Raw genomic sequence first — 279,927 nt, 5'->3', positions numbered from 1 at the left:
CTAAAAAGGTGTTGGTAACACACCAGTTGGTAACACACCAGCAGTGCTCGCACAGCATCAAGGCTGTCTCTCCAACATTTCCCCCCTCACCAGTAGGCTGGGGGTGGGCAAGATCTTGGGGGGGACATAGTCAGGACAGCTGACCCAAACTGACCAAAGGGATATTCCATACCATATGACGTCTGCTCAGCAATAAAAGCTAAGAGAAGCGGGAGGGGGAGGGCATTTGTTATTACAATATTTGTCTTCCAGAGCAACCGCTACGCATACTGAAGCCCTACTTCCCAGGAAGTGGCTGGGCATCGCCTGCTGATGGGAAGCAGAGAATAAATCTTTTGTTTTCCTTTGCTCCCGCACACGGCTTTTGCTTTTGCTTTTAAACTGCCTTTATCTTGACCCATGAGGTTTTTTTCCATCTTATTTTCTCCCCCACCTCACCCCGACCTGCTGAGGAGGGGAGGGATAGAGTGGCTTGGTGGGCATCTGGTATCCAGCCAAGGTCAACCCACCACAGGTCTTCATATAGTTTAATTCACTTTGGAGATGCGCTGAAATAAGTTAAAGATCTCGTCACCTCTGGGAGAGAGTGGGCTTTAGGATGGCTTAATTAATCTTCTTTGATATCACACCTTTCCCTAACCTATGTTCCCTTCCCCACGTACCTGAATCACAGGTTCCCAGTGACTTTGGCAATAGCAGGGCTTCAGTTTTGTCCTGAAGACCTGAAGCTCCTGGAGGTGATCAATCAGGGACACCAGGTCCTTGTGTCAGAGGGGTGCACCAGGCCTTGATTTCTGGGCTACCAGTTTTGCCCTGCCTTTGGGGCTGGGGGATGCTAGACTCATGCCAGAAGCAATAACCTTTCCACATCTTTCATATTCCTTAGCTGATCTCCTCTGAGCAGGTGACAATTGAGTCCAAAATGCCACCAGAGACATTTTCAGAGGTTCCCCCAGCCCTTTTAAAGTGCTCTTCCACCGCAATGGAATGTGATGCCAAGGCATGGGATGGAGACATCCCCCTCTGGTAGGCAGAGGGGGACAGACTTTCTAAGTGCCCACACACCTTTCATGAAGCACTCAGTGGCCAGGTCAGCATCCAGAGCTACCATCCCACATGTATTTACATGCTCAACCCCTTTCTTCCATCCCCAGACCAACAAAATCAGGGGAGGTGGGTCCCTAATCTGCTCTGAAGCATGCAGGTCTATCAGTGGTCTGAGCCAAACAGGGTCCAAGGGTCTCCTGAGCTTTCTGCAAGGGCCACACTCAACATCTGCAGCCCTCAGGGAGCAAGAGGATGCAGAACACATCTCTCTAAGGAGGCACGATGGGAGAGAAACACCGGCAAAGCCCTCACTGTCCACCCCAGGCACAAAGCCTTCTTCCATGGGTAGTCAAACCGGGATTGAGTCAAACCTGGGTGGAGCTTAGCATCACCCAGGGAATTGCATATATGTTAAAAAGCCAGTTACATACCTTCTGCCAAGCTTCAGGCTCTGACCTGCGATGTCACCTGGTCCACCAACACTAATTAAGCTACCGGGTAACGGTGCTGCCTCAAGCCCTTCATACCCCGTGGAGGTCGAGCAAAGGCAGGACACAAGCCAAGTGTGGGGAAGCCGAAGGTTGCTGAGAATCAACAGTCATGCATCTGCAACAAGCACAAGGGGAAATCATTTTCAATGGATCTCCACCACTGGGGACGGGTTGGAAATAGCTCTCATCTATCACTGCGCTTCCTCACCACAGACATTGAGCTGAAGGGTTTCATCAGCTTCAGGGACCACGCAGCCCTAGAGAAAGCTCGTCCCTCCACAATAAATGAACCCATGAGCATTTGCCAGAGGGAGAGGAGCAAGGACTGTGCACCAGATGGTGATTTCCCTCACATTTGCTGGGAAGAAGTCCCTCTAATGGAGTTTCCCACCCAGGGCTTTGCGCTGAAGTCTGCAAGTGGGTTTGCTTGCCCAAAACTATGACCAAAAGCTCCAAAGATTTAGATAACCAAACTGCCTTTCAGGTCTCAATGTTGGGGGGGGGGAGAAAACATCAGTCCAGGAGATGAAAGCTTCAAATGAAAATGAAAGAGGTGTGAATTGCTGGAGCAGAAGATCCTGATGTGTCTCAGCCAACAGCTGGGGATGATTAAAGGGAAAACACAGGACTGAGTCCAAAGCAGAGCTCTCAGCATTACCAGTCAGTGCCTCTCAGACAACAGCCAGCAACTTCAGGGGCTGGGTGAGAAGCTCAAAGATGCTCATCCAAGAATATCCAGTCATGGCTCCTTTTCTCCAAAGGAGCAATTGTGACCATTGCTGGTGTGGCCCAGGAGCGAGAACGTATCCCCATCCTAACTCAGAGCCCATCCAGGGTCACTGCTGGCTGCTGTTACCTTTCGTGGAGGGGCTCAGAGGGTTTTCCCCACCTTTGGCAGGATTTGTCCCTTCCCAGGGATACCTGCACCACACCAGCCCTTTGGTAGAGGAAGGTGGCCATGGCATTTCAAAGCAGGTTTCAGAGAAAGGAGCTCTGAGAAGCAGGCAGGGCTGAGCAGGGTCCTGGGGCCACCAGGAGCCCTCAGCCCAGCCGTGAATCTGTGGTGGCCATTGGAGGAACCCTCCACCAGAGACCTGGCTCCTTCGAGTGTCTCAGCCCAGGATCACATGGAGCAACCCCTGTTTCCAGCAGGGAGATCTCCAGCCCCATCCTCTTTATAGCAATATAGCCTAAAGCACTTTTGCTTGCAAACCAGTTCCATGGGGCATCGCAGGAGACCTGAGTGGTCCTGGGACCCACACTGGGGGTTTTCCTGCCTGGCTGTTGTCTTGGGGAGATCTGAGTTAATTCTGCTGGACCTCAGTGGCTTTGGGGAGTTTGAGGGGGTTTTTTTTCAAGACACACATTATCCTTACTCCCTCTTCAGATGCTGCACCTGGGACTGTGCTACCACATCCTGGAAGAAGTTCCCCAAAATTTCAATCTTCCAGGGGTTTCCCTGCCTGCATGGGAGGAGAAAACCTCCCCAGAGATGGGAAACCAGGCAGAGGGCAGAGCAGCGTGAGCGGGGCAAATCTGTACCTGCTGTGGATAGAGGTTATGAGCATCGTCCCGGGGCAAAACCCTACCAAAACCCTACCAAAACCCTACCAAAACCCTACCAAAACCCTACCACTCTTCAAATAGAGCCACATTAATTGGGATCACACTGTTAATCAATGCTGAAATCCCCAACAGGCATCCTTAGGAAGCATAAAAACCTTTGCATTTAAAATATCCTTGCACCAAGTGCCTGGCTACCTGGAGGACCGGGGGAAAAGCGTGGCTGTGTGATCCTGCAAAGTCCTGGCGACGGCGACAGCCCCGTTTTTGGGTGACTCTCACCAGGCTGTCAGGTTCGAATGCCTTTTTCCCCCCCTTTTTTCCTTCTGAATGGGGAGAGGCACCGCAGCCCCATGACGTAGCCAGCTCCCTCTGATTTCATTTTAATGAAATCATGCCCAAATGAAGGCTCCACGTCTGGAGTTACGACTCAAACCCCGTGATCGCTCATTTTTATATATACACGAGGGAGGGGAAAAGCGTTTCCATAGAGAGAAAAACTATCACAGCCCTCTTAATAACAATAAAAGAAAAGCAAGGGTGCAGAAGTTCAGACGAACGCGCCTGATGCCTCTCTCCTCGGAGTGAGACTGCAGCAACCCTTTCCCATCCCGAGCACCGAAGACTACCAGGTGAGTGCCTGGATTTCATTTATTAACCAGCAGCCGGCTTCATTTGCACAAACTTTAAATATTTCAGTGCTTTCCGTGGGAGATCAGGTTCCACGTTTCTCTGTAAGGGAGAAAAAAAAAAAGCAGGATAGGGAAAAGCAGTTCAAGTTATTGTGTTAGGAGCCTCCCCCCACCCTCCCTCCTAATCACAGAAATGTCTTTTTTATTCTTATAACAATTTTTGGAGGCAGATGAGGCTGGGCAGCATGGGTAGGGTTTGGAAAGCTTGAGAAATCAAAAAGTGGGGAGACAAATCACTGCTGCGGTTAAAGGGATGGGGAGGAGAGGAGGGCACAGCCCCATCCCCACCAGGCCAGCTTGAATTTTGGAGCCCTGGGAATCATCATCATCAGGAGAGATTCACTAGGCAAGCAGAGGCGGCATCAGATGGAAAAAGTTTAAAAAGCCTACAGGTCTCATCCACAGTGTTATTTTATTCCAGACTTACTTTTTGATGGGGAAAAAATTAGCTTAATCCGATGCCTCTGCTGCCGAGGAGCCCGTGATAGCCAGCAAATAGCTTTGTCCCCAGTTTGCCAGAGCTGCCTTGCCAGAGTGATTGACTTTCCTCTGTTAAAGCCGAGAGGCAGATCTTCAGCCCATACCCATGGTCCTGCCATGGCTGTCGGCACCATCTCAATATAATGCCTGTAAATTGCTCACGGGTACTCCGGCAATTTCCACCCTCGGTGAAGGGCACCGGCAGGTCACCCTCCGGCAGCGGCAGATTTAACTCCGACTTCCTCAGATCCACCACAAGTGGTTTTTCTTCTTTTCCTGCTTTTTTTTCTAGGGGGGAGGAAAACCCAATTCCAGCTTCTTTCCTGCTCCATAAAAACGTTCTGGCATGCTGGGGCACAAAACCCCCATGCAAAAAAAAAAAAAAATCAGCTTTTGCTGTCCAGCCAGCAAAGCGGACACTGCTTTTCCTTGCTGCTTTGCCTTGATTTTTGCTCTTTTTGCCAGAGTATCCACCCCACAGCTGAGGACCAGGAAACCAGACGCTGGGTGCTGATGCCTTTCAGTTCACGTTTCCCCCTTGCTCTGCTTTTCCCCTTGCTCGGCCGAGGTTCCCAAATTGTTCTGCAAAATGAAAAAGCCTGAGCCGGCTGCGGGGCCAAGCTACCCATTTCAGACAGTTGTGAAATAGCTGTCGGGGAGAGGCAAGGTGGAGATGCTGCTCCGTGGCTCTGGAGAGAGCAGCAGCAGCTCAAACCAGCTTAGTTCTCTCCCAGCAGCCGTGCCAGCTCTGCAAGGGCTTTCAGAGATGTTCCCATTCTCCATCCAGCAGCTCGGGGCCAAACAGTGTCCCCAGGAGAGCAGGGGCTGCAGGCAGGGGTGAGAAATTTAGCAATTTCTAAATTCATGCCCTGAGCCCCCCGTCCTGCTAGCAGGGGCTGCAAGGAGTTTGCTGGGGGGGGACTGCTTCATCTGGGGCTGAAATGCAGCTGCAAAGGGAGAAGCTTTGGGGTGGGAGAAAGATGTTTGTGCTATTAAGCTTTTGCAAGCAAAAACTATGTCCCAAATGTCTGATTTGGAGCTGAAGGAAGGAGAGTTTTGGGCCCCAAATCACCCTTGCATGGAGATTGTGTGCCTGGGAAGGGTTCTCCTCACCCATCCTACAGCGACGGCTTTGCCAGTGATGCCTGGGTCCTACCATGGCTGCTGCACGTCCTTCCTCATCAGGACACAGAGCAGAGTTAAGGGGATGGTTCTTGCCTTGGGCAGCTCTGGGGGGTTTTGTGCAGGGGCAAGTGAGGCAAAGAAGTTGAAATCGAGTGGCTCCCTCAAATCCTGCCTGTACGACCAGCCCCAATCTCCCCCTCCGAGGGATGGCAAAGGGCAGAGTTAAGGGGATAAAACCTGCCCCAATCTCCCCCTCCACGGGACAGCAAAGGGAAGAGTTAAGGGGACAAACCTGCCCCAATCTCCCCTTCCAAGGGACAGCAAAGGTCAGTCTTAAGGTAACAGCACTTTCAGGGACTGTGGCTCAGTGGCTGAGGTCCAGGGTGACTGTTCCTGGGGGACAAGTGATTTGTTTTGATTTGATTTGCTTTGATTTGGTTGCATCAGTCTGAGGACATCTCCCCCACCCAGCAGCCCCTCGTGCAGCAAGGCACAGCCTCCCTTCCCAGCGACAGTCCCAAGACACAGCCGTACGCAGAGACTCGCAGGAGACATCCCGCTCCACAAGAGTTTCCCAAGGGCTTCCCCCAGCCTCCTTGGCCCTCCACACTCCCATCCCCATGGGAAATAACTTAGCAGCTCACAGCCCCAAACCAGCGCTGAAACCCCAGCTCCAGGCATGGTCCCCGCACCCCTGGGGACTGTCCCCTGGCCAGGGCTTGCCGTGCAATGTGCTTGCCACAAGATGGGGCCCGAAGATTGGGAATGCCAGCACACCTCCAGGCACTCGGAGAGCCCCTCTGCCCTCGGGGCTGGCCCCAGGGACACTTGCCTGACCTCAACACGGGCAAAGACCCCCACCGGGAGATCCCTTGTGGCTTTTTAGGTGGCCTTTTTGAGCGGTCAGGTGGGTATACAGGGAGATGGGTCGCTTCCCAGAGCTACAGGACTCAGAGACGGGGAGGTTTTGCGGAGCAGGAGGGTTATCCTGAGGTTTTCAGCCCTCCCGAGACCCCAGAATGACCATATTTCTAGCAGGGAGCAATGCTGCTGTACTGTGATTTTGGAAGTGCCCACAGGTCCCCAGGCAGGGCTGTCCATGGTGGGGAATGCGCCCTGGATGTGCCATCAGATGGGGCAGCCTGTCCTGCACCTAGGGTGGAGGGGGGTCCACCCTGTCCCGTGCCATCAGATGGGGCAGCCTGTCCTGCACCCAGGGTGGATGGAGCCATGGGGTAATGGGCAACCCCAGAGCACCCCAGGCCAGGGCTGGAGAGGGGACATGGGGCCATCAGTCTGGATCCCCCCTCCAGCACTGAGACCTACCTCACTCTCCATGCCCTTTTCGGACCAAGTTGGGTGAGACGGGCAATTGCCAACTTCAGAGAGCACAGAAACATCTCTGGTGCCTTCAGGCTGACCAGAGAGAAGCTGAAAGGAAAACCCACCTTTATAGCAGTTGGTGGTACCCACAGTTACTCTGTGGAGGTGTTATGAAGGTGGAGAGGGTTGCATGGCAACTGCAATGAGACTGCCCCAGGCAGGGAGATGCCCACGGTAGAAACCAGCTCTCCTGCAGCAGGCACTTGTATTTTAGCAAAGGGATTTTACCAAATCCTCCCCTCCATGGAGTCTGCAGCCTTGCAAAGCACCTTGGACATCCCCCCTCCCACCCAGCACCCCAAAACCATGGCCTGAGGGGTTGCACCATGGAGGAGGAGGCCCCAAAGCAACTCATTCCCACCTGCCCTAACCGTTAAATGGAACCTGGGGGGAGATCTGGGAGATGAACCCAGGAGCATGGGATGTGGGACGATGGGGGGATTATTCCCCGGGCCCCATGGGAAGCTCATGCCCATCTCTGCCCTCCCCTTGCTCTCTCCACCAGGCAGGCTACCGCAATGCCCCACGCCAGGCTGCTGCTCCTCCTCACCCTCCTCTGTGCCACCGAGACCGGGCGGGCTCTCCACCTCTACAACGCCGCCTCCATCTTCAGCTGCCTCAACGCAGCCCTCGCCAAAGCCCAGAAGAGCCTCCCGGAGGAAAACGCCATCTTGGACAAGCGCAGCTTCGACTCCCCATCACCAGAGGAGGCTTCTGAGGAGGAGGGGGAGGACACAGTGGATGAAGAGATGGGGAAAAGGACGTTCCCAGGGGAAGGCCATTACAAATACATGTCCCAGGCACAGGTGAAGGGGAAGACGTACCAAAACCGAGCCAAGAGCGACCACCGCACCAAGGTCACCCTCTCCCTTGACGTCCCCACCAACATCATGAACATCCTCTTCAACATCGCCAAAGCCAAGAACTTGCGGGCGAAGGCCGCCGCCAATGCACATCTCATGGCCCAAATCGGGCGGCGGAAGTGACCCCCTGTGGGGCAGGGGGGACTTGGAGCAGGGCTGGCTGCATGGGGCCACCATCTGGCCCTGGCCTGCTGGCCAGAGGGGACTGACGGCCGTGTATGATATCAGTGTTGTATATTTTTGACCCATAGAGCTACCTGACTTTCATATCTCTTCTTCCTCCTTCTCTCCTTCCTGATCTCCTCCGTCCCTCCTCCTCGACATTTCCATGCGTGGGGAAGAGGCTTGTGTCCGCAGCAGGGCAAGGGGACATGTCGCCTCGGGAAGGTCCCTAATTAAATCTACAATCTCTTGAGTTTCCAATGATTTGTTCTCCCATCGCCTCCACCAGGTGCTCCATTGGGTCTGTCTGGGGCCATAGCCATTCCAAAACCTCCCTCCAGCTCAACCTCACGGCCCTGTTCCCACCATGGTCCACACCCTCCTCCCTCCCATGTCCCCATACACAAGCCGTCCCTACACACAGTCATCACTGCATTGGGAAGGGAAAAGCAAGACTGGTCAGGGGACCTCAAGAGTGATTTCCCAGTTTCTCCTCCTGGGGACTCTCTAGGTTTTAAAGTCGTCTTGCAACCACCCCTCTCCCCACCAGCACCTTCAGCAGTGACAGCTGGGACAGCATCACCCTCCCCATCCACATGGCTCTTCACAAGTATCCCCAGGCCATTGGTTGGCCCTGGCCAGGACCACCCCATGGCCTCAGGTCAGTTTGGACCCCAAGATTTGCAGGTGCCTTCCTGGCTGCTCCAGACCCACCCCACGGGGTCTCTCCATGTTGCCCAGTCTACCCCTGCCCACGTTTCCACTGCTCTCCCTTTCCTGGGAGACCTTTGTACAAGTCCTGTGGCTTCAGCTCCACATACACAGACTGTCCCCATTCACCCTGCTCTTTTCCACCCTCCGCTGAGCCCCAGATCCCACCGCTTCTCCTTGGGCTATTTATCCCTTCCTCTAAATCTCCCTTTCTCTTCACCTCCCAGCCCAGCTCCAAGATGAAACTCCATCTCTTGGCCTCCATCCTTGCAGGTAGCAGGCATGAAAGGTGGAGAGAACTTTGGCCCAGCTTCCTCAGGAGACTTTTGCCAAGAGCAGCAAAGCAGCTCCCACCAGCCCCATCAAGGGCATGGCCATGAGGAACACTCCAGGTGGGACATTAAGAGGGGACAGGTCTCCAGTTGAAGGGCTGGCAGATGGACCCACTGGCCATCTGCAGAGGCATAGCTGGAGGCATCTCCTCTCCGCCCCACTGGACAACCAGAGGAGGCAACACAGCTGAATTCAGCCCCAGTGAGCACGTGCTCAGGTGGCCAAGGCTCCTAGCTGACCTACAGCCCGGGCACTCAGCACCCAAATTCAAGTGAAGGCTGAAAAGCAAAAACAAAATCATACACCAGGCCCTACAGCATCTTCCCCTCATAGCACACATCTGCAGCAGACAACACACCAACATGCCCACAGCATCTCTGTGCAATGAACTCCTCCTGCCTCAGCTCCAAGCACATACAGGTGAGGTCTTTCCTTGTTGCAATCTGCTGTAGCCTTGGACTATATGGCCCTTTATGTGCACTGTATATAGCTTTGTACATTTTTATAGGCCAACACCCTACACATTCATCCCCCGTTGGAATATTGAGCTCTCGTTGAACAGAACATAGTCATTGTCCCCATTTTACACCCAGGGAAACTGAGGGACACGTGCCCGCTTACATCTGGTCAGGCAAAGGAAGGCAGAGCAAGGTCAGCCCAGGCTGGGTACCCAGCTGGACGCACTCTTGTCCCTTTGTGGGTTTGGCCAGAGGTGCCCCAAGGTTGTCCAGGCTCAGCCTTTCTGATGCACAGGGCTGTCTAGAGGAGCCTTGGCACAGCAAGGAGCAACAGAGCGATTTGCTCAGAGCCGAGGGAGAAATCACTGCTTTGAGCAGAAAGTTGAAGAGATTTTCCCCTGTTTTCCCCTGTGTTCCCCAGTGAGCTCCAGTAAAGCACTGGCCCAGGCTGGAACAGGCTTTTCCCCACCACCAGCTGCCATGGGGATCTGCACCAGCCCTGCTTGGGGTCCTTTCCCAGCACCAGGTTAGACAAGGGGAACATCTCAGCCCCATGCTAGTGCCTGGAAATCAAAACATCACATCCCTGGTGCTCAAACTGGGTCTTTCTTCTGCTCGCCTTTAACAAAGGCAATTAACATTGAAACAACACCATGGGAGCAGATGAGCCAAGGCGTTTGCTGGCACCAGGCTGTGCTTGAACATGCAAAGCTGCAAAGCTGGGACAGGGACAGCAGATACCAGTTGATAGCGAGTGACGGGGAAAACAGAGATCCGCCCTCCCCAGCTGCATCCCCGCGAGGGAGTCTCACCCACACCTGGCACTGGCTTGGACATACCCTTCCAAAATTAATCCTCCTTCTCAACCTCTGGCAAGCGAGACTGAGGGTTGCTTGGAGGGGCTGAGTCACAGACAGAGGTCGGAGGAGCCCGATTTCCCGAGGAAGCTGAATGGCAATAGGAGCACTGAAATCTCCATCAGCACCCTGCTGGGTCTGGGAGTGCGCAGAGCCAAGACCACCGTGCTTGGGAAAGACAGCATTGCTGCTTGGGGTGGTATGTGCAGTTTTGTAAAAGGCAGGTGAGGATTTGGTCTTTCCTGCCGTTTCATGCAGGGATGAAACCCAAGCTCTCAGTATTGCACTCGAAAGGAGTGGTTTGCTCAGGCATGGCTGCACAGCCACTGCAGGCTCACTCAGGCCAACATATCCTGCTGCTCCCACTGCCAGGTCCTTTCCAGCCTCTTTGTAATCCTTCCCCCAGGCAGCCAGGTCTTCCCTGGCCTCCAGGAACCCCCTTGTCCTTCTTCTCCTCCTGCATGTGCCAACACTCAAAGGCCTCCTTCACCCACATCAGAGCAAACCAGAGATGCTGCAGTGGTTTAGGCAACCCCCAAGGACATCAGGTCTTGAATCCCATCCTGGGATCAGGGAGTCCCCATGCCCATCTGGCTGAGGAAGGGATTCAGGCATTGTAACTCAACAGGCATTGAGCATCTGGCCAAAAATGCACTCCTACTGTGCAAGGAGACACCCACATTCACATCCTCAGGGCTTGGCTAGGAAAACCAAGCTGGTTTCCAGCAGTGACTACGGGCAGAGTTCGCCCATGTATCTCAGGACAGAGAGCACTGGGGACACGGTGGCCTTGCAGAGAGTTATATCAGGAGCTGAGCCCTACGCAGAGGGGTGAGATGCACTTCAGGCTGCAGATACACCTACAGGGAGCCATCCCTGGTTGCATGAAGGCTTCCTTCTGGGATGTCCTGTCCCGCTCCTGGGATGTCCCATCCCACCCTTGGGATGTTCTGTCCCACTCCTGGGGTGTCCAACCCTGCTCCTGGGATGTCCTGCCCTCTTCCCAGGATGTCCTGTCCTGCTCTGAGCTGGGCCAGGCAGGGCTGTGACCAGCTCTCCCAGGAACAGACCCACCCCCAGCCACCCAGGAGCTCTGCATGGATCCCTCTCAACACAACTCGTGACATGGACAGGAGCACGTTAACATGCAAAAGCCTACCCTGTTCTCCAGAGGAGGGCTAGAAACTGCCCCCACTCTCAGCCCCAACTCCGTTGGCTGCTGGATTGGTGCTTTGCTCTGCTCCGTGTCCCTCTCATGTGCTTTTGCTCAGACTCATGGACCTTTGTCTTCCTAGCCGTTTTCTGCAAGTTGTACCCCTGGGGGAGTCCCATTTGCTGTTCTCCCTCTTGGCAGGCCCCGACCCTCCCACCGAACTCAAGAAGGGTGGTGGGACGTAGGGTATTCCACACATGTCCAGGGCACTAGATCATGAGGTTTAGTAGCTCCTGTAGAGCCCGTCCCAATGTCTTAAGTCTAGATCAGATTTTAAAACTTCTGTTTCTGGCCTCTGGGGCATCCCATGTCAGTGAGGTTCTTGCTTTCATGTGTGCTGCACAGAAAATAAAACCATTGTCCATTTGCAATGGGATGGTCTCATTGGTGCCTCTCAGTCCTGGCCTTATGCCATATACTGTCACCTCTCTCCACAGCTGCCCCGAGTCCTCCAGGACACCCAGCTTTTGTGGCTCTGGTTGAAAAGGAGCCAGTGCTGCCCTGGAGCTGAGAGAGCCCAGTTTTCTTGTGACACCAGTGTCGGAGAAGCCATCCCAGTCCCATGACGTTACCCCACAGCAGCAGCCCCATTCTGCAACTCTTGTCCATCCCCAGGAGATTCAACAGATGTGCTGTTGGCACTTGGAAAAGGGGGATGGAAAGTAGAAAGCACATTTCCAGCCCTGAAGATTGCAAAGAAAGTCTTAAAAAATGAGCCTCATTCTTTAAACAAACAAACAAGTGAATAAATAAATAATAAAACCAGATACTCCTCCCAAAAAAAAGCATTCGAAGCTCTTTTCCTGATTTCACAGGAAGTGCTCTTAGACATCATGGGGAAAGCAATGCTGAATGAGTACTTAAAAGCCAAAAAACCTCCAAACTCCATGGGTCTGCAGGTGCAAGTCTTTCAAAGCACCTTGATTAACCCCACAGGGTTATCCATCCCGGGGCAGAAACACCTGAACCCTTTGCCAGCAGGTGCCTGCATGAGGAGGGGGCAGCAGGAGGGAGCCCTTTAGCAGAGATCCCAGCTCTACCTGCTATAAAAGGCCCAAGAAGGAAGCAGGCAGGGTGTGTTCTCAGTGGGATGGTTGTGGTTGTGATTGTGGTGAGGAGCCCAGGTGGTTCAGAGCCATGGTGAGTAGCTGTGGGGTTTGGGTTTGCTCTCTGGCAGCTAGGGCTAGTCCTTCCCAGCACTGCAGGAGGGTGAAGCTGGAGGTAGCTTTTCTTTCCGGATGGGGGAAGGTGTCTTGCCCTTGGCTGTGGGCTTCCCTGGGAGTGAAAGTGGCTGTGGGCTATGGAGAGGCATGTGAGCCCTGGAGAAGGGGCTCCTGGGGTTGTAGAGCTTGTGCTTGGGGGTGTCCAGAGCTGGGTTGGCCTTGCAAGGCTGATGTCCACTCTTTGTGGCCTGGGGAGGACTACCCTGCTGAAATGCCTTCAGACCTGCCTGTCCCCCTGCATGAAGATACTTTGAAGGTCTGGCTGGTGGCATCTGATACAAGACTCAGCTAGGTGCTCATCTGGTGCTGCTGTCAGGCTGGGCAGACCTGGAGCAGGGGATGAAGGTGTCTCCTTGTGAAGACTGGCTCAGCATCCCTGTTCTGGCCCTGGTGTGGTGGGTGGTTAAGGCTGTCCTGGGACTGTTTGTGTAGCAAGAGAAATGCAGTGGTGGTTGTGGTCTGATACATTACATATCAACCCTCAGAGCAGGACTCCCTGTTCTAGTGTAGGATGTTGCTGCCCTGTTTCTGTGCTTGGTAGGGGTCCTGCTGAGCCAGGCTTCTTGCACAAAGATAAGTTGAGAGTTGCTGTGCTGGGTCTCCAGCCCAGTGTCCTGCCCAGGCCACAGCTAAAAGCAGGTGGTGTGGGTGGACTAAGCCTTGGGAAGCCCATCTGAGACTCTTATCTTGTGGCTCAGGGCTTCCTGAAGTGGATGTGTGTTGTGGTGGGTTTTTTTCCCCTAGTAAGCCTCCGTGGAAGTCTCCAGTCTAGTCTCTCTGAACCCAAAAGCCTGGTTTTCACAGCTTCCTGTGTCAAGGAGTTCAACAGCTCAACCACACTTTCTGCACAGGGACTCCTCCCTTTGGTTCAAGCCAAGAGCAGTTGCTTCATGGGGCAACTGCTAGTCTTGTATGACAAAGAATCAGTCTCTTACCCATCCTAGCTTGGATCCTCTCTAGCTGTCTCCAGCTAGCTGAATCTGCATGGCTGTGTCTAGCCTAAATGGGGATGAGAAACTGCTCTGACAGTCAATACTTGAAGCCCAACAGCACAGGCTTCTCCCATCAGAGAGAGGCAGAGGTCCTCTGCTGCTGCCCATCTGGGTGGGGAGAGATCTGCCTCTACCTCCCTGGGAAGGGCATGGGGAAGGAGTGTTTGCACTGCTGTCTAAGGCTGGCTGGCCTGAATCATTCCCTCCTGCCCAGCTGAGAGCACCAGGTGAAGTACCTGGGAAGGCTGGCTGTGCCCTGTCTTCTGCCCCAAGGCAGGACCAGCAGAGCAAAGAGAAGAAACCATGAGCAGTTGGACTTGACAGCTACCATGTGCTGTAGGTTCAGTAGCTGAGCTTGGTGGCCTGCTCCTGGGAACAGGGCTGTTGAGCAATGTAATGAGTGCTGGGATGCAGAGGGACCTGCTGCAATCTCCCACCAAGGCAGATGCAGAGATTAGGGCATTGCAACATCTCTCTGAAGGCCTAATGCTTAGTCATTGCTTGTTCAGCAGCTCTTGGGTGCCTGCTAGGGACAGAATGCCCTGGATGCCACCAAGCTGGGCTAATGCTCCTCTTGGCCATAGGTTGTTGGCCGCATGCTCTAGAAAGACAGCTGGAAGTGCCAGCTTTAGTCTAATTGCTCAGTGCACATTCCTAACCTCCTCTTCTCTCCTGTCCCCATGCAGAGGGAGTGTATTTCTGTCCACATTGGCCAGGCTGGTGTCCAGATGGGCAATGCCTGTTGGGAACTGTATTGCCTGGAGCATGGGATCAAGCCAGATGGCATCATCTCCTCTGACACATCGTCAGCGCAAGCAGATTCTTCCTTTGGGACCTTCTTTAGTGAGACAGGATCAGGGAAGTATGTGCCCAGAGCAATATTTGTTGACCTGGAGCCCACTGTCATTGGTAAGTCATGGAAGGTCTCCAAACCTCTTGGGGGGGGGGGTACCTTCTCTGACCTGCAGTGTAGTGTTGGCCACCTAAACTGCTGGTGAGGCTGCCAGTTTCCATGTGAAACTGTATCTAAGTTAGTGCAAGTAGCTTGGTAGGCAGTGGATCTTGTGCCATTGACACTCAAGAGATCTCAACTTCCTCCAGATGAGATCAGGACTGGGACCTACCGCACACTCTTCCACCCAGAGCAGCTCATCAGTGGCAAAGAAGATGCTGCCAACAACTATGCTCGGGGCCACTACACCATCGGGAAGGAGATCATTGACTCGGTTGTTGACAGAGCTCGGAAAATGGTAACAACCCTGTGGAGGGTCTTCTGCATTAGCCCTCTGGTTGCTGTTGCCCTGGCCATCAAGATATGCAGTGGTGGGGAAGGGCAAGCAGATCTGGGTCAGCTTGCCCATGCTACTGTGACCTGGAACAACATGATGGGATGCATGTGGGTGTATGTCTTGCTGGTTGGGACTTGAGGGGAAAATAAGGGACTGAAGATGCCCCTAGCTTCAGCAGGAAAGCAAGCAGCTCCGATTTAACTGTCCAGGCAAGATGCCTTTCTCCTAATGGGTGTAGTGTCTGCTGTGTCAATCCTGATCCAATGTCTCATCCCAATCAGTGTCACAGCTCAGCTTCTGGCTAGTGTCTCCCCTTAGGCCCCTCCTCCCTTGTCTGGTTGTCTCTGGAGTATAAGGTTTCACTCATGTAGATGCTCAGAAGTGCTGTGATAACACTAAGATATTCTTGGTTTAGGTGGAACCTCTTAGTGGTCTCCAGACTCTTCCTAATCTTCTTGACTGCTAGTATTATGAGTCTCTATCTGACTCAAGATGTCACTCTCTCAGGCCAGGCCTTTCTGCCTGCTAAAAGAGGAGATAATTTAAAAGCAGATGCATTTGCTGTGTCTGACAGATCTCACCTGTTAGAAATGGAAGGTGTGTGTAAGCAGTAGTAGGAAAAAAGCCCTTAAACTTGATGGTTGAACAGAGTACCTTAGCTTAGTTTAAGTCCAAGGAGACCAGAATAACTCCAGTAACTTGGTCCTTCTGGCTCTTTCCCTGGTGCTGCAGACTGAGCAGTGCAGTGGCCTCCAAGGGTTCCTGGTCTTCCACAGCTTTGGGGGAGGCACAGGCTCTGGGTTCACCTCCCTCCTCATGGAGCGGCTCTCTGTGGAGTACAGCAAGAAGTCCAAGCTGGAGTTCTCTGTGTACCCAGCCCCGCAGGTCTCCACAGCAGTGGTGGAGCCCTACAACTCCATCCTCACCACCCACACCACCCTGGAGCACTCGGACTGCTCCTTCATGGTGGACAATGAAGCCATCTATGACATCTGCAACCGCAACCTGGACATCGAGCGTCCCACCTACACCAACCTCAACAGGCTGATTGGGCAGATAGTCTCCTCCATCACTGCTTCCTTGAGATTTGATGGTGCTTTGAATGTTGACCTGACTGAGTTTCAGACCAACCTGGTGCCCTACCCACGGATACACTTCCCGCTCACCACCTATGCGCCCATCATCTCAGCAGAGAAAGCCTACCATGAGCAGCTGTCGGTGCCAGAGATCACCAATGCTTGCTTTGAGTTCTCCAACCAGATGGTGAAATGTGACCCGCGCCGTGGCAAGTACATGGCATGCTGCCTGCTGTACCGGGGCGATGTGGTGCCCAAGGATGTGAACGCGGCCATTGCAGCCATTAAAACGCGCCGGTCGATCCAGTTTGTGGACTGGTGCCCCACGGGCTTCAAGGTGGGTATCAACTACCAGCCTCCCACGGTGGTGCCCGGGGGAGACCTGGCCAAGGTGCAGCGGGCTGTCTGCATGCTGAGCAACACCACGGCCATTGCGGAGGCATGGGCCCGCCTGGACCACAAGTTTGATCTGATGTATGCCAAGCGAGCCTTTGTGCACTGGTACGTGGGGGAGGGCATGGAGGAGGGGGAGTTTTCAGAGGCCAGGGAGGACCTGGCTGCCCTGGAGAAGGATTATGAGGAGGTTGGAAGGGACTCAGCAGATGGAGAGGAGTATGATGAGGAATAATATTTTTTACCTGTGGGAAGGCAGCTTGGATGAAGCTTGTTGTAACCTAGTCTTGCAATTCCTTCCAGAGAAGGGAGGTGTGGGCTGGGTCTGAGGAAATGTGACTTGGAAACTCTGCAGCTTGGCCAAAAGCAACTCTTTGGTCAAGACTTGTGTATGCACAGTATTGGCTGAATAAATGGTGACTAGCAAAAGATCTTCTCCTGTCTTGATGTGCCACCAGACTGGCTCATGGTGGTGTGGTGGTGGTGGCTGCAGGGTGGTTCCCATGTTGCATTGGTCACCACAGTCCTACCTTAGGGCTTTCCTGCTTGTGGATGCTGGGGTGAGTGCTGTGAACTGGAGGGGGGGAGTGACAGCCTGATGTGAGCCATCTGCCCTGGGGTGGAACTACTGTGTTAAAATGAACATTGTGATGGTGATCCCCTTCAGGCACTGGCTGTCCATGGCCTCTCTGTGCTCAGACACAGCTGGCTCTGGGTTTTCTGTGCTGCTCTCTGCCCCAAGGCATAGCAGGGTGTGGGGTCAGGTTTCTCTGGTCCCCTGCTGCCATGCGGAGCCCTGCTAAAGCAATCCATGTCCAGCTGCCAGGGCTGGGCCTGCCTGGAAGTCTAACTGGAGTTGAGATGAGAATTCAAATACTTCAGCTATCTGTCAGACCCTTGCAAAAGCACCCAAACCATGTCCTATCTCTAAGTTCTAAAGCAGGGAGCTGTCTCCCCAGTTAGACTTCTTCCCTCTTGTGCTGTGTGATGGTTGTTCTCTGGTATGGTGGGTTGACTCTGGCTGGATGCCAGGTGCCCACCAAAGCTGCTCTATCATTCCACCTCCTCAACTGGATGGGAGAGAAAATATAATGAAAGACTCATAGGTTGAGATAAGGACAGGGAGAGATCACTCACCAATTACTGTCATGGGCAAAACAGACTTGACTTGGGGGAAATGAGTTTAATTTTATTACCAATCAAATCAGAGTATGATAATGTGAAATAAAACTAAATCCTAAAAACACTTTTCCCCTACCCCTCCCTTCTTCCTGGGATTAATTTTACTCCCAATTTTGTCTAGCTTTTCCCCACTCAGCGGTGCAGAGCGATGGGGAAGGGGGGTTGCAGTGAATTTATCACACATTGCCTCTGCTGCTCCTTCTTCCTCAGGGAGAGGGCTCCTCACACTCTTCCCCTCCTCCAGCATGGGTCCCTTCCATGGGGTGCAGTCCTTCAGGAACAGACTACTCCAGCATGGGTCCCCCATGTGGTCACAAGTCCTGCCAGCAAACCTGTTCCAGCATGGGCTCTTCCCTCCTTGGGTTGGCAGGTCCAGCCAGGAGCCTGCTCCAGTTTGGGCTTCCCATGGGGTTACAGCCTCCTTTAGGCATCCATCTGCTCTGGTGTGGGGTCCTCCACAGTCTGCAGGTGGATATCTGCTCCACTGTGGACCTCTGTGAGCTGCAGGGGGACAGCCTGCCTCACCATGGTCTTCACCACAGGCTGCAGGGGAATCTCTGCTCTGGTGCCTGGAGCACCTCCTCCCCTCCTTCTTCACTGACCTTGGTGTCTGTAGGGTTGTTCCTCTCACATATTCTCACTCCTCTCTCCAGTTGCAGTTGCACAGGTTGGGTTTTTTTTACCCTTTCTTAAATATGTTATCACAGAGGCACTACCACCATTGCTTGGCCTTGGCCAGCACTGGGTCCATCTTGGAGCCAGCTGACATTGGCTCTGTTGGACTTAGGGGAAGCCTCTAGCAGCTTCTCACAAAAGCCACCCCTGTAGCCCCCCTGCTACCAAAACCTTGCCATGCAAACCCAGTACACCCAGACATGATGCAAAACCCCTTGCAAAAAACTAATGAGCTGAAAAAGGGGATTTAACTTGATTTCTGCAGATCCCCTGGACTGGAGTAGGTTATTTCTCCACTGGGGAGCCTCCTCCCAGTAAGTGATCCAAGAAAAGGAGCTGGCTGGGATATGGTGGGGAAGCTGGATCTGCAGTCAGGCTGTAATTGAAGGGCTGATAGTGTTGGCTCTGGGTTGTACTGGAGGAAAGTTTAAACAACCTGAGGCAAGGGTGATGGAAGGTGGTTATTATTAAAGCCTGTCTCCACTTGCCATTACTCAGCTGGGCTCCTGGGGGTGGCAATCTGCCAAGGTCACTAAGGTGGGAGCTCCTGGGGGCTGTCTCACCTCCAGCTGCCCTCTGCCTGGGGGAGCAAGGCTGCTTGGACTGGTGGAGCTGGCAATGTGATGACTGCAGAAGAGGGAATGAGCAATCCTCTGCCTCCTCTGAGCCTCCCAGGATCTCCAGACATAGCTTTATGTGCTGGGAAATGCCGCTCTGCAGAGGGCTGGTGCAGACCCCAAAGTGATGCCCAAATCTCCTGCCAGAAAAAAAAAGAGGGGGACAAATCAGAAAGAAAGAATCTCAGGCAGGGGCAATGCCAGCTCTGCCTTCGCCTCCTGGGTAGCTGGCCAGGAGCTGAGTGAGGGTTGCTTGATTTTTTGTGGGGGGAGCTTTTCTTCTGCTCAGCACAGATGTCCTGGGATAGGGGTCTTGTTTTGGAGTTCATGGTCTGCCTTGCTTGTGGTCCACTGTCAAGGCAGGTCATCTCCATGCTTATAGTGCAGGGCTGCAGGAGGGAGGCACAGCAGCCGGAGTGGCTGTACCAAGTCTGGTGGCCTGAGGTCACATCTAGGCTATCTGATTTTATGACACTGGGAAGGCTTCATCTCCATGGATCTATTGAACGCTCTGCATTCTTGGAGGGTCAACCTCCTGCTTGGAAAAAGTACTACTTTTTTTTTTTTTCCTTCTGATTTTAAATTCTCCGGTGTGCCCAATAGCTCTCGAATGCAGAGCTGTATCGTGTGGGCTCTTACCTGTGCTGGGAGTGGGGGAAAGGTCCAGCTGTTAGTCTGTTGGGGACATGGGCATCTCTGCAGCCACAGCATGGTCTTGCCCACTGCCCTGACAGCCTTGCAGCTCCATCAGGGCATTTTTATGAATGCTTATGAGCTTCAGGCTCATCTGCTTGCGATGGCAGCAGGATCCTTTCTGTCACATCTGTGTGCAATGGCCCTAAGCTGGGTCCAGAAGTGATGATGGAATGTGAGACAGTTTGCCCACCAGCCAGACGAAGACCATGTCCCACTGTGCTGAAGACCAACCCCCTAAGCAACCTCATTGCCACAGGAGGACCATGCACAGCTCCCCAGTTGCTCCAGACACAGCTCTCAGTTTGCATCAGGCCATGGGATGGAAGGAAGAGGCAGCAGGTGCTGCTGGATCAGGGCTGGAGAGCACCAAGGAAGAGGGAATTTGCCCAAGACCTTGTGAGAAGTCAATGGCAGAGCTCTACCTTGAGCCGCCTCCTTGCAGGACAACGATGAACAAATCTGCCCTGACCACTGTGATCTACCCTTATTGCAGTAATGAAGTAGTGACTGAATGTGGTGAAGGGGGCTGGAGCAACGTGATGGAAACATGGATACTGCAGGCTGTTCCATGTGCTACTGTTTAGTGGACCTTTTTTTTTTTTTTTTTTTTTTTTTTTTATGACCACCTTTGCTATTCCAGCACGCCGGTAGGGAAAATAAAGCTGAAGCCGTGCAATGAAATGTGTGCCAGTCTTGGGTGTGGGTCTGGAGGATCCACCACTCATGGAGAGGCCAAAGCATTGCCTATGGCCATTGAGCTGGAGATGCCAACTCCCCAAAGCCACGGGAACGCTCTCCCCCTGCCAAGGAAAATCCTTTCCTTCCCTCCCTCCCTCCCTGCATTTGTGGGAGGGCAGGAGCGGGTCTGTGCTGACAGACATGCCAGAGTAATTGATTTCAGTAATAAACCACCTCTCCAATTACATCAGCCCTGGTGCTGTGCTGATGGTTTTCCAAGCTGCAGGAGCACATGGCTACGTTCCTGCCCTTGCTCAACCACACTGGCTTGGCTTGTGGCTCCAAGTGGGAGTGATGCTCACCCTTTGTCCACCCCAGGCTGCTGTCACGCACATTTTTGGGGGATTGAACCAGTGACTTCCAGTCCCAGCTCTCTGTGGGGAATGGAGCCACCAGGGAAAGGTGGCAGCCCTCAAGACCATGCCTGGAAACTTGCCAGCACATTCACCTGTGGGCACAGAGCCAGAAGTCATCTTTGCTCTTTTGGAAAGCATCTTGGAGCCCTGAACTGTCTCATTTCTGGCAAACGGAGCAGTTACCGTTCCCCAGTGAGGGTTATTGTCAGTGCTAGGGGCATGGTGTAGGGACAACCAACAGGAAACCCAGGAGGTGGGTTGGCCCTGTCTCCAGGAGTCAGAGCTCAGAAAGTGACCACCTAGGGTGGATGAGAGGAGACCCACCCAGCCCCAAGGTCTTTGGGTTGACCTGCTTTGGGGTATGTCAATGGAGTCCCTCACCCCAGCAGAGCTGGAGATGAAGGAGCGGACCCATCAGATAAGGCAGGAGCTGCTTACCATCCCCAGAAGGACAAGCCTCAGAGAGCAGTCTGATGCTGAGCCTCCCCAAGAGCAATAGGACATGCCTAACATTTTAGCTCGGGCAATCTCACAGCAGTGAGTTGAGCACAGAGCAGGCTTCAGCCCAACAGGGATCTTCCTAGGGGTCCATCTACTGCCCATTCATGCCATCAGCACCCTGGCTTTTTAGGCTAACAGCAGTCAACAAGGAGCTCTGGGCTCCTTCCACCTCCATCTCCCAAGTATAGGGCACAGCAACACCTCCTCATCCCTCTAACCATCCCTGGCTGTACCTCCCAGTGCATCGCTTTGGGAACAGCTCCAGAATCACACCCCCTCCACCGGAGAGGGCAGCTGTAGCTACAGAGCATGGAGGAGGTCTGGTGGGGGAATAACTGGCCCCACTTTGAGCTAGAGCCCAGCATTGAAATAAAGGGTGGATGTGGGGCTATGGTATACAACAAAGTGTAATGCAACAGCCATGAGCAGGGCACCTAGAGACTCAGAGCAGCATGGAGCCAACCATTCTCCTATCCCACAGGCTTATGAACACTCCCTCTCCCTATCTTATCCGGGGCATTTCATTGCTTTTCCTCCTGAGTCACCCCATCACACAGCCCTGGCTCACCCTCTCAGGGCAGACTCCGACCCCCGGCACATGGGGCTAGTTCAACACTCACCACCAACTCCTGAGCAAGACCCCAGCTCAGAGCTACAGCACTGCCCCAACCACCAGGACTTGCTCAGGCAACAAACAAGCTTCACCAGAGATGGTGAGGAGGCAAAACCCCAGGAGACAGGTGCTCTTGCCCAGGCACCACTCCTCATTATCGCACTGGTCAAACTGGGGATTCCCTGCCTGCTCCCAGGCACACTTCCTCTGGACTGCTCTTGGAGGTGAGAAGAGCAGGATCCAGCTCCAGCCAGACAAGTCCCTGTAGGATATATGTCATTTCCCTTCACAGCAATAATTATGGTTGATGATCCTCACAGAGGGCCTACCCAGAGCACACCCTTATCAGCATTTGCTATTTTCCCCAAGACAACACATCCATGCAGTTGGGACCTTCCCACAGAAACACCCTGATTAAATCTGAAGAACTCAGAGCAAAAAAAAAAAGTCTTTATTCATATACAAAAAGACAGTTGCATAGAAGTGTATAGGTACATTTCTAATTAAAAGGTGCTTTTACAGTAAAAGCCAGAGCAAGAATTTGCCATTTCAGCCAAAGCAGGCAGCTTGCAACATTCCCCTGAACTAGGAACCAGGATCCTCTTCCCAAGCAGGATGTGTCCCCAACACTAAGCCAGGCACCTATTCAGCTTCACTCATTTCTAAACAGCAGTGTGAGAAAGCTCGGGACACCCATGCTACAGAAGTGCACTATGAGCACATAGACTATGCAAGCAGAAAAGGTATAATACGTCAAACAGTAGCGTTGAGGTTCAGGACAATCCTTTGGCACCTCCAGGCACTCAGGACCAGTTTAGCCTGATGACAGAGGGTTTGTATTTCATCTGAGGTTTGACTTCATCAAGAACAGACTGCAGTTTGTTAATACTCATCCTCATCGGCCTCATCTTCTTCTCCATCCGCTGAGTCCCTTCCAACCTCCTCATAATCCTTCTCCAGGGCAGCCAGGTCCTCCCTGGCCTCTGAAAACTCCCCCTCCTCCATGCCCTCCCCCACGTACCAGTGCACAAAGGCTCGCTTGGCGTACATCAGATCAAACTTGTGGTCCAGGCGGGCCCACGCCTCCGCAATGGCCGTGGTGTTGCTCAGCATGCAGACAGCCCGCTGCACCTTGGCCAGGTCTCCCCCGGGCACCACCGTGGGAGGCTGGTAGTTGATACCCACCTTGAAGCCCGTGGGGCACCAGTCCACAAACTGGATCGACCGGCGCGTTTTAATGGCTGCAATGGCCGCGTTCACATCCTTGGGCACCACATCGCCCCGGTACAGCAGGCAGCATGCCATGTACTTGCCACGGCGCGGGTCACATTTCACCATCTGGTTGGAGAACTCAAAGCAAGCGTTGGTGATCTCTGGCACCGACAGCTGCTCATGGTAGGCTTTCTCTGCTGAGATGATGGGCGCATAGGTGGTGAGCGGGAAGTGTATCCGTGGGTAGGGCACCAGGTTGGTCTGGAATTCAATCAGGTCAACATTCAAAGCACCATTAAATCTCAAGGAGGCAGTGACTGATGAGACTATCTGCCCAATCAGCCTGTTGAGGTTGGTGTAGGTGGGACGCTCGATGTCCAGGTTGCGGTTGCAGATGTCATAGATGGCTTCATTGTCCACCATGAAGGAGCAGTCCGAGTGCTCCAGGGTGGTGTGGGTGGTGAGGATGGAGTTGTAGGGCTCCACCACTGCTGTGGAGACCTGCGGGGCTGGGTACACAGAGAACTCCAGCTTGGACTTCTTGCTGTACTCCACAGAGAGCCGCTCCATGAGGAGGGAGGTGAACCCGGAGCCTGTGCCTCCCCCAAAGCTGTGGAAGACCAGGAACCCTTGGAGGCCACTGCACTGGTCAGCCTGCAGCAGAATAATGTATATTTACTTCTCTGTGTTAAGGACTGGAATAACTATCCCGAATAATACAGCAACAAATTCTGCTTAGAGCACTTACTGGCCAGAGTGCACCCAATCCCTAGAGTGGATTTACTCAGTATATCTCCCTGCTGAGCACCTTAAGTATACACCTTAATCGACTGCAGCATTTCCATGGCGATACCACAGGTAGCTCTGCATGGTTAGATGGAAACTCTTGGCAAATTGCTCCATTATCAGCTCAATGCATACCTCCTGAGAGAGGATGGGAGGTAGCATCAGGGTCCTAGACCCTTAGGAGACATCTCAAAAACATTTCACTGACTGGCATCCAAATATGTTGTTACAATCCTGCTTCACTCCTATCAAATGTGGAGTTTGGTCTTCCCAGCCCGGCTACCAGTTGTCCATTTAGAATTAATATCCACAATTGCACAACCAGGGTGTGGCTTCCCTGTGGTCTAAAGTCCTTCTCTTCTGTCTCTTAGGTCTAGTGTTGTGTCACTTCATACATGTATGATACGCAATAACAGTTGCTTTTAGGGCAGATATACAGGTTCAGATGGCCCCTTGCTTTACTGAGCCCCAAACCTAATCACAGCAGCAGCAGCCCTTGAGCTCACATAAAGGGGGTTTTCTTCTAAGACTTTTACCCCAAACCCAAAGTTTAGTTGTATTGTCCATGGTGTGTTATTTTAAGGGAAAGACCATCTTTTCTCTTACCATTTTACGAATTCTGCTGAGGACAGTGTCTATAATCTCCTTTCCAATGGTATAGTGGCCACGAGCATAGTTGTTGGCAGCATCTTCCTTGCCGCTGATGAGCTGCTCTGGGTGGAAGAGCGCATGGTAGGTCCCAGTCCTGATTTCATCTACACAAGGAGGAGCAGTCATGAAGAGCAGCACACAGTTACAGGTTCTGGACATTAGTGTGACAGAGTAAAACACACAGCAAATCTACCAGGAGCCCATGTGAGACAACAGTCATGGCATGGTTAGTTGAGACTGGGGATAATGGAAGGGGTAAGAATAACCCCATCCAGACTAATTTGTCAAGGTCCTACTATACCTCCTCCCTCTTCACCCAGCAGCCACCTTGAGATCCTAATGTAATTTGGCTTAAAGAATTAGGACACTGCCTATGTTTCTGATATTATTGTAGGATTATAGTTACCATATGCAGCCTGTGTTTCTGCTTGTTGCAAAGCATCTTGAGATGGCTGGAAGCACTACCTCCATCCTCTGCTCTACAGCACACTGAAGAGGAGACAGAGTGCCTCCAGTGTTGACATTTCTGCTAGATGTATCTGACCCAGCTTCAGGCACCTTACGAAGACAGGCATTAGGAGCAGTTTCTCTGGGCTCCATGCAGTCAATGAGGTTGGAGACACCTCCAGAGAGTATTTAAACCCACTCAGTCTCAATATTGGATACATTTCATATTTTACTGGCTCGCTCACTAGGTTCCCAATTTAGTGCCTTGATAAGGTGCCTAAAAATTAAGTGGAACCAAAACAAAAGTCTGCATTCCTTCCATTAGATTAAATAATGAGTCACACATCCTAGATGGTAAGATAGGAGCAAACACCCAGGAGAAGCCTAGCAGGCAGAAGCAGGTAGATGGTAGGTGGTTGGGAGTCATTTCCACCAGTTCCTTGAGCAAAAAAAGAATTTGTTTTCTAGGAAGATACTCTAAATCAAAGTGCCACAATTGAGTCAAACATCCAGAGATCACTAGAGGAGGTGGGGCTGGAAGGGGAAGTAGAAAGCTTGTAGTAGCAAGACACCCAGTTTCCACAGAACCATGAAATATGTAGCACCCATCTGCCCACAGATGCTTCACAGTTAGCCTTAAAACCAGATGTACCACATCAGGTCATAGGATGGTGTAATTCAGTTCAGAGCCACTGAGGTTAATAAACCCATTCCACTTTACACCTGCTGAGGATCCTGCTCAAGACAGCAGGTCTCTTAAAAGGAGGGATCAACTAAAGACAAGTCAGTGTAGTAAGAGTAATGGGTTTGTCACTCCCGGTCCATTTGGAAATGCAAACATTGCCTCCTTCTGATGGCTGGAGACATTTTACTAGAGCAGAGGAGTGGGAGCTGCTGGGCAATATGGGCAGCAACATAAACCCCAAGTAAGAAGGGTCAGGAGTCACTGTTAAAGATGCCACAACACCCAACTGCCCCATTATTACCAATAACAGTGGGCTCCAAGTCTATGAACACTGCCCGGGGCACGTGCTTCCCAGACGCTGTCTCACAGAAGAAGGTCTCAAAAGAAGAATCCACTTGTTCAGACTTCGGCTCCACAGGTTTCACCTGCTTGGGGCCAGGAATGGTCCCATCCGCCTGGATCCCGTGCTCAAGGCAGTACAGCTCCCAGCAGGCATTGCCCATCTGCACGCCAGCCTGCCCGATGTGGATGGAAATACATTCCCTCTGGAAGGGGAAATGGCTTGTTAAGGCAATTTTTAGACATCCTGTGACTTAGCACTAGCCCCCACAATTCTTGTTTGAGCCATTTGCTACTGCGGATGATTAGGGAAACAGGCAGCTTCCGCCCACCGCCGGGAGTTGGAACAAGGATCAAACCATGATCTGCAGGGCAGCTGGACACGGCCGAGCCACACATGTAGTGTCCCTAGGAAGGGCTCTCCCAGCCCAGGGGAGGAGAAAGGAAGGAGGTGATGGGCTTCATGCTGAGGCAGGAAGCAGCTGAACAGTGCTGGCTCCTCAATCAGTGCTCAACTGGCCCTGCCATGGAGTGGAGCAGCTGTCAATCCTCTGGGTCCCAGGGCAATGGGGCATCAGGGACAACAGCTCCAGGCTCCCTGAGCTAAAAAAAAAAACTCTGCACCAAGCAGGGAGAAGCCAAGCTTGGGAAACACACAGCCAAGCCAGGAGTCACAGCAAGAAACAAGGCTGGAGGAAACCAGCAGTCACCCAGGGCCAGAACAAGGGCAGGCTGACACCCGGGGAGAGGCTCAGAGTCCTGATTTAACCAGGTCACCCTCCAGGAGCCTCTAACTACCTCCAGGGCAGTACTGGAGGTACTGGCGTCTTCTGGAGACTCTCTGGGGACTTTTGATGGTTGCACGCTTCCCTGGGTAATTGGCATCTCTGCTGCTTCCACCACCCCAAGATCAAAGCACTGCTGCAGCGATGACAGAGGCACATGTCCCAGCTCCCAGGCAGAGACTCCCAATTACTGCCATGCATGGCATGGGGCAGTGCTGCTTCCCAAGGGATCACCATGAAAGGGAGCTGGTGATCCCACCTGGGGATGGCAAGCAGTACAGCTGATCCCATTATTTGTAGCATTGATGGGCAGCTTGGTTCAGGTCTCACCTCATTTCACACCATCACTCAGTCCTACCCAGAGCTGGGGGTCTCCACAGATAAGCCCAGCTCCCCTGCTCCAAGTAGCCCACCTTGAGCAGAGCATGACAAATACCACTGGCAGCCCAGTTGTCTCAGGGCAGAGAGGACATCTAGGGGTGTGCACACCCCTAGACATGACTATCCTACCAGAAGAACTCTGTTCCTTGAAAGTCACTGCCCTCTAAGTAATGCTAGACAGTCCTGGGCACCAACCATTTGTGGCAGTAGCCATCAGGAGAGGATGCAGTGCAACTTCTCCACTCTTAGTCTCCAAGCATAGATGTCCAAGACATTTTTCAGTCCTCAAGCAACTCCGATGGCCACCGCATGTCCAGGTCATCCACCATAAAGCTAGACACTAACTGGATGAGGTAGCAGAGGGTACCGCAGAGGGACACCAACCCCTTTACCCACAGCTGGCTAAACACCTCTTAATCCCAGTCTGGGCCAAGACCACCAGTTCTGCTGGGTGTGGAGGCTGTATTTAAGCCCTCCCTCTCCAAGTTGATATTTGTACTATGTGGGAAATGCTGACTGCCATTTGCCCATCCCTCTCAGCAAGATGGTTGCAATAGCTCCTCGCCACAGTTTGCAAGGGTCAGCGCCACAGCCGCTTCACCAGTGCGAGCTGGGACAGCTGCTCCGCTCACTATCCTATCCCAGCAACCTAGTCCCAGCACCTGCTTCAAGGGAGCACTAGTATTTTCAGTCCAGAGCTCAGGGAATGGGCACAAAAAAAAAGGTGGGGGGGGGGGGGGGAAAGAGGGGCCTGCTGGAAGAAAGAAAGTGCAGCTTTTTTCTGCAGGTTTTTTTCCCCCCCTCAAATATGCCAGAAGGTTTTTTTGAGATCCCAGAGCTCCAACATTTGCATCAAGATGAACTGCATTTTACAGACTCTGGCTATAGGCAGCCTATTGTTGTCCAGCTGATTTTCCCATTGGAAATACCATGTAAATGTTTAACTGTTTTATAGCCAAGACAGACTCTAGAAGTCAGCAGATAAAAGGAAAAGTTCAAAAGCTGACTTGCTAGGAGTTACTTTGAAGTTTTCTTCCATTTGCAACATGCAAAGGGACACCATCAGATTTTCCAACAAGTTACTCTTTTGCATTCACAATAAGGTGACAGTTGTGTTATTCTTTACAAAGAGTTTCAGCTAGATCAGCCAGCACTGTTCAGGGCTGCAGTTTTTTTAGTAAGCAGATCAATCCCCTTCAGTTTCACAGCTGCAAACTCTTTAGATTAAAGATTCAATTAAAAAGCTAGAAGGAAGGGGGACTTTATTCATTTAATATCTAATCCCAAGGGTTTGTAGCAGACAAAGGCAACATGGCAGCTCACTCCTAAGGAAAAAAAACCCTAAAGGTCTCTGCAAGTTGCTCTAGTTCCCTGTGTCAGTGCAAGAGTTGAAGTGTTAAACTTTGGGAAAAGGGCCAGCAGCGTCAAAATTTAAACTATAGTCTATCACATAGTTGTGTATCGAGATATGCTGGTTCCCCAAATAAAGTAAAACCCAGCTTACGTTAAAGAAACAGAAACTTTGCAACTCTACAAACCCCACCTTAGGAGCTGCAAACTCAGAGTCAAAAGCAGCAAGAGGCCACCTAAATAGTTCTTCTCCAACCAAGTCCCTCACTTTTCCCTTATAAGGAGCAAACATTGAATCAATAAACCATAAGGTAATCAGCAATTAAACAAAGCTGTTTGGAATTAACATCCCCAGGAGAAAGGAGAGAAAAAGAACAAGTAAACTGTTTAGCTCAGTACACTTGGAAAATATATAATCTATATTTTAAGTTGAGACTAATACAAATACAAGGCATGCTCTTACCATGATGAGACTGGAAGCTTGCTAAGTTCTAAGCAAAACAGCTGCTGCTCCTGCCTCTCCCTGCAACTTTATAGCCCAGGAAGGCTTGACTCCACCTGAATATAAAGAAGCTTTCTGCTAGCTTAAAGGAACAGAGCTCCTTTTCCTTTACATCCCTAGAAATAGCAAGGGATAATATGATCTATTAGTGTCTAGCTGGTGCGATTTCTGTGATTAAATAGCCTTGGGTACAGTGCAATGTGAGCTTTTTTCGTATTTTTTTTCAAAGAGCCTCAACTGGGAAAAAAAAAGTAGATGCCAAAGTTCGGGTTTGGCTAAAAAGAATGAAACTCTGGGGAAGTTTGAGTGCCCCCATATGATTCACTTTATCCAGCAGAAACAACCTTCCCCTTATCATTATTCAGAGCACTTCCACTGATGTGTTGTATCTTGTCTATTTTTAGACACAACCCCGCAATTTTTGGTCTTCGTTCCGTATGCTCCATGACCTTCATGGGAATCTGCTGACTTTTGCACCTCTGGGACATTCAGGTGTAGGCTCAGAACCCTTCGTTTGCCTTACCTGCTGGCCATTAAGGGTTCATTTTGCCCTCCTGCCAAGAGCAGACCTAAGGACTCTGAGCCAGTTTTGGCCCCATCCTGCAAATGGGTTGGTACATCTTTAAGACTGCTCTGGATCTGCCCTTAAGTCTCAGTAGTGCCTGTGTGGTTACTAGCAGCAGGTAGATGAGAGTGGTTAGTGGTAACTTGTTTACTAATTCTCTTATTTACCTCTTCATTCTCCCATTAAAAGGTTCCCAAACCTTCTTTGGTTCAGCCATAGCTGCAACAAGTTGACAGCTCTGGACAACCATGTCACAGACTGTATCAGCACGAGCATAGCCAGGCAGTCAAGGACAGGGAGTTTTTCCTCTGCTCAGCATTTGTGAGACCCTCTCTGCTTACTGGGTCCAGTTTGAGCTGACCAGTACAAGACATTGGTATACTGGAGCAAGTCCAGCGCAGACCACCGAGCTGGTCAGATTTAGAGTACAGGACATAGGCATAAGTGAGCTTGTTCAGCCTCGAGAAGGGATACCTTTCAACTCAACATGAAGGTGGTCAGACATTGGAGCAGGAACCTAAAGATGGGGGAATTTTCATTCTTGAATGTATTCAAAACTCACCTGCGCAAGTCCTCAAGAAACCTGTTCTAAGTTGACCCCAAGGTATTTTTAGGAGGCAAAATTAACCCTCTCGCCAAGGACCTGTATGCACCAACCTTATTGTAAGAACATCCCCAGCCATTGGGTAAATTTCTTTAGAGAAGCTTTATTTCCCTTTGTACCGTCAGCACTGCATATGGGCTCAGCTGAGCCTGGAGCGTGGGGGGTATTCACCCCCCAGCTCTGCCGAGGCACGGGGACAAGACTGCAGCCTTGATGGGCAAAGAGATGAGCTGACCTGGAAGAAGGCAGCATCTATGGAAGAGCTGTCCTACACTGGCATATTCAGCCCAGCCTCTGCCTCTGAGGGCAGATGGGAGCATTACCCTGTTCCTTCTTGGGGCTATGCCATGGATTTAGGGAATTCGAGCCAAGCAGGTTGAGCACATGGCTATGCCTGTTTTGGAAGTGGGCGAATTCAGCCGCAATTGGGTCAGGCAGGGTTCTTTTGTTAGACAAAGCATCATGCAAACACTGCTGTCAGCGTCGTGGCCTCCAAACCTCTTCTGGGAATAAAAGTGGCCTCTGAGTACAGAGAAGCTATTAATTTCTGACCTAAACCAAGAGCCTCCCAAATGTGTGCACCAAGCCTGCAGGTCAGACAAGATCTTCTCTTTCCAAGAGGCATCTGTTCATCAATGAGAAAAGAGAAAATGAGGAACTGGGCAGTTTAGAGCATGAAGCATTTATTCACTAAATGGTGTGCTTTGGGTCAACCCCAAGCCAAAAAAATTTGGGGGCTGATTTCTCTCTTTCTTGGGAAATGGAAAGCAAAAGAGAAAAGTGCTATAGCCTGGTGGTGACAGAGAAAACCTGCCTGCTATCTCAGCTCCAAGACATATTTAGAACGGCATCAACGAGAAGGACAGAGACCACCCCCCCAGAGGACCCGTTGCGGCAGCTCCCAGCCTTTTTATAGCCAGACCTCACAGCTGCTGCCTCCTTTTTCCCACTCCCGCATCCTAAATATCGCCTCCTCGCTGTCCCTGGTCTTCCTATTGCTGTCCCCACCATGTGGTCTGGCACCAGCTGCTGTTCGCCTCTATGGAGCAAATCCTTACCCATGAGGATGTGGGTGGTGTCTCAAAACATGCTGGATGAGTGTCCTGAGATGGAGAGGAGAACTGATCTGTGGCCACACTCTGGGCAAGCACTTGACTCACCAGGCTGCTGAGGAACAGAGAAGGTACTGCTTTTGCTGTGCTACTTTGGAGAATGGCACTTAAATGTCAACTTTTACGCCTGTTGCTTGCTTTTGTTCGAGAAGCCCCCATGGAATCAAAAGGTTTTGTACCTGGGAAAACAAAATATTTAATGTAATATTAATTTCTTTAATTCAATATTAATTTTTGTTGTTGCTGAAGCAGGAAAAAGTGGGGGAAAAAATCTCACTTTGCTTCAGGCTGAGCCAAATGTGGGATTTTTTGGTATTCTTGGTTTGTTGGCTGAACTGAAAAAATAGTGATTCATGTAGTTCCAAAATCCGCCATTTCAGAAATAATTTGCTCTCATGTTTAATTGTTCACCTAGTTAAATTTGTTCCCTGTTTCACATGTGAATTTCCCTAGCATCAGCTTCCAGCCACTGGCTCTCATTATGCCTTTTTCTGGGGAGTAAAAGCTGCCAACTTTCCACACCCTCATCCCCCCCGAAGGCAGTTGTTGTCTTTTCAAGTGAATTCAGCGCTGGCCGACAACAGTCTTAGAGATCTCCATCCTCCACTTTAGCCTGAACTGCCAGTTCCCCAGCAGGTCTCTGTCTGCCTCTGTTGTCCTCCAGAGGCATAAAGCCACTAACATCATTAATGGGAACTTCCCAGTGACCTGGGCAAACCTGGGCTCATCCCGCTTGCCAGTATCCACTAACAAGCCTCTGACAGGGGAGGAACTTGCTCTGTGCCAGCGGTTCCCAAAGCTCAGCCGGCAATGAGCACGTATCTCACAAGGCCGTTGCAACCCTCAGGAGCTTTGGTGGCCATCACATGGTGGCCCTGCAAATTTTGCTGTGTGGCCTTCAGCCTCATGTCTGATGAGCAAATGAGGACCCTCCCAAGGGGCACCCACTTATTGATGGGCCAACTAGTCCCTGGACACCCCTGCTTCTCCTTGTAGGGAGGCCTCAGGCCACTGTTACCCTAATTTAGGTTTGCCAGGGCTGACTTTGAAGCGCTGCTCCTGATAGCGGTTGTCCTTTATCTATCATGCAGTGAGGCCCCAACTTCAGCTCAGGCATCTGTTACTGATAACCAGAGATGATTTATCCAAGCATTAGCCTGCATATCTCTAGCATTTCACTGTGTGTGTTTCTGTCCATGCACGGTTTGTTTTTACACTGCTCCTTCTCTGGCCTTGGTGTCAGCCCTTTCTGCTTCGTGCACATGAAGGATGCAAGCAGGGACAACTCCACTTGTTTTGCTCATGTGGTTTCCTACCCCTCCCTCCAAGGTACAGATTTTGCTTCAGCCAAACTCCATCTGCAAACACATCCTTGCAGCGTGAGACAGTGGAGCAATTTGGATGCAGGGGGATCCATTCAAATATACTCACAAAAAAAGAATTAAACTTGCCACAAAAGTCAATTACTAACACAGTACTGTCAAAAGCATTCAGAATCACTAGGAACTTCTGACTTTCTCTATTGTAATGCAAAAAGTTACAGCAAAAAGTTATTAAAACTGAAAACCTTCATTTCAAGGCTATCAGGATAGGATGTTTTGACAATCCAACTTCTCCCCCACTCCCCTCATTTTTCTTTCCAAATAAAACCCTGGCAGACCCATCCCATTCTGCTAGACGGCTCGATTGGAATGGAACTGCATATTTCAGCAGAACACAGTTCCAGCAGAATTCCCCCAACCAGCTCTGCCTCAAAGCTATTCCCGTAACTGAGGGTGGAGAAAGCACCATCTCTTTATTTGTGTCTGCACAGCTGTGCTTCTCCTCTGCGTTCCCTAAAGCAGATAGGAACCAGCTGTGGGGTAGGGGTTCTTTGCGGTGGGGTTAGGCTGTAGCAATAGCGAGTGCACAAGGATATACTGTTATTTATTCTCCAGTTGCAAAGGGTTATTTCTATTCTCCTCCCTTTAATTGCCTTAGGAGTAATGAGGTAAATGCTTTAAGGAAAAGCTTTCTTCTAAAGTAACTTGAAGAAAGATGGACTTATATTCTTTAATGAGTTTCAGGGTGGCTGTAATGTGTCAGACAAAGGTCTGCCTCCCGGTGCCCTGCTCCCAACCGTGGCCACGAGCAGCTACTTGGAGAAGTGTAAAGGGCTGGGAAAATGTATATAACATATCCCCTGAAGTCTCTCCTCTGATTTTTATTCAGCTCAGGGACTTTCCGAACTGCATGTGGTTTCTACATACTCAATAACCCTCAATGCATTTCCCTGCCATCAGTTTGTCTCGTGCCCTTGAACATTGTCCAACATTAGCGTCAGCTCACGGACACTTTTAGTTTCAATTTGTTCAGCAGGACTCCAAGTAACCAACTTCCTGCTGCGTGACTTGTTTTCATCTTTCCAATACCCGTTTTTTTTTCTTCTTGATCTCTCTCCTGCGTTTCCCTGTCTACAAAGCTGAAACCATCTCATCACTCAAGAGCATGTGGGTGTGCACACGTTTCTTGAAGAAACTGAGTTGTGTCTTTCTCTCTGCCAATAAAGTGATTTTTTCTGGTTCTGCAGAGGATCCTAGCAGCTCTCTGCTCTCTTAGTAGCTGACCCCACTACCAGTCTTGCAAGTTTTTGTTTTAATCAAAGAAACTGAGCCAGAATCCCCATCATTCACTAGGGCGTTGCTGTTAGTCCTCAGCATGGAACCGCCTGGTGCGTTTCAGCATTGATTCAATTCATTATTGACCTTCTACAAAGGGCCCTTCTCAGTGAGACTTTTCCTTCCCACCTGTCTGTATTTGGGAAACATCTAGAGCAAAGGCGGGGTTAGAAAAGCTCTTGCTAAATTCATGACCAGTTTAAGAACTCAGCCTTAGTGCTTCCCTTCACGTTTAATATCAGAGCTACCAACACTGCCTTTAGTGGGGTTGAAAACTGAAGCTTTGCATCAAGTGTTTTAGAAGAATTAGATTTCAGCACAAAGGCTTAATTTGAATTATTGGGATTAATTTGAATGTGTGGTGTACAGAGATCTGTTGCGTGGCTGGAAAAGGTAGGTAGACACATTTGATTGTCCAGGCTGTTCTTGGCTGCATGGGATCTTCTCGTTCCTGCACATATGCGTGCTCCCTTATGGAAAAGGATTGTTTTGCTGAAATCAAATCCATAGCAGTGTCAAAAGGGCGTCGTAATGCTGTAGCTAGAGATCTGTTCCCCTGCGGTGCTGAGCTGAGCAAAGGAGAAGTTTTGAGCAAGAGCCCTTCCCATTGCCACAGACAAAGCTAACAGATGACTGACAAGTCTGATTACTTGCAGTTCATGTGGCTTTTCTAATGGTCCTAAATCTCTGACAGTGATAAATGCTGTCATTAAGTCTACGTAAACAACCGTTTTGAAGATGTAAAAGCAAAACACTTTTTCCTTCATCTTCTGAAAGTTGGAATGCATTGTAAAAATACATGCAGGGCTGCGCTATTATTAAAACTGGCTTTTTTACATTGTCTCTGGCTAAGACAAAACATGAGCAAGGCCCAACTATAATGTTTGTAGAAGGTGCAAGGACTGAGAATGGAAAAGTAGAGTGACTTGGATTATCCAAACTAATTTGCTTAATATTTTTTTTCTAAAAGGAATCAATTCTGCATGGTGTGCAACAGTTGGGAAATGCATCACTTCAGGCTTACAGCGGCAGTTTGGCCAACTTGGGTATCTCGTAAGCCTCATGGAAGAGCTCTGAAACTTTTCATGAGGTGATTGTGTCACTTGGCAGAGTTCCTGTCGTGGCTGTGAACCACATGTATTATCAAGCCTGATGCTTGCTGACTACCTGGAATGCAAGGATAATTTTCATGTAGTTTTATGGCACTTATTTTCTAGGGGGGGGGGGTTCTAGATGAAAATAAAGACAGGTTGCGGGGTTTTTTTAAATGGCTCTAAATACTGATGGTGACACACATCCTAATCATGTGCAATTTATGGCCTAAAGTTTTATGGCACTATAAATGTCTAAGCTGCCTTGAATCCTCCAGATGACTACTTTCGAAGTAGTGTAAGTGCTTAAATGAGCAACGTTGCCAAGTGTATAAAATTCTACAAAATAACTTGATGCTTTGAATTCTGAAAGAGATCGGTGTCAATGAAGCATGCTTTAATCTTTGCCTAATTAAGTCTGCTTGTTTGAGAACCACAAGTTCTTAATGCATGTGTTACTAATCCCCTGCCTAATCCAAAAAATCTTTCCAAAAGGGAATAGTCCTAACAAGACAGACATTTAGGTCAATGGAGTCTCTACTACTCCTTGCTGAGAACGGGGAGGAGAAAGCTTAGCAGGCAAAAGCCCTCCTTTGAGCAAAACCTTTTCTGGCCTCAAAGATGAAGCACGGAGCAAAGCTCAAACTTAAAATTTCTCCTGAAGTATTGTGACCTTCTGAAAATGCAGTGAAACTGTTTTGCAACCCCTGACAGCACTTAAGAGCAGGTAGGTGCTGTAGCATCAGTGGGATTCTCACCACCCTCTTAGCAAGCCCCTGAGAGGCTATGCTCTGTCAGTAATGCTAGTTGTACACCGCTCATGAGATCTCACGGATACCGTGTGGGCATAACCTTCAACCATAACCTGTCTTTGATGGGTACTGGGCTGCCTGAGTCCATCTTCAGTGGTGTAAACAGCCCCAGACACTACCAGGGACTCAGCCATAAAGTCAGGATGTGGCCTGAAGCAAGGCAGAGCTTCTGTCCTGACCATCACAAAAGAGGCTGGTTGTACCAACAGTGTTGAGCTAAATGCCTGCCTTTGAAATAATATCTTTATATAGCATCCTAAATCCACTTATGCTTATTAAAATTCCAAGCTCTGGTGAGCGCATAAACTGCACAAGTAGCAGTTATCAGGGCTATGCAGCTGGTAAGTCTCATGCGTAAGGGGAAGAAGACACAGGGAGAGGCTGGCGTGTCTAGCTGAAGACTCTTGCTCATGTGCTGATTAGCAGACTCACGTACCCTTCCTGCCCAGCGCTGTGCCCATAGCTTCCTGCCCATAGCTGCCTGTGATGAGAAGCTGGGGATCCCCTTGGGCACAATGTCTCCAGTCTGATAGGCACTGCCATACAGCGGAGCGAGGGAGGAATGTGTGAGAGGCAGATCTCCTTAGCGTCAGGAAGGATTTTCTTGTGCAGCCTCTGGCTCCTCTGATGAAATTGTTGCTGTTGTTACTGCCTCTCAGCAGGGAACGGAAACGGTGAAAAGGCTTCTTTCACAGATCATCTCAGTTTGCCTCTTCCCTGGTCCTACTCAGGGGTTCTGCATTTCTATCTCTGCCAGACAGGGTGGTGTGCAGATGGACAGTGCAGTAGTGCCTCGAACATGGGGTCCAACCACAAGACCCTGTTCTAATAACAAAACAAATGAACGAGCTTCTCTGGGTCTTTCATTAGTGAGAGGGAACTGGGGGAACTGCTGTCCAGAGCATCCATCCAGCTCCAGAGCCCACAGTCACTGGAGAGACACCAAAAATGGGTGGAAATCTAATAAAGAGGATTACAAGAGACATGAAAAGGATCCCTGAGCTGGACTGGCTTCTCAGCTTTCCTAAAATGTTTGCACCAGGAATCCTGTTGCCCATAATGAGAGCTTCTTCCCTCTTCTGAACTGTGGCCCATGCTTTGAGGTTCCCCTTTGTCTTCCACTGTTCAGCAGATCCTCTGACTACTGTGGATGTGAGTTCAAGGAGAGTTGTAGGTGAGTCTCTGTAATGTAAATTTATTTAATATAAAGACTTAAGACTCTTCTAGAGAAAGGTAACAGTGACTCTGATTTTCAGTCTACTTCTCCCTGCTCCATTCCTCTCTTTCCACTGCCAACCTGACCTCCCTTTTACCGCGGTCTCCAGCAAATGTGTTTCACTACAGTTGAAATTCAAATTGGTGTCCACTGTTCTACTTTCACGGTGAGACACATGTCAGTGGGAAGGGAGATGCTGCCAATAGTCTGGGACTGCTGCACCGCTGGAAAGGTAATGCTGGATTTGGGCACTGGTTGATGAGACTTCCAAAATGGCAAATAAAGCACGATGAGTGCAGAGAGGAGGCAGTCTGAGTTCTGTCACGCTTCTGCTGCTTGAAGACGGACAGAGACTTTCTTTGTCTTGAATATATAACTGAAAGGCAAAGATAGGTGGGTGTGACAGAAGTCGATAACAAGGCAGACCTGACTCTGCTGGAGTTCAGGTTTCAGGGTACGTTTCCCTCCCCACTCTGGCCACAGCTCAGTCCAATTGTGATTGACTCCAAATGAAGTATGGCCTTCAAAAATCTACATTTGGATTGAATACTCATCTGTAGCAATCTCTCAGAACCCCCCTTCTACCGCCTGCTGATCGGTGGACTGCGCAGGGGTTCCCGGTCATTCAGATCCAAGCCGTAGCTCTGCAAATAAACTTGAAGACAGGGAGACCTGCCAGCTTCCACAGGCAGCTCCGCACTGACCTCCTACCCCACCTTGGAGCACTCGGGCGCCACAGGAGACAAGAAGGCCATGTCATAGATCTATGACATCACCAACCACAACCTGGACACCCAGCATCCCACTTGTACCTGCAAATGGGGTGGTGTCCTCTCCCATCGCATCTTTGGTTTAACAGAGCCTTCAGTATTGACTTCACCAAGAGAGACACACCTGGTGACCACATCCTCAGATATGCTTTGCCCTCATGATCTACACACCTATAGTTTCAGCAGAGCAGGACTGCCACAAGCACCTCTCAGATCACCAATGTCTGTGCTGAGTTCTCCAGCTAGATGGAAAAGTCATTTGATAAGTCCATGGCTCACTGCCTGCTGTACCGGGGTGGATGCAGTGCTCAGGGATGCAGCTGTGGCCACTGCAGAATGCAAAAAACAGGAGGTCTTGAAAGACTGGAAGCTTTTCAAAACCAGGAGGGGACACCAGTTTGTGGATGGCTGCTGTAGAAACCAGGGTCCAGCTGAGCAGAGGAGGTCTCTGGGATAGGAGACAGCTGTGGAGAAGGACTGGAAAGAACTGAAAGAATTTGGCTCGTGGAGATGAAGTGTATGAATGTCTATCAGTAACTATAAGCCAATATAAATGAAATACCAAGTGAGGCAATACAACTTGCTAAACTGTTTAGGTTTGAACAAGAATAGAAACTTCACAGTTTTGTCATGTTAAGTCTGCACTGGAATAAAATAAGCAAAATTAATTCCCTTAGCTTTGGCATAACATCAGTACTGAGTCTGACTCCTCTGGCATACTCTGCTGAGAGTAAGCCTGGTGTATCGGGTATGCTTACACTTTCTCCCATCCCAATGGTACATTTCAAAATAGAAGCACAACTTCTTTCTAAAACCTTCAAATCTTTGTCTCACATATGGTTATGTTAAACCTTCTGGCAAGCTGCTGTATTCAGCTTAAAGAGGGGGCATCTACTTCTCTGAATCAAGCTGCAGGTTCCACTTCAAAAGCTAGACTTGTTTTTTAGTATCTCTGAAGAATCCATTTCTGATTCGTTACTAAAATAGAGCCAAGTCAGTGAAATGCCTTGTGCATATGTGGGGGTTTTAATGGGTTTCAAAGCATTTCATCCAACTGCTACACAGAAGTTGAGATCAACCTGCGACTGAGATGAACGTGATAAACTGTAAAAGGCCATTCCAGCGTAGCTGCCTGGGGTGCCAGCATTGTTAAAGGGAGAACTTTCTGCCAAAAGTGTCTGGTCTAAAGGCAGATTTGCACTCCAGAGGAGATACTTCCAATTTATAAGCAATGATAAACCATAACCCACCCTCTCTTACAGGAACAGTTGGGGCTGCTACCCCATGAGGGGAGAGACCCCATCCCCTCCATGACAGCCACTTTCCACAGAGGAAAAGGGCTGGAATGGATGAAAAGAAAAATCTCAGCCAAGTGGGACATATTTCCAACTGATACCCTCACCTGAGCACGTCTAAACTTTCATCCAGTGTCGCTCAAAGCACCACTTACCCCGAGGTGGGATGGGAGGAACCGCAAGGGCTCCTGATCGCTTTTCAAGGCAGACTTTCTGGGGTTTGCTAGCCAACATCTGTCTAGCCAAGGCATCTGCTTTTTGCCAGCACTATCAGAATTGAAGACCCCGCTATAAACCATTTACCCAGTGGTTTTGTGCCGGGACATGGTGCGGCTCAGCGACGACGGACCACGGCCTGAGAGATGCCACCCTCCCCTCACTGGTGAGCGGGAGATGAAAATCCCACCTTCTTCCTTTACGTGGCTTTGTGGTGCCGCACAGGGACGGTTTGGTCCAGGCACATCCCGTGTCGTCTGGGGAGATGGAAAACCCTGTAAAAGCGAGGGGGAAAGGGGCCAGTGGCTGCAGGCAGGCAGCTCTGTGAGGGAAGCTGCTGCCTCAGCCCCATGCCCACACCCAGGGGACAACCCCAACCTCACACCCCATTTAAATCGCTTGTGTGTGTTTTGAAGGGGGCGTCTGAGGTAAATTTTTGAGATTTGAGCTGATTTCTGAAGCATGGGTTTTTCTTTGGTGGGGGGAATTGTTTCTCCTCCAACGCCTTGTTGATTTCTGCCTCCCTCCGACGGGGACTAGGACGTTGCTGCCCTCCCTGGGGCCGTGGGTTGCTGGCCTGAGGAGAAAAGGCTGAAGGGAAGGATGGAGGATGGGAGGAGAGGGAGCACAGCGCTGGCCGGTACAGAGAGGGCGGGCGACGGCCGGGCATAACGGCTCCGTGCCTCAGTTTCCCTCCAGCCGGGGTCCTCCCACCCCCGCAAGACACTAGGGGGCGCTGCGCTCTGCGGGGGCTTCCCTCAGAGCTGCGCCCCTCGCTTGCCCCGCCCCCGCGTCTCCTAGCAACGCGCCCCGCCCGCCGCGCTGATTGGCCACCGCCGCTACCGCCGCCATTTTCAAACCGCCGGTTCGCCGCCGCTACCCCTGCCGCCGCCATTATCCGCTGAGCGGAAGCGGTACGGCTTGGTCCGGTCCCGTCCCCGCCTTCCTCGGCGCGACGTGTCACCATGGAGGCAGAGCCCGTGGGCCAGAAGCCCCCTCGGCGGAGACGGGGCAGGGTCAGTGCCGGGGCCCGCGCCAGCCGTTCGCCTCCGGTGGACAGCACCTCTGGTGCGGCCGCTTCGGCCGCCTCCTGCAGCCGGTAGGAGCCGCGATCGCTCCCCGTCCCCCCGTCAGGGGCTGAAGCCCTGCCAGTGGCCCGCGGTTCCCCCTGGGTCGTGCGCGCCCCGCAAAGGGGGGCCCTCCGTTCTCCTAAGGGCGGCCTCCCCTCAGCCTGCAGAGGACTCTACACCCTCCTGCCTTGTAAAGGGAGATCCCCGTCAGGCTGTGGGGGACCCCTCACCCTCCTATCTGACAAGGGAAATTCCTTCTCCCCGGCTGTACGGGACCCTCCTCCTATATCATATGGGGAATTCCTCTCCTGCAGGGTGTAGGGGACTCCTTGCTCTCCTACCTTATGAAATGGACTCTTTCCTTCCCTCCCCCAGGTTGTAGGGGATGCCTCTCTCTGTGTCCTATAATGGAGGACACCCCCATCCACCCCTGGTAGGCTTTCCTTCCTGTCTTATAAGGTGAACGTGTCTGCGAGTTCAGGGGATCCTTAAGTATCCTGTAATTAGGCAAGGGGTTCACCAACGCCCCATCTTATACGGTAAGAGTGAGGGAGGGGCGTTCCTCAGGTCATAACCGGTTTCCCTGCCTGTTCCTGTCCCATAAGGGAGGTAAGCTGCTCCTACCTCCACCCCTGCCTGCCAAACTACCCCTAGGCTTTCGTGCAAAGACTTTCCTCCTCCTTCATCTCTTGTGGGGGTGTCTGGCGGGCTGCCTACAGCCCATATCAGTTTGGGAGAAGGAGGAGAGGATCCTTGTTGCTCCTTGGGGTGGGAATAATCTGGAGTTGGGGTGTCTCTTACATCCCCTGGAGAGACTGGCTGAGACTCCAGGATCTCTGCAGGCCGTAACACCGGATCAATTCCCTCTCCTGGGCATGGGGAGACCTGCCTCAGCTCCAGTATCAGCCCTGGCTTTTATTCTGATTTTTAAATCCCAGTGTGTGCCATCTGTTAGAGTTACTTTGATATGTTGAACTTGGGAGACTTTCCCAAGACCACCCTGTGAAAGAAACTGTTACTTCTTAAGTTAACCTAAGTTAACCTGTGTTGACCCCAATAATGATACCTGGATGTGTTTATAAGCAGCTCCTGCCCTATCAGCAGCTGACCCCTGAGTGACCCATCTCCTGCTGACTGGTATCTAGACAAACCCAGACTGATCAGCAGAGGCTTGTGTTTTCTGTTGCCCTCAAGGTTAGGAAATAACTTCTCCAAGCCTGCAGGTGATGTAGAAACCACCCATTTCTGAACAAATGTGGCTCTAGTTACCTCAGCCCAGTTTCTACCTCCAGATGCTGTATTTGGGCAGAGGTTGACCCCCAGATGTGATCAGGGTCTTTTCCTCAATGTCCTGCTTCTTTGCACCAGATGGGGAATTGCAGCCCTTCACATCCCAGCCTGGCAGGAGCTTGGGTTGGAGTGGCGAGTGATGCTCCTGCTCTTCCTCTAGCCCCATTTGTGCCATGGGAATGACTGAGAGGAAGGTGACCAAGGCAGTCTCTTGTTTTGAAACCTGGTGAAATTCCCCACAGGCTGGAGTGGATGTTCTTTATTAGGTGACTTAAATCAAAGCAAGGTAAATGTCAGTGAGCTTGGTTTTTGTAATGGCTGTTTTTAGTAACCATTGTGTGTTCTGGATGGCAGAACATTTTAATGAACTTTTAAAAATAAATGTTTTCATAGAAACATGCTGCAGTATCATCTTGAAGATCAAATTGTAGCTCCCTAATTACCGCACTTGAAAAGCATAGCATAATTGAAGGCTTCAGTGATTCGGTGAGGTGATGAAACACACTGTCTCAGTTTCTGGGATGGTCGTGCATTCCTTTGTGAGGCTTGTCTGTGTGGAGAGGCCTGGGGAAATTGTGATAAAACTGGGAAAGGAGTTTATGCAGATAAGACACGCGTGTATTAAACCTTCATCTGGAGACTCACAAGCAAGATGATGCCAGCTCGGCACCTAGATGTGGTCTTGTGATGTAGGTAGAGCAATTCAAGAAGTCACTGTCTTGAGGCTTTTTCACAGAATAATGGAAAACTTTAACTGGAAGGGACTTCTGGGAGGTCTCCAGTCCAATATGTGTTCAAAGCAAGGCCAACTTCAAATTTAGGTCAGCTTGCTCAGAGCATTGGCCAGGTAAGCTTCAGAAACCTCCAAGGATAGAGATTTTCTTCCCTCTCTAGGTCCCCGTTCCAGAGTTTGACCACCCTCATTGTGCGGGAAAATATTTTTCCTTCTATCTAATGGGAATTCTCCTTGCTGCAGCTTGTGCGTGTTGCCTCTTTCCATTCTGCTGTGCATGCCCAAGAAGGGTCTGTCTCTGTCTTCTCTCTACCCCCTTTTTAGATGGTTGTAGACAGCAGTTAGATCCCCCTTTTGCCTTCTCTTCCCTAGGCTGAATGAACCCTCCTGTCATTCTCTCCTCATTCATCCTGTGCTCCAGCCCCAACACCATCTTGTTTGCCCTTGGCTGGACATGCTCCAGTTGTTGATGTTTCTTGTACTGGGAGGCCTGAAAATGGACCCAGTATCCAGATGGGGTCTCACAAATACTGACTGGCATCATTTGACCTCCTTGCTGTGTTTTTGCCACCCTAGTAATGCAGAGCCAACCATTTTGCTGCAAACCACTAATAACAGAATTTAAATTGTTTAATCCCTTCAGCTGTTGGGCAAGTGGCAAACTAGGACAGAGGGATAATTTTTTTCTTAAAAAAAAAAAAACCAAAAACAAACCTGGATGCAGGGGTGGTTTTTTTAAAAAAAAAAAAAAAAAAAAAACACTTCAGCCAAATATGCAAAATCTGTGTCTTATGTTTGAGTTGTCTGGCTGCTGGGCTCAATTCCTGAGCTTTAAGCCAGTCTAACCTTGCATGGGCTGGTATAGGTTAGTGTGATTTTTTTTTTTTTCCCCCCTTGATAATGGTGACTGCATCTATCCACCTGTTGTGGGCAGGGTCAGTACTTGAGTCTCTGGGCTAGGACAGGCAAGAGCTCCAACTGTTTGCACTGTGTGGTCTGAACAGCCAGCCTGCTGCGCAGGGCTGCTCTTAGCAGAAAACCACGAGCTGGGGGGTTGAATTCAGCTAGGCCTCCAGGAGAGCCACATGGAGCACTTAAGCAAAGGCTGCTCCTGCTCCCTAAGCAAGCCCTTTCACACTAGAATATAAATATATTTAAACATATGCATGATAAATTACCTCACTCCCCCTGTTGATTTGCCTTAACCTTGTGAGTGTGTGCACACATGCATGAAAACTTTTGTCTCCAGCCCTGTAATCTGACCTTGGAGGAGGAGTCCTCTGCCCACCAGTCTGATTTTAGTCAAATATCTGTCTGGGCAGAAACAGAGCTCCAGTTGCAGGCCTGAGGCTTCTGATTGAGAGACTCTGTGAATGCACGAAATACATGCAGCAATGTTTGAGGGCGAGGTAATATCCTTTATTAGACCTGTCCTCTTGCAGACCCTGCTTTGCTTTTGTACCCTTAGACTCTCATGGCTACAACATTCCTGAGGAGTCTCAAATCTGCTGCTTCAGTGAGGTTTTTTTTTTTAAGCATTCGTTTAACTTCTGTAGAAAGCATCAAGTTTCACTTCTGTGATGCCAGAGAATTCCTAACGCTTCCAAAAGAGGGGTATGTGGCCAGAGAGGTGTGAAGAGATGTGGCTTGGACAGAGTATTTGTAGGCTACCCCTTGTCTGTGTAATCCCAGAGTTGTGTCTAAAAAGGGAGGAGACAGTTGATAGCATGCTAGAGACAGTGACTTCACACAGCTATGAACAGTGAATATTTCCTCTGATAGCTCTGATCTGGGGAGTGCTTTAACATCTTATAATTTTCCATTCATCCCTTTCCCCCATTGGCAACGCGACTGTAGCTCTTGCACAGCAATGTGAATCAGATTTAAGGTATAAACATGAGAGGTAATTCCTCTGAACAGAGGGAGAGGAAGCTGTGGAGTGTGCCCCAAAGAGCAGCAGTCCTGAAGGGGGAGTGAGGAATGAGTTTACCAAGAATGCATTCTTTCTGTTGCCAGCTAGTTTCTGACCCAGAATCAGACAGCATTACTAGTTGCTGGATGAGTGTTTCTCTGAACCTTGTGCCCCCAGCCCTGGCAGCTAGAAGACAAGAAAAAAATTGCAGGTAGGCTTCTGGGACAGATAAAAGAAACTTTGTTTTGGGGTTTGTTTGCTCTGTAGTCTTGTTCCCAACTTCATAGTTTATCTAGTCTGAAGGTGAATCCAGGTGAAGCTGACAGCTCAGGGGCATGTTATCTCTTCTGAGGTAAGACACATAAATAAAATAGTGAGTCCTCTCTCCTGCCCCAGACATGCTATCTAACCCCCACTTGCATCTTGCATACATCTTCTGCCAAGCTGCATGAGCTGGTGTGGAGGGGGAGCTCCTTCCAGCTGGGATGGCCCAGCACCCCACTGGGAGGAGACAGGTACCCTCCAACCCCAGGCAAGCCTGGAGCTTGCAAAATTTTTTTATCTTTGTCCAGAGTCAACTGTTCTCTCTAATATCTAGAAACATTCTGTAGCTTTCATATTGCAGAAACACCCGGAGGCGATCGTGCAGGGTTGGAGTACTGCTGTGCTGAGCTTCTGAGGGTGGAGATGGGCTGTCAAGTCACACATCTTATTAAAGCCGTACCTCATGCTCCCCTTCTTAAATGTCTGCATCTTTGGTAGTACAAAGCCACAACTCTTTGCAACTGCTGATCCTATGACTTGTATGTGATGTTGTGCCTGTTCTGTGATGTGTTGGTACTTGCTCGGCACCTGGGGTCCCAGACCTTGTAAAGACAGTGCAGTTCTGAACAAGAGACAGTGATGTGTCACTTTGAGACAAGCTATCTGCAGTGGGGAGGGAAGAGAGTCACAGCTGATTGTACACATTCATGTACTTGTAAATATTTTAATTGTAACTGTCACTTCTCCATAGTTATTGAAATGGGATTAATCCCAATTAACTGGCTGACTTTGTATGGAAGGATTAAAAGAAATTAGTGTTTTTATGTAGGTCATGTTAGGGTGGAAGGTGGAAAAGATGCCCAATTGTAAAGTTGTGCAAAGAACGGTGGTGTCACAGTAAGCCCCTGAGCAAAAGGTGGTCTGAAGCAGGCTGACCAGTGTTGACTTGAGAAAGCAAGGACAAACAGCTTCTGTCTGGTGTGATCAACAGATGAGGCTGACAAAGGAGCTTGGGAGAGTAGCAGGTGTTGGAAAAGAGCTGACAGTCTGGTTTTGTGTTTTCTCACAGATGGTGCAACTGTGAAATGCTGCCAAAGGTGGGGTCTGGGTTCCCCAAACCAGCTTTGTTCCTGCTGCTTTCCTTGCAGCAGTCCCAGCCAGTCACTGTGTGGCTGCAAGGTGAACTGGGTAGTTGGTTTTCTCTTGAACCTGTACCCAAAAAAAGTGAAGTTTTACACTTAATCAGCAGCTGAACCACCTTTTCCTATGACCACGGGATTGCTGAATTAGGCTTGCAGGGAATCTGGCGGGGAGGAAGGGAGAGAGGTGGCCTTTTTTTGGTGGCAGCCTGCAGTCACACTGGAGAAGTGTAATGTGAAGCAAGACCTCTCACTGCAGCCTGTGCAGGAGGTTTGTCAAGAAGAGGTTTGTTTCTGTAGCAGAAATGGGAGCAAAGAAGTTGATTGTCCACACAGGAGAAGAATGGTTTTGAAGGAACCATCTGAAGAGAGAGAGTCCTTCCTGAATTATATGTTTACATATGAAAAAAGAAAAGCTTTTTAAAATCTTCCCTGATCACCCACTTGTTCTGCACAATCTGCAGTAAACTCCTCAATTGGCTTTTATTTATTCACTGTACCCATTTATACTGTTTAAAGTCAGTTTTTTGTTGGCCAGTGACCTAACACTCTGTTGTGAAGGCCAAGTGTTTTTGATGGTGATGGCACTCTCTTTCCTTTCTTCTCTCTAATTATGGCTTTTTTGAAATGAATGTTTGTTTGCTCTTGATCTCTGTTGTGATTAAAGCCTATATTCCATCAGACTTTCTTGGGCTAGTAAAATAGTAATGAAGAGTGCAAGCATACACTTTTCCTTCCTATTATCATGTCAAAGTTAGCAGGAATGGAAACTTTTACTCCGCTGAAGAAGGTAGCTATTAAAATGCATTACTTTAACATAATTGGAAGCTACAGCGTAGCTTTCAGAAAATGTCTAGAGGCTCTCGTATTACCACTGTTTAAATAAATTTCCAAAAGCAGGCTGTGAGTGGCTGGGTCTGAATGTGTTCAAGGGACAGTAGGTTTATATGCAACCACTTCAGTCAGTTGTCCTTCCATAGGCCTCAAACGCACAGTTCACAGGAGACAGGTAATGCTGCAGTAGCCGTAGTATCCTAAATTGTCTGTCTGTATTTTGGCCTGAAGCTCCTGTAAGAGAATGCTGCTACTTTGGCAAGCATTCATAAAAATCAAATAAGGGTTTGGGTTTTTTAAGGGTTAAAACCCCACTAGTGTACTTTGTTCCTTGTGCTTCTCCTCAGCTGTCCTTTGCACAAGCTGTCATCCACTATGTTTCAGTAACTGGGAGAGGGCTAGGAACAAAGCGTCCCTAAAACTGCCAGGATTTACACTGATAGCAGTGATCTTGTGACGCTGTATTTTCTTCCTCTATAGATTGTTTTTCAGTGAAATAGCTAGTACCATTTTAAGGTCATCTTTATCTTTCCCTACACTTTGAGTGCCAGAAGGTTTCTTAAAATCCAGTATGTTGTTCTTGTAGCAAACTGGAATGAAGTCCTGGCCTTACTGGACACCTGTTAATTTACTGGGCATCTATTAACAACTATTGGTGCAGGGGAACTGTCTTGTACCTGGTGTTTTTCTGCAAGGGACAAAGAAGGTGTGAGCATACCTGAGTAGTCAGCTGCACAGCTCTGGAAATGGCTCCTGTTTTTTTTTTTTTGTTAGGACATGTGAAATGTGTTAAAACACAGGCAGAATTAATAAAACAAGCTGAAGTACACACTTCATGTACTTTCGGTGGCTCTGAACAAGTATCTCTAGGAAATGCTTGTAGTGCCTCTGGGAATGCTCTTCTACCCTCAATGTGTTCCCAGTGCAGCCTGGTGTTTCTCAGTGCTTGGAGATGCTGGAAACGAATGGAATTTCTCATAGGGAAGATGAGATGAGGGTTGGGGGAAGACGGAAAGACCTGTAGAATAATTCAAAACTTGCTTTTTCTAAACCATGGTACTGCTGCTTTCCAACCTACATGGCAAGTGCCACCAGCCAGCTATTAAAACATTTCAGCACTCTCAACATCCCTCTATGTGAATGTTGATTGTGGGTTACATCAGTCTCTTAATTACTATATGCTGATGGTAGCCTGCTTGTTATTGTCTTGTAAAACAGAAGTCATGCTACACTTACCAAATAATTATCTTCCCTCACAAATCATTATCCTCAACATCCAGTTGCTTAAGCCTAGCTATTGCCGCTTCAATTAATATTTTCAGGCCAAGCTCATCACAGATGCCTTGCAGAATGCTCCCTTCAGATAAGTAACTTGCAGTGGATGAAGATAGGATATTACTGCCAAGCCTAGCCAACTTCAATCCTGCGAGTCAAAAGGATACCATCTCTCCTGTAAACATTAGCCCTTCAGTGCTTTTGCATCCAGTGAGGTAATCTTTGTGTGGGTTGAAGGTATATTTTCTACAATAAGGGATGTTCTTAACTCTAGCTGTCTCTTCTGACTGGTCTTGCTTCTGACCAAGGTATCAGGTAAAGGTTGGTAGGAGCCCACAGCAATGACACGGTTTAGTGTGATGAGGAGAAGACCTCACTCTTCCCCATTTTTTACTTGTGAGTAGCTGCAGTAGTTTTTAAGAAAAAAAAAAAGCACTTAATCAAATACACTTGCAGCAGAGATTGGTATTGCTCTCCTGGTATCTAAGAGGCAGATTGTTAAAATATTCTTTCCAAAATAACACATTATGTTAACACCTACATTTCCTACTTGGATAGGAATAGAGCACAGAGGTGTTGTTTCCTGCAGTTGCAAGCAATAGTGCAATAGAGCCTACAAAATTTCTGCTTTGTGCCCTCTCACTGCAGGCTACACACATTTCTGGATACCTTGAGCAAGTTTAACAGCTCCTGGTTATGATTGCTGATCTCCTAGAATCTGCTGTGGAAAGAGAAAAGACAAAAATCAATGGCACTGTGGGTCTCATAGGAAGATTAACATGTGAAGAAGAGCTTTATGAAATGGGCCTTGCTGCTTTTGCAGGGAAAGGCCAAGAAAAAGCAACTAATCCTTACAGTCCTGCTGATCTGGCCAGGGGAAAACTGACTAACTCCAAATAAGGAGAATCATTTTACTGAAATGATGCAAGTGAGAGACTATCCAGGCATCTACCTTAGTTATCTTAATTTTAGGAGGAGACTCTGCATGTCTTGACTATATCCTGTGTGATCAGAGGAAACTGAAACAACATAAAGATGGCCTTTCTCAAAGGACTGAATCTTGCAGCTGTAATGCAAGAAACAGGTGAAGGCAGGCAAGGGAGTACAAGAACAGGAGAATTTGAAAGGGATGGAAGAATGACTACGTTAAATACTGTAGAGGGTACGTAGTCTGAGACTACATTGGGAAATATCAGAGTTCAGCTAATCAAGAACAGCAGGAAGTTACCAGCCTTCCTTCTAAGTAACAGTGGTGGGCACAGGTTTCATTGATGATAGCAGTGGGTGTCTTGTGAGGAGCCTTAAAATGAAGGCAAATACATGTGGTGCTATAGAAAAAGATGGCTCCTCCAAAGGGGGCTGGAGGGTGCAGAGAGGAATAATGTCGTTAATATGGAGGACTAGAAATTATTTTTGTAGTGGTTTGCCAAAGAAGTGTGTGGTGTTGTCCTATATACTTGCTAAAGTCAGGGAAAGTGTTACATCAGTAATATATCCAAACAGGGAGCAGAGTTTAGCTGTTTGGAAAGGCTGCATCTATTCCCAACAAACACTTATTTTTGCCAGAACAAGATTTTGACTTATGCTTAAGTGTGAGGTCCAGGTCATGCTAAAGTTATCTTGCCTCTTGACTTGTATTCCACTGCTAGAGAGGCAGCCTGGACGTACCACGTATGCTGCCACCACATTAGATCTCAAGTCTAACGAGCTTAGATGAGAACAGCCTATGGGTTAAAGAAAAGTTTAAGTTGTGAAGGAGGAAAGACCCGGTTTTACTTACTTAACCCAGTCCTCAACTCCATGAACATAACAGACCTCATACTCACATCCCCACTGGATAAAAAGGCGTTGTAAGCGCTTGAGCTCTAACTGTCTGGCAATGTGGAGACGATGCTTCAGACCAGCATCCTGGCGCTGTGGTGCTTTCCATCATGCCAAGTGGATGTAAAAACAACACAGACTCAAGGTGCAACTGTTTCCCTGACTGCCCTAGCTTCACACAAAAGCCTTGAACTGTTGAACTTGAAATATTCCACCAGCTCCCATTGCTTGCCCTTAACCCTTTGAAAGGGTTTAAATTCCCAGTTTCGCTTCCAGAGTGTCTTCAAGAGCTCAGATTGAAAAGAACTGGAAAACTAGTTTATTGACAAGTTATTTTTCTTGTCTAAATCAAAGAAGAAATGAAAAATGCAAAGACTGCTTCCAAAAATCTTTTCCTGCCTAGATGGACCCATAAGGCTTCTGATTATCAAATCGCCTGTCATTCATTCTCACATGCTGGCATGCAGGTCTCCAGGTGGTAGCCAGCAAACCTCATGTTCTTCTTGGTGTGCCTGCTAGAGTCATCTCAAAGCCCTCTGTAAGGCTGGCAGTGATCAATATGTAAGGAGGGAACATTACCTCTTGGTAAACATAGCTAAGCAAATTACTGAAGGGGGGATGAGGAAAACTGACAGGCTTAAAGCCCTTCTGCTTCTCCAGGGAGATGGTATTTAACTGAGTTTAATAGAGTGCTGGGCACGTCAAGTAGGGACAAAATTGTTGTTAACCTACAGAATTGCCTGTCACGTGGATAGGCTTTAATGTGTGATATTTTGCAAAGGAGGGTTGGAAATGTGAGTAGGTTTGAGAAAGCAGACTGCTGTAGCACTGTGGTAGGTCTCTGCAGGGCTAGACCCAGGTATTTTTGTGAAAGGGAAGGCTATGGAGAAAATAAAGGGGTAAGAGGAGAAGCTTGTACAGGCTGAAGAAGAGGCATTCACTTCTCTGATAGGAGAAGAATGAGACTCTGCTGCTGTTTCACCAACAGGAATTACATTTGTCTTCAATGTCCGCTGTTGGGTTAAGCTTTTCAAATGTCAGAGCTGTGTACTTTAAATATTTGCGTCATTCCTATTCCTGCTGACCTAAATGCTCAGTTTTCACACTTGACATCATACCAGATGTCAAGGCTTTAGGTTTCTGTTGTATTATGAAGCTTTTGCTTAATTTCTTTTGGTTTTGATTTTCTGGGCAGCTCTTTGTCTTGCCAAAGTTATGCCAAGTAAAACCCAACCCATTAGGATCTGAAAATGTTTCTTCTTTGTCTGGGCTTGATTTTTGGGAACCGCTTACATGTGGAAGGATGTGAGTAAATGCCTTAGACCATTTTTCACAAGTGTCAAGGTAGATGTCCTGCACTAAAGTCCGCTTCAGCTCTTATGAAGTAATAAATCGGCCAAGCTGTCTTCCTCTTCCGCTTCACAGAAGCAATTACTTTTAATACAATAGCACAAGAGAAATGCAGAATACTACTTGGCCTTCCTCATGTATTCAGGAGGGTGACGTTTTTCTCAAATTTAGCTTATTAAAATATTAGGGTGTTTTCTTCACCAATTTCTTTTTTAAAAGTACTCAGGATAAGCTGTAGGTAAAGTTTTATTGCCTGAAAAGAAAGATTTACTCAGTCTTTGCCTGATCTAGGACATGGGAATATGATAAGCAGTTGTCTAGATTCACATATATTAAAAGTATAGAGAAATGGTTCAGAGCATTTTAGTGTGCATGTCTAGTGGCTGCAGATTAACCCGTGAATCTTTCTGTAGGAAGATAATGAACAAGCACTAACTTAAAAACTTAACAGAATTTTATAAATGAAGGATTCCTAAATAGGGGTTCATCTTTGCTGGAGGCTTGGAGAAAGACAGCTGGGGGTAAGTGATTTTAAAATACATTTATTTATCTATTGTGTGAGGTGATAACTATGGAAGTGGTATCTTTTGACAGTTGTAGTGGATGTTGCTACCTGTGGTAGTAAGCAAGCACAGTTTGGGAGCCTATGATTGAAAGTACATGAATGAGGGAGGCATGCTGGTGAAAGACAGTTTATATCTTACAATTATAAATCTTGGATGGACCTAGAACCACCCAATTTCTTACGGACATTAGCTGTACTCAGAAGTTGTCATTACTGTTTGATTTCCTGATTTGCAAATCCTTTCTTGTTGGGTTTTTCAGCAATGCTTTTCTTTTAAAACATTGCTAAGATTTAAAAGCAATACATAGATGAAAATATGACCTCACTGAAACTGATGGTGAAATTCCCAGTAAATTCACTGATTTTACCATAGCATTCCAGGATTTTACCCTAGACTTTGTACAATGGTTTCATTTCAAGTGCTAGTCAATTTGACAGCCTCGGAAACTTCCAGTCTCAGCTGACTTGCAAGGACTTCCCCTTTGGATACTGGAAAAATTTCATCCCTGCCGCTAACACTTATTTTCTAGCTCTGATATCAGTTGGCTGAAGTTACTTGTTGCCTTCTCTCTATTTCTTCCCTTTCCCCCTTCTCTTCTTTTCCTGTCAGATCTGCCAGTATATTTTATACTTTTGTTTCTGCATCAGCTTTAAATCTGCTATCATCTGTGGTGTTGCTCTGAAGAAACAGCAGGAAACATGGGGTTTCTGGTGAGTGTCAAGCCACTGGAGCAATGAAACTTGAAGGAAAGTTTTGAAATGCCTGAGAAAGGAAAGCAGTGATAAGGCACCCCTGACAATAATATGTGGAAGGAAGAATTCTTCCCAGAAAGGAACATGATAGTGAGATGAACAAATACTGGGAAGCAATGGGGTGAGAGAAACAGAATGATTATATGAAAGTTTCCCTAAAAAATAATTTATAAGTGGGGAGGAAACAGCTGGTGATGATCCTGAGGCTGCTGAGGCAAAGCAGTTAATGAGGATGGAAAAGCCTCTTCCCCCCAGTGTAAATCAGTTGAATGAAGATTAGACAGTACTTAAGCTCTATACAGACAATTCCCAGGGAAGCTAATGGAATTTGACTACTTGTGTTCCTTTTATACTGACAATGTGTGGCTGCTTTTTGAGAGTTAAAAGATGTAAACATTCAGAATACACTGAATTTTTATTTAAATTTCAAAATTCTGCTCACAGGTAATGAGTATTTATGTTGGCATCAGAGCTGTTCTTGAAAATAGTGTGGGGTTTTACTTAGTGTTGGTGTCCTGGTACCTGATGCCTTTTACTGCTGTAATTGAAGGGCCTTCTAAGAACCTGCAATGGAAGTGAATGCAGGAATTACTTCATCTGCTAATCAAGACTAGCAACTAAATATAAAATATTCCAGATTAGGAAAATGCATCCACCAGATTCTGAAAGAGACTCTAGGTAGATCATTCAATTTGAATTTGGCTTGGAAACAAGTAGTATCACCTAAGCTCTTCCTGAAAGGAGTTTTGTCTTGCAAGAGCAGGTCCTACAGCGAGTTGGCCAATGTGCCACCTTCCACAGAGCTTGTCACAGCGACTGGGATGGCTCTCGCTGAGGGATTTCTGCTTTGTATTTTATGGGGAAAAATACTTCGTGCAGTGGATTGCCATGGAGAACTGGGCCTTTGGTAAATGCAGTAGGAATGTGTCCTCAGCGGACAACCACTGCTTTACTTTGTGCACGTCTTCACAGCCACGCATGGGCAGTGTCCCATTCGAGTGTGACTTTGTCACCTCCTGACAAGCCCTGAACACAAAGGCTGCAAGCATGAGCTTAGGAATTAGATTCATCTTCAAAACTAAACCATGTCACATTATTAACATACCCAATGAGCTAGAGAAAATGGCAGGTGAAGGTTTGCCACTTGTTTCCAAACAGGATTTTAAATGGTCATTAAGTTTGTCCTCCTAGCTGCACATCTTCCTTGCTTCCTAGCTTTTATATTCTCCAGGGCAGATTTCAGCAGTCCCTGGAAAGCAGCTGCAGTTTCATGTAGTATTCACATACCTAAATGCATACCTTGTTCTTTTAACTGTTCAAAATTTGCAGCTTTATTGTTTCAGCTGGGGTACCTCTTCCCTTTGCTGTGAGAAATGTAAATAATTCTTCAGTTTCTCTGCACCCAAAATTACAGGTTGCCAGCAAATCTGTTTAACTCTGCGGTGCCATAGACTTGGTGGTCCCAGTTACCACATCCTGGTGAGAGGGGAAGTACCTTCTTAAATGTGCTGACATAATTGTAAGCAATTATCTGACCAAACCTTCAACTTTACCTGCAAATGGACAGGAAGGCAGGCTTGATCACAGGCCTTGACTTCCCGGTGCCTTGCCCTCCTCCGGCAATTTTATTTAGGGTTACTTTGAAGTCTTCCTAGAAATTAAAGCGAGGATGGAGGCCCTCCCAGTAGTTTTAATAGAAAGGAAAAAGGCACATTTTCTTTCACACCTGACTGTCAGATGTTTGGACGGGTGCCAGGTGGACAAGGCAATTTTGTTGTTCCTTGAGCAGGACCCCATGCTTATCAACAAGTTCTCCAAAAGAAGCATTTAGATCCCTGAAGAGGGATGCAAAGTGGATCTGTGCAACCACGGTCTTACAGGCTCCATGCTGCAAGCATTATCCCTGCTCCATTTGGATGGTTGACTGCTCACCTTTATTCTTGATCTTTATTTTGGTGAAGCCAAGGAAAATGTAGACTTCAACAACAACAAAAAAGGCATAAAGCCAATAATGTAGTTAGAATTGCAAATCCAGGTGGGCCCCACCTTATGTGGAGGAGTAGTAACAACCTTGGCTAAAGTTTCCTGCATGTTTTAGCAAGCAGTCTCAAGGACAGACAATAATGCAGCATGGTTTCATATGGTGCTGGCTTGTGCTTGGGTTCTCTGATGTCTTTTTCTTCCCACCTCCGTGGTTGAGGTGTAACAGTTCATTCATGATGTGCAAAGTTGAGAGAGAAAGGTTTTTTTTAAAAAAAGGCATGTGGAGATAGTCCTTGAGTCTGGGGAATGGAGGTAAGGTCTATTAGGAAAGGCATAAACAGGCCTACTTGCTGTTGGGAGCCTGGGCCCTCCTGGGCTGTGATCCCAGAGGTGGCTGAGCATCATTTGTATCCCGCTGATGCTGCTGTGCAAAATACTTTGCTCTTCCTACAGCGTGTGGGGTGACTGGGCAGCAGGAGCTGCCACAGGGGAGCTCTTGGGAAGGCAGAGACCTTCTAGTGCCATTTGGAAGAGGCTCAGGCTTCTCCCTTTTCTCCTCCATCTTTTTCTTATGTCTTTCTGGAGCGCTGTTACCACCAGGAGCTTTCTTCTCGCTGTGTCCTCCTGTGCTGGAGCGCAGGCAGGGGACCCCAGAGTATGAAATAAGGGACCCCAGAGCCACTGCTGGCTCTGGCAGAGCTTTCGAATTTCTTTTTCAGTCCCTTCAGGAGCTGCCAAGCACGCAATGAGATCCTCTTCCTCTAGGTGTCACCACTGGATTGGGAAACAGATCTTTTCCTCCGTTCACTCCGGCTTTGTGCTTACAATTTACAATAAATTGACCGGTTAGGCTACATTTAGGATTAATTTCGTTTTACTGACTCAAATGGTTAGTGCTTCCCCACCCAGGATGAATGGAAATAATTTCTTGAATACTACAGGCTGACTCTTTTCCTTTCCTGCACTGAATATTCTTCTGTGACATACTGTTTGCTGACCATGCCCTTTTCCTAAACCATTTAAACTTGGTCAGCTCCAAGGTGACCTGGGGGGAGAAAAGCGAGCAGGGAACCAAAGCATGTGAACACGTCCTGGGTGCCTTGGGCTTTTGGCACGTGGGTGGGCTGGAGGAGGAACGCAGCAGGGCTGGGAGCGTTCATCACCTGTGTCTTCACTTAAAAGCTTTTCTGCAAAGTTGTCTGGGTGGTTCCAGGTTCATTTCTGAGAATCCAGAATATGTTAGTCTTTGGCATCAGAAAGACCACAAAAGCCTATTGCATAAAGTTACAATTAAGCTGATTTTCCTCCCCCGCACACATAAAGGTCTTTAGACTTTGTTTGTAACCGCTTCCATATCTTGCTTAGTGAGAAGAGTCAGTTACAGCACTTGGCTTAGTTTAAACCTCTAGATGCAAGGTTTTCCAGCAAGACTAAGAGATTTAATTCCTGTGGGTGACTTATTTTTTAATGGCAGTTGTGTTCATGAGTCCCTTAAACTGGCTGGAAAATATCCCCCAGAGCACTGTGAAGCATTAACTAATTAGTAGCCCTGCCCTTCACAAATGATATTGTCATTTGTTTCATGGGACTTTGCACTTTGTACTGTGATCTTCTGAAGCAACGGGCCTGAGCAGCTAATTTTGTTATAACTGTTTTACAGAGGGGTCAGCTTCGAAACTCAGCAGTTGAGGACAGACCGAGGCCGATTCAGAAGTGCTGACTTTCAGCAAAATGTCTATTAACCACAACACAGCCTGGCCTCTGGCTCGCCCACCTAGAAGGCTGCCAGCTGCCGTTGGTGTCATGTCCCTTTCCCTAAGGTGGTTTATATCAGTAAAATAAGTTGGTGTTTTAACTTGTGCTGTATCAACAGTTGGGAAAGAAGGTGCTCTCTGTGATAGGTGAAGTGTTGAGATACACAATGTTGCCTGTGCAATAGTCATTATCGTTGTATCAAATCATGTTTTCTGAAGCAGGCTTACATACCTAAGGTTTTGTGTTGCTGCTTGTTATTTCAGCTGACTAATGTATTTCCCACTTGTTTTTTAACATTCATTTTGATTTGTTAGTGATTATCTCTTTGCATTGAGCCTACTACGCTTTGTAGTCGCATGTAGTGGGGCTGTTGGGCAATACTAATAGTATTAAATCAGTATTTAATAATAATATTATTTAGCAGCTGTAACAAAATAGCAATAAATTAGTATTAAATATAGTATTAAATTAGTATTTAAATAACAGTATTAAATTAGTATTGCCCCTGTAGTGGGGCAATACTAATTCATACACATAAGGGGGCAGATTTGAGATTGTTCTGGAACCTAAATTGATTTTCTTTGTGTAAAGAATTGCTTCAGGATAATCTTTAGAAGAGACAGAGTAATCTTTGTACTAACTGTCCAAGAATGTTCTCTTGAACATGAATAACCACTGGGTGAGCTGAGTTGGTTTAGTAATGGGTTTCCTGTGGACATGTCTAGCAGACTCTCTTCTCTAAAGACTGTACATGCTTTCTAGAGAGGTGCTATTTTTCTCTTGCATTGTGAGATTTATTTTGTGTGGGGGTGGTTTGTTTGTTTGTTGTAATAACTGGAAATGGCTATAATGCTTTTATTAAAACTTCATTATTACTCTCTGTTTAAAACTTGAAAACAGACTTCAGGTGTATTTATACTTCTCCCATGGAAAGAGATTAGAGACTCATGTCTGAACTCTCCTCCCTTTCTCATCATGCTAGCTCGTATGTCTTGGCCCCCTAAACAGCCACCTTTCCCTGCCAGCCTCCATAAAATTATCCCTGGAGGCAGCAGTTCCTCGTCTACTGCAGTAACTACATTTTCCCCGATTTCTTAATCCTTCATCTGTATTGTTTTGTCTGAGTTTCAAGCTCTTTTCCTCTCCTTGCAGGCCTTTCTTTACTCTGTTTCTTATCTGCTACTGCCTCTAAAACATCTCTGGTCAGATAGCCAAATAACATCCAAGACTGTCATCCTCATAAAGAGAATTTGGCTTCTACCCTGAGGTCTAACCTGATCTCTACTCCCATTCATGTGCAAACTGAGCTAAAATGGCCAGATTAGGAGAATGGACAGTATCTCAAACTGGAAATTGTCATCTAGGATGTGAACCAAGTAATTTGAGAGCTGATACTCCTCTAATGCTTTCCCACCAGCAGGAGAGAGTGGAGGGTCTCAGCAGGAAGCATCATGAGGTATGTCCTGAACACATACAGATGGGCACGGAGGCAGAGAGGACCAAGAAACATTGCTGTGGTTTAATGTTGCAGCTCTGTGACTGCAAGCTTGGGTCAGACACAGGTACCAACCATTTGGACCAACTTTAGTTGGGACCCACCACTGAAGCTCTCACGGAAAGGGCAAGGCTGAAATGCTGCATGAAAAGGGAACCCATAGAGGAATCTGAAGCCTCCAAACTTGGGGGGGAAAGGTTAAAATAGAGTGAAGAAAGGTAGTCACAGTGAAAGGGAACAGTTACCTTGCCTGAGCACAGAAGGTGCACTAGTTAAAGTGCCTTAAATGAATTTAATAAAACAGTGTTTTGTTTTATTATTGAATAAAACAGTGTTTTATTCCCTGTTTGAGAAAATGAGTTCTCCTGGGGTGGTTACTGGCCTATGTCAACTTAGCACGGGTCGATTTGTTACTGGCTTATGGAGCTGCCTGGGATATCAGCACTAAATGTGTTTACTTATTTTTACATTTAGTAAGAAAAGAATGAAAGGGACACTGCCTTCAAAAAGTAAAAGCATTAAACAATCTCTTTTGTAAGAGCAAAGTACACCTTCAAGTCCTTGTAATGTTTAAATATTTTAAATATGAAGTCACTCAGTGCTGCCTTACCACCCACCTACTAAGGCCTGTTTCTCTTCCGATCTTACCCTTAAATTGTATAGACGTTACATTATACAGCTCCACCCTGCAGCCATTTCCTGCCCAGCTTCTTAGTCCTTGGTATTTTCTGATTATTTTTTCTCTTGTCTCCTTTTGTTTTTTCTATGGCTCCATTTTTTTATCCATGGTTCCTAGACTGCTTCGGCTGGCTTACTCTGCTCTGCCCAAACCTAACCCTGCCCCTGTTTCTTTTTTACTGCGTGGGATAAGTGCTAATCTCCTTCAGCCTGCAAAGCAATGCAGGGCATCTTTTTATAGCCCTGCCAAAGATGAGAAGGAGGTGAACTTTCTTAAGAACATAAGAGCTGGTTCAGAACAGGGGTGTCTGACCCAATTGCACTGTTTCCAACAATGATTTGGGTGCTAAGTAAGAAAAGGACTGACATTTAGGCTGCTCCTTTCTCCTACACCGACTCAGTCTCCACCAGTTTTCAAGTTGTCTGCTTAGTAGCCCCCAGTAAATCTCTTCCAAGGCTTTGTCTAATCTCGATCCCATGCGGACCTTGCATCCAAGGCAGCTTTTGGCAAGGAGTCCTGCAGGTCAGTTGTTTACCCAGGGTGTTCCTGGTGGGGCCATGGCCGGGAAAGCTTCTCCTCTACTGAAATGGGCAGGAAAAGGGATGTGACCTGCCCCCACCCCAGTCGAGCTGTATTTTATGGCTTCTGCAGAACTGGCCTGAGCAGTAGGAAAAATGTTGGCTTAAATTATTTCAAGCCGAAGCCATCCTGTGGCTTGATTTGTTTTTGTTGTGAATCATAAGTAATTATGAACACATCATTCTAGTGCTGATGAGTCCCCACACTGGTGCTATAGCAAAGGGCAAGATGGCTTCCTTTAAATACACACATGGCAGTACCACTGCTGTTACAAATCCCCCACCTCCTCCAGTTTTAAGAGAGCCTTGAGCTGCAGTATAGTCCTGTATAGTAGAAAAAACGCTATGCTAATACAAGCAAGCAACCACATTTCAGCTGTTTAATAACCTTTTACATGCACACGTTCAGCCTCAGCAGAAGATGATTGTCTTTCACTGAGCGCAAGCCTAACTGAACTCTTGCTCGGACTACCTCGTGTTTGCTGCTGGTTGCAAGGATGCTTGTGGACTCTTATAGTGCTTTAGCTGGTCAGTGGTAACTTGTTACACCACATTAAGTTGCTGTTCCAGCCCTTGAGCCCTACAACTGGCATAACTGCATTCATACCAGGGGCTGCAGTGACAGTTTGCATAAAAAAAGAAAAACATACAGCTGAAATGACTTTGCATAGCTGCTTAGAGTTAAAAAAGAGAAAAGTTTGTGCCTGTCAGCACTAAAATGTATTTTTTCCTGACTGTTCTCTTGTGATAACTTCTAATATTTATTGGATCAAGCTTGGTTCCCACAAGAACTCAAAATAGTTGTCTGGATTTGAACTGACACAGTCTTCCTCAGCTGGCATGGCTGCCGGACAGCGGAGCTCACTCCCATGGCTTCTGAGCACTTGGAATTCCTCTGTCCCAAACACTCTCCCCCGAGAGCATTCAAAATAGGTATCGCGGGGAAGGGGCTCACAGGGGTGACTCTAGTGGAAACAGTTATGTTTAAAGTACAACTAGTTTCAGCTGAACTTGGAGCCTTTTGCTCCCTGCCTGGAAATGTTCAAAAAGTTTAAAGTTCACTTGCAGCCCTCGAGCCTGGTTTTGTGGGAATTAAAAAAAAAAGTCAGGTAAAGTTAATCCGAAAGGGTCAGTGGTTCATTAAAGCACCCAGAGACATTGGCCTTCACTTTGGTACATAAAAACACTGTGAAGACGTCCTTATCTTCAAGTCTAGTCTCTATGAGACAGTGCTTTCCTGTGAGCATGGCTATTGTTTACAACATTTGTTTCTTTTCTCTTTCCTCCTTGAATGCTGTCCAGATACCGAAGCGTTTATTCGTGGCATTGTGCTTTATAACCTGGTCACACTAAGTTTAACATCTCTCTATTGAGAAGTCAGCTTTTATTTTTTTAATGATGGTGGTTTCTCTGGAACGCAGCTCACTTCTGACGTTGGGACCAAAATTGCTGAAGAGGATGTGAACTATTTAGAATAAAGCCTGATTAAAGATTTCTCTAAGCCTTTAGAGGTACCTACTATCAACTGTACAGCTAGGATGACATGATCGAGTGAGTCAAAAATGTATTTATGAATATTGCATCTGAGCTCTAACTAGAAACTTTGTCAGCTGGTATCTCCTAAGCACTGCATGGAAGATTCATTTCACTAACTTTGGTCATGTAAAAGCTGATTGCTTAAATCTGAGCTGCACACAAGGTTCCTTTATAGCCGATGCAGAAAGAGAGGCGCCTCGAGGGCATAGCCAAGCCAGCTTAAAATGCCTGGCTGGAGGTGTCAGCCTCTCTCCAGGAGTGACAGGGGAGCCTGGACAACTGCCTCCCCGTCAGGGGGGCTGACAGATGAGCTGAGCCCTGGCCTGGCTACACACTCAGCAGGAAAAGGGGAGCCGAGGTTTGGCACGTAGTGTTGGTGTGGTTTTATTTCTGTTCCTGGTTTTTAATTATTAGGATTATCTTCTAGTCCATCATTCATGCGAGAAGTCGTGCACGGCCGACAGACCTGATTGACAAGGGCCTGATGCATGAAAGTCAGTGGCTCAAGAGTTGGGGGTGCATTAGCTCTGCCATAGGGAGCTGTGCTCTTCTGCCAGAGATGATCCTGCAGCAGTGAGAGCATTTCCATGGCTGCTGACAAGCAAAATATTTTGTCAGCAGCTGCACTGCTTCTCCCTGCAGTCCTCCTCCCCCCTCCGCTTCAGCATTTGCATCATATCTCTAGAAATGAGAGTACAAATAGCTCTGTGAAGTGGGCAGAATTACGACACACAGCATGTGCTTAATCATGTACCAGAAGATGTTAGTACTGTCAGCAGCTTTCATTTTTTTCTCTTAATAAAGAGGAATAAAGTTTTTCTCTTTCTAGTGATGGATTACTGCCATAATCCTCTTACATGCTTGCAGGCAAGAATACCTGCCTGCAGAACTGGAGCTCTCTTTGTATAGCTCTGCCTCTGCGTGCTATAAGGCTGTGTGGAGGAGAGTCTGTTCTTGCTCATCCTCCAAAGCAAAGCATGGATGGAGGCAAGGGCAAATGCCTAGGTGAGGGAACAACTGGGCGATGCTCTGGGGCATCACTGGCATGAAGATTTTCATTAATGCTGATGAGTCTGTAGGGACACCAGCTCCCTCCTGTGCGCTGTAAGAGGGATTGTACTTCTAGAGCACCACAGTTTTGGCTCATGCCTAGTGGTGTTTCTGTCCTCTCAGCTTGGGCATGGCCTGGACTCATGGACTGCTCGAGGCATCCAGGTTTCCTTTGTTTCCTCAGCAGTACAGGTTCCCTGGGATGTTCACAGTGTTCCCATCACCTCCTTGCCATGTTTGCAGGTGCGTTTCGGGGCAACCTTAGGCCACGGTGGCAGTTGAAGATGGTCTGTGCAGCTGCAGAGTTGTCTCAGCAGGCCAGCTCGCAAGCAAAGCAGAGCAAAGGTTTTCCTACCCAGGCTTATGTTTTCTACCTCTCATTTTGGCCAGCACAAATGTTTGCGCAATCATGTTGTAAACTAAATCACTGCAATGGTGCTTTTACAGATAATCTTCACAAAAGGCTATTGTTATCTGTTTCATTTCAGTGCTCGGTTGATGGTGTATTGCAGTGCGTCATTCGACCAGAAGCCTTTGAAAAATGCTACTGTGTGCTAAGCATAAATGTTGAAGTAACTTGAACAGTTGGACAGGGATTGGGGTGGGGAGGAGAGGAGACTTGACCATGTGCTACTGAAAAGACCTTCTCTTTCTCCTGCAGAAAGCTCTGGCTGCCAGCCTTAGCAACAGTGCTAGGGAGCCGAGCGTTTACTGAATTTGACTTGGAGCAGATCCTCAGTTGAGGAGGGAAGTGTGAAGGCAAACTGGAAGGAAGATGCTTGGGTCATAAGGGAAGTCTGTGGTGAAAAGATATCACTTCAATCCTCAGATGAAACTTGATGTTGCTGTGTTGGCTGTGGAGAGACTATTAACATTCAGCTCTGGAGAGGTCAGGCGTGTGATTATTTAAGGATATCAGTGCATGTTTAATCTCCTCGGGGCTTATCTGTTCATATTCAGTGCTGCTGTTGATTGCTTCAGACAAATAGCTATAATATTCCATCAATACCTGTGAGGAGCGAACACTTCTAAAATGGAAAATCACTCTTCCTGTTCAGTCTGCGCTGAACTTCATAAAACTATTTAAACAAAAATTTAATGTTCTTTCTATAATTTAAACCTGCCCAGAGTGTCTGAAGGCGCTTCCTTTTAGAAGCAGAGGTTGTTCCAACATGAAAGAACAAAATAATAGCTATTCCAGAGTGTCTGAAAAGTACAAGAAGTTCTCAACTCAGCAGTAGCACTGCTCGGTCCTGTCCAAGTGGTAGATGGATTGAAGTGTTTTTGATCACTGTTTAACTCCGCTGCTGGCCATGCGTTTTCATGGCTTTGCTATTTGAAAGCTGAGACTGCTAGAATTACTAATTGCACCAGTGTTGCAAACCGTGATGCTGCTGCTGCCAGAAAGTTATTGCAGCTTTCTAAACCACATTTCCAGAGAGCAACCCATCATTCTTTTGCGCTCTTTATAATTATGGCTGTAAGTATCCCGCTTCCTTTTGTGTGCTACTGGCAGCAATAGCATTAATAAGGTAGCATTAATGATGGCGTAGTAGTCTGCAAACTTGAGCTCCACGCAGAGTTCACCAGCACCATTTTCTTCTCAGCCATTGAAGTACTGAGTTTTGTCTTGCTTTTAGATATTTAAAATGTCTGTCAATAGGTTTTTAGTCAAGTAAGGCTTTTACCCTGGAGCTTTTCAAGATAAGGAACAGTGACAAGCACTGCCGGAAGTGCCCTTAGTCAGAGTTTGTTTGCACAGTGCTTGGGAGGCCTCTTATACTGGCCAAGGCCTCTGGATATTGTTGAAATGGAAATATTAACTACAGTAGGTTGGAAATCCAGAGGCTCTTTTTTTTCCCCCCTGCAGAAAAGCTTTAAATTAAAATTCAAAAGACTCTTTGTGGAGCATTTCTGTTGTCCTTCAAAACAGGATTCACCAGTGTGGCTTGCTCATTTGGGGAAAGACTTTTAATCTGTTCATGTTGCTGCAATATTCACCATCTTACTACTTAACTGGTGCAAGTGGTTTATATTTAAGAACACATTGCACTGAAAACAAAAAAAAGGGGGGTTGGAAGTCAGAAGGGAAGGAAACACAGAATTGCTGCCCAGCCTGAAGAATGTATTTTGGAACTTTAAAAAGTTAAGAGAACTGCCAGATCAAAGCATTTCTTCAGTTTCCTGGATAAGTCATCAAAAATAAGTAAAAAAAGAGTGCAGACTGTCGAATGATGCTGACTAGGCGGTGCAGATTTACAGTAAAAAGGCAGAAAAATGTTTCAAATAACATTAATGGGAAGTTGCTCTAACCTGATGAGTGAAGCTCTTCTGTGCTTTATCCTCTAGTCTGACTAATGGGAATCTATTCTAGCACGCCCTTTGTGGATGTCTTTTGGATTTTTGTTGACCCCAAAATCTCTTTTATGGCTTTTTTCCCTCCACCCCTTCCTCAAAAAAATAGCAGAAATCAACACAAAAAACCCCTGTCTCTGGAGAAGACAAGCAATATAAAGACGCTTAAGAAGCAACACGGTACTTGACAGAAACATTTGCTTTTTGATAAACTGATTTAAGATTAGGTGTGTTTTTTCACTGCTGTTTACCCCTCCCCTCTGAACTTCAAAATGTGTCCAGCTCTGAAGGGAATCATCAACCTTGAAATTAAATTGTGAGGACAAATTTGGCCAAGTGCTCACTGCCATTGCTTCATCCATACCGTCCTGTGCTGGTGAGAGGATCCTGATGTTTATTCAAGGAAGGCAGTGAACAATGACTGTTTCCTTAGTCTGGCTTCAATGTGAAACAATTGAGTCTGCCCACTTGCCTTTATCAATGTGTTATCTACTAAATTGCCCAAACTTCCTCTATTAAGATTATTGGGGCCCCATCTCCTCCCCTGCTATGTTGCCGAACAGGTTTTGTTCAGGACTTCCCCTGCTTCTCTCAATGTTGGTAGCTGGTCTTCTAAACCTGTTTGCAGGCCAACTTGAAAATACAAATGACACACGGTCTTTTAAGATTAAAAAATATTTCATAGCTAATCTCTCTATGGACCATCAGCATGGCAATCTCTATTTTAACAGGCTCTGGAAAGATTTACTCTTGGCAAGACTGGCAGTATCATCATTTGCTGGTAAGCAGCCTGGAACATTCATTTCTTGAAGCAAACAGAGGGTACCAAAGAAGCGTTTGTTCTTTCTGTCCAGTCTCAACAAGATTGCCCTTCCCCTGCTCTTAGTTTGAAGAGATTTGCTTTGCCAGTGTGTTGCCGCAACATTTTACATCTCAATTATTTTTGTGTGTTCACGTAATTGTCTTCATAACCCTAAAGTTCTTAATCACTTCGAAATAGGTTTCAAAGTTACATGAATCAGCCAGCTATGATCAACACTTTCTGCTTGTCTTGAGCCTGGTAAGATAAGGGAAGAGTCTGTATCTGCTCATCCTGTCTTAAACAAGGAAATTATGCTGGAGACAGTCTATCAAGAAGAATCTTTTTCAAGGCAGTGACTGAACACAACTTTAGTCTTTTCCTTTGGGTGACACAGCAGGGATATCTATGGATGTCCCTACAATAGGGCTGGGCTCTTGGAGCAGCTTTGCAGTAAACACAGCAATTAACTATATCCAACTGCTGGCACCAGCACAATATTTTATTCTGCTATCTTCAGGTACTAAAACATTACATCCAGGCCACTCTGCACATGCTTCAATTAATCATACAGTGTTTTGAGCAATGACCAACAGCACAGTGCTCCATCACGCAGCTCTGCTTTTTCTCATGTTGTGTTGTGAGACGCGTTAGGTAAAACTTCCAGGATTGCTCTTACGGTCATCACTGACCTTTAATTCACCAGCGCTGTCTTCAGATTCTTGACAGACCTTGCAAGGGATGCCCATCTGAGCACTGCAATCGTGAGTCATCCATTTGCATGTAATACGCATGGTAGTCATGCGGATGACTAAATTTGGCTCTGTAGTTTTGAAGAGCTTTGCAGGCTCAAGCAGAGCTACAGGCAGAGCAAAAAATCAAGCAATTCTGCAGGCAATCATCCCAATGATCTCTGCTTAAATGGTACCTCATCAAGGCTCATTTAGCAGGCAGTGACTGGAGAGGGGACGCTGGGAGATATGATGAAGCTTTGAGATGACAGAGGCCACTTTCCTAAAGGTCTCTTTTCCACTTAGCACAAGGGTCTGCTTCCCTCTATGTCTGCCCATTTGCCACTCCTGACTGTTCCTGGCAGATCTCAGCTCCCCACACTTGGCCAAAGACTTGAAAAAAGAAGGAGGATCAGTAAGATCTCTTTATACCACAAAAAGCTCATTCCTGTTAACAAAAGATGGTCAGGAAATGCCTATGATACCAAGATCTAGAACAAATACGAGAATTCCTACTCCCAGAACACTGTTGGTGTTGGTGGCATGTGAGAAGGAGCAGTTCCTGATTTCTGCTTTGCCCTCCTCTCTTGATTGAGTCCTGTTACTAGACCATTGAAGAGGAGGAAAGAGCAGCCAGTCTATAATGGGCTCTGTTATTACAGAAAATCTGTGCTGGATGTTTGGAGGACTGAAGGGAATTTTTTAACTGGGGCAGATATTGCTATATTACATGCCTTTTGTGGGAGGTATTAGCTACATTTTTCCCCGTAGCTGAGTGACCAAGGGAGAAAGTGTAGATGAGGGAGTCTGAGATGGAGAAATTTCTCTCCAACTCTTGTGGACAACTGGAAACAAAGCTGCCTGTAGATTTTTTGAACGTTAATCCTATTGTACTCCCCACCCCTACAACTCATTTTAAAATGCTGAGGTTTCCAAGTTAATGCCTCTCATATGTGATCATTTCTCCTTTTCATGAAAGAATAGAGGCTATGTAGTCTTGATATTGAGCAGTAGCAGTAGAGAGGTTAATACCTGTGTGATCATCTCTGCAGGTTGTCTTTTGAAAGACACCATCAGGCAGGTTCCCAGAAACAAGGTCTCAGGACACCAAGAAAAGCCTTTTTCAAGGATGGTGGGGAGGCCGGAGTGGGAGGCATCTCGTGCATTTAGCTGTATGAGTCCCACCCCAGCTTGAGCAGAGGGGTATCTGAAATACTGCATAGGCAGTCCCACGAGGTACATTGCCTTATAGTGTGCATGCCAAAATAAAACACTGCTTTGGATTAAAACCTTGTTATAATGCCTGTATAATAGGAATGAAACACGTTGGGCAGTAAATGGAAATCTACAGTGGTTGCTTTAAACCTATGAGGACATGATGATAGTTGTACAACACCTTTAAATTTGAGCTTTTTGAAAGCTGCTGTAGCCAAACTTACTTGATTATACCACATAAAGTCTCCATTTGGTTGGAAGCTGAGTGCACTAGTACAAATGGGCCAAATTCATGCTTGTTCTCAATGGCAGCTTCATACCTGTGGTCCCATTTGCTCCCCGTGGGCAGGGTGGCACAACTCGGGGTGCACCCAGGACCCCAGACAATGCAGCTGGGGCAGCTACGAGCAGCCCACATCCATACTGGGATGACTGGGAGTTACTGTGAACAGTTTGCAAGCCCCATGTGGCTTCCAGGCCACAATTTGGCTGCCTCTGGTGTTGGAGATCAAAATTCATGGAATAAAATTATACTCCTGCTTCCCAGCATGAAAACTCATGCCTGCTTTAGAGACTGAGGCTTAGTCCATTCTGGTAGCTCTTTATAGCTGTGCAGGGCACAGTTTGCAGACCATTAATTATCTCCCTGCTTTTCTATCTATAGTCAAGGAAGGTTTAATCAAACTCGTAAATTTTGGTCTGGGCAGCCTAGCAGGTTAGATGTTGGGATTCAACAGCGGGGATTTTTCTTTCTCATGAGAAAAAATGGCTCTATTTTGAATTTCAAAGAAATCCGATGCTCATTCCCAGATTTTCTTCCTGAGCGGTATGTACTCTTATAAATCCCAAAGAATGTTCCCTTCCAGAAGTTTCTTCTCCATCTAGCAATCAGTGTACTGGTATGCAGCTCTTGGAAATGCCACTTTCCTTTCTGGAGCAGTGTCACAGACATAGTGATTGTATTAAAAGGTTTTGGCTGATCCTAAGGTGCCTGAAGGTCGTGTGGTCTGAAGAAGTTTCTTCTGGTTTTACATAAATCATAATTTGTGTGTATGGTACTTTGAACAAGCTTATTTTTTATATTTATATATTTTATAGATTTTAGGTATTTATTTTAGGTATCTATATTTAGATATCTAAATATATGTGTATCTATAACATCAATGGCATATTTACTATTCTAACCACTTTGAAGCCCATGACAATGTTCCTTCTTCCTGATTTTCTGCTGCAGATGCTGCTTGCTTAGCATTTTCACTGCTCACACGCAGCTGCCTTGCTCAAACCCTTGGAGCAGGTGAAATGTTCCCTAAACAGGTCCCGAGGGGATTCCACCCACCCCAGAAGCTGCAGGGAAGTGTTGCTCCTATTCTGCGTAACCTACTGAGGTGGCCAAACAGCTCTTGCTCCCTGTCTGAATCAAAGCATATCATTTTCTGCTAAAGGCTGCTTCAGCTTTTTATGTGCGGCAGACACATTCCTTCACCACGAGTGAAGGGGGAATGAAGAGAACATGCCCTTCTTGCGTGTAGTGGTCTTGTCTTTTTGGTACCAGGTGCCAGATAATAGTTTTGGGTCATCTCCTTTGGTCATGCCAAGAAACAAAATCCACTGCCCAGACACTGGTCCTTCCTAGAGTGAGGAGCACAAAACCAGCTCAGGCATTCAGCAGTTGGTTATTTCTTCTCAGATTTGAGTTTGAAGTAAAATGCAGTGTCACGTGTATTAAACAGACATATGCTAAGCAAAGGGTCAGCATAGAAATGTATTTCTGGAGGAAAAGTGCTAATAAGCTCACCTGTGCAGTCTACATCTGCTGCATAAAATGTTTGCCTCATCACCAAAAGCATCTTGTATTCCTTCACATCTTGCTTCCAATAAGGTACGCTTCATATAACATTTATCTTGTTGCTCTGCATTGGCTGGTAGAAGCGTAAAAGTATTTTCTGGGTGGTTGACTTATATTTTCCAAATACCAATCCAGAACACCACACCCTGCACAAACCTTTTACAGACAAATGCTTTTTCTCTTCCGATACGGAGGGCTGCTGACATTAAATACTACTAATACTCTGTGAGATGAATTTTCAGTAATGCCTGAGCAATGCTGGAGTGCAAGTCCCCTGAAAGGCAGAAGGATTTGCATTCCTATATTATTTCCAGGTTTTTGATAATCCTGTGGGATCTTAGTACGAAGAAGAAAGGTGCAGCTGGCGAGGAGATGCCTTTTCTGTCTGAGTTTGTGACAGCAAGGGGGAAATCTTCTCCCCATTAGGTGATACAGCTGGCTGCCTTTGAAAAAAAAGTGTGTGGCTCATTTGGGACTAAAATTCTACATGCAGAAACCCAATGACAGACAAAAATGTTTCTCCATACTATGGCCAGAATAAGCTTTAAAAAATTGTTGCTGGAAACATACCTTAAGTCCACCAGACAGTGAAAGTTGGAACGTAACTTGTTTGCTTAACTCGGTGCTAGTACAATAAATGACTTGCATAAGGCAATTCGTTTACCATTGTTCAAAGAGCAAGGATTATACAAACAGTCTATTGTGTGTAGTGCTTTCTGGTGGTTTAACTTTCTTGGATCGAGAATGACTTAATGAAAGACCACAACTCAATTCCTGGTTGTAATTTTATGGGAAACTACAAGGCTGCATTGTCAAAGGTGCAGTTTGTTGCCTCCTTTCATTTCAGCTTCATTAACCTTGGAAAATGAGGCCACAATATTATTATTTATTATTATTATTATTGTTTTATCCTTCCTCTTGGTCAGATTGGCAGGTTTGTGATCAAAGAGAGATTTTCCTCCAGACCAGCCTGCAGGGCCCAGTGGGAGGTTTTCGCCTGCCTCTGTTGCACAGAGCCATTTATTGTAGTAAATTGGGATTTTTAATGTAACACCTGCAATCGTGGTTCAGAATACTGGCAATCCTTTTGGTCTCTATTTCCAAAGACTGTGCTACATCATCTTTGCAACTTTTGTGCTAGGAGCTGCAGATGTATGATACCATCAAAGCTGTGGAAAAAAGATGTAGTTTATCAATAGCTACAGCAACCTATAAATTATTTACCTTATTCCTTTTTTCTACTCACAGGTACCCTCTGAGACGAGGCAGCTCTTTCACGTTTCTGACTCCGGGACCACACTGGGACTTCACCCTGGTGAGTAAAACAGCTGGTGGGTACCTATTGCAAAAGCATGCAAACAAAGGCAGGAATACAGAGGTGAAGGTCCCTCTGCCTGGAGGAGAAAGAAAATCAACACATTCCTCTCTACCTGGCTAGACACTTTCTGAGCCACTGAGGCTTCGGAGCTTTAGCTGGAGGGTACTTTTTGCACCCAGGGATTAAAAGAAGGCAGGATAACCTGGACACTGTAGTTTCTTTATAAATTTCTTACTTTCTGCTGTGTTTCAGCAGTCCTGCTAGCTAAGCTGGTAAAGCAATAGGCAACATATAAAACATGGTGTAGAAATAAACCTTTTTTATTTTTTTCTTAAATACAAAAATCTGTATTTTATTTGGTATAGAGAAACTACCTAGAGCAAGTGCATGGCCTTATTGCCTTGTACTCTCTCCTCTCCATCCTATAACACGCATCCCTTACTATGGAAGCGGTTCATATCCAGCCTCTAGAGCTGGTAAAGAAAGTCAGACCACTCTGGAGAGTGGTTCAGAGGACCCCCACTGGGTTTCTGATCTGAATTGCTGCTTCGTGAAGTCTGTCCCACTCATGTGCTGAGGACTGCAAGGCAATTAGTCAGCTGAAGTAGGTGCATAGTGCCTAGCATTGTATATATAGATCTTGCCCCATCTTAAAGCTTATTTTCATGAGCTGCCTAAGCTGATTTGCACCCTGCTGCCCCTGGAAGCAGTGATCCCATCCTCAGCCAGCAAACTGATCTGGCTGAAAAACTTGCCTTACCAAAAAGAAAACAAAGAGTTTTGGATGAGCTGATCCAGCTGACTGCACAAGCTTGTACGAATGCCTGTGTCGGCACAAGGAAGGGCGTGGGAACACGTCTGGAGGTGGGGAAAAGGACAGGACTACCTTTTATGAAGGAAATTCCATCTAAAATCAGATGGAGCTTCTTGTGAAAGCATGCGTTTAGACGGGCACTTTGCTGGCTGTGCCTTGCGCGGCAGCCATGTGCGATTTTGAGGCTGCACAAACACCAGTCCAGTGTGGGAGTGGATTAAACAAAACCATAAGCTCTTGTAGATTTTTCTTTTGCTTCATTTTAGAAACTTTCATCTGGTTACTACAGCTACATTAAACATACACATTTGAATATTACAAAGCCCTAGAAATTACATTCTTTCAAATTTGAAAATATTGTGCTCTAACATAACAAATTAAAAGCATTTTGCTTGAGTTTCAAGTTATTCCTGTTCTTTGCGTGTTTTTTTATCTGCTTTTATTTGGCTATACGCTTATTCAGTTCAACTCTCAATTACAGTTAGAGCGTATTATATGTCATGACACAGGCTGCAAAAAACAAAGAAAATGTTTTTGAAGGACTGAATTGCTTATCTGCATTCCTCCATCATGTCCCTCATCAACCTGCACTACTGCGACTTCTCCCTTCAAGCCCAAGTAGCTTAATTTCCAGCTACAGATGGTGGGTAGCCCTGAATTCCAGCCCTTTTCTGGAGATCCAAGCTTTCCTGTGACTAGCTAGAGGTTAGTCTTGGATTAATACACCTAACACTGGAAGAGAAGTAAATACAGGAGGGAAAGAATAACAAAGGAGAGCGCATAGCTGTGCAGTTCAGTTACCCAGCAGACATACCCTTACTGCATGGCCGCGGACCAGGTCTCTGCTTAGAGTCTTTGCCGATGTAATTACACTGGCATACATTGACCAGAGCACTGTATTTTGGCAGCAGCTTGTAGGCAAGCAAGAACTCCACTTTTTTTGGTGTCATGTCTCTCATGTGCTGGAGCGTGTCACAGACAGGGTTTTGTTTCCCCATGACCACCAAGTACTCATATGCTGGTCACAAATAGCATCTCTTCATGCCATAGTTTGTGCAGCTGTTTGGCCAAAAGTCTGCAAAACGTGCCTGGCCTGAGTCTCAGGGGAAGTGGGTAACTCAGCCAAGTGTCCTTTTCATGCCTGCAGAGGTGGAGTGGGTTTAAAGAGAAAGACTAGTGAGCGTTCTGCACAATCCTAAGAAAAAACTAATGCAGTTTGGGTTAAAACATCCTCTGGATGGCTTCTGACTGGAAGCAAGGTTACTCATGGTCTGTTTTCCCTTCTTCCTTTTCATTAAGGAGGATTCATTTCTGAGAAACAGGCACTTGATCTTTGTTGACTTAACGGTCCTGATGCACATTCCTCACCTGAAGCCTTATTGGTGTTTTATGACTTCAGGTGGGCAATAAGCAGCAAAAACCAGACTGATCCCTAAAGAACAAAATATCCTGGTTTAAGGCAAAAGCCCTTAGTAGGAGAGAGGAAAACTAGATGACTAGAATTGTTTTTAAATTGAAAACCAGTACTTTCTTAAAAAGCATTCCTGGAGCTTTAATCAGAATCCTTGAAATTTAATTAACATTTGTGCTCATGGCATTGTTTAGGTCTTTCTAAAATAAAGTCACAAAATATTTACATTTCCCTTTCTGATTAGTATTTTTTATGCTTCTCCTTTACAGTACCTCTTTGAGAGCCTACATCGGGTCTCACGGTTTTTACAGTTTAATAACTTTTGTAGAAGTAACTTTTTCCACGACTTGAGTTTTGTGAGAAGGTTAACGTATCAGATCTCTGATCATGACAGTCTCAAAAATGTGAGAAAAAAGTACCGTAGCAGTTGCTTTTCTATCATGTGGCTTTAAACGCCCAGATTTGAGCAGTCTGAAGAGGCCGTTTTCTTGGAATCTGTTTCTGTTCTGGCACCACACAGGAATGATACAGCTGGCTCTGCAGTGAAATGTCTAAGTTTTTGTATGAAACTATATTGGGCAAAGGAAATGGGGTCCAGCCAATGCAATACTTATTGCATAAGTCTAGCCAGTTTAAAAACAAAACTTTGGCCTTCCTTTCGTGTCTGGGCTTTGGTCTGGAGCTGTATGTTAAAGATGTTAATATACTTGACTACATAAGGAACGAATAATATTCAGACCAAAAAGGCGTGGTGTCTTTGTCTTTATTGCAAGTTTTCTGCTGTTAAATAGATGCTAATATCCTTGACTTACATATGGGAAAAATAATCTGCAGACCAAAAAGGTGTGGTTATAGCAGTCTTATTGCAGGGCTTGATAAATAACCAACCCTGGGTATTTTACTAAACCTAAAAAAACAAATGTCTGCATTTGCATGTGTTCTCAAGCCTGCCAAAGGTCTGTTCAAAAAGTATGGAGTGTGCTGGGACATTAATTCAGTGTCAATGCTACAAATATGGTAAGACACAATGTCTAACGTGAGAATTTTTTCCTCTGTAGTTAGTAAGTCTGTCAGTGAAGGGACTCACGTGACAGAGTCAGTATCTTGTCTTTGCAAATACAGAAAAAAAGACAGAAAAACTGAAATCATTGAGGAACTTTGTACTTGAATCCACTTCTGGAGCTAGTTTGAATAGCTGAGAAAAAAACCACAGCACCAAAACCTAAAATATAAGAAACTCATTAGTGCACTTCTGTAATATCTCACCATTCCATGTGAATATTTAATGGTTACATGGTAGAGTTGGCATAGTGTGGAGAAGCCAGAAGACACATTGGAGCCTAAAAATACATCATACGAAAGGACTAGCAAACAAGAGAACAGGTTTCTGAGAACCCTTCAGGGAGGCTGGACATCCCCTCAACACTATCAGATTTTCAAAGGGACTGTGGAAACTAGGCTGGTCAGCATTTAAAAATAATTGGAATGAATACTTGTATTCAAATATTTTAAATACACTTACAATGATGACAAACCTCTATTAAAGCTGAAACTTTTAAGTTACTTGAATATATTATTAAATTTTAAGAAAACAGGAATTACATATGTGCTCCTGACAGAAGGTCAAGCTGCTGGACTGGTAGAGCACAAAACTGAAATTTGCTGAAGTTCAGAGTGGACTTGTGGTAGGAGTTCCCTCTGCAGCTGCAGAAACGGTGTTTTCCCCATTTCACCTAGTCAATGTCTAGTCTGTTAAACTGATAAACAACGTGTAGACCCATATAAAAATACGAAATAGTTTCTTTTTTTTCCTTTGTGCTTAATGAAGTGGAAGAGGATGAACTGGACTCATTCTGAAATGTTGAAGGACAAGGGTCAAACACAGGATGAAAATCAACTACTTGTTTTATGGGTGACCAAACAATTTATGCTCGTGACCCATGTTTTTTTCCAGACCAGGTGATTTGCAGGCTGGTACAGTCCAACAGGATGAGTCCACAATTAGTTTTCCATTATCTGAGTAATGAAAAAATAATGTAGAAGCCCAGATAGTACAGAAATAGTGGGAGGTATCAGGAAGCTCAGTGCAGATGTCTCTTCTCATTGTTCCACTGGCTTGTGCTCTTCTTCAGAAAGGAAAATAGCTGAGAGGTCCCTGGCCAAAAGCCTCATCTTTCTTCCACACAAACACTTATTCTTTTAGCCCGTTGCATTCCTAGCATGGATGCTTCAGCCACAGCTGTCTACTGGCCATGTCCAAAGTAATGAATTAAATAAGTGATTGAAATGCCCTCACATACACACATTCAGCTATTTAGGGAACCACACTAAAATCCCTGATACACAGTAAGAATCCCCTGAATAAAATATATTTGGGTATTAGAGGGTAGCTGAGGAGCAGGAACAACCAATCTAGTACAAAACTGCTTTATGCTGGCACTGTCCCCGGGGTGAAATCTGTAGATCCCCTCACTCCCAGACCCCTGCCCAAGCCCACCTCTTCTGGTGAGCAAACACGATGAGAGTTAGGCATGGTATCTTCTGGTGTCCCCTAGAGTCCTCAGATCCTAATGGTCACCAAGTCTGACCCTCTTGGTACCGAACTCTTTCAAAAAGCCCAACTTTATTGCTGGATTGCTGACCTCAGAAACCACAAAAAAAGTTTCATTTAACTAAATTAATCTCAAATTATTTCACAGTGGTAACCGCTGCGTTCTGTCCTGCTACTGAGATTTCCTACTTACGACTTTACTCACAACCACAATTATGGGAGTACAGAGAAACAAGCTTATAGGCATATAATTTATAGATATCGATCAGGTGACAAACCTCATGAAACAGCATAAACATGCTTTGCGTTTGTTTTCAACCTTTAGGTTTTTGAGTTATTACAGTTAGTTGGGGGTGTAAAGAAATAAATTGTCTCTGGTCTGCTTTATAAAAAACAGAGCCTTCTTTCTGAACGCAAATTGAGTGTACAGCTATAACTCTGTTTCATTTCTTACAGAAGAGGAAGCGCCGAGAGAAAGATGATGATGTAGTCAGTCTTTGCAGCCTTGACTTTAAGGTAATCAAAACACGTTCCTCTACAATATTGTGCAATCATCTGCTTTGTTGGCTATAGTGGCTTCTGCTGGGGAATGCCATACTTTCTGTGTTTGCATTTCACCATCAACAGTTTAGAGACGTGTACAGCTGTGTTTGCTCTTGCATACACCTCCGGGGTGGGCTGAGTCCTACTAGGGATATCCATAACACTGTTTGTGATCTCCTGTTTTAATCATCTGAATCCTAAATCTGCCACAGTTTTAATGTTGTGTGAAATAAATGCGTGTAACCCACACTTAGCAAGAACACAAGCATTTTCAAGTGCCGGGAAGCAAAGCTGTGCAAAGCCCCTTCAAATGTTGCTTTTGTTTGACGTTAGTTAGTGCACTTCATTGTATTGCAAACAAGCTGGACTGGCTGGGTGGTAAATTGTTCTTAAAGCTGTGGCTTAAATTGACTTACAAAGATGAGGGTGGGGAGGTGCGGAGTTGCATCATTTTCCAAGGACTATCCAAGCCTGGTTTTCTGAAAGAGAAACTACTTCCCGCTGTCCATCTGCCCTGAAGATCTCGCTGTCAGGCACTTCTCTGAAGAGGGGAAGGAAGAGAAATCGGGTTTTTCCTAGGAAGGTAGCTATTGAGTTGAGAGTTAACTAAATGGGTTTTACAGTTTATTAGACTGGGATTAAAAGTCATTTGTTAGTGGGGAATTTCCTGCTTGACCTAATGACCAGTGCATCCTCTGTTGTTGTCACTTACTTTGCATTTGTGCATTATTTATTAGCCTCACTTAATCTGGCTACTGCTGGATGCTTTCCATGACCGATTGTCCTGTCCAACAGGCTAACTCTGGGTTTTGACCTCTCTAGACTAGATCTCCTGTTCCAGATAAGACCATCCCTGTAATTTTCTAGTAGGGGAGGGAAAAGAGCAAAAAAGATTATCTGCAGAGGGCTGTGATACAGCAGTGCTGATGCCTCTGAACTGACTGTGTTTTGGGCTTGTTTTGTTTCTGAGGTCTTTCTGGTTTTCTGATGCAGATGGGAGTGTTATGGCTAGGAAATCTGCCCTCAGGGAAGAGGATTTTCTTTTTCTTTTCTCTCTTTTTCTTTTTTAATTGGACTACCTTTTTATGTGTTGGACAAAATTGCATGAATTAGGGTTTCTCCCACAAAGCAATCACTTCAAGGTGAAACTAAAATATCAACAGTAATTTGTGTACTCACCTTTTAAGAATTTTAACAGAAATCTTCCAAGGAAAAAGGGTAATCCCTAGGCTAATACAGTCAAAGTTCAGACTGCAGCTTTTGTTTAGGTCGATTTTTTTAACTTGTTCTTTTGAAAGGGTCAGGCTCTCCCGGACATTTGAGAGCTTGAGGCACACCCACCAAATACACTCCAGTATTCTTGTTAAAATACATTAACAGTACTGGTTGGATTGTAATTTTCAGGCTTTTTGATACCAACTCTCAAGGTTATTAAAAGTTTCAAAAGCACCACAGTCAACTATTTATAGTCAGATTTTCAAAACACATCATGAGGACTTCTGAGTCTCATTGAACACTTATGCTGTAGTACAGATTATACTTCGCTCTGTCTAGATTTGATGAGGGTCAACCAATAGCCTAAAATTTGGCTCCATCAAGATACAGATGTATCTATTTAACTGATGAAATAAGGTCACAGAGGAGATCAAGATCATTTAATGCTATGTGTAGGTCAGACCATATATTGTTTATCCCCATCTTACAGATGGGAACTGATTTTTCAGAGTTTGTCTCTCTAAAGTGTCTAACTCCACAGCATAACTGTTATTTCAACTCCACTATCTCCCCCAGCTCAGCTGATGAGCTGCTGTTTTGTCACCATACTTGTAATAACGGAGTTTTGCCAGCATACTGCATTCACACTCCTACTAGACATAATTGTGCTGACAAAACTGCCATGTAGATGGTGATCCCACGAAGGGCTGCTTTGGAGCGGGGAGTTGCATCCTAGTATCCCAGACTTGGCACCCTACCCAATGTATGTTTTTAAAATAAAGGTAGGGGAAGGGACTATTTAATTTGGATGTGTAGCTGTCTCTCTGAAAAGGTTGAGCAGTCCTCTAATGATGTTTAAACCTCACATATTCTAGATCATTGTTCCACATACCAGGAAGATGGTATGCAAAATGGCAGGGGAGATCACGCCAGCCCAGATCGACTGCAATGCCCCAGATATTCTTGTTTATTTTGGCTTGTTAACCTCCTCCTTGCCGCCGAGAGTCCTACTCAAAAGTGAACCAGATCTGTTAGGTCTGTTAACCTTCTGATTTGACATACAGCCTAAAACCCTCCAAGCATTACCAAAATATGAGTGGAAAGTTACAACCTGAGACCATAGTTACAGCATCCACTTCCTTCAGCACTGAGCCACCGCTTCTCTTGTGCCAAAACACTCTCCTTTTGGGAGAAAGAAAGTATTTTCTCCCCAGATCATGTCTGGAGCCATGCTACAACGTGGGCTGTTGATAATTGTCTGGATAAGACAGAAGGGAGAGTGAATTGCAGCGCAGGGACAGAAACAAGAGATTGAGGATGGGAATTTCTTTATAAAGCAGATCTTTGTGCTTTAAAACTAAGAGTTATTTTTGCATTTCAGGTAGGTTTATGACCAACTTTTTGTTAAGTGATCACATATGAAACAGTTCCATATTACCCCTGCAGTTATGTAAGGTGTTGAATGATTCATGGGAGGAAGCAGTACTGTGTTTTTTGAAGGTGTGTATATCTTGATGTTTGTTAGCAACTAGATAAATACTTTTCAGTATATGACAGGGAACAGACGGATGTGATGGTGTATTTTACCAGAGGCAAAATGAAGCCAGGCTGAGTAATGTGTAAGAATCACGTCTCGTCTGGATGGCGTTTTCTGTTGGTTATGGGATGTCCTTGTAAGGCTTTAGGAAGAGGGATTTCAGAGAGGAAGTGAAGTCTTAGCGAGGACCCTTTTTATGAACCACCATGCTGTGTCCTTCTCGAAGCCTTACTCACCTTTTTGGGACCAATTCTGTGAATATTACTCAGTCTGGATAGGAGTTCATCCCAAATAAGCCCTAGAGTTGTACTACTGTTGGCAGCAGAGAGACTGTGACGATAAAGCTGACAGTGACAGTCTCTCCAGGGAAGGCAGATAAACACTGATTTTTTTTTTTTTTTCTTATAATGTAAAAAATTACTTGGAAAAAAGAGGAGCTGGGGGGAGAGAATCCTTGTGCATCTGCATTCTTGCTGGTCCAGATAACTTGAAACCATCAGTGAGTGTCTGTCCACGGTCACAGTTCCCGCCAGCAGCTTGGCTTCAGGCAGGGATAACACAGCCTCAAGAGCATCACTAAATAATGCAAGAAACTGCAGCGGTAACTCCTTCCTTTAGAATACATACACACAAGCTTTAAAGAAACAACGAAAACAGTCCTTCCCTCCTCCCTTCCCCCTCCCAAAGATACAACTGCTCTAGAGGACTTTTATGCAAATTTTATTGGCATGTCTGATTCATGCAAGAACATGCCCATGCATAAAGTTACAAATTTGTATTTGGAAATAGACTTTGATCACAATGAACATCTCTGGCATTGGCTACACCGCGCAATTCTGAAAAACAACATTTGGCACGTGAGCAGGTTGGGAGCTGAAGTCAACTGTAGCTTCTCGCTCCATTACTCAGTTGTTAGCATAGATGTTGTGTTTAATAGTATCACAGGATTGGACGGTCCATGTTTTCTGGTGTTGCATTCATATTCATAAGATGGAAATTGCTTTTCTGGCCTGAGCGCACAAACGTTCACTTCAGGGATGGTTGAGGTAACTCATTTTCTAGAGTTCTCCAGAATGTCATAGGTTGTATTTCAGTAAAAATGCATCTGCACTGTGGCTTGGGTTTTGTTTTGGGTTTGGTTTTGGTTTGGTTTTTTGTATTTGTAACTGTATAATGGAGTTGAATGGCAGCTAATTATAGTGACCTCCCACCATCCAAAATAAATGCTGGATTCCAGACCGGCTCATAAACTTTTCAGATGACCCAATACTCTCTTGATGGGTCATAGCCTACTTTTGCTCATTTTCCAGAATACTGCTCTGAATTTGGCTCTGAATATAAATATCTGGGAGTGGAATGTTAAACACAGCTCACAGACAGTAAACAACTTTGTGTATGGCAGAGGGGGTCTGACTGCCCTGGGTGGGTGAACATGTATGGGAGAAGATGATTGCCTGTGGAGATCTTATTTATTCCAGTCCCTGAGTGTTCTGCATGCTATGCTATATATAGCACATTAAGAATAGCTGTAAAGTGAGTTTTTAGGTGGATTTCAGATCCTAGTAAATAGGATTTCAAAACATACACACATAACAATGAAAATGAATATGCTACGAATGTAATGGATGCTTTCGTTTTCCCCCGAGACTTCAAGCCGCCAAAGGGATTAAAATGTCGCAGGTTCTTTCTTTGAAGAAACTGACTCCAGATGTCAGGCACATTAGAGGTATCCAGGACCTGTGAAAACTGGGAAAACTGCCCACTGAGGAATACCCCCCTGCCTCTGGGCTCTGTTAATGCACCAGCTCAAGTCTTCTCCTCTCCAGCCAGTGACAGAACAGAGATCTTTTTTCGTTGGCTCTTGTCAGCAGCAGCAAACATCCTTCTTGCAGGGTTAGGTATAAAATAAAGCAACCCTGAAGTGTCCTGGCTGATGGTCGGGGCTGTGTAACCTGGACAGACCTGAACTATGAGGATATTGAGGGTGCTGTGATGACTCTCTTCCACTGAAGGTAGGCTGAAAATCATAATCCAGGCCTGCTAGGGTTTTAAATTAACTGTGTCTGCCTGCTTCTCACATATGATTTGCTTGAGTACTGCCAAGAGAAGAGACAGGATCAGGTTGTGAGTGCCGGCCACCCTGGACACAGGTGCTGGAGGACTTATTCAGCTGTTGGGGCAGCATTCCTGCATGCCACACTTGGCAACCCCTGGCACTAGCCAGATGCCATGTGTCGCTTAAACAACTGAGTATTTTTAACTGTGAAAACTTACATCAGTCTGGAATTGTATGCTGGAATTTGGATGCATGTTTTCTTAGGAATTCATCATTTGTTAATCTAAAATTTATTTGATGATGCTTTGGGGCTGAAATAACAAAATGGCATGTCAGTACCCCAAAGAGCATTTTTATTTAGTAGCAGCCCTACCCAGAATAACTTGCAGGAGCAAGGAATGTTGCAGGTATGAGGCCGCCCAGGACTTCAGGCAAACAGCTCTGTGTAACAGCAGTCCTCCCTTCTCCGTGGAAATGAAAACCCAAGCTAAAAATAAGAGTAAAACAATGAGGGCTGGTTGATTCCTCTGTCACTTGAACTCTTCCCGGCTCCTTAATTTGATAGTAGGATAGGAGTCACCAAGGTATTTTGCTCCTAGAAGTGAAAATCCCCATTGGAGTATAGGGGAGGAATGCTATAAATACCCACTGGCAGGAGAGCAGGAAGAACTGGTCTGTTATCCATCGCTCGGCACAGCGACTGGCCAGGCTGCATTTCTCGTGGCTTCAGAGCCGCTGTGGCATGGGCTGATCCCTGCCCAGTGGGCTGGAGGGGCAGGGGAAGGCACAAAGGAGGTTGAGGCCAGCACAGAGGGGTAAGGGAGCACTGGGAAGACAGAGGGAGATGGTGTTGGGTAGAAGAATATGTCCTGAGTTAGAGGGAAGTTGGGATTATGGTGCGGGGTGTAGAGGGTACAAATCCAAGTCTGGCTTTGTTGCTTCTGCAGCACAAGGAACAACTCTCCTTTCTTTTTCCATTTGTTTTGGCTTTCATCAGAGGGTTCCCAAGTACCACAGCCTTGTTTGGGATGGTTTGCCCACTGGAGTGGCATATGCACTATAATGAACTTTACTAACTTAAAGGTCATATTCACGCTGCCTCTTGCATGTGTTGTAAGTAGAGCAGAGGCAGGTAAGTAATGTGCAGGTATAGCACGCTCTGAGCTGCTCTAAGGCTGTGCTGATTATATTGCTGTAGAGGGGATGCCGTGGGCCTGGGGAGTGGTTATTTTACATCTGCAAGATCACCTTCCACCCTCACTGCCTTCAGGCTTCTCCAGATTTATTACCTTCCCTGCGTTGCATGTCGGTCAGTGGGTACCCATTGCACAGCGCGTGTCTCCACTGCTCAGGGTGGATTTTGCCTCAAAATGGCACTTGATGATCTATACAGATAGAGCGGACATATAGAAATCATCGCGTCTGCTACAGGGGCAGCTGGGAACCGCTTGTCTTAGGTGGGTTTGTTGCTATAAGGCTTTACCCACCCCTTGCTTTGAACGAAGGGCAGTTGTCCAGGGCACGTAACCCTTTGCACGTGCCATGCCAGGAGGCATACAGTGAGCCCTGTTGCATCAGGCCAGAGCTTTAGGTTTCCACAACATGACATCAGCAGGCTGCATCAGCTGGGGCTTGCATCACCACGAATTAGTTAGCCTCACAAGGTGTCACGTAGAAAGTCAGGGATCTCCCTGCCGGTGAATCACGTGCTTCCCTGGTGCGAGGCAGCAGGTCCCTTCCCCGAGGGCTCAGGAAGGAGAGGGACTATTTAACACTTACGTCACAGAAAACACTTCATATGACATTAAGTGCTTCAAGATGCAGGACATCACGTTCTGGTCCTAACAAGAAGCATTTTAAGTGCCACCTTTGTATGCAATGATTTTGTTTCACGCCTTCCCTCTTGGCTCCTGGTTGTTCATCCCCTATTTTTAGTTGACTCTGGCCTGTCTACATCTCACTGAAAAGAGATGTGCTTTCGGGGTCAAGAAGCGTTCCTGAATCTTTAAACCAAGTTTAACAAACCTTTGACCTTTGATTGTAGGAGAAATGGGCATGTTTGATACTCCCAAAAAGAAATGACCAAACTCATCGGAGGGCTTGCCTGCTTCTCCTGAGTCATTGTCCCTTTGGTCTTTTGTTGTCTTAAAAATGGTTGACTTCAGTAATGCAAAAAAGGATTACCCATATCTGAAAGAGTCACAGTCTGGCCTTTCCACAAGGGTACAGAAAGTCACTGTACCCTGAGTTTCTGAGAATCCTGTGGTGGACGATCATAAATGTCTTGGTCTTGCATCGCAGAGGTTAAATGGGCACAGATTTGCCAAGAGCAGCTCTCCACAGGAGAGAAGCAAACAAAGCTAAAAAAAAAAAAGGCGGGGAGAGGACAGCAGGACTTTCCTCCTGCTCATTAATCTGAAAAATGCCATTGCAAACCCTCTGCCTTTCCCCGCCACGGCCACGTGGGAGCCAGGGACCAGCTCTGCGGGGACCCTGCAGTACTCCCGGCTACCCCGAATTTATCTCCTCCGAGAAGAAGGTTGGTTAGCATAGGTAGGCAGCAAAGCAGCTGCCCTCCTGTTGCCAAATAAACTCAGTTTATTTTTACCAGCACAAGAGACCTTTTATTTTGGAGATTTGTAGCCGTGCCAGGAATAATATGACTTGAACAAACAAACAAAAAATACAAATCCTTTGCATCTACGGCCAGGCCTGCTGGGACAGGCTCCCCTGTTAGAAGAGGGGGAGAGGCTCAGCCCAGCCCCTGGCTAACAGAGCTGTGCCAGCACAACCTTTAAAGCTGAGAGCAGACTTAAAAGCACAGGTCTAGACAAGAAATTTTTTTTTTTTTTTTTTTTTGAGCAAGGAGGGCTGAAGCCAGTAAAAAAAACAACTCACAGCGGCAAATGATTTATGCTCCAGTGGTGGCAATGAGAGCCACCGTCAGGTGGAGCGCGTCCCACCGCCACACTTGCGGTGGGCCTCAGTGCTGCAAGTGCCAGCAAAGAAAAAGATGGGAAAAAAAACCCAAAACACGTTTGGCTTTGTATCTTTTCAGTGCAAATAGCAAAAGCCCCGTGCTTTTCAAACCGCTTTCCATTGTCGGGTGTGATGGAACAGTCCTCTCGACCCTCAGTGGGTGCCTGCATCACACTGCCTTAAAGTAGAGCCTCTCAGTGGTCCCATTTTGGGGGAGTTTAGGAGGAAATAAGGGCTGGGAAAAGGGGTCCTGAATGTCCTCGCCCCCGGGCACCCTGCCTCTGGGGCAAGGGGCGGGGCTAGTGCCCAATGGGCGTGGCTTTGCTTGGAGGGGCGTGGCCGTCTGGGTAGCCCCGCCCCCGCCGGTGAGGTTGAGGCGCGGCGCGGCGGCGGGCGCAGAGCCGGGATGAGCGCGGGCTGAGGCGGTGGAGGGAGCGGACGCCGCGGTCGGCGGCCATGGTGGCTCACGACGAGCTCGGAGGGCTGCTGCCCATCAAAAGGACTATCCGGGTGATCGACGCGCAGAACCAGTCCTTCAGGGAGCAGGAGGTGAGGAGGCGAGGGGGAAAAAAGAGGAGAGTTTTTTGAGGGGAAAGTGGTGGGTTTGGGAGCCCCTCCACCTTCCCGCTCTCTGCGCCTGAGGGGAGGCGACGAGCCGGGTGCGCTGCCCGCTGAGAGCCGGCCCCAGAGTGAGGTGCAGGCAGCGACTTAAAAAAAAAAAAAAAAAAGCCTTTAAAAAGAAATATCAATTTCATAGTCCCTGGAGGGAGGTTGTGCTGGAGGAGTGGGACCAGGGAGCCGAAGCCGAGCTCGGCGCCTCACCTGACCCTGCTCCTCCCAGCGGGATTTTCATTAAAAAACCGCCTGTTAGTCTCTGCGCTCTTTCCATTGACAGGATTTTTCCGAATTAAAGTGTTGCTGCATAAACCAAAAAAAAAAAAGGGGGGGGGGGGGAGAGGGTTGGTTGGGGTTTTGAGGTTTGGTTGGGTGTGGTTTGTTTTTTGGGTTTTTTTTGAAGTATTGTTATTTTTATAATCTGTTGTTATGTAGATGAGAATAATTGCATTCCTGGTGCATGCTCGCATGCCTCCTGCTGCGACAGAAGGCAAAAGTTCAGCAGCCAGGTACGGACCGGCTGCCCTGGGCAGGGTTTTTATTGCTGAGATTAATGGTGAGATGAGGTGGAAAAGAAAAAAAGGCGGCTCCAGACAGCTCCGGGGCTTGAAGTGCTCCGGTCTGAGTCGCCAGCCTCTTGAAATCCTGGCTTTAAAACAGCCTAACTTGGGCAATCTCATTGTGCAAAAGGGAAACCAGATGCTGGGAGAGAAGTAACATAAACCAGATCTTTTAAAGGAGAGTAAATCGCATCTAATTCTTAAAACGTGTGTTTTCTGTAGGGTATAACCAGCTCGCTGGGTATGTGAAGTTACACTTTGGGTCTGGGCTTGAGTAACAACTCCTAAGCCAACGCTCCTATAGTGCCAGGTACTGAGTTGCTATCAAGAGCCACTGAAGTTATCAGGGGAGCGTGAGGCCAGATTTATCCCTTGGTTGTGAACAGCCTGTTGAATTTGAGAAAGGCGAGGGTTGTAATCTCCGTACCAACGTGTCAAGCCGGAGGCTGGTTGTTTGGTTTGAGTGCAGACAGCCGTTTTCAGAACAGAGCTTGAGATTCAGCGAGCTCCTTGCACGTGAATCTTAAAATAAGATAGTCAGGTGGCGATGATTTTTGGCAGGAATTATTCGAGCTCGTGACTAAAATCCCTTTTTGCTTTTATTTGGCTTAATAGGAAAAGTTTTGCTGTGCGTGGTTTTTAGATTTGTCACCGTATTTGTACGCATTAGTCTGGAACTGGCGCGTAGAACATTGCACTCTAGTAAGTGATCCTTGTAAAAACCACTAATTATTACCTAGCACGGGGGAAAGGTTGTAGGCGTGCATGCTGCTAGGGGAAAATGTTGCTCAAAAGTAGAGCCTGGTTTTCTTTTGAGCAGCAAGGTGTAATCTTTTCACAATGTGAAGAGTTAACCTGCACTTAGAAGCACTTGAAGAAATTCCACTAGTGTGAAGTCTTGTCTGCCAGCTGACGCACTGAGGTACAAATTTAGCTTTTGCGTGTACGTTTATAATATATTTATATTCACTTTTAATAAAGAGTCCCCTGGAAAAAAAAATTCTGAATGGAAGCAGAAGTGCTGTTGAACTCGCTGGGGTTCTAATTATCTGTTGGTGCTGTAATGCTTAACACCACTAGCTTGTTACAGAAACTTTACAGACTTCATTCTAATCTGGGTTTCTGTAAGTAATACAGCGTGGAGACAGGCTAATCATTGTTTGCAAGTACAGAACTAAAAAAAAAAAAATACTGAGCCAAAGTTATCCATAGTATGAACTGCGCCGAGTCTCAGCTTACACTGCGACTGAGTTTGACTGTAAGTGGAGTACACGACCCCAAGCTGAAACGCAGATCTCGGAGAAGGTGAAGTTTCTAAGGAGAGGGATTGTTTTTTTTCCCCCTCCCTGCCTTGGATCAAATGATATCGCTGGAAGGAGGAGAAGAAGAAGAAGAAACAGATGCGGTTTTTTGGCAGTTGAGCCATTCATGTCTGAGAGCACTCGCAGGACAGAAAGTGGGATTTGTTTCTCTTTAAGAGAGGGGAAGTAGCCTTTGGCTAAGCTGAATTTATAGTGTACAGAAGTTTTTCTGTTGGCCGAACACCCCAGGGGAGCACATCGCATGCACAGAAAACACTGGTCATGCCGATCTGTGTGAAATTCCTCCCCCTGCAGAGCAGAGGAGGGCTCCTCGGGAGCCCTGCTCCCTCTTGTTCAAGAGAGCAGTGCTTTTCACTTCAAGCCTGTCTTTGCATGTCTCGGTACATATCGACTGTTCAGAAAAGTGGCGATTTATAATCCCAGGGAGCCCCTTTGTACTGCCTGTCCCAAACGGAGAGGCAGGAATGCCTTCTGCCAGACCTTGTGCATATGCATGTGTCGCTTCAGCCTAGCACAGATGTGCTGGGAAGGCATTCACACATGTCCCTTGGTGCAGATAGTGTATCGTTGTATCTTATATCTGGAAAGGCTGCAGAACTGACCCTTTAACAGTGAGCTGCGAAAGACTGTACAAGCGTCCTAAAGCACTGAGGTTTCTTGCTATTAATTTTCAGTGTCACGTTTTTCTTTTCCATGCTATTTATATCACTGGCCTTGACAGAGCTGTGTGTGGCTTATGTCTGTATATTTTCTGCTTACATTCCTGCAGTTTCTTAAGCTTCTCTTGGCTTGCGTCCCTTTATTCTAGTACACCGATACATGGTTTTCTAGAAGTAAATTACTTATCCTTTTCCTCCACTCAGAAACGTCTGTAATTAATTAAAGTTTCCTTGTCTTATTTTGAGCCTGGCCTAACTTTCCAGCCTTCTGCATAATCCTTTTCCTGACTGACTCTGTCTTGAGTGCAGTAGCTCATGGTTGGCAAAGGAAAGAAGTGACTGCAGTGTTCCCGGTGCTGTATCTAAACCCAGATGAGGGTCAGGGTCCCGGGGTTGAAGGCACTCTCTTATAGCTTTTCCCCATTTCTGTAGTACCCTCAGAGTTCTGAGATTACCAAACATTTCAAGCACAGCTTTGAACACACTTTGTGCTGTGCCAAGAGGTCTTTCTGTTCTGCATCGCTCATAAATTGTTTCTTTTCATGTTTCCCCCCTGCCACATTGAAGGCTTAATTCAGTGTGAGCTAACCTTCTCTGTTGCTTAACTCTGCGTGTAGGCAGACAGGCGGGCCACTCCCCGGGTCATGTTGCTGAAATCAGATCTTACACACGTAGCTTTTATGCTTCCTCAGTCTCATGACTGGAATCCAGTTCTGTGTGTTCCTATTCTCCTTTTTTGTTTTCAGCATTTGTCACTTCTGTTGCTACGCAGAAGCAAAGCGTTTGGGCACTTTATCTTGCAATCTCAGACTGGAAATAAAGACAGCAGAGAGCTTGTCCTAAGCAGTCTTCTCAGTCTTTGCCTTTTGAAACATAAGAGGGAGAGACTCAACTGTAATTAACCAAAAATGCCTAATAAAGCTTTGGTAGAATTTCTACTGAGATGAACTCAAAAAAGAGGCTGCTTCCATCAGCTCATCTGAACTTCAGGCTAAGAAACTTCCTTGTGATGATGAGTCACGTCCAACCATCTGCCAGATGTTTAAGAGCACCAGGGCACCTCATCTAGCCTTTCTCCTAGCCTTAAGCTCCGAGTCCATCTCTTCCTGGCTTCCCGTTGTGCACACCTTTCCTGTACAGTCCTTACAACACAATATTTTTGATGTAACATATGTAGGGTTGCCAGCATGGTTTTAAAAACTGATCTGAGCTTAAGCAGCAGGAGGTTTCCATGGGGCGTTTCCTCTTTCTTGGCAGCATTTCGGTCAGGACAGAATTGAAAATGCTCTGGGCTCCCGGCAGGGATTAGTGGTGTAGAAAAGCAGAAGCTCTATCTTTCAAATTTAAGCAATGTATAAGAAAAATTATGATGACTTGTGGGGGGTGGGGGGGGGAGAGGAAGGGGGAGGAAGCTTTGTAAACTGAAGGTTTTAAACTTTATCCACTTCGCGTGTGCGTGTGCCTCGCAGGAATGTTCAGCATGTGGTCATTTGCTGTTTGTTAGAAGAGCTACTGAGGCTGTCCTGGGCTCCAACTGCTAATTTTCTCTCCAAAATAAAATTAAAATGGAAAAACACATTCTTTCTACAAAGGAAAACATTATAAAATGGAGAAGCAGATCACAGCTCCATCTTTAGATGACAGTCACTTGCCTTGCAGAGGAGAATGCTTCAGTCTATTTATGTTCAAACCATAACAGTCCCTGTTCGAGCCCTAGTTTGAATTCTGACTGACGTGTATGTTATCTTGCCTCTTTTACACTGGGCAAAGTCTCTGCAGTTTAATTGCAGCCTTAAAGTTCAGACAAATATTTACAGCCTCTGCTTTCAAGATGAATGGCTACTTCAAAACACTCTTTGCTGTGTTTCCCACTCCTTAAGTGGGTTCATGCTTTTTAAACCTGCCTGGGCAGCTTGAGAAATGAAGCGGGAGTCACAGCCAGTACAATTTGTTCTCTGCTTTATTTACAGGAGCCAAGCAATAAGCGGGTTCGGCCTTTAGCACGGGTCACATCCCTGGCGAACTTGATCTCTCCTGTAAGAAATGGTGCAGTTCGGCGCTTTGGGCAGACAATACAGGTAAAAAGCAGAGCCTTCTAGTCCTAGAAGTGTAGAGACATGGAGAAGGTACTGGCTGCATGGGGGTAAAACAGGCACTGGGATTTAAAGGCATCTCTTGTATGATTCATGCAAGGACAGAAAGCTTGCTTGGGACTTGGGGATGAAGAAGAGTGCAGGAGTTCAGAGGTAGCTTGCTAGGTAACCAACCATGTTATTGAGGGTTTAAGCAGTAAAAAAAGATAAACTGATTCAGATAAGGGAGAATTAGTTGATAAAGTGTTCCAGTACTTGAGATAGGTGTATTGGAGCATATGCTTAAATGTGAACTGACCCCGCTGTTCAGCAATGTTTCAGTAATGTTAGAGAGTGTTGTCTAAGGAACCCTATACCCCACGCATGCAGATAAGAGCGTTTCTGTGTCTGGGTTTTAGTAACATCGCAAATCATGAGAGCAAAGTTCAAGTGGCTCTCGATTAGCCCCATTATAGGTAGAATTATGATCCTAGTTTGTTTACTTCCTCATACTCTGGAAAGAGACCCAAGCTTTACCTGCCCATCCTCCTTCCAAGCGCTGCTGCTGGATCAGTGCAGGGAGAGGCACATGGAAAAGCTTGCCAATCTCTGGGCTCTCAGGGCTTTCTCAGCAGCTTGATTAAAGTGTTCCTTTATCTGAGGAAAAGTGTCTGGGTGTGTTTTCCTGCCTTGTACAACAGAGGAGGATGAAGGATTGGCAGGGGTATGGATAATACTATAATACTTCTGTACTTCTGAAATGGTGGCTCTACATTTTTTTTACTTTTTTTTTTTTTTTTAATCCCTATAGTCATTTGCCCTTCGCAGTGACAGCAAGTCTCCTGGCTGTGCCCAGAAGTCATGTAGCAGATCTGCTGCTCCTACTCCTCCTAAAAGAAGAAACAGCGTACTTTGGTCTGAGATGTTAGATGTCAACATGAAAGAGTCCCTGAGCACCAAAGAAATTAAGCGCCAGGAGGTAGGCTGTCCGTTAAACAGCAGGACTGGGAGAGGCAGCCGAGGCCTTGGCTTGGGCTGTTTCCTTGGCGGGGGAAGGAGTAATGAGCATCTGTGGGTGACTGTATCTTCCTGTGCACCTTCATTTCTAAGCCACTAGATTTATTTCTGCATTAGGCATGGGAAAAGGTAGGCTTCTCTCTCTTGAGTCACTAGGGAGTTTGTCTCCGCAGTTTGACCCTTCAGAGATGCCAAACTCTTTCCGTGGGGGTGCTCAGCATTTCTGAAATTCGAGACCCAGCCACACTGGTTGCTTTGCAGCAGACCCAAAGTCGGGTTCCTTGTAAAGCCAGCTGTCTTTCTCTTAAAGCTCTTGACAATTGGTTGAAAGCCAAATAGCGAGACCTTGGCTTGCCTTTTTCCTGTAGTTCTTAGACAAATCTTCAGTGACAACACAGAAGCTGACTAAAGACGCCTGGGATTTGACCTCTGTGGTTTTCTGGGTTTTGTTTTTTTCGTACTTGCCTGTGTAAAAGCAGTGATTTAAAAGGCGCTAATATTTAATTTGGCTTGTGCACAAGCGTCAGAGCTTTCACACAGTTGTAAGTAATGTTGCTTTCTCAGAGCTGGGAAAGCCGGCAGATTTACTTGAGGTTGTCATGCCCAGGTGGCATACAGTGATTCAGATGGCAAAACTGCCTATTCAAGCTGCAGAGACAGGATGTATATTATGTGAGCTAAAAGGCTCTTGGAGTGGAAGACTGGGATTAAAAATTACACTCGACGCTTTATCCCCTTCCTCACAGGCAATATACGAAATGTCCAGGGGAGAGCAGGACCTAATCGAAGACCTGAAGCTTGCCAGAAAGGTGAGTGGTATTTTTTCCTGCAGTCAGTAATCATATTATAGATAATAATGAAGTTTCTTTGCACCTGCAAACATTACATATCAGCTTTATCAGGCCCGGAATCCACAGTTTGAAAGCTGGCCTGGAAAGTTGACGTGAGCAGTCTTACAGTACTGGTTTGATTGCAACAAACCCAGCCAAAAAAGGATTGCGCTTTGCAGTCTTGCAGAGCTAGTTGGGGAAACCCTCTCCCAGAGGAGAACAGTTCAGACAGGAAAGTCCTTTTCATTTGATACCTTCATACAGAGATGAATCTTTTAGCGATCAAAGTCGGTGTTACTGTTTCTGTTGGCTTCACTTCATCTCTGTCCTGCACATGATACATCCCCTCATATTTAAACTGTCAGCTTTTGGGTTTGGGAGACTTTAATGTATTTTAACACTGATGTTCTTTGACAGGCCTATCACGATCCCATGCTGAAACTCTCTATCATGTCTGAGGAGGAGCTCACCCACATATTTGGCGACTTGGATTCTTATATTCCTCTGCATGAAGGTAAAAGCAACTGGATCATTTTCACATAATGTGCTGACTAAAGAGTTAAACTCTATGCTTTCTCACATCAGAACAGCTTACTGGGGCATTGATGCAATTTCTGTTCTTGTGTTTCAATTCCAGACTTGTTGGCAAGTTTAGGAGAAGCAACAAAACCAGATGGAACAGTGGAGCAGATTGGGCCCATTCTTGTGAAGTGGGTGAGTGCATAACATAGAGACAGCAGGCTAAAAATACGCTTAGAGAACGTTTAAAGCTAGAAGCCGAAAAGCTGCGGGCTTTTGTGGCCTTGAGTGAAAGATTGAAACGGAAATCCTGGCTACACTGAAAACAATGGGAGTCTGTCAGCCGTAATGGGCCACGATTTCACCCTGGAGACTTACGCTAGTGTGACTGCAATTACTTACTGATTTATGTTTGAAATGTCTATATCTTCTGGACTGTTTGTCACTGATGTGATTTCAATAGTGTTATCGCTGTTAATCTCAAACATCTGAACTTCAAAGGCATTGCCTGCAGGATGCCCTTGTTCTCCTCACAAAAGACTGCCTGCATATACAAGACAGTCTGTTAGCTTTTTTTATTGGGCAAAATATCGCAGTAAGGGAAGTAGAACTCCCCCAGTTTGACACATTAATGTGATTTGCTTTTCCTACATGGAATTTCACTCCTGAACATTGTTCTGTTCTCCTGCAGTTACCACGACTCCATGCCTACAAAGGTTACTGTAGCAATCAGCTGGCAGCCAAAGCACTTCTGGATCAGAAGAAGCAGGACCGGAGAGTGCAGGACTTCCTTCAGCGCTGCCTTGAGTCTCCTTTCAGCCGCAAGCTCGACCTTTGGAGCTTCTTGGACATTCCTCGAAGTCGGCTGGTCAAATATCCGCTGCTCCTGAAAGAGATCCTGAGGCACACTCCCAAAGACCATCCCGATGTCCAGATTCTGGAAGAAGCCGTAAGTAATAGTGATTTCATGATCAGGGTTCTGACATAAGCTTGTCATTCTAGAGCTTCAGAAAGCTTTCTTAAACCCTCAGGAATTTCGTGGGGTGGTTTTCTCAATGGACACAAATCTGTGACTGTAACCCCTCATGAAAGCACATGAGAGATCAGGCCACATGGTCCATCATCTGGAGTTCTTAAATAGCACTTAAAGGGAAGATACACAAGCACAGGTCACTATTTAATCATTTGTAAATGTTTTGGTTTATAGATATCTATAATCCAAGGAGTCCTCTCTGATATCAACCTGAAGAAGGGGGAGTCAGAGTGCCAGTATTACATTGACAAGCTGGAGTACCTGGATGAGAAGCAGAAGGACCCGAGGATTGAAGGCAGCAAAGCTTTACTGTGCCATGGGGAGCTGAAGAATAAAAATGGACATGTAAGTCCCTCGTGGTCATGGTAATTAATTCTCAAGTTTGAAAACCTTCCCTCAGAGGTAGTTAAAACTGTTTGTCTGTTATAGCAGGACCAGGAGCCCTTCCATCCTTAGGGTTAGTTTAGACAATTAGCTAAATTTAAAAAGCAAAAGAGAAAGCACCTGATGGCAGTCTGCATTTCAGGGTGTAAGGGAAAGTTTCCTGCTGACAGCTTTACAATTGGCCTTCAGAAGCTGGAAAATAATTAGCACAAAATTACCATAGAAAGTGTGCTCTGTGCCCAAGCACTCCATCAAAAGGGATTTCCTGCCGGCTGTTTACTTTCAGGTGCTCTGACATTCCCCATTATAAGTGCTGGCGCACAGCTCTTCCAAACAAAAGTGTTCCTGCAAAAGCCTGTTTGGCTTTGAGATGAACTGCCAGAAGGTTATCTCCCACTGCAGCAGCGCTGAAAGACCCTGCTGTACTCAAGAGTTTGCTGCCTTTTGTTCTGGCTTGCAGGAGTAACCTCGTTTTAAACATCAAATCTTGTTCCGTTTTCTTTATTTTTTTGTTGTTTGGGGCTTTTTTTGTTTAATTTGGCCATTACACTTCTGTACACATGAAGCATTTTGTGTTGTCAGAAAAGATATTGCTTCTAATCATCCTATTCTTGGCATCTGTAAATCATAATTCACTTTTTAAGGGTCATTAAAATAATAAACGTGTTGATGTAAGTCTGGTCTGTGCCACCACTGCCAGGGCCCTACGTTGCTGTAATGGGAAACCGTGAGAAAGTTAATGTAGTCGAAACTTCAGATAACGTGGCCTTGAATCCCAGAGGATGTGTAACCACTTTGAATACAGAGTACAACGCTTCGCTCATACTCACCTGTGTTTTCCCTTTCAGAAACTCTACGTCTTCCTCTTCCAAGACATCCTGGTTTTGACCCGGCCAGTCACTCGCAATGAGCGTCAGGCCTACCAAGTGTACAGGCAGCCAATCCCTGTCCAGGAGCTGCTCCTCGAAGACCTGCAGGATGGCGATGTGAAAATGGGAGGATCCTTCCGAGGAGCTTTTGGCAATTCCGATAAAGGTATGGACCAAACCGCTTCATCTGCATGGGAATCTGTTGGTGAGGAGAGATTACACCAGGACATAGATCCCCATGGACTGAGGTTCCTGTAGGATGGCAGACATGTGACATGTGTTAACGTCCACCTTTAGACTGTCGCTGCTGGGCTTTGCAGTTTTATATTTGGTGGCCATAAACTTATATATGGCGCTTTGCAGCTGGTGCTCAAATTAGAAAACATCTATTTTGACATGTCTCTGCTGGGCTGTGGGGTTTGGGGGGGTTTTGAACGCTTTCCCTGAAGCAGAGCAGGGCAGTCCAGGTCGCTTGTGTAGCAATGGAATCTCTAAATATTGAGCTAGGAACTGATCTGCTTTTTCCTATGTTTATCTTCAGCTAAAAATATCTTCCGAGTTCGTTTCCAAGATCCTTCCCCGGGCCAGTCCCACACGCTGCAGGCCAATGATGTCTTCCACAAGCAGCAATGGGTTAATTGCATCCGAACCGCCATCGCTCCCTTCCAGCCGACTGCTGCCGCAGCAGAGCTGAAGGAGCTGCCAGAGCTGAGCGAAGAGTCAGAGGAGAACAACCCCTCCGTGCCCAACATCAAAGCTCAGAAGAGGCAGTCTGCCATGTCTGGCATAACCGAGATGGAGCTAGACGAAAGCACATCCGAGTGTGGCTCCATCCTGGACTCGGAGGAAGCCAAGGGCGTGAAAACACACAGAACATCGTCTGGGCACAGAAAAACGAGGGAGAAGCAGCTAAGTGGCAAGCGGAAAGAAACGCTAGTGTAAAGAGGAGCCCAGCGACATCCTGGTGGAAGACTGTTTATTTATAAATAATGTGTACATTTTTCTTGTAATGTGAGCATGATTGGATTCACTCTACTGAACAGAATATTTTCTTGTTTTTTATGTTGTAATGGCAGCTACTGGTATACAGTTAACACTGTTGAACTGGAGTCTGTTTTTACATACATGGCCACTTTGAACGTGGTTTTAATGCTGTGAGTGATTCGGAAGCCCTCGTGCTTTCGACCGCTCATGGGAGATTTGAAGAGCACACGGTGGTTTCTGAAAGATATCCACGCGCGGTGGCTGAGGTTGGAAAACAGTAAAGCTAAAGCAAGAGTTTGGGCCGTCACCGCGAGCCTGGCAGCACCTCCCTTTGCAGGGGGTTATGGAGCAACACCACAAGGGTCCTTTTAAAGTGGACTCGAAACCTGAATTCACGTTTTCTTCTTGCACAGCGCACATTTTGCAGTGTATGGTTATCGTAAGCCATGCAGCTTCTCCTGTTAAAAAAGTAGGGAAAAAAAAAAAAACAGACCCCAGGTTCAACAGGTTCTCAATTTACCTACTGGAATCTTTCATCTTAGTGTGTCCTTTGTACATTCCTCATTTTCACTCTTGTAACCTGCCAGATATTTAATTTTTTTATTAGTTGTTTTGTTTCAAGTTTGTTTGGGGGTTTTTTTTGTTTTCTTTTGGTTTTCTTTTTTTTTTTTTTACTTTTGTATTTTTTTGTTGTTGTTCAGACTTGGCATTTCCTTTCAAGTACTTGATCCTTCTTGCTCTGAGGTGTGCGTGTACGTACCGTTTCTCACGTCACTCCACAGTTCCGCGGAGCGCAGGCAAGCCATAGCATTACGGAACCGGTGCCTGGGAGGAGACACTCAACGTACCCCGTTAACGATGAGCGACATAAATGGCTTGCCTGCGCTCTGGACTACTGAAAGAGAACTGCATTGCTAACAGGGTTTAGGAAGGTTTTAGGCAATGTTGTAAAGGGTTTGGGGAGGGAAGAGGAGCAGCAGCTAGAGGGGAATAGCAGGGAGTGAAGGTAGATTTTTCTTGTTACTGTTGCCTTTTGGAAATGAAACGCCTTCCGCAGGGAGGCAGGACTGGAGGCAACCAAGGGGTTATTGCATGTGGTAGAAAGGTAGAGAAAAGAAAGCGTTTGAAGCTGATGAGGTGTAAGGACAGAAGAGAGAGCAGTTGTATATACTCGTAACGGCGACACTGCCGTGTTCTAGCGGTCCAAAGATTTGTGTGAGAGATGCCAGCTTGGTAACTGCGCTGCAAAGCGTTGTAGGAAACAAAGTGGTGACAGCTTTGAGCCAAAGCCAACAGGTTGTTCCTGTCATCCGACTGGTGATGATGGGGCGAGGACAGCGATCCCACGATACCCGTCCTTGAGCGTTACCCGAAATCTGTGCTCGAGGAGCCGTAGCTCGTGTGTAAGGGGTTATTGCCTGTCACGTTTGGCCAGTAATGCTGGAAAGGGGAAGAGGGTGTACATAGACACAAACGTGTGGTTCTCTGTAAATGTATTGTACAGTTTCGAACGCCAAGTACAATTAAATTTCTGACAGCCTCTTGCTTGCCTCGTCTGAGTCGCTGCCTGGGAGGGACGTGCTCGTGCCGTGAGTGCTGCCAAACGGCAGCAGATAAGCACCTACCTGCACTTCTCCAAGCGCACGCAGCTGGCCTACCACCCCACGCTCCGGGTGTAGGGCTGGAGCTCACAGGAGGAAGCTGTGGCTTTATTCAAAACCCTTTTTCTGTCACTGTTCCTCTTTGTGCTGCTGCGGCCGGGTAGGACACGAGCCGGAGGTTTATGGCTCCATTGGCAGCATGCGGCCCGGCAGCCTCTGCCCTTTGTCTGCGATGGGCGGTGGCTGTAAAACAGGGCACAGCTGCCTGCATCACTCCAGTGGTTGCATCACTCTCCTCCGTTTCTGCAGGAAAAGGGAGCAGTGGCAATAATCCCTGCCCGCCTGGGGCACTGAAACCTCCTTCCTACAGAAAAGAAACCACTCCGCAGAACTGAAAGGCTCCTCGTTTAGCAAATATTTAAAAATCCTCTTCAGAAGCAGCCCTGAGACCCGCTGGGCAGACTCCCCTCCACCGGGGCAGCTTCCCCAGGGCGGTGGGGAGCACCCGGTTAGCAGCAGCATGATGAAACCATCGGGTCCTCGCAGCCCTCTCAAAAGCTGCAGCCTGACCATGTAGGGGGGTGTCTGGGCACGGCTGGAGCTCCCAGGGAGAGCAGCCCCGGATCCATGCCAGCTCCCTCGGGCTGGCCACGCTCCCTTGGGTCCCCTGCTGTGCCCCCGGAGCCCTGCTCAGGAGGAAAGGCACAGCTCCGTTTGCAGGGACAGGGTTTACAGCTGAGCTTTGGACCTGTGAAGCTGAATTTTCATCTGGAGGGGACTCGGCCCTTCCCAAGCAGGGAGAAGCTGGAAAAAAGGCTCATTTTGCCAAAAAAATAAAAGGGGGGATTAGTGAGCTGCTGGGACATGCGGCTCATCCTCAACAGAGAGGAAATCCTGCAGAGAGCCTGCTTACCCTCCCGCGCGTCAGGCTGGGCCTGAACCTTCGTCTCGTCGTCCTGTAGCCAACAGACAGCAAATTAGCCAAAAACTTAATTTCCCTTTCAAAGTAAATTCCCCCTGACGCCCGGTGGTTCCTATCCCCGCTCCGTCCCTCCGGGAGGAATGTGCAGACCACAGCAGTCCGCCTCCTCAGCCCTGGCTTTGCTAGACTAAACAAGCTGGGCTTTCCTGGTTTCCTCCTGCACTGAACTCCGTTGGGTCTTGGCCAGCCCTCGCCTGTGCTGCTAAACCACTGAGCCAAGATCCCCCATCCCATGTACGGGGGGACCCCAGGGCACAGCGGGGTGAAACCAGAGGAGGGGACCTGGGCCAGCTCCACGTCCTCGAGCTCCGCTGAGCCCCTGGCCATAGCAACGTCCCCATCGCGGCCAGGGAAAGGGACGGCGTCCGTGCCCAGCGGACACATGGGCACCTCCGCCTTCAGCAAGCAGCTCGCCAGTCCCATATTTACCTTTGGGGATCCACCCGGCTTGGGTGCTACATGTGGAGAGGAGCCAACGCCACCCCAATTTACAGGTGAGACCTTCCAGGATTCGGGGTCAGAGCGAGGCACGTCCCTGTCCCGAGCATCTCCCCAGCACCCCGATCCCAGTCTCCCTCCTCTGCCACGGTGACGTCTGGCAGACCCAAAAGTGGGACCACGGTCCCTTCGCTTGGGCTAGAAAAGCCCAACTTCAGGAGCGCTGCCCTGCAGACCCTGCAGTTCACCCTCGGCTTTGGAAACCTCCCTTGAAACGATGTCTAAAATAAAACTCAAGCCACCAAAGCCCGAATTTTACACCCAGCAGCTGCTGTCCCCTGGAGACCCCCGCAGCCGTTGCGGGATCATGCTCAAGCTCAGCCTTTCCAAAATCCCATTTTGCACATTAAACCCTGATGCAATTTATGCTGGGCTTTGCGGAGGTTCCTCCCCATCCCCATGGACACTCGTGGGACCGGCCGGCCTCGGCACGTCTGGGCTCACGCGGGGGCACGGGGCCCCGCGGAGGTTTCCCTGTCGGAGCAGTTTCCCTCTCCGCCTCCAACTTTCTCTTTTTCCACAGATTCATCAGCCTCCCCCTGCCGCTTTGTCTGCAAATGCAAACCCAGACGTCGCCGCGCACACATCTGCGCACATCTGGGCTTGCGTTACGAGTTGCGCAGGCTCGGGATAATCCAACTGGGTGTTTTTAACCATCTGGTCTGGGGGTTTTTTTAGCTGTTAACCTGGATCAGACCACTCAAAGCCAGACGCTGAGGTTGAGCAGCGCAATGCCGCTTGGAAAACGCCGTGTGAGGCTTTAACATTGGCCGCTTGCACTCTCCTTCGTCAAAGCATCGACCTCTCCAGCTCCGGTTGGAGACATCCTGGGAAAATCGGCTGCCAAAATACCCGCCAGCCGGTGGCTGCGTGCTCCTGCCTCCCACCGTGGTGGCCTCACCACTTTCCCATCCTACCCCACGGCCCATCTCGGATGCCATCAATGGGACCCGGCCATAAACCGCAGGATTTTATGGGCCAGCAGGCAGTTTTATTAGATTAATTATCCTGCCGTGCTAATGAGGGTGCAGTTAAGCAAAGTCAAAATCAAGGGCTGGCTTAACCTTCTCCCAAAGACTGATGCAAACGTGGGAGGCAATGCATGCTGGTCATGGGGAGGTGATGGGTGCTGGCAATGGGTGCTGGTCATGGGGAGGTAATGGGGAGGTGGCAGGCACTGGCAATGGGGAGGTGATGGGGTTCCAGCTTCCAGCTCAGCTCAGCTTCCAGCTTTGCTCAGCACCAAGGGACACCCAGGATGGAGCAACCCCTTCGTCCTTAGCGAAGTGACCCAGGGCCCCACCACCCAGCCCACCCTCATTTTGGAGTTCAAACAAGTCCCCCTGTAGCTTGAACAAACACCTTAATCCTCCCAGGCTTTGAAAACACCCGGTTATCTGATGGTGTTTGCTTCTCCCAGCTGGGTTCGAGCCAGCTCCCCCTCCTCTCGGCTCCTTGCTTGGCTGCCCGGGGCTTTTTCACAGCAACTTTGATTCCATCTTATTAAATCTGGAGCAGAACAGCAAGCGCAGGCAATTAGACAGACAATTAAGGAGCAGCTCGTTGCACAAGAGGAGCTGCCAGGACCTCCCCTCCCCGAAATGCACTCGCGGGGCGAGTAGTGCCGTGCCTCTTGCCAGACAGGTTCCCGGCACGGCTTGGCCGATTCCTCCCTGCAACTGCAGCATTTAACATGCTCAGAGTTTTTTCTAGATAAGGTTTTCCTTGAGATGGTGATCCCCTCCCAGACTTTGTCCCACCTGGAGACCCCATTTCCCGTGTGTTCCTCAGTTGTCCCATGGGTTGGTTTCTGTTTTGTGGCCTTCCCTCCAAATTCCACAGCTCTGATTCCTCACTGGGTTAAACTGGGGTAAACTGGTGCCATTTTCTTGTAGCCAAGGAAGTCAAACTATCTTCTGCTTGCGCCTGATTGTCTAGTCAATCAGCTCCTTGGCCCAGCTGGTGAAGGTCGCTTGGCTGTTATGAGCACATAGGAAGAGGGATGGACGGTTGGAGGGAGAGGTAGATGGATGGTGATGTGAATGCATGGGTGGATGGACAGATTCATGGACGGATGGTTGGAGAGCTGACTGGATGGATGGTGGGCAACCGGATGGATGGGTGGATGTACAGATGGATGGATGGGTGATAATGTGATTGGGTGGATGGATGCACACATGGTTGGATGGCTGGGTGGATGGTTGGTTGGTGGGGTGGATGGATGGATGGATGGATGGATGGATGGATGGATGGATGATAATGTGGTTGGGTAGATAGATGGACGCACGGATGGATGGTTGGGTGGCTGGCTGGATGGACAGTTGGGTAGACGCATGGATGGATGGATGGATGAACAGATGAATGGATGGATCGATGGAATGTAGTGAGAATGAATGGATGGATGGATCGATGGATGGATGGATGGATGGATGGATGGATGGATGGATGGATGGTAGGATGGATGGACAGATGGACAGAGAAATAGCCCTCATTGTCATTTGGCTCTGAACCCTGCTGTACTCTCTGCTGTAAGAGATGAGTAAAAATGAAAGTAGGCCATTACAACATGGTTAACCCTCACTCAGCCCTGGGGTTAACCCCTGACTAACCGGGGCAGGACTCATGACACGGCTCACCTGATGCACCACCACGTCAGCTGCCCCGGGGGCTGCAGGCCCATTCTCAGGGAGCCCAGAAGAGGTGTCACGGCTGATTCAGGTCTCCGTCAGCATGGAGCACATCAGCTCCTGGCAGCCAGGCTCTGCCTGGACCTGCACAAGGGAACCCTCCCTCAGCAGGTTTGACACGCTGCCAGCATCGCCGTGGTGGACCTGGGGCTGGGGAGACTGGGGGGACCCATCTCAGCCCCCCCATGCAGGGCTGGAGGCCTTTGCACAACTCCAAACCCCACCAAAATTGCCTTAAAATAGCCAAAAATAGTGCGTATCACTCCCCTTCCGCCAGCGCCCTGCCTCTCCCCGAAACCACCGCTTTGCTGCAAGCCACAGCGCAAAGCCCTTAATTAGGGGGTTCGTTAGCAGCCAGCCCTGCGAAATGCCACTGGCGGAGCAAGCGGGACTGCAGCCAGGGTGGCCCAAGGGGGCTGGTGATCACCCTTCTTCTCCGGCACCCCGAAACTCCCCTGCCCACTCCGTCAGGGTTTGGATGAACTGCCTGCTGACCCCGTGGCTTGGCCTCTCCCGTGTGCCCCAGTTCCCGCCTCCTCCTCCTCCTCCTCCTCCTCCTCCTCCTCCTCCTCCTCCTCATCCAGGGAGAGGCAGGGAAGGAGGGAGGAGGCCCCATCCACACCTCCCCGCCGGCGCCACGGCGTGCCGGGGCAGAGCCACGTACGAGTGGGGAGCACCATGGCCGAGCGACTGTCGGAGGAGCAGATTGCCGAATTCAAGGAGGCTTTTTCCCTTTTCGACCGGGATGGAGATGGCTGCATCACCACGAAGGAGCTGGGCACCGTCATGCGCTCATTGGGGCAAAACCCCACCGAAGCGGAGCTGCAGGACATGGTGGGGGAGGTGGATGCCGATGGCAGCGGCACCATCGACTTCCCTGAGTTCCTCTCGCTGATGGCGAGGAAAATGAGGGACACGGACAGCGAGGAGGAGATCCGTGAGGCTTTCCGCGTCTTCGATAAGGATGGCAACGGCTACATCAGCGCAGCGGAGCTGCGGCACGTCATGACCAACCTGGGCGAGAAGCTGACGGATGAGGAGGTGGATGAGATGATCAAGGAGGCCGACTGCAACAACGATGGCCAGGTCAACTACGAGGAGTTCGTGAGGATGATGACGGAGAAGTGAGCCCCCCACCACCGACCTCCAACCCCATCCCGCAGGTAACTCACTGGGATGCGTCTTCGCGCCCAACCCCACGTCCCTGGAAAGCCCCAGGCCAAGGGGTCCACCCCACCCATTGCAACGACCACCCTAAATCTTGCCTATCACCCATCCCAACCACCTCCTGCCCTGCAGCTCTTGCTGGTGGTTGGAAAAATCGATGTTCATGGTGCTGTTTTTAATTTTTCCTTAATTTCTTTGTAGGGAACAGAGATTGTGGTGGTTGCCCAGCCCCTCCATCCCCTACCACCTTCTCTCCACCATCCTGGGCTGGAAGATCCTCATTTATCCCAGCCGGAGCTTCACCAGCCAGTGTCTGCATCGGATGCAGGCATCCCATCTGGCAGGACGGGGCTCAGGGTGCAGATGGACACGGGGGCTCTCTTCCCACTGCCCACCAAGAGATGCACCCCTTGTGTCCATAGAGGTGCCGGTGGCCACCACGCGTCCTGTGGCACCGTGCCAAGTCCAATAAAGCAATGTCCCCCCATGTCCTGGTGGCTGCCAGTGTTTCCTTTGGCTTCTCTTTGGGGTCCCTGCTAAAAAAAAAACAAACCCCAAATCACCGACATTGGTGCATCCCAGCCAGGGTCAAGCCCCGCAACACCTCCATCTTCTTTCCCCCCCCCATCCTTCTTCACCGCAAGCTGGAAAGATGCCCTTCATGGGTGCTGGGCACCCTCCAGCTGCAGCCCCCTGGGTTGTGGCCATCCCCACCCCCAAATCCCCTTCACTTTTGGGGTCTGCTCTCTGCACTCCCAGGGTGTTGGGGACCCTTTTCTCCCCACTGAAGCTAAGAGGAGAGCTGGCAGCTGGATTTAGCCCTAATCCCCATCCCAAACATAAGGAGAGCAGGATTTACCTTTCCTGGCCATAATCCACCCTGTCATGCTCCCCATGACTCAGTTTCCCCACAAAGAAGGTGACACCGAATTGCAGCAGCCCTTCCGCCCCGGGCTGAGGTGATTCACCACATGGAGGGGTTTGAAGGAGAATTAATTATAATGGGTCTTATTAATGCTCAGGCACTAATGAGCAAATGGGGAGGAGGTGTGAGCGGGGCATAGCTGTTTCACGGGGGACATTGCGGCTCCAGGGATGTTCAAGCTGCCACGAGGAACTCGCCCCCCACCTCCAGCTTATCCCTGGGGCCGGGATCTTTGGCAATCCAGGTTGTTTTCCCAACAGTGGGAAAAACAGGCAGGTGCCTGCATGCCAGCCGGCAGGGCTGAGCACACCCGCGCTCACTCCAGCCCAGGCACGGCCCCCCCCAGCCCAGCACCCAGCGCCTTCACCACGTGCTGCCCTCTTGCTCGCGCACCCAACGTGCCTGCAGCTCTGCAGGGGACAAGAACGCGGCAAAGCCTGGCAAAAAAAGCCCCAACTCCAGCAAAATCAAGACAAGTGAAGGAGTCACACCAGGCTATTGTACCCGAGCCGCTAAAATTAGACCTCCCAGAAAACATTATTATTTATTAATGGTATGTTTCAGAGGCAAAACCATACCCTGTATTTTTAGACTTGACCTTTTCTCCTTCTATTCTGAGGTTGTTTAATTACCAGAGTATTTTTTCACGCCACTTATCCTGAGCTGGTTTTTCTTAACGATGGTCTTTAACAGGAGGCTGGACCCTGGCCAGAAACACTGGCCCTGCAGCCCCATCGTCAGCGGCACCGGCCCGGAGAAGAAAGTTTATTTGTGCTTTTGCGCTGGAGACATTTGCCCATTTCTCCCCCCAGTTTGATGCTCAGGAGCTTGGCAGGAAGGTTTCCACCAGCGTCGCTTGGGATAGACAGACGGACAGATGGAAGGGTCCTGTTTGCTTCAGCATTGCCAGGGGAGGGGATTTTGCTTTCCAAAGCCAGCTTTCCAGGCCCAGATTGTTCTGCTGGAGGGGAAGGAGCTGCCAGGGTGTGCAGGATCTGTCCCGGAGCTTGCACACTGCCTCCCGCCACGCGGGGCTGATCCATGACTCACAGGGCGGTTTGGATCAAGTGTTGGTTAATGATTAAATTAATTGAGTGGGTACAGGTGATGCACTCAGTGCCTGGGAGGTGGGGGGAAAAGGGGGGGACGTAGGGTGCCAAGGGAGACACTGGTCATTTCCACCCCAAAACCTGGTCAGGATCGGTCCCCTGCACCTGGGGATGGAGATTGCAGGATGGGACCTGGGGTAGGGGTGACCTGGGATGGGTCCTGGGGGATCATCTAGGCTAGGACCTGGGGGATCCCGTGGAATAACACGTGGAGGATCAGCTAAGAGGGGACTTGGAGAAGGGTCACCTGGGATGTGACATGGGGGACCATCTAGGATGGGGCTTGGGGGATTATCTCAGCTGAGTCCTGGGAGATCCCTTGGAATAAGACCTGGGGGATCATCTAAGATGGAACCTGGGAGGGGGGGGTCACCTGGGATGGCACACTGGGGATCACTTAGCATGGGGCTTGGAGGATCCTCCAAGTGATTGGACCTGGGGGATCCCCCTGGATGGGACCTAGGGGATCATCTAGGATGGGATCTGGGAGATCATCTAAGATGGGACCTGAGGGGGGACCACATGGGGTGGCAGATGAGGGATCACTTAGAATGGACCGTGGGGGGTTCATCTAGGATGGGACATGGGGATCACCTAGAACGGGACACGGAGGACCCTGCTGGATGGGGCATGGGGAATCCCTCGGGATGGGACTTGGGGGAAATCTCTGGGATCCAGACTGCAGTAGCTGATCCCATTTCCACCACTGGCAAACAATCTTCCACCACCTTTCCCTATATTTTCCTCCAGCCTTTCAAACAAAAAAGCCACCGAGGGCTCCAGCACCACCCAAAAACAGGGGCCCAACCGTACCCCCCCATCACTCCCCTTTCCCTTCTCAGGGTTCTGCTTCACCTGGACACAGTTTTTCTCTAAAATGATACTTTTTAGGAGAAAAGCAGCTCATGAACCCCCCAGCATCACCCACCATGGGGAACCAGAGATGCATCTGCTCCAGTGCTCCTGAATCAGTCACAAATTCTCCCCATTCCATTTTTATTTTAGTAAAACGAGACATTTTAATAACATTTCAACAACTGGGCTTTAAAAACACATTAATTAAATGTTGGGGAAACAATACTGAGACCTCCCCAAGAGGGACCCAGGAGCTTTTATGAGCCCTCCCAAAGGATGTTGAAAAGAAGGGCAGGATTTTTTCCCCATTTCCCCCCATTTTCCCCCCCCTCCCACAGCCCCCTGGGGCTGTGGCTCCCTGCCTCCTCCCCGGCAATAACTCTGCTCTTAAGCAAACATGACGTATTGCCTGGGAAATGTCACTGCCCGCAGGAAGGGGAGGCTCCTCAACACCCAGCTGCCATAAAAAAGTGGGGAAAAAAAAGATTTTTGAAGTGGGGTTGATCCAAGCTAGTGGGGCGAGGGGTTAGGGGATACCGCGGAAGAAAGCTCAGTTGGGTTGCGGCAAGCCAGGTTCTGCACAGGGGAATAAATAACTAAACAAAACCCCCAAAAAATCCTTTGCAAATACGTCTTTCCAATATTTAGTTTGGCGGAAAACAGTTTCATTTCTCAGGGGTGTTTTTTAACCTGTTTTAAAGTGCTTTTTCTCACTGATTTTCCACTTTCAGGTTATTTGCAAAAGGAGAAATTACTGTCTGCAGGAGAAATTTAAAAAAAAAAAACAAAAATCAAAAAAACCAAACCACAAATCACCCTGCAGCCAGGCACAGGGCATGGGGTAATATGGGCAACGGTGCGCAGGGATGGCCATGATGATGCTGAATGGAGCAATTTGGTGCCAGAGCCAGTGCTGAGCCTGAGGTTGCACCAGGGGGGCATTGCTTCGGGGCAAAGTGCCCGATTTTGGGACTGGAGCGGTTGGTTTTACCCCCTTTTTTTTTTTTTTTTTTTTGCATTAACCCCTCTGTCCCACATGGAACTGTGGGTACCACCAGGATGCAGATGCCCAACAGCATCCAAGGCACTGAGCTGCTTTGCATGACACGAGTTTCCTTGGTCTCAGCTCACAGCCAGGCCAAAATCACGTTACCTTCTTGGCTGCGCTTGCCAGGGCATCCAGTGATGGGGCTTGGGGGGCTGCGTTGGGCTCTGGCCCCAAAAGTCTGCGCTGAATCCCACCGGTCTGCACCAAAACTGCCTCTGCTGCCCCCGAGAGCAGGGCCAGGGGAGGGGACAAGCAGGACAGGGAGAGGGGACAAGCAGGACAGGGAGAGGGGACAAGCAGGACAGGGAGGTGGGGATGAGCAGGAGAAGGAAAGGGGACAAATGGTACCAGGAGAGCAGGACCAGGAGAGCAGGACCAGGAGAGGGAAACAAATGAGACCAGGAGTTGGGGACAAGCATGACCAAGAGAAGGCACCAGTGGGAACAGGAGCTGGGGACAAGAAGAACCAGGAGAGGGGGAAAATGCGACCCAAAGATGGAACAAGTGGGATCGGGAGACAGGGACAAGTGGAACCAGGAGATGGAGACAAATTGGACCAGAAGAGACCAGTGGGACCAGGGGACAAGGACAAGTGGGACCAGGAGACAAGGACAAGTCTTTGTGCTGGGGATAAGTGGGAGCAGGAGACAAGTGGGACACAAACAGGGGACTAGAACCAGGAAACGGGGACAAGCGTGAGCAGGAGAGGGGACCAGGACAGGGGTCCCCATGCTCTTCCCATGCCGGGTAGTTTTTTGGGGCTCAAGATGAGCTGAAAGCAGCCCCAGGGCTGCTCGAATGCCCTGCAACCTACTGCAAGGAGGGGGACACCTCCCCAGCACCCCCATCTCATTTCCCCAGTGTTCCCGAGGCTCAGCGTAAAGCCCCAAGGGATTTTACAAAGACGCTTGGGGCTCCTCGCGGGGACGCTGGGAGCCCCCAGCTGCCACTGCATTTCACAAGGCTCCTCTCCCCCCTTCCACGGCCAAGGGGTTTCCCAAGTTCAAGTTACCAAAATAAGCCCCCGGTCTCAGCTCCGGGGCCTTTGGAGCATGAAATGCAACCAGCCAGCAGCCCCCTGGGCGCTCAGCAATGGCCATGTTTCCAGCATCACAGGGTGGGCAGATGTGGCTCCAGCCCAGCCGGCTGGTGGGGGATTAAATTGGAGGAGGTCTTTGCAGGCGCCAGGAGGGTTTCCCGGACGTCTCAAGGGACCCTGAGCCCCCCAGGAGCTGGATGAAGACCTGCAGCAGCCATAGGGTGGCCAAGGTGGTGACCATCAACCTTCAAGGGATGTAGTCTTATCATTGGCACCGTCGGATTTGGCTCTCTCAACCCCAAAAGTCAGAAATCCCCACAGGGGTTAAATGCAGCAGCCGCAATTGGAGCTGCCTCATTTTCCATCCCTGCAGCGCCGGAGCCGTCAGGGCTTTTAACGGGAAATTAATAGCGCCATGACCTCAGCCGCCACGCACGCGGCCCCGCTCGCCGGCATGCCGGCAGCCCCACGTAACCACAGCTCCCCGTGTCCCAGCTGAAGGAGTTTTTGGGGCCTTTTCCCTCTTTTCTCCCCTGGCATAGGCAGGAGGATGGTGCTGTAGCTCTATAAATCACCCCCAGAGATAAACAAACAATAAAACCCTCCATCTCCGCAGCTTTAGAGCGCAGCGCCTTCCCTTCTTTATAGCTTAAAAAAAAAAACAACTTAATTTCCCGCTTTGGTCCACACTAACCCCAAATTAGCCCTTGCAAGAAGAGATGCTCCCAAAAAAAAGTGAGCCCAGGCAAAGTCAAAACAAAGAAATTACTGCTTTGTAGTCCCTCCATCCCCATTTTTTGCCCTATTTTCATCCCATCCAGGGAGGGACAACCTGCCCCACACTCCCCATTTCCCCCCAGCCAGGCTGAGTTTGCACAACTTTCCCTCAATTCCTGTTTTTCTCCTTAAAAACGCACCCCCCCTGCCCCGAGCCGAGATCAGCGGGAATTCTATTACTGACAGATCTGGGGAATGCAAAAAAGCTTTTTGCGAAGCGGAGAACTGAAGCCCAGAGGTAGGAATTGAATCAACCAGAGGTGATTTGTTGTTGCTATTCATTTCTACCCAGGATAAGGGAAAAAGAAAAACCCAAATACAGGTGAAATGGGGCCCATGTTTGCAGACTTAAGAGCTTTGCTGGAATAAAAGAGCATCTTGGCTCGGGGGACCCGCGATTCCTTTGCCGCCCGCCCACGGAAAGCCGCCCAGGCTTGTTTCGGGGAGCAGATTTTCAAAGCTTTTCCAGGATTTGTCTTTCTCCTGCAAAAATGTGGCTGGTGCAGACCCAGCCGGTCAAATATTTCCCACTCCCCGAGGAGGTTTTGCTGCTCTTGCTGGGGGGAGCAGCACTGCCAAGCAGCACCGTGGAGGGGGAAGAGGCTCCCCGCAACCCCAGCTACAACAAAACCTGCAGATTTTCAAGCTTTTCACACTCCCATCACAAATCGGTGCCAATTCCCCAAAAACCACCTCCCCAAAAACCCACAGGCACCTTTTCCTCACCCAACTGGCTCCTCCAGTCCATGAGAAGGACCCGGTGAGCAGGTTGGCCGGAGAGCAGCTCTCAGGGAAGAGAGGGACTGTCCCTTTGTCCCCAAAGAGTATCACCTTCCTCCCTGGTTTTTGGGATGTTGTTTCCAGCCTCCATTTTTCTTCCAGGATTCAGGGTCCCCCCCAACCGCTTTGCAAGCTGCCCGGGGGGAAGAGGTTTCCCCAGTCCCAGCCCTTCTCCTCAGGATTCAGCGAGACATGGGAAGCATCCCTGGGAAAGAAGGACTAAAATTTTGGGGGGCACAGCGGGGCTTGTTTTTCATCATTTCAGTGTCCTCTCAAAATCTCAGCCAGCATGCCCCTGGCTGAGATCCCCTGTGACTGCTATAAAAACAAGCCTATTTTTATAGAATCATGGAATCACAGAATGGTTTGAGTTGGAAGGGATCTTTAAAGATCATCCAGTCCAGCCCTCCTGCCATGGGCAGGGACATCTTGCACTAGACCAGGTTGCTCAGAGCCTCGTCCAACCTGACCTCGATCACTTCCAGTGACGGGGCATCCACAACTTCTCTGGGCAACCTGTCCCAGTGTCTCACCACCCTCATCGTAAAACATTTCTTCCTTATGTCCAACCCAAACCTTCCCTCTCCCAGTTTAAAGCCATTACCCCTTGTCCTATCACAACAGGCCCTACTAAAAAGTCCCTCGCCATCTTTCTTATAGGCCCCCCTTTAGGTATTGAAAGGCCACAGTAAGGTCTCCCTGGAGCCTTCTCTTCTCCAGGCTGAACAACCCCAGCTCTCTCAGCCTGTCCTCATAGCAGAGGTGTTCCAGCCCTCTGACCATTTCCATGGCCTCCTCTGGACCCGCTCCAACAGGTCCACGTCTTTCCTGTGCTGAGGACCCCAGAGCTGGATGCAGTGCTCCAGGTGGGGTCTCACCAGAGCAGAGTAGAGGGGCAGAATCACCTCCCTCGACCTGCTGGCCACGCTTCTTGTTATGCAGCCCAGGATATGGTTGGCTTTCTGGGCTGCGAGTGCACATTGCCGGCTCATGTCCAGCTTTTCATCCACCAGTACCCCCAAGTCCTTCTCCACAGGGCTGCTCTCAATCACCTCTATTGATACTGGGGATTGGCCCAGGTGCAGGAACTTGTGCTTGGCCTTCTTGAACTTCATGGAGTTTGCATGGGCCCACTCCTTCAGCCTGTCAAGGTCCCTTTTGATGGCCTCTCTTCCCTCTAGCAAATCAACTGCACCACTCAGCCTGGGGTCATCTGCAAAGTCAATCCCACTATGCCATTAATGAAGATATTGAAGAGTATTGGTCCCCGTACCGACCCTTGAGAGACACACCTTGTTACTAGTTTCCACTTGGACATTGAGCCATTGTCTATAACTCTTTGGACGTGGCCAGCCAGCCAGCACAGACCTGGGCTGGTTCATCCTCAGGAGGGTAATTTCGGCTGGTTGCACAGGTCTGTAAAGCCATGGGCTGACGCGCTGCCTGCCCGCAGCCTTGTTGCCATTAGGGATGAGGCTGACAAAGCAAGAGGAGCTGGCAGGGCTCCTGCACAGACCCCACACCCCGACCACAACCGGCTACGGAAGAAACACAGTCAGGCACAGATGAAACCTTTCAGAGCGAGTTTTAATCATGAATAACACTCCAGCACGTTCGCACCTGCCCAAATCTTACTGCCACGGCGTGCTAGGAACCATTAAAAATCAGAGAATCGGGTATAAATACAAATAGCATCTTCGCTGGGTGCTGTACTCTTTCCAAACAGGGGTCAACGCTTTCTGAGCCCGGTGCCTCGGTGCCTAAACCCAGAGAAGCATCAGGGTATCACAGTTATACGGCACCTACCGAAGCACAAGCTGCATCTACGCTGGTGGGTGAAAAAGTGAGTTGGTTTGGGGTTTTTGGGTTTTTTTTTTTGCAGCACATGAGGTTTTTGTCACCGGTGGCATGCAGGGAGGAGAGCCTGAGGTTAACAAACAGCATAGGCAAACCTAAAGGTGCCACATAGAAGTAGTCAAGGTTTCTACAGGTCCTAAGAAATCAGTAGGGGTTTGGTTTTTTTTCCTCCCTTATGCTTTGCTACCTTGCTGCTGATTTAGGTGCTGGCTTTAAGTTTGAAAATAACAACCTTAAAAACCCCAACCGGTGCTCTGGCCAGGGAACGGGACATTCACCAGCCTCCGAGCTGCCCAAGGCTGGACCTCAAGCAAGTGCAAGTCAGCAGAGACCCCCCCAACTCGGTTTACACCGGCTCCCACTCAAGCGTGTGGAACAGGCGCCATCTTCTTGCAAGTGCCTGCAAGATCGCTCGTTCCCCTGAAGAAAGGAGGGAAGTGATGAACAGGGTGTGCGAAAGCTCAGGTAAATACTCAAGCTCTTCAGCGTTTGGGCTTTTTTTTTTTTAAATCAAGAGGTAGAACAGACACTTCATGCTCATGCTTGCCCTAAACATGATGCAACCACTGCATTACTCATCTTCAGATGCCACTTTCCAGAGGACACTGAGGTCTTTGTTTTCTGATGCTAAAGTTAGGGGAGCTCTTGGGGCTTGCTCTCTTGTACAAAGTCCCCTGAAGATATTAAAAAATAAGAACACCAACCCTGTTTGTATTTGATGTCTTCCCTTCACCGTCGTTTCTTTACACCGAGACTTGGGGAGCTACAACCAACAACACAAATCCTTCCTTCGTGCACAGAGGGGAAGGGTGGCTCCTCTCCGCCTCGTCCAGGGAAAGCAACGGCTGCTGGCGTTACAAGGAGTTAATTCTTCAGCGCCATGAGGCTTTCTTCCAAGGCATCGGCTTCAGTCACACCTTGTTTTTTCTGGACAAACTTCACATAGTTGGAGAAAAGCTGCTACAATCAAGCTCCCTGCTCGCGAGCCGACCTTAAGAAGCCCAGCCAGCAGCAACCGGCAGCGCCCAGGAGCAAGGCTCACTGTCCAAAAGATGATTTTCACGGATGAAAGCAAAGCCCTGTTCTCACCTGGGCTTCCCCGAAGCAGCGGGGTTATTTCAGACCACTCCCCATGCTGCTGGGCCCGTAGCAAAGCTGGCGGAGAAACCCACAGGAGAGGGGAGGTGGCCCAAAATGCTCAACTGGGTTTGCAGTTTGGGGAGCCTGGGAAGGAGATGGATGAAAGCAGGACTGGCCTGGTGGGTTTGGGTTTGTTTGCATTGGATTCATGCCCTGATTTGACATGTGGATTAAAGGGTGAAGGAAGTCAAATAATAGCCATAATCTGACATAAAATTAAAGCAAAGGGTGTAACCCAAGCAGAGGCAGCTGAGGAATTTCACTTAATACCGGGGATTTAGACAGTCTCTTTCATTCTCAGCAATCCCCAAACTCTTTGCAAACCCATGGGTCCTTCGGCTGCCACTGAAACAGCAAAGGCACCCAGTCCCTATAAACTAAGCATGAATTGGGTGTTTGGGATCTCCAAGTTTTTTAACCCATAACTGAGAGAAGTCAACCCTACGTGGCCAGAGGGTACATCACCCAGGCGAGATGCATAAAACTTCCAGAAGATAAGGTCCTCTTGAGACCTTCTTTCTTATACACGCAAGAAAAAAACCACAAGCAGTGCAAAAATAACCAGAGGAGGAATCTCTTGGGGGCAGCCACAACTGCCTTTCCCAACCAATACCTGCAATGCGATGGTGCAACGAGAGACGCGTACGGGTTAATGGGATACAGGACAAGCGTGCCCACGGCCTCTGGGATGTCTTGTGGGTGAAACTCAGCCGTCCACTTCTGTGGCTCGTGTCAAGCAGGGCATCACGGTGCGATGGCTTTGCAGAAGCGCAGTGCTGGGGATGGCTCTCCGATGACCTGCCACGGCCTCTTGTATTAGTAAGTGGAGGTACCCTCAGGGATTCACCAGGAGAGGAGAGACTGTAATTCAAATTTGACCGCCAGCATAGCCCCCAACCCATGTTAGGGCAATGTTATCTCCAAAGCTTCTTATTTGCATCTCAATTTGGGATGGCTGCAGTGATTCCCAGCTATCCAGACTATACCTGCGGCAAGGATGATGCCACTACTCATGCAGTAACTGCTAACTGCCACAAAAATTGCAGTCTGAGATATTAAAGGAAGCCAAAACATCTCATCAGTTTAATTTGGCAGCTACTTTGCCTTTACTCTGAGCTGTAAAATAGCTCAGAAGATGCTTTACAACTGGCTGAGAAGTCCCTACAGGATTAAAAGAACTGAGAGCTACACAGGTTGGATAAAAGATTAAAAAGAATCTCAATCTCAATTTTCACTTGCAGTTTAGAAACCCAGAAATGCACAAGTAAACACCCATCAGGTCATAAAGAGCCATGGCATGATCCAGCAACCTGCCTCAGTACCACGGCACACTGGGGAACGACTTGGGTGTTGTTTTCTAGCTCATCGGCTCTCAAAGCACTTTCCTGGAACACCTCTCCCTCCAGACATGGCCATAAGAAGCAGATGTCTTAAGAAAACTGCTACTGAACGAGTCTGGCTATTGCCACCAAATAAGAGGTGCTTAGTTCTCTCGGTTAAGTCCTTCCTGGATGCATGCATTGATCAGCAGGACCTCTTAAAAGAGATTAAAAAAAAAAATAACCAAACTTTAGAACCTACCAGAGAGGTGACTTAAAAGAGAGGAAAAAAATAAAGATGACATAAATAGGAACTTGTAATTTTATTCTTGGTTGTTCGAGGAGTCTTTTGTTTTTACATTGGAAACTTGGACTTTACCATTTCATTATTTCACCAGTTTAGGCAATGTTAAAAAAGCAGCCTAACAAGGGATTTGAATTTGAACCAAAAGGGAAGGTTTTCACCCCAGATTACCAAAAGGTGCACTTTCCTAATACATATTTATCTGTAAGGACATGCATGTTGGGCAGAGGAAGCTTCTCTTGAAAGCTACAATACAAAACCTTTATCCTATCAATCACGGGGATGACTCCCACAATAAACATCTCTAGGGCTTCCCTGAGCTTCTTGGCAAATTCACATTTCTGATACTTTAAACACAAAAATCACACAAGAATTATAAACAGACAATTCCCCAAAGAGCAGGATCTCGAATTTTTTTCTGTCCCGTTCTGTATGATACTGCACAGCAAAAAAAAACCAACAAAGGGGTGCAGGGGGAATGAACCTAACCAAAAATTAAAAAACAAAGTGATTTGCTGGTCACCATTAAAGTGCATTCAATTCCACGTCAGCTCTTTAACCCTGTGCTTATGCTATTTTCCCCCTGCCTCCCGAGGCTAAGCCCCATCGTGCTGGCTGGGGGAGCACTTGCAGGCAGCAGGCAAGCAACCATTTGCTCTCAAGTGTTACTTCACAGCATGAAGGATGTTGAGAGCCCTGAGTTAGCTCAATGCAATGCCACGTTACGCAGCGGATTTCGTAACATTTGCTGTCATTCAGAGGAGGAATTTGTTCTCATCACAGTGCTAAGACTTGCCACGGGGGCATCAGGGAACTCCACTCCCTTAGTACCACGTATCTTGTAGGTTACTGCCTTCCGACAACACGTAATGTCTCATCTGGAAGGTAGACGACAATTTTGGCTCTGCTTATACAAATGTCACCCTGAAAGTTTAAATCACCAAAGGACAAAGCTGCAGTCACGCCTGCTGGAGCCAAAGGATTCGAACACACGGCTCGGGGCTGGCTCCCGCTGCCAACCTCTGGAGAGGCTCCAGCATTGAGAGAGAAACTCAGAGGGGGAAAAATAAAAATAAAAATCTCAAAACCCAAGGCAGAGCCCAGCCCTCCTATTGCCTTTCACGTGTGGGTATACACCACAGGGATCTGCTGCACCACTACACAAGGGACATGCCCTTGCTGTACTTCAGGCACCACCGGACAGCAGCTCTGCCACTTATTGCACATAAAACCAACAGAGTGACCACAGTGGCTCAGAGCAAGTGGAGAAATATTCTTTGGGACCAGCCATCTGGAGGGAAGCATCCTTGGATGTGCAGAGAGACCTGCTTCCTGCTTGGGCTTGAAAATTAGACAAGCTGATACCCTAGAGGAACACTACAGTAAGAGCTGGCTCACCTTCAGCGAGGAAGGAGCATGGGCAAAGTCAACCCTGATCTGGGGATGTCAGCAGTTTGTCCTCACTGCTGACAGCTGAGCCAAAGCCCACTGAAGTTCATTGAAAGTCAGTAACCAGTTGCAGTGCTTCTAATTAGTCCTGAGCTTGCTGGGGACTTAATTTGCCTCCAGCTAGAGCACGCGGGCCTCTCAAGCCTTGTCCCTTGGCATTAGGCAGTTGCCACTTGAATTATTAACACAGAGGTGGGATGCAGCACTCCCACTGCAGAAACACAGACGTCCATATCGGAGGGTATCACCTCTAAATCCCTTTGCAGTCAGTGGAGACAGGCGCTCCTGAGGCATACTGTATCATCCCAGCACGGGCATCTAAAACAGGACAGATGAATCATGCTCCAGAAGTATCTATTCCTCTTCACTGACTGCAAAAGGAGCCTGGCTAGATCAACAGAGATGCCTTCAGGCTAGAGACAGGTAAAATTAGGCAAGATTAATCCCGCTCAAAGAGCGAGCGCTACAGCCTCGAACACAGTGACAGTCTAACAGATCACCCTAGGAGAGGTTACAGCTTCAAGCCAGTGCTACACATTGCCTGAGCCTGTCTTTGCCCACAGAGAAGAGGAAGTGCTGCCTCATAAATACTATTTACACCAGTTTGCTTAAATTAAAATTAGTTTCTTGGGGGGAGGTAGAAGAGAAAGAGACAGATACTTCATACTGCGGGAGCTAAAGATACCGTCCTTCCCGGCCACCTTCGCCCCTGTCAGTTGTAGGACAGGTACTGGATTAATCGCGGAGGAATATTTAGCTTGGCAATCTTCTCCAGTGCTCGCTGCCCGGCGGCTTTCCTCACCGTAACTCTGCAAAGCTGCGACAAACTCAGAGGCGTTTCTAAAATGAGAAAAGAGGATCTAAAGTTAGGGCTGCAGCTCAGCAGACGGCTGATCTTCCCGCAGAGCACAGACCTCCCAGGAGGGTGACGCCTGGCATCACCCCTACCATGATCACAAGCCTGGCTCTGCTTACAAGCGCTCGACCTCCCACAGCACCCAGGCCCAAGGAAGGCACTGCAGTGCTCTCTCAAGGCTCATCCCGATGCAAATCCCGCCAGAAACAGTGAGCACAGCTGCAGCGCGCTTCTCCCAGCTCCCTTCCTCGCCTGCATCCCCCAAAGGCCAACAGTGCCCACTGGATCACCTGCTCTGATCCACTGGGGCTATCCAAGACTTTCAGATTTCCCCTAGTGATGCTGTATTAAACCTCAGCAACACTGTACAAGTAGGAACAAAACCTACTTCCAACACTTCTCTACCACTCCGTTTCTCTATCTAAGGATTGCGTTAACCCTTTTCGTTCGACATTCGGCTGAGAGCTCCAATAAAATTCCCCAAGCCCCTTCCAGACAGCCCAAAATCTGCAGCCCGCAGCCTCGACGCCAGGTGTTGATGCTCATGCACGGATGCAAAGTTACAATCGGGCACATTGCTCTGCAAGTAGTCAGTCCTAAAAAGCTGCTCTCCCTAGCCCCACAGCCTCTGCAATCACCAGCCTCCAAGATCTGCATCTGTCCGGGATCTAGTCCCGAATTTAATGATACGAATCAAAAGGAAAAAAAATGCTATTAAAGCTAGCACAGTACTGTTACAACAGTCTGCGTTGAAAAGCAACTACACGTGCAGTTCTGACAGCTGGGTTTAGAGGGCAGTAAACTCTGGCAAGATATAAGGAGTATTTATGGGCATGTAAGATTCAATCTCTTCAGCCAGCTCAGCTGCAGCCAGACCAGCACACTTCACTGCTCTCTAAGAAAAGAGAGCAATGAATAACTTGGAGGAGAGACTGCTAGAGGGAGAAGAGAAGTCAGAGGGAGAAGGAGCTATAAGGTGCACACCACACAAAGGATCGCAAAGCCAGAAAATACTTTATTCTTCTATACAGAATAAATTTTTCTTTCTATACGGAAGAATTTTTTTATGATGAGGGTGGTGAGACACTGGAACAGGTTGCCCAGAAAAGATGTGGATGCCCCATCACTGGAAGTGTTCAAGGTCGGGTTGGATGGGCTTTGAGCAACCTGATCTAGTGCAAGATGTCCCTGCCCATGGCAGGAGGGTTGGACTAGATGGTCTTTAAAAGTCCCTTCCAACCTACACCATTCTATGATTCTATGATGTTTAGGATCATCTAGTGCAGCAACAGTCTGCAAATGCTTGGAAAGGTCTGTGAATTACTCCTCTAAGGGTAAGCAAGACAAAGATTGACTTAAAGCCATCCTCAGACCTCAGTCAAATGTCTCCTCCAAAATCAGACAGCCAGTGCAGCTAAAGTTTAACACGTTCCCTGACCCAAATAAAATGAGTTTTCAACTGGGCAATTTCCTTGACCTGACTTAATGCACCAAAGCACAAACGTTGATGCTGACACACAAGAGGGACATGAATTCAGTGAGGGCATGATTTGAACCACCTTACCACTGTCATTCAACCACAATTAAGCAGAGCTAGCCTATGGCCAGCTGCTGTACGTTTGCCACCAAGAACTCTATACCTTCACAGGAAGATGATCAGGGATCTACAAATCAAAGTGGACTGAGAATCATGATCTGGTGTAATGGAGTTGGCAGTCACTGAATTCATGGGGCAGGGGATCATATCTCACTTACTTTCATAGTACTCAAAGCACTTTGCTGTGGGACTGCTGCTCCAGGTGTAATCCGACGGCTTCTTTCCTCGGTTGTCCCTTGCATAAATGTTTCCTCCAAATTCAATCAGCATCTCCACCAGGTCTACGTTTTTAACTTTTGCTGCGTGGTGGAGGGCTGTCTCATGAAGTTTAGCAGCGTTCACATTCGCCCCTGAGGCCAGAAAGAAAAACAAACCTGTTCATGAAAGCCTCACTTGACCCAAACATAAGGAGTGGTTTGACTGGAGAAAAAAATGCTGTTAAAACACGCACAAGCAGCTAGGACAAGATCCAAACAAAACAGCACAAACAGGAAACCAAACTTCTGAACAAGTTCTCGATGCTGGCAATGCATGAGTTTTCTTCTCTGGCTTTATGTTTTCCTTGCAGAGAAAGGATTTTAGTCTATGTTACTGGGTAAATAAGCTGCTGAGTGTGAAGCTCAGAATTACTTCCTGAATCTGTGCTGTCCAAAGCCAGCAAAGAGCCATTCCCAGTCATCTTAATGGATTGCTCCCACTCAAGGCAAACAGTGACATCTTTGTTAACAGAAATACCCCAGACCCACGAGATGTGGCAGCTCACCATCAGACACTACTGCAGGATCAAGTTTTAGAGATGTTTTTGCTAAGAAAGTTCGGCTTTTATAAGCTGACAGCAAAAGGTCCTTCCAACCCCCCCACAACTGCTTGCTTTTCATCAACGGACTTGTTCAGCAGAGGTGAGATGAACCTCAATGAATTCAAACAACTGACTTTTAGATATGTGTAGCCACACTGAACTGCCCTTATAATTAACAAGGAGAAACAGGCATTTCTGGGCAATCAATTAATGGGTGCCCAAGACAGGGAACTGGAGCAGCTGGAAACAAACTAGCTTAGATGTGTAATTTTTAGACAACTAATGTTCACTGAACAAATCCCCACCCCTGAGCCAAATCTCCTCCTGGTAAGCACAAAGACAAGAAGTACAACTCCAAATTCCCCCAAAGTTAGCAGCAAGAAAACTGGGATGTGAAACCTGGAGCACAGAACGTTGGCGTGGACATCTAGCAAACTCATCCAGGCATAACACTAATGAGATCTCCCTGAGGTATGAAGTGACTTCATCCCTGGTTTTCAGTACAACATCAAACCCTAACATCTCTCCCTAACACCTATCCAAAACCATTTGACTGTGCTTCCAAAGCTGAACGTATGCCCACCAGTTGATACCACTTTTGGGAAGAAGTTGAAACTTTGCTCTACAGGGCTGAAGAGTTCTGAATTTTATTAAAGTAAGAGAAGGGGAATGTCACTGGGAACATCACAAACTGGATATTGACAGGCATACGCTGAAAAAATGCTTAAGCATTAAGCTTTGCTCAGGTAAAGGCAAAACCTTTCACCTTTGTCATCTATATTATGCTGTGAATGAATACGCTCTTCGACAAGAATGCCACTGCGGAACACGGAGGGAAACTCTGCGCACAGACACCACCGTCTCCTGCCCATCTAGAAGCAAAGCCTGTGGCTGCCATACCTGCCTTGAGCAGCAACTTTGCACAGTCCAAATGCTCCCTGGCACAGGCCACGTGTAGGGGCGTCCCGAAATGGCAGTCGTGAGCCTCCAAGTTTGCACCGACGTCGATGAGGAGTTGCACGCACTCTGAGCTACCTTTAGAAAGGGAAAATCCAAGTCAAAAGAAAGAACCCAGCTCAAATGGGACCATATGGCATGCTGAGAACAGCTTGATTCACAAACAGCCTGTTTAATATTTGGGGTGACGGCTGCAAAATAGAAATGCTTGTGAGCCAACACAATACACTGTAGGACCGAGACTGAGACCAGGGCACAAAAAATAGAGTCACATCTGCAGGGCACTGAGCTAGAGCTAACAGGTCTCGCAGGGAGTCAGGTCAAACAAACCTGAATACAAGGGTTTGCACTAAATTGCCCGTTGCTCGTGGAGGTGGTTGTATTGCTGACCCTGCTCTGGGTGGATTAGATCACCTTCAAGACCACTTCCCCTTTACTTTTTCCAATGCTAATAACACGACTTAACAGAAAGCAGGCAGTCATTATCAACAAGCCTTAGGAAAAAGGCTTAATGAGGAAAAGCTAAGCACGAGCTCACAGCTATGTATTTAAGTAACTACCTGTTTGTCAAAAATGCTGTCTCCCACAGCCTTCAGAGTCGAAGGGAAACTCTGTCCAGGACAGCATATAGCAAAAACAGTGAAGGGGAGGAGAGAGGAGGTATTACATCTTACAAAGAGGAAACTGAGGCACAAAATGATAAAGAGATTTGGTCACGATCATCTAACGGGGACATTGCCGCTCTCACATCCTGGCTTTCCTGCTGTTGCATTCACGCAAGTGTAAGTTCAGGGTTGGAATTATACTCTAATATCCCTCTGCCGCTCACCCCGCCTCTGCTGCTGTCACAGCCACCCCTGATGCTTGCTCTTGCTCCGTAATCCAGATCCAAACATCCAGGAGGGGCTTGAGTAGAGGATGGGGGGAGCAGAGAGCGGCTGGCACGTGCCAGCTGGAACATTATTTTGGCCCCTGTAATTTTCTCTTATCCCCTGGACCAGCCCTCCAGCTGGAAAAGGCTGAGAGAGGGACAAGGAGCAGTACAGGCAGCAATGCTGCCCAACCGTCCCTGGCACTTTCTTCCCACCTGACAGCTTCATCCATCAGCTCTGAACAACCAGAAGGGGTCTGGGACAGGACCACCTGATTAAGACGGTCTTGTGTCTCAATCAGAACAATTTATCCCATCTCAACTTGGACCAGAGGGAAAGGATGCAAACTCCCCTCTGCTCACAAGAGCAAAGCTACTGGTTTGGCTCAAGGTTTTCTAACAGAACACCAAGAAGCTGGTGCTTTACCTGCTTAACATCTTATCCCATGTCTGTCACGTGGGATAAAAGCACCCAACACAAGGGATGGCTTTATTCATCTGATACCACAGTGCTTTGCATTCTGCGTTCAAAGGGGGCTGTGCCCACGTAAGGCTGATATATTTGCACACTGTAATGGTCTGATGAGCAACAACAGCTTACGGTCAATTTAAGATACTTGGCAGCTGCTTTTGTTGGTTTTTTTTCTAAGCTGCAAATAAGCATGCAAAGATAAGACCACGTGGGCTTACCATTCATGCAGGCTTCGTGGAGAGGAGATGCTGTGTAAAGGGGAGGGTTCACCTTGGCACCGTGGGACAGCAGCACTTTCACACACTCTATGCTACCAGAGGCACAGGCGTCGCAGAGCGGAGTGCTGCCATCGATATTCCTGGCATCCACCTTCAAGGTAGAAAAAAATGTCAGGTACCCGCAGGCTGCTGTGTGGCTGTACCCTCTTGCCTATGTTTTCACTTCTTTTAACTCTAGAAATAGTCTGGACTCAGGAAAAAGTTGATTGCTACTGCCAGCAACCTGGCATGAATGTTCCCATCACTCTCAGGGCACAGATGTACATTAATGTCACAAGTTTAGGCTGTTATTTCTATCGTTATATTTTTCTACCTCTTTCCTGTTGAAGGTTACAAGCGTTGCGGCTGAGTAACACAATGCAATTCCTCGTCTGCTTTAGTGCAAAGCCCAGCTTCATCAGCAGACTCAGCCAAGCTGGCTGACTTTGCACTGAGAAGGACCACAGAGCGCACACGTGCTCCACTTCACCAGCTTTGCTCTGAGGACAGCTGTCTTCAGCGTGTAAGGAGTCACAAGCCCTTGAAGACAGTCATCACCAGCTATATGCAAAGACTCTGTTTAGCCGATTTTTGTTTCCATAATAAAATTAAAGAAATAGAAGAAGAAACAAAAGAATACATATAAATCCCCTCTGGAAGCTACATGTCCCCTGCTCCCCTTCTGGCCCCTTGATTCAACCCAGCTAGCTTTAGATACTGGAGTCATCTAAATTAGATTTCTAGTCACCCTGGGCTCTGTTCATAGTCAGTGAGGAGAGAGGGGGAGAGACAGAAAGACTTCCAGGCAGTTTTTTAAGTCCTCATCAAGCTCAAACACCCTCTGAAGAGGCCTGCCATCCTCTGCTGACTGTCGAGAAAGCCCAGGGTGATGAAGAAGAGCCTAGAGCAAGATGGGGAGAATTTAGATCCAAGAAATAACTTCAGACATCAAGATTCTCTTCCCAGCTGGATCAGACCCGAATACACACCTGGGCCCCAGCAGCCAACAAGAGCTTGACACACTGCGTTTGCCCTCGCAGGCTCGCCTCGTGCAACGGGGTGATAGAGTCATAGGTGACCGCGTTGACACAGGCTCCGCTCTCTATCAGCTGCTGCAGCTGCAGGATTTCTCCCCGCCTGGCTGCTTCATGAACTGGTGTTCGATCGGCCCAAAAGCCTAGAGAGGAAAGAATGAATAAATAGGTAAATAAATAAAACCATACATGCAGAGCGAATGGATCTCTGTGCTGAAGAAAAGCAGACAGGGAACATGGGCTGACGGCTAGAAGAGAGAGCTGGGAATGAGGAGCTTATTCCACACCGTGCCCTCACTCAGCATGTGATTTTAAATTGGGTGCTTCATGTTTGTGGGTTCCCCGTTGACCGCTGTCCTTCTCAGGGACTGTTTGTAATGCTGTTTGTGATGTTCTGCCCTTACAGTTTCTGAAATGCTTTGCTGTACTTGCTTGAAACTTTATCCAAGTACAAACTGGAGCAGCATTCATTAGGTCCAGATTCATTCCAGCGAGCTCTTAACTATTTAGCATTAGGAGCACTGTCCCTCCTGGCTCCATCTGAAATCACTGGAAATGGGACACCTCCAGAGAGCAACTCAGCCCACCTAAAAACTATCTTCCCAAAAAGTCAATGAAGCTTCAACAACTAAGTTTCTAGCTTCGATGCCTTCGCTGAGCATCTACACCTACACGGGGCAAGTCTGGGCTTCACTTGCCAGCGCTAGCTGACAATATCATCTCCTTTCAGGTCTGTTTTGTTTTCAAGGTAGTAACAAGTAAAGAACAGCCCCATGCATTTTCATGCAACCTTCAGCAAGATAAATGCATCCTCTCCATAAAAATAAGTGCCTTGGTACCCTGCAAAAGCAGGGCTTATAGGAGCAGTATGGTGCTGTTCGCATAAACATCGATACTAAAAACCACTGGCAAACCAAACCTTGCAGCTACAGTTCCTCCCCTTTGAATACATCTCCATAAGACCCCAGTTTCAAGGCAAGCACTGATGGAGCAGGAGAAAAAGGGCAATTTGCCTTATTTTAAAAAAAATAAACACCTTGTCGTGCATTTCAGTTGGACTGACCATCCCTCTCTCCATCCCTACACGCATTTTATTTACCAGCATAAAGCAGTAAACGCTAACACAAACCAGTGGTTATGAAAGATGGAGCAGACCCGAAGAATAAAACAATGCTGAGGTGTACGGTGGACCGAAACCACCCCCTGAAAGGGAATCGCGAGTACCAGCATTTTCACAGCACACAGTATGTGCAGGCTTTTTTATTTGCTTGTTAGATCCTCACTCCCTTTGCCAATATCCCTGGACAGGATGTTTTTCCTTCACTGGAGCTTCTCATGGTATATGTCAGAAGAGGATGAAGCCCTCGAATTGCCAGCCATCAAGCAGCATCACTTTGTCACCAACAGGACTGGGAAGAAGAACAAGCCCCAGCAGCATTTCATTAAAGGCCTATGATACAGTCCAAAAAAGCCAAACCTGCAAACTGCAGGCTCCTCAAATTTCTTCTCTCCTACTGCACAATTCCTTACATAGCAGGCTCACGTGACAGATACCATCAGTCCCCACGCATGGGGCTCCCACACCCACATCCAGCCGGCTACACCCGGTGTTATGGATCAGGAGGGAGACTGCAGCCGGGGCCAGACTTCCTAAATCTGCACATTCAAGACTTACGCCTCTGCTTCACCAACTGCAGCACAACGCAGGGGAGCACGGCCGGTTCCTGACGCAAGTAGAGAGCATCCCTACCAGGGGAACCAGCCATGCGGCACAGCCTTGCACCCGCTAAGGTCTTTGCTGGGGGCCATCCGTAGGGGAGGCTGCCAGGCTTGGCCTGATGGTCCAGCCTGGTGTGCCCCATCCCAGGGGCACGATTTCTCAGCAGCCACGCAAGCAGCTTTGTCACTTCTAGCCCTGAGGAGGTAACCCAGCAGGCAGGTGCTGCGGGGAGGCAGGGTTTAGGCCCTGCAGGGTGTTGCGTGGCTCCCACCCACCATCTCCCTCCAAAGAGGGAGCCATCCCCTCTCCTCCAGCTCCCCAACACCGCCTCTTCGGATCACACACGCACGTTAGTTCATGGAGGAACAATGATAATTCCCCATGCCCGGAAGCAGGGGGTCTCCCGAGAGCATCCTCACCTTCCACTTATCCCTTTCCTTTGGAGAAGCCACTCGCCCCCCAAACCATCCTGCCCACCCCCAAAACCACCCTACCCACCCCCAAACCACGACGCTAACACCAGCCCTCGTCTCTTCCCGCAGCAGATGAACGCTACCCCTCCATGCACATAAACCCCGCCACTCCACGACCGCGGACCACGCCGCCCCCCACGCACTGATCTCGCCCCGCAGGGAGCCGCTGCTCGTGGGGCTCTCCATGGCCCGGGCCCGCCGGCTCCGGCAGCTTTGGGGCGGCCGCCGGCTCCGGCCTCCTCCGCTCCGCTCCGCCTCCGGGCTCCCGGCCCCGGCCCCCGGCCCCGGCCGCGGCGGCCGCCGGGACTTGTAGTGCCCGGGCGGGGCGGGTGAGGCAGGGGTACTGGGAGCACTGGGGCGGCGGGGAGGGGGTACTGGTGTGGGGAGAGGGGGTACTTGGGGCACCGGTGGGGGAAGAGTACTGGGGGCACTGGTGTATGTGGGGAGGGGGTACTGGGGGCACCGGGGTGGGGGGGAGGGGGCACTGGTGTATGTGGGGAGGGGTACTGGGGGCACCGGGGTGGGGGAGAGGGGTACTGGTGTGGGGAGAGGGGTACTTGGGGCACCGGTGGGGGGAAGAGTACTGGGGGCACTGGTGTATGTGGGGAGGGGTACTGGGGGTACCGGGGTGGGGGGAGGGGCACTGGTGTATGTGGGGAGGGGGTACTGGGGGCACCGGGGTGGGGGGAGGGGGCACTGGTGTATGTGGGGAGGGGGTACTGGGGGCACCGGGGTGGGGGAGAGGGGTACTGGTGTGGGGAGAGGGGGTACTTGGGGCACCGGTGGGGGGAAGAGTACTGGGGGCACTGGTGTATGTGGGGAGGGGTACTGAGGGCACCGGTGTGGGGGGAGGCGGTACTGGTGTATGTGGGGAGGGGTACTGGGGGCACCGGGGTGGGGGGAGGGGTACTAGGGGCACCGATGTATGGGGGAACGGGTACTGGGGGCACTGGTGTGGGGAGAGAGGTACTGGGGGTACTGGTGGGGGGTAGTGGAGGTACTGGTGTGTGTAAGGAGGGGTGCTGGGGGCATTGGTGTATGTGGGGAGGGGCTACTGGGTGCACTGGTGTATATGGGGAGGGGTACTTGGGGTACTGGTGTGGGGAGAGGGGTACTGGGGGCACTGGTGCAGCGGGGAGGGGTAGTGGTGTGGGGAGAGGGGTACTTGGGGTACCGGTAGGGGGAGGGGTACTGGGGGCACTGGTGTATGTGGGGAGGGGTACTGGGGGTACTGGGGTGTGGGTGGAGGGGGTACTGGGGGAACCGTTGTATGGGGGAATGGGTACTGGGGGCACTGGTGTCGGGAGAGGGGCAACTGGGGGTACTGGTGTATGTGGGGAGGGCTTCCTGGGCGCACTGGTCGGGGGGTAGTGGAGGTACTGGTGTGTGTAGGCAGGGGGTGCTGGGGGCATTGGTGTATGTGGGGAGGGGTACTGGGGATAACGGTGTGTGGGGTGTACTGGGTGCACTGGTGTGTATGGGGAGGGGTACTGGTGTGGGGGAGGGGTACTGGGCGCACTAGTGCGGCGGGGAGGGGGTACTGGTGTGGGGAGAGGGGTACTTGGGGCAGTGGGGGGGAAAGGGTACTGGGGGCACTGGTGTATGTAGGGAGGGGTACTGGGGTTACCAGGGTGTGGGTGGAGGAGGTACTGGGGGTAATGGTGTATGTGGGGAGGGGTTACTGGGGGGCACTGGAGGGGGAGTAGTGGAGGTACTGGTGTGTGTAGGCAGGGGGTACTGGGGGCATTGGTGTATGTGGGGAAGAGGGTACTGGGGGCACTAGTGTATATGGGGAGGGGTACTGGTGTGGGGGAAGGGGTACTGGGGGCACTGGTGCAGCAGGGAGGGGTACTGGTGTGGGGAGAGGGGGTACTTGGGGCACCGGGGTGTGTGGGCAGGGGGTATTTGGGGCACTGGGGTGTGGGGAAGGGGATATTGGGAGCACTGGTATGTGCAGAAGGGGAGCACAGGGAGAGGTAGGATACTGGGGGCATTGGTTAGGGGGTACTGAGGCACTGGGGTGTGTGGGCAGGTGGTATTTGGGGCACTGGGGTGTGGGGAAGGGGATATTGGGAGCACTGGTTTGCGCAGAGGTGGTACTGGGGGCACTGGTGTGTGTGGGCAGGGGGTAACTGGGGTGTGGGAGGCGGGTACTGGGGTACATGCATGTGAGAAGGAAGATGAAGAGGGACTGAGAGCTGGCGTTTGTGGGAGGGGGTGCCTGGGGGCACTGGTGTGCATGTAGGGAGGGGGTAGTGGTGGCACTGGTGAGAAGAGACTGGGGTGCTGACAGGGGGTAGGGGAGGCTGGAGGAGCCCATGAAGCTGGTGTGGGACACAGGGAGATGCTGGGAGGGTGATCTGGGGACATGGGGTGTTTTGGGCGGGAGGTAGGGCTGGGGAGCTGGTGCTTGTGGAGAGCTGGGGAAGGAAGGGGGTCAGCATGGAGGGAAGGACCAAGGCTGGGACGGCCACCCGTGCAGCCGTGGGATGGGGTGCAGGAGCCGAGTGAGAATGTGTTTGGGGGAGTTGCTGTGGCAAAGGGAGGTTTGGGGTGCGCTGGAGCGGACTGGAGAAAGCACTAGGGCGAGAGAACTAGGGCAATGTGTGTACCAAAAATGCGGTGGAACTATTTTCCCTGGGTCCCAGACAGCAGCGGAGTCCTCCCAGGTTCCAGGGCTGAGTGAGCTGCTCTTCTGGAGTCATCAGAACCAGAGCGAGTTCCTTGGTAATTATGTCATTGATGATATTACCTCCTGGAAACAGCATGTCACACGTGCAACGCGGAGCAGGGACCCGGGCTTCCTGGCCTCTCCGTAAGGACTGGCATTTCTTATTTATTTGTATTATGATTGAGCTCTCCAGTTTTGCTGGGTTGTCCTGTCGACAGCTGCTCTGCAAAATTTACAAGTAGGTAAGACAGCAGAAACAGAAGCACAGAAGGATGAAGTGATTTGCCAAAGATCAGTGCAAGGCTGACATTACAGCCTGAATCGCTTGATTCCCACTTGATTCACCCAGGAGAGTGCAACCCTTCTCTACCACTTTGCTGTCTACCCCAGATCTCTCCTCTCTCAGGGTAGGAGCTAGGGTAAGATGCATCCCTTAAATCTTTTATTTTAAACCTTCCAAAATAACCATGCCCACATGGAGGCAGCAGCAGAACCTGCAGGAAACAGCCACATACCAGGCTTGATCATGTTGATGAAACCACCAACAGCATTGCTGGTGTCTCAGGTATCTGGTCGCCATCACATCAGCTCGCCTGCCTCAGGGACACGGCTCCAAACACATCCCTTTCCTCAGCTCAGGAGCCCTACGCAGCAACTGCATCTCATCAACAAATTGCTGATCAGTTACCCAGGGTCACAGAGTAGGAGAGAAGCCACAGCAATCAAACTGCAGGAAACAGGAGCCAAACATGAGTGTATTACACTCAGAATATGAACATAAATGTCAGTGACTGCCCTAAAATCTTCCACATTCTCCTCTGTTTCTCCCATCTTATCACCTAGGACAGAAATCGAAGAGCCAGGTAATATACAGACTTCATCTTCCACCTTCCCCTCCTCCTCCATCTCTAAATTACTGTTCTTTGCATTAGAAATGTAGGAGAAAGAACCCAGGCTGTGCAGTTATCTGCTGTTCATCCCTGGATTTTCTTCCCCTGCTTGCCAGGTTCCCCCTCCTGCCCCACACTCATATAGTCACATCCAGAAATACAAAGCATTTGCCATCCTAATTCCCAACAGATTATTTAGGTAGCTGATATTTATGAGGACTTCGTAAGAGGCCTTGGTGCTTGTATGTTTGTTTTGCCTTGGCAAAGCAATTCACGCAAAGAGAAACCAGACCTGTGGGTTAGCATCTGTGTGGGCAAGGAGTTAAATTTGTGTGCTGGTTTGAGAAACGCAACTTGACTCCGCACTTCCTGAACTCTCAAAAAGGTACCACACACTCAAAACACTCCGCTTGGCTAGCGGAGCCAAGCTTTGTCAACAGCTGCTGGCAGCTTGGGCAACTGCCGTGCGATAGCGTTATTAACCTTTTCTCATTTACATACAGGTCTTGAAAGAGGAGGTGTGTATCAGCTTTCTTGTGTGTCCTACTTTTATTACACTCCCAGTCTTGCAGTCTTCCCCTGACGTCCTTCTCAAATTGCTGGAGTAAGTAAGCAAGGAGACATAAGAAATGGATTAAAAACAGCAATCAAAAAAATCCCCTTCACCCCAAACAACCTCTGCAGGAGTAGGTCTGCAAGGAGAGCTGCTCCTCTGAGGAGAGATTCTGCAGGATTCCTTCACTTCACGGTCCTGCCATACATTTGCAATTCTGTTCATGTTTTTCATTTTGCCCTCCTGCTTTGTATTTGTATGTGCATTTCTCAGGTGGTTGGGAGCTATGCTCTAGGGTACGCAGCCAGGTGAAGAACACCTGCTTCCCCCTTCCATTCACAGCAGGATAAAGGATGAAACCATATTTAAAAAAAAAATTAAAATTACATTTTTAGAAAAAAAAAAGTAAAATTTTATTGCTTCTTACTATTCTGCAGTGACTACACTTCTAAAATAGAAATCCACCCTGTGCTTGTTCCCCGCTTTGAGGGAAAAATCAATGTTTTCCAGCCGTGGACATTTTTCTCCTGAAAATACTAATTTTGAAGAAAACCGATTTTCCATTGCAGGAGGATGAAATTAAATAACTCCAGTGGGAAACTTCTGGTTAGCAGAGTGGTGGACCTGCTGCCACTTTCATGTCGTAAGAAAATCAAGCGTGTCTGCACTAACTGCATAAAAACTAAAATTGCTACTCAACAGCAACAGTATGAGGATTAGCTCAGGATGGGACCTCTCAAAACATGAGATGTTATCTTTTACGTCCGTATGTTGCAGCCATTCATGCCAGCCTCAAAGGCAGGACGAGATAGCTGCGTAATTGTTTTTACATTTTTCAGAGTTTCCATTCCCTATTTAAAGATGCAAAGAGCTGGCATGCCAGCACGGTAACAGAAACACAGACAACAGGGCTGGAAGTGATCGCGGAAAACCACGTAAATTCTCTCACCTCTTGCCCCAAGGTGGGTCCAGGGATGAATTTAAGAAGTGGATAAACTCATCGTCTTAGTGCAGGAGAATAGCAGGTAGTGCCAGGTAGAGATGGAAATACTCTGTGGACCTGCGTATAATGTCAGCTGCAGTTCAGACGGTGCTGGGGGTTAATCAGCTGTAGATAACGAAATTATGATACAGGCAATAATATGGAGAGATAAAAGCGGTGTCTGCCTCAGTTTGATAAGGTCAGGAGTAAGTGCTCCTATTTCAAAACATATCCCTATATACACAACATCTGAAAGCAGAAGGCTAAGAACGATGGCATTTTAACCTTCCCAAATTCCTTATCTGGCCTCCAGCAAAGCACTCACTGCCTCAGTTTTCTCCTCTGTAAAATATGGATATTACTGATTTATAACATCTGCCTGATGGAGGAGTTTAAGCATCACTGAATGGGCTGATGTGGCTCATGGCAGGAGAAACTTTATTCTCTGAGACCAACCAGCACCTCTTCAGCCTCACCTGGCTCTTCTGTAGGGAGAATGCCGGATTACATGGAAGGAGATAGATTAGAGGTTGGAAATAGCACAGTTAAACTGGGAAAGAAGCAGTTGTGGAGGCAGACCATAGATACAATCTAAATTTCCACCTAAGAGAAAACAATCCACTCTAAATATCACTTAGCTGAACAGGATCACTTGCCTGCATCTGTAGATAGTCTGAAATAAGAGTGGTATGACCAACTCCAGCCTCACACAAGCCGATATCAGCTCTGAAGATAATAACAATGATTGCAAATGCTCCTTCTGTTTAATTACTACAGGACTGATTACTGCAAGAGAAGAAAAAGATACTGTTTAGATCTGGACAGTCTCGAACTCACAATCTTGTGTTTTGCCGTGATCAAACAGTAACATTTCGATTACAGAAAGAGCTTGTATCACCTGGCTCCAGTCTTGTGCCTGGTAAGGAATAATAATTAATGTTTAGAAAGTACTACATAAAACATTATCTTCAGAGATTGTCAGGTTTACATTGCAAAAATATAGGGTAAGCAGCACAGCTATTAATTTTTAATAACTACCTCAATAATGATTTTAAAAAATGGGGGGAAAAATGGCAAAGGGACTTGAAAAAAAAAATCACTTGCTCACCACTGAAAATGCTCATCTGCACTTTGTCACATTCTTGTCATCTTTGACTCATTTCCTGAGTGGACCTTGTAGCTGCCTGTGCAGTGTGTGGTTTTACACCGTTGTGAAAACACTGTAAAACAAACTGGATTTTGTTAGAGGCTTTTGTTGGGGGGTTGGTTGGTTGTTTTAACAACTTTGGTTCCGATTTCCCAAGGCCGCTAGAACTATTTAAATGTTTGTCATCACAACTCGAACAAAAAGTTGGTTTCTTAGGAAGTTGCAAGATGCCAAAATAGCCAAAAAAACCCCAAACACAATAATAAATTAAACCAGAAACCAAAAATCTTACCTGTGCTTTACCGCGGGAGGTGTACACTGCATTAATATACAGTGAGCAAATACCAGAGTTCAACAGCAATGAAAATACAACACATTTTCCAACAAACACAAGAAGAAGCATGTCACTAATGGGCACATTGTGAAGTGGAGAGTTATTTGGGATTTCCTCGAAGAGATGGAAGACTCCTGACAGATCGGTAGGCTCGGAAAATGTGCTGGCCTCTCTAGATAAGCATATGCTTGGAAGGTAAGAAGGAAGATTTTGAGGGAGAAGACTCAACCAGCTATTTCTCCTGGAGGAATAATCCTCTGTATTTAATCTCGATCTGTCTGTCACCCGCAGACTTGGAAAGCATGTGGTAAATGTTACAGTCATTCTCAGAGAAACCACATACATGTACCATCGTGCTGGAGGATTCTTGCATCTGTATAGAGCTGGAGATGGTATTTGCTGTGGTATTTTTGAAGACTTTCCCCTATTATTGAAAGATATGACAAAATTATAGGTCTTGGGCAAAATTTGGTTCTCTTGCTGCAAGATCCCAAAGTGATTATGGGAGTTTTGCTTGAGTCGAGTGAAGGATGGGGCAAGACAGCTTTATGGAAGATGACATACACCTTGACAGTGTTGTAGAATAAAGTAGACTTTTGGGTCAAGAAGTTCCTGACTTTGCATTTCATGCTTTTCCTTGCAGTTTGGTTTGACACTCCTTTACAGAAAATAGAGCAGAAATGAGAGGGAGCAAACCTTTTTCTGTCCGCCTGGATGAAACCAGAAGGACTCAACTTTTGTGGTGGTGAGCAGCACCCATTTCTGAGCTGGCTGCCGGCTCCCACCCCTTTTTAGGTGCCCAGAAGTCTTTGCATAAACTCTTCATGCTCTGAGCTCTTAAAAAGAGTTCTGCAGTTTTTCTGGGAGTACCAGCAAGAATGACCAAACATAACGGGCTACCAAAGAGGTCAAACAAGCCACAAGTTCTCTTTCCCTGCTTTCTCTTTCAGTTAAGGCCCTGAGCCAACACTTCCCAAGCCAAATGGCTCTGAACTTGATATTTTACCACAGCACATCAGAAGTTCCTCACACAACACATACTGGGGCCTATCTGACCCTCCAGATTGGCCTGGTGATGCTGCATCTAGGGAGGCTTCTGGTTCAGGCTCATTTCTGTTCAAAACCAGGCAATTTCTTGGCAGAGACTTGAACAAAAAGATCAGTCAGGGACAGTCCTGCTCTGCTTCATTCCTGAAAGCACTGCCTGGGAAGGGAAACTTCATCTTGAAATAAAACCATGCTAGGATCCCACTGCGACAGAAGCCCATCTCGCCTCTTCTCCCTGCTGTAGCCACTTACCTGCAGTTCCTCTCAGTTTCTGCAGTTGCCCCTCTTCCCTCTGGACACGCCTATCCAAAGTCTCCGCAGCAGAGGAACACCGGGGTTTTCAGCACCCTCCCAAAAGGCACCCATGATATTTCCATGTGCTTGCATTTTACCTTTTAGACCTGCTTTAATCTGTCCTGACGGCCATGCTAATGAAAGAACAATCACGCTGGGCATCAGCCAGCTATGGGGTTCACAATTTGGCTTTGAGGTCTCTGCAAAAGGAAACATTTATTCAGAATTACCTTAAGCCACTGGTGACCTCCTCCCATCTGGACTCCCGCCGCAGCAGCTAAGGGGATGGTTCACCCTTTGGATGTTCTCATGAACAGGAGAGGAAGAGGGGTCCTCCAGCAGACCACTGATTTTCTAGAAAATTGAAGAAAGCAGTCTGTGAAACCACTACCTTGCTGTCAAATTGGGCTGAAACTGGCTAATGCCTTCAAAAGTTAATGGAAGAGACAGACAGACAGAAATAGTATGATCACAAGCCTTGTTGCCTTAGGAAACCAAGCAAAAACCAAACCAATCTCTCATGCCACATATCATAAGGAAATAGGAGAAAACCAAAGAGAAGCTCAGTGTGTCCACGTATTTCCATGTCATCTGGTGTCCCATGATTCACATGTGGCAGGAAAAGGGGAGGGAGCCCACAGGTCCTAGGCCATCTGGCATTTGCAAGCTGTGTTTGTACACTTCATATAGCAGCTGGCACTCCTGACGCTGCCCCACACAGCCAGTAATGATTTCAAACCTAATTATTTGCTTTTTCGTTGCATGTTGTCTTTCAGCAAGCAAGAGGACACTGTCATTTTCAGGAACTGCTGCTTCCACCTCCCAGTTGACTCATTTCATTGCAACTATTTTCTTTCACAGAGTGACTGACAGCCTCTGCAGGCATCATTCATTTTTTTCTGAGTAAAAGAAGAAATAGATGTACCAATGACTACTTCTTTATTTTAGACTTGCACGTATGCCAGAACTTTATGAGTCATTCTTTCACAGAAGCCAAAATAGAGTATTGGCAGGAACTAGGTCCCCACCACAGTAAGATCATGGGCTCTTCTCTTGCACAGACCGTACGTGCCACCGCCCAAAAAGGCATGAGGCACCAAACAGCAACATAGAAACTCCAGTTAGAAATGGTCTGACCTCCAGAGGCTCCTGTTACTCTCCCCGGCAAAACGATGACAAAATTCCCTCAAATTCCTTGTTTTTCTAATAGATGAAATGAGAATAGATCATTGAGAAAGGAGCTCTCACCAGAAATCCTACGTTTGCTCATCAGAAATAATTCCTGATACTAAAATACTCATGTTTCATCGTGGCGGTGGCAGCTGAACAGTCACAGTCGAGGTGGAAATCCAGGTGCTCTGACTGTGGATCTGCTCTTCCTTATAGCTGCTGCAGAAGCTCAGAGCCCTTCTCCTGTCTCCTAGAACAAGGCACACGGTTACACAGGGCTGCTCATCTTACACCCTCACATGGCAACTGGGGACACTGACCCCACAAAGATATTTGCATCTCACCTCACCCGAGTACTATGGCATGGGAACACAGAAAGCCTTTTTTCTTACTCCTAGTCTATCTTTTTAGGACCAGCAATACCAGCAAGAATTCCAGTCTTTGATATGTCAGCAGGAGCTAGAAAAATCAGTGGATCTGGCAAATTGGAGATACCCTGCTACGCGGTCAGAGCACGAGACTGCTATCAACACTGCCCTAACTGAGTGTAGGACACCAGAAAAATCACTTACTCTTCCCCATGCATTCGTTTTTTCACTGGGTAGTAGCACTTTGCACTCTCTGCTGCTGCGGTAGCAAATTCTTAGGATGGGTGAAATATCTGTAAAGGCACGTTACTGACCTGCAGCATTAGTTTGAGTAATAAGTGACTTATAAGTGAGCTGTCACATTGTCGTCTTGTTGTTCTTTCTCCTTTTTTCCTTCGTTTGTCCATCTTTCCTGCCAAGGCTATGACTACCCCAGCACACGAAAATACACGCGACCGGGTCGGCAGAGCTAAACCAGAGCCTGGGCACTGGGGAGCTGAGTACAGAGACGCCCAAATGGGCTGTGCAAACACCAGCAAGGGTCGGGAATCAGCCTCTCCATAAATTTATTAGCTCAGCTGGGTGACAGCACAGCGCGTCCACGATGCACATTGCCATGCGGACACAGCACCACAGATCTCTGGTCAAACTGTCAGCCACAGCTCATTGCCAAAGTACCTGAAATCCCAGGTGGGCTCCCTTCCAAGCACCCACCAGAGTCATTGCCCAGCATGGCCAAAAGGCCGTTCATGCAACACAACCGTTGACCCACAATTTGGCACACCGTGTTCCCGCAACCCCTTGCGTAAGAGGTTGGGCAAGCCCAGATCGCCTTGTTCCCTGCTCCAACGTCTATTAACATTGACTATTTGCTGCATTCGCTACATCCCTGAGAGGCTGCTGAGCCTGGTGAACCCTAAAAATTATCATCCACTCCTACTATTCCACGTAGGGTCCAACAATGCTGCGATGAGGCCACTCAGAACCATCAAAAGAGACTATATGTCCCTTGGAGCAATATTAAAAGGATCTGGAGGACAGGAGGTGTTCTCCTTTATCCTCCCAGTCAGAGAAAGTGGTTTAGGAAGGAGGAGACAAATTATAGGATTCACCTGACCAAGTGGGGCAAGAGAGTTTTCACCAACAAGCTGGCCAGACTTGTATGGAGAGCTTTAAACTAGACTTAGTGGGCAAGGGGGATGGAGTTTTGAGCAACAGAGAAGAGCCAGGGGCTGCTGATGCCTTAGGAACCAACACCAGTGAAATGCCTCAGAGGAATTAGGGCATATTCCTCTAAAAAGGTGTCATGGTCAATAGCCCACCTGAAGTGCCTCTATACCAATGCACCCACCATGGGTAACAAGGAGGAGCTGGAAGCCATTGTGCAGCTAGAAAGCTACAATCTAATCTATATATATATATGTATTCAATATATAAAGGGGACTTATAAGAAAGACGGAAAAAGACTTTTTACCAGAGCCTGTAGGGACAGGACAAGGGGCAACGGTTTTAAACTGAAAGAAGGTAGGTTTAGACTGGACATAAGGAAGACACGTTTTGCGCCGAGTATGGTGAGCCATGGAAGGTGTGGATGCCCCATCACTGGAAGCGTTCAAGGTCAGGTTGGACAGGGCTTTGAGCAACCTGATCTAGTGGTTTACACACAGCTACTCAAGTGACAAACCGTCTCCCTGCCAGGGTGATCTAGACAGATCCCAGGTGGTGGAAGGAAACTGGATTATTTATCTACTTTTTCTGCTTAAATGTTCATTTATCTCCCTCACTACTGAAGCAAGTCCACCCCCAGGCCATGCACGTCCATGTTTCCAACAGAGGAACAAACCGCAGAGTATCTGGGTGGAACAACACATTATTTTAACACCCCAGGATTTTTAAACATCCTATTTAAAAGGGGTGACCGAGCAACCCCACTGCACAGGGGCTGCTGCCATCAAGTGGGGCCTAGAGCCACCCCACGAGTGGCCCTGAGGGTACCTCACCCCAGGAGGGGCAAGGGGGGCAGCGGGAACAGGGATGGGGCTGAGGGATGAAGGGAGGTGCTGAGGTAAGGGCCACAGGAAGGGGCTGAGGAGATGAGGGAAGGGGCAAGAAAGGCTAAAGAAAGATGGGGGAAGGCCTTGAGGGGAGGGGCTGAGGGGGTCAGGAAAGGGGTTGAGGGGGGACTGAGGGAAGGCACTGAGGGGAAAGGACCGAGGTGAGGGAAGGGGCCCAGGGCATGATGTGAAGGGATGAGGAAAGGCGTTGAAGGACTGAAGGAAGGTCTAAAACAAGGCGCCGGGGGAAGGCACTGAGGGGCCGGGGAAAAGACCGAGGTGAGGGACGGGGCCCAGGGCAGGAGGTGAAGACTGAGGGGACAAGGGAAGGGGCAGAGGGAAGAGCTGAAGACAGGGGCTGAGGTGAGCACGGAAGTGGTCGAGGGGCTGAGGGAAGATCCAAACCAAGGGGCCGGGGGAAAGACTGAGGCGAGGGAAGGTGCCCGAGACAGGAGGTGAACGATGAGGGGAGAGGGCGCTGAGGGGACGGCGGGAAGGGCCGCTGAAGGCCGGTGCCGGCGCGGCGGTGACCCCCGGGAAGAGGAAAGCCGTGGCCGCGCTCTCTTTCCGGTTCAGTTTTCACTTTCTGTTTTTTTCCCCGCTACCGCCGCCCGCCCCCGGCCCCGGCCCTGCCTCCCCGCCCGCCCGCGCCATCCCTCCGCGGCGCCCTTTCATTTCCTGAGGCCGGCGAATGGCGGCGGCCCACAGCGCGCCCGCCCCACATGCCGCCCCGCGTCGCCTGAGCCCGCCGGCCCGCCCGGCCCGGTAGCGCCGCGCCCTCCCGGGGCCCCGCCGGGAGCGGAGCCGCGCCGAGGGCCGGGCGGGGCGGCATGCGGGCGGCGTGAGGGCCGGCGCGGCGGGGAACGGTGAGGAGGGAGCCTCGGCCATGGGCGAGCGGCGGGACGAGGAGACCGGCGGGCCGGGCACGGGTGAGCGGGCCCGGGGGGACGAGCGGGGACCGCGCCGCGGGGAGGGCGGCTGGCTCCATCCCACCCTTCGTCCAGGGAGGAGAGGCCAAGCCGGCTTTGCCCCTCTGTTTCTCCAAAGCCGGGGCTGCCCGGCCCTGTGGGGACGAGCTTGAGGGGGGTGCCTCCTCCTCGGCGGGTGAGGGGGAGCAGCCCCCTGGCCGGGGCTGGAGGCGCCTGCCCCGAGCCCCTGGGCACCTGGAGGCCTTTGACACCTACAAAGCAGCTTTTTTATTGAATTTTGACTGGCTCACTGGGGACATGTTGGCTTTTCCAAGCTCCCACTTGCGCCGGTAGCTGACCCCAAGGCCCGTGCAACTGGGAGAGCCGTAGTCCTTTTTGGTTTTGTGGCTGCACACACCTTCAGTCAGTCCTTGAAGAGCCATGCTGGTCAATGCAGGTGCCCTTCAGGAGCGGGATATTGAAATACAAACAGATCAGCTGCGTGCTGCACCCTTCCTGGGACTGGCATGGGGAGCTGAAGGCTGGAAGGCCTCTTTGCTCCCCCCTTGGAGCAACTGGAAATTGGCCATGCAAGGGGGGGGGGGGGGGGAAATATGCTTCTGCTCTGGTCCTGCACAATTCTGCTCCCAGATTGTCCTCAGACAAATTGTCCCGGAGAGGCTTGGATAGGAGCAGGGCTTGCCAAGCTGTAGGTCTGCACTCCTTAAGGGGGGATAATCTGGGATAGACGAAGCAAGCAGGAGGGTGGATGGCACAAAAATAGTTGTAAGACGTGTTCCTCACTCCATGGGAACAAAGTTGGGTTGTTTTTTTTTAAATGTGCAAGAAAGCCTGCCTGGCCCAGAATAATCAGTAGCCCTGTGGTTTGGTGCTCATTGCGGATGCAGGAGATGCTGGGTGAAGCTCTGCTCTGTGGGGGATTCAAGTCAGAACATTTACCTCATGGTTTTACCCCAAGCATTTGGTTGAAGTGGATGGTTCTTAGTTCTGTTCGATAGATCTTGTTACAGTGCTTATAAGAGACTGGAAATGAATAGGGAGACAAACATGGGGTTCTACTGGCACTAGCTGTCCTATGGTTGAGTCTGGAAATTACTGGTCTGCACTTGAACGAAATTGTTAGATATAGCGTGTTGTCAAGAAAGTGTCTGGTTTCACAGAAATTACTGTTTTCCAATCGAAAAATCATTTTGTCGGAGAGCTCCCTATCTACTCTGATAAGAAGTGTAAGTAATTGCCGAGGACCAGAGACTGTATTACCTGGCTCTGAAACTGGTTTTACATAGTTTGGTCTATTTTTATTGTTCCTCTTAAACCTGGTGGCTTTGGCAGTAGCGGAGGTAGTTTGTGTTCCCCATTCCCATATACTCACCGCCGATACCCCCTAACATCTGCATCCTGCCTGACTTCGAGCTGTGTTGATACAACTCTTTGTGGAGTCGTGCAGCAATCCAGATTGCTGAACCAATGTGGATTAAAAATAGCCTCTTTTACTTTATTTTCTGCTGCAGTTTGCTGATTTTCTTCATTACATAACCCCAGCTGTGCCAGGAGGGGAAGAGAAGGAGCATCGGGGCAAGGGCTTGCGTAGGTCACTGTAGCCACCCACTGAAATGTTTGTGGGGTTACAGCTTTGGTGGAACGGGCTGGTTTTATTGCATGAAATATATACGTTGGTCACTCTGTCACCTGCCAAAGTGACCAACTGATTATTCTTGGTTAGAATCGCTTTGAGACAAGGAAGTGAAATGTTTATTATTTTTGGTAAATGCTATTTTCACACAGTTTGGCTTTTTTGGGTTTGGTTTTTTTTTGACGGTGAGATAAATACCCATAGTTCTGATGGGGTGTTTGGAGTCAGTGTGCATGTGCGTCGGGATTTTAGTACTTGGCTTTGATTCTGTTTTTATTTGAAACTGTAAGTGTGTCTTGGTAATTTCCACAGCCAAAGGGTCCATAGAGAGCGTGTGGTTAGAGCTCTATTGCCATATCAAGCAGAACAAGAGTCCGGGGGAAAGAAAGTCAATGCTGAAAAGAGAGCATCTGTAGTGAGAACAAAAGTAATGCAACAAACCACACCTAAGGTAGGATATATCCCTGTTTGGGAGGTTTTCAGGCTTGCTCAAAGGCAAAAGGAGTAAGTAACCAGCAGTCTGGAGGAATGCAGCTGCAGGATTTCAGGCAGGGGAACTGAATGCCTGCTTTCTCCAGCCACAAACAAGTTGGTTGGTTTTTTTTTTTTTCTTTTCCCAGATGGAGGAGCTCTGCCTTGGGGAGGTTGTTTTTAACGCATGAACCATTGCTGTTGCTCTCACAAGGCTGCCTGTGTGTCGGGAGGCCCTGGACATCACTGCAGCATGTGCAGTTGCCTTGACGGCACATGGGCTTTAGATCCAGGATGTCCTCAGTGTCAATTTTTCTGGGTCCCGGGGGGCAGCAGATGAACTCCAGCTCATGTGGCAGCAGGCTGATGTTTCTTGGGAGGGCTGGATGTTGCTCTGTGGGTGCTGTGTGGTTGGCTGGGTTTCAACATGTGGGTTTCAACGTAGCATCTGTGGGCTGCGTGCAAGGGATCCTCGAAATGTAACCTAGCAAAGGCAAGCCTGTCATCAGCGGGTTTTTAGTTTGCTGTGCACTGCTCTATAGCTTTCCCTCAAGGTCAAAGCACATCAAGTCTGGCTGTCTTAGGCCATCAGGCTACTGCACTAGCATGGAGAGTCACTTGGGTGGCTGGTTTTGCAAAGAAAGGGTTGTCTTTAGTTGTCAAAGTGCTAAAATACCTGTGCTGGTGCTAGATTTGGGAAGAGTCAATGCAGACGCCTATGGCTGGGTGAATCCACAACAGGTGGCAACCCTGTATAAGATGACAGAAGAGGGGAGCTGCGGCAGGATGGGGCTTTGAGGAGCATCTGCTGAGATGAAAGGCAGCAACAACTGCCTGTGCAATGAATTAACGAGGGAAAACCTGTAATAACCACATCTTCAATTACATGAGCAGCTGAAAGTAACAGGAGGCAGGTTATAAAATCAAAGAAATGTTACCTGGAAGGTTTCTCTGATGTAGAACTCTGAGTAGATTTTTCACCAACATCAGAGTGGGGCAGCTGTGGCTTTGCCCAGCCAAGGATGGGGCCCCCCCACCTCTCTGTGACCTGTCCTAAGGCTGCATCACCCTCTGGGGAAAAATTTCATCCTCTCATCCCGTCTGAACCTCCCAAGGTGCAACTTGAGGTGTGTCCCCTTATTTCTTCCATCTGCCGGTGCTAGAAGAGAGGCTTCATCATCTCTGTGACTCCCCATCAGGGAGTTGTGGGCTGCAGTTGGATCTCCCCAGCTTTTCTCCCCTAGACTAAACAAGCCCATCTCCCTTGCTCTCTGTGTAATTATGTATATGGTCTTGTCGGGGCTGCCTTCTCTGGGTAGGAATTTGGGGCACAGTTTGAAGCAACCAGGTTTGCTGAAATTTCTTATGACACAGGGTTTTTTTTACGTAGTGTAGGAACATAACCTTCCCTACCCATGAGGAGACTAATAATGTTTTCTCCCCAACCAGCTAGATGCATTCAGATATTGCTGTGAGATGAAATCTGTGTTGGCAGAGCTCAGGTGGAGCTGTCTGTGTAAAGGTTGCCTGTCCTCTGGGCAGAGCAGTAGCTCTCCTGAGAGGGTGCCAGGGATTCCCTGCATTGCCTGACTCCTGAAAGCGATCTAAATAAATACTGTCAGTTTCTGATATTGGGATGAAAAGCATTACAAAAGCTCCTGTAGCCCAGATGTCTGCATTCCCGGGCTACCTGATCCCAGAGGTAATTTAAAATACAATCCAGCACCTAGGTTTTCCAGTTTAGCTGCAATCACCATGTCTCACTATGGAAGAGTGTTTTAAATATATCAAACGAGGAGATTGCAAAAGATACCATCTCATCCCAAACAGGGATGTAACTCCTGGGTTTAAGGCCAAGGATTTTAATTTAGGAGACTGGAGCTGCATCAGCCCGCTTACTTTTTTCAGCTAATTGCAAAGGTTAGAGAGCTGTGCCATCCAAATATTCCCCTCTGCCCAGCAATCTGAATGCTCGGTTCTTCTGGGGGAAAATAGCTCCACAGTTATGAGAGCTCTTCAACGTCCATGCGAGCCAAGCACTCTCTGAGAGTATGAGGAAACATCTGCTGTAGAGAGGTGGTTTGTAATGATCTGTTACGATGATTTACTTGCAGGAGGCCTGTAGCAGTTGCAGTATAATTGACTCAATAAGTTCCTCGTCTTGCCTGCATAAAGTAAGAGATGCTTCCTACCATGGTCATGCTAATGTGGCACTGCATATCCATCATATGGTGTCAGCCTGGCTCCATGAATGTTGGAGGAGGGGTAAAACCTTGTACTGATTTAATGGGCTGTCCCCACTGAGACCAAATACCCATCTTGGCTGGTATCCTGACTCCAGGAGTGGCCGCTTAGGGAAAAGCACATGAACAGGACAAAGGTACAGCGCTCTTTCTCTGAAAACTCATGCCAACTGCGCAGGTTTGTGGCTCAGGGACTTCCTGAGGAAGAGCTGGAATCTTTGTATTTAATAGAGTATTTTCCCCACAAATCTGTCCAGTTGATCTTTGAATCCATCTGCAGCAACCCATAGTGACACCTTCAGAAAATGGTGCCTGTTATTAGAGCCCTTCCTGGCTCTGCCGGACAGCCCGTGATACAACCTGTGCCACCTTTTCCATCCCCGGTGGGAGGCCTTTTCCACTTTCATTTGCCAACAGACTCGCTCCTCATCTCTACAAATGGGTACCTCCATCAGCCCAGTTTAAGCCAGAGGTCTTGTTTTGGCTGGACCATGAGCACAAGCCTGCCCTGGTAACCCATCCCATGCCCAACATCTGCCTCTGGTATATATAATATCCCGGCTGTGTTGGCTCCGTTGATGCGTGGTTTAGATCAGATCCTTTAGCGCACGGTAGGTTCAGCCAGCTCTGCTTATTAGCAGCCTGACAAATAGAAGGTTAGAACAGTTGTCTGTGTTTTGGAGTGGAAAAAATGAGAAGGAAAAAGGCAAGAAAGTGAAAGAAAAAGATGCTGGGAAGCAGCAAAGCTGTGAAAGTTGCTGATAATGGCAGGATCAGCAGGAACAAGGCACTTGTCCAGTGTAAGAGAGTGTATTTTGAGATCGAAAGGCTTTGAAGAACCCACACTAAAACACAGTACAACCCCCAAGAGGCTTGAATATGCCAAGGCAAATAATTTTCTGCTTTGGTGCCATGCTAACCATGCCCTGGATCGGTCCCCGTGGGCATAGGACACCTGCGCCATGGTGGGGATAGCTCTGCCGCACTGCGCAGAGCGGTCTCCTGGGTCTGCCTCGGGTGATCGGTTTGCAAATACATCTAATATCAGCTAGCCATGTGAGCGGTCTGTGCTACATCTCCTTGCCTGATTACTCCTGGAGACTAAATGTAAGCTTAGTTTACATCACGTCATTAACTGAAAATACTTTACAACAGTCAGAAGCATCTGCAGTAGTCAACGTCTTGTTATTTTGCAGGCATGACACCTTCCTGCTCCTAGACATTTGTGGGAGATGGTGATTTTTGGCTTAGTTTGGCTTAATTTGGCTCAGTTTTTGGCTTAAACTGAAAGAAGAAAGTGACTTCTGTGCTTTTATAATGAGCCAAGGCTCATTATAAAAGTTGGGCTGCACAGGTATAGCGGTCGTGGTCGTGACCTGTGAGGGTGACCTGACCTGTAGGTGAGTAAAGATCGTGACCGTGGGGTTCTCAGGATTCTGCAATACACAAGGACATGGAGGGCTGGGTTTCTGAGAATTGCTTTTTTACAAATTACTACAAAACTATTATTAGTAAAAACAAATATATACATATATAAATATATACTACAAGTCACTACACTAGGAAAGCAAGTATATATATGTATACATGAGTAAAGTAAATATATGTATGTTACAAGTTATTACAGAATTCCAGCTAGTGAAGCAAGTATATACTTAATGAACCTTTACCTATGTGTGCAGCTATAAATATATTACGTGAGGTGTCACCGGTGTGACACTCACCAAACCGCTCCCAGGAGTGGGGCCAATCGATGATGGAAAAGTCTCACTTCAAAGATGATCGACGTCACTGAGTCCAGAGTCAGACAGGAGTCCCTGGCAAGGGTCTGGTCTGTCTGGGAGATCTCATACAGGGAAGTTCTTGCAGAGAAGCTCATTTTGGGTAGGTAGCGAGTTACTTTTTATACCTTTTTGGTGTAGAGACATAAGTTGGCTTAAGACATCAGTTCCCAGAATAGTTGTTGCTGACTTCTGTTTTCCTGGAAGGTCAGTTCGTTATCTGAATTTCTTTGTCCTGCCAACTGCCCCCCATCAAGGAGGTTTTGGCTGAGCTTTTCAAGGAAGCCTCAGGACTCCTGGAAAAAGAGACATCCTTCTTTGTCAGTATTGTTGCCGTGAAAAGCCAAAATCAGGACTCAATAGTCGGGATGACTATTAAGCAGATATTCTTTATTGCAGTGCTGGGCAGCACTGGGGATCGCTCCGCCACAAGTGCTCTGCCAGGTTAGCACAACACACCAGTTCGTATACAGAAAAATCATACATATTCATCAGATTTCCTGAAAAGGGCAGTTTTATGGTGATGAGTTCCCAGAATTCATTTACATAGTCCAAGCATGCGCAGTAAAATTAGGGTTAGGGTCTTTTCACCCTCCCGGTGGTCTTCCATAGCCTTCCTCACGTTGTCCGTTAGTTGAACTTTGGGCTTCCTTTGTCCATATATAGTCATTGAATTAGCTCATCAGTCCTTCGGCCTCGGAATGTTACAAGGGGGTTGATTTAAGCTAGTTCTTTGGTGCTTATCTTTGGCACAAACGTCCTGAGTTCCTGTTATCAGTGATTTAATTAGGAAGCCTAAGGAGCTCGCTCAAGGCCTGTTTAGTCCTATAAGGTAAGAAGCCACAGGAAATGTCCTATCATCAACTCTGCTCAGCAGGTAACCAAAACTGTCTTTGCAGGGGAAGAGAACAAAAGAGAACAAGGATGCAAGTGAAACTCACAGTAAGGTCTTAGTCAGGGATTGTCAGGGATTTAACCCCTTCAATATGTTTGCCAGGTTGCCTTTGTGGCTGCTCTGTCAGCAGGCTGTAGCTAAAAGAAGTTTGCAGGTAAATAGCTGGTCAAGCATGTATTACCGTGGGTTTTATAATGCAGAGTTAAAAGGGACAGTTCATATAATTGTCATAATAATTACTGTGTGCTAGAAACTATTAGAAAGTGAAACTAAAGAGAGCAGCAAAATCAGGATCGGAGATCATAAAAAGAAGAGAGAAAGTGGACTTCTGCAGAGCTGAAGAAGTTGGGAGGATGATCTTAAGGAGTCTCAGCTGGTGGTACATGATCTGTTGACAGTACAGAGTGGCATGTGGTGGTACCAGAACTGACACTGCCAGCGGTGCCTGCTGTTACAGCTCGTACTAACGATGGGACCAAGCCAGGAAAGTAGAGGAAATCCTGGTTGAAGAGAGGCAAGATGGAGAAGGGCTGTGGGAAGGGACCGTGGGGGAGCAGCTGTGCTTGAGGACAGGTCGAAAGCCCCATAGGTGAGCAGCGTGGCTGTGTTTAGTGTGCGTTGACCGTGCTGGGTTGCAGACTTTTGGAGATTTGACAGCATTCAAGTGTCTGCAGGAAGTGCTACTAACATTTGAAGGTAAAAAAAAAAAAGACCAGGAAGAAAAGCAAACTGTTTTCTCTGTACAAGTAAGTGGTTTGAAAGCCATGGGTTTTCCTCCTGGGCTGACTTTGGAAGTGGTGAGGCTGTCCAGAGGCTACATGAAAATGGATGAGCCAAAAGAGGATCCTGTTTTTGGGAAGTATGTGTCTCTTTGCCTTGGCTGACCCTCCTGATGGGCATCCATCACCTGCAGGAGCCCTGAATTGGAAAGGGAGCAAAGGCGTGCGGCTCCCAGGAGGCGTATGGGCCATGCATGTTTGCTGGTGGGGCATGTCCACTCAGGCTGGCTTTAGCCAAAGCTTTGCAGAGGACAGAACAGGCCATGTCAAGACATTTGCACACGCGATCAGGGAGGAAAGGTCAAAGGAGCTGGCTTTAAGTCTAGAAAGTAGGTTAGCAGCCTTCCAAGGAATGCAGGGCTCTTGGAGGATGACTTCTGCGCAGCCACAGCACGAAGCAAAGATCAGTCTTGCTTGCAGCGTTGGCAACTGATGTTAATAGCCGCAAAGGTGATTCTTTTTTCTCCCTTGCTATCAGGGTAGGAAATCACCAGGACAGGCTGTGAATCCCCTCCCCAAGGATTTTAGGGCACAGATAACACTTACTGTGAGTTCAGCTGGGCCGTGCTGGTGCAGAGCTGTGCTGGGTTTCTCCAGCTCTCTTCCAGCCATCAGTCCTGCGATGCATCTCTGCTGTCTGACCGACCTCGTGGTCGTAGTGGCATGTCCAAGCTGCTCGGAGCAGATCGGACACTTTCACTTTTACTTCTGGTTCACTTCACTTTCACTTTCACCTCCTCACAGCATGCGCAGAGACTTTCAAGGGCCTTCTGCTTCCACAAATTAAACCTGGATGTGTCAGGGTTTTGCATGTATTCCTGTGAGCCCAGACTCTTCCTTAGGGTGGGAACAGACGTGAAGGAGCCCCTTAAATCTGAAAGGGGAGACAAGGGTCACAGCAAGCTGCCAGGCTCAGTGCCACGCTCTATGATTATTTCATCTCATGTATTTATGTATTACTATGGCAACTTTTTTTTTTTTCCCCTTTTGGACTTTCATTTTTACACTGCAGCTGAACTTGCAGGGAGGAACAAATGTTTGAGTTATGACCTGCAAAATTGCTGTTTATGTTGCATTTCCAAGAGCTTCCCAGCCTTTTTTTTTTGTTTTAAAGCCTTTAGCTTTTACCCCTGAACGATACTGAATAGCCAATGCTTTTGCCGATTTAACACCCTGCACCCTCCATATGTGTTCTGCACCCAGAGGAGTTTTTAACCCTGTAATCTCTCTTTGTCGGCTCAGTGTCTCACATACTCAGCATGGAAACACATGACTGGCTCCCAGCTCACACGTTTAGATGTGGCCTTTACCATGCTCCAAGACCCCAAACTTGTCGATAATGCAGAGTTGCAGACACTGTCAGTAGGAGGAGCAGAATATCGCACCCTGAAAAGTGAGATGGTTTGGAGCAGTAGCTGTGAATTTAAATAGCATCTGCTGCAGTCCTGTGCTTTTGCGACATGAGGAGCGGTCGAGGGAGCTGGGCTTGTTTAGACTGGCAGAGAAGATGCTGAGGACAGGGCTTTCTCTCCTCGGAGGATGACTCTGGACACAAGCATTGTGGTTCTCCAGCAAGAAGCAAAAAGGGATGTTATGTTCAGTCCAAGCCTTTGAGCAGAGCTGTGAGCTGGGATGTAATTCCCTGATCTGATTTCCATGGAGGAATGTGAACTCCCTGACTGCTTCTTTGAGATCCACAGGATGCAAGACACAAAGCAAAACGAAGGACAAGTGAGAAAAAAGTGAGCAAAATTAACATTGCTTCCTATACTCATTATGTTCAAAGAGAGAAAACAGTAATACTGAGAGAGAGCTGGAAGACCTCTTTATTTTTCATTTTTCTGCACTTGAGAGCCAACTTGTGTTCACCTGCTTTTTTACTGCTTCTAATGATTACAGAGGCATCACCTGAAAGTGGGAGGTTTAGACAGTGAATGCAAGAGGGCACAAAAGACCCCAGAGCAATGTTAAGAGAGGCAAAAGTACTTTTGAAGACTTTCCTTTCTGTGCTCCCAATTTCCATTCCCACCTGCCCTCTATGTGCTTTTGTTAGAACCATTTTCAGAGCTGTTTTTATACTGTTTCCCCTCACTTTTTGCCTTGTCTGGATTTTCTTTTGCTTGGCACAATGCAGATGCTGTCTCCCTTCCCCTGTTAAGCCCCGTAGTGCGGACTGGCTGGAGTGGCTTAGAGCAGTGTAGTTAAATGAGTTTAATACATGCAATTAGAATTGTTATTTTTCCTTTTTCCTGATATTAGATTCTTTCCTGGCCTTGAGTGATTTGAGAGGAATAACAAGATTTGTGACATAAGGAATGATCCTGTCTTTTCTTCTTTTTAATTGAGGGGAGGAAAAGAAAAAAAGGTTAAAACTTAGCCTTTAAAAATCAGTCAAAACACCAAGTAGGTTGCAGGGTGACAACAGATGCTATCTTGCTCATCACCAAAGGAATGTGGGCCTTTCTGCTTTAGAGGTTAAAATGAGAACTTATCTATTTGTCTTCAAAAATTTCAGCGAGGTTTTTCTTAAAGAGCAACCAGCCTGCAAAACCTGCTCTTCAGGTGGGGTTCGGCAGTTCTACATTTCTTTGCTTATAGAGGACTGCTTTATTTTCTAAAGTTTATGGGTCAGAAAAAATAAACCTTTTCAATGTGTCTATGTTGCAAACTCAGCTTGGGATTTGAAATCTCATAGCTCATGAATCACTACCAGTAATAAAGGTTTTTAAATGAGCAACAGAGACTGAGCCCAGGATTTCCTGTATTTCTAAATGGCTGCTTTATTTAATATTTGGATTTTAACAGCTGCAAGAGCACAAATACTGCAGGGCTTTCCTTTGTTTTTATGTTGGTATTTAATTTGTCAACTGCTTTGGGACCTCTTCTTGGTGGGATGCTGTTGGGAAGTGTTTTACTGGGATGTTTTCCTTCGGAGATGTTGAGAGAATTTGGGCTTTGAGAAGACTCTTCCGGTTGAGGCTTTGAAGGAAGGTTTGCTCTCGTGATATTGAAAACCACATTCACTCATGACTTGAAGATCTTTATAGTAAAACAGGGAACCCTGAGAAACTGAGCATGCACCGAGATTTTCCCTGTGGGCAGACATCAACTCTCACACCCTAAAAGAGCACGCAATGAATCTAAGTAACTTTTTAGCACAAGAGAAAACGCTGACCTGCTCAGAGAGCGTAAAGTTAATTTACCACCAGGCTTTGCTTCTAGCAGTTGCTAATGATTTCTTTTTTTTTCCTGTTGCAAAGGAAAAACTTTTAAGGGCTCACTGGCAAACAGGGAGCTCATATTCCTCCTGTGGAAGGGCAATTTAACTTGCAGACAAAGACTTGGGGGTTGCATGGCTGGACGGGAGCTACTTCTCCCAGTGGGAGCCATGGAGCTGATCTGCTCCGTGGAGATCTGGGCTTGATAAATGAGGCCCATGTGTGGTGAGTCACACTCAGCTGCCACCCGCCTCTGCTGAGGCCCCATACTCATCTGGGGATGCCCAGAGTTAATATTTGCACCTGCTTTTTGCTTTTTTCCTCCAGGTTTTCATCCAGAATCGGAAGAGTCGAGTTCCCTTTTGCAGACAGCGGTTTCAGTGCTGCAGAGCTCCTACTTGGACTCCACATCTCAAGACGGTTTTCAGTACAGCCAAGCAATTCTGGTGGAAAATGATGTTTTCCTAAGTGAGGTAAGGCTGGTGGGGGAGCAAGGTGTTACTGGCAGCTCAGGAAACAGTGGCGTTTCTTTGGGAGCTGCAGACATCTGTAAATGCTGGTTTATTGGCAGGTCTTTCGTTTGCAGCACGTGACTGATCTGCCTGCCTTGTAGCAAGCAGCCTTTGCAGTTCCTGACTGAAGGGAGCCTTTCCTTTGCTTTCTTGCACTTCTTCCTTCCCAATCTGATCAGGAACAAAAAGTCCATTCAGCCAACGTTGCCAAACATTCAGCAGGAGTTCCTGGAGCAGGCATCTGGGGCAGGTTGAAATGCTGGTTTGATACCTAGCATTTGTCTGCCCTCACACCTGTGCAGGCACCAGTTTTAACCTCATTTCCTTTTCTCCAGCTGACTGGGGTGTGTACAGAACCACTTTTAAAATGCCTTCATCTCTACAGTCCCACTGTCATTGGCATGGAAGACAGGCTGCCTCCTCTGGGGACTGGAGATGACCAGTCTGCTTGTTGTCATTAAATAGAGCTTAGACATTTTGGCTGCCTAAAGCTGGGATAGTCACTGTGGAGCTGGATAAAAAACTCGGAAAGCAGGTATCAATTTATTGATTTGCCTGTGAGTTCTAAAGTCAAAATAAGCAAAAGCAGTGATGAGACTGTTGTTTTATCTTCTAACCCTGTTTAAAAAATCCCATCCTTTTACAACTTCTTTTATTAAAGCCCCAAAATATCATGGATTCAGACCCAGCTCTGTTTGCTCCCACGATGTTCTCCCTGTCTGCACTGAGAACATGCTCTGCTTTAATTATCAGACAAAAGAAATTGCAGTAATGTGTTACTTGGCTGTAGCCAAACCCTCTGACCTGTAGTCACATGATAGCACCTGCCCTCTAGTCAAATAGTCTAGGCTTCCCTGGCCAGCAGTGAGAGAAAAAGAGAGGTGCCCCCAAGCATCTTCCCTTCTGTAGGCATCTTCTCCACAGCTGAGATGATTTGTCTTCTGATGGCCATAGCTGGCTACTAAATGTGATGCTCTGCCAGCCCACATGCTGCTCAGTGAAACAAGCTCCCCAGTAGCCGACAATGTGTGGCAAGAGGGGCAAGGTGGAATAAGGCTGGACTTCCCTGGGATGAGCACAGTGTGACACTGCGGGGCTGGATGTACCTGCTGTCCTTTGGAGGACACTGAACATGTTCTGCTGGGGACAAAGGCAGAGACAGACGGACAGACAGATGCACGGATTGGGGGCCTTGTGGTGGGAGACTGGGTGTACACGTGCCTGGGGGAGGGAATGATGTGGGGACCCATGAGCTGGTCCAGCATCACCTGGCTGCTGCCAGCTGCCCCATACTGACCACGACTGGAGTACTTGGGATATGCTGTCCGCGCACCATGAACACACATCACTTGGCTTTGGCATGAACGGACTAGAACAAAGTGTTGTTGTGTCTTCTGCAGCTCAAAGCTTTTGCGCAAGCAAAGGAAGCTGCCGGGTACAGCCAGAAGGAGCTGGAGGAGACCTTTGCATTTCTGCTGTTTGATAATGAAGAAGAGGTAACCTGAAATTTTATTCAGCTTAAGAAGTTTGATGCCAAGTGCCTGCACATGTGCTCTGTCCCACCAAAGCTAGCACATCTGTTGACTGAAGTGTCCTGGCTCTCTGTACCCCAGTTACCAGTGCAATTACTACTGTATAAATAGTCCGGAGCAAGTTCTGAAAGCAGCTCCTGGGAGGTTTTAGTGATGGATCTTATTTTGCATCTCTCCAGTTGATTACTGTTTGAGATTTGGCTGCCTCCTTTGCCCTCTTCAGGGAGATAGAAGGAGTCTCCCTTTGTCCCAGTGGATTTATGGTCAGGTACAGGCAGGTGAAACCTTTCATATACGCTTAGAAGAGAAAAGCGCCTTTGTGACAGAAGACAGGAGTTTGGTGGTTTGGGGCAAGTGCCCTTGGTTTTGCCATCGAGGTGGAGAGAGAGCCTGACACAGCTATTGGGAGATAGTTACTCCTGCTCATTTTTCACAAGGATCCTTTTGATTTTGTGAGAAGAGTTTGTCTACGCAAGGATGCACAGGAAATCTAGTGGAAATTCACTTTTAACGTGATTGAATGATGCCATGCTAAATCACTGTAGGGATGGTTTTGTTCAGGGTGAGAGTGGCCTGAACGCAGTTTAGTTCTGTTCAGTTTGGACTGAGCTGCAGCAAAGTAAACCACTTTCAGTCTAAGTTTGGGAGTGGGAATTGTCCTGCTTCATTTTAGCTGTTTGAAATTTAGTATAGTCTGTGCCAAGTGACTGAGATTCTTGTACAGACCCTAGGAAAGGTAAAGCTCTCCAGAGGACAGTTGGACCTCCTTTAATGCAGGCATCTAAAATCCTTGGGATAAATCGCTCTCTGGAGGTGCCTCTCTCTCCGTTGTTCAGAGGAGAGATCTAGCTGGCTAGTCTAAGCTAGACACTTGCATTTTAGGAGGCAGAAGTTAGGTGAGATGAGTGCCCTGTGTTGCTTATAAAGGGACTGAGTACAGTTTGTCTGGTTTGCTTTTATTTCTCACCCCTAATGAGTTCAAACTGCTAGTATTGTCACTCTGGTCAATATACATTTGCTCTTTGCACACTTTGATGAATCAGCTTTGGACATGGATTAAATCAAAGCCGGGAAGATGCTCCCAAGGCAGTAATTGTGCCTATGGAGGAGTGAGCACAGAGTAGCAAATGGGCTTTGTTTCTTGCCAGCCCCGTTGCATTTATTTTTCCATAAATTGCCCACGCAGATAAAGAAAGTGCAAAGTCCAGCCTTGTGCTTGCAGTGGTTTCTGGAGATGCTGGATTTTTTCCAGATTTTTCTAAGCTTTTGCTTCCACAGAGGTTTTTGTAACAACACTTGATAAATACAAGTATTTAGTACCTGAAACAACAAATTTTCTTCCTGTTGGTTCTTCCTGAGGACACTGTATTTAGTTTTCTTTATGCTGCGGGTGTTTGGAGGCTGTAACGATCTGTAATTGACTTGCAGCACATGTTTGCCTGTTGCAAGTATTTTGCCAACTGTCATGCTACAGATTTCAGTAGCTGTGTCCCTTATCTTTGAAAGTAGATGGTAAAAGAGGCTGTCTCTTCTTTTGAAGGCAAAAGAGGTGTGTCAGACAGGGCTCCGTGTAAACAGCAGTTCTATTTCCATGCTTGGTGACCCAGCAAAAGGTAAGATTTCCATTCAGAGGACCAAGAGACCTGTTTGCTGTTCTGGGGGTATCAACTCCTTTAAAAACAAAGCCCAAACAAACTCCTGGTACTGCCTTGTTATTTACTGCAAAGATCCACGGAAACTCCTGTGTTTCTTGCATGGGAAACGGCATTTGTTTGGATCAAGCAAGCAGCAGTGTTTTCCTTCTGCCCCCTCAACCAGATTAAGATGGGATCTTCCCCAGGGAATGTTATTGTCTCTTCACCTCTCCATTTCAGAGTTGGTTTTTTTTTTCCCCTTGTTAATAACCACCTTTGTCACCAAAGTGGCTTTTTGGCAGCTCTCCCCACCAGTTTGCTGTTCAGAGTCCATTGCTGAGCTTTTGCCAGCAGTCTTACTAATAACCAGAGCAGATCGTGACATGTCAAAGCCCTTTTCAGTCTGTGCTTGTTCCTTGCCCAAAGGTCTGGGGCCTCAAGACGTGCAGTGCAGGACGCGTTACTCGGAGAAATCCTTCTGCCAGAAGCAGAATGTCTCCCAGCCTCATCCCGCAAGTCTTTGCAGGCCAAGATGCCTAATTATTGAATAGCCAATGGCAGTGAATGCAAAACCAGGCAAGAACTGGTTATTTATCTGGTTGTATATCTTAGTCCTGGTGGACTGAGATGAATATTATGGTGTGTCTCTTTGTAGCCCTTCCCCTGCCCAGTCCCTGGTTCCCCCCATGTACTTCTCTACCCACCTTGTCTACAAATATAAAGCAGGAGTGAAGAGCCACGACTACCACCACCACCCCCCAATAAATCCACATATGATAAGCCCTGAGCATGGAGAAGGGATGGGAATAAGCCATGTCAGAATAGGCCCTGTCACAGGTTAAAAGGTTCACGTTGGCATCTGGGATGCTGAAGGGCCATAAAGAGCCAAGGAAGGGGCCTGGGAGGGTCTATGCCATGCCATGGGCCTGCTCTTGTGCCCTTGCAGTGTGTGTCCCCCATGTATAAACATCCACATTGCCTTTGCCTGACTCCAGATTGAGCAAAGTACCTGCCCCACTTGCAGTCTGACTGGGAAGCTCTTCACCAGATGCTCCTGTAAGAGACATGCCCTCGCTCTGTATGTTTTCATGTAGTATGGGCAAAACTGATGTTCACTGGGGTCCTTCCCCCAGGAGAAACCCAAGGTAACTCCTTTTCTAGAGCTGACCCTGAAACATATAATGCTGTTCCATACCAGCAGTCAAAAAAAGGAAAAGAGTCAGAAAGAGTTTCACCCTTTTTATGGCAGCAAGCGCTACTCTGGTTTGCAGCACTGGGTCTGCAGAGACTCCCATTCCCACAAGGAGGGTCCTCTTTACAGGGTTCTTTTGGCAATCAGCTTTACTCGACAGATGATTCACGTTATCTTGCATTGCTTTGTTTTCACAGGGGTTTATATTTCCAAGTATGCAGACTGTCTTCATCCGAGACCCTGGTATCATGGAAAATCAGGCTATATTGTCATTTGTAAGCTAATAAAGGTAAAATGCAAGTCTGTCTTTTTATGTGGAATGGTTTTCAGAAGCCGCTATACAGTGCAAGCAGCTTTTAAGGAGACATTGGTGCCCATAACTGTGGTGGGGTGGGGTGTAAAATCAGCTCTGAGAGCTCGTCAGGATTTTTGACTATGGGATATGTCAGACTAGAAAGCAAGAGATCAGACTGGGCTTTGCTGGTGGCCTGCGGGGGGGCAGAGGATGCAGCAGACCTTCCAAATTCCACCGCTGAGATCAGAAATTGTCATAGGGTCACCTTTTTCCCTGGACTCTCGTGCATTTGGGGGGTTTGAGAGGGTAACCAAGATCACGGCCCCATTCCCTTCCTCCATGGGGCTGGTGTGTGGTACTCTTTCCCCTCCCCACGGGCTCCTGCTCTCTGTAGCTGGCATGGAAAACACAGTGCTCCTGTTGGTTCTCCTGAGCAGTGCAGATTTGGCTGCCATGCTGAGCTCAGCCGAGTCAGGCCCTCCTGTTTGGAAGGATGCAAATGCACACAGCCCCCTCACAGTGGGGAACGTGAGGCTGCCAGCAACACTGTCTTTGGGGAAAAGGAGGATTCAGGGGTCTTTTAAAATAAGTTTTTGCAAACAATTATGTGTATTCTTTTCTTCTTTTTTTCTTTTGGTGAATTTTCTGGCACAGGGGAAGGTCAAGGTGGTATCTGAGAATTACACAACCAGCTATACCTGCCCATCTCCTGGCTATGACTGTCACATTGCCATGAGCAGAAACAACATACCATCAAAGACCAGCCACTGCCAGGCCTTCGAGCAGAGCCAGGTATAGGTTTGCAACAGGACTGTGCAGACAGCTCACTTGCGGGCTGCAGGGGAACACAGCGCTGGCCCAGGTTCCTCTCTTGTTCCTCAATGTGTTTTTTTCATCAATGTTTCCCTTCTCACCCCAGTATTACGTGTATGAAGTGTCCGATGGCAGCACTGCTGAGCGGCCCAGACAGATCTGCCCATACATAGTCATCGCTTGCCAGTACAGGGAGCCGAAGGAAATGCCTGTCTTGGCTATAGAGAACCTGTAAGCAACTTCTTGTCATTCCAAAATACCTGGTCACTTTTGTGGGCTGTTTTCCTTTTCCCATTGCTAAATGTTCCTTTTTTTTCTCCCTTTTCTCTAGACCTGAGCTTAACCACAAAGGTAGGAGCATCTGGTGGTTGTTTTTGTTTTATAAATGTACCTTTCCCTGTTTGCCCTCCTCTCCTCTCCTGCTTTCTCTGAGCCTTTCTCCCTTTTGCCTGTAGCATTGTACTGTCCATGGAGGGGGCAGCTTTCCATTGGGGGCCAGCTTTTGTGCAACATCGCCCTGAGGACCCCATACTGCTCCACGATTCCAGCCCAGCTGTAAGTTGCCCCTTTCTCTTCTTTCTGTGCAGTTTGTGGAGTGTGAAGCATTATACCTTTGGGTGTCTGTGTACCAGCAGAAGCCAGTTTTGTCTCTCTTCCCCCATCCCTTCATTGATCAGCATCTTCTTGCAGCTGCACTAACTTACCACCTGCACCGTCGGGGCAACTGTTGGTGTCAGGAAAGTGGTGTTGGGCAGCCAGCAGTGCAAGTATCACAGCAACAGCTGGATGAGGACATGAGATCAGGCCCCAAACTGCAGCTGGAAACAGCTGTATTTTCTTATCTCTTTTTGTTAACTGCTTTGGGACGTTTATTCCAAATCAATTATTCCTGCTTGGGATTTTTCTCCTTGTGAGAAGTGGGCTTCCTGATGGTGCATGTACGATCAGCCAGTTCTGTTTACAGATCAGCATGATGGCAAATAAAGTATTGAGGTAACTAGCATTCAAAAAAATGAGATATTTTAAAATCTTCAGTAGTCAGAAGCCAACCAGCAGGAGCAATTTGAAACAGCCAGTGACAGTCAGTAACAGAGCCACCAATATCAGTGTTTGGATGTGTTTCCAAACAGGATCCTCAAATCGGCTAGGTGCTAGGCAAGCTGTGCCTTCTCCAGCCTTCTCCAGAACTGCTTTCTCTAGTTTCACAGTGACCAGGGCAACCGGGGCTCTTTGCTATGCTTAATTCTGGGAGCCTTTTATGCTTGTGATCTCACCCTCTGCTGCTTTATCCCCACAGGCCTCACAATCTGGACATTAACCATGTCATGGGTTTGTCGGACTTGAAGAAAAAGCTACCAGCAGCTGCATTTGGGAAAAGAAATTACATTGGGAATGAAGGTGAGTGGAAAACCTGCTGGCACGATGAGTAACATCTGCTTGTGCTGTGCCATAGGAATTGCCACAGGGCGTCAGAACTCAGGTCCACGTAGCACTGGGTCCTGTCTTGAAGGGTAGCTGATTGCAGATAAACAAGTTAAAATGCCAGTGCAGCACAGGGATGTTTTCCTGACCACACTTCATATGGTCTCCTAGTGTGATATAATCCTCTTCCCAAAGCAGCCCTTTAATCAGCCCGTTCCTGGGACAGGACAAGGTGGGAGACCTTGTTTTGAGACCTGGGCTTCCATTCTGCAAGGTGCCAAACATGGTGCAACTGAGAGCAAATGCAGGGAGACAAACTTTTCCCTTCTTACACGATCTCCCTATGAGGTGAGGGACGCTCCACCTCCTAAGGTCTGATCCAGTGTCTCCTGCATATGGGCACATGGCGGGTAGCTGCCAGCCAAATCCAAAAGATGTGGCTGCCTGCAGTAGCTCTGCAAGTAGTCACGGGTAACCTACTCATAACTTCAAGGGGACTGACAGTGAATGACAGTGTGAGAGGAGTCCAGAGATCTTGGGGAGAGGCAGGGAATGCTCAGCAATAAGAAAAATAGAAGCACAGATTTGGGGAAGGCAGAGAAAGGTTCTGCTGTCCCTTAGTGGTGCTGAGAGACCCCACTTGCCTATAGTCAACCACTCTCTGTCCTGATCAGTGCAGAGTGAGGAGAAGAGGACCTGTGTCTAATTACACTTTGGGGTTCGTACTGCTTATTGCTTTTTGGGTTGGAGTTTTGACGAGCCTGGCAGCTCTCAGCCCCAAGATGTTGAGCTCCCAATGGCTGTGAGTGGCTGCCCATTGCAGCGGACGTGCAGTTACTGACATGGATACTGCAGGTTGCACGTGGAGAGCTCTGGATGTGATTTGCAGGTGCATTTCCATGTCATCTTGCACCAAAATAAGTGTGGGCTGCTGCAGTGTTGCCTCCCATCTGTGTATCAGCTCTGCTGAGCCAGGTCAGGGCACTGATTGGGCCGGCTGACAGCCAGCCTGTTTTGGGGGTTCGCATTCAGCTTACAGTGCAGATGGACACAGGATAGTGCCAGGGCAGGGGAGGAAGCAGGAGCACTTGATAAAGGTGCCATGGAGCAACAGTCTTAAGATCGGCTGGTGAAAGAGAGGAAATACTTGAACAGAAGAATTATGCTGTGAAATTCAGAGGGGTAAGGTGGGTCCGAGATCTTGCCTTTGTTAAATTCCTTTGGGGATCAGAGTGTGGAATAAGGATGCCCCATAGCAGGGGAGAATATGGCATGTTAGAATGAGGTATTTCCCTCTGAAAGACTCCCTGTCTCTGTTGAAGCACGCAGCATTGGTTAAATTGCTTTTGTTAGCTGCAGAGATAAGATAGGAAACATCTCCTGTGAACCATGGGTTGAAGAGGAAACTCACTGCAATATGAATACATATACACGCTTAGGAAATCTTGATAAGTTGTTTTTTTTTTTTTTTAAAACCCAGTGCTTCCAGCAATTGCACACCCATCTTCCTGGTACAGGAGCACTTGTTTGTTCAGAGTTCATGCAAAAGGCCCTATTTCAACATCAAATTCTCTCTCTTTTGTCTGCAGTCTGCTTTCAGGGTGTTTACTTCAGTCTGTATGAAGTAGAAATATCAAATAAGGATCAATATAAAATGGATCAGTTAGTAGAAAATCTAAAAGAAAAGGACTTGGTAAGTATTTTAAAACATTGTCATTCCGGGAGGAAAGTCGCCTTTTAAATGATCTCTTGAAACTTTTGGTAACATTATTCACAGATTCTGAACTAATGCAAAATGGAATTAATTTCCCTGCTTTAATTATTATTTTCATGCTTGGTTATTCTCAAACATAGTTTAGTCTTTCTGTATATAAACTGTTAACTGAAGATTACCCACTATGAGCTGGGAACTGATTTCTAGGGCGAGCATGCCCTGCTGAGCAGAAGGCATTAGATGAGGCAAACCTCTTTTGGCTATGTTTATGCTAGATGAGATTACTTTATTGTCTTTATTAATGATTTTCCCCCTGCATTGCAAACAGCATGGTAGACAAAGACTGCAAGGGGATCTTATATATTAAGAACGCAGAAGTAAAGTCCCCCAGTGCCGGAATGATAATTACTAAGCAAAAGACATAAGCTGTCACGTGCCTGCCTTTCTCCCTCGTAGCTGAAAAATAGCCCCCACTCAGCTAGATACTTACAGTTATGCTGCAGAAACCTCATGGGCTTCCGGGAGCTCTGAAGATGTTGAGATTTATCCTTTTTTTAATGGGGAATTTCCCTTGCGATATATTATCTGATAAGGCTTTTTTTCCAGCACACTGGGGTCTTTTTGTTCCCAATGTGATCGTCACATCTACTTGTGACTCCAAGGGATGAACTTCACCCCTGTGGAGCACAGCACCTGCGTCTCTGTTGGGATTTGTGGTTGGTTTGGCTTTGCTGGTGGTGGTTGCTCTCTCACATCTGATGCTTCCTGTAGATTCAGGGTTTTAAATTCATGGACACAAACTCACGGCTGGCTGGGCACATCCTCCCCTTGCTATAACTTGGCAGCAGCCCATGAACTGCCTGGAAGTGCTGTTGCTCTGCAGCACTGCTGAAGAGCTGCCCACCAATGTGCGGCTTCCCACCTGTAATGTACCAGAGCAAGTGTGTGTTGTGGATCCCTGTAAGAAAAACACTGACTCCCTAAAGTATTGATTAAAGTATCTTTTATTGGGAACAGCATGAGAAGAAAAAAAAGAGGATAGCAAAGACAATCTTAATGTCCCTTCACGTGCAGGTAATCCTGAAGTGTGCAGCATCAGTTGGACCTCTGGTTGGGGCACAGATCTGTCCGTTGTGCAGCTCATCTTGAGGTTCCCAGCATCTGAAGGCACATAAATTTATCTATGCTATCCCTTTTTTCTTCTCCTGTTCTCACCAATAAAAGATATTTTAATCAATACTTTACAGAGTTCAAGTGCCTTTCTTACTGGGATCCGTGACAACCCCTTGTTCCGGTGCATTACACCATGTCTGCAGCCACTGAGAATTATAACATACATCCTGCCAAGCGCAGCAGAGCTGGGCTCTCTAGAGGACTCGGGGAAGATGAGATAGTCGAGTTGTGGCTATTGTGGTACTGAAAGCCATCAGGAGCATCGTTTCCCTAGAGCTTCCCCACCTTCATTTATCTGTCGAACTGGATTAAATTATCTCCCTTATTTCAATGAGGAAACAATCACAGCCCATTTTGGGTGTGCTTCTTCCCTCCCCTTAGCATGCTGTTGAATGGCCCATGGGTGAATCCGCTCTGGCAGCAGCTCCCAAAAGTGGGAATGAAAAATGTCCTCCCTCTCCTTTCCCTTTCAGTGGTGCATGAGCCAGGCACCCACCTTGTTCAGGGCCCAAGTGAAAATGAAAGGGTGGCTGGGGCTAGGTGGGGTTGCCTGAGGCCAGCTGCACCCCTCTGGGTGCTAAGTGACATCTCCCAGCTCTGTGTCAGGTGGCTGCTGCCTTATGGCTTGACTTTCCTCCCTCACCTGCCTGAAAATCATCCTGTTGGTGAGAAACCACAGCTATTTCATTGAGCTGGATTTATGTAGCAGAGATGCTGGCTCTTATCCCTTCTGCTCTGCTGGCTTGAGACTGTAGCTCCTGAGCAAGGAGCTACTGTTCTAAATAGTGAATATTACACTGAAATTGTTCAGCATTTCCAAAGTTGTTCTGTTGTCCTGGAGAGATGAGGCTGTGGGCATTAGTCCAATCCTCTGTTATGTCTGAACGTATTGAATGGGATCAGCAAAGTTTCACAGAGCATTAGAAGCCCCAGGGTTATTCAGTTCCTGTAAGTTTCCTGAAAAGATGTGTCTGCATGGAAGAAAGAGATCCAAAGGGGTGTCTCCACGGAGGGAAAGGCAGTCCAAGCCAAGCTCTGCGATGAGGCATCAAGCAACACCCAAACACAAGAAAAGCCTTGATAAGTGCACGTGTCTTTTTAGACATGCCGTCATCCAGCTCTGAGACAGAGTCACAGGAGTCTCTTAGACTCAGCAATTTTTTTTTTTTCACATATTCATTGATACTGATGCTGCTAATAAGCAAGCTGCGTGGCCTGAACTTCAGTCAGGCTTGTGGGTGGAACAGTTGGTTGTGTTTTGTCAGATGCTGGTGTCCAGCTTTGCTTTTGCTGCTGGGAAAACCTTCCCCTGGGGCTGCGGAAAGCAATTCCTGGCTGAGATGCCCAGGAGCTTTTGAACTGAAGGGACTAAAATTAACCTTGTTCATTAATTACAGCTAGTTTGGCTAAGTATATTTATTTTTTAAGGAACAGATGGCAGGAATTTGAGAGCTGAATAACATAAATGGAAAGCTTTTAGCGACAGGTCCTAGTTGACCCAAGTGGCGTGGACCGAACAGCGTCCTCCTCAGCAGGGAATGAGCTGGTGATGTTGGCGCATGTTCACCGGCAATCAGGGCTTGTTGACAGTCATGCTGAGTGGTATGAAGTGTGCTAAGGAGGAGAGGGAGTGGTTGCTCTAACTTTATATGTGTTTGTTATAGGCAATCATCAAATATTTACAAGATCAAGGAGTCCTTATCCTCCTCACGTCCTCTGCCTTGGCACGAGATGATGGTAAGACATGGCTACATAGAAACCCATATCTGTGCTTAAACATCCTGCTCTGTTTTAGAGACAGAGGGTGGGCACCCTCAGTCTAAACAAAACCTGTTGCTTGCTTTCATAGGGTTCAACCCTAAGGAGCCCGTCAGCCTCCTGGCCCTGTTTCTGTTCACCTCGTCCCGGTCGGTGTGCCTGAGAGGTAGGAAGGTTCCCTTGCTGGCTTCAGACACCATGTTTTGGGTGTGGGTGCTTTAGCACAAAGGGTGTTAAAAGAGGAGAGAGAAGTCCCAGCTCTCTAGCTATGCTGCATTTTAAGCTGATCTAAACCAAGTTCCCTGCCTCACCCGTTCACGGCACTTCCTTGCCCCTTTGCAGAAAGTTGATGGGAGTGACAAATAATTACTTTTCTCCCTCTCAGTCAGTTTTCAGCAGCATCCACTCCCTGAACAGTCTTATGTGTGCACATGGGACTCTGACTCCTGCAGACCCTGGCTTATATCCCTAAAGGTGCGCTAGAGCCGTGCTCAGGGGGGCGAAACGACACATGGCACTTGCTGGACCCTGCACGGAGCTGATGTGATTTGCTAAACCAGCAGGAAAACAGCTTGCCCTAAAAAATAAGTTAATTGTTTTCTGCTGAGATAACAACTGGAATGGGCTCTGTGAAAGGTCACTGCTGGCATGGGCAGAGGGAGGAGAGGTGGGGAAGGGGCATTGCTCCCTAAAGAGCAGCGAGGGTTTGGAGGCTCAGCCGTAGTGTGTGACTTCTCTGCTGTGGGATCCGTACATGCTGGTAGCAGAGCCGTGACGACTGGTCAGGGTGTGTGGTGGGTGAGGGAGGGAGGCAGGGAGATGGTGTTGGGCAGAGCCGGGGTGCTTTGCTGCCATCAAGGTGAGTCACAGCTCTGGGACCTGGGAGGCGAATCCAAGCTGTTTGCAGCTCCAAAACGTGCTGCTTTTCATGCAGAACAAACACAGAGGCACTAAATAAGAGAAAATAAAGATAGCACAGTTTGAACCTGCAGATCTTGAAATAAGAATGAGCTTCAGCCTCTGTTGCATTTGCCTCAAATTTTCTCTCTATCTGTTGGCTTTTTGCTGCACTGTCTATGTGGAAATATTCACGCTACAATTTCCTCTTGTGGACATAAAGTTACTGCTCTGCCTCCCGTGGACAACTTCATCCGCACACCTCTCACTGCATCCACTCCACCAGTAATACTTCTAGCCTTGCAGATCGCCAAGCAACATATAAACAGGGGCCTTTTGCTCTGCGTAATTCTGGCTTGCTTTTTGTTGAGTCATCCTAGGGACAAGCCAAGAGACTGTTTATGCCAGCACACACTGGTGTTTCAGTCCGCCTCTGTGTGAGTGATGGCTGGCATTGCTGACAGAGCTGCACTGGACATCCCTATCTCCCCTCCCCAAAAGATAAAATTGGCAAAGAGGCGACAGGACCTACCAGCACATCCGAGCATGGATTGCTTTGTCTGTTTTGGTGTATAACCTCCAGCTATAAACTTTCTCCTTTGGGATCCACATACGAAGTGGGCTTGTAAGTTGGGTGAAGATGTGATAGTAACTTGGCAGTGCGGGGTGCAAATGTCTTTGATGCCTGAATTCAGTCAGCCTAACTTTAAGGACGTGCTGCTGGTGGCTGCTTGGCAACTTTTCTAGTTTCTTTTCTAGGCTAAGGAAAGAGACAGGCTCCTCCTGAGGCAGAGTGAAGATCCAAAGTGCCAGGTCAAACCGGGGATCAGGTTGTTGCTGTGGTGCCTGAAGCAAGGGCCTGAAGTTGAGTGAGGTGAAGGGGAAGAATGGCTGGAGAGCAGACTGGAGGTGGGAACTGACCACCCAGATATTGAGATCTTGCTGACCAGCCCTGCGACAGGCAGAAAATACCCTCCAGAGCAGAGGGACCTGTTCCTGAAAGGTTGACTGCGAGCACTGTATGCTGGGGGAGAGGAGAACAGGGCAAGGAGGTATTTATCTTGAAGAAGGTTATTGTGGAAGAAAGTGGTGGAGACAGGAGAGGGCACCAGGCATAAGGAGCATCCCAGAGCGAAGATGGTGCACGCAGCCGGTTGGTAGGAAGGTCTGGGGCTGTAGCAGACGTTGCCTGTGGCTGGTGTTGATGCTAAAGAGGAGGCAAAGCCTGCGCAACCGGAGAGTAGCAGGCAGCAAAGCGAAGAGGCAGGGGGAGAGGATAACATTGAGCAAACACTCCATGTTGTTACGTGATGTGATCTGAACGTTGATGGCTTCCAGATGTTTTCCCTCTGGTGCCAGCAGGACTCCTGCACGTGCTGTCCCGTTCTGCCTATGCAAGCAGGGTTACCCCAGCCAGCTCTGACTGTCCCCTGGCTCTGAGACCTCTTCTCACTGGGATTATAAACCCTTTTTCCTTTAGGGCTTCTCCTTTCTTTGAAGATAAGTAGAGCTGTGCAGGGGTTTGGGATTGAAAAGGGACGATCACTGAAGACGACAGGGGTGCAGGGGAGATGCAAAGAGAAAAGGAGGGTGAAGGACGGATGCATTTGAAGTCGCTCAGCTCAGACTCGAAGCATGAATAATGTTTCCCGTTTCGAAACAAGCAGCCTCTGAAGCTGTTCCCTTCCTGTCCAGACAGCCGTTGGGAGGAATGTAGGGCAGGCGTAACAAGCCCACTGTGCAGACGTGCCGCAGCGTTCCTGAGCCAGCAGCGGAGGCAGGCAGCTGGGATCTGGCTCGTGGGGCTGCCTGGGCTTGCCGGTAACAAGGACCGGCATTGCCAGTGCAAGGCAGCAGCAGGGCCAATAGGCGAAGAAAATCACTTCTGGGAGGGGAAGAGAAACACCTTTGCCTTGGTGAGAAGAGATGTGACGGGGAAGGGCACTGGGGTTGTCAGCCTGGCCCTGCAGCCAAAAGAAGCCTCGGCGTTAGATCATAACACACAGATGGGCCAAGCCTGCGGCTGCAAAGTGCCAGCATCAGACTGCTGGGTTGCAGCGGATGAAGCTGGGTAAGTCTGGCTTGTGCAGAAAGGGAGCTCCACCGACAGGCTCTGCATATCACACTGGCTCTCCTAGCATTTCCAGACACTGAGGGGACGCTGTTGTGCCAAGCAGAGCCTACTTCCGTGATGACATCTGCGAGAGCAGGCACCCTCAAGCTCTGGGACTCGTTCATGTTTATCCTTATTGGGAGCTAAACTTCTATGATACTATGTGCTGTACATGGTAGGGTGTTAGTTCTGCTGAAATGAGAAACACCAACTGTTTTCAGTAGGATCAGTCCTTCAGCTTTAGAAAATCACCCAGGGTTTCATGTTCTTTATTTATATGGTCCTCAGGTCTGCTTGGGGAAGTCTGTGTTCCCCATCCCACTCCAGAGCACTAGTGTGGTGTCTTCATGTGAACTGCATCCACCTACGCTGACAGCAGGTAGAGATGGAGCTGCTGGAAGTTGCATCTGAACAGGGACATAAACAACACAAGTGACCTGAAAATGGTGCTAGTCCTGCACAGGCAATCCTAAATTTAAATAAGTTTTAAAAAAAACAACAAAACCCATGTGTTTTCAGAGCTCTGACTGTCCTAAATGTTGGATTGAAGGGGAATTGCTGGAATTCATTGCTGAAATGAAGGGACAGACCACTGTGTGTGCGATCTCACCCTGTATTTTCCTGAAGAATGTATTTTCCCGTAGCTGATACAACAGTAGTCTTTCATCTTAGTTTAATCCACTTTTGACTCCCACGTGCAATTCTTTTTTACCTTCAGCAGTTGCAAGCATCTGTCAAACCAGGACATCGTCCCTGGGGCTAGTTTTTTGTAGGTTGGTTTCGGGGGCTTTTTCATAGCTTTCACATTCTCTTAGCATGCAATGGTGAGGTGATATGGGGAATTTAATCCTTTTTTAATATGATTAAAATTCCATTTTTTTCCTTTCACAGTTGAAAAGCACGATCCAAAAGATGAAAGGGAAGATAGCAATTATAGTGACATCTCATTAAAAATAGCCTCAGTTTTGCCTGGACTTCGCTATGCCTTACAGAAAGCCGCCAGTTCTTCATGGGGGGACACAGTCAGCGCCAGCGTATGTATCAAACAGCACTTCCAGGAATACTCAAAGCTTGATCAAAATCCACAGCCCACCTCTGGCCAAACCAGCGAAGTTCCCCTTTCTTCTCTCCTCTCACCAAGCGAGGATGAATATACTAATCCCTTCAAAAAATGCCCAGAGCAGTCCTTCTCCCAGCTGCAGCGTTATCTCTCCGATCCCAGCAGCTATACTGTGGAAATGTCGGCTGCCTTAGGATGTTTGACTGGTGCCGTTCAGTCTCTCTGTTGCGATTCAGAGGCTGATTGTAAAGCAGACTTCTCTTCAGCTGTGCCACTGAACCCTATTCCTCCCAACACAGCAGCAGAAATAAAAGTCAAAAGTGAAAACTCAAAGCCCGCATTGAGGCCTGACCAGAGTGGTGAAGGGCCCACAAAAGATGTCAGCTCAGCCAGCAAGCTGTGGATGCAGCAGAGCAGGAGGAAATCCAGCCGAGCCATTGTGACCAGCACTAGAAAGAAATGGTCACCCCTCAAGATGCAAATGCATCCTATGGGGGACAGCAGCAGGAACAGGAAAGCAACCAAGAAGAAGAAAATCAGCATCGCTTTCTCTTTTCCTAAAAAGCCAGGGCTCACGGCCAGTTCCAACGAACCTATGCTTAAATTAGCCAATTTGCAGTTTCCGCACAGAAGGAAAAGAGGTAAGTGCTATATAAATGGGACTGACTTCTTCCTGCTTCTCCAGGCTAGCCAGCCGGGATACTGAGGGTTCACTAGGAGCCACGTCCCCTCGCCATCTTGCCGGGTGCCCAGAGCAAGCAGACACCTCCTAAGAGCATCCAAATAGGTCTGGGGTGATGTCTCCACAGTCTCTCATTCAACCTGGGAAGGAGCCCAGGGCTATGACAGGGGATTTCAGTGAAGGTGCCTGAAACCTGGTGCAGTGGTCTGTGCTGTTGCCTTCCTTTGCCTACGAGTGACTGTGCACAGGGACATCAGCCAGGTCGTGGTTATTGCATCCCTTGTCCACAGGCTGTCGATGGGTCAGGCAAGGAGCAGTTGCTAAAGCCATGGTCATTACAGGCTGCCTAGATAACCAGCTACCCTACATGGTCACGTTGTGACTCCCTGAGAGTCAACTTTCTTGCTGTGGCCTTGAGGAAACAAGAAGTGAGAGATCAATCACACCCAACTTCATCTTCTGAAAGCTGGTATCTGGCCTGAGCTGCTCATGTGAGGTGTCTCAATGGCATAAATTGTCCTCTAAAGGCTCCTGTCTCACTGCCGAGGATAGGCTAAGCCTGTGCTTTTGAGCCAGCCTGAGCCTCCACCTGCTTTACAGAGATGCTCAAAGTGGGTTGAGATGAATCTCAACCTTGGTGATGGCTGAAAACATCCAAAGGAGCCTCTCCTGGCATTTACATACATCACGGGTAGTGGTAGTGACTGTGGAAATGGGTTGTCATGCAGCACAGGGGGTGGCACGGTGTCTGCCCGCTGTGGGCTGAAGTCAGCTCCAATTCACAGTCCATCAAGCTCTGTCCTGGCGCATGTTGCCTCAGGCCTGAGTGACATTGCTGAAGGATCTGGGAGAGGTTCTTGCATGCCTCTTGGAGAGGTAAATAAGTACCCTCAGGGTGCAAGTGTGCCAGGCAGGCATTAGAGTGACTTATCCCCAGAGAACACCTATTCTAGGTCAGGAAAGCAGGCTTTTAATGAGCTTAAGAAGTCATGCTTAATTTTTAATAATTGCTTAGTGATCACTCGCATCAGTAACAACCCATTTTCAAATGCATAAATCAAGTCATTGAAGACTACGCTGCTGCTGCCAATCACTTCTAGAGCAGTCCTTCCACTTAAGGATCCTTAAGTGGATATTTTGCAATTACTCCTTTTTAATCTGAATATGTCTCAAACCAAAACAAATGCCCTCCCTTTTCCTTGTCCCAGGTGCGGAGGTCCTGTCTGCAGAATTTGTGCACAAAACACAGTCTGAACCTGTCCAGAAGGAAACCTCAGCTCACGATGATCCTGGCTTGGAAACAAAGAGACCAAAGACACTGAAGAACCCAGATATGAAAAAGGTTCCTGTTGCTGAGACCATCACAAAGCCAGTGAAAAGTAAGTTGCTAAAAAGTGTGGCTAACAGCCCATCAAGCCAAAAAGCAAGCAGAAAGTGGTAAGAGCACTGTTCCCTGTGGAAATCTTTCCTTGAAAAGCTGAGCTGTCAAACGTCACAGCCGGCTCATGACCAGATGGTAGTAACCGCGTGTTTGGCAGCAGCCAAAGGGCCTGACGACATTTAGTGCTGAGGGGCTTGCTTTGGGTCTGAGTACTGTTGCCCCACAGCCTGCAGGCTCCCAGTTATGCACTTGTAGTGTAAAATATGAAGGCGTCTGTGAAAATCACCGTTACAGGATGTCCAAACCACACGGGGTCTCTTCTGAGCGCTTTCCTAAGCCCTCAGCTTGCATCCTTGGCAAACTGCTGGGATAGTTTAAAAAGCCTGATTTTTAACTGCTGAGCTCTGAAACTGTATTGAGGCAGCTCATGGACAGAGCATTATAACTTCTGCTCGTAGCCAGTGACTGCCTAGATTTTTAGTCCATTAACGTTGTAAATTCAGTCATTTTAAAAAGAGTCGAATTGTCTCAGCCTTCAGAGACAGACTGCAGCGGATTTAAGAGGCAGCATGGACAGCCCCTGAGTGTAGCGTCTGCAGGTGCTGCTGGGAGTCTGCTGTTAAACTGAGAACCAGTATTACGGTGCCAAAACAAATGATGGAACAGGAAAGTAATTTTCTGTTAATTTGTCGTGTTTTCTTACACTCGCACTTTGATATCCTTTTTCAGATCTGTCTCTGGTCTTTCTTTTTCCCCTTCCTGGGGGAGGTGGAGGCTTTGGAGTCTGGTTTAGCCACCTCAGCTCAGTTTATCCATTCTTCTTGGTCTTTTATTGCCACGTGTTCCTGAAACATCAGTGTGCATGTATCAAATGCCCCTTGTTGCCCCCGTCACGTGGGGGTTCCTGGAACGGATCCGGCCAGTGCTCTCACACAGGCAGGGTGTCAGATGGGTCCTGCTGAATGCCAGGATCTGCCAAAAATGCAAAATAAGAGTGTTTAGGAGTAAGAAATACTCAATTTATATGTCTTATTATGCCGTTCCCGAGGAAATTAAATGTAACACATAGGACTTTAGCACAGATGTAATTTAATAAGGTTTTACTTGAAGAGGGATTTTTGTGCTGGTTTTTAGTAGAAGGCATTAACCTTGTTTAATGACTTCATATTGTTTTTATGAACACAGGCCTTGAGCCATGGTGAGGGGCATTTTTAACGCTGAAAACTAAATGAACACCTAATTTGCTGTGCTCTGACTGCCTTTGGGAGCCCTCAGGTTTCTGCGCGTGCTCTGAAGTACAGCTCGGGCAGGTTATGCTCTTGAGAGTGTGTGCAGTGGGAAGCATGAGAGCAGGGTGGATTTTCTCTGTGTTTTAGAGGGTGGATTATTGAAAGCATAGCGCAGGGTTTGTCTGAGAAAATTACAAATACTCAAACTAGAAGAATATTTAAATAAAAAAATTGATTAAGGAAACACTTAAAATATCTCAGGTTGTATTTAAGTGGCCATACTACCCTGTGCACAGAGGCCAAGGGAAATTTTGTTCACTCTGGATCCCGTGCCTTTTATTTCTGAGAATAAAGCGCTTTCCTGAGGTTGCTTAGATCCCAACTCTGGATCCTTTTGTAGCAGTCATAGAGGTGGTTTTGTAGCATGATCATGGAGGTGGTTTTTTTAAAGTGTGCAAATTCCATGTTGGAGAGACACTTTTTTCCTGCCAAACTGAAAGCCTGCTTTGAACCCCTTCTCGAAGCAGAGCTCTGTGGCCTTCGTTTGTTCTCTGACTTTGTTTTTCTCACGCAGAGTGGAAGGAGCCATTCTCTGTCCTCCCGAGCGAAGTTTCTTCCCAATGCCATGGAGCAGATAGCCAAACGAGGGAGATTTACCCAGGCATGGTTGCTGATCTCGGTTTCGATCTGAAGGGGAACGACTACGAGTCCCACGCCTTGAACTTGCTGGCTGATCTGGCTCTGGCTTCTTGTATTCCTTCATTTATCCCCAGGGACAGCACGATGATCGCTGTGTCCTGCAGCCCCTCCAGTGACTCTGCAAAGGAGCAGCAGAGTCATCGCAAGCACAAATCCTTGCGTGTTGCTTCCGACCATGAATACCACAGGGTAGACAAGCTTGCAAAGGGAGCCACCTCTCCTAGCAAAGCATTGCCAAACCAGAAGCTTCCTCCTGCTGAAAAAATAGACTTAAGTGACTTGGCCTCTATTCCCAGGGAGAAAAGCCCTGGGATTTTCAGCAAGAAGAACAGTGCGAGCCCCAGCCCTGCAAAACCCCATGCATTGCCTCCAAGAGAGACTCAAGAAGCTGCCGAGGTGAACAAGCACTGCTTCATCTCTGCCGAGCACTCGTATGCCTCGCAGATGCCTGAACACTCAAAGAAACACATGTATCCCAGAGGTGCCCCCTACCCTGGCCCAGCACCCTCCAGAAACATGACCAGGAATGCCCGAGTAGGACCCCTGGTTGGGAAAGTCCTGCCTTTCCGCCACCAGCAGAACAGCACCCACCACCAGCGGCCCTTCGAGGCTGTGACGATGAGGCGCAGGAGCAGGCTGAAGGAGGACTTCGCCAAGTCTCACACAGTGAACATCTGCGGCGAGTCCGTGAAGGTGACTTGCCATTGGGAGGCAGAGTATCTCTTCAATTTGGACAGCAGATACACCAACAATGCCCTGGAGAAAACCGTCATCCGCGCCCTGCACGGGTAAGTGAGTCTGGAAGGCCATCTGCAGGGGATGTCTCTTGGTGGATGTCTGGAGCGCTTTTGGAAGGAGCTTTCTTTGCTCTTTTTTGCTTTGCTTTGCATGATAATTGCCTTTTTCCCCATGCTCAGATGCCCAGTTTTCCTGTGTTAAGGCTAGTGTGTCTTCTCTGCGGAGAAGGACTTGGGGATACTGGTGGGTGAAAAATTGAACATGAGCCAGCAATGTGCTCTCGCAGCCCAGAAAGCCAGCCGTATCCTGGGTTGCATCAAAAGAAGCATGACCAGCAGGTTGAGGGAGGGAATGCTCCCCTTCTCCTCCACTCTGGTGAGACCCCACCTGGAGTACTGCCTCCAGCTCTGGAGCCCTCAGCACAAGAAAGACATGGACCTGTTGGAGAGGGTCCAGAGGAGGCCACAAAAATGGTCAGAGGGCTGGAACACGTCTGCTATGAGAACAGGCTGAGAGAGTTGGGGTTGTTCAGCCTGGAGAAGAGAAGGCTCCGGGGAGATCTTATTGCGGCCTTTCGATATATAAAGGGGGCTTATAGGAAAGACAGAGAATGACTTTTTACCAAGGCATGTAGTGACAGGACAAGGGGCAATGGTTTTAAACTGAGAGAGGGTAGGTTTGGTTTGGACATAAGGAAGAAATGTTTTACAGTGAGGGCAGTGAGACACTGGGACAGGTTGCTCAGAGAAGTTGTGGATGCCCCGTCACTGGAAGTGATCAAGGTGAGGTTAGAGGGGGCTTTGAGCAACCTGATGTAGTGGAAGATGTCCCTAGCATCTTCCCCCATGGCAAGGGGGGATTGGACTAGATGATCTTTAAAGGTTCCTCCTAACCCAAGCCGTTCTATGATTCCTGTGGCTCTGCAGCTAGAATTGGTACCTAGAGCCATGAACAGAAGTCCTCCTTTGCAGCTGTGAGTTTCTCTTTTTTTGAACAAGCTGGAACCCGCATCAAGTGATCTGTGTCTGTTTGCAGCCCCCCTGCATTGGGGCTTAGCACCATGGGGAACCAGGAGATGAGTTACCTTGTGCTAGTCAACTGGAAGGAGGGTGAAGACATTTCAGGCTGTGTTTGCTTTCCTTTCCAGGCCCTGGGACCCTGATCTGCCCGACGACGTGGAAGAGATGAAGCTGATACTTCATATGTGGGTGGCTCTCTTCTACAGCAAACCCAGCAAACTCCTGAGCAGCACGAGGAAGGTGGTGGAGCACAGCAACCCTGAGAAATACGTCTCAATAAATAGCACTGGGGACTTTCTTGAGTTGAGTGATGATGGTGAGGATTGTTTTGGGTTGGAGACATGCCCTGCAGACTCTCGGTCAGACCCTGACCAGACTCCCAGCAGCTCTCTGGATCGCAGCACACGTTGCCATGGACCTTTCCACCCAGAGGAGAGCCCTGCAGACTCTCAGACTGATGCTGATGGGACTCCTGGTGTTGTCGATAGTATGGTATCATCTTCTTCAGGGGAGCTGCCCTGTGGGGAGGAGGAGCCTTCCTCCACAAGCTGTCCCGAGAGCCTTTCCCTCGCTGAACATGCTGATGAGAACCTGGCTGTGAAAGACAGGCAGCCGGCGGTCATTCCTGAGGAGCACATGCATGACGTCGCAACCATCACTGCGGTAAGAGCTTGGGGTTTGGGTGATACGAGTCTACAAGGGCATGCAATGCATTTTGCACTTATAGGAGTAGGATCTTCTGAGAGGAGTGGAGCAGACGTCTTTGGGGGCTCCCTTAGAGCCAGGTAGTGGGGGTCTCCAAAGCAGGACAGAGAAACGTCCCCCCAGCATTTAGCTGTCCCAAGCGATTGCCACACAGACATGCTCAGTCACCATAAAAAAGAAGCTTTCAGGCCTCAATCCGAGTTTGGATGTCCTCTTGGACTGAGCTGGCAGCCCTGGGCTCTGGCATGAGCCGTATCTATCCCTGTCCAAGGGAGCAGGGCCTTGACATGGATGCTCTCCAAGGCGGGAGGAATCCCAAAAAATCAGAGCAATGAAAGTGTCGAGCTCAGCATCTGTCCCCAGTTTCGGCTGTGAGCTGTGCAAGCCTGGCCGAGGTCTCAGACCTGCACTTAACTGAGGGAGGAGAGGAACCACGAACACCCCAGACCGACACTCAGAAGCCTGCCTGTCTCCTGTGGGCAGCTGCATTTGCCTGCCCATGGTCACGGCAGCCCAGACGTGTCAGGGGACACGGCACAGCCTTTCTTCCACTGGTTTGGGTGAGCTGACGTTTGCTGGCTTGGAGAGGTTTCCCCCACACAGATGGCAGTGCAGTGCTTCACAACACTTCCCTTGCCCCTCTGGTGAAGTTAGGTAATGTTCCATTCTGAGTAGGGTTTTTTAAATTAATTTTTACAGTTTCTACGGTCTGCAGATGGTCAGGAGTGGAGGTACTTGGGTAAATATAAAACATGGGTGTCTGCTGACATTTTTCAAGCCTGAATTCTTGAACAAAACTAATTCCTTTAAAACTTCTGCTCTGAACAAACAGGCAGCTGCCATAGGGCTGCAACTGTTTTGCACGAAGGGAAAAATATCCCAGTGTTTGTTACCACCTGGGTTTAGTGCTGTGAAGCAGGCAGAAGTGTTTTGGGAGGAAATGTGGGATCAGTGTCCATAGTGTCCAATATAGCTTGCTTGGACAGATAAACTCAGTAGAGATAAGAGAATGCTGCTACATACACTACCTCTGGGCACTGGCTGATGGTCCCTGCATAGTTTGGCCTAATTTTAAGCCATTTCACAGTGTAAAGAAGGTAGAAAAGTTTCAAAACCTTTCCCTGGCTGTCTGTGGGACTCTGCTTGCCAGCTGCAGTGGGGATGGTAGCGGCTCACGTGATGTAAGGATTCAACCTGGACTTATTTTAGAGACGAACTCATGTCCTCAGCGTGAACTCATGTCCTCAGTGTCTGAGAACTAGTGTCCTCAGATGCTGTTGGAATGGTTGTACTCACAAAATTTGAGCATTTAAAATATCCATGCCCTCCTGCACGGGTGTCTCAGCTCCTGCATTTGCCTCCCTTGAAGATTAACCTCTGAATTGTGTTGTTTCAGGAGGAACCACCCAAGGAGGGACTGCCGGATGCTATGATCACCCCTAGCCCTTCTGATGAGCTCAGCGATGCCGGCAAGTCCCCAGCTGTGCTGAGCAGGGAAAACCCACACAGCCCAGCGACAGGTTCCAGTATAGCTCCCTGGAGTGATGCACCAAGTGCGCTGCGTGGACATGGAGAGCAGCAAGAGAGCGGGTGGGCAGCAGGGTCAGGGAGTGGCCCCGGCCCTCCTGAAGAAAGGGAGAACTTGGGAGATGCTGGGCACTGTACAGAGGTTGAGGACAGCAGCTGGGCCACCAGCAACGGACCACAACATGCCTGTGATTCAATGCCCTTAGAAGCACATCCCAAAAGTGCAAAGCCCGATGGAGCCAGTGGGGAAGGGAGGGAATCACAAGACCCCTTCGGACATCCAGAAAAAGAGGAGGAAAAGGTGGAAGAGGGGAAAAAAGAGAAAGAGGACTCTGAATATGAAAGCACAGTCCTGGGGCCTGTTGATTTAGCATTTTCTGAAAGCGGTGATACCAATGTGGAGCATGAGCACGGCGAGCAGAAGCCAGTGAATTCGGCGTGTCTGAAGGACTTTGGCATTCCTGGAGAGAGCCCTGTGCCCAGCCCTGCTGCCTTAGCATCCCCCTGCCCAGGCAGATCAATGCCAGTGCTGTCAGATGGGACTGGGACTGAGACTGGCCCTCAGGGGCTTCCTGGTGAGATGGCACCAAGCCTGGACACGCTGCAAGAGCCCTGGGAGGCTCTGGCCATCTCAGGTGCGGAGACAAATGGTGTTGGTTCGGCACACACAGCCAGTCCAGCCGATGTGGGGTCACCCCATGACAGCGGGTTGATGCTGCCGTTACCGTCTGACCCGAGCCTTGTCTGTGGGGCACAGCCAGACAGCATTACAGGCAACGTGGGACCTGCCGGAGAGATGCTCAGGGACGGCTTGGAGCAGAAAGACGAGGATCGTGCGCCCTCTGCAGAAATGTGGGCGCCTGCTGGGAGCAAAGCTGCCGGCACAGCTGGCCTCGAGTCACCGTACAGCCAGGGAGTGTCACTAACCTTGTGCTCTGACTCCAGCTGTGTCTGCGTCACATCTCTTGATGAAGCAACAGATCCGGGGGCTGCTCAAGAGGACCAGAAGGCCATGGCAAGCGTCCAGTCTCCATCACAGGGCAGACTGGGAGGGAGCAGCTGCCTTTCCCAAAGGTGCGGAGGAGACGTTTATGCTGACCTCACTTTGCTGAGGACTGGTGAATCAAACCAAGAAGGGAACAAGTTTTTGGTGGAAGAACAGCATAGCAGCCCTTCTGCCAACCAGACAGATGTGCTGGATGAACCCTCGGGTGCAGGTGATGGCCAGGGCTTCACCTTCAACTCTACAGCCTTAGCAGGTGACTCTGAAGCTGGGGAGAGCAATGATGTGTGCCTCAGTGCAGAGAAGTCCCCTGGGAGCGACAAAACAAACACAAGGATGGTGACTAACCCACTGCAGGAGCCAGAAACCTCTCTTCAGGACCTGCTGGAATCAGAGCCCTCCTCCTCGGTGACAGAGGGGATGTCTGCCATGAAGGAGCACCCCAGGCAGCAGCAGAGCTCCCCAGGCAGCCTGTCCCCACCTGCCCATGCAGGCTCAGTTCCTGCTTCTCCCCCCCAGCAGGACCCTCTTCCCCGTGGGGGAGATGCAGACCACCCCTACCACTTGTTAGAGCAAAGCGAGTGGGGGTCAGTCCTGTGCCAACACGGGAAGTCCTGCGGGCAAGTAGGTTCTGCAGAGGTGAGTGTGGCTGCCAAGAGCCCGGACAGCTCCTTAAAGCCCAGATGTGAAGAAGAGGTGAAAAAAGACACGGGCCCATGCTATGCAAAGCTAACGGAGAGCTCCCCTATGGATGTGCTTGTGCCAGGTGACCCGGGATCAATGCCTCCTTCTCCTCCGCTTGGTCACAAGGCAGATCTGCATGGGGCTGAGCCGGACTCAGTTCTCGTTGTGCACCCCAAGATGCCTTCTCCTGGCACGAGTCTGGCTCCAGACGGTGCCCCGGGGTCCTGCTGCATGGGCACCTGCCCCAGGTGTGCCAGCCCTGGGGACCAAGCAGTGGATGTGGTAGGGAGCCACAAGAAGGAACCCATCCTGCCTGAGGATTCAGAAGGAGGAAGCAGTGCCCCTCTTGCCAGTCCTGCATCTTTTTTGGCAGGGGAGTTGCTCATGCCACTGTGTGAGCCCCAGTCTCTGTGCAACCAGGGCAAGCACGAGGCTGAGGGTTCCGATGCATTTGCTGACCTGCACCATGCTAGCACGGAGGTGGGAGAGGGAGAAATCCCCCCTCTCCCCTTCCCGATGTTGCCATTACGTGCACGCAGAGGAATCTCTGGAGAGAGTCCGGAGCTTAGTGACACTGAGGATATTTTGGACATGCTCCCGAGGACAGAGCAGCTCCCCAGCAAGGACAGGCACATGGGCTTGACCTTTGAAGATCTGTTTGAGACTTTCTCTGGCGACTCAGACCCGGAGTATTTTGGGGGACCTTCACAGTCCCTGCTTACAGCCAGGGGTTTCCACAGCACGAGATCCATGGATGCTGCAGGCACAAGGACTAACTGTGACTCCTCCTCCGCGAGCTCAGTGCACACGGAGGGGCACGGCGAGGACTGGGGCTCGCTGGGCACGGAGGAGGGCTGTTCACAGGCTGAGTGCAGCTGGGCGATCGGTCCAGGGGAAACCAGCAGCAGGCACGTTCCACCGTATGTCAATATTAGGGACAGCCAAGGGATCACCAAGGACTACTGGAACTTCGTGGTCACCAAAAAGTGCCAGGAGAGGATGGGAAATTTGCAGCCTTCGAAGAGGAGCAGTCACTGTGCGGGGCAGTCTCATTTGCTAAGGTCACTGATGAGCACTTGGAGAGGTTTTGAGGAAATCACCCAGCACACTTTGGACATGGAGTGTCTCCGTTTCCATTATAAGCTAAAACAAATCCTAAGGAGTGGGAAACCACCCTTTTCTACCTCCAAAAGCATCTTTCCAAAAGACTTTTCTCCCCAGGTGATGTCTGAGACATTGCCTGTGCAAGAAGCTCCCATCCCGCTCTCCCCGCGGAGCAGGAGCCCTTTGCAGGTGACGATCCTGCCCTCTGACATGTGGCTGAGCAGGCTTGGCTGGTACCGACGAAGCAGCTGGCATGGGGACCCATGTACCCCATGGGAGGACACCCTCTGTGACGAGAGGAGCAGGGCCAGATCCCAGAGCCAGGGCAGCATGGCTCCCTTCCACCTCAGCAAGCTCAAATACGATAATAAGCTAAAGGACTCGTGGGGGGACATCGCTGTCATCCTCGACGAGTACGCAGAGTTCAACAGGGTGATGCTGAGCAGGGCTGAAATGGGGAGCGAGGGCGGAGGGCTGGTCCCGGCACACAGGGAGGCTGTGAGCGAGTGGACGTGCACGTCCCTGCCCAGGAGGATGGCCGCCTTCGAGGACATGATTGCAGACCTGTGCAGCACGCTGCGTTTCCGCCTGTACAGCGTGGCCAAGGAGGCCTGTGGTCACGCTGGCATGTTCTACGTGGTGGAGACGGGCAAGGACCCTTTCTTTGCACGAGTTAAGGTAATGGCTGGTTCTGCCAGTGTGGACGGGGGGACGGGTGGTCCTGGGGTGAGAGCCGAGGGCAGCAGGAGCAGGCGCAGAGCAAGCTTGCTCAACCTGGGACAGATGGCATTTCGTTCCCTTGAGCCAGGAGCCACCTCTGCCATTTCATCTCAGCTCCCACTGCCAGAAATTAGAATCATAGAATCATTTAGGTTGGAAAAGACCCCTAAGATCATCGAGTCCAACCGTAAACCTAATGCTGCCAAGTCCACCACTACACCATGTCCCTAAGCGCCACATCTACACGGCTTTTAAATACCTCCAGGGATGGCGACTCCACCACTTCCCTGGACAGCCTGTTCCAATGCTTACAACCCTTTCAGTGAAGAATTTTTTCCTAAGATCCAATCTAAACCTCCCCTGGTGCAACTTGAGGCTGTTTCCTCTCATCCTATTGCTTGAACATCCCCCTGGCCAAAACAGATCAGAGTTCATGCAGGAGTAGCCCAAACTCAACCCCCCCAAGGTGGCTTTTGCTTGAGCTCTCATTAAAGGGTTGGAAACTTGGGGAGGGTGATTGCATGGGAAAATTTGCTGCTCCAAAAAAGCGAGGAGGCCCAATGCGTGGTATGGTGAGATGCTCGAGGTGGTTTTCTAAAAGGTTTTTGCCCACAAAGGTAAATGGCTGCTTCTTCCTCCTCTGGCTGGAGCCCTCCCTGGCCTGGAGTGCACAGTGCCTTTGACAGATGGACACCATAGGGTGCCCTTGACACCAGGGCACCTGGTTGGAGTCACTGTCTCGTTCCTCTCTCCTTGTCCCCAGACCTGCATGTGCCAGGAGCGTGGCATAGCTGTCGTGATTCTCCATACAAACCTTCTGACACGATTTCTGTTTCAGACCTTGCTGAAGAAAGATGGCCGCGTGGAGATGGAGCCTCTGAGCTTCTGCGAAGCGAAACACCCAGACGCTGATAGACTGCTTGTCGTCATCAGGAACGAGGACATTCTCTCGCACATCCACAACGTAAGGCCTGAGTCTGTCCTTTTTTTCTACCAGCACCATTTTTGAATATCAGGATCCATTTTAAAGGTTTTTAAGTTTTACACTATAGATAGCTGTAGATTTAATTGTCAGTCTCTGTGGATACACTGTTCTCTCCACTGAAAGAACAGTGCTTCATGAAGAGCTGTTAAATATTTCAAAAACATGAAATCTGTCAGTTCTGCTTTTCTTCTGTCTCCGTTTTTGATCGCTGAATAACATCACTTGGAGTAGCCCAGCTCAAAGGAGTCAGGCTGGGCTTATCTTGTGCAATGGAGCAGTTCAGCCAGGCTTTGGCTCAAGGGCTCCAGTGAATATTGCAGCAGACTGACCCACCTGTAACTCCCTGTATTGCTGTCCCCAGCTTTGGGTTGGGCTGTGGAGACACAAGTGTCAGGGTGATGCAGACAGGACGGGGTGGGCTCCCCGGGTCTCCCGGGAGTGGGTGTGAGTTGCAGAGAAGTGCAAACACTGTTGAAACGCAGCTGCGTGCACAAAAGCATGTCTGCCTTGAGCAGGTCCCGTGCTTGCTGAAGCTAAAGCACTGTCCGAACGTGGTGTTTGCTGGAGTGGACAGCCCCGAAGATATAACACGTCACACGTACCAGGAGCTGTTTCATACTGGTGGCTTCATGGTGTCGGACAACGAGGTGTTGGAAACGGTAACGCTGGGTGAGTCTCGCTGCGGCCTCTCGTTTGGATGCAAACACACAGCGTTGGCTCCCAGCCTTGTCCGCTGGTTTGCTGACACCTTCCAAAAACTTGCCATGGGCATCCTCTGCTCCCGCTTTAGCGGGGGTGATTCTTTTCTTCTATGACATTTATAGAACCTGTCTGGATAGTGGGTCCGGGTCAGGGGCTCCCGAAAACATCTAAGTACAGCGAGGGCCACCGAGATGGTCAGAGGCTGGAGCAGGGGTTGTACAAGGACATTCAGCCTGGAGAAGGGAGGGCAAAGGGGAGACCTTGTTGCTGTCTTCAGCTCCCTAATAGGAAGGGGCAGAGAAAACGGAGCCACGCTCCTCCTGGAGACGTGCAGTGGTGGGACAAGAGGTGACAGGGACAAGTTGCTCTTAGCCCTTTAGATATTAGGGGGAAAAAATTCACAGCAAGTGTGTTCAAACACCAGGACAGGATCCCAGTTTCACGACCTGGGTTGTGAATCTCCATCCTTGGAGATACTCAAACCTCACCTAGACAAAACCCTGAGCAACCTCAGGTGGCCCAACTTTGAGCAGGGGTTAGGCCAGAGACCCCCAGGCACCCTTTCAACCCTTGGTTACCCTCTGGCTCTTGCTGTCTCCCCAGGCCAACTGAAAGAGGTGGTGAAGGTGCTGGAGAAGCTGAACAGAAGCGGGAGGTGGAAGTGGCTCCTTCACTACAAGGAGAGCAAGAAGCTCAGAGAAGACGTCAGGTAACGGCTCTGCGGTGGCAGCTCCCTCATCCCTGCCGTCCTCGTCACCACAGCAAGGACGTACCCACCGTGTTGGAGTGTGGTGTCCCATTCAGTGCACTCAGTGCAGGGACACAGGGCAAGTTAGGTGCCTCTGGTCAGGTTCTGGCCTCTTACAAGATGAATTTGAAGATTTTTGTTTAAATAAGAACTTTTCTTATCAGTGAGAGACCGTGTGCCTCAAGTCTGGAATTGCCAGAGGTCAGCATTTGCGTGCTAGCAAGTAAAGTGCGATAGATTTTTTTTTTATATACCTATAGGAGACGGAGCAGCAGGACATGGGACCTGGAAAGGATCAGATGGCCTGAAACTTTGTGTCTTGCACGTGATCCCGGATGAGGCAGAGCTCTGGCAGCTGCTTCTTGCACCCCGCTGTATCTCCATAAGGCAGTTCCCTCCTCTCTTTGGCAGAGATGCCCTCTGTGAGCGTTGCAGCCTGCAAGGGGCTTGAGGAAAGGCACAGATTTCGTTTGAGGAGCTGCGTGCTCCGAAAGCTGCCTCTGCAAACTGAGCTCCCTTCCCACCAGCTCACCCCAGCTCCTGCACACACACACACCGGGAGCTCGGGCTACCTTCCTGGGCCTCTCTCTGCTGCGCCATCTCATTGCTGTTTCTTTTTCTGTCCCATCACTTGCGTGATTTGGATGAGCAATGAGGAGCTCTGATTTTGTAATGTGGAGAGGAACTGGGGTGTCTTGGGGAGTGCATAAAATCAAAAGGGAAAAGCAGAACTTTTCCTGCTCATATTTGCTACTTATTTTAGATTATTTGCAATGACGTATATTTCAATGATGCAATCTGAAAAAGATAAGTAAGACGGCAAATATTTTTGTCATGGTTTAACCCCAGCTGGCAACTAAGCCCCACCCAGCTGCTCGCTCACTCCCCCTAGGTGGGATGGGGGAGAGAATCGGAAGAGTAAAAGTGAGAAAACTCATGGGTTGAGATAAAGACAGTTTAATAGGGAAAGCAAAACAAGGAATTCCTTCACTCCTTCCCATGGGCAGGCAGGTGTTCAGCCATCTCCAGGACAGCAGGGCTCCATCACGCCTAACGGTGACTTGGGAAGACAAACACCATCGCTCCGAATGTCCCCCCCTTCCTTCTTCTTCCCCAGCTTTACGTGCTGAGCATGACGCCGTATGGTGTGGAATGTCCCTTTGGGCAGTTGGGGTCAGCTGTCCCGGCCGTGTCCCCTCCCAGCTCCTTGTGCCCCCCCAGCCCACTCGCTGGTGGGGTGGGGTGAGGAGCAGAACAGGCCTTGACTGTGTGTCAGCACTGCTCAGCAGGAATCAACAACATCCCTGGGTGATCAGCGCTGTTTCCAGCAGAAATCCAAAACAGAGCCCCATCCTAGCTCCTGTGAAGAAAATTAACTCTACCCCAACCAAAACCAGCACAATTTTCCATTGCAATGTCCTGCTTTTATCATGTTTGAAGTCAGAGGGGGATGTTTTTATCGGGCAGGCTGCCTTTGTTAGTGCCAGACCACAGGTCAGAAAGGACGGCTTTCTAGTAACGACCTGTGAACAAAGGGGAAACTGGTCTGTTCTGTCTGAGCAGAAAATGTTACAACAAATGGGGAGAAATCTCAGATCCTCTCCACACTCAGCCTTTATGGTGATAGCACAAAGTAATCGTTCTGAAGACCTGGTTTTCAGTCGTTGAGTGGTGAGATGTCGCAGAAGCTCGAGGTCGGGTATTTCATCGCGGTCTGTGAGATGAGGACTCAACCTGTGCAGAGCAGATGCTGCTGTGGAGCAAGTGTTTTCTTTGTGCTCCGTCAACGGCATTCACATAGCATCTCTCAACCCCATTGTGGTGGGATAATGAGCCGTGGTCTGTTGGAGCTGCCTCGGAGCAAGGGGTCATTTTGTTTTCCTGCTGCATGCATGATCCGTACAGTGACGCTTGCTCCTGCCACCTCCATTTAGTGCTGGGTAGCAGGCGTAAAAACACCCATGAGGCTGGAAGAAACACACACAGGGGAAAGGCAGGTCCCATCATACCTGCTCATTCCTGGGAGAGGAGGGAGGGATGAAGCCCCTCGCCATTTCACCTTGCCCCTCTCTCGGCAGGGTGGACGCCAACGCCCGCAAGAAGCACTCGATCCTCAAATCATGCCAAGGAGCCGATCTCATCGAGGTGCTGCACTACCACGCCTGCGACTCCCGGTCGTCCCCTAAATCTGAGTACATCAAGTGCTTGTTGAACCTGCAGGTTCAGCACGTCAGCGCCAGGTTCGCTGTGTATCTCACAGGTAAGGAGGGGCTCTGGGTGCTGCCCTGTGCTGGTGCCCTCAACCCCCATGAGCACCATCTTAAATTGGCCTGGGAGGCAGTGGAGGAGGGACAAGAAACACCTCATTTGCTCCCATTTCTGCTAGAATCACGGGTAAGGTGTGAGTTGATTCATTGCAAATCAGAGCAGTAAAAGGCAAAATGAACAGGTTTTTGGAGCTCTGGTAAATTCTGGCAATTTTTCGAGCCTGTGGATGGCTTTACGTCACGTTCTAATTCTGGCCTTGCTGGGCTGAGGCTGTTTGCAAAGCAGCGCTGTTAATCTGCTCACATTTGCAAAACAGAATAACTGCAGTGGGATTTGGGGATATTTTCTGTCAGTTTCAAAACAACCTCGTTTGCTTGTTTGAATTACGGTGCCACTTCTTACTTTGCAGAAAAGCCCAGTGTCAGCAGGGAGGTTCTTGAAAGCAAAGGAATCCTCGTGACCGACATCAACACCTTCCTTGGGACAGTGCAGAAAGCGGCTGCCCCGTTTAGAAGAAGCTACTGGTAAGGGAGGAGGTCAGGATTGTCCCCTTCTCCTCCAAAAGTCCGGGAGGAGCTCCCAGTTGTCCCCTTCTCCTCCAAAAGTCCAGGAGCAGCTCCAGGTTTGTCTGTGGGGTGACAGGCAGGGAGCTGGGGTCCAGCCGCTCCCGCAGCAGAGCAGGGACCTTTCCCAGGGGCTGGTTGCAGGATCTGCTCCGGCTCTGCCAACACTTAGGGCCGACTCCAGAAGCTGTAGCCGGGAGGGCCGGCTCTTGGCAGAGCTGTGCTCGGCACTGCCGGCAACGGGAAGCATGCTGGCGCTTCCCTTGGGGAAGCTCTGCAAGAAGTCGGCGCTGCCTGGAGCGAGGAGGGGAGCAGAGCAATAACCAGTGCCACGTCTCTGTGTTGCAGGTGACAAAGCGAAGCCGCGGCACGGCTCCTCCCCAGGCCCTGCGGCGCCGGTTTGGGCATCCTGGTCCTCTGCGGGATGGCCCCCGACATCCTGGTGGGTTTGGGGTGCTGCCCACAGGAGCTGTGCGCAGAGAGGTTGCCCGGGAAGGTTGGCTCTAGTTCTGTATATAGAAATTATTTAAAGATGGCTAACGCAAATCCTTGCGGGGATTTACTCCCTGCCATCGGGTTGCATATAGGACAGAGGCTATTTTAACATTACACAGTTTTAAATTATTGGAGTGTTTTCAAGTGATTAGTGCAGCTGACATTGGAAGAAATAGGAAAATAAAAATTAAAAAAAAAAAAAAAAAGGCCATATACTTGAAGGTTAGGAGCAATACGAGTCCACAATAATGAATGCAGATTCCACATGGCTGTTGCTGTACATACCGTACACCAGACGCATGCGTTAGCTGCTGGGGTAGGTGTACAATTTAAATGGGTGTTAGCGACCATTGCCCGAGCATCGGTGAGCCTGCGGCAGTCCGCTCTACACTACATTTCAAGTCGCTCATGTTGCCTCTTGGTACCATTTACACTGCTGGGACTCAAGCGTGTTCTAGCATGTGGAAGTCTTGTGGAAGTCACGTGGAAGACGGATGACAGGATGCGGGAACAAAAAGCTCTTATTTGCAGTAGCTCAAACAAACGTGCGCGAGGAAGAAAATGCCGCATTAAAAACCTTTGTAAGATACCCTACCTATGGATGTGGCGGACAGGGTTGTCCTCTTTTTTTTATTTTAATAAAAGGATGCATGACTTTATATGGAGTTTGATTAATAAAACCCCCCTAAAAACTAAGTTTCACACCCCGCTGCTCTCTGGAGAGGGATTTCCTGCTCGGCACCCAGCCTCTCACATCCGCAGAGGTGGAAGACAGCAGCTTTCCCAGCTCACACATAGATCAGAAATCAGCTTTGTTCTGCATTACCCCCAACTTCGAAGCCCACACAGGAAGGAAAGAGTGAGCGAGACTGCGTGAGACTGCTTGGCTCTGACCGTGGTGGGCTCACAGAGCCGCAGGGTCGATACCCTCCTCCTTCCTGGCAGGAGAGGTGTACCGAGAGCCAGAGGAACAAGCAGCTTACGCAGAGAGGGGTAACAGAAGCATTTAGGGGAAGGAGCTCCTCATGCATTAGCTGTCTTGCCTTTGAAAAGGCTCAGCTTGGTGACATTGAGCACTGAAGCTGCTGAAGAGAGGAAGCACAAGGCAAGGGAGAACTTCCCCAGCCACTGCTCTGTGCCTCGCTCCGGCAATACAGGCACCAGGCTCCCGGCAGGCCCCGGTGGCTTAAAACAGAAAGGTGGTTCCTGGAATTTAGCGCCCGAGGAGAGGAAGTGCCAAAAGCCCCCAACCCCAGGGAGGGAGGGAGGAAGGAAAAGGGCAGCCGCAGCCAGGTTTAGCGCAGCACCGCTTTGTGAACGAGATGTGGTCAAAGCCCCAGTTCCTCTTCAGCAGCAGCATGAAAGCAGCACAGCTACGGCTGAAGGGAAGGATGAACCCGTTACCAGCCGCTCTGCCTGGCCAAGCACGGCAGCTGAGAGCAGGAGAAAGCTGTTCCAAGGCATTCGCTCATTTTTCCTGGCACTTGGCCTCGCTGTGTATAAACACGAGCCCTGCTCCTCGCTGTACACCTGCCGCCCAACAGCAGGATTGCTTCAGGCTGCAAGATCCCAGCCAGCGGAATCAATAAGGCTCGCTCCAAGGAGGAGCATCTCTTATTCAGAGAGAGATGAACGCCCGGTAGAGGAGCCGTAAGAGCAAGGATTATTTACTACTGCTTCAAGCAAGTGCTGTTTCTGGATGTAGGCACTAGGGGGGGAGCTGCAGGGAGCGAGCAGCCTTGCACCTACCCACAGCTTTGGCCACAGTGACAGGCCTTGGGCTGCGGCATCAAAAGCAGCCCTGAGAGCAGCTGGAGCAGCAGGGGCTGGGAAGCCCAACTAAGGAAGCCTGAGCCTGTTTTCTAGTAGGAAATGCTCCGCACCCACTCACATTTCAACCCTGGCAGGTAGAGATCCAAGGGATCTCGGAAAGGAGATGCTGCTCGTACACCTGAAGTGAATCAGACCAGAGCACAGGACTGGTTTCCAGAATTTGGCTTTACTTCGCAGTACAGAAATCATTTGGAGCCTTCAGGAGACACAAGAAGCACAGGCTCTGTCATATCGATACCGCAGTGCCGTTTGGTCCATCCGAGAAGCCACCAGGGTACAGAAAATACTTCCACATCTTGCCTGCTCTGTAATTTGTTCTCTCAATTTTATTAAGATTAAAACACAAAGGAGCCTTAGGCACAGCTGTGTCCCAACCGATGTAAACAGTTTTTAGAAGCTTAAGTGGAGGTTAAGTTCTGTGCCCAGAACTAAGCCAACATTTGCTGCTACAATAGATGTGGGCTTTTGTCCATAATACAACTTGCCACAGAGTTAGATTGATGGGAAGAGACTTTAGGGATGCTGTCCACAATAATGGAGTGCTCAGTTTCTATTTTCCTTGATATCAGGTTTGAGTGACAACCGTCACATCTACTAGCTCACCAGAAGCACATAATTGTGAAGGATGTTTACAAATGATTAAAAATACAAGGTAAGACACAGCTGTCAATGAGTTATTTCAAATCTGCACCAATGTCTACGTCTGCAAAAAAAAAAAAAAAGAAAGGTTCAGTCTGCCTTTCACTTACGAGGTTAGTCATTAAATCAGTCAGTAATTTGCCAGATTCTGGACAGCAGCCCTACTAGAATGAAATAATTAACACATGATATCCAAAAGGGGAACATTACCAGTGCAGTACTCTTCAATCTCTCAGAGATGAGATTACAAAAGCAGGCCTTACAATATTGAATTTCATACAGTGTTCATTAAGTTCCTTATATATTCATATTAGCCGATTTAAATTTCTCCTAATTAGAGATTCTCATTACTGCTGCTCCTCCTCCCCATAGATATCATTTTTCTTGCGTTTCATCTCTTCGAAGTCAAACTCTGATCCCATCATCCTCTTATAAATATCTTTGATGTCATCGCACGTCGTCTCAAAGTGAGTGGTGGCGTCATAGGTGCGAGAAATGAAGATCTGGAAAGAGAAGCAGCAGTTGAGCATCGAGCCTCTCTCCTCATCCCCTCAAACACGAGCTTGGCGCTTACTAACCTGGCTTTCGGTTCCCAAGTCGGTCGGTGCAAACAGGTCACTGATGCTAACAAACCTGGAAGGAGGAAAAAAAAAAAAAGCTTCAGAATGGTTTCAAAGCATCGCTGAGCATCAGCATGGGCGTAAGAACAGCTGAATTAAAGGCTGTAAGCAGTGAAGGTGCAGAGGAAATACAGTTTCAACACCTCTGTGCAGCCAAACGGCCTTCAGATCCCCTCTGCCTTCACACCTCAGGCCCAAGCACTTGCAGCAGAGAGGTGGGGAGGGGGAGAGTGGGCTTGTCGAGGGCTTACTTCTGCTCAATGGGCTCCAAGAGGTCCAAGGCCGGCTTGATTTCCTTCTCTGGGTCCGCAGTTTCCACAGTAGTGCTGGCAATGGCGATGTACTTCCCCTGCGCTGCCACGTTGTGTGCAGAGGAGATCATGCAGACGTAGATATCTGAGGAAGCACATCACAGCGGCAGGTCAGTATGCGCCAGGCAAGCCAACAGCCCGGGTCAGGCCTGCATCATCCCAAAAGCCTTCTAATTTGCACACTCATGCACCTCTTCCTGCTCCCCTGACGCTTTGTACCTCCTCATCTTGTTTAAGACCACGCTTGAATGAGTTCCGTCCTTGCCCTGCAGTCCTACGTGCTCTCAGTCTCTTGACTGAGGGGCTTCAACACACACAGCCCTTCAAGATCTCCAAAATTCTGTTTCCTGTGGCTATGACGGCTCCTGCACACCAGCGGGGTCCCCAGCAGCCAACCCACCCCTCTGTTCAAGGGCGAGGAAGCATTTCCCCTCCTGCACTCAGCCCTCGTCCCCCCTCCCACAGCACCCCCGTGCTCCTCACCCACTTCTCCCAGGTTGGGGCACTTCCTTCGGCGAGTTCCTCACACGGCTGTCTGACCACAGGCACCCCGGCTTCTCCCACCTCCCCCACTGCTGCTCTGAACTAAAGCACAGCCTTGCCGGGGCCTAAAGGGTTTTTGGACAAGGACACAAAGTCTGCCACAAGAGCGGCAGTAAGCGCATTTTCCCGTTTGATTCGCATCTCACTGGACCATTGGAGCGTGTGTTTGGTGCGAGGCCGCTGAACGACCGCTCTGCCTCAACCCGAGTGCGAGGAGACCTGCGCACACCCCGGCAGTCCCCGCTCTCCACGCACCTGATTTTCGGTTGACCTGATTCTGTGGAATGATGATCTGGCACGAGTTGGCATCGTTTGTATTCTTGATCGGGTGGCTCAAGATGCAGATTACCCGAATCACTTGACCGACCTTCGTTACGCGATCCGAGACGTAGCTGGGGTCGCAGATGAGCTGTTTGCAGCGAGCAACCTGCAGAGACAGACGGCCCTTGAGCAACCACCACACGGAGGTGTGTACACAGCCAGCCAGAGGTGAGGAACCGGCTGATTTTGAGGAAAACCAAGAGCGGTTTGAGGCAGCTGTTCCTGTATCTTGTTCTTTTTTTTTCCACTGCCAGCAGCACGCTTCAGCTTGGACAATCCAAATCTCACTGCATTCCTCTTAAAAGACTACACAGAGCTGCGTAATCTATCATATTCAGCACACAGTTAAGCTCTAACCAGTGCAGAGTCCAGTCCTTCCAGTCTACGACCGTAACTTGCTGTGGTCAAGGCTGAACCAAACAGGTAAGAATTCCCCATTTCGCATTAGAAGTCATTTTTACAGTAATACTTTAATATTTGACCAATTTGAAGCCTCCAGGCAGCCTGCACTTGGGCACATCAGTCTACAGCATGGATTATCACCTCCGCTCCTAGCCAGGACACATCATCCCCTACCCAGAAGGGACACGTCACCCTCCCAGCAAGTGCTAAACTGTCCCGCGAAGCTCCTGCTCCAGTTGGGAGCACATTTATAGCTTCCAAGCAGCTCGCAGCACTCTTGCTAGTTTTATATTGCCAGGTTGAGGAGAAGCTGCAGAAAGGCTGCGTGCCAGCTGTCTTGAGCAGCTAATATTTAATGTCAAGGGCAGAGCTGGTTCCATACCCAGGTTAGACACGAGCAAGCAGCTCCTTCCCAGTTTAGCCAGCCTGATTTATTCAGAAGACAAACCTTGCCACCCCATGAAGACTTCATTCCAACTCCTGGAGTAGGACTACTGTACTGTACTCCTCACCAGGCAAACAGCAACACATCTTAAGTGAGTTGGGATGGGGAAAAACAGCATCGGCCAAGCAGTTTTGGTCCTAGGGCTCCGATGAGGGTTTTTCCTACTGCGTTTGTTCAGATCGATGACCGACAGCCTCAAATTTTGAGAGGCAAGATGTGGGGTGGGGAGTAAGGAAAGAATCGGAAGGTACCGTACCTCCCCTTCAGACTTCACACCAACCACTTTGCCATTTTCTATCACAATCTCTTCAATGGGCTTGTTCAGCATGTAGGTGCCTCCGTATATAGCACTTAGCCTGCAAGAGTAAAGCCACTTCAGCATGTTCCACAGGTGCGCGTTGGGTTTTTAACAGCCCTTCCAGCCCCTTGTTTCTGTTCCACTTGGACAAACCACACATTAGACTTAAACCTCTTCAAAATACACTACTTAAACATCTAGGCAGCAGATGGTGTCTGCTGTTCTTTCTGTAAGGCATCAGCTGGTATTTGGAGCAAATTATAGGTGCAATTACATCCAGCTAGAAAGAATCTGCTTGGTGCAACCCAGACAGTCCTACAGTGTAAGAGCTGCAGGCTCCACCACGTAGGCAAATCCAACTTCTTGGACAGACTACATGCTGCAAACGGTATCTCTGAGTAAACCCACAACTACCACCCCTAACAGGAATTGCGGTAAACAAGCCCAGAAAGAAGCAATCTCACATGAAGGAGTCGCTTCTTGATTAAGCCAGCGAGAGAACCATTAACGACCGCAGTATTTTTAGGCGGCGTCATGTTCTGGAAGCCTGAGCAGCGACTCCACACATCTGATCCCCCACCAGGTACCACAGCAGGGTTGAGAAAACACTGGAGTCCAAAACCAAGTTCTCACCTTGCAAATCCCTGGGGCAGCTCTCCAAGGCCATAGAGGGGATAAAGGTACGGGCTTTTACCGTACCTAGCCAGCGACTCACTGTAGAGCTTAATCCTGTTGATTGTTTCTTGGCATGGTTGATCTAGATAGCTGGAGAGGGCAGTTACATGATTTGCAATGTTTCACAAACCAAGACTTACAGCAGAACACACTCAGAGAGCAAAATATTTACTTCTCGTGAAAGTTTCCTTCCCCACTCTCCGGCTGCTCCTGGCAATTATTTCCCTTTTAGAAGCACTTAGTGTCACAAGGGGTTTTATTCAGGAAGGAGATGCTTCACTAACCCCAGGAACCCACAAAGTTTAAATCTCCCATCAGCAGAGGACCCCATATTTTAAGATCCACGCAGCACCCAGGGACAGACACACTTTGCAAGGCATCCTACCCTCAACTCACAAAGCCCGTGCTGTAAGCACCCAGCACCCCAGCTGATTTGGGGGAGCAACTGAACCCGCACTTACTCGTCAGTCCTGTAGAGCGCGAGGGCATGGCCCGTGAAGTCTATAACATCTTGCCCCAGGTCAAACTTCTTATACACGTCGCGCATGGTGGTCTTCTTGGGATCAACGCCTTCGAAAGTTCGGGGGTCGTTCTCATCAAAGTTGGCAACGTACACTAGGAATTTCCTGAACCGGCGTTTCTCAAACAAGCCCATTAAGCCTAAAAACAAGGTATTTTGTCAGAACTCACATGGCTACTAAACGGCTTTTCCGTTGCCACAGAGTAACAGAAGCGGGTAAGAACTGTCAAGTGTTTCAAACATCACTCAGTAACGTGGAGTTTGGCCTTGTGGCCTAACCAAGGCTCTCTGTTCAAGCAGGAGAGACATGAACATCTGCCAAGCTGGTCTGCACTGACAGCTGTGCTGGCGTACCGGACATCAAGTGGTACAGCCAACCTTTCTCAAGGCATGGCTGGAGGCCGAGCTTCTACACGCTGCTCCCAGCTGGGGGAAAGCTTGGAGAGCAGTTTCTGCTCGGCCTAGTGTAAAGCCCGACCTGAGCTTCCCTAAGCAGAGACCTGTGTTTGGCATCTACCAGATTTAGCATCAGAGCAAGCAGTGCTAGGCTCTCCTGCAGCCTCGCCAAGGAACTAGCAAGTGCTGCAAGGGTCAACGTTTCAAACGTGAGATTGCACAAGGCACCGTTTATGCATTTTAATTTTCTACAAATTGGAGAAGCAAGACTGGACTTGCTGAAATGTGAAGGCAGAAACAGCACCAAAGGCACCTCCTACTTCTGCCAGTGTGAGTCTCTTAAGAGACCATTTACGAGACGGCAACGTGGCCAAAGTGAAGGAACGACTGATTACTTCACAACAGACACGAATATCTGCCATGAGGAAGGCTCCAACATACAGACAAGCCACATACCGGGAGCCTTATGTGCAGGAGTCGCTTCATCACGAGACTTTTCAGAGATGCTACTAAACACAGCCCACATCTGAAGCTAATGGACTGCCCTCTGCTAGCTCCTAATGTATTTCACTATGCTATTATGAACGATCAGTAGTTTTATCTGAAGAGTGAAATTTAAGTAGACAACAATTAAGATTTGAGCTAAGTGCCGCATGTCAGAATTAATCATTCCAATTTGCCTGCTGACGAATGCAACATTTTTCACACACACAGCTCCATCCAACAAAGAGTCAACATTAAATATTGATGGCAGAGCTGGGAGCATAAGGCCCAAATGTAACCTCTTGAGGAAGTAAAATACTGCCAAATTCTCACCAGATGAGCCACAGAACAGGCAGCTTGACCGGCTCCATCTGAAAGCTTCAAGAAAACAGTAACTCAAGGCTCAGGAACCCCAAGACTCCTTGAGGTGTTTTAAGTCAGATGAGATGCAGAAGAATCCTATGCTAAGCACAGCTTGTTACCAAGATGGAGTCTACACACAGCACCATGTGAGGAGCATTGAGATTTCTTTTCTACACGAGCCCAGAATATCCTGAGATGCCTTTTTTTTTTTTTAGAGACAGTAGCCTCAGGAGGAAACAAAGCAAGGTGCAACTACTCACTGGATGCCAAGGCTTCTGCCTCAGTGGAAGGAACTTTGTAGATCTTTCCTCCCTTGTAGACGAAGCTTCCCTCGATCACCTTGAAGTCTAAGTAGCGAGTGACTTCTGTGTAGAGCAGCATCTTTACCAACTGACCTGGAAAGGAGGTTTGGCACAAGTCAACCAGCTGGTCTGGAGCCAGAAGCCAAAAGGAAGACAGTGCTTCTCACAAGGCAGACAGCTCTTCCAACACAGCAAACCCTTCAACGGCAGCACCATGTTCAACCCACACAACTCTTACACCTCTGTGTAACAGACAGGGTGTGGCAGATACTCACTAGTGCAATTACAGGCAGTTGTGAGGCTTTCTTACAGGCAATTAAGAGCTTCCTTGCCACTCCTGCCGTTTCCCTCAGTCCTCTGAGTAAAGGCCATCCTGCAGCATGTTTCCCCCTTACCTGTCCCCACCCACTGTCACATCCCCAGAGGGATGCTGTCCCTTACAAATGCACCACAACGCCTATGCAACCAAACCTTGACTGGAATCTATCACATCTTCCACTGCACTAACCTTGAGCGAGACTGGCACTACACAATACATCTATCCCCTCATCCTTCAGGGACAAGAGATTCCAGTAGCAAGTGGTTGGTATTTGACAAAAACGAGTTGCCCCTGAACTTGTTTGCATTGATAACCACTTCACTGATAGTGGATTTGGTCCAGAAGACCTGTCCCAGTACTGGAACACATAAAGAATGAGGATTTGTAGCATCAACAGTCTGCAAGCCATAAAATAGGAACAAAGGGGATTAAGAGTCACCATGGAATCAACTGTTTCTTCCTAAGCCATGGAAGAATAACAATGCACAAATTCATGGCATTAACTGGCTAGAAATGCAAACACTTTCAGAGAGGATGTTGGAAAATGGACGTTCAAACCTTCCAGACATGCCATTGCTGCACGCTCCAAGCTGGAGCCATCTTCTGAGTTTGAGAGGTCCACAGTCAAAACGAGTCACAGAGCTGAAGTTGTGGTGCTTCTGGCATAAAGGCATGCAGATCAGCTCGAGTGAGCTTTCCACAGCTCTTCGATTAACGCTTCAACAAGTTCACGAAAACAGCGCTGAAGGGCTGTTTATTTGATTACAGCACTGAACACTAACACTAAGCTTATGAGGCAGATTTGGGAGCTCAGTATCGCTTACCATTAGCCATAAGGAATTTTGGAATTAGGTCCACGTTCCAGTCTCTTCCTCGTCCCATAGATTCTGGTGGAGTTCCTGGTAGATTAAACCTTTTGTAGAGCTTCGGAGAGAATACAAAACTTACTATAACAGAGGAAATATCTATGGGTATAATTTCTCCCACACATGTACACACTTTCCACCCCCGCATCTCCCCAGCTGAACATAAGCTCTTAACAGAAGCTTTTGGCCAGCGTTTTAGCTCCAGTTTGATTTTTGATGCAATACACAATGCACATCCAGTAAATTCTTACAGTAAGAATCAGGCAGCATTATTCTGCTCATCCAGTCTTTCTTCCTCCAAGGCTTAAAGCTTGGGAATTTATGACCTGCTGAACCGAAATACTGTTTAACATAGCTAAAGGTAATCTGATCAAAATGCCTACTTGAGGAGAGGGCAGGCTCCTCCATAAACTTAAATCAGATTCCCCAATATAAATATTTAACCCAGTTAAGCAGCAAGGAGAGCAGCAATTTCCTGACACCTGATTAACCAACCACACTAACAGCTTTAGGGGTACACAATCACAGGGCACAAGCTGTAACCAAATGAGATGGCGCCTATCTAGCTGGAAGCACTCGCAGACGAAGGACCAAGTGTCACGTCAAGGCACAGAGAGCACACAGCATGTTAGGCCAACGTTGTCCGGCAGTAACCATTTAGCCGAAGAGTTTTAACATCTAGCTGTCGGCTGTTATACCTCTGAACGATCACTCAAGCACTGCGTGCTTGAATCTCGGCTGGGAACTTCAGAAAACAAGAGCTATCTGCCAAGTATAAACATACACGCTGGTTTCTCCCCCACTATTATCTGGTGTGGAAGTGCCATAAAACATTCTTACTCAAAGGAAACCCTTAAGAGTAATTACTTCGAATCCACCCCTAAGATAGCTTGAAATAAAGCCCCCTTTATGTGCCTGGGGAGGACACAATAGGTGGGTGTCAGCCTCCCTACTTACATCCTCCAGGGGTGTAATGGATGCGCTTTCCCCTCCGTAGTAAGAGTTACGATCCATGTGAAGGACTTTCTTTCCATTCACGGACATGATCCCGGAGAGGATGCATTCCTACAGAGAGAGGAAACAAAGGATGCAAGGGACGTGTTAGTTGCATTTGAGCCTCCTTCCATTTTTACTAGCGATGCTTTCTCAAAGAGCACGTTCAGACAGCCTGCTGCATGCCTGGATTTGAAGGTACCTGCACAGTCCTTTGAAAACAAACACAACAGTTGCCTCACTCCAGAATTAAGACATGCATGCTGAAAGATTTCTATTTGAGACAGATTAACCCCTTACTAGGTTTGCTGTCTGCTCTGGGCAAGCCGACCAAGATGTTTTAACTACACAACCACCACCTACCAGGGCTCCCCTGAGGATATTTCTGGGAAGTTCATGCATTTGGGCTAGGTTAGGAAAATAGAATCATAGAATCATTAAGGTTGGAAAAGACCTCTAGGATCATCTAGTCCAACCGTCAACCCAACACCTCCATGCCTACTAAACCATGTCCTGAAGTGCCACATCTACATGGTTTTTTAACTCCTCCAGGGATGGTGACTCCACCACTTCCCTGGGCAGGCTGTTCCAATGCTTGACCACCCTTTCAGTAAAGAAATTTTGCCTAAGATCCAATCTCTCCTGACGCAACTTGAGGCCATTTCCTCTCGTGCTGTCACTAGTTACCTGGGAGAAGAGACTGACACTCACCTCGCTACAGCCTCCTTTCAGGCAGTTGTAGAGAGCAATAAGGTCTCCCCTCAGCCTCCTTTTCTCCAGGCTGAACAACCCCAGTTCCCTCAGCCGCTCCCCACCAGCCTTGTGCTCCAGACCCTTCACCAACTTCGTTGCCCTTCTCTGGACACGTTCCAGCACCTCAATGTCCATCTTGTACTGAGGGACCCAAAGCTGAACACCGTATTCCAGGTGCGGCCTCACCAGTGCTGAGTACAGGGGCACAATCACTTCCCTACTCCTGCTGGCCACATGATTCCTGATACAAGCCAAATCTATACTCCTAAACCACCGGCTATCAAATTACGGATGTTCACAGAGAGGCAGCACCCTCATTTATGAGTGACACCAGGAGCATAAAACCTTGCCTAAAAGGATTCCAGGTAAGTCTCCTCAAAACCTCAGTCTTTGATATCTGCCACACTGGGACACACATGAGAGTCAAGAGCTACTCTTAGAGGATAGAGGCAGCATAAAGAATAAATTAAGCCAATTGGGAGCTTTATAATCTCAGTAGACATTTTGCTATCCTTGCTATGTACCCACTGAGATTAAAAACACTGAGATTACTTTGAGCAGCAGATCAGCTGCTATGTCTGAACGCAACACCAAGAGGCTGAGACTAATCACAGAGGGACACAAGTTGTAGCTTGCAGAGCAAGCTAAGGACTTGCACGGCTAAATCCCCATTAGAACACAACTTTGCAACTAACCCGGTCACCGGCTCTGGCATTCACAAGCCAAAGAGCTTAACTTGAACACTGGCATGCTTAGGACTGCTTCTCATGAAGGTTTTACTGATCTTTCCTGCTCTGCTTCAACTCTCGCCAAAGGCAGAATTACATCTGCAATTGAGTTCTCATTCACCATCAACGTTATCTAATTTGTAGGTCCTGGCCACTTCTCATGTTATCTTTCATTCAGCCTGTAAAACTCCACATCAGCTGCTGAGAAATGCCACCGCTGCACATCTGCTTGCTCAGGAGCGGAGGAGCCATTTATTCAAGAGAACCGTCAGCTTGGCCCTTCTAGCAGAGCGCCGCATCTCCCTGAGATCCTTCATATTTACTCCACATGCATCTCGCCCCACAGAGCACTCAGGACTCTCTTCGTGTGTCACTTCCCCCCTGCTGCGGCGTGTAGGAGGCTTATTTCAAACTATGTTACGGCAATGCTGGCCAATATGGGTATTGGTTAGCACACTCAGCCAAACCACAGTTACAACACAAAAAGTCTCCCACTGTATATTGTTTACATGACTTGCAAATCCTAACTCCAGTAAATCCTCGGTGTAAAGGATGCTTTTAAAACCATCTTCAACTTCACCAAAGACCAACCCACGGTAAAGGCAACTTGTGGGAGGGGGTATTTTGTTCTGAAGTGTCTCAACATCTGTAGGTGCACGGATGGCTGGCAGGGATCGCTGGCGTGAGGACTTGCTGTTCTTGCACTTCCAGGTGGCAACGGGCAAATCATCTTTGCTGGGAGAGCAAGGCACTGCTAACCAGCCCGTTACCCACCAGGATGCCACTGTAATTCAGCCAAGGCCCCGAAGAGCAAAGCTAGAGCTGCCTGCCTGGTGCATGGCCAGAATGGGCCGCTCCGAGTTTAATCCCTGAAGTCATGGGTGACTTCAAATACGGTGCCCACCCACAAGGCTTCGTGGTCACCACCTGGAGCCTCAACAGAGTTAGCTGCAGTACTTCCCAAAAAACCTCTCCGTGATCCATCAGCTGCTCCTTCCAGCGCCATACCATCCTCCATGGACTCCAGATCCCTCATGTCCTACAAGGTCCCTCTGCTTTTTCCAGCCAGGCTGAAGCAAGCAGAGACCCCTTACAGCAGACATGGCTGCACCAAACCCTGTGTTAATACACTACTTGAGAGCACCATGAACCCTACAAGGCTGAGGAACTGCACAAGTGAAAGTACAGGTGGCTTTTATGGGGTCAATTCAAACGTTAATGATTTACCACAGGCAACATGGGACTATCACACCAAGTGCATCGCCGCTAGCCAGCATGATCTCCTCAGTTAAACCAAATTTCACAGAGCTCTACACGAGGGCTCTGGTTTGACTCTTTGCTCTAACCTGTGGTTTTATTCCCCGCTGGAACATCTTCCAAAACCCTGGCTCACCAGCTCTGCCAGATGGTGGTACAGGACTGCCAACGTCCACGCTGGAGCTGAGCCACGAGAAAGCCAACCGGGACTTCAAAACCAAGTTAAGTACCAACTGGAGGGATGAAGTTACAGTAAAAGCTGCAGAAGCTACATTCTTCAGTCCAGATGTCAGCTGATTTCCTTCCTCCATTTAAGGAAGCTTCAAAGCATTTCTTGCTCTATCTTCTCAGAATAGCTCACCCATCACTTCCCAGTGAGCGTGTATCCTTTCAACAGGTTGCCTGCCCAAATTGCCAGCATCCCCCTAGAGTGAATTTGGGTACCAGCAGGAGATACAAGAGGTCTTAAGTACCGTTTCAATCTTATTTCATACCCATTAAACACTGATATGGGGATTGAGGTGGAGGTATTACCATACTATTTTATCCAAGGCTCATTTAACAGGTTCGTTATATCACCCAGGCTCCTGCAGAGCCCTGAAGCGTTGAAATCCCACGCAGGCCTTTCACCATCGCTTCCCTCCGCAGCCGATGAGGCAACGGCAGGGTCATAAAACACACGAGACACACAATAGATTTATCCTCCCAGCTCAGCAATTCCTTTCGACGGCCGCGCTGGCTGACCGCTGGCTATACCCATCCACGGCTTCGCTAGTCTGCGTCTAGGAACCGCTTGATATGTCATCATGTCGTTTGGGTCAGGGAGCGAGGAAAACAAACAGCCTGTACCAATAAGGGAAGGGCTAGAAACAATTTAGACTGCAAATAAAAAAGGGGAAGCATCAGAGTTCAAATCTGTGGCTTTCCGACCGTATTATAATCGTCAACCCCATGCAAACAGGTAAAACTGAGCTGCTGCTGACAGCAGAAATGGCACCAAGACACAGCAGGGAAATCTCCAGGTATCCAGCCAGGATCGAACACAATCTTCGTGCAAATTACAGTCATGCTGTGCTACTATAATCCACTGCTTCAGCCAGTGCAGGTTACGATGGGCTCCCGGCTCCCAAGAACTCACATTGTGTTGCTGAATGAATGACAGAGCAAGTCTTACAGCGATCGATGTCGTCTGCAGCACCGCTCGGCCGCTTCAAATGGCCGGAGAGCACAGAACCAGAGAGCAACGTGCATCAGAAACATAGAGACAGCGCATTCGATACAAATCCATGGAAAAAAAAACCAGGAGTAAGGGGTAACTCAGAGGTATTGGTGTTTCCATGCTTGCTTAAGACCATCAGCTCTTCCCTCGCTTGCATGAACTGGTCACAAACAGACCTTCTGCATGCAGAAGCCTTCAGGAATCGAGGGAAGCAAGTAGGTTTACATGGATTTTCTCCAAGTAGGGCGGCAGTTCAGAAAGGCTCAGACCGACCGATGGAAACTTGAGCCAGTGTCAGTCCATCTCACAACGCTGAGGGAAGGATTCTGCGCAAAACATTTAGCAAAATCCCTTCGCCTTCGAGAACGGGTTCTGGCACAGCAAGAGCTCTTTCTTAGAAAGACCAGGCTGTGCCGTGGTGAGCAAGAAGTTACGCACAGCTCGTTACCATCGCCCAGGCTATTCCACCTCTAGCATACGCTGGCTATGTCTACCGTGCCGGACTCCAGCAAGCAAGACTCAAAGCTCTGCTTAGCCATACAAACTGCAAAAGCAATTACTCACTGCACTTGAGCAATCCCCTCTGCTACCAGGGGATGATGCAAGGGACAGCGACACTCCACTTGGTCCTCGCAGTCACTTTGATGTTCTTTATTTAGGCATTTTAAGCAATAAGGCCTGTGCCTATACAATTAACTATATCTTGAACCAAAGAGTTTGGCTACTCTGCTCCTACAGAAAGTGAATCTGTATCTTTGCAATGGATTTATATAGCTTTAACGCGGTGAGGCAGCTGGCAGGTAAGAAGCTTAGTTCAACACACTGGTGCCTGCAACGAGTGAAAACCCAGCAGGAACACGACGTTCATCTACTGGGGCTAGACAAGACGGTTTAATTATGCCCAACATTCACGTCAAATAACCCACGTTGTCTGGAGCAGAGAGCCGATAACGAACGCCTGTCAGAGCGCACAACATCCCACTCCCGAACATCCCAGTGAGCGAGTACCGAGTCCTTTCCAGACCACAGAGACGTAAATGAAGGTGAACTGAAAAGACAAGTCTGAAAATAAAAACACTAGGTGCTCTCCAGCCTGCCGATTACCACAGGAGATTAAAAACGGGTTTGTGCAGTAGGTCTGGAGAAAGATGCTGCCTAATCTGCAATGCACAATGCACCTAGCAAGCCTAAGCCGAGAATCTTAAAGCTATTAAGACTTGAGCAACTTGGAGAAGCCATTCCCACAAGCACCTCCAGGATGTGGTAGCTGGAAGACCTACCAGCTCTCGTGCTAGGGAAGCCAGACCCACCAGTGCTTTGAAAATACCTGCCCTGTAGTTAGCACACACGGCCCGACACTTCACCACCACTCAATGCACGGAGGGATCGGGAGGAACATAGCGCTCTTGTCCAAGCACCATGAAGGTAATAATACCTCGTGTAAGTTTGAAGCTGTCGTATCAGCAGTAATTCAGGATTAAAGATGCTCTGGGATTCTTTTTCCCCATACTGCTAAGACATATCTTTGCAAGCTTGGCACTGCAATGGGGCCTCTCATTTGCATACATAAGAGAAAAAGTTAAAATATTTTAGTGCCAGTAATCCCAGTTCTAAAGCTGCCTGAGCTCTTCATTGCTGGTTGAAGAAGAGATTAACACCTGAAATATTCATGTTACGCTTTCAGATCCATCAAAAGTGGAACTTATGCATGCACTCTTGCGCACTTAAGTAGCGGTGGCCCTGCAGACCCAACCAGAACGACCACCACAACAAACGTATTTGTGGCTCTTTTTGTAAAAGACTCCGACAATTTATTTTTTCTCTTTAAACTGACAACTGAACTTTCACTTTGGAAAGAGAAAGAAAAAACCCTCCAGATCAGCAGCTGCTCGCTGCCTCTCCCAGATGGTCTGGATTACAGCTATTTTATGGGCTTTGTACAAGTCTTAGTGATGGACACTGGGACAAGTCAACCAGTAACTCTCACGGGACAAGACATTAAGATGGGCACAGCCCAACACGTGGCCTGGCAGAGGGGCGCAGCGCTCGTCTAGCAAACAGGACCCCCAGTTAATCTCCTTTTGTTCAGGCAGCATCAAGACTGGTACTTGAGGTCTAAGTCAGGCTTTTCAGCAGAGGAGACACAAACTCACTCAGCTGCAACAGTAGCCTGATGGGACTGCAACACTCCAACAGGCCATTTCTGCAAGGGCCAGCTTTAAGGAAAGGGTGGTTGAAAACATCATCTGAAGTTTCATGACAGTTCAAGGCTCTTGGAAAAGGAAAGAAACAACTGAACGTGTTTACGCAGCGCGTTTTCCAGTTCCTTTTCTTCAGGAAGCCTGATTCTGCCAGCACTGGTACCAGACCAAAGTTGGAGGAGCAACCTTCCAGTTTGATGCTTCATCTGACTGCAGGAAGTCCTCTAGCCCAGCCTGAACCAGGCTCTGCTCCAACACTACCTGCCAGCCAAAATGGTTGAGCCAACGCTGTGCATTTTAGAATCGGGAACATCCTGGCTGCACCAGGACCTCTGGTTTCCATTCACCCGCTTTTCCGCACAAGCTGCTCAAGTCGAGATGAAGTCCATCCTGTCCTAATTGGTATTTCAGAGGTAAAGCCTGCACATCAGAAGCAAAATAAGGGCTCCTGCACACTCTCAGGCTCTGGAGTTTGGTCAGCACACCTTAAAATACGGCCGTAATTTATTCCTTTTAACTCAACTGCTGATCATTAGCATTAGCTTGTCTTAAAAGTGATTTCACAAGGGGCCTTTTGTCAAATTTACATTGGCATTTGTCAGTTTGAGATTAAGCACAGTGCTTACCAACTTGATACCACAGCTCACTCTAAAGCATAAATTAACATTTTAATGGAGCTCAAATCTATTGGAGGCCCCTTCACTAGAAGCTCATTATATTGCACCCCCCCAAAAGTCCATTTCTCTGCTTTGGTGAGCCAGAGACAGGTTTTGGGACAGACTGCAGCTTTCCCTATCAAAAGGAAGAAGCTTTTGCCTCGTAAGTCATTCCTGCTACCTCAAAGGAAAAGCCTTTAGAGAAAGGCATGAAAGCAACCAGGAAAGTTGGGTTTACCCTACGGCAGCAGCTGGGAGGACGCTCCCACACTTTGCACATTTTCTTTGTGCCACATCCTGGTTTTGTTACCATTATTCCCCTACTCAAAACAGGGAGATGATAAACCAGATCTGCCTTAAGCGGCTGTGCCCTGGTCCTGTGTCAGCAGACACGATGCCTTCACCACTGTGGCAGCCCCTGTCAATCACAGCGCCAACGCCACAGTAGGAAGCGCATGTATTTCTATTTACAATTACCATCAACAGGGGAAGTGGGGGAAATCCCTCCCGGCCAACCCCAAAGATATCTCTTTGTCTAGCCACCTCTCCCCATTAACAGGAGGAAACAAAAGCAGGAAAGGCTATTTACCAGCGAGGAAAACCTTCTCTCCACCATATTGGATTTTCTTCCCCTCTTCTTCAAACAATGCCTCTTATTTGTAACCTGCAATCTACCCTTCAGCCCCTACTAAACCCGCAGCGGATAAGCTAGCGGTGGCCCCCAGCATCTCCCCGCTTCGAAGGAAGGCAGGAACCAGAAGAAATCCACACCAGCAAACCTAACGGGCAGCAGCACTGCAATTTTTTTTTTTTCCCCTCAGCAGCCTGCAGCACAGGCTGCATCCTCCACAATAGGACAAAGCCCCACCATGGCTCATCCCCCTCCCTCCGCCGCACCCCCAAGTGCCATCAGCTGTCAGCTTTCCTCAGGGATGACCGTGAGGAAGCGACAACGCAGAAGAGAATGATTTTTTTTTTTTTTCGGGGGGGGGGGGGGGAGTGGAGGGGGGTGAAAAAATCAGACAAATTTGACAGGCGTGCAGGGCTCGCCCGCCTCCCCATCCCCCTCCTGCTGCAGTCAGGGCTGGATGGAGAGCCGAAGGCTGCAAAGGCGGAGCGGGGAAGGGGGGGGGGATATAACCAGGTCTGCCTCCACCCTAAGCCGGGCTCGGCTCCGGGGAGGGCACGGCTCGACGGAGCTGCAACCACCTCGGGTTGGGGGATGAAGGGAAAAAATAAATATTAAAAAAAAAAATAAAAAATCAGGCAATAAATCCCCGTTAGCGTTTTATTGTCCGTCGTCCCCCGCCCTCCCTCCGCTAAACAACTGCATTTCCTGGGGCCTCCCACGGGCAGCGCCGCGGACCGGGGGCCCGCCGGGAGCCTGGGCCCGGCCCCACGGGACGGTGGGGGGAACCCAGGCGGCGAGGAGTATGGGGGGGACATCCAAACATGGGGGTCTATTATAATCATATAAAAACCAGAACCCAGCCGGGGGGCTGGTTAGGGATGGGGGAAAGGACCCAGGTGTCCCGGGGGGCGGCGGGGAGCAGAACCCAGGCACCCCAGGGGATACTGGGGGGGAAGCAGGAACCCAGGCACCTCAGCCGGTGTTTGGGGGGGGCTACGATGATGAGGTGATAGATGAGGAAAAGGATCACAAGGTCCGAGCGGGGGGGATGATAATCAGGTGAGATGTTGGGCAACACACCCCGGCATCCGGGGCAGGGGGGCGGGAATCAGGACCCGGGTACCCGAGGCGGGGGGGGGGGGGCCGCAGATCCCAGGCGTCCTAGCCCGGGGCTGGGGGGGTAATCAGGTGATAGATGGGCGAAAGGACAGCGGCGCCCGGGGGGAGCGGGGATCAGCACCCATACGAGCGATGGGGAGCAGGGCCACAGGCAGGCAGGACCCAGGCGCCGGTGTTGAGGAGGGGGCGGCGGGGCCCGGCAGGGCGGCGGCCGCCCGCGGCAGGCCCGAGGCCCAGGCGGGCGGGCGGCTCCTCCTCACCGTGAGGCCGGTGCCCAACACGATCACGTCGTACTCCTCATTCATGGCGGCGCGGGGGAGGGAAGCACGGGGTGCAGGGGGGCGTCTCTCGGGTCTCTCTCCACCGGCCGGGGCTGAAGCGAGCCGGGCGCTGCGGGGCCGCGGGAGCGGGAGAAAATGGAGCCGCCGCCGCCGCCGTGAAGAGACCGCGCCGGGAGGGGGCGGAGCCGCCCCGCCCCCGCCCCGGCCGCGCGCCTGCCAATCACCGCCCCTCACCGCCCGCCATTGGCTCGCTGCGCCGTCGCTAGGGGGCGGGAGCTGCGCCGTGCCGACGGCGCTGCCACCGTGGTGGGGGCGCGGCGCGCATGCGCGGCGCGGCGCCGCTCTCTCCTCCCGCCCGCCCGGGTTTGTGCAGCGCCGAGCAGCGGGGGAGGGCGGGGACCCACGTGTGCACGTGCTGCGTGTGCAAAGGGCATGGGGGTACCCGATGGGTGCGTGCACGCGTGTGTGCAAGGGTCCTGCAATGCGCACGTGCAAGCATGGGTGCGTGGCTGCACGTGTTCGTGTGCACGGGTGGGATGTGATCATGCATGCACCTGCAACCAGGACACGCACGCAGGCACCCGTTGCACACCCACGCAACCAGGACACGCACGCAGGCACCCGTTGCACACCCGTGGGTGTGCAACAGGTGCCTGCGTGCGTGTCCTGGTTGCACACCCATACGACGGCCACCTGTGCGTGCCAACAGGTGCCTGCGTATGCAACGGGCACACGCGTGTGTCGGTGCAACAGGCACATACATGGCCACGCGTGTGCAACATGGGTCCACACCCATGCAACGTGCGCCTGCACACGTGCAAAAGGAGTGTGGGTGTGCAGTGCGTACTTGCGTGCCCGTGTAATGGGCACATCCGTGTGCTAAGGGAGCGTGCGCGCGTGTGCAAGGGGCACACACATGCTGGCACATGGCTGGGGTGGCTTCGACACCGTCGGCACCCCCAGGGCACCGCGGGTGTCACTGGGTGCAGGGCAGAGCACCCATGGGTGCCCACTTGGTACCCACGCCAGCTCCAGGCATCCCCTGAGAGAGCCGGTGCTTTTCCACCGCATCCCAGGGACCACAGGGAAGCGCTTTTACCAGCAGCCACTTTGCTAATTATCGCAACGAACGATGATAATTACGGTGTATTTCTACTTCCCAAACGCAGGTTTCACTTCCCGCATGCGTCACCTCTCACATTTCCCCCTTTTCGCCCCAAAACACACCAAGAAGAGTTTTTGCTCTCATTCAGGATCACCCTTTGTGCAGCAAATCGCCCCCGTCCACAGCAAAACCCCAGCACAGCACCCACGCAAAGGAGACTTGGGGTTTGTTGGGTTTGGGGTTTTTTTTGCATTTAAGAGGTTTTCTTTTTTTTTTAATCCTTGCTGCTACCCAATCTCCACTGCCCACCACCTCCTTGAAGCGAGGCAGGAATTTCCCGGCTGCGCGTTGGTTTTAACGCCCCGTGGATCTGCATCCCGCGGAAGAGGAGCGAGCCGGGGAGGGAGCACGTACGCAGCAGCCGCAGCAAAGCTGCTTATGCGCCTCGGGCCCGGCTGGGGTGCAGCCCACAGCCGCCGCCACAGCTCAGACACCTGCAAGGCTTAAGAAATCTTAATTTGATCATACGGCTGCGTCCCCCGAATCTACCAGGACGCACAAGGCGGAGGGCAGCGTGCTGGGGCTGATGGAGAACCCGGTGAAGCTCCATCACACAGCCAAAACCCAGCCGTGGTGGCTCGGATGGGGAGCAGAATATCTCCTTTTAAATGTCTTTAATATTTGGAGGAGCAAAGCCTGGAGGGACGAACGCAGCTGCACAGCCCTGGCAGGATCGGACCTGCCAGCCCCGAGGTGCCACGGGTGAACACTGCTCATCGACAGACCGCGTATTCCCTCCTCCGTAGGGACACGGCTGGGCTCTGCATCTTGCACCAAGATCGTTCACACTCAGGTAAGAAAAAAAAAAAATAAGAAAAAAAAAAAAATCTGTTTACAGGGTGTTGGTGAAGGCTCAGTGGTGCGGAGCGCTCAATGGGAGAGTGCACAAGGAGTGAGCAATGCCGGCAGCGAGGTGGTGACATTATCTGTCCAGGAACTGGGGCAAACCTCCTTCTGCACCAGGCGGACTGCACAGAAACACCCGTGAGCATGTGGCAGCATTGGGCCCTTCAGGGATGCCTGTTTCTGTGTCCAAGTGGGAGGCGCAGGTTTTCTACCTCCTCTCTAACATCTGTGAGCATCGGACAACCATCGATCTGCATTAGCCACCACCACAAATCCCCATCGGACAAGTCAGCGACACACAAGCAGCTTGGGATGGGACAGATGACCTTGTTGGCAGCTGCAGGTTGGCTTGGAGGACTTGAGCGATGTCTATATGGAGGTACCTGCAGTAGAAGTGTTGAGACTGGCCTAGATGGACGATGAGCAGGAAGGTCGGGCTGTGGAAGCAGCAGAAGGCAGGAGAAGAGACGGCAAAGCAGTTGGTAGCGATGCACCATGGTCAGCATGTCCTCAAGCTCTTGGTTTATGTCTACCAGCAGCTAGCTGGGACACCAGGGTTGAGAGACAACAGCCAGAGTGTGAATCCTCGTAACTCACAGAGAAAGGGGACAGGATGGGGTGAAAAATCGCTGACAGCTCCTAAGAGGGACAAAAGGGCACATCCAAAACCAATACATGGTCAGCAACCTAAGAAAAGCCCATGAGATGTGATAAGGATGCAATAGCTGCAGTCCCTTGTCCTCAGTGTCATCGCAAGGAAACCAGGCATGAGTCTTGGTGTTTGCAAGTTTCGGGGGGGTGTGATGGTGCGACCGCTAGAGCAAAATCAATTTTATTTAAAAACAAAATGCCTTCCTTTCCTGTAAGGTCTCCCAGTGAGCTCTGACAGCGTTGTAACATTATTTCCTACCTATCCAGACGCTTCTACTTACCCTAACCGTATCGCAGCCGTATCCTCCAAGACAAAGGCGCTAGGTCTTCTCCTCCACGGCTGCAAGACCAGGAGTGTTCGCAGGGTCCCCAGCAAGCACCGGTGCTGAGGGTGGAAGAGGTGGTGTAACAGGACGGTGCCGAAACCATGCACCGGCTGCCGGGCTCTGCTCCAAGCTGCCTTCAGCGCTGTGTGGCACAGAGCCCGGCTCCCAGGCTTCCTCCCCGGGGACCAGGCGCCTGCACCGTCTCTCCACGTGAGACGTCTGCTGGGAACGCGACAGGGGGTTCGCACACATTCAGTCTAGCGCTGCCGAGCTCTTCTCAGCATTTTGCAGCACACTCCCGTGGACACAAAGGTGTCCTGACCCCTTGGCTCCTACCTTGCAGGAAGTAAGCGACAGCAAAAACAGCAAGAAAGACAAGAGGGGCTCTTCCCCGGGCTAATTTTGCAGACATAAAGCTGAATCCACGTTCCTTTTCTAACGTCCTTTTGTACCTGATCATCTGTGATGACAAGAGCCAGTTTGTTACTGTACATCTTTTTATTGCCTGAGGGGCAGATTTAAAAAGAAGAGTAAATAAAAGACCGTGCTGGAGATGTGCCATTACGTCTCGCTTTCAGACGGGAGCGCCGTGCCTGAGCTCCCCGTCCCAGGCGGACAAGCCCTGCGCTACTGTCCAGAAGCCCTCAGAAATCACAAAGCACCTTCGAAATAACGCAAAGTCCCTTTTGTGTTTTCAAGGTGTTTGCCACAGCCAGGAAAAATAGACAGACATTTGAAAACATTCTCACTTGTTTTCTCATAAAAGCTTAGACTCACAAGCAATCTGAGCTCGTTAGTAGCGATATTAGGAGGAAACAGCTATTTCATGGTTTGCTAAAATCATGAAAAGTGGGAATGAAGTGGGCCCTTGCATTTATCAGGCTGCAGTATTGCAGTATGGAGGCCGGGGCCAGATTTAAAGAAGCATTCAGGATCTTCAGAGGAATAAAGCCACTTCCTCGCCTGCCCAGGGGCTGATACAGCTCCCATCACCCTGCACCGTTAGCACCTTCCCACATTAATTTGTTTTTCCTCCCTGGTGGAGAAGAATCTAGTTCACAGATGGAGAAACAAGACAGGGGAAGACTGGCAAAAAGCAGGTCTTTGCAGGCATGTTTGGAAGAGTCTTAAGATGCTATCGAGCCCTGCTTCTCCTCTTCCTGCAAGATATCAGTCCCCTCTCCTAGCCCTTCAAATGATTTTTTGTGAGCGCACCGCCTCTCCTCCTGCAACATGAGCCGGTTTAGACACTTAACTCAAGAAGAGAGCGGCACTGTTGTCACTCTGGCTTAGGACTGTCATGGCAAATTCTGCTCCAGGGACCACGGGGTGGGAATTTCTCACTCAAACAGAGCTCAGCATCATCTTAAACCCACCCGGGAGCACGTGGGTCACGCATCAAACCGTGACGTGAGCACCACAGCTTGGGCAGAGCAAAACCTGGCTCGCTCGCTCAGTTATAGGCCTGTCTGATTTTTAGCATCTGCTATTGCCAAAACCACAGAATCCTGTTGTTTTTTACATCTTGACATTACGTACAGACAGGGGCGTGCCATGTTTCTAATGCAAAACCAAATTTATAATTCCAGATGCATACAAATAGACCTACAGCTACAGTAGCTCTTACCTTTATGTGTATTCCAGGCTGTTGGAGACTTAGTGGCTACATTAAATATTAAGCCATTTCCCTATACACTTCAAAGAGCAGGTTTTTTGTTTTTTTTTTTTTAAGTTTATCAGTGGTGAGAAGTGCCAAGCAAGACTCTCTGGAATAATAAATACCTCTTTTTTAGTCTGATCCAAAGACCCTTGATGTCATTGCAAGGTGGAGGTCTTACTATTGATTTCAGCAGGCTTCGGGATCAGGCTTGGGCCACAAAAAGGATGCAAGAGGTTGATGCAGCTTGAAGACTCTCTGCACTTGTCCTCTGCAGTGCAAACCTGATGAAGGAAGAGTCGCCAAGGGTTCACTTACGCTGCACCGCACTCGGCCTCTCTCAGGGGCTATTGAAAGAGGTGGCCACTTAAAGCAACTGAAGAGATTAGTGGAGAGCAGGTCCATTAAGGGTTATAAAAATCAACGATCCAGGTGTATCTTCTCCTTCAGGATGTCCACTGTATGGAAACATCCCAGCAAGAGCTAGGCAGGCTCCAGGGGGTTCAAGCCATGCAGGTCCCCAGCGGTCATCTAGCAGTGGCCCATGAGGCACCTTTCTCAGTTATACTTCAGGGAGCTGCGGCCTCAGCTGTTTGGACGTGCTGGGTGCTGCACAAGAAGAGGTGAAGTTCAGCCCTGAAATTTGGAAGTTAAAGAAGAGCAGCCATGAATTTACACGGATGGGATCAGTACAGGAATGTGACAGCCCAGACCCATTACGTCCATTATCTTTTTGAGATAATCCTATTTAAAATATGTTTTCTCCTAAACATATTTCCCAGGTGTCAAGCTTGGTTTCTCTGCTCAATCCTTGGGCAAAAATTCTGTCATTTTAAACAGGTGTTTGCCTAAATCTGAATAGTCGTTAAGTGATAACTAACATACCACGCTGAAATGAAACAGGCTTCTCTTTTTCCCATTTTGTCTCACGTGCTGACATTCGTTTCCTGGAAAACCTGGATGACATCTGGCTTCCTCGCGAGCTGCCGTGCCAGTGTGCCCGTGCCATCCGGGGTGTCCTGCAGCCCAGCGCGGAGCAGGATCCGTGCGGCAGCCGCCTGCTGCCCCGCGCACGCTGCATGTAGGGCTGTGGGGGAGACAAGATGTCGAGACAGGAGCTGAGATCGCCCGGTGATTTCGGCCTCAGCCCGCTTCAGATGCAAACATCAGATTCCCAGGGAAGGAAACCGAGTCAGCAGAGGGAACACATCAAAGGTGAAAGATGACTTTTCCCAGTTGCAACACCCAGCCAAGCAGCTGCGTGATGGTGCAGCAGGGCTCAACTGCCACGGCCGTGCATATCTACAGCAGCAATGGGATGACTAAACCTGCCCAAGCCGGGGACATGTCCTCTTCCACACCCAGCCATGCTGGTAGAAGAATGATCAACCCAGCTTACCCTAGCTATTACCCCTGTCTTTCCCTCACAGGTCACTAGTTCCTCCAATCCATCGAGCAGTACTAACCTAGTTTGTACCAAAGCTAACCAGGTTTGCAAACATATTGGGAGTATTGAAGCCAACTTGGTTCATTTTGACTGAGTCATGGGCAGAGGGTGCCCACAGCAGGAGGGGGAGGCTGTGGGACAGAGCAGGCAGAGCAGAAGGCCTCCGGGCTTCTTATTGCTCTGTATTTGGGGTGGATTTAATAGTGACGTGCAAGAGAGGGGCCTGAAACTACTCTGGATGTGACCAGAGTCCTTTATGGGCTGGGGCTCCCTGCCAGCTCACTCCAGGGTCAGGGAGTAAATCAGAAAGGTTTCCATGCACTGCGTGCAGCAAAGAGCATCCCACGGGAGGAGGCTGAAATACCCCAGCCCAAGCCCCAGCTCATCCCGCAGACCCCTCCAACAGCCGGCATGCTGATCCAGCGTGGCTCCAGCACAGTTAGGCAGTCCTGTTACACTTGGCTTGGGCAGCAGGGTGAGCCAGCCTTCTTCTCCTGGCCAAATCCTGCACAGGGATGAGTATCTTTTACGCTGAGGGTCGTTAGCTCCTGCTGCAGGCTGATGTTGACCATGAGTCATCCTGATCCCCATGGATAATCCATGCAGGACACTTTGCAGGAGCAGAGTCTGGGTGAGAAGCTGCCCAGGACGTGGTGACACTAACACAGCAAAGGCGGCAGGGAACAGGGCAGCTGACGGGCGCGAGGAGCCACCACAAACGTCCCAGGGTTGGACGAGTTCAGCAGAACTCGTATTTACTCACTGAGGGGGTGGAGGGAGAGATCAAGAGATACAAGACTGTTCATGCTCCCTGCTGAAGCGTGTTATTAAGCAAACCTGAAGACTGGGTAAGTTGCCAATTTTGGCAATGGCTGAAACCATTTATATATACTTCTTTTGAGAGAGAAATACGGATGCAAGAGATGCCTCATACTCTCACGCTGGGAATGCCAACTCACTGGCATTACTATAGCAACTATATTTACGTTCAAGATCTCCGTTATTTGCTCATAAGCCATTCCTAGGCAGTTTGCTAAGGAATTGAGGTTTAAGAGCTTGTGTAATCGTTGTATTTGTCTGCCCACCCATCATTTGTTTTGAATTGGCTAATTTCAACCAAATTTGATGGCGAGGCAGTGGTATCAAAGATACTAAGCTCCCAAAAGTTTCATGCAAAATAAGCAGCTGCGTAAAAAGAAACACCAATTAGCATCTCTGTTCTTCCCCCAGGGGAAAGGCCCCAGTGCAGGCTCAGCCACGCCATTAGACATCAGAAAGTCCGGCAAGAAGAGAGCCAGTGAATGAAAGCTACCAAAAAACCCCCACACGTCGCGCTGCTCCAAGAGCCATTTGCATACGTGCATCTGGCATCTCCTTGCACGCTCTGCTGAGCAGATGCAGCACGGGCTGCTTTGGAGGCTGGGCTCCTGTTACTAAAGCACGCTCTCATTGTCATACAGAGGGTGAACAAATAGCTCAGCAGCCTTACCGGAACGGCTCTTCCCATCCTTTGCATGGACATCAGCGCCAAGGGACAGCAGTGTCTGGATGGTGTGCGCGTGTCCTTCCTGTAGTGGTGAGCACAAGCATGTGGATTATTTATTGAGAACCAGCTCTGCACAATTTCTCACCTTTGCATTTAGCAGAAGTAACACAGGCCTGAAAAGAAAGGAGGCTGCAAGTGATCTGTCCCTAACCGCAGACGGCACCTAGAAGGGCACAGACACAGATCCACTCTGTCAAGGTCAAATCTGGGGCTACCAGGATTTGCTCCAGGCTCCAGAAGACCTTACAGCGGCTGGAAATCAGGGTCGGCTGCCTGTGGCAGTGCAGATCGGATCCATTAGCCAGGGATTGCCCAGGCACAGCAGACACGCTGCCATTACCCTACAGGAACTGGTCACAGAGATGCCACTGGGCACCTTCTCCAGCCCTCCCGCTGGCAGCCTGTGAAAGGAGTCAGAGCTTGGCCCTCAGTCAGCGTGTCTGCATGCCTCACATGCCCCTGGCAGCAATTTCAACCCAGAGGCTGAGAAAGCAGCAAGAGGCATCCCAGGAACATAATTCTCTCTGAGAACATTTAACACAATATTTTAAAATCAAAAGTGTTCAATTAAGACCAATAGTGCTTAAAATCACGCTGCAGCGGTGTGGTGGTACAGCCAAAGACTGTGAGCGGTGCCTCGGCAAGGCAGGTGTGATAGACATACAACTCAGTCCAGATCCAGGCAGGTGGATCTGCTTTTAGACAACTGGAGATCCCATATAATCTTCCTAATCATGGTCCACCTTGCACAGGCAGGACCTTGAGGCGTGAGGAATTTGGACGATTGTCTCCCAGTGCGGCTTTGCCTTCACCAGTGGCTGCAGAGTTAATGCACAACCAACCTCCGACCTACAGCTGGGTGACACAACCTAAAGATGTTTCTTGATAGCAAATTAGCGCACTAATTTGTCAAGCAATCTTGCCTTTACCTCTCCAGTCCTCACCTCCAATCAAGTAACTCAATTAAATTGCTTTTAACTTCAGCTGGCCACAGAGCTGTAGGATCCCTGACTTACCTTTCATAGCTGGCAGCTGGCTGTTTGTTAAAAGGACTACATGTCAGCAAAAAGCCACGTGCTTTCCCACACTGTAAATCCACTTCAAGTACCACGGGGATCTAGAGCTGCTCTTACTGAGGTGTATTTCAGCTCAGAGAGCAGAACCTGTTGCTGATGTGGACTGTTGTATATCTGCCTGCAGTACCCTCAGGCACCGGCATTTCCTAAAGGATTACTCCCGTATTTGTAATGCTCTGTGAGAAGACGCAGAACACCACGCTTACACACTGTCACAACCCACAGTGTCCTCTATCTTTCCTCTGCCGGTAGCCAATTTTAAACGCTGCAGGGGAAAATGCAATACAGCCCCCACACCCCTCCTCTCTGCACAAGCTTCTCCATAAAGAAATCCTCTCTCCCGAAATAACACGCCTGATTTTGTAATTACTTCTTCAGTGCAATGAATTAGTCTTTGTCGTGCAGCATGAGAATGGAAGGCCCTTATTTTTATCCCCACCACCCACTCTTTTCCCCCCTTATCGTACAACTCGGTAGCATCTTCCCCCCTGCTCAAGGCTCCCATTTCCCTGCTGCGTGCACACCCCCTCTCAGTGGCAAAGACAGCAAGCCAGGAACTGCTTTAGCTGCCACAGCCTTGGCAGCAAAGGGAGTTGAAAGCATAATTTGATTTTCATGTATTTATAAATGCAAAGTAATAAGAAAAGAAATAAAAAAACCCCACCAGCCAAACAAATGATGCTGTAAATATAAAGTGACACTGAGCCTCGGGAAGGAAGAGAAACCCATCAAATCTCTCCCCAGTCAGCCGCTCGCCAAGACAGAGCTGGGATCTTCTCCAAGGCACATTATATTCCCCAATAGCCTTGCTGTTAAACGTACCCTTGGCAACCAAAAGGGCTTTCAACATGGTTTCTCAGAGCATGAGGAAGGGAAGCTGGGAAAAAGGCCTCCTTTGTGGGAGCCAGCAAATGCCACGGCTGGGTCCTGCTGGAGGAGAATACTGTTGCCAGCACTCCCAGTAAGTGTCATTGATGCTTTTGTAGGAGTGGGGCGCTGGGACGCTGCTTCGTTCCCACTACAAGTCTAGACCGGGCTCCGAGTGCTGCATGTTAAAGCTCATGAGGTTTAACATGCAGGGATCCGAGCAGGGACCTTCCCTTGCTGCCAGCTGCCAGCATGCTGCACGCTGTGATGTGACAGCACCAAGCAGAAGGGAGGCAGCAGGGTCCCAGGAGGGATCCTGGTCAGTGGTGAGGCTTTTGGGATCTGCTCTGCGCTCCCAGGGAGCGTTGCAGGACCCACAGCCCACCAGGCCCCGCTTCCTGCACAGGCGTGAGATGTGAGGAGGAGAAAGCTCAAACAACTCTCACTGCCTGGAATTCAAAACAGCTCCTGTGCGAAGGACACGGATAAGTACCCGGGAGCTCCCTCCACCTTTCCACCTCTCCTTTCTCACGTCTGGCCATGGGCAGGCCAGAACCCGGCTTACTGGGACAAACAGTTGCTGTTTCACAGCACATCACAGCACATCTTCTGTCCAGGAAGCTGCTGACATGGAGACTGGCCACTGACCTGTCGTGACCCAAAATTCCAGGGCTGAAGAAAGACAGCGAAAGAAATCTGAGCAACATTTCATCCACGTCTCCTCTGCCAAGCAAGTGAGAAGACGCTGGTCAAGAACTGTCACAGCTCATGAACTGTTGGTACCTACAGCTCCCAATAACTAGCAGGGTGGAATCCCTTCAGGTATTGCACTTTGGTCCAAAGGCAGCGAACTGGAAGAGTAACGCTCATCAGAGGTGTGGGTCAAGCCCTATCCACAGCATAGCCAACTGGATGTGCAGCAAAGGAGCTGTGCCCTATCACCACCCGCCTCTGCTCCCGCATGATCCCACTCAGCCACATGCCAGGCAGGAGGGTTTACTAAGCCACAGCGCAGTCAGCAGCGTGGGCAGGAGAGTGGTGAACAGAGCAACTCAGATACCCACCGCCACTCTGCAGACAGCTGGACACACTTAATGAGGGTCTAAAAACCATTAAACAGGGTATGGGACTGGTGAGGAGCAGATAGACAGTGAGAGAGGATGAGCTAGGAACTTAAATCCTCCATCAGTGGCAAACATCTAAAACAGCCTGTTTTAGACGCCTGCCTGTAGCACACCAACTGGCAAAGACTTTGTAGGGGAAGCCTGGGAACAGGAACAAACCTTAGCTGCATAGTGCAGTGCTGTGAGTTGGAGGGTTGTCACTCTCTCGTTGACATCAACACCCAGCTCAGAGACGAGAAACTGGATGGCTTCATCCTGGGCAGTGACGGCTGCCCGGTGCAGAGGCTGAGCGCCTAGCGCGTCCACGGCTGTAGGACAGGCCTAGAACGAGGGAGGAGGGAAAGGAAAAGCAATGAACAGCCTGGCCAAACCTTCAAGGACAATCATCAGCCCAAGCAGAATCATGTCTGCCTGCCACGGCCATAGTGATGGCAATGAACACATGGGATGTCACCAGCAGGACCGGTGCAGTTGGTAGCACCATGATGTGCAGACCAGAGCCAGCTCTCTGCTGAGCTTGTTAAGTGATAAGCAAAACTAGTGCCAAAAAAGAAGAACCAAGCCCCCTCTCTCTTCAGTTGGAACATATATGATGGGTTTCAACTCCTTAAAGCAGCAAGAAACAACCCATGTCCAACCTTTGTGCTGGTGGAGAAGAACTTGGACACAGGTAGAGGGAGGGAGACGGGTGGATGACCTCATAAAATCTCTTCCGTGAGTCTCTGAACATGAACAGCAAAGACGTAAAATTAAGAAGGGTAACAGAAGTAATACACGGTGCACTCATCTTAAAGGATATAATCCAGCCTCTTGGAGTCTAGTGGGCCTGACTTTTGGTTTTATAAAACCTAGAAGGTAGCAACACTGCCATTAGCGTTTCCAGTGCTGCTTCATGGCAGTAAGCCAGGGCACTACAGCAAGAAAATTAAATCAACTATTCCATCTTCATTGCCTGAAACATGAGACTAAAAATGTAAGCAAACTTCACAAATGTTTTATTCTGTAAGGGCCAGATGAGTGAAGACAAGCACATGAACATCTCCTGAAGTCAACAAGTATCTACGCACTTGAACACAACCTGGGCATCAAACCATCTCTGCTGGGTGAGGCTACATGTTAGGCCTGAGTAAGTCCAAAGCCTGTGATCTTGAAAAGTGTGGTACCACCTTCCCTGGCCCACTCTGTGCCATGCTGGGGGCTCAGCTGGCCAACTCAACCTGCCAGCATGGCACACACAGGTTCATTGGTTTTGCCATGCTAGCTTTCTGCCAGGCCAGTGTGGTGCACCAGTTCGGCATGGTGTCCGATGAACAGCAGAGCTGGTGCAGTGGAGAGGCAAAGTGAAGGCAAAGTAGGTGAGAAAGGAGGCACAACACCACCTCTGTAAGAAGCAGCCATTAGGGGGGCTCCAACCATCTCACATCAGTTCAGCAGTCAATAAATAATGCAGCGGTTTGGTTCCTGCTATGCACAACTGGCTCTGACGACATCCCTGTTACGCCTTGTATGTTGGAGGAAATCAGAGATTACTGGGACACAACATGGGAGCAGCAGCTGCCACGAGAGAAGGTGGCCAGAGATGAGCTGCTGCCAGCACAGCCAGATGCCTCCATGTTACCCACCCTCAGTGCTGCCACGAGAGCCTCCATGCTGAGCCCTGGCACTTCCGAGTGCTAGTCTTGGCTTTGACACAGCCACCCCTGCAGTGCTGGGCAAGTCCTGTCCCCTCCTGTCACTGCCTTATCTCTCCATCCCCCTTCACCAGCTACAGGGACATATCCCTGCCCCAGGGTGAGATCAGCCGTCTGAATATGAGCCAGCAGTGTGCCCAGGTGGCCAAGAAAGCCAATGGCATCCTGGCTTGTATCAGAAACAGTGTGGCCAGCAGGAGCAGGGAAGTGATCATGCCCCTGTACTCGGCACTGGTGAGGCCGCACCTTGAATCCTGTGTTCAGTTTTGGGCCCCCCACTACAAGAGAGACATTGAGGGGCTGGAGCGTGTCCAGAGAAGGGCAACGGAGCTGGTGAAGGGTCTGGAGCACAAGGCTGATGGGGAGCGGCTGAGGGACCTGGGGTTGTTCAGCCTGGAGAAAAGGAGGCTCAGGGGAGACCTTATCACTCTCTACAACTGCCTGAAAGGAGGGTGTAGAGAGGTGGGGGTCGGTCTCTCCTCCCAGGTAACAAGTGATAGGACAAGAGGAAATGTCCTCAAGTTGCGCCAGGGGAGGTTTAGACTGGATATTAGGAAATTTTACTTCACTGAAAGGGTTGTCAAGCATTGGAACAGGCTGCCCAGGGAAGTGGTGGAGTCCCCATCCCTGGAGGTATTTAAAAGACGTTTGGATGAGGTGCTTAGGGACATGGTGTAGTGGTGTTAGGTTTACGGTTGGACTCGATGATCTTAAAGGTCTTTTCCAACCTATGCAATTCTGTGATTCTGATTCTGTGATCTTCACCATGAGCTGAGTCCTGGTGGCCATACTCGGCAAAAATCTTGCTCATCTCCAGGGGGAATTTGCCTTCTTTCGCAATTCACTTCTTTACAATTTGGGAATTTGCTTCTTTACAATATGGTTATGGTGAACATGTGGATTGCCTGTCCTGGCAGTTCTAGGTCAGGTCCTGGAGGAGGGAGGTGAGGTTTTTGGCACCTACCTGGTGTTTTTCTAGGAGCAGGCGGGCAATGTTGACATGCCCGTTCTGGATAGCATCCATAAAGGGAGTGACTCCACATTTGTCTCTGCTGTCAGGTTTGTAGTGGCACCTGGGAGAGAAGACAAAAGCCAGGACAGAGCTGTTAGGCAGCTCTAAAATCCTTCCCGCACCAGTTGCTTTGCATTGGTGGGGCAGGAGACCATCAGCGGATAGGATCGGAAATGGCAGATATAAAGCCTGTGCATAGACCATGCATAAACCTGTCTCGGTGCTTTATGGCCTGGGGTACGGTCTGCTGGGGTTTTTTGGGTCAGAGATCTGGTACTCAGCCAGTGCAGCTTGCTCGGGCTGCAGGAAAGCCAGGGCTCTACAGATCATTTATATTTCCCTTGCCTCCCGAACAGAGGATCTCTAGAAGGGGTAAGGTGTGCACTGGCAGAGGGGAAAACCATATCCTCATGTAACACCACTACATACAAAATCAGAGCCCACAGGTCTCACTCAGGTTAAAGCTCCATTGAAATGGGAAAAGACTGAATTAAAATTGAAAGCCTGGCTGGAATCACAGGGCTATGTTTATGCTGGGCCAAGCACGGACAGGAATTAACAAGGCTGGGACGAGTCGGCTAACGGGAGCCGTGGCCGACGGCTAATAGCAGCGGCTGCAATGCCTGGGGAAAGCTGCTCCAGCTCTGGCAGCGGGCAGTGCTGGTTAGGAAGGTAACAGGGTCAGGATGACTGGTCACGGGCTGATTTAAAGCCACTTCACAGCAGTCTCCTGGGAGCCGGAGCCTGAAAATAAAGCCTGGAGGCTGAGTCCAGCCTGGAGGAGCTGCACCCAGAACCGAGATGCCAGAAAACTGTTTTTGTTGTTATCGTATGGCCTCAGAGGCAACGGGAATGAATCAGCACAGAAAAAGAGCCGAGTTATATAATCAGGGTTTATGTCATAGTGAAGTCAGAGCCCATCGGAGCCCATCCAGCGAGCGTCCTTGTCTCAAAGGCCCCTAACTGGCTGTGAAAAACCCGGAGGAAACGGAGACGGCCTCGGGATCGCATGCAGGGCAGCTGTGCAATCGGGCTTCCCGAACGGCATAAACGCCCTTTGTGTCCAGGCGGCTGGATCGAGCCTGGCGGTGGATGGAGGTGGGGGAGAGCGGGGAGGCAGAGGCAGTGCCGGGAGGAAGCCTGCTTACCGCTCCAGGAGCAGCTCCACAACGTCAAAACAGCCATGCATTGCTGCGAGAGAGACAGAGAGAGAGAGAAGCGCAGGGTTAATTTATGTTTTCATGCCACTGTCCGCCTACGGTGAAACATAATCAGGTTTCTGACCCTTTTGGCTTACTCATGATGTGGGAAGGGGTTCCCAGAGGCTTCAAATTCAAAGATTTTGATTTTTTTTTTTGGTAATTAAAACATTGTCTCCAGATCTCAAGCCTTCCCTTCCCCTGATCCTGTAGGAAATCACCAGATAAAACAGGGAAAAGGCATGCATATAGGCATCATTTGCCTCTACCTGCAGACTGCATGCATGAGACCGTACGTGTGATTAAGCTGACACAAAGATCTTTTCTTGCAAGTATTTGTTAGTCCCCAAAGTGAAATCTGTGAGAAGCAAAATGAACACAAAGCAGGGAGCTGGTGAATAGCTGGATGGCATTTCCATCCCTCCTCAGCCACTCAGACTACCCATCTCATCATCCTAATGAAGCATCCTCACCCAGACAGCATCTCAGAGGAAAAACAACAACAGTGGGGGAGGATTTGAACATCATGCACTGAAATATTCTCTTTTTTTTTTTTTTTCCAAACACATCATATTACAGCAATGTAAGGACAGCCTTGATCTGGCTTTTTTTCTGCAGGCCATTTTGCAAAACAAATGAAATACATTAAAGAAAAAAAAAATCAAACCAAGCCCGGAGCTGCTACATCAGGCTATTTACTCTGTGTGATGGAAGAAGGGCCCCTAGCAAATGTGTGTTACCAGCAATAACCTTCAGACACAGCTGCACAATAGATGCTCTTTGAAAGCCCAAGGAGGGGTTCCCATCCTCCCAGATCTTGGCCGTTTGCTCCTGCTCCCTGCCTGTTTATCACCCCTTCACCTGAGCTGATGTAAATACAGGCAGAGCCACACTGTGAAAATGGATTTTCAAAATGGAGGCTTTAAAAAACCCAAGCCATGTGAAGAAAAAACACCCTAAGCAACACGATTACATCCTTTAACAGCAACAGAGACACAAGAAAGCTGCAGCGCTCAGATCCACTGTTGCACTCCACTTCCTCTAATTACATCTCCCCAGCTCTCATGCCTCGGGCTACGGATATACGAAGCAGCAAAGCTTAAGGAATCAACCCGAAAAAAAATTGCACAGGGGAGAAAATTACCCATCATCTATCCAAGGATAACTATGCCAGGAAGCCAGCTGGACTGGTCACGGGTTAATGTGCTCATATCCACACCCTCGGGATGCAAACTCATTGAGACTGCAGTTCGTCTTGATATGATTTCCCCCGGCAGCTCCAGCATCGTCTCCAGCCCCTCGCCCATGCCCCCGCCTCACGAGCTTTGTCTGTGTAACTGGGCTATGCGGTGGTGTGCATGGGGATGCTGGCACCAGCACCCACCAAGCAGCAGCCCCCAGCATCGTCCTGGGTTAAAATTATGCTGGGGACAAAGGTAGTTTAAGCAGCTCCAGCCCTTCCCACTGCCCAGTTGCTCCCGCACTGGCTGCTGCTCCACCAATGTGTGGTCCAGGGTCTAACCCAGATCAGTAAAATGACCAGAAATCAACCCAAATCATGGGTTGATGGCTTTGCCACAGTGAAAGTCAAACATAGGAGGCAACACAGAGGTGGAGACACCTCTATGAGGCAGTGAGAACTGGGCCCTGGATCCCACCATTGCTGTCTGTACCCCCATAGCCCAAGCACTACGAGGCAGGGAGGAGACTTTAAGCTCAAGGCTAAAAGCACCCCTTTTCCTCAGGACAGTCCCTGCTCCTGACCCTGTCCCCAGATCCTCAACCCCCAGATTCCAACCCAACATCCACCTCTCTGCGGGGAGGGGGCTGAGAGGGGGCTGCGAGCCCAGCCTGCCAGCCCAGACACAGGAACACAAGACCTGGGACTGAGTAGGGACAGGAGAACATGCAAATAAACGAGGATTAGCCATTTCTCATTCAAGCAACCTGCTCCTCGCTGCCCAGCCTGAAACATCAAACAACTCATCAGCTATTTTTCATTCCCAGGTCAAGCACAAGGACTAAGGCAAAGCTAATGCCCCTGGGCTGGGACTGTCACTGCTGATGAGCACAGTGCAGTGGACGGGCGACTTACTGAGGGCCGGAGAAGTAATGGGAACGACAGCCAAGGAGCAAGATACCCAACTGATTAATTACAGCACAGCAGGGGTCTCCTCACGATACCTCAGGTCTTTCCAGAGAGACAATCCCTATTAAATTCTCTGGAAAATGAGTTTAGGTAGCCACAGCTTTGAGCAGTGGCTCCCCACGCTCATCTCTCCTGCGGAGATGCTGCCGAGCCCTGGGATGCACAGCCTAACTCCCGCTCAGGGATGGGACATGTTTCAGATTCAGGTCAGCCACCACCCTCCAGCCCCATGCCTGCCGCACAACGTCACCCCAGCTCAGTGTCACACACCTCTCCCTTCACTCACTCGCTCCCTTCATCATCCACTCCCACTGCATCTCTGGAGGGCAGAGTTAAGGGGATTTAAGCTCTGGGGAGACACATGCTTTATCTGTACTGCCTAGCTTGCATGGGTCTGTGGGTAACCAGACCTGATACCCTGTAAGGGGCAATGAGACACAGCGGCACAAACTTAATTCTGCATTAACAGATTTTTGGGCCTTTCAACTTATTAAGACTCGGAGAACTTAACTGAGGCATACCTTGTGCATCATTCTTAAATTAAGATGAATCGCTCCATCTCAAGGATGAGAGAGTCAGAAAACCAGAAACCAAATGCAGACTGCTTCTGGGTCACTGTTCAGCTAACTGTGCCCTTCTGCTCCCCACCATGCCTGATGACATCTGTGGTTCTTCAAACCAGTTCACTCCCTTTATATGTCCTTTTAAACCAATGAAAGGGACAGAGAAGGGGAATCGGACACGGTGGGCTCCAAACCTAACAACAGCCCCTGCGTATTCCCAGCAGAGACTATCCTTTTCCTTTGCAGAAAGGCACTCTGGATTTCTCACCACTCAATGCTACCTTCTGAAGAGCAGCATGAGAATAACAAAACCTCTAATGTTTCTTCTGGAGATTATGCCTAGAGACCCTACAGCTCTTCAGATTTGCCATAATGATTTAACCTGCTAAGCATTCAGACAAAAATGGATCATTTCGAGAGATAAGTCACTTACAAAAACTGACGACGAGACTATAAACCAAACTGGTAAAAGTGTTCATCAACAGGCAGATCCCAAAGGTGCCTCTCAGCAGCTCTGCTGCTTTTAGGACTTTTTAAATGCCAGGATATGCTTGGAGCCTTGCAGATTTTCCAAGTGCAATTCGCAGCTTTATAGGCCAGCAAGAAAAAGCGTATTGCAATGTGTTCTGAGCCGTGGGAACTTGGACATATGCATCACAGGGAGGCAGAGATGGAGACGAACAACCCTGGTCCAAGGAGGCCAAAGGCAGTGGGTGATCGTGAGTGCTCCTGGGATGGATCCACCACTCCCAAGAGAACATAACTGTTATGCACCACAAAAACATGCTTTGAGCACAGGCAAAATTCAAGTGCAATAGGAAATGAGGACCCTGCAACCTCACAAGCTCAGTCTTTGGCACATCATTAAGAAATATTAAGCCTAATTCTTGCTGTTTATTTATCTGAAAGCAACTAAAATGAATGTCTGTCCTGAGGTGAAACCGTGCAAAGATGTAGCAGAGCACTGTTAGCAGACTGAAGTTCAGAGAGGTGAGCGCCCACCACTAGCCTCTTTTCATTTAATTTCAATAACTTAATATTTAACTGTTTCCCTGTGATTTTGTGTCAACATAGGTCACACTTTGCTTCTCCAAACTAAAAGGGGCTGTTGTTTCAGTTCAGGTTCTGTTCTCCGCTGCCACCACAGCCCACTCTTCTCTTCCAACCCATTTAGTGGCAACGGGACCCTTTTTTACCTGCTGTGTGCAGAGGCGTTCTCTTTATCGTGCTCTCTGTGTCCCAGCTGCCAGGGGATACGTCCAGCAGGTACCGGAGGACCTGGGGATGGCCCTCCCGGCTCGCAATGTGGAAGCAATTCCAGCCATCCTTGTTCTTCAGCAGCGGGTTGGCTCCATGCTCCACAAGAGCTTTGATCACCTCCAGGTTTTGCCTGGTGCAAGCCATCATTAGGGGAGTCCTAAAAGAAAGATGAGGCAAACATCATAACTAGAAAGACAGTGCTGTACGAGCCTGACGGCTTTTGTTCTAACGTCTGAGCTTGAAGCATGATTTAAAGTTGTCTGTAGTATCAACCAGCCTGTCTAATAAAACACAGTAGCTCAGTGCCAGCTGTGGTAAGCTAGCCAGAGGGAAAATTGATGGGCTAAAGCCACTCTGAGGTAGTAGGAAACTTTGCTGGCTAAAGGCAAAGACCTTCTCCAAGCCCGAGGCTAAATGTATTGTCTCACCTACATGGGATGCTTTGACTGAGGCTCACTACACGCTGCATATGGACCCGTGAGATTTTACAGCATTGCTTTTTCATGCAGGTAATACGAGGTCTGGACTTTTGGGGACTCTTGAAACAGAGCTGTTAACATCAGTGTTTCTTACCCCAGCCAGTCACCCAGACAGGCAGCTGCGGCTGCAGGCAGCAAACCACAGACAGCTCCGCATCTCCTGGCAGCAGGGCATGAGTGTACCAGCAAATGCCACTCTGGAACATTTCTGAGGCAGAGCAGCTGGCCTGAGAGTGAAGCTTTTCACAGTTTTGTCCTGTTTCACATGTCTGGGAACAACCTTTGATATTTAAAAACATTTTTTACAAGCTCCCCAGGGGAACAGCATCTTTTCCATCCCACAACTTCCAAGCTGTGCCTTGCACGGATTGTGTGTGTGCTCCTGAAAAGCCAGTGGGTACATCTGACGAATAAACACGGCAAACAGCCCATCTCACCCTGCTTTCAACCCCATATCCAGAAACGACCACATTTCCACACCCATAACCCACGCGCTGCGGATGAACAACCACCCCAGCTCCCGCTTCGCAGCAGGGCAGGTTCACCACAACAGGTTCTCCTCCCTGGTGACCTGTTATCTCCTTCCCATCCTTCCCCAGTGAGGACCGGTATGGTTGCTGGATTTGCAGCCTCCTTTGGAGGAGCAAGCTGAGAGCCATCAGGAGGTGAGCGTTAGCTGAGGGTTTACTCGCAAGGCAAAGCATGGGTAACTCGAGGTGGTGAACCCACAGACATCTCCCGTGTTTGGCTTTACTTAAGTGACTAATTTCACTGACCTCACCAGCACCAACCCCTGTTTTCCTTAATTACCACATTATATAACAATAACAGTTTAACTGCTGCAAGTGGGAGCTGCATTCTCCATTTTATCTGTTTATAAACTTCACCCAATCATCGAATGCTGAGCGCACACACAGATCAGACAGAAACCTCTGAGCTTTCCCAGAAAAGATGAACACTTCTCCAGCACGGTGAGGGCTTATTTCCTTTTCACCAACCCACATACGTCAGCTGGGAGATAAAAAAACCCAAAACATTCCTTATTCAGGAAAAGCTGTGGCACAAAAACTTCCCACTGCGTAAGGAACAAGGACTCGTGGGCCTAAACCGCAGGGAGAGAGATTTGGCTTAGACTTCAGGAGAAATGCTCCAGGTGTAAGGACAGATAAGGACAGGAAGAGATTGCTGAGAAGGGAGATAAAATCTCCAGTGATGGAGATTTTTAAGAAGATATTAGACACGCGTCTGCTGGGGACAACGGGGTAGAGCTGAGCCTGGAGCTCCATGTTTCCTGCAGTTCCGTTTCTATACAGTGCCTCAGATCAGCGTATATTTTCAATGCAAATGAGACTTTGTCCGAAGGGTGGGACATGCGCTAGAAGGCACACAGCTCCCCATTTTTAATCTGAGGATGGAAGGGTACTGCAGACCTCTCAAAGAAAACCAGGCTCGCACGCGTGTTCTCACGCAGCTCATGAGATCTCCGGCTCCCTCTGCTCCCCCTGATGTCAGCACCACACTGGCACAGCCTCGAATTATGAGGACTGGGACGCTGCCTTTGTATTTGTGTTAGTTCAGCTTCAAACCAACCTCCCCGGGCTTTAATTTGTGGGCTGGGGAGAATCTTTCCTTTCTTTTGCAAGGTGGTACACAGAAATCTCCCTCCTCAAGAGGGGAATTTGACATTAAATCAGAGCTGCTGCTTGTCTGTGGATTAGGCTTTATTTTTTATTCTCAATTCTCATTCCCTCATCATCTGCTTACGTGTTACCCACATGGCAGGCAAACAAAAGCCCTGAAGAAGCCAGTTGTTTCTTGGGTTGCTGAGGCTGTTGCTATTATATCAGTAGCAAATCTGACCTGAGAGGCTCTGTTTGCTGGGGGGGAAAACAGGAGAAAAACTTACTTTTTATCTTCCTATTTCACTTTCTGAGGACCGGGAGACAAAAATGTGTATCGGTATCACCGATTCTCACCAAACAGGGGAATGGGGAAGAACGAATAGCCGCGGATGAAAGCTTTTAAATTGGATCTGCTAATGAAGCAGTAATTTACAACTTCTACAATAAACAGGGGGAAATCAGTGATAGGGCCGGAATTTAGCCCAGAAAGCCAACCATATCCTGGGCTGCATAACAAGAAGCGTGGCCAGCAGGTTGAGGGAGGTGATTCTGCCCCTCTACTCCGCTCTGGTGAGACCCCACCTGCACTGCTGCATCCAGCTCTGGGGTCCTCAGCACAGGAAAGACGTGGACCTGTTGGAGCGGGTCCAGAGGAGGCTACAAAAATGCTCAGAGGGCTGGAACACCTCTGCTATGAGAACAGGCTGAGAGAGCTGGGGTTGTTCAGCCTGGAGAAGAGAAGGCTCCGGGGAGATCTTATTGCGGCCTTTCAGTACTTAAAGGGGGCTTGTAAGAAAGATGGGGAGGGACTTTTTTAGTAGGGCCTGTAGTAATAGGACATGGGGTAATGGTTTTAAACTAAAAGAGGGGAGATTCAGACAAGATATAAGGAAGAATTTTTTTATGATGAGGGTGGTGAAACCCTGGCCCAGGTTGCCCAGAGAGGTGGTAGATGCCCCATCCCTGGAAACACTCAAGGTCAGGTTGGCCGGGGCTCTGAGCAACCTGATCCAGGTGAAGATGTCCCTGCTCATGGCAGGGGGGTTGGACGAGATGACCTGTAAAGGTCCCTTCCAGCCCAAACCATTCTGCGATTTCATGATTCTAAATGACAGCTCCTGCGGTCGCATTCCCACCCTCTGCATCCAAACCTCTTTCAGATATTGCTCTGACCCGCGGCAAAGCAAGCCAGTGACCTACCAGTCTGCCTTTTTCAAGCAGTCTACACTCGCGCCTCTCTCCAGGAGGAAGCAGACACACTCCCTGTGGCCCATGGAGGCCGCTTCGTGGAGGGGTCTTTTGTAGTCGCTATTGAACACCTCAACGTCCATCCCCAGCGCCTCTACCAGGTAGGCAAGGACGTCCTGGTGCCCGTACCGGGCAGCGTGGTGCAGAAGCGTGTCCCCTGAGCGCCCGTAGCGCTGGCTCCGCACTGCCGAGCTCAGTGCGTCGTCCGGCCGCAGCTCGTCCCGGAGTAGGTCCAGCCGTCCCTCCTGCACCAGCCGGAGGAGTGGCCTCGGCCTCTCCCCTTCCGCCATGGCTAGAGATCTGGAAGAAAGAGGCAAAAATCAGGATTATGTTTTCAAACTGTGTGAATACAGTGGCTGCTCCCTGGGTCAGGATAAACAGAAATTACCTTTTCCCTCAGGAAAAACAGAACCCGGCCTCTCCCTCCGGAAAAACAGAAATTCCCTTTTTCCTCAGCAAATCCACAAACCTGCCTCTCCCTCAGGAGAAATTTCCTTCTCCCTCAGGATAACTAGAAATTTCCTTTTCACTCCAGAAAACCAGAAACTGGCCTCCCCTTCAGGAAAACCAGAAACTTCCTCTCCCCTTAGGAAATCCAGGAACTGGCCTCTCTCTCAGGAGAAACAAATTTTCTTTTCCCTCAGGAAAAACAGGAACCAGCCTCTCCCTCAGTAAAACTAGACATTTCCTTTCCCCTTGGGAAAACTGGGAACTGGTCTCTCCCTCCAGAAAACAAGAAATTTCCTTTCCCTTAGGAAAACCAGGATCCGACTTCTCCCTCAGGAAAAACAGAAATTCCCTTTCCACTCAGGAAAACAAGAAATTACCTTTTTCCCTTTGGAAAGCCAGGAACCAGACACTCCCTCTGGAAAATCAGAAATTTTCTTTTCCCTCGGGAATACCAGAAACCCAACTGCCCTTCAAGAAAACCAGAAATTCCCTTTTCCTCAGGAAAAACAGAAACCAGACTCTCCCTCAGCAAATCCAGTACAATTCCCTTTCCCTCAGGAAAACCAGAAACCTACCTCCTCCTCCTCAGGAAAAACAGAAATTCTCTTTTCCCTCAGGAAAAATAGACAATTCCTTTTCACTCAGGAAAACCAGAAACCTGCCTCTTCCTCTAGAAAACCAGTTATTTCCTTTTCCCTTTGGGAATTGTCAGAAACCAGCCCCTCTTTCAGGAAAATCAGAAATTTTCCCCTTAGGAAAACCAGAACCTGTCCGCTCCCTCAGGAAAAACAGAATTTTCCTTTTCCATGTGGAAAAACAGAACCCGGCTGCTCCCTCAGGAAAATCAGAATTTTCCTTTTCCATCTGGAAAACCAGAAACCAGTCACTCCCTCAGGAAAAACAGAAATTCCCTTTTCCCTTCAGAAAACCAGAAATTTCCTTTTCCTCTTAGGAAAACCAGAAACCAGGCACTCTCTCAGGAAATTGACACTACCCTTTCCTTCAGGAAAACCTGAAATTTCCTTTTCCCTCAGGAAAACCAGAAACCAGCCTCTCCTTCAGGAATAACATAGAGCTCCTCTTCCCTTAGGAAATTTAGAAAATGACCTGTCCTTCAGTAAAACCAGAAATTTCCATTTCCCTCTGGAACATCAGAAACCAGCCTCTCCCTCAAGAAACCAGTAATTTCCTTTTCCCTCCAGAAAATGGGAAATTTCCTTCTCCCTCAGGAAAACCTGAAAATCCCTTTTCCCTCAGGAATACCAGGAACCGGCCTCTCCCTCAGGCTGGGGACCCGCCACATTTCCCTCCCCTCAGCCCACGTCGTGGCGGGTCCCTGCGCAGGGCATCCACCGGCGGTGAGAACCCACCCGCGCTCTGCTGGGGTTGCGTGACGTCACGCGTGGCACTACGCAGCAGCGTGATGTCACCCCCGGAGCAGAGGGGGTGCCGGTAAGCAAACTCCGGGAACATTTCTCTCGGCCCCAACAGCCTTGGCCCCGCTCCCCGGGCTCATCCGAACCCGGAAGAGCTGCGCCATTGGGCAGCGCTGGGTCTCCGCGCGTTCTCTGATTGGTCGGCGGGGCGGGGCGGGGCGGGGCCGGGCCGGAGGAATAGCGCGCGGAGTGTGGAGGCGGGTCCGAGTGCGTCGGGAGCGGAGTGAGCACCGGAGGGGGGGTGGGGGGCCGAGCTGGGGGCCCTTGGGTGAGAAGGGGTAGAGAAGGGACCCCTTTGCATGGGGGGGTGTTTGGCAGATGGGAGGAGACCCTTGGCATTGGGGGGGCTTGGCAATGGGGGACACCCTTGGCTCCTTGGGATTGGGGGGCTTGGCATGGGGGGGACACTTGCTAATGGGGGAGGACCCTTGGCAATGGGTGGGCTTTCTGAGATTGGGGAGGGGGGGGCTTGGCATGGCGGGGGGGCCCTTGGCAATGCGGGGGCTTTGGCAATGGGGGGCACAGAGGAGGAGAGCTCTTGGATATGGAGGCAGCAGGCGGGGAGCAGGGGCTGGCACTGGGGGGGCTCTTCTGGGCCAGTGTGGGGCAGCACCAGAGGGACCCTGGGCTGCCAGGGGTCTCCCCGGGTGCGCACCATGCTGGGGGACACAAGGCCAGGGGAAAGGGTTTGGAAACAAAGTGCCGGCGCGGGAGTAGTTTCGATCTTCTCCTCCCAAATATTTCTGGTCCCCAGGGATCTTCCCCCATTCTCTGTGGCTGCTGCTCATGGCTGATCCTTTTGCTTCACAGCTGGAGTGTCTTCTCGTAGCGGACGAGCTCCGTTCCCCCTCACGTTCCTTACATGGTTGACGCCATAAACCCTGACGTGCGACGCAACCTTTGCTCAGCACTTTTGTGTCTACTGCTGTCGCATGTAGGAAATCGGGAGGAAAGGGAGAAAAGATGAATGCAGGTGAAGCCTGAGCGGGTCATCTTCTTGTGTTGGGTTTCTGGACTTGAACCCTGTGCCGTGGTCCTGGCACTTCGGGGGTTTTGCTGTTCTGGGGTGGGGGAGCAGAGGTTTTGCCCCCAATCCTACATCCAGTCTTGCACGAGACCTTTCTGTGTCCAACAGCTCCAAGAATGGGCACAGAGCTGGTACCTCGGCTCTGATGTTTGCCAGGGCCATGTGCTTAAGAGAATTGCGGCACTTCAATGATTCCTGCTGTTTAATCTGAAAAACTTTTCAATTTCAAGTGAGAAATACCACTTTAAAGTAGAATCATCAAATAGAATCATTTAGGTTGGAAAAGACCTTTAAGATCATCGAGTCCAGCCGTAAACCTAACGCTGCCAAGTCCACCACTAAAGCGTGTCCCTGAGTACCACAGGACTGTCTTGTATTGCTTTTTTTTCTTCTGGTTGCCTCGTTTGCTGTGTTTTGAGGAACGTGGGTTGTTAGAAAATAGCCTCCCCAGGGAGCTCAGCGGGTGCTTTTAATGCCACTCTGTTGAGCTGATGTGGATGAAAAGGAGGAAGCAGCGTAAAGAAACAGACCCCTGGATCCTGCTGCACGAGATCAGTCGATTACTTTTGTGGCTGCCATAAACATGTTAGAGGAGTTTATCCTCCGCAGCACAGTGTAGTAATAAAGTGAAAGCAATACCGCTTTTGCAGTGTTTTGCTGATAATTCTCCGATTGAACGGAAGCCCATCCTGTGTCGTAGTTTTGGGTTTTTTTGTGAGCATTTTCTGTAGAAGCAAGTTGCATTGTTTGTACTTTTTCTGCTGGCCGTCCCGCGTACGGAAGAGAGGAGCTCATGCAGATTTCAAGTAAGGTTTTCTTAAAAGAACTCTTCAGATAGTTTTGTGCTGCTTCTTAACTGTCCTTCTCGTGAGGAAGAGCTGTGCTGCGAGTGGGTTGTGTTTCCTCCTTAACAGAGGATCCCAGCTTGGATCTGTTTGCGAGAGGCTCAAGTTTGTGTGTTTGAATGTTGGCTCTGACCTTCCCCGGGCAAATCGCTGTCGTCTCTCACAGGGGGTCGAGCAGTTCAGCCGCGGCATCCTCCTAATGATACTTTGCATTTACATGAATGCCTGTATCTGCTTCCTCCATGTTACGGTATTGTAGAGAAAGCCACAAAACTTGCATGGATTCTGATTTTACGTCATTCTCTTTTGTTCCAAAGACTCGTACAATGCAGGGGTGGGGACCTGGGGTGAAGTTGCTGTTGCAGTGATTGCAGATGTGTCACCTTGACACGATGCATTGCCCTCGTTAGCATCTCGCCAGAGTGTTGTACAAGCTTCTGCTGTGATTTATTCAGAGAAACTCCTGGCTGAAACACTGGGACTGTCCTATAAAATTTCTGAAAAGAAACTGTGTACTTATTCCTCTGTTAAAGGCATGGACTGTATATTATTGTTTGCTAACAGCTTGTTTTTGGGGTCTTTTGTTTGCATGTTGGCAAAGCAGTGAAGCGATTCAAAAAAACGCACCTCACGGCCGATGACTGCGAAGCTCTTGCACGGAGCGCAGAAGGTTCCTCCTCCCTGACGCAGCCATTGAGTCAAAGACGAAGTAGAGGAGATGTAAACAGGGGCCTCCATCCCACCCACCGGAAGAGGAGACATCAAGGAGGTACACCGATTGCGAATACTTTGAAGGCTAAGTGATTTGGGGGAGAGAAATGCTAATATGGGGTGGAACAAAAAGGCGTTGTGTAATCCATCGTCAGACTTGTGCTGATGGGAGGGTAATGCCAGGCGAGGTGAGTGCAGATGGAAGAAATTGGTCAGTTTTGAGTGGTGCGTGGCAAAACTGGGCTTAATCTCTGCCTCTGCAAAGTCAAGTGGCAAGAAAAAGAGATACCTTTGAATACTTCCCTCTATGGGGGAGAGAGTTTGCCTTCACATGTGTGTTTAGTCTCCCTCACACCAGAAATGCCTCCGTGTCTCTCTCGTTGAGCTGTCGGAAACTACCTGGGGAGAACAGGAGCTCTCCCTGAGGAACACTACAGCCTCTGCAGTTGGGCATTATTAATGATGTGGCTCCTGCTTCTAGATGCTCTTTAGGATACTTATTAAATAATAATGAGCTGTCTAGTTATATAGGACTGCAAAAGTGTTGTTGAGCACTTAACAGACATTAATGATCTTTGACTTTCCTGGGAGCAGGAAACATTGTGATACACAACTCGTAGACATGGGTCTCAAAAGTGCCAAAGCCTTAGACGGCTTTTGAGAATTGATAAGACTCTGAGCTAATCTGCACATGACAGGGCTCAAACTGAAGGTGAAAGAGTTGTTTTCAAATAGCTCATGGTGCAGGGTTAAAGGCCCAGCCTCAAAACTTGTGGAACAACAAGAGACGCTACACACACGTGTGGGCAAGGAGACAGGTAGAAAGCAAAGAAAAAACATCCTGAGTTATTCCTGAGCTCCTGAGTGGAAGATTAGACTTAGGAGCATTTTGGTGTTTCCCTGGGAGGCTTGGGAATCTCTCTGTACCTTGGTGTGAGCTGACTCACTTCACAGAGAACATCTGCTGGTGAGCCAGGACAAGACACCAGAGTCCTAGACTCTGTGCTCGTAGACATACTTTTCTTTTCCATTTTCATATCAGCGGTATCTTTGGCTAGCTCACTTTTAAAAATCTAGTAATCTTAGATGCTCCAGCTTTTAGAGTATTGGACTCAGATGGTAGCAGGGGAGCTGTTCTCTTTAAGCAGCAAGTGTCTTGCAAATCAGACCTCTTTAAGCTATGCTTTCATGAGCATATAGAAATAAAATGCATTAAAATCAGCAGTAGCTGCTTGTAATTTTGTTTTTCTCGAGTTGCCTCTTAGCTAAGCATCAGGATATGTTGCAGACTAGGAGCTGGACAGAGTGAATACCATTAGTGCTGCTAAGTTTAGTCTGTGTGCTACATGGACTGTGTGGCTGTCAGAGAAACGAGAGGCTGCTGAGAGCAGTCTCTTGCCAAGTTTCGCTTTCTTTTATGGTCTCCAGTGCTTTATGACATTGCAGACAGGAAATATCTGGCAAGAAATGGCTGTTTATCATCTTAAAGGCATTGGTCTCATACTGTGGTAGGAGCAGCCTGCTAGAGGCTTGGTGCTGTGACCTTCTCATGGTGCAGAGCAGTAGTTAAACCCTGAAGCTTTTCTAAGATCTTAGTGTGCTTCTCATTCACCAGGTTAAGAACAATAAATAACCGCTGGGAGCCCAACCTCAGTCTGAGGCACACCACAACAACTCGAGTCTTACATTTTGTTTCCTTCTTGTTTTTCTTTGGCTAGTGGAAGTATCTCCCATGAACTTCATTCTGCAGCTGTGTTTCTGTTTAACACACGTCTGTTGCGTTATGTAGCTAAGGATTGTTGATCTGAGAGATTGTTATGCAGACCATATCTTTTTCTCGAAGCTAGTGGAGGTGTCAGATGTACCTTGACAGCGCCCAGATTATGTGGACAGTCCAACGAGATGAATGTTGTTCTGTTGAATTCCGTAGGTTGCCAGAGAATCAATATGAAGCAGGACAGTTCACCTGTAATAAGCTCATACGTCTGTGAGAAACCCTGTGGAAAAAACTACCACCTTACACAACCTCTGGTCTCTTTGTTAGCTCAGTTAGGAGCAGTGCACTTTGCTCTTGTTTCTGTTAACTTCACTCATGCTCTTCCTCTTTCTGCAGGCCAAGGTCAGCAGAAGAACATCACCGATTACTTCAAGATCTCTCAGACACAACAAGTAGGTGCCAGTGGGACGAAGAACAGTAGAATCAAAGAAGAGCTAGAGGATCCCATCTTCACTGAACATGATGATTCCTTCAACAGTGTCTCCACTGTGATGGAGATCAGTGGTGATTCCTGCTCCTTTCTGGAGGATGAGGACCTTGTACCAGCTCCAAGGGAAAGCTCCAGAAAATGGCCTCTGTCCGCTACAGCTGCAGGTGTTCACAAGCCAGAGCACGATTTATGGGGTGAGCCTGAGAAGAAGCCAGTGGTGGTTCATCCAGAACGCAGCCAGATCAAGCAGGAACGCAGCCAAATCAAGCAGGAGCTTGATGATATGGAAATCGAACCCGTCCCTGATGCACACTATGGACTCCTGGGGACTCGGAACTGGGAATTGCCTCAGGGAAGCATTGAAGAGCTGCCTGTTGAAGTCCTTAGGAACATCTTTGCTTTCCTACCAGTGACTGATCTGTATCAGAACCTGAGCCTGGTGTGTCACTGCTGGAGGGAGATAGTCAGTGATCCACTGGTAAGGACGGCTGTGATATTGATTTGAGCCTGTCCCTTCTCCTACTGCTCCGTTCTTAGTCTTGTGGCTGCATGTGTTGCTGTAGGAGCATCCATGCTGTGTCTGTCTCTCTTTCTTCCTTTAAACCCCTTTATTGTTCCCTAATGCCCACATCCTTATGAGGTCTTTTGTAATTTTTTGGTCTTCAGTACTACAGTGGCATCTTCAGATGCCAACCTGTATCAGAAGATCGATATTGAGGTAACTTCCCTTGATGCATTCTTCCCATACATGGAAAGTGAGCATCCTGTAAGACTCCACAAAATCCCCCTTCGCTGTTTTCCTTGCAGCCTTTTTTTCTGACAGGGACCATACAGGAAATTCTGGCTACCAGACTGGGCAGTGTCCTCTCGTGGCCAGCGTACGTCACTGTCGCCCAGCCTGTGTATGTGTCGTGTCTCTGGTAGTCAAACAGGTTTAGAGGAAAGGCCTTTAACTCTGTTTTTATGGAGCCTGGTTCATCTGCAGTCAAGGTCCTCACAGTACAAACAGTCGTGAACCCCCTGGAAGTTGTTTTGGCTGCAGAGAGGATCTCTGCATTTCAATTAAAGGTGGCTCAGAGACAGCTGGCACCGCTAGACTTGCTCACCACTCACACTGGAAATCCTCAGCTTCTACAAAGAGGCTGTCTCAGAGTGGTGGGGGACTGATCACAGCCCAAATTTTTGTAGACGTCCAAGTTCTTGTTCATGCCCTTCCGATAAATTTGAATGGGTAAGGCTGGACACCATGCAGGAGGTGTCCTGCACTCAGTGCTTTATCAGCACAGTGTGCATGCTTTGAGCCTGAAGAGCTAGGGAGATGCATGGAAAATGCATGCATTGAATGCTCAGTGTGCTCAAGTCCTCTCCCAAGTCTGCTCTTCACTCCATAACACAGCCTAAAAGGCAGCGCCGTGTCTATTTTGACCAAAGAAGTCCAAACAGCAGGCGGTAGGAGGGTAGGGCTTCATGGACACAGGGATTTTAAGCACTCAGACTCCAGTCAGAGCAGATCTGTGCAATAATGCTGAAAATATCCCCATTCCTTTAATGCTTTTACATTTGAAACCGAACCAGCATCACCCTGTTCCCATCACTCTAGAAAAAACAGCCTTTTATAGACATGTTTGCAGGCTATGAGGAAAAAGTCTTTCTCTCTTTCCTCTGTTTCCTCTTTCTTTCCCCATCTCATGCTAGGTACCTGTTTCCATCAAGCTACAGGGACTTTTTGAACCCCAGGTCTTCTTTGGAAGTCACAGTGATTAGCTTATTGCCAGAAGAAACCTATTTTCCAATGCTGTGAGATGAAAGATAGTGGTATGTGCTTCACATTCTAGTTCATTCCTTGGAAAAAGCTGTACCATCGGTACCTAATGAAGGAGGACACGGCCCTGCACAGAGTCGAGCAGATCTTGCAGGATTTTGCCATAACAAAGGAGCAGGAAGGATGTGTGTTGGGGTTGATCAGGTGAGTCCACTTCAGCACTTGACTTTGTACCTGTGGATCCTCAGACCTTCGGGTCTTCTTCCATTTTATCCTGTGAATTGCCAGGAGAGAAATGGGATTGTCTTCTAAACAGGTGTGAAATGTACAGGAAGATGAGGAAGGAACAGTAGAAATCACTAATAGGGGTCTAGAAATAGGTAAAAAACCCTTCCCTTTCCTCTTTGTTGTGTCGGGAGCACACAATGTACAAGTAGAGGAGAAGAGAAGGTGGAGAGGGGATCTAATTGCCGTCTTCCCCTGCCTAATGAGGGACTGTAGAGAGCATGACACCAAACTCTTTTTGCAGGTGCACAGTGAGAGGACAAGAGGCAATGGCCACAAGTTACAGCATAGGAAATCCAGTTGGATATTAGGAGAGTGCTCAAACACTGGCCCAGAGAGGTGGGGAATCTCCATCCTTGGAGATGCTCAGACCTCAGCTGGACAAACGACCAAACTTCGAAGTCGTCCATGCTTTGAGCACATGGCTTCCAAAGTCCCTTCTGCAGTTTCCCTGATTTTGATAGCAAGTGAGAAGTGATGGATAAGTGAGGGAGAGGCTGCAAAGTCTGGGGCAGGTATAGCCTCGTACTACTGTCTGAGGAGACGGAGAAACTGAACATGGACTGGGAAGAGGGGGCATAAGAACAGTCTTGGCGGTGGCCTTTTGACTTGGACGGTGTTGCCTCTTGGAGGGCAGAGAGATGGTTGTTGCCCTGAAGGAGGAAAGAGGTGAGGAGAGCCTGAGCAAGAGGGTGTCAGCAAGCAGCTGCAAGCTTTCCAGAGGCTGGATTTGGAGGCTCAGAGGAAGGTTTTGGAGATGGACCTGTTTGTCAGAGCACAGCCAGGTTGGGTACAGCAATAGAGAGAAGCTGCCAGCAGCTCCAAGACAAGCGTTAGATGAAAAAATCAAAAAAGGCTGGGCTGTCCTGCCGCTTGCTGCCTTCTGGCACCCAACAACAAGCCTGGGAGAAGATGTTATATGGTTGCTTCCTGCAGGGTGACTATGCTGGAGAGAGTGAGACTTGTCTAAGCGTCCCTTATAGCATCCCTTTACGTTTCAGGATCTGTCATGTCAGCACTGCTTTTCCATCTCCAGATCAGCCAGGGTCTCAGAGTGGCTCAGCATCTCCTGGGTTTAGCTAAAACACAAATACCTTGTAGAGGGTGTAAGCCCTTCTTCCCGGTTCGTCCTGTCTCCAATGTATTTTCTTCTTTTCTTTTCCTGAAAGGCTGCTTTCCTGGACCTGCACTGACGTATCAGTCACAGCTCAGCAGCAAGCCCAAGCCCAAGATGGGTGCCTGATAAAAGCAAGCGCTCTGTTTAGATCTCTGTAGTCTAGAGGGCAATTTTGTATGGCGGTGAAATGGTGCGAATAGGAGAGTCAGACTGGGTTAGGAGCAAGGTAGTAGGAAGAAGACTTCGAGACAGCCAGGATGAACTTGCAGACTAATGGCTTGATGCAGCAAAGTATTTAAGCACGTGTCGGTGTAACAGAACTAGGAATTACTTGTCTAAATGGCTCTAGGCACAAGAGCTAGGGTTGGAAATCCAAGTTCAGCACCTTGCAGCCTCACCACTGAATGCATCCAGTCACATCTGTGGGGCACGCAGCAAGGTATAGTTACGCTTAACTGCAGCCTGACTGATGATACTTTGGAGGAAGCGTTATTTACTTGGAGAATAAACTCACTTGATAAGGCTTCTTTACAAATGCTGCTGTTCCCGTTCTGTGCAGGTGCGTGTCTGCCATACCCACCAGCCGGAAGGTAGATCCCAGTGCGGTTCTCCAGTGTTTGAAGAGTCATCACCTCTTCTCAAAGGCTGAAGTCTGCGTTGCCAACAAACTGCCGCATTTACAGAGCAGGACGGGGGTAGGTTTAACAGCTATTACCTGGTTTATTTAAAAGGTTTAACAACTGCTGGTGCTTTAAGGTCATATCTGCCCTCCTGCGTCTCAAGTTTTCCCTTTGGGGTGTTATTTGGTACTATTCAGGCTGACTGAAGAGGATTTAACTATTCATCATGGCCTAAGTGTTTTTTCAGGGTTGAAGCAGGGTTTCTCTGCTCCTAAAGGCTCAAAGCTTTTTGCTCACTCTTTCTTGTTGTTGCCCATACCAGCCTGAGAACATGTGGGCCATAATTGCAGTCATGGTGCTTTTCTCCGACGGTGTCAGCGACATCCAAAAGCTGATGGCATTTCTACAGAGACCTTGCTCTACACTCTCTGTTGTGGACGTGACCGAGACGCTTTACTGCATAGCCACGCTGCTGTATGCGATGAGAGACAGGAATATTGCGATCACTAACAGGTAAGGAGTGGGGAGATGCTTCCTGCCTGCCTGCCTCTTTCTAGGCATGGTGATATGTAACATATATTTTATGCCCCTCACAAGAAAGACATTGAGGTACTGGAGCGTGTCCAGAGAAGGGCAACGAAGCTGGGGAAGGGTCTGGAGCACAAGGCTGATGGGGAGCGGCTGAGGGACCGGGGGTTGTTCAGCCTGGAGAAAAGGAGGCTGAGGGGAGACCTCATCGCTCTCTACAGCTGCCTGAAAGGAGGGTGTAGAGAGGTGGGGGTCGGTCTCTTCTCCCAAGTAACAAGTGATAGGACGAGAGGAAATGGCCTCAAGTTGTGCCAGGGGAGGTTTAGACTGGATATTAGGAAAAATTTCTTCACCGAAAGAGTTGTGAAGCATTGGAACAGGCTGCCCAGGGAAGTGGTTGAGTCGCCATCCCTGGAGGTATTTAAAAGCCGTGTAGATGTGGTGCTTAGGGACATGGTGTAGTGGTGGACTTGGCAGTGCTGGGTTAACGATTGGACTTGATGATCTTAAGGATCTTTTCCAACCTAAATGATTCTATGATTCTATATTGTCGTGGTTTAGCCTCAGTCAGCAACCAAGCACCACACAGCCGCTTGCTCACCCTCCCCCCTGGTGGGATGGGGGAGAGAATCTGAAGAGCAAAAGTAAGAAAACTTGCTGGTTGAGATAAGAACAGTTTAATATTTGAAATAATATTATAATAATAATAATAATAAGGAAAACGAGAGAGAGAGAGAGAGAGAGGAACAAAACCCAAGAAAAACCAAGTGATGCAACCGCTCACCACCCGCCAACTGACACCCAGCCAGTCCCTGAGCAGCGATCACTGCCCCCCCGGCCAACTCCCCCCAGTTTCTATACTGAGCATGATGCCATATGGTATGGAATAGCCCTTTGGGCAGTTTGGCTGTGCCCCCTCCTGGCTTCTTGTGCGCCTGGCAGAGGATGGGAAGCTGAAAAGTCCTTGACCAGTGTAAGCATTACTTGGCAACAACTAAAACATCAGTGTGTTATCAACATTATTCTCACACTAAAATCCAAACCACAGCACTATACCAGCTACTAGGAAGAAAATTAACTCAATTCCAGGTGAAACCAGGATATGTATCCAGTGAGTATATGCTCATGAGCCATTATATTCCTCTTGGTTAGGGTTCTTCAGTTCCTCAGTGCATGCAGTTTGTCAGGAACAGTGTGCACATCCCTAGCTTTTTGCAGGAACGTTCAGGAGCGTTGCCTTTAGATTTGCTTTAATTCCTAGACTGTTTCATAGTCTGCTTGTTTTTTGGGAAGTAGTGTTCAAGAAAAATAATTTTTTTCAGAAACAAAAGCAGGTTTTAAAGCAACTGTAGAAACTTTCTGATTAGAAATAATAGAAATAGATACACATCAGCTGCAACAATTTAATGCAGTTATTACCTTCCTGTGACCAGTTATTCACTTCACTCCTCTTAAATCACGCTACCATTGGGCACCCATTGCACGTGCGTAGCCATCCATCCTGTGCCTTGTGTTCACAGAGGTGCCCAGCAGTGCAGGTAGGAGCCCACACATTGCTTCAGAATTGCAGTGAGAATGAGATGAGGATTAAGGACACATGTAAATTCTTCTTATGAGAAGACTGGAAAGGAACTGAACTGGAAAAGGAACCTATAGCCAGAAAGAAGACAGTTCTGTAGGCTGCCCTCTGCAAGTTATAGTTCAGCCTGTGTTAGACGCAAGAGAAGGGTTCATTCTCTGCTTCCCCAGTGGCCGTGAACTATGGTCCCAGTCATGGGCCATGTGCTCAGGCTACCAGCCAGAGAAATCAGGATGCTTGTTTGGCCTGTTAGTGATTGATAATTGCTGGCTAAGGTCATAAACTTGAGTAAATGCCTGCTGAAGATGTGGCAGACAGAGAGTGTTGCTCACAAGCAATGAGAGCTCATGGTCAAAGTCACCCACGTCCCATCTCCATCTCCTTGAACAATCTAGACTAGAAGAAATAGGAATGATCATGTCTCTTCTGCCATTATCTCTTCAAACCACACGAGGTTTGTGATTTAGGGCATAAGGAGGAAACATGTCCTCAAGGAACTGTCTGGTACCTATTTGCAGCTCTTAGAGCAACTAGTGAGCCTGAGCGCGCAGGTCACCTAACGTGAGACACAAAGTCTGTCCTGGAGTGTGGCCCGGGGTGGCAGCTGTTCGGTCACAGGAACAAAGCTTCACTAAAAGAGGTAAAACCACAGTGGTGTCAACCCTGACATACAATGGAGGTTAATTTTAAACCAGCTTGGTTGCCGGCTTTAAGTCGCTGTGCTTAAGTCGCTGTGCTCCTCTCTTTGCAGTAGCAAAGCACCATGAAGTATTGCCAGGGCTAAAACACTTGTATAAAATCATCATAAGACAGTGGATGAAACTGGTTCACTTTAGAGGCCTAAACTAGCCCAAACTCTCGGGCTTCCCCAGACTCTGATAGTGGTTCAGGAGAGCAAAAGGATCGTGTGGATTCTGATGCCAGGTCATGTTTGCATGGCAGACCCTGAAACCTAGCAGGAGTGAGGGAGAGGCCACAAACAGAGCTGTCCCCGTGGTGCCTTTGCAGTCTCTTTTCAAGATATAAATAATTGCACTTTGAAGTATTAATATTGTCTCCTGCAACTCCCTGAGCGCTTGGGGCTTTGTCCATTTTTCTGTTGGAAGTATTCAAGATGTTGGCAGTCTATTAGGTGGCTGTAGACGTTTAATTTGTTATTGGTGATTTCTCAATGATAGATTCTCTTTTGTTGTTTCTTCCAGGATCCATTACAATATTTTCTACTGCTTGTATCTGGTGGAAAATTCTTCTGTAACTATCCAGACAGTAGAAGAAGAAACACTGGTTTCACGCTGCAGACAAGACTTATGGTCCAGGTAATGCTATTTTAGGTGATCCAAGCAACGCATCTAAGTACGCAGGGCCCTGGTGGAGAGCTGAACCTTGGAGGGGGAGCAAACATTTCATGGCAGGGACTGGTTGACAAGACTCTGAGATTCATAAGGATTAGTACAAAACCTTATTCTGCTCCTTGCCATCTTCTCCCTGAATTCTCAGAGGAAAACCAGAATCAGGCCTTAAATCTGTAGAAATTAAATTACCAAGCACTGACTGAATTTACAAATCTTTATTCACTGATGGGTCTGTGTATCAGTGGAACGCAGTTCTGAAGTTGCACTCCACTGAGATTTCGCAGAGCCCAAATCACCATTCTCCCTATGGATGAGAAGCTCTTGAAGGAGGGGAGAGTGCCTCCTTTAATTTTAACAGCGTTTTTCCTGTAGAACACTGCAAGCTGCACTCAGCCAAAATGGGGACTGGCTTGCTGGTGATGTTACTGTAGCGCAAATAATGTGGCTGTTCATTTATAAACACTGCTTTCTGTGCACAGGAGGAAACAAGATGCCAGCCACAGGATATTGATTTGGCTCCTGTTTTCTAGATCCTGTTGGATAACTGTTATATACTAACCGTTATATATATATATATATATCTGTTATAAATGAGCATTGGTTGGTAGCTTGCTGCCTACAAAGGAAGGACAGTAAGGAGTGAAACGCTTTCCTGGCCTGTGGAGAGCCAGACTTGGTTCCCCTTTTGCTGTAGTTATCCTGGGTTGAGTCATTTAGCTTCCTTGTTCTTACCTACAGAAGGGGAATAGGAGTGCTTTCGTCCATCACAGAGGTCTAGCAAAGATAAATCCAATAAAATCACCGATGATCCGAGGTACAACAGTGAGAGAGGTAGTAACAAAACAAAAAAAAAAGGTAAACAGACGTTGGGTTTCAGTGCTTCTTGGTTTCCCAGCCTTTTTGTTCTACCCCCTCCATTCAAAATCTTTTTCTAAGCAGATTTTGCTTCTTCAGTAGAAGATGCATCCTGGGGGCAGTCATCTAACTGCCAGCTGTGAAATGTCAAGGATACTTAAACAAGGCTTTCCGCCCTTACGCTTGGTATCGGGGAGGACCCTGTGCGAAGAGATGGTTCACACTGTTGGCTAATTACAGGTTTCAGACCTTTATGAATAAAACAATTGCACTCCAGCCAGAAGCGCTGAATGCCTTTCTTAATGTTAATCAAAGCTCTCAGCTCCTCTGAGAGGCAGGGATAATTGATCTGTCCTACATGCTGAGAAATTGGAGAGCAATTTAAGGTACATGCTCTCAAAAGCAGCAAAACACCCCAAACCCAAGTCACTGTTTGTTTTCAATAAGCCTAAGGAGCCAGGGTGCCAAATTCATTTTTAAAGCATGGCTTAGGGCCCTTGAGAAGATCTCTTCCTATGTAACCTTCCCCAAGGTTTAATTTTTTTTTTTTTTGCTATCTTCAATCTTTTCTTATTCCATGCTTTTCTCATTTGCACAATAACCAAGTTGCTCCAGTGCCACCTTCCTGATTGTGGGATGGGATAAATCATTCATTGGTTTCCTTCTGCTGTTAGTCAATTTGTTTGTTTTATGTGGGAGGATTTATTTTCTTAATTCCTTTTGCTCTGTTTTTTTCTGGTTTTAGTAGCTGGCCTGAAGTAAAACTGACCCATGAACAGCAAAGGATTTTAAATCACAAAATTGAGCATGGTCAAATAGTGAAAATTATGGCATTTGCAGGTAAGAGCCAAAAATTATGTTGTAAGAATAGATGCATAACCTCTAATTCTGCTCCTGCATTCCCTCTCTGCTTCTTCTGTCCAAGGAACTGTGTGGATGCCAGGGGGATCAACCTTACTTTTAATCAATACAAAAAATCAGAGCAAGCTTTTGCAGAGAAATAGGAATGGGAAGCGTGGTGGTGGTTACTCCCATGCAGGCTGGGTAAATGTCATATTCGGACATGATACCGAAACCGAGTGTTTGGGCGCTGTCGATGACTGCCCAGAGCAGCTTGTCAGGGAACCCAGGAGAGGAGAAGCAACACTCTGCGTGTTGCTTAGTCGCATGCTGCACCCGTTTTCGCAGTGTTATTGTCCACAGTCCACTAGACGGAGCCGCTCGTACTTGTTTAGATTTAGCATCTCTGTAAGAGCAACGCGAGCCAAGGAATCTTCTGCACTTGTGCACTGTTTTGAAAAGGGGAATTGCATAAAATTGAGGAAACCTATTTAAAAATAAAAGGAAAAGTAAATCATCTCCCTTCATCTGCAGAGAGTTCCTTTTAAAGACACCGCACTGGGGGCTCAGAGCTAATGCATGCTGTCTGCCCAAAAGGCTTGCAAAAGGACACAAATAGCTAAGCACCACGGTACAGAAACCACTAATGGTGGCTTCTTATGTCTGCAGAAAGTCACTGTGTCCAAATGACAAAGATGGGAATGTTCATGAACTCTTGACGGGTTACATGTAACTGCAACAAGGCAGGGCAGAAAAAGAGCTTGAGGAACCTCTGGCAAAAAGCATAAAAGACTCGTAATCCTTCTTCAAACGTGTGGATGAGGATGCTTGCCAAAGCATCTGTTAGCTAACTGCAGCGTAAAGGATGCCTTAGAGTGAACGATGCGGTGGCAGAAAAGCTAAATGTGTTTCTGCATCCGAGTTCCTTGTAGAAGGTCTTGGAAAGGACCAGTCTCAGGATTGTTCTCTACAGGGGGTCCACCAGAAGGTCTGTCTCGTATTCACATGGGAAAGGTTGCAGGTGAAATATGCATTGGTACTGTTCGTTTCATGATCTGGACTGCATCACGCAGAAGATGTAAAGGAACTCAAGGGTGAAGTGGCTGAACCAGTAGCTGAGTGTGAAAGCTGCCGTGGCAGTGGAGTTATACAGGGAGATGTGGGAGCAATCTACCAGCAAGACCAATATCTGTACCAGGCAAAATGGTAAAAGATGGTCCTCATGGGTAAATAGCTGGTTAAAAGCTAGGAAGCAAAAGTAGGAGCAGATGGTCAGTTTTTTGCACGGGCAGTGGTAACCACTGGGGTCTTGCAGAGATCTGTGCTGGGACCTGCTTTGTCCAACGTTCACGAGTCCTCTGGGAGGAGTGTGAACAGCAAGGTGACAAAGCTTGCTGACACTGTGTCGTCGCTGAGGATATGAAAAGGGGCAAAGAAGGAAATGTGCAGAACCCTTCTTGTCTGAAGTTTCTGTTGTGGTTGGTACCCCACGAGTGAAGCAACTTTGCCATGAGGTGCGGACAGTGCTGTCCTGCAGCAAACTGGAGTAAAGGAGAGCAGCATTAGTGGGAGATCTTACAAGGAAATGAGCTCATGAATCATTCAAAAGAGCAATTTTAACATTTCATTTACCAAGCTGTCTTTCAAGAGAACCAATACCTTCATGTATGCTCAGACTTCTAGAATATTGGGTGATAAAATTATTTTTTTAAAAAAAAGCTTTTAGGCTGCAAGCTGTAATTTTTCAAAGCTGCTTTGCTCCACAGCTTCTGCTGACTTCAGTTGAGTCAGTGGATACATTCCCGTTAGTTGCAAATAGTCCTGCTGTGCAATTAGGACAGCAGGACAGGGAAAGTAAAGGTGATGAGAGGTGTGCGGATTCATTCATACCTGGATGCTTTCATCGATGTGTGCGGATTCATTTGACTCTGGATGCTTTTTGTTTACTTTCTTCTGTTCTTCAGGTACAGGAAAGACCTCAACCTTGGTCAAGTATGCAGAGAAGTTTGCTGATCTCAATTTCCTTTACGTGACATTTAACAAAGCTGTTGCAGAGAGGGGAAAATGTGTCTTCCCCAGAAACGTTACGTGCAAGACTTTCCATTCGTTAGCATTTGGAAGTGTCGGCAAACAGTGAGTGGGGATTTTAGATTCCTTCATTGAAGGCCAGTGGAGCAGAACAAAGACATGTCAGGAAAGGAAGGTCTGGTTTTGAAGTAAGCCTCCAGGACTTGAGGAAGCAAAAATAATGGGAGAAATTATTTCTTTCACTTGCTTCAAGCCAGACTGTGATTTATGGTTTCCAAATTCTTCCAGATTGGATGGGCCAGTGATTTTAGCATCCATGTGAGCCTGGGGAAGCAGACTCATTGCCCTGTGCTGGCATAGACTGTGCTGACATAAGCCCCGTTGCTGTTTTGGGGGCTGTTCATCTTGCCTGTGTTTGTAGCCAAGGAGCACTTCACAAGGAGACAGAAAGCCACTGAGAATGGCTTTTTCCCATTTACACATCAGTGGTACAACCACTCGTAAATGCTGCTTTTCTTTAGCAGAGGAGGGGTTTTCTTAACCTGAGTTGTTCTAATGATACAGCTTCTGGCACCGCCACCAGAGTGCTGTTGACTCTCTTGAGGGACAAGAGGCCTTGCAGAGGGATCTAGATAGATTGAAGCATCGGGCAATGATTAATAGGATGAAATTTAACAAGTCCAAATGCTGAATCCTGCACCTAGGATGGAGTGACGGCCAGGCACGAGTATAAATTGGGAGATGAGTGGCTGGAGAGCAGCCCAGCAGAAAGGGATCTGGGGGTGCTGATCAACAGCAGGCTCAATATGAGTTAGCAGTGTGCCCTGGCAGCCGAGAGGGCAAACCGCATCCCGGGGTGCATCAAACACAGCATGACCAGCCGGTTAAAAGAGGGGGTTATTCCGCTGTATTCAGTGTTGGTGCGGCCTCAGCTGGAGTACTGTGTGCAGTTCTGGGCCCCACAATTTAAAAGGATGTTAAGGTCCTTGAATGCGTCCAGAGGAGGGCAACAAAGCTGGTGAAAGGGCTGGAAGGAATGTCCTACGAGGAGCGGCTAAGGACTTTGGGTTTGTCTAGTTTGGAGGAAAGGAGGCTGAGGGGTGACCTCATTGCTCTCTACAGCTTCCCGACGAGGGGATGTGGAGAGGGAGGTGCTGATCTCTTCCCCCTGGGATCCGGTGATGGGATGCGTGGGAATGATTCAAAGCTGCATCAGGGGAGGTTTAGACTGGATATCAGGAAGCATTTCTTTACCAAGAGGGTGGTCACACACTGGAAGAGGCTTCCTAGAGAGGTGGTCGGTGCCCCAAGCCCGTCAGCGTTTAAGAGGCATTTGGACAATGCCCTTAATAATATGATTCAATGTTTGGTCAGCCCTGAAGTGATCAGGCAGTTGGACTAGATGATCACTGTAGGTCCCTTCCAGCTGAAATAGTCTATTGTATTCTAGTCTATTCACCAATTATGTTGGCACATCTAAACTGCAGACAGAAGGGAAAATGAGCCACAGCATGGAAGAAGAGGGGAATCGTCTTACCTGTAATTGCAGGGGTGAATGATGGGAATATCTCTCTGACTCGACTTTTCATCTATAAAATCTATAAAATGAACAAGTTTGTGCTTCCACCAGGAATATAGTGAGGATAAATATGTGCAGATTTTAAAGATATTCCATTACTAGGTCAAAGTGGGTGTATGAAACAGAGCTTCTGCAGGTATTAGTGTGCAAGAGAAGCAGAAGTGAGCTTGGTTTTCCAGTAGGCTTTTCATGTGTGTTTCAACTTGTCTCTCTTATTTTTTGTCATCTGTGGCACAGCTATAAAGAAAAAGGCAAGCTGAACTTCTCCAAGATGTCGGTTTACTCCGTGTGTTCCCTTATGCAGAACCACAAGGGACAATCTCTGTTCATAAGAGGGAAAACAGTCTCGCAGACCCTTGAAAACTTTTTTGCCTCTTCAGATGAAGAGATCTGTGAAGAGCACACTCCTATTTGGTTCAAAAATACTCATGGCGAGAGAAAACTTGTCAGTCAAGCAGAAAAGAAAGTGAGTATCTGAGATGAAGCAAGACTTGGGCTGCAAGGTTTAGAAGGTGCTGTAGTTATCCCACATTTCTCATAGTTCACGGGTATTTGTGCTTCAGCTGTAAGACCTGACTGTCAAAATATTTTTTTTCCTTTGGGGACAAATCCAAAGGAACTGGGGCCTGTTTGTTCTCCCTGTTTGCACAGCTGATTTCTAGAGAGGAGATATCACTGTCTCTGCTCAGTGCAGATTTTTCTTCCCTGCAAGGAAAAGAGAGAAGAGATTGTATGTATTTATATCAGTGCCTGAACAGCGTTGTGGTATTGCCTGTAAAGACAATAAACATTTTTGTAGTAATTTTGATACGCAGAGCCAAACCCCCAAATTCTCATTTAGAGTACAGACATCTTGGCAACACTTAAAGGACAGCACTGACATTGCAAACAACGTGGGCTGGAGTTGTGGAGAAAAATTAGCCTTTCTGCTCTGCGTTGATCACATCCAATCAGATACAGTCCAGCTAGCAGAAATCCAATTTGCAGTTGTTATTTCTGGCAGGGAATGAATTGACAGCCTCAAAATATTAAATATCTTTAAGCACCTTGCAAGCTGGCCAGGGAAACCAAAATAAACACAAAGGGTTAATGTGCAGAAGTTAGGGGGTCTTGTATTGTACTGTCTTAATAGCTGGGCCAAAGAAATGTTCTTTTCAGGGGGCTGTATTTGGAAAAGACTATGTTGAGGAGAAGTTAACTGGTGGTGACACAGAAGAGAAGCAGGAGGAAGCCTTTCAAGATCTGCTGTGCCTGGACTGTTTTTCTGCTCAAAGTGATCTATCCATACCCTTCTGTTTTCTCTTTCTAGATCAATGTGGAAGAGGCAAAAGAGATATGGCACAACATGAAGAAGCTGGATGGAGATGTAGAGAGGAAATACAAGATAACTTGTGATGGTAAGAGAGGACAGATGTCAAATAGCCTTCAGATAAAGAGCTGTAGTAGAAAACTGAACGGATTCATACTTCTTACTTCTGGCTGTGCACCAGGAACGAGCATCAAAACGTATAAAATTCCTGTTCTGCTACTAGCTCACCAGGAGCTCAAAACAGGCCTGAAAGCTGGAAGTTTGTTCATTTTGCCTGTTTGGCCTCAGAAGATGGTGGAACTATTCAGCTGTGTGTGATTGGCAGCAAAATCATAGAAATAATGGGTGAGATGGTGGGCGGAGAGTGCGAACAGTGAGCGTTTGTTCCTTGCTGCTGCCGGCATGTCTTTTCCTCTTGCTTCGTAGCATGTGTGCAGATAGTGCCAGAGGTGGTTCGTACTGGGGAAAACCTTCTTCCTTGTCATTTTCTTTGCGCATTAAGAGCTTTGGAGTCATCAGCATAGCTGCCTTCCTCCAGTGCAGCCAGGTTGTTTTGGGCTGGGTTTTTTTCATCCTTCATACAGCCAATGGAGACAGAGCAACATCTGGGAGCAATAGAGATTTCTTACATCCCCTCCAAATGCCATTAAAATTCCAAGGAAGAAGTAGGACCAGAAACATTTTTTTAAATGGACTTGTTTTAAGGATCATGGTGTTTTATGATGAGAAAATTCCCCTCTCACTGACATGCCTTGTTCTTTCTCTCAGGGTATTTGAAACTTTGGCAGCTCAGCAAGCCTCAGCTCTCAGGATATGATGCCATTTTCGTTGATGAAGCTCAGGACTGCACTCCAGGTGAGTGGTGACAAGAGACAGAGCTGCAGCCTTCCTAAGCACTTTACAGAGAGGATGTTTGTGTGCTCAGGGGTGTGTGAGAAGTATCACAATTAAAAAAAATTCTGTCCCTCAGCTGTAACATTATAACTGACCCATTGCTTGGTCCCAGATCCTTGCAAATTCAATAAGGCAGCTTGTAAAGATGCTGCAAGAGTACATGTGTATCAGCTTGAGGGGTTGCTTTCCGTTGCTTTGGGCATCCAGACATGCCATCCAGACCCTTTTGCTATTGCTTTGCTGCTAACAGGGAAAAACAGAATACCAGCATAGCCGAGGACGTGGTTTATTACAAGAGTGGCAAGACATTAAATGGTTCAGCTATCGGAACAGCAGAGCTGCTCCATCCCACCCTGGCACTGGGTGCAAGTCTTGCCCATTCCTTGCACCGTCCCAGGGATTCCTGAGTCATGTAGCAGAAAGCTGCTGGCTTTCTTTGCTGGGGATATGGGGGGTAGCTCTCTGCTGCAAAGCAAGTCAAATTGGTTCTGTAAAGAGATCTAAGTGGACCGAGCTGTGCGCTGAGGAGCAGAAGAAGGCCTGGTCTTTTCAGTGGATATTAAATCAGCTCAAAGGCTTCATCAGCCCATCTCCCACCTGTACTCACTGGAAACCTGGTCTTGCAGGGGTTTGGCTGTGCTTTTGCAGCTGCGTGCGATGCAAGCGCTTGTTCTGCCAGTATGACTGGAGCCTTGGACAGGCTGGCTCCAAGTGGACCAAAAGGCTTTCTGCAGTGTGCACTGAGTCAGTGTGCACACGTGCAGCGTGTCCGGGTCACTGGGGATGGGTGGTGGATTTGTGCTGGGCTCACATGTGTTGGATTAAGACACTGTGCAGCTGCAGTCCAGGAAAAAATACCATCAGACTGAAATAGTGGGAGGATGTTTGTAGAGCTCCCAGTCAGCTGTGCGCTTCCCTTTGCTTCTCCCCAGCTTGTCTCCTGCAGCTGTGTTGACCCCTTAAATGCTGTGAGTCATCAGGCAAGAGATCTTGCCTCTGTACAGGCAAGAGAATATTGTACAGTTCACTCTTGGTTTATGAGCAGGCTCCCCCTTAATGCTCCGATGTTTTCCTGCAGCCATCGTGGATATTGTGCTGTCACAGACATGCGGCATCATCCTCGTAGGAGACCCTCACCAGCAGATCTATACCTTCCGAGGCGCTGTCAATACCCTCTACGCAGTGCCTCACACCCACGTCTACTACCTCACCCAGGTAAGATGAGGGTCTGCTGCTGTCCTTCCCTGGACAGATCCCTAATGCAGTGGCAAACGTTTCATGTCCTTCTTCAGAAGGCATCTAACAGCCAGACTTCTTGAGTTTGTCACTGTGGAGTGTTTGCATTGCCTGGATTAGGGGCATGCTTTGCTGTTCACGCTCTGCACTGCAGAGCTCCTTTGTGCCTCTTAGTGGAGTGAACCCATCACTAGGAAAGGCATGTGGCTTGAAAAATAGGTCCTGGGGTAGAAACCTTAGTATATGGCTTATTTCAAGGAGATCCCCTCTTTTCTGGGTTAGTTCTCAGCTCCAGCTGAGTGGGCAGGGGCAGATATCCTCATTGCTCATATTGCCAGTCAGTTACGACACTGGGTCCCATGCAGAGAGATGAAGGAGTTAGACGCTAGGAGGTGAATTTTGTTCTGGCAGTGACCTCCTTGAAATAAAACCACATTGATTAAGGAGGACATATTTGCTGACTGTACACACGATCTTTTTTTCTGCCTCTGTACAAACTCCAGCATTGTCACCTCTGTCCCACCAGTGCTCCTTTGTCCATGATATCTCCTGCCCTGTTTGTGTGCCGAGGGCGTAATTTTCATGAGCAGCTTCAGTTGATCTGAGTTTGCCCTGGAAGAGAGCTCCCGCCTTCTTTCAGCAGAAGTGATGCTTGTGTCTCCAGGCTGGATTACCTAACCTGCTGTTATGCCAACTGAAAGCTCACCCTGATTAGTTTTTTGGCCTGATTAGCCACATGGCTACGCAATTCTCACAGCTAATATAAGGGAGGAACTATCCCTTCGGGAATCCTTGCAGAATGAATCGGCTTAAACCAGCAATACAAGCTGTCATGGAACCAGCTCCTAAGCCAGAACGGCCACCAAAACGCCCATCTGAGTTGCCTTTTCCCCTTGCCCCCTGGCAGCCTTGCCAAGGGGCAGGAGCCAGGGACAGGCACATAGGGGACTGCATTTATTTGCACTGGCACATCTTCTGACGGCCTTGGGACCAGCCTTGCATCACCTCTCTTGTGGAGTTTTTGGGTAACAAGATTTTCCACTTCTCTTTGCCGGCGGAGGTGTTGCACTCAGCCAGGCACTGGTGTTTTTTAATCATGGGGTTAGTGAAACTTGCTTAGGGTTTTGACCTCGTGACGCTTTGACTGTTGGCCCTAGATCTACAGGTTAGGAAGCCATAAGGATCCCCAGCCCTGCTCTGCTGCTCCGGTCCGTCACCTCTCCAGCAGCCCAGCCAAGTGAGGGACCTGGCTGCTTTCCCACCACCTCTAGCCCCTGCCCTGCTGCAGGACAGATGTGCCACGTCCCATTAACTTACTGGGGAAGAGTCTTGGCAGTGGCAGCAGTTGGGGTGGAGAGGCTGGAAACCACGTTTTGCCCTGTATGATAGTCCCATCTCACAGCACAGTTCCTATCGCCTTGGGTGTAAGAGTGACCAGAGTTTCTAGGAATAGTTTGGGGGGATTTGGGTGCTTTTTCGAAGAGAAAGGTTGTCCAGAAGGTTGGTGGGAATTGTATAGTTCCATATATAGTAGTACTTGTGTAGGTTCTAACAAGTTCCTCTTCTTTTCCTGCTGTTTCCTTAATTTTTCCACATAGAGTTTCAGATTTGGTCCTGAAATAGCTTACATTGGAGCAACCATTCTGGATGTCTGCAAGAGGATCAGGAATAAGACGTTAGTGGGTGGAAACCAAAAGGGTAGGTCGTGTTGGTGCACCACTCAGCTCCGTCAGCTCTGTTCAGTGACTGGGAGTCATAGAGCTACCGCATAATAAAATGTCTCAGGATTAATCCTGATTTATGAAGATCTTTGGTTTTTAGATACCTGCTTTCTAACCACCCTGGCTAACTGGGAATTTCTTTGTGTAGGTGGTGTGAGAGGCAACATGGAAGGGAAGATAACAGTCTTATCACGAAGCAATTTTAACGTGTTCGAGGACGCTGTAAAACTTACTGGAAGAGAGAGACCAATTAAAATACACGTGATTGGGGTAAGAGGAAATTACCGGTGCATCTTTCACATCCCAAACTCAAGTCCCCAAGCCTGTTAGCACTTGTAGCAGCGACACCTACGTGTGTCTTGAAATAGGTGTGGCTGATCTGCTGTCCTCTGTAGCACCCGGGTTTAAAACCGATATTCAAGGCAAAAGCAGCAATCTGTCGTGTCTGGGGAAGGGTTATTTGGAGCAGTCGTTCCTCAGATCTGTGCAGGCGAGGCTCCCTTTTTAGGCTTATCTGTCCCTTTTTTCATCAGGCTCAGATGAGACGGCAGCAGCTCCAGTCTGCTGGATGGGGCTGGGGCAGGGGCAGAGTGATATATGGCTGTAACAAGTCGCTGCAAGTATTTGCGTTAGATGGAGTGCTGCCGACTGCCTCTGGCTGCTGGCAGTGGCAAGTGTTCCTGCATTAGGGAGATACAAATCAGCTGTAACTCCAGGCTGAGTGTAAAAAGCAATGAAAGGCAGTTGGCTGTGCCCTGAGAGAATAAACATTTTTCAGGCTCTCTTGAGAGACGAAGACAATGGTTGAAGTTGAAGGTGATCTTTGGGCTTGTAAATGCCACAGAGGGCCGTGCTGTGCTCATTCCTAATTTCCAGTCCTGTGATGGTCTGTTCCCCATCTCGATACACCCAGGAAAGCCAGGGAAAGTTGATTCACCAGCATTGTTGGTGAGAGAAATTGGGATTTTCAGCAATGCTGAATGTTAACTCCTTGAGGGAGCAACAGTTCTGAGGTTTGCACTGAATTTTCATCTGCAAAAAGCACCCGTGTGTCTGAAGAAGGAGAGTGTGCGTGTATGCACATCTGCAGAAATTCACATGCTTGAATTGCAGGGAGGTTTTAATAAGGCTTCATATTTCAAAAGCCTCAGCAGAATCATTAGTCTTCAAACTCTGAATCATCAATACCTATGATTTAATTTGAGATCTTGTTCTGCACCCAGCAACGTAGAAGCACATGAACAGTTTTCCTAGTGCTGAATGTGTTTGAGGAAGAGCCTGGTCTTTTGAATTTTAGGCTGATGTTTTAATTTCTTTTTTGCACTGGGAAACTGCATATTACAATGGAATGAATGTTTGAATTATCTACCTAGTACCAAAATCCTCCTCCGCCTTTGCTGTTTGGAATGTCTAAATTCAGACTGATGCTTCTTTTGATGGAACAAAACAAACTGAATCTGGAAGCAAGGAGGAAAAATACTTTCTAAAAGTAAAAAATTGTCAAAGCAAAGCCTTTTATTTCAGTTCACATTGAAACTGAAACATTTACAGTAAATTTAGCAAGTTTATCTTCATTGCAGTGGCCCATCGCTTCAGGAAAGAGGATGCAGTCGTGCCTGGAGCTGGCTTTCCCGTGAAACAGCGTGAAGTCAATAGGCCAGCGTCATTTATGGCACAACAAACTTTTAAAGTTCGTTTTAACAAAGCAATACGCAGCTATTGGAAGCTAAAATGACCAAAACTTTTCTTGTTAGTGAATGGGAAAACATTATAGAATTTTTTTTTTTCTTTGAAATGACTTTGAATATAAAATTCTGCAGTGTCTCTGTTATAATGCCAATCAGACAGTGTCCTGTTCTCTTCTCGCTGTCTGTCTGTCCGCAGAGCAGGCTGGATTATTGTTTTTTCGGGTGCCTTTGATTATGCTACAGCCCCAGGGATTTCAGGAAAGCAACTTCCTTCTGCATCTTCAGCACATTTCCCTTTTTCCCTTCTCTCTTAACACCAATAACCACTGGGCCCTGCTACCTTATCTAGAAACTCTAGACAGCACCTTTGCTCCTGTATATTAAGATAAATTGTTGTCTGTTTTAGGGGCTTGCCCGTTTTGGCCTGAGCAGAATTTATGATATTTGGAAGCTCAGTCAACCCGCAGATGAACGGAAAAAATGTGAGTATGTCCTTACCCTTCTTTCTGTGTGTGATCCTCCCTATAGCGGCACGAATTTTTTAGGTTTTGCTGCAGGGATGGAAAGTAGCAGGCTTCTTGGTGATTTATTTTATGTTTCCTCATGAAGTTATCTGTTGAAAACTGACTTCTCAATGCTAGTGTCACGGGCTGTGCTATTTTGGCTGCTTGAGTGGCTGGTGTTAATACCAGAAATGCCAAAATTGTGAGGCCTGTGTCATGCAGCCCTCCCCAGCTTCCCACTGCGATGCCTTGTCTTGAGTGCAAGAGCCCAGTAAGCTCATAGATTGGGATTTTTTCCCTATGTTTTCTGATTTGATTGACTTTTTCATTTTTCTTAGGCCTTTCCTGTTTTGTTTTGTTTTTAAACCTGGTGTGTTGAATCCTCTATCGCATGCTTTCTTTTCACTGGTGGGTATCATTTAGGAAATAAATCATTCATTTATAATCTCCTGGCGGCAGCAGGCAAGTATTGTTATATATGGGGCACAGAGACAAACACAGGACTTACTGAACTGCCACGAGTTATTGATTATATGGGTATCATTAGTGGTTCTTTGGAAGGTGAGCTACCAGGAAAACTCCTTGCTATCTGGGTAAAAAGAGAGAATAATGCAGGTTGGAAGGGCCCTGGGAGTGTCTCTGCCCTAAGCCCCTTCTCCAGCCACTCTGAAGTCACATTAGAGTCTTTTCAGAGACTGCTCAGAGTCTTTTCCCTTCAATTTCCAAATATCTCTGGGAATGAAGGTTGTGCAGGCTTTCTAGGACACATGGTGTAGAAATGAGTGAGCCCAGTGAATGTTTGCCAGATGCTCTCTCCTGAGCTCCATAAACTTCCGTACCCTTCATAGTACGCCAGCTCTGAATCTCAAAGTGATGCTGCTTTGTGAAACTACCCACTCTGATGAGAGCATCGAGCTTTGACGGTGTTTTGCGTCAGTAAAGAGAAAATCCTGAGTGAAAACCACCCATCACAGAGCGAGGAGTACGTCCCTTGCATCCCACAGCAGTGGTCCATCCGCTGCCCCACACTTGCCTTCCCTAGTACTTACTGTGAAATCTGATTAGAATTAAAAAATGCCATTCTATGTGTCTATCAAATAAACTCGTGTCATCTGCTACTTTATTTTCAGTAAACCTTGTTATAAATGATTCCTTTATCAAAAAATGGGAAGAAACTGAGGGCTTCTTCGGTTTAAGGGAATATGCAGAGCGCATTGATGACAAAGAGTTGGAAGTGAAGATCGCGATAGTGGAGAAATACAAAGAGCGGATCCCTGAGCTGGTGCAGAAGATTGAGAGCAGCCACGTGTCACAAGAAGCCATGGCAGGTAGAACCAAGCTGTGCCTTTGATAGAGGATCAAATTCATGTCTTTTTTTCAATCCAGCTTCTGTGCTGAATCCACCTCGTTCTGAAAAAAAGCTGCATTTGGATCAAGTCAGTCTTTTAGGGAGAAAGGAAGTTGAACAGCAGCTTTTGGGGTACATCTGGGACTCCAGGTGGAGTTCAAGGCAATGAATCTGCCACCAAAGGATTGCTTAATGTGACTTTGCTAGAGGCAAATAAACTTTTGGACATAGTATTTTCTGCAGCTGGAAAGCCCTAGGACTTTATCTTGCTTTTTGGGATTCCTGTGGTAGTTGCCCTGCCACTTGCTGACTAAAATTTGGGGAAGGGACAAAGCAATCAAGTAAAAACTTAACCAAATAAAGAGCATTCCTGTTTGGGAGTTGGGGCTGGGGCTGAGGCTGCTGACTACCAGGCATTTTCCTTGGCAGGAAAGTTGTCTTCAGCAGTCTGGATTCCCGATAGAGGTGCTTTGCTTCTGCTTTATATTTGAGGAGAAGTGAAACAAATGCAGAATGAAATAATTTCATTTGACTCAGTGCCTTGTGAAATTAAAAATACCATTATTACTGCCACAACTGATCTTTTTTTCCTTCTTGTTCCCCATGTGCACTGGTTACAGATTACTTAATAGGTACTGTCCACCAAGCCAAAGGCCTGGAGTTTGATACGGTGCTGATTGCAGATGACTTTGTGAAAGTACCGTGTCTCAGTGGCGATTACCAGAGAAGAACTAACTTCAGGATCGGTAAGGGAACAGCTGTGTGTGGTACCCATCCTGATCTGAAAGTGGGAAAGCAAAGCGTGCTGCTGGCGCTTGTCCTGCAAGCCCGTGCTTCTCAGTGGCTTCTCAGTGGCGTGAAGACAGCCGCTGGCTGTCCTAGTGATCATTGATCTTGTCATAGTTTCCTTCCCAGCGAGATAGGGGCAGGGGAATATTCCTGGCAGTCGAGCTCGTAGTCATCTAGCAACAGAGAAAGACCAACTCCACACTTGGGAAAGACACTGCTGTCCTTAGGTGCCACAGTTCATGCTTTGGAAGAGCTGGTCTCTTCCCAGTGAGCAGAGAGGAGCCTGCAGAGTAAATCTAGAGACCGAGAAACTCCTCCAGTGCCAAGTCTGTGCCCGACAGGTGGGAAAACACGTAGCAGAGAGCTGCTTCTCTGGGCATGTAGAGTCCTGCCTTTGCCTGGAAAGGAGAACATGGAACGAGGCAGGAGCTATCGGTGGTGTCAGGAACTGCACAGCAAATGCAGGAGAGTGCTGCACAGCTGTGCTGCTCTGCAAGTTCCTCCTCTCCCAGAGAAGCACCAAGTGTCCTTCCAGAAGTACTAGCTGAAGCATTAGAAGAATGACAGAGGTGTTCATTCTTGTTCTCTAAAGTTACTGATCTTTCCTCCAACCTAGGCATGTTTCCAGAGGATGAATGGAATCTGCTCTATGTAGCAGTGACACGTGCAAAGAAGTATTTGCTAATGTCAAAGTCTCTGGAACACCTTTTAGCATTGGCTGGGGTAAGTGAAATCTTTCCAAGGTAAGCAAATCCTCAAGCGGGGCAATTTAGGGCCCTGATACCTGCACTTCATAGCACGCTGCACCAAAGCAAGCCATCGATCCCGTGTGATCTGGCTGAGCAGCCCTGCCTGTGAGCTGCAGCAGTTCCTCAGCTGACGTGTGAGCACTCCAGAGGCAGAGCAGACGGCCGGGGAGGGCAAACTCCCAGGCACGCCGCTGTCTCGTTAGGATTTGGAGTCTCAAGGCAGCTCTGCAAGCAGTGACATCTCGGGCAGGATGGGCTGCTGCCAATTCAGAAAGGTGCTGAGAGAGGCAGCGCCCACTTACCTATAAAATCTGCACATTTCTGATTATGTTTGGAGGGGGTTTGTGTGGTGGAGAAGCAGAAAAGAAGATTGTCGTAAGATTCACCCTGATCCTAAGATTCATGCTGAGCATGGGCTATGCCCTGCCTTGTGCTGGCGTAGACCAGAATAGCTGAGGTCACATTTTTTCCTCAGTTCACACTGCTTTGCACTGTGATTTCAGTAGCAAGACACAAGGTTGCAGACATTTTTTTTTTTCCCATAGTCCTTGCATTTGGGTGTTGTCTTCCGCAGATCCTGACTTCTTATCTCAGTGCGAGTGTGTAGGTTCCCTTTTCTCTGTCTGCAATGGTTGCCAGCTCTTCCTTCACTTCCTTCCTCGCGAGCTGCTGCTGGCTTCTGCTTGATTTTTGTTGTCACCAGGGGTCTGGAGGGTTTTTTTGTTGTTTTTTTTTAAAAAAAAACATCGTGTTGCAAGTCACTTCCCAGGGGGTTAAAAAAAATATGAAACAACCTGTTCCAGTATCTCAGCTCCCTCTGAGTAGTGTTGTTCCTTTTTTTTTTCTTGTTTCTTAGGAGCATTTCCTTCGGGTGGACCTGATGAGTGAGGCTGCGAAGGACGGGGCCGCCATCGCTTGTTCTGTGACAGGGTGTACAGCAACACTGCAATCCAGCTCCAGGCTGGTTGTGAAGAAGCTCCCTTTGACTCATGTACGTCCCCTCCCCGGGCCTTTGAGATCATGTTTCTGAATCGGGAGCCTTCACGAGCCGCTCTGGTCGCTTGGGGAGCAGCTGTGCTCTGCGACTGTTCTGAGTTATCGCACCGGGGAGGGACAACCTCAGTGCTAAGCTTTAATGGAAGTGAGCAGGGAACATCCTATAGCTGGATCTTGTGCCCACAGCTCCCCAGCCCTTTGCTTCTGCTCACATCCCCGGCTCATAACTGGGGGTGACTTCCCAACCGCATGATTCAGGGTGGTATTGCAGTTCCCACAGATCCACTCAAGCCTTGACCTCTCTTCTGAGACTAATTGTGGTCTCAGGTGGGGCTGGTTTGGGGGTTTTGTTGTGTCAGATCCCATTTTTGACTCTTCGAGCCTCTGCTGCGGCCATCGAACATCCATCTGGGGTTGGCAGAGCACCCCTCACCCCTGCCAGCTGGCTGAAAGTGACAATCTGACTTTTGGGTTCAGTTTTGGCTTCGGTCCCACCTTCTGGCTTGGGCGTTGATCCTTGCCCAGAAGGTGTGGTGAAGGCCAAGTTTCCCTAGCGCAGGGATCTGCAAGCACGCAGTAAATCTGGTGGAGCTCCATGTCCACAACAAGAGGTGGCAGATGGCTCCGAGCCGTCAGCAAGGGGACATGAGCATGGGGACATGAAATGGACTGAGATGGGCAAAGCCTCATCCTTCACCAGCAAAGACCTGCACAGGGACATTTTGATTGTTGCAGCTATTAAACAAGCTGTCCTGTAAGGGGTTTCCTTGCAAGGGAGGTGGCAGGAGATGCTTTGGGCACATCGTTGCTCTCTTCCCTGGATGTGAGGGGGTTGTATCTGAGGTTGGGAGCCTTCCTCCAGTCTTTCTCTCCTCTCACATCTCCTCTCTTTCTCCCGCAGAGCAATGGCAGCAGGGATGCAGGTGGCTACCTTTGCCATGCTTGCACACAGCAGCGCTTTGGCTCTCTGACACCGCTCACCTTCTTCCCAGCGCTTCAGGAACAGCCTGTCCAGCTCTAACGAAGCCTTCCAGCTCCTCAGAGCCCTGGCTGCACCCTGGAGCCGTCCTGGGTGCAGGACAAAGCCCGTTTTCACATCCCAGCTCCAAAATCAGGTGGATATTGGAGCAGGATTTCAGACCAGCTCTGAGAGGAACCCTCCAGGCTCTCTGCAAGGAGCTGTGAGACCTTTTCTCAAGCTCTGCCTTGCCCTCCAGGAGCTGGTCAGCATGGCCTGCATCATTGCACAGAAGAATATGCACTAATTAAACTGTATCAGACAGGACAGCTTTTTTTTTTTGAGCATTACCTCTCCATTACCTTGGTCACCAGGAAAACACCTCCAGTGACCAAACTGCCAGGAGATCCCTGCCTATTCCGTCACATCATGCTTCGGTGAAATCCCTCCGATCCACCAAAAGAAGAGGAAATGTGACACTGAAAAGTACCCAAGGAAAGACTTTATTCCTAGAAAATGGGCTTTTTCCTGGAGCCTGTTTTAATGGGGAAAATTTCACTATCAGCTCTGGGAGAAGTCGTTAATCTCTGCCAGCTGAATTAATTTTCCTTACTTGCAGCCAAAGGATTTCCCCAGACTCTGTTTCCCTTCTCCCTGCAGCAAACCATAAGGGAAGAGGAGAGGTGGTGTCTGAAGAACTGCTTTGGTTTGGTTTCAGTCTAACTCAGAGACAAACTGGAGAGCATTTTTAATGCTGAAATTAAATTTGTAACAAACAAAAAGCCTTAATGCTTTCTTTTTTCTCTTCCCTTCTGTTAAGAAGTTGTCCTGGGTCGTATTTATTTACCAGCCGTCACAGTAGCAACTGTGCAAGCAGCGTGGCGGTTTTGTAAATCAGATGGTGTCTTCTCTCGCTGTACCAGAGCCCGTGTCATGCGGAGATCAAAACCAAAACTGAATTGGGAAGAGATCTGCTCTTGGACGTGGGCCTAGAGCCATGAGCCATGCCTGCTGGAGGAAGCTCGTGCATCCTGTTGATTTTCATGGTTATTCATTGGACGGTAGCCGCTTCACCTGCTCTCCTTTTGCTTTCGAAACACTGACTCCAGAAAGGCTTTCCCTGTTCTGCTCACGTAAGCATGGGCAGAAGCTCACCCAAGATTTGGACGTTGGATGTAACCGCAAAGCTCGGCACAGACGTTGGACCAGGCACCTCCAGCGATCTCTTCCCGCCTCACCTTTTTCCAGCCATCCTGTGGTACGCTGGGGAGAGGCAGTGCTGCTGCAGGAGGGTTTGGTCTGTCACACATCCAAAGTGCTGCTTCCTCCAGGTCCGATGGTCCAGAGCAGTGGCACAACCAGGAGGACAAAAGGCAGCACCAAGAAAAGGATGCAGAAGTTGTTAGATACCTCCTGGTTTCCAGCTGACTGCTAAAACCCCTTTCGCCATCCAGCTGAGCGATGGCACTGCCACCTTACCGTCACCTTTTGCCTCTAGAGGATGGCAATACCGGTGGCCGGTGAGCCCTTGTTGCTGCGGAGGTGGATTTCTCCCCAGCCCAGCTCCTGTCTGTCCCTGCTGTCCTCCCCACCATCAGGGCTTCCGAGATGCCCGATCAGACAAAAAAAAAAAATCAACTGCTGTGTGTGCATTATTTTATATGCAATATATACACATTTATACATAAAACAGCACCAATAGAAAGGTGCCTGTTCTGTAGCGAGGGGGAAACGAGTGGATAATAAGTGATGAGGGAGGACGAAGGGAAAACACGCAAAGGAAAATATTTCCTACGTCATGTTATTGCCTTCAGTCTTCAGCAGTGTCTATAGTGAAATCGTTCCTGCTTGTGGTCCCCTGTGAGCGGCCGGAGCCAGCGGGCACCTGGGGTTGGCACCAAAAGTGCCTCCGAAGGATCCCTGAGCTGTGTGAAAGGGCCGACCCCTGCGACCGCGGCGGGACGGCGCCAGCACCCTTCGCTGCGGTTGCGGGTTCACCAGTGAACGGCTGAAAGAGAGCAGGAAGGGGGTGAGGATGCGGCGGAGGGATGCTCGGCTGGGTCCCTCTCTCTCCGTCTGCTGCGAGCAGCGCTGCTTTCTGGGTTTTGGGGTAATTTTGCGGCAAAGCGGCTCTAGCGAAGGGGCTGGTGTCCAGCTGGCCCGACTCTGGCCTTGCTCCTGACCAGGGGATGGGTGCCACTTGGGGCAGGGCAGCCCAGCTGCACCCCCAGCACCCAAGCCCCATCCCCTGCGCCCCAAACACCCTCCGCCTGGGCAGGCAGCCCCCAGCCCGCTCCCTGCCACCCGCCAGCACCCGCAAGACCACCTCCTCCGAATTTTGGCTCCTGATGCAGAACACCCACTGCCTCCACACCACCCCGGGGTGCTCACGGGGCTCACCCACCGCCTGTTCAGCCGCATGATGGGACACCCGCACACCTGTGGGTGCTGGAGCGGTCTCATCCATGAAGAGTCACTTGTTCAGGCTGGGAAGAGCGGCCGCGTGTCCCTGGGGCGAGGATGCTCCACGCGGAGGGCGGCTGGGGATCGGGACGTGCTCTGCCATGTGCCGAAGCCACTCGGGGAAGCATTCGGCTTTCCATCCGAGCCCCGAGCATCCTCCGGGCTGGCGGGTGCACCGAGTTTCCCGGCAGTGGGTGCTCAGCCCGTGGGGAAGATGCCGGGCAACATCACCTCCTCATTCTCAGCAGCAGGAGCCACCATGGGGATGGCCGTCGCCGTCACCGCCACCGTGTAGTCCTGCCTCCTGCGCCTGCGGAGGGCAGAGGAGTGTCACCAGCACTCCAAGGCTTTTCCCCAACTTTCAGGAAAGCGCAGAGGCCAAGGACAACTCATCACTGGGGTGGAAAGACCTCGTGGGGCTCGGCACACTTACATTTTCATCCTCCAGCAGCAGCAGCAGGCCACGACACTCAGGACCAGCACCGGGAGCCCTGCGGGAGAGACACGGCGGCTGATGGGCATCTTCCAACGCAAGGCCGAGGGCACAGCTCCGCAAAGAGCCAAAAACACTTTGTGCATGTTCGCAAGATGCCCTGCCCACCCCAGGAAGAAATTTAGGGGCTGCATCCTTCCCCCCATGGACCTATTGCCCTCGACCACGGCATAAACCTCCCGCAGCCTCGAGGAGGGCTTTTAGGTTAAAAAATAAAGAGAATAAGCCCCTGCTTGCCAAAATAAGCTTTTTGCCCAGCTTACCAAGGAAAGAAGCCACGGTCTTGATGGAAACTGGAAAAGAAGAGAGAAATGGAGATTTTTAGTTGCAAAGCCAGGAAAGGGGGGGATGCTGGGGAGACCCTCACTAAAAAGGGGGTTGGAGAGAAGGGAAACATGCATTGAAAAAGTAAAAGAGCCTTCGCTAGTTGAAACGCAGCCCTGTTGTTAGCTCCCCCAGAGAGGCGGCCTGACCTGCGGCATGGTCCGTGGGGGCAGTGGGCAGAGGGGTCGTCCCCAGAGATGTCCCCGGGGCCGTCCCCTTTCCCAGTGTGGATGTCTCCAGGGGTGGGGGCATTTCTGGCAGTGTGGATGTCTCCGGTGCTGGCCCATCAGGTGCTGGTGGGACGGGTGACTGGCTGGCAGCTCCAGGCAGCCCCGGCGTTACTGCTGGAGAGGGGGTGGAGGTCGGGCTGGCGTCGGTGGTTTCTGCTGGGGAAAATGGTGTCAAACCTTTTAATTTAAAAAATTAAAAGGCACACTCCAGGTAGTAACGTTATTTCAGTGCCCAGCCTCGCGCCCGCCTCGGGCAGGTCACAGCAGGGACCATACAGCCCATCCGGCAGCTACGAACTGGCATAATTTCAGGCAATGGAATTAATTCAATCACACAGTTGAAATATTTTGCTTTCCACACCATGATGGTTGTGGTTTTGCCATGACGATGATCACGGTGGCCCCAAACCAACCCCCGTGGGATGCGTTTGCCCCTTCCTCACCCCTCTGGGTCGTCCTCTCGGTGTGCGGCACGGTTGGGACCTCAGGGCTGGGGGTTAGTGGAGGAAGAGCCGGGTCCCCTTCGGGAAGACACAACGCAGAGACACCATCAAAGGCAGCACCCACGCCACCCCGCATCCTCCTCCGCCACGCTGGTGATGGAGGTCTCCCCCCTCCCCACCGCCCATCGCGTCCTGTCTGCCGAGCGAGGGCTTACGGATGCATTGCAGCGTGGTGGAGGTCCAGTTGGGCTCGCTGGAGCCGTCATGGAGGACACACTGGATGAGGCTGGAGGTACCGGCTTTGCGCTTGTAGCCTGGGTTGCAGGTGTAGCGCAGGCGGGCGTTGAGCAGCGTGTTGTTGCCCACATCGATGTGCGCGTTGGCCACGTCCTTGGGGCGGCTGCATCGCATTGGCGCTGGGGGGGGAGGCAAAAAAAAAAAAAGATGAAGATCACAACAGGGAGATTAGGCACCCTCTGGCCCCTGCTCACTGTGCTGAACGGCACTCAAGGGGGTCAAATCCTGCCAGGGGGTGGGAAGGGAGTGTTGGTGCTGCCCCGGGGCTGGGAGAACCTCATCCAGCCTGCAAAAAGATGGCGGTGAGATGGCTGTGCCTGTGCACGGGGAATGGAGAAGGAGAAAGCTCCATTTCTGGCATGTTTGCAGTCACTTGTAGCAGCTCCTCTGGTTGCCAAAGACTTTTCGCAGAATTTCATCCCCCTGCCGTGACCGTCCCGGGCCGACAGCCCCGGCTACATCCTGCCACCAGCTGCTGCATTTCGGCTGTGCTCGCCGCCCCCTTTTTTTCTCCGCTCATTTTGCGGCTGGATGTGAAAAATTCCAGGCCCTGCGTGAGTCCTCCAGCCACTTCCCAGGGTTTTTTTTCCCTGCTGGAGGCTGCAGCCCATGGCCGGGCAATGGGGCAGAGATGAGCTATGAGTTACGGCTTTTCTTATCCCCAGAAGGGCCCCTTTGGCCCTGATTTGAGGTCGGTTTCGCAAGAGGGTGTTACAATTTCACTTCTTTTTCTGATGCAATGGAGAAAGTGTCTTGGTTGCCCTGAGACCATGCCAGTGCCTGGACCCCTGCCACAGCATGGGAACGGCTCACCCGTGACCCCCGCTGCCAGCTCCTGTCCCCCTGTACGAGCCGCTGCAGAGAGGTGATGCCCCAGCACTGGGACGGAGAGATGCACAGCGGGGATAAAGCAATATACAGCCAGGCTGGAGTGGTCCACAGCTGGGATGGAGCGATGCATGGCCGGGATGTGATGTACAGACACGATGGGGTGATGCATGGTGGAGCGATGCACGGCTGAGGTGGAGCAATGCACAGCCGGGAGGTGATGCACAGCCAGGATGGAGCAATGCATGGCTAGGATGGAGCAATCCATGGCCGGGATGTGATGCATGGCTGGGATGGAGCGATGCGTGGCCAGGATGGAGTGATGCTTGGCCAGGATGGAGCGATGCATGGCTGGGATGGAGCAATGCACGGCTGGGATGTGATGCGTGGCCAGGATGGAGCAATGCATGGCTAGGATGGAGCAATCCATGGCCGGGATGTGATGCATGGCTGGGATGGAGCAATGCGTGGCCAGGATGGAGCGATGCATGGCCAGGATGGAGCAATGCACGGCCGGGATGTGATACTTGGCCAGGATGGAGCGATGCACGGCCAGGACGGAGCGATGCACGGCTGGGATGTGATGCATGGCCAGGATGGAGCGATGCATGGCCGGGACGGAGCGATGCATGGCCAAGATGTGATGTGTGGCCAGGATGGAGCGATGCATGGCCGGGATGGAGCAATGCACGGCCGGGATGTGATGCGTGGCCAGGATGGAGCGATGCATGGCTCGGACGGAGCGATGCACGGCTCGGACGGAGCGATGCACGGCTGGGATGTGATGCACAGTGTGGATGAATCGATGCCCGGCACGGATGGAGCAATGCCCAGCTGGGATGAAGCGACGCCCCGCTGGGATGGAGCGGTGCCCAGCCAGGGTGATGCACATTTGGTATGGAGGGACGCACGGTTGGGCTGGGAGCGGGATGGTGATGGGAGCACAGCGGGGACAGGAGCGCAATGGCAGCGGGGGCAGAGCACAAGAGGGATGGGAACGCACCGGTGATGGGGACAGGAGCCCCCCGGGGACAGGAGTGTGATGGCAGTGGGGACAGGAGCACGATGGGGACAGGAGTACCACGGGGATAGGAGTGCAGTGGCAGTGAGGACAGGAACACAACATGGTCCCCCAGGCACCCAAAACACCCGGAGATAAAAATCTCCTTAATCTTAAAAATCTCCTGCCCCAATTTGCTACGTATTCCCGGAACATCCTGGGGCGGGGGGGAGTGTCTGCTCCGTTTCGGTGCTCAGGTGGGTCCGTGCTGTGTCCCCTGGCATCGGGACACCCCAAAGAGCTGCAGCCGCCATGCTCGGAGAGCCTGAGTGATGCGGCGGCCACACATGTGCTGAGCGTGTCGGTTCTCAGCCTCCGCTCAAGGCAGCGGTGAAATTTCTGGGAGTGTTTTAAGGAAACACCACGGGCCATTTCACAACATGCTCACACATTGCCAGACCTGAAGCCGTGCCATAAAATTAATGAAAAGCCCTTCCAGTGCCAAGAGAAGCCGCAGCCACGTCTGCGAAGGGAGCGCAGCGGGAAATCCATCTGGAAGCATCAAAAATATCAGGGAAAAACAAGGACCCGTGAGTCCCGCTTATGCCTTTCAGCTTTTAAACCTGATCTTGTCATCCTAATCCCACCAAAGCACTTTTTTTTCCAGTTGATATGACTATAAAATAATCTCCTCTTCCAAAAACTGTCCAAGTCTTTTGATGGCAAAACTCCAGCATCTCTGCTCTCCAGGATTGCAACCCCGGCATCTTGTGCCATCGCTGCATGGACTTCAGTTCATTTGCTGAGACGAAACATGTGCCAAGGTGGAAAAGTGGAGGAAATCTTTGGGGATTCAGGTTTCCAGCGCTGCTACAGCCCTGGCGATGCGTGGCCAAGATTAAGGCTTTCTTTTATACCTCGGCAGTGACTTGGAAATGGTGTAAAACGTGGATGGATGGGGAGAGCCGTGACCGTGATAAAGCTCTTGCTTCCAAGCAAGGAGATCTGCAGTAACTACAAGCCTCTCCCTCTCCTATTTGCCTTTTTATTGAAGCAGCTGGTTAAAATTCCCTGGATCTAGACACCAACAGGGACTTGCACACAGAAAAAAACCAACATCTGTCTTCTATTTTCCTGCTTGATTCAAGGAAAAGCTCACAAGACTCTCCCAGGATGACCAAAAGCATCTCTCTGCTTGTTTCCACTCCCTCTGAGCTTTGCCGGTTGAGTTTTCCCATTGATGTGTCAGCCCAAGTGCTCAAAGACTCGTCGCATCGTTAGCCAACCTCCAAAACGAGCCGCAGCACCAGGTACCAGCCTTCCTGAGAAAATACCTCTGGCTGCCTTATTTCCATCCGAATTCCCCGCATCCTGCTGATATTAAATTTGCGGGTTGAAACGCGTGCACGCTATTCAGGGGGTTTTTTTGTATTCGCATGATTAATTCATGTTTTAACTTTGCTTTTTCTGCCAGGGATCTCCAATAATGCCAGTGAGGGTGAGCTCATCCTGGCACATCAGGACGCAAACCGTGCAGGTGCCGGGCACGTGGCCAGGATGAGCGCCAGGGATGGAGACGCTGCCGTGTGCTCTCATCCCACGTCATGGAGATGTCCCCCTCTGGCTTCGCAAAGCTGCAAGGGGATGCACAACCACAACTAGACACCAGAGAATCCACACCGGGAAAACGTGACTATTTTTCTTAGCAAATTATCAGCCAAAGGGCCAGAGCGGCGCTCATTTTCTGCTAACGGTTTAAAAACCGTAAGCCAAAAAAAGTGGAGAAAAGAGAAATTTCAGAAGTCTGCGCCCAAGACCGGGCGAGAATTCACAAGAAATGCCAAAATCGCAGAAATAAAGAAAACTTTTTCATGTTTTTAACTCAAAAACATTTACAATCCATCAGCTGTGCCAGGGAGGGAAAGCAGGAGAGGAGGCGATGCCCAGCACGAGCACCACGGGATCCATCAGCACGGCCGGTGCCAGAGGGGCTGTGGCACCTCCCAAATTATCCAGCAGCTGAATTAAAAGCAATAAATATTATTCCTGTTCTCTAACACCCCAGATAACCACCTTTTCTGCCCCAAACGACGGTCCTGATTCCATCACCGCTACCAGGAACATTGTCTGCAGGTCCAGGACGGGGCCAGGAAAAGCTATTCTTAGCCTTCTAGAACAGCTTCTAAGCCTTCTACAAAATAGCTATTCTTAGCTATTGCCTTCAGGGAAAGCTATTCTTAGCCTGTCTCTGAGATGCGCCCGGCAGCGGACGCAGCTCTTCTGCCTTATTTTTTGCCACTGGAGTAATTTTACAGCCCTCGCTGCACCTGCCAGCCGTTTAGAAATCGGAATAAATTCATTTTCTCGGGCATTGCAGCTTCCTCAGCGGATGAGAGGAAGGGAGAGCGCTGAAGCTGTCCTGAACCTTCGCATTCTCTTCCAGCCTTATTTCCTGCGCTTCCACGCCAATCCTTCACAATTCCCACATTTTCAGTTAATTAAATATCTCCTAATGGTCTTGCCACCGCTGCCAGCGGCTCCCCAGAGCTGTCGTCATCGCTGGCTCCTTCGCCGTCCGTGCTGAGCCGCGACAGTGATTTTTCCTGAAGTTGCTTTGGGAGAGGTGAGACGCGATGTGACGTTCCCGGTCTGGCGGTGATGCTCGGCCATGGACAAGTCACAGTCCCGTGGAAAACTCTCAGACCCCACCCGGGGTGAAATCCTGCGGTGATGCAGCTCCTGTGCGTGCATCTCACGGACCCTAAAAATCACCCCCAGCCTCCCTGGACACTGGGGCGTGGGCACCCAGGGAGGGAGGTGGGCACCCAGAGGGGTGTGAGGGGAACGTGGGGGTGCAGCCTGGGCACCCTGGGGAGCAGCATGGGTGCCCCGAGGGGAGCCTGGGCACCTGGGGGTGCAGCTTGGGCACCCCGGGTGGGAGCCTGGGCACCCCAGGGGGGAGTGTGGGTACCCCGGGGGGGTGCATGGGGCACCTAGAGAGAGGTGTGGGCATGCAGGGAGCAGCGTGGGTACCCCAGGGGGGAGCGTGGGCAGCCCGGGGAGCAGCGTGGGTACCCCGGGGGGGTGCATGGGGCACCTAGAGAGGGGTGTGGGCATGCAGGGAGCAGCGTGGGTACCCCGGGGGGGAGCGTGGGCAGCCCAGGGAGCAGCGTGGGTACCCCGGGGGGGTGCATGGGGCACCTAGAGAGAGGTGTGGGCATGCAGGGAGCGCCGTGGGCACCGCGGGGGGGAGCCCGGGCACCCCGGGGAGTAGCGCGGGCACCCCGGGAAGCCGAGCGAGCACCCCGGGGACGGCGTGGGCACCCCGGGGAGGGCGCGGGCATGCCGGCGGCGGGTCGGGGAGCCCGGGGGAGCCCCGCTTACCGGTGTCGGCGGCGGCCCAGGGCAGCAGGAGGGCGAGCGTACCGCAGAGCAGCGGCAGCGGCGGCCGCGCCATGGGACGGCGGCGGCACCGGGGCCGGACCGGGCCGGGGGGCTCAGGGCTCCCGCGGGGGCTCCGCGGCGCTGCCCCGCAGCCCGCTGCCGCCGCCGCCGCCGCCGCCGCCGGACATGCCCGGCGTGGCCCGAGCCGCCTTCCCCTTTCGCTTTCGCTTTCGCTCCGGGGCGACTGGGAGGGACGGAGCGTCCTGCCGGGATGGGGAGCCCGGGGGGAGGGAGGGGATGCGGTGCCCGAGGGGGCATTCGGTACCCGAGGGGGATGCAATACCGGGGCGGGGGATGCGATACCGGGGGATGCAATAGCGGGGAAGGGGGTGAGATACCTGGGGGATGCAATACCGGGGAGATGCAATACCAGGGGATGGGGAAATTCATTGCCCGGGGGGATGAGATACCTGGGGGGCCGTGCATTAGCTGGGGTCGTCCAACCCCGTGGGATGCAATAGCTCAGGGAGGAGGGGGTGCAGTACGCAGGGAGGGGGTGCAATACCCAGGGGGATACAATGCCTGGGGCAGGGGGGAATTTGGTACCCGAGGGAGGATGCAATACCCGATGTGGGGGGAGATGCAATACCCAGGGGGTATGAGATACCCGGGGGATGCAATACCGGGGGTGAAATATCTGAAGGGGGTGCATTACCCAGGGGATGCAAACCAGGGGTGAGGGGATGCGATACCCCGAGAGAAAGCAGCACCTGGGGTGGTACGGGTTGCTGCAGTACTCGGATGGGGGGGGGGTGCAATACCCAGGAGGATGTGGTACCAGCGGGACGCAGCATCTTGGGGAGGGATGCAGTTCCTGGCAGGAGCTGATGCAGGGCTGGGCCTGGGGATGCATTGCCCAGGGGGGCTGTGGTACCCAGGGGGAAATGCAGTGCCCTGGGGGGGGGATGCAATTCCTCCCCTCCAGTGCCTGGGGGGGATCTGGCTGGGTGCGATGCCCTGGTGGGGGGGACCCTGGGGATGCAGATAGCACAATGCTGGAGCTGGAGCGTGCTGGTGCCCAGGCAAACCTCAAAACTGGAACTCAAGGTATGATTCAAGGCCCTGGGAGATTGGCAGAGCTCCTGCAGCTGGACTCCAGCCTGCAGCATGCCTGGGACTGCACTGCTCCCACAGGTCCTGCTTACAACAAATCCTCCAAAACCCGCCCGACGGCTCCTTGCTCGTGGCCTCCTGGCTTTTCCTGCCTGCGTTTCCTCTTCTTTTGACTCAAATTCATTTTGCCTTGGCAGGGAGTATTGAAAATAGCTTCACAATAACTATGAAAAGGAAGGAAAAGGGCTGTTTGGAGGATATAATTTCATGGGCAATTAGCAGTTCTTCATGAGAAGTGGGTAAATTCTCCCTCTGCCCATCAAGGAGAGACCATTAACATCCGTTCACCTCCCCTGAAGCAGAAGTCACTGATGGTGGCCCAACCAACTGACAAACCACTTGACCCTGCCAAGTGTATTTTAGAAAGAGCAACATATGAGACTGCAAACCTTGAGAACAAGGCCGATACGCCTGAGGATCGCTACTAGAAACATTCAGGGCCATGCAGATGAAAATGCTGCACCAGTTATACACCAGTTAAGTGATAACACAGATTCCCAGGGCTCGGTGTTTAAATTACTGTTGATTAAGCACACTCTTTAATCTATGTACTCTGGACAGGTTGGGATTTCACATGATGAGCGTTATGAAAAGCAATCAGCAGGCTAGAGTTCACAATCAGCCTATGGAAGAAATAGCTGAGGGTAATAATACTGGGATTTGGTAAAGAAAATACAGTCTGTGAAGGCTTTACCCTTCTTCTCCAAGCATTCCTTCAAAAGCCATATAAAACCCAGTTGTGTCATAACTGTTTTCCGGGTGAGGATTTTTGCGATCCTTGTGAAAACAAGCTCGGTAGCTACTGATCTTCAATAAGATAAGCAAAATCACATGCGAGAGTTTATATTGGCCAAACTGGAGAATTGCGATGCCGGAGAACGGCACAGTTTCAATAGGAAGCCTTCCTACAAAAAGTCAGAGTTGTCGAATGTGGCTGCTGATTTCAAGCATTGCCCCGTTGAGCCCTGCCTGATCCCTGTCTCGGGGAGCCCTTTGTGCCCTGTCCCCCAACACACAGTGTTGCCGTGAAAAGCCAAAATCAGGACTCAATAGTCGGGATGACTATTAAGCAGGTATTCTTTATTGCAGCGCTGGGCAGCACTGGGGATCGCTCCGCCACAAGTGCTCTGCCAGGTTAGCACAACACACCAGTTCGTATACAGAAAAATCATACATATTCATCAGATTTCCTGAAAAGGGCAGTTTTATGGTGATGAGTTCCCAGAATTCATTTACATAGTCCAAGCATGCGCAGTAAAATTAGGGTTAGGGTCTTTCCACCCTCCCGGTGGTCTTCCATAGCCTTCCTCACGTTGTCCGTTAGTTGAACTTTGGGCTTCCTTTGTCCATATATAGTCATTGAATTAGCTCATCAGTCCTTCGGCCTCGGAATGTTACAAGGGGGTTGATTTAAGCTAGTTCTTTGGTGCTTATCTTTGGCACAAACGTCCTGAGTTCCTGTTATCAGTGATTTAATTAGGAAGCCTAAGGAGCTCGCTCAAGGCCTGTTTAGTCCTATAAGGTAAGAAGCCACAGGAAATGTCCTATCATCAACTCTGCTCAGCAGGTAACCAAAACGATCTTTGCAGGGGAAGAGAACAAAAGAGAACAAGGATGCAAGTGAAACTCACAGTAAGGTCTTAGTCAGGGATTGTCAGGGATTTAACCCTTTCAACAGCATCAAAAGATCTTTCCCACCTTGTCCCTGTCCCATGCACCAAGACAAGGATGCGACCCTCAAGCATCCCTCGTGGTAGGACATGGAAATAACCAAGGGCTGAGCGCATCTTCTGTATTTTCAAAGGGCTTCACCATCCCACATCCAAGCTAAGAATTTAAGCGTTGTCTGTTTTCAATTGCTTCGAACATCTGAGAAGCAATTTTGGGGCTGAGGTATCCTCCACCGTCTCACCTTGTATTGCTTTTGGGAAGGTTGGGCAGAAGTGGTTGAGGAGTTGTGCCGGGGTTTTGCTTGTTTCTCCTTGGATGTAGTGTGTGGAAGGGTTGTGTTGTTGACTATGACTCTTTAACTGGAGATTTTTGGGTAAGAAAAGCTGGATTCTAAGCCAGGACTAGAGATCAGTCCAGTGTCTTCAAAGAGAGACAAACTGCTTGTTTCAAGATGCTGGCACCAGGGATGAGGAGCTCTCTCCTGCCTAGGCAAAAATGTTCCTTTGGACTCACTTTCCAGCTAAGAGCAACCGAAACAGTGCCTTGTACAGCAAAATAGTACAAGACCAACTAATTCATCTGCTTTTGTTTTTCCGTGGGCATTTAGCCAGGTATTATTTCATTTCTTATCAGCTCTGATGTATGTGTTCCTGCACCGAGCGCATAAAACCCACTCAGGATGTGAGTTCATCATAATATGTTCTTCTCTCCCAGGAATATTTGGTGGTATGGTTCATCCCTGCTAATTGTATATGCTAAGTACAAAAGTTTGCTACAAACTATTTGTAAAGCTCAGGTTTGCAAACTGGAATGATTTCCCATCAAGTTAGCATCCCTGCTCTAATTTTATCTTACCTACTATTAATGAGTTCAGGCAAGAAGCAGTCGCTGCCTCAGACTCTATCCCAAAGCAGTGCTGCCCACTGTGCTTAGAGACACCTGGAAAAATCAAAATACAGCCCTGGAAAAAAAAAAAAAAAGATGGAGGTTTTTCCTTATCCTGGAAGAAATTACAGTGCTAACATTTTGTATTGGGGGAGCTCCAAAAGTATTGAGCCTCTCTAATGAAAGAAGCAGCTGGTTTTCTGGTGCTGTGATAATAATTATCCCTGCTGGGAACACACTGCAAATGCCCAACGCAGGCATAGGGTTTCAAGAGGCAAAAGTAAGTGTGACCTGCACCTGCAGGGATTAAATGAGTTTGACCTGACACTGCTTCCCACCCAGGAGACTATAAATGCAAAAGACCTTATCCTATGAGTGTTACAGATTAGTTTTAAAAGCTAAACATGTTGAATAGTAATAATGATAATAATAGCAGCAATATGAAGACGAAGAGGACAAAGAGGACAAAGAAGACCAAAAGGAGATGAAAAGGAGACGAAAAGGAGATGAAAAGAAGACGAAGAAGACGAAAAGGAGACAAAGGAGACAATGATGAAGAAGAAGACGAAGACAAAGAAGATTAAGATGAAGATGAAGAAGACTAAGATGACGAAGATGATGAAGAAGATTAAGAATATCCAGTGCTTAGCATTGTAGGCAAGGCCATTTTCTGGTAAAAGCTAAAATACACCGCACTTATGCCTGCTATAGCTTTTACACGTTAATGCACATTGAAAACTTTGTATTTTGGACAGAAGTTGGCAGAATTGGTGGAAACGGGGTGGTTTTGCTGCCCAGAGGAACCCCCTGATGATGGGTATGAGCCCCTGTTGCATTTGCGGCATTTAGCTGGAGAGGATCCTGCCTTTCCAAAAGCTGCTCCTGAGCTTCGCAAGAGAAATTGCTCCATGTTGGAGTTTCTGGAAGCATGACTTTACTGCTGAGGAATCTAGCAGGAGCTGGGCAAGAGGCAGGGTGGGGTGTGCGCAGCTTGGGGGCTCACAGGGGATCTCCGCCAGGATTTTTTGGAAATTCAGCTCCTTTTCCATTTGGAATGATGGGGGTGGAGGGGGAAGCACTGATGAAACCACAAAAGGGGTTTTCTGCCTTGGGTTTGGATTGGGTCTTAACTTCTGTGTTTCCTAACTTCGGGGAATTTCAGTTCTCAGTTTGCAAGGTCATTGGTGAGAAGCGTTGCAGCCTTTTCTCAAAGAAAACTGGTTACATTTTTGTCACAAGCCTTTATTTTATGCTATTAAATCAGATCCTAGGAGGCAAGAGTTACTTATACTGGAACAAATAACCACAATCGCAGCTGCTGATGAAAACCAAGGCTGTACAATTTCCAGCTGGCGGCTTGGACACAACCCCTTTTGCCTGCCAATTGCACTCCCAGAGGATTTTAAAGCAAAGTTAATTCTGCTCATGTTTTTTTTATTCTCTGATAATGCAAAGGAGGATGGAAGATTTGTACCGCTCTTTCTACCGTCACTTTCTAGGAGCACATAAATGTCTATCACATGGCGCTTTTTTCCTTTTTCCTTTCCCCCAGGTAAAAAAAACCCGTGCGTAATAATGTCATTTGTCTGCTGCTAGACAGCGTAACAAGTTAAAGCAGGTTGTGTCACATTGTAGGGAAAATCCTTTCTGTACATTCATCTTTAAAGCTGATATTTGTAAAATTAAGCTTCCCTCTGTTTGCTATTGAAAGCTGTAAATTAAGGTAAGTTGGAAATCTTGACTTTAAAAGCCTTGTGCAGAGCACGTGGTGCTGCATCACTGGAAGGGCTTCCAAGAAACTACATTTCCCCCCTTGTAATGAACGTAGGGAAACTCCCATTGACTTTTACAAACAGTCGAAGGAAATAGCTTGTTATAGCAGCCTAAAAGCTGGGGGGAAAAAACATGTTTGTGAGCAGGTTGGCTTTCATTTTGCAAATCTTCTCCTGTCTGCAGGTGGCCAACACTGTGAAAGCTTTGGCTTGGCTTTATGGCAAGACTGGGGGGAAAGCCCAGCGTGGGGAGCACGGCAGCAACACCCCCTTGTTGCTGGGGCCTGGAGGAAGGTGGCCGCTGCTCCTGGGGAAGCACCCACAGCTTGGCATTGCTGGGAGGACGGTTGCTTTTCCTCTCTTCATCGTGAGAAAATAAATACTTGGAACGAACGTCCTATGCTAATGGACCGGGTGCGTTGCCTACCCGAAGCGGTGCCTTTCCCAAAGGCCTCCTGGGGTTGCAAAGCTGTTGAGAAGAAACCAATAAGGGCTCCAAGCTTGGTATTTATAGATGGTTTTCTCTAAACCATGTTTTTGGAGATGTTAGTGGTATGCAACCACGTTACATGTATGTACATCTTACATACATGTTAGTGGTATGCAAGTAAGGAGGATAGAGTAGACAACAAGCTGACTCATTACCTCAGACAGTTATTAAAAGTTCTCGTACAGTATATTCTTATCCTTCCTCCATGCCATGGTTCAGAAGAGGATTAAGCAGATGCTGCTGCTGCCCAAGGTCATCAGAGGTGTAACCACGACCTCATCAGACTTGCGTTCAGCACCTAACAACTTCAATAACATATACCTATGGCAACAAGGATATAAAGTATTGGTGAAGAGGGTTTCCAGGATGCTAAACCTGAGCAGCTGGGCAGAGTCATGGGCTTCTGCATAGATCCAGAGAAGCAAACACAAGATAAAAAGTTGCCACCAGAGTCAACAGCAAAAGAAAGCATAAAGCTGGAGGGGATAAAGCAAGGAATTTCTTCCAAAAGAGCAAACTTGTTCCTGGTTAGGCACGTTTCATCCCTGAGATGTGAGATTATGCAGAGAGCTGGTTAAGAAAGGGTTTGATAAGAAGCCAGACAGACTGTGGTGACCAGGTGCAGGGTTGGGTGAGACAAGCGTAGTGACCAGCCCTGTTTTAGACCCAACTGTCCCCTCGTATACTCTTTTCTGGCTATTCCTCCTTTTTTCCTCCCTGACCCCTTCCCCTGCACACTCCTTCACCAGTCTGCAGTTTCACTAACCCCCCCAACATCCAGGACCGGAGGGTTCGCATCCACATCAGTCACAAAGTCCCAGGTCACCTGCAGTATCTTGACAGCCCATCAATTAATGTGAGCGATGAGGTTTGTTTCTCGTCTTTGGCCTCATTATGTTTGCCCACTGGGTTTGTGTCTCTCTATACCTTGTTTACAGCTTCCCCCTTTTCTTATCAACCCTTTTAGTATTGTCAAGGTACAAAAAACCAAAACCAAACCAAACACCACTTTATTTGCATAAAGCACAGGAAAACGTGCAACTGAAGTGTGTCCTTCCTGCAGGAGAAGTCTCCCTGTGGCCACCGCTGTGATTTTGGGATGGGGCAAAGGATCCAAGAGCAGGGGAGCTCGAGAGAGGTGGGGAGACGGTGAACACAGCGAGGGAAGGGCTTGCACAGCATCTCAAGCACATCTGTGGAGCTTTAGCAGCTGCATGACAGCTGAGGAATGGTTAACCAAAGAGGATGAAATTAAGACCCTCCTCACACCCAGTAACGAAGTATTCAGAGTTAGGACCTTGGCTCGAAGTAGCAAAGTCACATTAATGAATTAAATTCAGAAGTGAAGCGATGCTCTGGTGCAGAGCACTAGGTTTCGGACAAGGAATCACATGGATTTCTGAAAACAGTAGCAGAAGAGTAGTTTGGGGAAAGCCCCAGACTGGACTTCTTTTTCATGAATCCATCCTTTCTGGAAAGAGATGACTTGTTTGAAGCCAAGGGCCATTTACAATGCATGGATAAAAATGAAAATGCTAACATTCATTATAAATTAATACAATTTTTAAAAGAGCAGGCATTTCTTCTGGGATTAATTCCACGGTGATTATAGTGTAAGTAGGCAAGATAGATTAAAATCTGAGCCATGGAGTAATCACTCTAGAAAAAGTATATTGGAACAGTTTATATGGTAGGAACAAGTTATTTGTCATGGTGAAGAACTCAGTCTTGCAAACTATCCATATTCTTAATTTTTTTTAGCTTTCAATAAGATGCAAAGACATGGGATTGTTTTCAAGAGATGAATGCTCATGCACATCTATCATGGATATGATATATATCACATTTTACTAGACACAAAGAATAAACTAGAATATTACATTTTGGAGCACTTTGTCTTTGTTTGTTGATATCTATAATTTTTCAAGTTCTTTTCCTACATTACCAGAATCGAGGGTTAAAACCACATCCCTCCAGCTCAGAGAGTTACTCTACACCAGTCATACACACAGATCTCCTCTCTTACCTGCAGGCTCTCATGTGGGGAATTGGTTGCTGAAGAAGTCTGAGTAGGTGCCAATATTCGCCGAACACCGTGCTGTGCCTCTTAATAGTTCAAGAAGTCAATGACTTTGAAAGTCTACTAGCAGAGGAGGACACATCTCACCCAGCTTTACACAGCGGCAATACAGATAATCCCACTCAACCCAGTTGCCTTCAACTCCCTTGGAGTCTGCAGGAAAAATTTGCACTTTGTGGATATGATTTAGCTGGTTTCCATTAGAGATCCTGGCCAGGACTAGAAAATATCTGCAAAGATTTCACATAATTTCATATGTCTAAACTAGTAGAGTCTTAGCATGAGCAGAAAGACAAGATGTAGTTTTGCAAAAAATGCCAACTACCTCTCGCTTCTTGTGAATAACAGGATGTTTTGTAAGGAGACAAAAAGGAAGGGGTATTTAACTATTTGCAGCCACCATTTCAGAGAGACTTGCTTTGAAATATGGAAAGAAGCCCTCTGCTCTGTCCTGCCAGCTGCCTGGTATTCAGCTGATGTTACAGATCTACAAAGCTTGGGCTGGCCTGCAACTGCCCGTTCGAACACTGTTTTCTTAAGATTTTGGATGTAATCGTTAGGGAAGAGAGTCCTCAATTTCTCCTTCGTTCATGGGGAGAACTGCAGAAGCTAATGGTAACTAGACAGCCTCCCACCTTGTGAAAGATATGGGCAACCTTCCTTCTGCAAAATGGAGTAGCTTATGTTTTAAGAGATACATTTAAGCGTTCAATGAATTAACATCATTGGCAAAATCTAATAAAAAGGGATTTTGCTGCTGGTGCTACAGTAGCCTCCAGGAAAGAACCAATATCACCACACTTTGCAGGAGTGGGATTTTAGGACAAGAATCAAGACACGCTGTGACCCGATATACTCGATGTTTCCCATGTAAACGGGAGAGCATACACATTACGTCATGTGGTCTCAGTTCATGGAAGATCCCGAATCTGTTTTCTCTCAAATATTAAGACTATAGAAACACCCAGGTAGTCTGCAAGCACTTTCTTCTTTCCCTCCCTCCCATAATATACTATTTATGGGGTAACACCACCTCTTAGCTTCAGCCAGCAGCACATCCCACGATGACAGTAGGGAAATAAAGACGTCCTCTACCAACCCTTGTTTCAGAGGCCAAGGACCCCTGCTTGTTGTTCATGTTTATGCTGCTCAGAAGAGCAAAACAAACAACTCTTATTGCAACACTCTGGTCCAAGCAGACACCACTCGAATTTTTGCCTACAGAAGACCATACACAATTACATGAAAACAAGCATGATATCAGGGATTTGGACAAATTAATCATACTTGAATAATAATCCAAACTTTCAACTGAAAGAACGCAGCTTGTTCTGAATTTGTCTTTGCTGGATTGTATGGAAAAGCAGAACCAGAAATATTAAGTGTAATCCCTCTGCATTAATTATGCAATTGAAAAACAAGCCTGTTCCCTGTGAACTAGCGGACAGTACCGGTCATTCCACTTTGCAGATGATGTGAACTCAAGGAAATGTAGAGAACAGCAATTTTGAATGCTCAGAGATACGGAAAAATTCTCTGAAGATGTTGGAGAGGACTGTGAGAAAGCGTGTATTTCTCAGGAACGGTACGGAGGTCTCATGGCACACCAAACTGAAAGGAGAAAGTAGTAAACCCAGAAGCTCAGAAAGGGAAAGCCACATAACACAACACACTGTTAGACAGCAGAAGTCCTTACAGACAAAAGCTACCCACAAAACCAGCTGGACACTTCACTGTATTGCCTGTGGATAGAATTAAAGAGAAACATTTCATCCAAACCAGTAGATCTACTCTAAAGGTTTAAACCAGTCTCTAATTTTCCAGAGATCAAAATGAGGGCTGCTCTTGGAACAGATTAGCCACAATGTCCTTTTACAGGGCTCATCTTCTTCCTTATGGCCACTACCAGGGACCTGACAGCAGACGGGACACTTCGAGGCTGATCCATCTGACATTTCCTGGGATACCAAACCAGATAAGTAGATACCTGCCACCAAGATGCAGCTCTGACAGTCCTAGTTGCCCAGCTGATGGCAAAACAGCTACTACTGGGGCTTTCAAACAGATTCATGGTTGTTCTTCCTCCACTCTGCTAATTTGTTAATTGGATTATGAAATTAAGCTCTTTGGTCCTGCTGTGTTAGCAAAGCCAGGGCAGCTGTGGCACATTACGCTCGGCTCCTCTGGCTGCCTCCCAGCTCTGGCTCCTCTTGCCACCACTTCTGTGACACCATCGTACTGCTCTCCCGGCGTCGTGGTTTAGTCCCAGTCAGCAATTAAGTACCACACAGCCGCTCGCTCAGCTTACCCCCCCCCGCTGGGATGGGGGAGAGCATCTGAAGAGCAAAAGTAAGAAAACCTGTGGGTTGAGATAAGAACAGCTGAATAATTGGAACAAACAAACAAACAAAAAACTGTAATGAGAAGGAAAACAAGAAGGCGAGGGAAGAACAAAACCCAGGAAAAAGCAAGTGATGCAACCGCTCACCACCCGCCAACTGACACCCAGGCAGTCCCCGAGCAGCAATCGCTACCCCCCGGCCAACTCCCCCCAGTTTCTATACTGACCATGACATCATATGGTATGGAATAGCCCTTTGGCCAGTTTGGATCAACTATCTTGGCTGTGCCCCCTCCCAGCTTCTTGTGCGCCCGGCAGAGCACGGGAAGCTGAAAAGTCCTTGACCAGTGTAAAGATTACTTAGCAACAACTAAAACATCAGTGTGTTACCAATATTATTCTCATCCTAAATCCAAAGCACAGCACTATACCAGCTACTAGGAAGAAAATTAACTCTATCCCAGCTGAAACCAGGACACCTGGAAAGGACACTTTCTACTGCTCTGCTGGAAAGGACACAAGAAGAATGTGTCTTGGCCTTCCATCTGAAACCTCCTGGAGGGGTCCAGAAACTCCTTTTTTTATTCTATACTGAGGAGCAGCACTCTAGAAAGCAGCAAGCCACAAACAGCAAGCCTACTGACAAGTTAAGTTGCATTTTTAATTTGGTATTTGAGGGGAAAAGATGTTTTATAGTGTAAATCAAGCTCATCAGGAGCATTTTGCTGTGCCAGAAGGTTTTGATAGTAAACTTAGCTTTACTGGTAATGTAATTGTTGCCTGCTAGATGGTTTCTAGATAGCCGGATGGGTGGTATAAAAACCGAATAGATCTTTGGAAAAAAGCACCAGCAAAATTGCATTTATTTATTTTTAAGAAAACTCACGATAAGCGGACAGCCTAGCAGGTGAGTTTGGCAAGTGTCTTACAGCACGCAGAGACCACATGAAGAAGGCATCAGAGAGATAGGTGAGACACTTATAAATGGGAAAATAAAGCTGAGGGGACTGATGGATAATATGCAGCATTACAAAAGACAAATGCAGTGGGGGTGAGAAATGTATTTTTGATGTAAGAGCACGTAGGAAAACAGTCAAGGTGGTGGAAGGGGACCTTGACTTGAGTACACTGGAGGACAAGGGAGGTGGCTTTTCTAGTGAGTACTCCTGGAAGGCTGTGATGGTGCAGCAGTCTAAGCAGAAGAGGGTAAGGGACTAAACGAGAATTTAGCCATGGGGTTGGAAAGAAAAAGAGGGATGTTGGCTATGGACAGAGGTCAGAAGCAGCAAGATCTGAATGCAGAATGTGGGGTGAGGTTGGGTGGAGACTGAGGCCTTCTCATGACAGATACAATATTGTTTGGTGGTGGTGATGGTGAAGGGCAGGGGAGAAGGTTTGGGAACCAGGATGCGGGAAAGCAAGATGGTGGACAGCATATTTTTGTGTGAAACAATCAGAAGATGAGCTTCAAGGAGTAATAGTTGATCATATTAACAATGAATGCTAAATTCCCAGGACATGAGGTCTCTAGGGACAGGTTTCTAAAGCACTGAAGTGTCTAAAGATGTAGAAAGCTGGCTAAACACAGTTCCTCAAAGTGTCTCTGCTCCAGATTTGGAGTTATTCAGTACAGAGAGCAGCCCCCCCACCCAGTAAAATAGCCAAAAGATGTGTAGAAGTTGCAGTCACATCTTCCTATGGGTGAAAGTTTCCTTTTTGTAAGTTCACTGTGCTAATATCCGACCCTCTCACATCCACTTTGAATATTCACAAGGCCAGACAGGATGTAGGTGAGAACGGGTTGGACAGTATGAACAAAACCAAAGGATGTTCGCACAGCCATATTCATCCTTAGATGAATTGACGTGACCTAGTAAAATCCCACAGTTCTGCCATCACAATCTATGCAGAAAACTCTGCAAAAAACGCAAAGCCAGAAGTTGCTTTGTGGAAGCACTTATACATAACTACTGTTCCTTTATGCACTGGAACAGGGCAAGAGGATGCTGAGGCAATGTTATGCAGCATTATTATATTGCCTTCTTGCCCATCAGGGTAATACTTTGCAGAAGTACAATACACATATCAGAATTTGGGTTTGTTTAAGGCCAAGACAGAAAATACTACCCAGAGTAACCTTGCAGGGTCATTTGTATCTTAAGCTTCGATAATTTGTTCTGAGCAGCTCTAATATGCATTCACAGACAAAGAAACATACAGTTTCTAAGACCATGGTTTCACGAGAAGTAAATCTAGCTTCAAAACTTTTGAACTGAACAAAACCCTACTACAACTATATGTCGCAAAGCACTGACCCAATATAAATTCCATCTGTTGATCAAAATTGGTTCAAAAAATGATGATGTATTCCTTATGTATCAGCTGACCCTATGCCAGATCAGGTATTGTTTGCTCTTCCCAGCCAGCAAAGGGAATAAGAGCATAATACTAGTGTTGGCTAAGGAAATACTAGTTTACACTTAATTAAACTTACATTTGTATTGCTGATAATGGAGCAGTGAACAGCTCCAGTGTTACTAATTGCTGAATCATAGTGTAAGGAAAATAAAAAAATAAAATATTGAGAACATTTTGGCTAGGATTGGAAATACTGTGAATTTATTCTAAATAAAAGCTATTAAATGGGAGTATTCCTCAGGCTGATTTCTTTCTTTGCTGCAGCTGCATGTAATTCAAGTCAAGGCTCTGCACAACACTTGCAATCCTTTATTTAGCATGCATACATAAATGCTTTTTTTCCTTGGTCCTGTTACAGATCACTTTTTACTTTTTGTCACTGTGACGGATGCACTCGACCTCTTAACCAAAATAGCAGGAATTTGGTACAGGCTCCAAAGGAGGTAAAGGCCTGAGCTGTGGCCGGGCCAAGAACTCCTTGTTCCAATCTGTTCTCTGAGAACCCACAAAGAAGCCAAGTGGCACAGAGAATGTTGATGCCTATGAGCTTGGAACACCCATCATGCATGCATAGCAGGTGGCTTTTCCAAGACTCATTTATCAAGGAATAAAGAAAGTTGTGGGTACAAGGAGCATCATGCATACCTTTCCTACCACCTGTAATTTGACTACGAGCCAACCACTTTATCCTATAAATATGACAGCCTAAGGGAGCCTTCTTTGAGCTCTCCCTGCTAGGCAGCCTGGCTGCATGGCGATGATCTCCCCTTGAGCTGGGACATCTCTCAAGGTTGCTCCTCAAGGTAAGAGAGACCTTCTACCAACGGCAGATCTTCAGTAAGCGGCCGATATCATGCATAACCTTGTAGTATGGTAACTTTGATTTTGTCTTGGTAACTTTGATTGCATGCTGAATTGATAAATTTTGCATATATAATCCCTTAGACATAAACCGTTGTCCAAGTCTGAGACTAAGATTGGACTCAGCCGCACCTAGGCTCCATCAGGAGTTTAGAAAGCAAGGGGTTCTACTCTGAACCTCGTGACTCAGCGGGAGGGTCTTCCTTACTCTTTATATTCCTTCCATTAGACATAAACCATTGTCCAAGTCTGAGATTAAGATTGGACCCCGCCGCACCTAAACTCCATCAGGAGTTTAGAAAGCAAGGGGGTCTACTCTGAACCTCGTGACTCAACGGCAGGGTCCTCCATACCCCTTTGTATCCCCGGTCTCTCTGTGAATCATTTTAACTTGAGTGTAACCCAATTTTCCTTTGTATGTTTCTTCCATGCAGTAATTAATAGAGTGAACCTTGCCATTGACCTTTGTTAAGTCGCACTTTTACAACATCATCTTAAAACCACTTTTGCCAATACCTTTGACGGTGATTTTTTAAGCAATCTAAATCACTCATTCGCAACAGTCACAAGGTACTTTGTTACCTGAATTTTTCAGAGCAGGGGGTGCACAGCAGTCTTTAAGCCCTTTGCAGACATCTCAGACCCGGTCAGCAAACAACCTGGGATTTTCTGAGTGAACCTGTCCCAAAACAGTTGTCCCAGATAAATCACCCTCTGAAACGACATTTTTCTTTCCATTGCAAATGAAGCCCACACAGGATGCATTCAGGAAGATTAATTCTGCCCTGCTGTCAAAGGGAGTACAATTAGCAACCATCCACACCTTTTGACCTCTGCCTGCACTTAACATACACTTCAAACAGTGTCACATTAGTGGTAACACTCCGTCTTTGCCAATTTTAATTAATGTTGTGAGCAGATGTCCTGGCGTTGAACGTACGGATGTCACAGAGACAGGCGAGGACGGGAATGCTGGCAGCCCCACGGCTGCGGTAGCAGTGCCCTCCAGCATGGCTTACGTGCAGCCGTGATTCTCCCCTGTGACCAGAACGGTAACGAATCCCCGGCTTTCTCAGCTGGATCTTGCCTTGAACTTGTGCCGAGCTGGAGAACAGCTGCAACACGGACGAAAAAGAGTTTAGTGAAATGCCAGCTCCACGTTCCTCATAGACATCAAACGTTCGAAGATGCATGCTGTTTAGTGAGGTTTCATAAACTTCTACACAGCCTAAGGGGCTTACATTTTTAAGCCACTGGGTTTTTGAATGCAGCAAACATCTCCCATTTGGCAAAACAAGTGTAAAGTGTACTGCAGCTCTCGCTGGGAAAGAAGTTTCTAAATCACTTCAGTAGTTATATAAAATGGCATTTTAGATTCTTAGAAGTACTGTTTATTTTGCAGCACTGCCAATCACTTTTCACAATTTATAAATGTAATGCAAGACAGTTTTCTGGACTGGAGATGTCTAGGACAACCAAAAATACTAAAGACAAAGTATGGGAAAGAAAAACAGATACTTGAAGTAACTCTGTGACATCCATGACATGTTTTTAGATTGTTTCCTTCTCATGCATTTCACAATTCTAGAGAAAAAGACACTGAATTAATTCATCCCTCACTCCAGTCTATTTGTCTTTTTTAATTGGAAAACAAGGATCTTTATCTTAACTTATTCTCTGGGAATTCCTCAGGGAAAAGTAATAACGTCAGGAGTTGGCCCTGTTCCCATTTGAGTAGCTGAGTAGGACGTTCCAGAAATGGCCAGTCTGCTCTTTGTGTCTTGCCCAAAATTACTGTATATACTATTAAACCTTCTGGCTCAAAATTGGCTGCATTTCAGTGGGCCACGAAAGAACCATGGTTAAGTATAAATACCTGCACATTACCATACAAGAGTCTTTATAATGTCCTCAATTGTGAAAAATCCCATGTAAAGGTAAGGAGAGAGCATTATAAGCAGGAGAAGTCGGGAAACTGTGATGAAATTAAGATCTCTTTCATGACTGCGTTACTAAAATATTAAGAAAAGTCCAACTTTGAAAAAAAGTTGCTTATAAATGAAATAATGACCTAATGTTTTATCATCTCAGTCTGCTCTATCACCTAAAGCAGCCGCAGAGATCAGTGCTGCTCTATTTAGCAGGACACAGGCTTTGATGACCATGTTTGGTAATGAATTGCCTTGTTTTCATTTTACCCTCAGAGGTGGCAAGCATGAAAAGATTTTCCTTACGGCATGAGAAAGAGCACGCCAATATTCCCAACCTGGTAAGCGAAGGCAGCACTGTTTCCTCTGCTAGCAAACGTGCTGGCTACACCGGTGGATTAACATCCCGGCTCTGCGAAGCTATTACTGCTGTTTCACTTGGAAGCAGCAGCATCTTAAATGTCGCTGTTGATACTAATTTGTCATCTTTTAGGACACAGCACTCAGTGCGGGGGCAATTTGTCCAGTTCCAGGCAGCTACGGGGCTGACACATACCAAGCACTGAACTTTCTTTTCTCTGGATGAAAGACTGCACGTTTCAGGGCATGGTCCTTCCCCAGTGTGACCGAACAAGGGGTAGGTTATATTTTCACATTACTCCTTCTCATTAAAGTTGCTGTTGCCATCGAGTCTGCATAAGAAGAAAAATACCACTAAAAACTGAAAAAAACATGCCCTGGGATTAGATCCTTCAAAAGCAAATGGACTGGCAGAGCAGTCCTTGGGGTATTTTTTCTCTAGCTCAGGTGACACCTATACCGATGTCTGGAGGTCCTAGGATCAAACCTCCCTGATCTGCCACCCGTGGGAGGTCATTTCATCACCATAACGGAGGGTGCAATGCGTGCTCCTTCAAGATATTACTTCAGCAGGCAGGCTGGAGCAGGCGCAGTACCTAAGCCCTTATGTGGCATCCTCTGAAGAACAGCTGTCACAGATGAATATAAGCTGGTTCAAACATGATCTAGACAGCTCCACAGGAGAGACACTAATGCCTATCAAGCACGACAGTCCAGCTATGGAATCACTAAACCTGGTGACCGCTGGAGGGCTGGAGTGAGGGTGATTCTTCTTATATTCTGTGCGCTTCTGCTGGAGACAGGGGTCTCTCCAGGTTATCCCCTCGGCAAAAAGTGGGCCCAGGCAACCCAAGGTTGGTGCAGGAGGGCAGTTCTCCTACTTCTGTAGTTGTAAAATGGATATATGGAGCTGGTTCTTCTAATTCAGCCCTCCTTTTTGTCCGGGTATAGGAGAAAGACTTTACACTGTTTAACAGCGATGCATTTCAGAAACATCTCGATAGCTGCAGAAGATGCATGGCAGTTATGGTCAGATCTTCACTGTTCGATCAAGATAAGACAACACCAATCATAACAAACAATCCCCTCCCTGAACTGAATTGTAACCACATGGCATTTAACACCGAAAAGCAACTTGGAATGGTAAAATACTCCATATACACAAGGAAGGAGCTTAATTTTTTAAACTATCAAGAATGTCTGTTGAGGGCTTGAGAGTCACAGCTCTAAGGAAGGCAGTAATGTTCAGTGCGCTGGGATGTTGATTGTGAACTTTGGGCCGATGACTGTGTGGTTCTGAGTGCAGCAGATCACATCAATGATTTCACAGAAATCATATCGTATCCACTAGGTCCACTTCCCACGATCAACAAGCCAATCCCTTAGCCCTGCTACAGAGCGGAGTCAACTAGAGCATGTGGTTAGGAGTGGGAAGAGGAGGTGGGTTTCGGAGCGCTCCACGCTGAAACTGTATTAAACATAACAAGAAACCGTACCCATGGACTGTGGGTTCAGTTCTGGCTGGCTGTAAGGTCTAAGTCTGAGAGACTTTGGTGGTGCTGCCAGGACAAGCCATTCCTGCCTCATTTTTGCTGTTTGCCTTCACCTTTGCATCATGGCCCTGGCTGGGGAGCTCAGCTGCCTGTTACTAGCCATATGCAGATAACATAAAAAACCACATCCAGGGTAAAAAAATAAAACAACAAAACTGGTCCTGTTACTTAAGGGGTTATGGTCACAACAGAGCCTAATGCCTCCATCTCCTGCAGGACTGGCAGCACATCGCGCTATCACGTTCTTCCATTTCTTGACTGCAAAATGGAGATAATGAGAGTCTAAATGGACCTGGGCATCACTGCTCAGAGCAGTGCTGAGCCTGGGGTTTCACTCATGTCTTCTGGGTCTGCTTGCTTGTTTGCATAAAGTCTCTCAGGCAGGGAGAGTGACAAAAGCATGTGACGTGGTCAATGGAAGGGGACAGCACGCCGTGGCTAGCTGGGGCTTGCAAACACATTTCAGGGGGGGACTGCGTGGTCTGGGGGGAGAGAATCAGCTCTGTGAGTGAACGCCGAATCAGGAGAGCACTGGGGGCTACAGTGAAATGTGGGCAGGGTTTGACAAAAGCCGTCTTTAGTCTCTCATGTCTAAGCGAGGGACTCATCTAGTGTAACTACAGCCACCTCAGACTTAAGGCTTTCGTTTCTGTCCTGGTTTCAGCTGAGATAGATAGAGTTAATTTTCTTTATAGTGGCTGGTATGGGGCTATGTTTTGGATTTGTGCTGAAAACAGTGTTGATAACACACTGATGTTTTAGTTGTTGCTGCGTAATATTTGCACTAGTCAAGGACTTTTCAGCTTCCCATGCTCTGCCACATGCACAAGAAGTTGGGAGGGGACACAGCCACGATAGTTGATCCAAACTGGCCAAAGGGCTATTCCATACCATATGACGTCACGTTCAGTATATAAAGCTGCGGGAAGAAGAAGGAAGGGGGAACGTTCGGAGCGATGGCATTTGTCTTCCCAAGTAACCATTACACGTGATGGAGCCCTGCTTTCCTGGAGATGGCTGAACACCTGCCTGCCCATGGGAAGGAGTGAAGGAATTCCTTGTTTTGCTTTGCTTGTGTGCACAGCTTTTGCTTTCCCTGATAAACTGTCTTTATCTCAACCCACGAGTTTTCTCACTTTTGCTCTTCTGATTCTCTCCCCCATCCCACCGGGGGGGGAGTGAGTGAGTGGCTCTGTGGTGCTTAGTTGCTGGCTGGTGTTAAACCACGACAGTTTCAAACTAGATTATAGGGGAAGCTTAGACGTCTGGGAAGAGGCATCCTGTGGCTGTGTCCCCATGTCCAAACAGGATGCTCTGTCCATGTGCAATGTCTCCCTCTCTCTCCCTCTCTCACCTTCTACTCAATATAGAAGAAATCTAGATGACCAGCTCAACCTAAGTTTTAGACAGATGAAGTTAGGTGAGATGAATTCCAGCCTCAGCATTGTGGAATTACACAAAGACCTTAGTTTTTCTTTAAAACTGAGCTTTGGTCT

General features: G+C 48.7%; 11 protein-coding genes and 4 long non-coding RNA genes across 33 annotated transcripts; 8 read left to right on the top strand and 7 right to left on the bottom strand.

Moving 5' to 3' along the window:
- The first annotated feature begins 3,492 nt into the window (after positions 1 to 3,492).
- UCN3 (urocortin 3) lies at positions 3,493 to 7,911 on the top strand. Its single transcript, XM_072864260.1, has 2 exons — positions 3,493 to 3,733; positions 7,287 to 7,911. The coding sequence occupies exon 2, from the start codon at positions 7,300 to 7,302 to the stop codon at positions 7,765 to 7,767; it is 468 nt and encodes a 155-aa protein (XP_072720361.1). The 5' UTR covers positions 3,493 to 3,733; positions 7,287 to 7,299; the 3' UTR covers positions 7,768 to 7,911.
- Positions 7,912 to 9,147: 1,236 nt separating this feature from the next.
- LOC140652817 (tubulin alpha-1C chain-like) lies at positions 9,148 to 16,586 on the top strand. Its single transcript, XM_072864127.1, has 4 exons — positions 9,148 to 9,270; positions 14,280 to 14,502; positions 14,695 to 14,843; positions 15,615 to 16,586. Exons 1-4 carry the CDS (start codon positions 9,235 to 9,237, stop codon positions 16,584 to 16,586), a joined length of 1,380 nt encoding a protein of 459 aa, XP_072720228.1. The 5' UTR covers positions 9,148 to 9,234.
- Positions 16,587 to 22,169: 5,583 nt separating this feature from the next.
- LOC140649639 (tubulin alpha chain-like) lies at positions 22,170 to 28,968 on the bottom strand. Its single transcript, XM_072857124.1, has 4 exons — positions 28,829 to 28,968; positions 25,812 to 26,055; positions 24,334 to 24,482; positions 22,170 to 23,595 (listed from the first exon to the last, which is right to left on the bottom strand). Exons 1-4 carry the CDS (start codon positions 28,829 to 28,831, stop codon positions 22,612 to 22,614), a joined length of 1,380 nt encoding a protein of 459 aa, XP_072713225.1. The 5' UTR covers positions 28,832 to 28,968; the 3' UTR covers positions 22,170 to 22,611.
- A 7,472-nt stretch (positions 28,969 to 36,440) lies between these two features.
- On the bottom strand, positions 36,441 to 40,697 carry LOC140649634 (uncharacterized). Its single transcript, XR_012041697.1, has 3 exons — positions 40,617 to 40,697; positions 39,293 to 39,480; positions 36,441 to 38,171 (listed from the first exon to the last, which is right to left on the bottom strand). It is a non-coding gene; the product is annotated as an uncharacterized lncRNA (long non-coding RNA).
- On the top strand, positions 40,088 to 95,068 carry NET1 (neuroepithelial cell transforming 1). 2 transcript variants are annotated; one of them, XM_072857103.1, is made up of 12 exons: positions 40,088 to 40,304; positions 69,485 to 69,551; positions 74,787 to 74,846; positions 87,787 to 87,894; positions 88,700 to 88,867; positions 89,652 to 89,714; positions 90,153 to 90,249; positions 90,373 to 90,449; positions 90,946 to 91,203; positions 91,462 to 91,632; positions 92,520 to 92,706; positions 93,082 to 95,068. In XM_072857103.1, exons 1-12 carry the CDS (start codon positions 40,171 to 40,173, stop codon positions 93,480 to 93,482), a joined length of 1,791 nt encoding a protein of 596 aa, XP_072713204.1. In that variant the 5' UTR covers positions 40,088 to 40,170; the 3' UTR covers positions 93,483 to 95,068. The 2 variants fall into 2 exon arrangements, with proteins under 2 accessions (XP_072713204.1, XP_072713207.1); XM_072857106.1 differs by lacking the exons at positions 40,088 to 40,304; positions 69,485 to 69,551; positions 74,787 to 74,846 and adding an exon at positions 83,055 to 83,209.
- A 4,833-nt stretch (positions 95,069 to 99,901) lies between these two features.
- Positions 99,902 to 100,938, top strand: LOC140652748 (calmodulin, striated muscle). The gene is made up of 2 exons (XM_072863998.1): positions 99,902 to 100,455; positions 100,661 to 100,938. The coding sequence occupies exon 1, from the start codon at positions 99,971 to 99,973 to the stop codon at positions 100,418 to 100,420; it is 450 nt and encodes a 149-aa protein (XP_072720099.1). The 5' UTR covers positions 99,902 to 99,970; the 3' UTR covers positions 100,421 to 100,455; positions 100,661 to 100,938.
- A 7,657-nt stretch (positions 100,939 to 108,595) lies between these two features.
- ASB13 (ankyrin repeat and SOCS box containing 13) lies at positions 108,596 to 122,383 on the bottom strand. The gene is made up of 6 exons (XM_072857068.1): positions 122,241 to 122,383; positions 119,860 to 120,047; positions 118,832 to 118,982; positions 117,214 to 117,348; positions 115,673 to 115,864; positions 108,596 to 113,901 (listed from the first exon to the last, which is right to left on the bottom strand). Exons 1-6 carry the CDS (start codon positions 122,281 to 122,283, stop codon positions 113,774 to 113,776), a joined length of 837 nt encoding a protein of 278 aa, XP_072713169.1. The 5' UTR covers positions 122,284 to 122,383; the 3' UTR covers positions 108,596 to 113,773.
- Positions 122,207 to 131,920, top strand: LOC140649618 (uncharacterized). Of its 4 annotated transcripts, XR_012041686.1 has the most exons (8): positions 122,207 to 122,426; positions 124,746 to 125,187; positions 125,334 to 125,631; positions 125,849 to 126,043; positions 126,162 to 126,262; positions 127,051 to 127,173; positions 127,971 to 128,112; positions 130,792 to 131,920. It is a non-coding gene; the product is annotated as an uncharacterized lncRNA (long non-coding RNA). The 4 variants fall into 4 exon arrangements; XR_012041685.1 differs by having other exon boundaries at positions 125,849 to 126,262; positions 131,597 to 131,920; XR_012041683.1 differs by having other exon boundaries at positions 125,849 to 126,262.
- Positions 127,850 to 130,417, bottom strand: LOC140649627 (uncharacterized). Its single transcript, XR_012041688.1, has 3 exons — positions 130,246 to 130,417; positions 128,302 to 128,413; positions 127,850 to 127,979 (listed from the first exon to the last, which is right to left on the bottom strand). It is a non-coding gene; the product is annotated as an uncharacterized lncRNA (long non-coding RNA).
- Positions 131,921 to 134,230: 2,310 nt separating the features above from the next.
- Positions 134,231 to 179,582, top strand: TASOR2 (transcription activation suppressor family member 2). 3 transcript variants are annotated; one of them, XM_072857040.1, is made up of 24 exons: positions 134,231 to 134,536; positions 145,884 to 146,029; positions 147,469 to 147,564; positions 149,141 to 149,213; positions 150,624 to 150,715; positions 151,376 to 151,513; positions 151,641 to 151,765; positions 151,866 to 151,885; positions 151,990 to 152,089; positions 152,832 to 152,932; positions 154,546 to 154,649; positions 157,508 to 157,580; positions 157,693 to 157,767; positions 161,503 to 162,312; positions 163,562 to 163,732; positions 165,538 to 166,450; positions 167,548 to 168,082; positions 169,521 to 173,120; positions 174,001 to 174,126; positions 174,663 to 174,816; positions 175,453 to 175,558; positions 177,676 to 177,857; positions 178,275 to 178,389; positions 178,777 to 179,582. In XM_072857040.1, the coding sequence occupies exons 1-24, from the start codon at positions 134,494 to 134,496 to the stop codon at positions 178,778 to 178,780; spliced, it is 7,902 nt and encodes a 2,633-aa protein (XP_072713141.1). In that variant the 5' UTR covers positions 134,231 to 134,493; the 3' UTR covers positions 178,781 to 179,582. The 3 variants fall into 3 exon arrangements, with proteins under 3 accessions (XP_072713141.1, XP_072713149.1, XP_072713158.1); XM_072857048.1 differs by lacking the exon at positions 178,777 to 179,582 and having other exon boundaries at positions 178,275 to 178,393; XM_072857057.1 differs by lacking the exons at positions 134,231 to 134,536; positions 145,884 to 146,029; positions 147,469 to 147,564; ... (8 more) ...; positions 157,508 to 157,580; positions 157,693 to 157,767 and adding an exon at positions 160,065 to 160,569.
- Positions 179,583 to 180,903: 1,321 nt separating this feature from the next.
- Positions 180,904 to 198,282, bottom strand: GDI2 (GDP dissociation inhibitor 2). Its single transcript, XM_072857027.1, has 11 exons — positions 198,077 to 198,282; positions 189,217 to 189,324; positions 188,218 to 188,317; positions 187,033 to 187,167; positions 185,472 to 185,670; positions 184,969 to 185,100; positions 184,294 to 184,393; positions 183,125 to 183,296; positions 182,267 to 182,411; positions 181,974 to 182,028; positions 180,904 to 181,898 (listed from the first exon to the last, which is right to left on the bottom strand). The coding sequence occupies exons 1-11, from the start codon at positions 198,119 to 198,121 to the stop codon at positions 181,743 to 181,745; spliced, it is 1,347 nt and encodes a 448-aa protein (XP_072713128.1). The 5' UTR covers positions 198,122 to 198,282; the 3' UTR covers positions 180,904 to 181,742.
- Positions 198,283 to 199,894: 1,612 nt separating this feature from the next.
- ANKRD16 (ankyrin repeat domain 16) lies at positions 199,895 to 221,996 on the bottom strand. 5 transcript variants are annotated; one of them, XR_012041656.1, is made up of 12 exons: positions 221,846 to 221,996; positions 219,978 to 220,325; positions 216,613 to 216,833; positions 212,654 to 212,696; positions 211,458 to 211,566; positions 208,962 to 209,123; positions 205,679 to 205,757; positions 203,628 to 203,829; positions 202,868 to 203,378; positions 201,422 to 201,545; positions 201,041 to 201,307; positions 199,895 to 200,747 (listed from the first exon to the last, which is right to left on the bottom strand). XR_012041656.1 is itself a non-coding variant. In XM_072856956.1 (9 exons), exons 2-8 carry the CDS (start codon positions 220,313 to 220,315, stop codon positions 203,669 to 203,671), a joined length of 1,113 nt encoding a protein of 370 aa, XP_072713057.1. In that variant the 5' UTR covers positions 220,316 to 220,325; positions 221,846 to 221,996; the 3' UTR covers positions 201,570 to 203,378; positions 203,628 to 203,668. The 5 variants fall into 5 exon arrangements, 3 of the variants coding, with proteins under 3 accessions (XP_072713057.1, XP_072713064.1, XP_072713078.1); XR_012041664.1 differs by having other exon boundaries at positions 201,041 to 201,304; XM_072856956.1 differs by lacking the exons at positions 199,895 to 200,747; positions 201,041 to 201,307; positions 201,422 to 201,545 and having other exon boundaries at positions 201,570 to 203,378.
- Positions 221,997 to 222,085: 89 nt separating this feature from the next.
- FBH1 (F-box DNA helicase 1) lies at positions 222,086 to 251,641 on the top strand. 5 transcript variants are annotated; one of them, XM_072856931.1, is made up of 22 exons: positions 222,086 to 222,134; positions 222,722 to 222,884; positions 224,388 to 224,552; positions 226,608 to 227,179; positions 228,537 to 228,667; positions 230,425 to 230,560; positions 230,808 to 230,998; positions 233,795 to 233,908; positions 235,545 to 235,639; positions 237,604 to 237,772; positions 239,484 to 239,712; positions 240,556 to 240,643; positions 241,324 to 241,410; positions 242,528 to 242,664; positions 244,284 to 244,383; positions 244,555 to 244,676; positions 246,501 to 246,576; positions 247,728 to 247,925; positions 248,566 to 248,691; positions 249,351 to 249,457; positions 250,340 to 250,474; positions 251,381 to 251,641. In XM_072856931.1, the coding sequence occupies exons 2-22, from the start codon at positions 222,875 to 222,877 to the stop codon at positions 251,498 to 251,500; spliced, it is 3,108 nt and encodes a 1,035-aa protein (XP_072713032.1). In that variant the 5' UTR covers positions 222,086 to 222,134; positions 222,722 to 222,874; the 3' UTR covers positions 251,501 to 251,641. The 5 variants fall into 5 exon arrangements, with proteins under 5 accessions (XP_072713032.1, XP_072713041.1, XP_072713025.1 ...); XM_072856940.1 differs by lacking the exon at positions 222,086 to 222,134 and having other exon boundaries at positions 222,705 to 222,884; XM_072856924.1 differs by lacking the exons at positions 222,086 to 222,134; positions 222,722 to 222,884 and adding an exon at positions 222,912 to 223,744.
- A 1,326-nt stretch (positions 251,642 to 252,967) lies between these two features.
- On the bottom strand, positions 252,968 to 261,074 carry LOC140649576 (uncharacterized). Of its 5 annotated transcripts, none has more exons than XR_012041667.1 (8): positions 260,900 to 261,074; positions 255,606 to 255,806; positions 255,391 to 255,468; positions 254,867 to 255,103; positions 254,657 to 254,686; positions 254,334 to 254,391; positions 253,842 to 254,210; positions 252,968 to 253,445 (listed from the first exon to the last, which is right to left on the bottom strand). XR_012041667.1 is itself a non-coding variant. In XM_072856994.1 (7 exons), the coding sequence occupies exons 1-7, from the start codon at positions 260,970 to 260,972 to the stop codon at positions 254,099 to 254,101; spliced, it is 789 nt and encodes a 262-aa protein (XP_072713095.1). In that variant the 5' UTR covers positions 260,973 to 261,074; the 3' UTR covers positions 252,968 to 254,098. The 5 variants fall into 5 exon arrangements, 1 of the variants encoding a protein (XP_072713095.1); XR_012041665.1 differs by having other exon boundaries at positions 253,877 to 254,210; XR_012041668.1 differs by having other exon boundaries at positions 253,877 to 254,210; positions 254,867 to 255,100.
- LOC140649588 (uncharacterized) lies at positions 256,273 to 260,061 on the top strand. The gene is made up of 3 exons (XR_012041670.1): positions 256,273 to 257,410; positions 258,183 to 258,825; positions 258,990 to 260,061. It is a non-coding gene; the product is annotated as an uncharacterized lncRNA (long non-coding RNA).
- Positions 261,075 to 279,927: the final 18,853 nt, after the last annotated feature.

This window comes from Ciconia boyciana, chromosome 1 (genome assembly GCF_034638445.1).
Source record: "Ciconia boyciana chromosome 1, ASM3463844v1, whole genome shotgun sequence".
In the NCBI taxonomy this organism is placed as follows: Eukaryota; Metazoa; Chordata; class Aves; order Ciconiiformes; family Ciconiidae; genus Ciconia; species Ciconia boyciana.
This window is presented reverse-complemented; position numbering and strand designations above follow the sequence as displayed.

Coding starts and splice junctions, on each gene's coding strand:
- UCN3 (XM_072864260.1), top strand. CDS start 7,300: ATGCCCCACGCCAGGCTGCTGCTCCTCCTCACCCTCCTCTGTGCCACC.
- LOC140652817 (XM_072864127.1), top strand. CDS start 9,235: ATGAACTCCTCCTGCCTCAGCTCCAAGCACATACAG. Junction 9,271..14,279: donor TCAGCTCCAAGCACATACAG/GTGAGGTCTTTC, acceptor GTCCCCATGCAG/AGGGAGTGTATTTCTGTCCA. Junction 14,844..15,614: donor TTGACAGAGCTCGGAAAATG/GTAACAACCCTG, acceptor CTGGTGCTGCAG/ACTGAGCAGTGCAGTGGCCT.
- LOC140649639 (XM_072857124.1), bottom strand. Junction 24,483..25,811: donor CTTGGAGCCCACTGTTATTG/GTAATAATGGGG, acceptor CTCCTTGTGTAG/ATGAAATCAGGACTGGGACC. Junction 23,596..24,333: donor TCAGCAGAATTCGTAAAATG/GTAAGAGAAAAG, acceptor ATTCTGCTGCAG/GCTGACCAGTGCAGTGGCCT.
- NET1 (XM_072857103.1), top strand. CDS start 40,171: ATGGAGGCAGAGCCCGTGGGCCAGAAGCCCCCTCGGCGGAGACGGGGC. Junction 40,305..69,484: donor TCGGCCGCCTCCTGCAGCCG/GTAGGAGCCGCG, acceptor TTCTACTCACAG/GTACCCTCTGAGACGAGGCA. Junction 92,707..93,081: donor TTTTGGCAATTCCGATAAAG/GTATGGACCAAA, acceptor GTTTATCTTCAG/CTAAAAATATCTTCCGAGTT.
- LOC140652748 (XM_072863998.1), top strand. CDS start 99,971: ATGGCCGAGCGACTGTCGGAGGAGCAGATTGCCGAATTCAAGGAGGCT.
- ASB13 (XM_072857068.1), bottom strand. CDS start 122,283: ATGGAGAGCCCCACGAGCAGCGGCTCCCTGCGGGGCGAGATCA. Junction 118,983..119,859: donor TGTTGGCTGCTGGGGCCCAG/GTGTGTATTCGG, acceptor TCTACCTTGAAG/GTGGATGCCAGGAATATCGA. Junction 117,349..118,831: donor CCACGAAGCCTGCATGAATG/GTAAGCCCACGT, acceptor CCCTTTCTAAAG/GTAGCTCAGAGTGCGTGCAA.
- TASOR2 (XM_072857040.1), top strand. CDS start 134,494: ATGGGCGAGCGGCGGGACGAGGAGACCGGCGGGCCGGGCACGG. Junction 174,817..175,452: donor GTTGGAAACGGTAACGCTGG/GTGAGTCTCGCT, acceptor CTGTCTCCCCAG/GCCAACTGAAAGAGGTGGTG. Junction 177,858..178,274: donor GTTCGCTGTGTATCTCACAG/GTAAGGAGGGGC, acceptor CTTACTTTGCAG/AAAAGCCCAGTGTCAGCAGG.
- GDI2 (XM_072857027.1), bottom strand. CDS start 198,121: ATGAATGAGGAGTACGACGTGATCGTGTTGGGCACCGGCCTCACG. Junction 188,318..189,216: donor CCATTACACCCCTGGAGGAT/GTAAGTAGGGAG, acceptor TTCTCTCCGAAG/CTCTACAAAAGGTTTAATCT. Junction 184,394..184,968: donor CTGCCCCAGGGATTTGCAAG/GTGAGAACTTGG, acceptor TTACTCTTGCAG/GCTAAGTGCTATATACGGAG.
- ANKRD16 (XM_072856956.1), bottom strand. CDS start 220,315: ATGGCGGAAGGGGAGAGGCCGAGGCCACTCCTCCGGCTGGTGCAGGAG. Junction 205,758..208,961: donor CACTGCACTATGCAGCTAAG/GTTTGTTCCTGT, acceptor TCACCACTACAG/GAAGGACACGCGCACACCAT. Junction 203,830..205,678: donor GGATGGGAAGAGCCGTTCCG/GTAAGGCTGCTG, acceptor TCTCCCCCACAG/CCCTACATGCAGCGTGCGCG.
- FBH1 (XM_072856915.1), top strand. Junction 228,668..230,424: donor TGTGTGTTGGGGTTGATCAG/GTGAGTCCACTT, acceptor CGTTCTGTGCAG/GTGCGTGTCTGCCATACCCA. Junction 250,475..251,380: donor AGAAGCTCCCTTTGACTCAT/GTACGTCCCCTC, acceptor TTTCTCCCGCAG/AGCAATGGCAGCAGGGATGC.
- LOC140649576 (XM_072856994.1), bottom strand. CDS start 260,972: ATGGCGCGGCCGCCGCTGCCGCTGCTCTGCGGTACGCTCGCCCTCCTG. Junction 255,104..255,390: donor CGAGAGGACGACCCAGAGGG/GTGAGGAAGGGG, acceptor CATTTTCCCCAG/CAGAAACCACCGACGCCAGC. Junction 254,392..254,656: donor GACCGTGGCTTCTTTCCTTG/GTAAGCTGGGCA, acceptor TCTCTCCCGCAG/GGCTCCCGGTGCTGGTCCTG.